Source organism: Choloepus didactylus, chromosome 15 (assembly GCF_015220235.1).
Source record: "Choloepus didactylus isolate mChoDid1 chromosome 15, mChoDid1.pri, whole genome shotgun sequence".
NCBI classification, from domain to species: Eukaryota; Metazoa; Chordata; class Mammalia; order Pilosa; family Megalonychidae; genus Choloepus; species Choloepus didactylus.
Window position 1 is genome coordinate 64701768 of NC_051321.1, and position 258974 is coordinate 64960741.

Below are 258974 nucleotides of genomic sequence, written 5' to 3' on the forward strand. Positions count from 1 at the left end.
TAGCTTGTATTGAGCAGTCCATATTTGTTAATTAAAACCTCAGTTGGAGCTGGGCTGAGCTATATTCGCTTGCTCAGAGAGTGCCGCTCTCTAGCACAGTGAGGCTTTGCAGTTGGGGCTGCCAGTGAGGGGAGGGGGCTCTCAGCCCATCCGCAGTTTTTACTTACAGATTTTATGCTGCGATCTCAGGCATTCCTCCCAATCCAGGTTGATGTATGATGAGTGGACAGTCATGTCTCTCCCCCCACAGTTATTCCAGGTTATTTACTAGTTGTTCCTGGTTATTAGTTGTTCCAGGGGAACTAACTAGCTTCCACTCCTCTCTGTGCCACCATCTTCTTCCAGAGCCACCAATTTTAACATATGGCTACATTGGCCTACATTTCCTCCCTCCTTTCCTCCCTCTCTTCTTCCCTCCTTCCTAAGTACCTATGTACCTACCTACCTATGTTATCTATTTTGTAAGCATTTGAGACTAGATTGCATACATCAAGCATTTTGAACACTTAATACTTCTATGTACATTTCCTACGAACAAGGGTATTCATTTATATAACTACCGCAAGTACCTTATGTTCAAGAAATTTAACACTGATATAAAGCTTACAGCTATATTCCAGTTTTTTCAGTTGTCCCAGTAATGTCCTTTGGGGCCTTTTCTCCTGCATTAATAGATCCAGTCCAGGATCTTATCTTGCATTTAATTGTCATTGTCCCTTTGGTCATCCTTTTTTTTTTTTTATAATTGTGGAAACATACAACATAAACTTTCCCATCTCAACCACTCCCAAGCATACTATTCAATGAGAATAATCACATTCACAGTGTTGCACTACCCTAACCACCATCCATTTCAGAATTTTACCATTACCCCCCGAACAGAAATACAACATCTATGATGCATTAATTCCCTATTCCCCACCCCCACCCCAACCCAGAATCTGTACTCTACTTTTTATGAATTTGCATTTTACAGCTATTTCATATAAATGGAATGGTACAATATCTGTCTCTTTGTGCCTGACTTATTTCACACAACATGATGTCTTCAAGGTTCATCCATGTAGTGGAACATATCAGAACTTCATCCCTTTTTAAGGCTGAGTAATAATGCCATCGTGTATATACTGTATTTTGTTTATTCATTCTTCTGCTGATGGACATTTGGGTTGCTTCCACCTTTTGGCTGTTGTGAATAATAGCCAAAATAGCACCAATAGCTGCTATGGACATTGGTGTACAAATAAATGTTCAAGTCCCTGTTTACAGTTCTTTTGGGTATATACGTAGAGGTGGAATTGGTGGGTATCTGGTAATTCTGTGTTGAACTTTTTGAGGAACTGCCAAACTTTTCTACAGGAAGAAGCCTGAAGTTGGAAACTAGAAGACCAGACACAGTGGGGGTTGGTGGTGGCCATGTGATGGGGGCAGAGATGCAAACCAAGGAAATCCAGGGATTGCAGCTAGCCGGCACCAGAATGCTACATATTTCAGAAGAAAGCATGGCCTTGTTGATGCCTTGATTTTGAATTTCTAGGCCCTGAAACTATAAGACAATAAATTCTAGTTTTAGGCAACCAGTATGTAGCATTTGCCATAGTAGCCTGGAAAACTAAGACAGCCAGATTCTTGGGAGACATGAGAAACTAAATCTGAACTTATGGGCTATAGGCACTAGGTAATGACTTGAATTTTAGGCAAGTAGTTCTCAACCACTGGTAAGCCAGAAGTCTAGTTGGGAGTTGTTTATTCTTTTAATACAGTTTCTGTCTCTTGCTTATCTTACCCACATGTATAACATATCTCTGCCTTTCAGCAACCTAGCAATCATGTTGATCACATAGCATTTCTTGTAATTCATAAACACCCACAAGTGTCTTCCAGGTACAATAAATGCAAAAGAATGAATTAATCAATAGCATATGTCCTCAAGCTTATAGACAGCTTTTCAAGAAAAACTGAGAATTTGTTTCTATTCTGATGATACACTGACTCTCAATATTTCAAATATTAAATTCCACAAATGTGGCTAAAAATTAGTTATGAAGTAGATGAGGAGAAAACAGAGCCAAGGAGGTTAGTCTGGACAGATGAGGTGCCTACAGTAGTTAGGAATTTGTAAGAGTGCAGGAGGGAAGGAACAGCAGGATTTGGTCACCAATTAGAGGGGATCAATCTGTAGGAAAACTTCAAATGCTTTAACGGTTTCTAGAATGGGAGAGTATCATTTTCAGAAATGAAAAAAAGGACCAGTTTAAGGAGAGATTCTCATTTTAACTTGAGGTTCAGACTTCTGGATGGACCTTTGAGTTACATTTCCTACGTTCTAATTTTTTGTTGTTGTTTTTAGAATGAAAAAACAGCTTAAGTGCTTGTATAGGGCACGCAGGTAATTGGCAGTATAACCAACACCAGTGTTCTGTTTAGAGAACGGTGCACTAAATCCCCTGAAGGTATATTAAGCAGACAGAAATGCAGTGCTCAGGCAAGTGCCTCACCAAGCATTGGCTCTAGATTTGCCATGGGTTATGTGGGTACTTAGTTAAGTCTAAACATGGAGTGAGAGAGTCTTGAAATTTCACAAGGGACCTCAGGTAAAGTGAAAAGTAGAGGGGCTTCAAGCAGGGAAGGAACTAATATTTTTGAGCTACTCTGTACCCCTCACTTTACATCTAGTTATCTAATTCTTGCCACAATTTTGCAAAATAGGTATTATTACCATTTGAAAGATCAGAAAATTGGGTTTAGAAAGGCTAAATTAATTGCTCAAGCTAGAAGGGAAGGCCCCCAAATCCCAAATTCTTGCCCACATCTCGCGTTCTCCTCATACTGCCCGACTTGACCCAACACACTCATTGTGCACGTGAAAAAACCCGAGGCACAGAGAAGGGAATTCACTCACATTTGGGGCCAACCTGGGACCAGAAAGATCTGTTGATCCCCATGTCCCAGGGGGAGGATATTCCAAGGGGACACACACCTTAAAGGATATGACAATCTATACCATTCTACAGCCGACAGGAAATTAAGCAATCGACTAAAGAGAAAACCAAGTGGAAAAAGGAGCCGAGAAGGAGCTCAGACCGGTGTGGGGAGGGTGCTTTCTGTGTCCTTTTGTCTCTATCCTTATTCATTACCAAAACAAACGACTATCCATCGTATTTCTGGGAGTGAAGCCTTAGCCAGATTCATTACTTTTCGCCTTCCAGGAACTTTTAACTCTTCTCTAAATTTAGACAAGACTGAGGCAGGCAGGTGTGCATTTCAGAAAGAAGTGAACCAAAACGTTAGCCATCCGGGACGCAATCATTTGAGGACGGCTTAAAAAGAAGCTGAAAATGCGGTGAAGGGCCGAGTTCAGCTGCGCGTCGCTCCTGCCACCGAGGGGCGGGGCCGCGGGCTGCGGAAGCCGCGTTTCCTCCCAGCCCAAGCCGAGCGGGGACGCCGCGGCCCAGCCTCGGCCTCCGCCCCCCACGTGATCCGCGGTGTTGTGGTCTGGCCCGCGCGGGTGGCGGGAGCTACGGGAGGGCGGGGGCGAGAGGGGCGGGTCACGTGACAGGGTTTAAATCTCCCGCAGTCCGAGCCGCGGGGGCGCCAGTGCCGCGCATCGAACGGGAGTAGAGGCGGCGAAGGAGGAGGGCCGGAGAGGCAGTTGAAAGATGGCGGACGAGGCGGCACTCGCCCTTCAGGCCGGTGGCTCCCCCTCGGCGGCGGCGGCGACGGCCGAGAGGGAGGCCGAGTCGCCGCCAATTGGGGAGCCGCTCCGGAAGAGGCCGCGGAGAGACGACTCCGGCCTCGGGCGAACACCGGGCGAGCCCGGCGGGGCGGCCCCTGAGCGTGAGGTGCCAGCCGCGGCGGCGCTGTGGCGGGAGGTGCCGGTGGCGGGCGGGGAACGGGAGGCCCTGGCGGCCGCGGCGACCAGTGGAGACAATAGGCCGGGCCTGCAGGGCCTATCCCGGGAGCTGCCTCCGGCCGACGACTTCTACGACGACGACGACGACGACGACGACGACGAAGGCGAGGAGGAAGAGGCGGTGGCAGCGATTGGGTATCGAGGTGCGCAGGGCGCGGGCGGCCGGGACTGCGCATCCCCCCCTCCCTCCTCCGGGGCCCCTCCTGGCGGGAGGGTGAGGGTTTCTGGGGCTAGGCCGGGGGGCTCGGAGCCAGCCCTGCGGCGTCCCCCTCCCCACCACGCTCCTCAGCCCAGCTGCGCGCTGTCGGGGCGTCTGGCACGGCTGAGGGAGCGGTTCAGCGAACTCGCTCCCTAGCTCGCTCCCTCCCTCCGTCCCCGGCTCGCCTGGGAAGCCCTGCGCTTTGCGCAGCCGCTGGGCCGGGAAGCTCTCGCACTTGGCTTTAAAAGAAGTTTTCTCCCTGTTCCTGCCGTTTTACCATATTGCTTTTGTTAAAGATTTTTGTTTTTCTTTGCCTCTCCCCTGCTCCAAGCACACTTAAGTCTGCAACTTTCGCCTGTCCCGTTGATCGACCTTTGCGGTTGCCTTTGCAAACGGACACCTGTGCAGATTACTTTTTTTGAGTGTCTATATTTTTTAACTTGAAGTTTTAAATTTTAAAGAGCAAAGCTCTTTATAAAAGCATAGCATGTAAAATTTAAAGAACATGGCTGTTTCGAAAGGCGTTACTCTTCTGTGATGCAGTTAATACTGGGCACAGAGGATGCTAGTATTTTAAAGCACTTTATATAGATTTTATTTTCTCTCTAATTGTGTTCTTGTAATGGTTTTTAGGCTAAATATAATCTCTGTGTTTACTTGTAACCCTGAAACATAAATTGGCGTTTTTCTGATATCCTGAAGCAGATGCGTTGTTTCTATGTATCTTGTCATCTGTGAGGTTTTCATATTTTTGATCTGAGGACTTTGTCTCAGATAGATGTGCATCTGTATCAATACTTGTGTGGGCATTGGGGACCGAAATAGTAAAGCAGTCCCTCATTTCAAGAAGCTCAATAAAGGAAACGAATAATGCAAAGGTATTTTGTTTTGTCTAGTATTACGTAAGAGTTAGAAGTGCAAATTGCTGTGGTTATATTTGAGCGTCTTGTATAAGTTATTTTTTGATTATTCATGAACTCCATTATTTGTGGTTTATAAATTCAATCTAATTAAATCCCTACTTTTTTTGTTTTGTTTTGTTTTGTTTTTTTAAGTAGACTTTATTTCTAGATTTACTTTTAGCTTTTGAGTAGAATCCCTCAACATGAGTGAAGTTACTGCTTCCATGAGGGGTTCAGGATGACCCAGTAGGCATTCATTACATACACAGTATAAGTATTAAGTGCTTTATTCAGTGAAGATTGGGAATGTATAATAGGTCTTCATACATTTTAGATGCAGGTGGTTACAGCAGTCTTGAGTTACCTTTGGTTTCTTTTGCAGATAACCTTCTGTTCAATGATGAAATTATCACCAACGGCTTTCATTCCTGTGAAAGTGATGAGGATGACAGAGCCTCACATGCAAGCTCTAGTGACTGGACTCCAAGGCCACGGATAGGTACAGTTTCAGATCTATGCAACTTTAGAGACAAAGTGGTTTTTTTTGTTGTTTATTTTTTCCTTTTATGCCAACTAAAAATATAATTCTCTCCTCTAATAACCTAATGGTGAAGTTCTTAGGAGATTGTTGAGATTTAATGCTAGCTTTTTCTGGGGAGTTTGGTGTTTTGTTTTATTGTTTTTAAATAGCGCAGGCCCATGGAAGCTAGCCTCTTTGCTTTTTCTCAAACAACCGGGTCCTCCCTACACTTCCATTCCTTTGCACTTGTACCTTCTTTTTGGAATGCTTTTCCTCCAGTTATTGTCTTGCTCCCTCACTTCTTTGTGGTCTTGATTCAAAGGGCATCTTTTTCAGTGAGGCAAACCCTAAACACACTATCTAAAATTTAGACTCCTCTTCTCTACTGCCCAGCCAACTCACTTCATAGCTTTTATTTTTTTCCTTAACACTTCTTAACAAACTATGTATTTTACTCATCTTTTTTATTGCATTTTTTCTGTGCTAGGAAGAATATAAGCTCTATGGAGGCAGGGAATTTTCCTTGATTTGTATGCTACTGTTTTTTTCTGTGTCTAGAAAAGTATCTGGAACATAGTATGCACTCAATAAATATTTATTAAATATATGAATGAAATGGGAATTTTGAAGTAGAGAACCCTATCAGATTTTTATATCAAAGGCATAACATAACCATCTTGAATGTGATCTTTTTCTTAATATGCTCTCACTGTTTTAAATGGCTTAACTATTTAAACGTATTGATGATTAGTTACTCATTAGTATCTGTAATATTTATTATATTTTTGGTTTTCTCAAGCTAGGAAACATAAAAAATTTCAGTGTTGAAGAAAATTATTCTTAATACTCAGAACATTATCAACATTATATGTATTAGTTTCCTATCTGCTAAAACAAATACCATACAATAGGTTGGCTAAAACAAAGTTCAATATAAAGGCATCATCAAAGCGATGCTTCCTGAAGACTGGCATTCTGAGTCTGGCTGCCAGGGATCCTTGGGTCCTTGGCTTTCCAGGCACATGGCAGTGCACATGATGGCATCCTCTACATTCATTGACTTCCAGCTTCTTTCCCTCCCCTGCAGTTTCCTCCATGTCCAGTTGCCTTTGTTTATAAGGGCTTCAGCCATATTGGATTAAGGCCCACTCTCATTCAGTTTGGCATGTTTTAACATCTTCAGGGTTCCTGTTTACGAATGGGTCTATATCCATAGGTCCAGGGATTGTGACCTGAATATGCCTTTTCTTGGGGGCATGAGTAATCCTCAACAGTATCATTAATGAGAGATTAGGATCCAATTGAAGGTTATTACTGGAAAAATGGTGGATTTTTAGGCTAGGAATATATTTTATTTATTTTTCCCTTTTATGTTCTTAATGATTAATTATATGGGCTTTTGGGACTGGTAAGGGTACTGATTTGTACCCTTTTATAAATACTTTTGTTGCTAATTTTGGTGTATGCTTCTAGATTTTGCCATAAAAAAATTAATTCTGGTAGTAATTTGACTCCTTAGGATACATACTTGATACTTTATGGCCCAATGGGCCAGTCCAACACTAAGGTCTGCTTTTAATTACTTAGGTATAACATAAGTAGTATATAGCATTAACCCTGAGGATGTCATGAGAATGGGATATCTTTAAATTGCCTCTTCTTCACTTGCAAAAAAATCTTATGGATTGCTAACTTGTTACTTCAGGAAATGACTTTGAATTACTTGGAAGTGGATTTGATCTAAGCCTTTTTCCCTTTCATATAGGTCCATATACTTTTGTTCAGCAACATCTCATGATTGGCACAGACCCTCGAACAATTCTTAAAGATTTACTACCAGAAACAGTTCCTCCACCTGAATTGGATGATATGACATTGTGGCAGATTGTTATTAATATCCTTTCAGAACCACCAAAAAGGAAAAAAAGAAAAGATATTAATACGATTGAAGATGCTGTGAAATTACTGCAAGAGTGCAAAAAAATAATAGTTCTTACTGGAGCTGGGGTATGTAAGGTGTATTAAACACTAGTGAAGGGGGGGATTGTTTGCTTTTTCTTATGCCTTTTACAATTAAGAAACACTTCACTGGTTTAGAATTTATCCTTACATGATAATCGGTGTATGTGTTTGGAAACTGATAAAAGGTGAGTGCAGCAGCAGTTACTAAATTGGCTCAGTTTTTTAAAAAGTCTTTAAAAGTACTTGCTTTTGTTTATTTATAGCACAGTAGGTAAATGGCATTAAGGCAAGGCTTTTTAACATTAAACCACAGCTCCTAAAGGAGTTGCAGGGAATTCTAATTCTGCTTGTGTTAATGTTATGTAAAGGTGTGGTGGAGAAACTAGGTATGTGCTTGATCTTCATAAGGAAACCAGGAGCCTAATTGGTATTCACAGGTAAAGAAGTTAGTATTGAGAAGGTAACAGATCTCTGCCTTCCCTCTATTTTAAATTGGGGAGATGCGATTGGGGTGATTTGACATTTTTCATTGGACCTACTTTAGGGTTGCTATTGTGTATTGTGTGTTGAATACAAAGTATGTTACATGTTGTGTTAGTGACTAGAGCAGTTGCTGGAGTGAAAAATCCAGTCTTGTTTTCTTACACTTAGAGTTGTGAGAGGGTGATATTTAATCTTCAGTGGTCATCAAGAATAGTGATGCTTTGCTACCAGATGTTATATAGACAATTTTGTTTTACTTGGAGGTCAAAGTGGACTCAATTCTGGTAAAGTTGTGAAGCAAAATAACTTCTGAAATCCCTATATGATTTGTCAGGATTTATTTGTAGAATACGTATAGGTTCTAAATCTATTCTAATTGAAATATTGTGCAACGTAGTTTTTAAAGAAAATATAGAAATCTAGTGTTCTTGAGGTAGTAGAACCCTGATCAGATGAGACATTTCTTTGGAAAAACTTGACTGTGATAGAAATTTTTGCCTACTTTCTATTTAAAATAATTTGTTGAAATTGTTTATTCCTTTCTCTTAATCAAATTGCAGTTGCTTCAGTTTGTTGGTTAAATGCTTAAAGGTTTAAAATTAGCCTGAACTTAAACTTCCTTATCTCCAATATTATAATTAGGAATATATGATAGATTTAATTATATTGGCTTATTTAGGTTTTCTCTCTATTCAGAATTAGAATAGGGTAGTATTTCTATTCCCCCAAAGAAGTTTTGGTTTTCAAATTGGAAATTTTCTTTTTCAGTTGTGTGGTAAGAGAGCTGGTAATTATAAAGGTAGAAGACTTAATTGTACAAATTATGCCATGCATATTTCAGGTGTCTGTTTCCTGTGGAATACCTGACTTCAGGTCAAGAGATGGTATTTATGCACGCCTTGCAGTAGACTTCCCAGACCTTCCAGATCCTCAAGCAATGTTTGATATTGAATATTTTAGAAAGGATCCAAGACCATTCTTCAAGTTTGCAAAGGTACTGCGAACTCCTCTTACTGTTCTTTTGGCCTCCTGTTGTGAAGTAAAATATTTTTTCATGTATGGGCTTTTTAAGTTTACCATTCATTGTCTAGCAAAATGAGTGCTTAGTATATGGGGTGGAGTGTGGAGTAAGATCAGTGAATTTAAAACAGTCATTACAATTAGTATTCCCTTCTTCCCAGAAGGGAATATCATCCACTTTTCATTTTAGGATTAAGTTTATTTCCAAAGAACAGACTATTGCATATCTTTCTAGTTTGCACTTCATTTATGGCCTTTGTTTGTTTTGCCTGTTGTTTTTGAGAGATTAGTAGACCATATAAAAGTAATATCACTGTTTTGATTTTTAACATTTTTTTTTTATGGGTCTTAAAAAAGGTTATAAAATCCATTTGGTAGGTTTTGTAGTAGCCACTTTTAACACAGGATTTGCCTGAAAACTCACTTTGTGTGTATGGGTGGAGAAGATTCTGAGGTTGCGTGTTAGTCAACAGATTGTAAAGGATCCTTACTCTGTTCTAGAATCTCTAGCGTTGCACTTTCCAGTCCACGTGGCAGTTGAATACCTCTCAAAATGCGTTAAGATGAGCTAGTATGAAAACACACCAGATTTTGTAGACCTGGTACAGAAAAAGAAGGCAAAATATTTCATTAGTAAGTTTTATATTATTATATGTGGAAATGATAGTTCTTTTGGGGTTAAAAAATATATTACTATTAGAATTGACCCTTTTTTAAACTTTTTAAAATGGAGTTACTAGAAAATTTTAAATTACATACATGGATTGCATTGTATTTCTGTAGGACAGCACTGCTGTACAATATAGAATTTAATATTACACTGTACCATTTCCGAAGGGTTTTAGTTATTAGAAAAGCTTTTTTGGTCTTTTCTATATTTTAGTCTTATGGAAAGAAATTGTAAAGTTGTTATTGCTAAACTTCAGTATATATGAAAGGGTCTTTATAAGTGAATTTGGAAATTAAATTCATGAACCTGAATTTTAATTAAAGGGTGACTTCAGTTACTTTCACATCATATAATTCAGAGTAAATGGGATTAGTTTCATTGGTATCTACCATTAAATAGAATTGTTTCATTCAAGTGTATTATATAAATGAGTTTTAGGGTAAAATGGAAAAAATTATGTAGAAAATCCTTGAATATGATTTAAATGCTAAAATGGAACACTAAATTTGAAAAGATTTCAGACTTTTATGAGTATATTGAATCTTTCTGTCAATTAACTTGAAACAACAAAAATTTTGAACTTTTTACTTCATATATCAGCAATAGTGATGGTCATCTTTAGCATTTAATTTTAAGTTTCTTCTCTCAGTAGTGTTTCTGAGGTAATCAATGTTAGGGTTAGTCTGACCATTGTATAGCGGACACCTGCTTCACACCTGTTTTGTTTTATTTCTGAGTTACAAGATTATTAATTGGTGAAGATTTATTGTTTTAACCTTGGTGATAGCAGTATTACTGCATGACTTTGAAGACCATTTAGTCATACAGATTTCCTGAATTGGATCTAGGACATTGATATTATAGCTGTAGTTAGCAGAAGTTGACACTTTTAGAAACCAGCAGGTGACTCGAAATTACTTTGTTCTTAATCTGATTATAAAAGCTTGACTCAAGACTTTTGCTCACATTCTGAGAGGAAAAAAAAATGTTGGCCAAAACTCGCTTTTTGTCAGCTTTTTTCTTATGAAGATCTATGTAAGTAGATACTATAGTACCTATTGAAGTTACAGACTGTAGGTTGAATAACTAAAATTTTATGTTCTGTTCTTTTGGTAGCAACTTAATATATATATATTTTAAGTAGTCATCTGACACTTGGAAAACTTTGTGGTAAGGAGAGTAGAAATAGAAAGGTGAGACGGTTTGTAAATTTAATTGTCTAATGCATAAACAGGGTATTCATTTTTAACTTAAACTAGCTTTTTTTTTTTTTGTTTTCAACTTCCAGTATCTTTTATTTTTCCTAGATACAATAAACTCATTTACTCATTATTGATATAGACATAACTACACAAAATTAAAATTTTATTTGCAACACATGGCCTCTGTAACAGAACTTGGCCTTCTAAGTTAACTTATGAACATTACAAATTACCCTTTGCTTTTCCATTCTAACTGAGGTTGCCACCAACAAACCACTCCCAGTTTTTTAATAAATAGGTAAATTAACTTAAGTGATGAGCCCTCCAATTAGCGGGTGAAAACTCTCAATTTGTCTTAAGCTGTTTAACCTAAATTATTGTTCTTAATCGAATTTCAGCAGATGAAACACCAGAAATAGGTTATGAGCACTCGTCTTTTGCCAAAGCAATTCAAGGCTGACTTTTCAAAAGAAGACAAAGGTTTCTCATGAAACTTTGTTTTAATGGGTCTCAAAATTCTGTGACAGATTTTTGGTCATTGTTTCCATTTATAAAGTGCTGATTTTAAAAACTAATACTTGAAACTGCCACACAAAAACAAATGGTCCGCAGAACATTCCCTTCCTTCTGAAGGTTTTATGATGCATTATTATCATTAATCAGTCTTTTACTATTAAACTTAAATGGCCAATTGAGACAAATAGTTCTGAGATTGCTCTTTCACCACTGATTAAGACTGGGGTGGTAGGTGTTATAGGTAATATTCATTTAGCTTTCTGAGCTTTTTGGGCAGACTTGGTGACCTTGCCAGCTCCAGAAGCCTTTTTGTCCACTGCCTTGATGACATCCACAGCAACTGTCTCATATCCTGAAGTATAAAAAGAAAGTAAAGTTCAACATTGAGAATACTTTATTTTTTTATTTTTTTAATCTTCATTTTATTGAGATATATTCACTACCACGCAGTCATACAAAACAAATCGTACATTCGATTGTTCACAGTACCGTTACATAGTTGTACATTCATCACCTAAATCAATCCCTGACACCTTCATTAGCACACACACAAAAATAACAAGAATAATAATTAAAGTGAAAAAGAGCAATTGAAGTTAAAAAGAATACTGGGTACCTTTGTCTGTCTGTTTGTTTCCTTCCCCTATTTTTCTACTCATCCATCCATAAACTAGACAAAGTGGAGTGTGGTCCTTATGGCTTTCCCAATTCCCTTGTCACCCCTCATAAGCTACATGTTTATACAATTGTCTTTGAGATTCATGGGTTCTGGGTTGTAGTTTGATGGTTTCAGGTATCCACCACCAGCTACCCCAATTCTTCAGAACCTAAAACAGTTGTCTAAATTGTGCGTAAGAGTGCCCACCAGAGTGACCTCTCGGCTCCTTTTGGAATCTCTCTGCCACTGAAGCTTATTTCATTTCCTTTCACATCCCCCTTTTGGTCAAGATGATGTTCTCCGTCCCACGATGCCAGATCTACATTCCTCCCCGGGAGTCATATTCCACGTTGCCAGGGAGATTCACTCCCCTGGGTGTCTGATCCCACGTAGGGGGGAGGGCAGTGATTTCACCTTTCAAGTTGGCTTAGCTAGAGAGAGAGGGCCACATCTGAGCAACAAAGAGGCATTTGGAAGGAGGCTCTTAGGCACAGTTATAGGGAGGCCTAGCCTCTCCTTTGCAGCAACTGTCTTCCCAAGGGTAAAACCTATTGAGAATACTTTAAATGTCATGGTAGGAACTGACTAAAAGAGAGCTTTTAGTTGCTGAAGTAATACTTAAAATTAATAATAGTAGGTAGGAGAAACAATATGAGGTAATTTGTTCTAAACATTAATAGCTAGAAGATAGCATAAGGAGAAATAAGATTAAAGAATACAGGATAGTACCCAACAGTGGAGGATGGAGGGCATGTAAATATGGTAGTCATATTTTTGCTAGATTCCTCAAATATTCCATGAATAAAATACTAATAAAATAACCTAAACTTTACTACCTATCACTGTACTAGGCAGAAAGTTCATTAAAATGATTTCTGATTTTTGCTAATTATGAGAGAAAATGAATTTAATGGGAAGCCACAGAAGCAAAAGAAATATTGATGAAATTTAGACATCTGGAAGGAAAGTTGAGAATTTTTATACCATGTATCAAGCCTTTGATTGTATATTGAGAAGAAACTTAAATTTCGAAATTCCAAGTAATGGAGAGGTGTGCTGAAGAGGTTACTAGCCCATTAAAGCAGTTTCTCAGCCTTGGCACTATTGACATTTTAGGCTGGATAATTCGGAGGTGGGGTGTGTGTGTGGTAGAGTGGGGTTGACCTGTGCAATGTAGGATATTTAGCACCATTTCTGGCCTCCACCCACTAGATGGCAGTAACACGCACTCAGTCCGGACATCAGAAATGTCTCCATCCATACCTTGCCAATGTCCCCTGCAAAACTGAGCAGTACTTCATTGCAGTGTGCCCAGTTTTGGTAGCACTTTGACTGTATAGCACTTTGAAATCTGTTCTAGTTTGTTAATGCTGTGGAATGCAAAACACCAGAGATGGATTGGCTTTTATAAAAAGGGGGTTTATTTGGCTATACAGTTAAAGTATACACTTTATGACTGTACAGCACTTTGAATTCTTTCGCATAGAAATAGTTGAGGCTAATTATAAAGCCATAAAGCCTTATTCTGCAACATTCTTCTGCAGAATAAATACTTAAATTGGTATTGAGTTGTGGTCATGGTTCTCCAGAACCTAAAATAATTCACTGGTGGTGAGTGGTTGTATATAGACAGTGAAGGTGAAACTAATTTAGTAATGTATAAAATGACTTGAAAAAAAAAAAAAAAAACTATAGTTGTTATTCCGTATTGACTTAAGTGAATATTCTTTTTTTATACAGCAGATATATTATTATAACTTTAAATACATCCATTACATGATGTGTGAATGTGGAGGAAAGGGAAAGAGTCATGTAAGTCACCAGAAGGAAAGCTGGAGGTTAAAACATGGGAATGTCTAACACACATAATTTTGTGGTAGACAATATGTGTGTTTAACTTTAAAAATATAAAAAAAGTTCTTTCATGAACTACACTTTTACAAGGAGTTATTAATAGAGGGTTTATGGGGGGAAATGTACCTATCGCAAACTATGGACTATAGTTAACGGTAATATTTCAATACTTTTTCATCAACAGTAAAAAATGTACTACACCAGTACTATGGATCAATAATAGCAGGGAATAAGAGGTATTGGGAGGATTTGGGATTTCTTTTTTCTTTTTATTTCTTTTCTGGAATGATAAAAATGTTCTAACACTGATTGTGTGGTTGTATGCACAACAATGTGATAATACTTTGAGCCGGAGATTGTATACTTGGATGGTTTGTATGGTGTGTGAATATATCTCAATAAAACTGCATTTAAAAAAAAAAAAAAAATGTTTGCAATAAGATTAAAACAATACAGAATAGGGAAACACAAGAACCTAAATGCCTATAAAATTTATACTTAATGTCTAAATAGTTTAAGTTAAATAGTATGGGTCATGATGGATACTTTCATTTTCTCATCTTCCTCAAGAATACTTCCTGAGTAATTTGCCTTAAAAACTAGAAATACTATACATGGTATGAAAACACCTCATCATTGTAACAGATTAGTGCTACCTTAAAGCACTATCCGGTCCCTGAGAAACGTAGTAATATCACCATGCCTTCTTCCATTTTTAAGTACTTAAATATTTAAACAAAAAAACATTCAAAAACAAAGGAGTAAGAGTCAACATCAAATTCTTTCAGTTTCTATGGTTTATTTCTACTTAAAAATTCATGTTATTATGGCAAAAATAGTACTTTTTTGAAAAACAGAAAACCTGGCAGAGGAGATTCTTAGAATCAACAATTTTATTATGCAAAATGCTGACGTCTATGGTTCCTGAGAAAATTTAGTTAAATAAAATGCACTGAATCCAAAAAAAAAACAAAAAAAAAAAACTCAGGAAAAAGAAATATGAACTGAATTTTAGTTTCAAAAATATTTTTAATGTATTTAAAAATTTATATTTAATTTTACTAATTTATATATTTTAATATATTTACTAAAGTATTACTTTATTGATAACATACAAACATACTAGATTATGTAATTATAAAAATAAGGATTTTAAAACAATCTTACTACCTGAAAATAAAAAGTAAAGATAAAGGAAAAAAAGGTGTATATAGATTACATATGTATAATAGTAAGTATAATATACCTAGATATTTTTTATCACCAAAATGGGCTGTAATATTCATCAAGAGGTGGACTGTAATTAATCCCCCAAGTGTACATTTTTGGTGTTTCTATTATTAAAAAGTGTTGTTATAATTTTCCTTTTAATTATGTCTCCAATGTTCTTAGGTTAAACTCTTGAAAATGAAATTGCTAGTTCACTTTTCTTAAGGGTCCTGATTGGTTTTTCCTTATCACCGACCTGGAAAGGTTGAACTAAAATACACTCCCACCAGAAGTGTATTTAACACAACTCTGTCCCCCCCAAAAAATCCCACAATACAGTTTTAGCATTAAAATATTTGTTAAAATACAAATGTACACGGTTTTAAGAGAAATTCAAACAGTGCAAAACAAGTCAGTGCCTCTCCTGTCAGCCTGTGTAGCCTCGAATCTCTGTCCCCAAAGGTTATCTTAGTAAACCATTTTCTTGGGTAGCCTTCCAGAAAAGAAAATTGAGTATACTTGTTGGTGGGGGGTGGAGGGGCCAGTGTAAGCTTTTAACAAATACTTTAAAAAATGATTTCCAATAGAATCATACACACTGTTCTCTCCTTTGCTTTTTTTTTTTTCCCTCACATTTGATATTCTTGGAGATTGTTTCATTATGTCATTTAACAGGTATACATCTTTTTTTAAAGGCTGTGTAGTATACTATTTTATAATTGTACTACAATAAATATATTTAGCCAGTTCTCCACTTTTGGCTATCTAGGTTGTTTTTATAGCAATTTAAAAACTTTCAATTCGATAAGTGAAAAATTGGCATCTTGTCATAGTTACGTTGGTGTCGGTTTTTATTTATTAGTGTGGATGGCTGCTTTTCCATTTCTGGCTATGGGTAGATCTTCTTTGAATTGCCTGTTTGTTTTTAGTCATTTTTTTTCCCCACTTAAGATGCTTTTCTTTTTCATACTGGTTTGTAGGAACATTATAGATTATTAAAAGAATGGTTTTTACATTGGAGGCTAATTGGATTAACAGCCTCCAGTAATCCCTTGGAGATGTGCAAAATCAGGTGTACTTACTAGACTGATTGTGCAATAACTAATAGAAATGCCAGTTATTTCTAAAAGAAAAATAGAATATTTAAGGTGGAAAGAGCAATAATTGAATAGACATTATTGCATAGTGTTAAGAACTGAACTTGGGACAATCACATGAGTTTAAAAGATAGTTTTGCCACTTTCTGACTGTTGTGAATTTTGGCAAGTTACTTCTGTGCTTCAATTTCTTCATCTCCAAAATGGGGATATATATATGTCTGTAGCAGGATCAGCAAGCTTTTCTGTAAAAGGTCCAGATGGTAAATATGGCCAGCTTTACAGGCCACATAGGGTCTCTGTCATAACTACTCAACTGCCATTGTGGTAGAAAACCAGCTGTAGACAATACATTAATGAATAAGCATGGTTGTGTTCCAGACTGTCTCATTCTTTGTTTTTCATTACAATCCTTTAAAAATGTAAAAACTCACCCCTTGGCCTAGTCCGTAGTATTATTAAAGATGAACTACAGTGCTTGTGTTATGCCTGGCAAATACCAAAAGTTCATTAAATATGTGATAAGAGCTTGATTAAATTCTCTTGTGTCAGGATAGGTTAGATCCTCAGTCCAAATGCAACCACCGCCTGTTTTTGTACAGCCCGTAAGATAAGAATGCATTTTTAAGTGGTTGTGAAAAAACAAAAGAATATATTTGTGGCACATGAACATTCTATGAAATTCTAATGTTAGTATCCATAAAGTTTTTTTTTAATGTTTTTTTATTTTTTATTTTTTATTGAGATTTCACATACCATACAATTATCCAAAGATCCAAAGTGTACAATCAGTCAGTTGCTCATGGTACCATCATACAGCTGTGCATCCATCACCACAATTAATTTTTTTCAATTTTTAGAACATTTTCATCACTCCAGAAAAGAAATAAAGGCAAAAAAAGGAAACTCAAATCCTCCCGTACCACTAACCCCCACCCCCGTTCCCTCCACCCCCCATTACTGATTCATAGTTTTGGTGTAATACATTTGTTACTGCCGATGAAAGAACGTTAAAATACTACTAACTGTAGTATATAATTTGTAATAGGTATATATTTTTTTCCTATATGCCCCTCTGTTATTAACTTCTAGTTATAGTGTCATACATTTGTTCTAGTTCATAATATTTGTACAGTTAATCGCAGACATTGTCCACCACAAGATTCACTATTTTATACATTCCCATCTTTTAAACTCCAACTTTCCTTCTGGTGACATACATGACTCTGAGCTTCCCCTTTCCACCACCTTCACACACCATTCAGCACTGTTAGTTATTCTCACAGCGTGCTGCTATCACTTCCGTCCATTTCCAAATGTTAAAGTTCACCCTAGTTGAACATTCTGCTCATAATAAGCAACTGCTCCCCGTTCTTTAACCTCATTCTATATCCTGGTAACTTATATTTCATTGAGTTTACATATTATAATTAGTTCATATCAGTGAGACCCTGCAATATTTGTCCTTATGTGTCTGTCTTATTTCATTCAATATAGTGCCTTCAATGTTTCTTCATCAACCCATTTTTTTTTTTTAAAGACGGTTTTGTTCACACACCATACATTCCATCCTAAGTAAACAATTGTTGATTCCCTGTATGGTCATATATTTTTGTATTCAGCACCATCGCCACTATCTATATGAGGACATCTCCATTTTTGCCACAAAGAAGGAGGAAGAGTCAAAGAAGATAGACAAAAGAAAAAGAAAGGGAAAAAAAAAAAACATGACACCTAGAAAGCAACACAAAGAAAGGTGGCATTAAACTAAAGTAGAATAAAGAGTCAGATGACATCACCAATGCCAGGAGTCCCATACCTTCCCGTGTGTCCCCCCCCCCATATGCATTTAACTTTGGTGTATTGCCTTTATTATATTAAAGGAAGCATAATACAATATTTTTTTTAATTATAGTCTCTAGTTGGCATTGATTGCATTTCCCCCCAATCCCACCCTATTTTTAACACCTTGAAATGTTGACATTCATTTGTTCTACCTAATGTAAAAACATATTGGTACCTTTTATTACAATCGTTGAGCACCCTAGGTTTCACTGAGTTATACAGTCCCAGTCTTTATCTTGTTTCCTTCTGGTGTCCCACATGCTCCTAACCTTCCTCTTTCAACCATACTCATAGTCATCTTTGTTCAGTGTACTTAACATGGCTGTGCTAATAGCTCTCAAAATTGTTTTCCAGCCCTCTCACTCCTATCTTTTCCTCTCTGTCTGTAGTGCTTCCTTTACTGTTTCCTGTAGAGCAGGTATCTTGTTCACAAACTCTGTCATTGTCTGTTTATCAGAGAATATTTTAAGCTCTTCCTCCTATTTGAAGGACAGTTTTGCTGGATATAGGATTCTTGGTTTTTCTCTTTCAGTATCTTAAATATATCACCCCACTTCCTTCTTGCCTCCATGGTTTCTATTGAGAAATCTGCACATAGTCTTATCAAGCTTCCCTCGTATGTAACAGATCGCTTTTCTCTTGTTGCTTTGGAGATTCTCTCTTTATCTTTGATGTTTGATAATCTGATAATAGGCCTGTTCACATCTATTCTGTTTGGGGTATGCTGCGCTTCTTGGATCTGTAATTTTATGTCTTTCATAAGTGATGGGAAATTTTCATTTATTAGTTCCTCTATTATTGCTTCTGCCCCCTTTCCCTTCTCTTCTCCTTCTGGAACACTCGTGATGTGTACATTCCTGTGTTTCATGTTGTCATTCAATTCCCGGAGACGTTGCTCATATTTTTCCATTCTTTTCTCTATCTGTTCTTTTGTGTGTAGGCTTTCAAGTGTCTTGTTCTCAGTTCCTGAGTGTTTTCTTCTGCCTCTTGCGATTTGCTGTTGTATGTCTCCATTGTGTCTTTCATCTCTTGTATTGTGCCTTTCATTTCTATAAATTCTGCCAGTTTTGATTTCTACCTTCTGCGTGCCCAGTGTTTTCATTATACACTTCATCTCTTTTGCCATATTTTCCCTGAATTTTTTAAATTGATTTAGCATTAGTTGCTTAAATTCCTGTATCTCAGTTGAAGTGTAAGTTTGTTCCTTTGGGCTGTAACTTCGTTTTTCTTAGTGTAGGTTGTCATTTTCTGTTGTCCAGGCATCTGGTTTCCTTGGTTACCCCAGTCAGGTTTTCCCAGACCAGAAGGGGCTCAGGTCCCAGAGGAAGAAGTATTCAGTATCCGGTTTCGCTGAGGGTGTCTTAGAAGATAGATACACCCTGTGAGGCCTCAAGTCACTGTGGTTTTCTGCCTAGCAGGTGGCACCTGTCAGCCTGTAGCTCCTGATTGGTGTAAGGAGGTATGGCCCATGGCTGTTTTCCCCCAGGCTCTGGGGTCTGGTTCTGAATGGAAGGCAGGTAATAGAGCTTGACACCACCTTCTTCCTCCTAAGGAAGATAAACCCCCCTAGGGAGAGGTCATTTACGTTTGAATAGTCTTTCTGTCTGTGCTATCTCTACCCTTTTGTGGGTCAGAGTGCTGGGAACTGAAAATGCTTGAGGCTTTCTCCACTGAGCCAAAAAATGGACAGAAAACCTCCTTCAGGGCCAGTGCACGGCCACCCTCTGGCTCTCCAAGGTCAGTCGTCACCAAAAGCCTCTGTCTGCTTGTTGGGGATTTGTAGCTTTTATTGAGCAGTCAACGTTTGTTAATTAAAAACCCCAGTTGAAGCTGTGCTGAGCTATATTTGCTTGCTCAGAGAGTGTTGCTCTTTAGCACCACGAGGCTTTGCAGTTCAGGTCATGGGGGGAAGGGCCTCCCGGCTTGGATCCAGTTTTCACTTACAGATTTTATGCTGGGATCTTGGGCATTCGTCACAATTCAGTTTGGTGTATGATGAGTGGACACTCGTGTTTGTCCTCCCACAGTTATTCCAGATTCTTTACTAATTGTTCCTGGTGTTTATTAGTAGTACCAGGGGGACAAACTAGCTTCCACTCCTCTCTATGCCATCATCTTCTTCTGTCTCCATAAAGTTTTATTAGAACACAGCCAAGCTCATTCATTTATATATTGTAGAGTTTGCTTTTGTACTACAGTGGCAGAGTTGAGTAGTTGTGGCAGAGACCATAAGGCCTGTAAAATTTAAAATACTTATTATCCAGCCCTATCTCTGGGAACAGTTTGTTGACTTCTGGGTTGTGAAGGGAACAGATCGTTTGGAAAAAAAAAAGCAGTTCAATTTCTTTGTCAAGTGACAAATTTTATCAATAGTAATAGTATTAATTAAGTAGGATATTGAGTCGTCTTTTCAAGTGTGGTTTTGTGGAATGAATGAAACAAGATAAAGGATTATGAGGATTTTCTTTACCAGGATCTGTTTCATTTTTTCTTTTAGCAGCATGGAGAATTTAGGTTCTATTTTCTTATCAACTCTACTTACTGCTGCTTCCCTCTGCTCTGTGGGGGGGTGGATATTAGCAAACATTGACATCTCCAAAACATTGAAGAATCTTGCCTTTAACTGGGGTCTCATGTTGAGATTGCTAGAAATTTTGGGAAGAATGAAAGCAGAGATAGCATCTCTGGGGGAAAGCCATTATTTCTGTATGAGAACTCACCATGGTAGATAGTTCATTGCTATTATTTATTTTTTTTCCTTTTCATTCGTGTCTTTATTTTGTTAGTAATCATACAGTGGATAAAGGGGGTGTCAGTCATAAGGTTTTTACAATCACATGGTCACAAGATAAAAGCTGTATAGTTATACAATCATTTTCAAAGATCAAGGCTACTGGATTACAGTTCCACAATATTTCCTTTTGGCTATTTGAATACACTAGAAACTAAAAAGAAATACCTATATAATGAGTCAGTAATCATAATCATTTGTTAAATCCTAATTTCTCAGTTACATCTCCTCTTATTTGATCGTTCGCTTAGTCTTCAGGGATATCTGGGCAATTACCATTCTGACTTCTTTGTGCTAAAAACGGCTGTTAACATTATGGGGTAGAGGAATGAAACTGGTTGACGTTGTTGGAGAAACGGGTACCTCTGGTTTTCAGGATTTACCTGGCATAGGAACAATCTGAAGGCCTTAAGTTTCTGAAAAAATAAACTTACTAGGTAAAACTTTATACAGTCTGAGGTAGAGCCTAGGGTATTCAGGGGTACTGTTAGTTGGGGCTTGACATACTGTGGCAATTTGCAAAATCTGGCTGAAGCTTGCATTAGAGTCACCTCCAGAATGACCTCTCAACTCTATTTAAAATTTCTTAGCTACTGAAACTTTATTTTCTTTCGTTTCTTTTCCCTCTTTTGGTCAAGAAGGCATTGTCAGTCGCATGATGCCAGGGCCATGCTGATCCTTGGGAGTCATGTCCCACATTGCCAGGGAGACCCCTGGGAGTCATGTCCCATGTAGGGAGGCATGTAGTGAGTTTATTTGAAGAGTTTGGCTTATAGAGAGGCCACATCTGAGCAACAAAAGAGGCTCTCTGCGGGTGACTCTTAGGCATAATTGTAGGTAGGCTTAGCTTCACCATTACAAAAATAAGTTTCATAAGGGAAAGCCTTAAGATTGAGGGCTTGGCTTTTTAAGTTGGGAGTCCCAGATGCTTGAGAGAATCCCCCAGGTGGGGTAGTTTAATAGTTCATTTTTTCTCCATTCCCTCAAGGGATTTTGTAAATACTTTTTTATTCTCTGCCCAAAATACTCTGGAATGTATCAGGGTATTACATTAACCTGTACAGAATAACAAGGTCTCATTCCCTCTTCCAGGTTCCATGTAATTAGGTTGTTTAAATAAACTGACCAAACAGGTTAAATTAGTGTGCTACAGAAAATTTAAATTTTGGACGAAATAAATATCTCCTCTTTTGTTCCCACATAGAAGTTAAAGTTTTAAAATACAGTATCATCCTTTGCCCAGTATCCTGATCTACCTTAGTCCTAACTCAGATTAGCCTTGTTCATATCTCTAAGTGAAGTCTGATCTCTTTTTCAGCTTCTTTAACAGTTACTGTTGGAGTAACATAAAATTATGGATCCAGTTACTGTGGACTTTCAGAGCCACAGGTGTCCCACAGATATCCAAAGTTCCAGGGAACTACCAGGTTATACCCAAAGAGCACAGCATTTCACAATTTAGAAATAACAGTTAAAACTCAGGAATAAATGTAACTGCTTTAAGAACTTACAAAGTAGATTCTAATTTTCACAGTATTGTGCTATTCATTTCCGAACCTTTACAATGAGCCTTATTGAAAATTCTGTACTCCTGCATTATCGGTTGCCCAGTGTTCCAATTTGCTACAGCCTCTGGAATGCAAAATACCAGAAATGGATTGGCTTTTACTATGGGGGTTTATTAGTTAACAGATGTACAGTTCGAAGGCCATAAAAGTGTCTAAACTAAGGCATCAACAGGAGGATACTTCCTTCATTGAGGAAAGGCTGATGGCATCTGGAACACCTCTGTTGGCTGGGAAGGCACGTGGCTGGCATCTGCTAGTCCTTTGCTCCCTGGTTGCGTTACCATCAGGTTCTGATTCCAGTGGCCCTCTCTTTATAAGCATCTGTAGGTTCTCATTTATCTTCTCTGGGGCAAACTCTGGGCTTCATCTCTTAGCTTAACAACTCCAAATGTCTGGTTTCAATGGCTGTCTCCAAAATGTCTCTGGTGTTGTCTCTCCCTGTGCATCTCTCTGAGCTCTCTTCAGAATGTTTCTGCCTTTTATTTTCTCATGGAGGACACCAGTAAACTAAGACCCACCGTGAATGAGTGGGGTCACATCTCCATGGAAACAATATAATCAGAAGGTCCCACCCACAATAAGTGTGCACCCACAAGATTGCATTAAAGAACATGGCTTTTTATGGGGTACAGAACAGATTTAAAGCAGCATACCCAGTCTCTGCCCATTTCTGTATCTCCTGATAACCTGTGTTCTCGAATTTAATTCTCAGAGTTTGCTTATTATAGTTAGTTTATATTAGTGATATAATGTGTATAATATTTGTCTTTTTGTTTCTGGCTTATTTCGCTCAACCTAATGTCCTCAGGTTTCATTCATCTTGTTTTATGCTTCATGACTTCATTCCTTTCTGCAGCTGTTCAGTATTCCATTGTATGTATATACCACAGTTCACCCTTCCCCTTGGGCCACCTCCATCTACTGGCAATAATGAATAATGCTACCGTAAACGCCAGTTGCAAATATCTATTCATATCCCTGCTTGCAGTTCTTCCAAGTATATACCTAGTAATGGATTGCAGGATCATATGGCAACCCTATACTTACCCTCCTGTGGAGCTGCCACACTGCCCTCCAGAGGGGCTGTGCCATTCTGTTTTCCTTCCAATAGATCTCTCTCGACATCTTCTTCAGCATTTGTATCTTTCTGTTTATTTTTTAAACAGTTTTATTCACACACATACAACCCATCCTAAATGCACAGCCTATGGCTCCTGGTATAGTAACAGTTTCTTCCTCATTGCTTTAATTTTGACCACAGTGGTTGCCAGTAGCCAATTATTGAATTTTCTTTGCATGTTTCTGGACACAGCTATGAAGCAGTGTCTTTTATAGTGTTTTGAGCCCTTGTTGCCAGCTCTGCATCTACTCTAAATCTATAGGGATCCCTGTGGCAATAACAGAATGACCCAGCCCATGTGACTGGTTCCTTAATAAGGTTTTAGGATGTTCACATCTGGGATGGCCTATCTTACTTTGAACAGGGCTAACCTGCCTTATTTCCCTTTTAGTGTCAGAATTCCAGCATGGCAGAATTAATCCATATTCTCTCTGAAAGTCATATCCCTTAGTCCTTTGGTTTCTGGTAAATTTTCATGTTAAGAGTTTATCTTAGGAGTGGTTCCTATTAAAACAGTCCTTTCAGAGTGATTTTTTTCATGATTTTATATTATATCCCTGAGTTTGAAAACTATATTTAAAAAATGTGATCCAGACACAGTACACTTCATATTTGAAAGAAAAAGATGAAATTAAAACACAAATCACATGGGTTCTAACACATAAAATGTAGTTTAAAAAAAAACAAACAATCCTTAATTATTCTGGACTGCATGAATTCCTAGTTCCTGACTTTCTTAAAGGCTAATCTACCCTGAACTACTATGGATTGTATATGAGGGGAGAAACGAGTGTCAAGCTATATTTAGTGACCCGTACATCTTTGTGTTTCTTATCCTCCCCTTTAATAAAAGTAGGGTGGGGTGGATATGAGGTGGTGGTAAGTCACAAGAGTTAAGTCAAGGAAGTGGCGATTTGGCATTCCTCCTCCCTGACCATACCCTGGTGTTAGGTGTTCCTTAGTTTGGTGTTTGGCATGCTGCAATCACCTAACCTACTACTTGAGCTCCCATTTTATCCATTGCCTAGCCTGTTCTAACATTTATTAAAATATTCAAACAGCTCTTTCCAGAGGGAGGAAAGATATTGTCGATGTTTAATCTCCTGAATGTAAATGTACAGAACAAAGCGTCCTGGGGAAAAAGAACAAATGCAGTATACCAAAACATAATATCTATGTGGGGAGCTCGTAACTTTGTTTAAAATGACAAATGTGGTTTTCAGTTGTTCGTAAACATTGGCTTTGATAAGCTCTTCACTTGTTAATTCTTCCCATATGTATTATACTTTTTAAAAAGTTTATGAAATTTATCTATGATAAAATTTTCATTTTAAGGTAGAATGGTTGGATTTTTGAACAGTAGTTTTCAGCAGCATGTGGACATGTACATAATAGTCATTATAATGGCATTTGCTTATTTTAAAATTTTACCTAAAAGTATCTGTTTGCGTGACAAAAATTTTTTTTTAAGTTTTGAAATAATAAATAGGTAAAAAGTGAAGTCATTTATAATCTCATTAAGCTTCCTCCACCCGTTTACAGCCTGTTTGCATACTTCTTGATTTGATTCACGTTTATATGGGCATATCTATATTCAAGTACACATAATTTCCACTTTTGTTTAATAAAAAGAATGAAACAAACTGTACACACCGGTGACTAACTTGCTTTTTTCATGTGTGTCATGGACCATCTTCAAGGTCGGTTCTCCCTCATTCTTTTTAACGGCTGCATATTATTCCACTATAATGGATTAACCCTCTTCATACAACCAGTTCTGTTGATGGACATATGGTTGTGTATAGTTTTTGCTAGATTATAATAGGATAGAGCCTGTAATGAATGGTAAGGAAGTAAGTAGATAGCATTACTACTTGAAAGAAAAAGTAGAGAAGAAGCTTCCTTTGCCATAGTCACTTACTAGATGAAATTTAATAAAAGAACACTGTCAAAAGTTGGGAGGACCAAAATTGATACTTTTTCTCTGATCTTTTTGCCATGTGTATATCTGAATTCTTTGTTTTTAAAGAAGAAACAGGATTGAAGCATTATTTGGGGGGAAAAACACACACACAAAATCCAGGAACTCAGCATTCATGAGCAACTCTATACTATACCAGTATGTGCCTGTGCAGTGGAAGGAAAACAATTTTGGTAAGGAATTAAAACTTTAGCTTTAAACTTCCAACAGGTTGATATTTATAATGAATGCCGAATCAAAAAATTTTTCATTTTATGTTGACAGTGCCTTTTTTTAGTTTAATAAAGTCCCTCATCATACCTTTTATATCTGTAATTTCAGTTTTCACTTTTTTCCTTAAAAAAAAAAAAAAAATCTGAATTTGCAGCCAGCAAAAATTAGTTATATCTTAAGGTGTGTATTACTTCTCAGTTTTATTAAAATATCTATTAACATTTATTAGGGATGTTTATGGGTACTTTATCTTTTACTTCAAGGGGCCAAGTTCACTAATTCCTGAATTTGTATCTGTACTACAGCAATCCTTTTGTAGGTATGTTGCATCCATCTAGATACCTTTAAAATATGTATTTTGTTTTTAAAATATTTTACATGGATATTATCATTGGTAGTTTTTTCTGGATCGAAGGAGTTTATTGAACCTAAACATGACATTTGCTCTATTTATTTCTTCAATGTAATCTTTTTTCTACCTTTTATATTATATAGGAAATATATCCTGGACAGTTCCAACCATCTCTCTGTCACAAGTTCATAGCCTTGTCAGACAAGGAAGGAAAACTACTTCGCAACTATACGCAGAACATAGATACACTGGAACAGGTTGCAGGAATCCAAAGGATAATTCAGTGTCATGGTTAGTAGACTTCAGAATTTCTAGTTTTATAGGAAAAATTAGGATTATAAAGTAGGTTGCCATCCAGGAATAGAGATTAAGCATTATTACTATTTAATATGTTAACCAATTATAGATAATCCTAAGAAAAGCAGAATGCAAAAAATAAAACCACAAGTCTTGGCTTTGGTACTTTAATTGTATGAAACATTGGATATTAAGCTACTTTCGGATTTAAAAAGACATTACAGTTGTATGCCATTAATGTTTTTTTTTTTATTCAGTTTTATTGAAATATATTCACATACCATACAGTCATCCATGGTCTACAATCAACTATTCAGAGTACAATCACAGAGTTATGTAGCCATTAATGTTTTTTAAAGAACCTTTTCTGATTGCAAAAGTATATTGGCTATGTAGGAAGAAACATGTTATCTTTATAAAACCAAAGGAACTATATAGTTCAGATATTACAGGATTCAGAAATTTAGAATAGTTTAAAACAAGAGGTATGAACTTTTAAACTGTTTAACCTTTAGCCATTTTCTTATGTATGTAAAATGTTTTAAAAACACAGTAGTTGAGCTAAAGGAATAGAATTGTAACTTTCCAACTCTGCAAATTTTTAGCCCTGGAGAAGTCAGTTTGTCTTTTTTGAAATGAGTAGCTTTTTAGGAGGTAACATTCTATCATTGTCTTAGCTGTTGAGAATTTGGTTCTCTCCTTGTTTAAATATGTTTTTTATTTTTTAAATTTATCATCCCTTAGATTCTTTCATGGAGACTTTTAAAATCACAGAGCTTCTAATCATTGTTGTAGGTTCAAGAAATGAAAATATCTATCCCTTTAATAAACCATGTATATATATGTATCTGTATATATTGATTACAGGTTCCTTTGCAACAGCATCTTGCCTGATTTGTAAATACAAAGTTGACTGTGAAGCTGTAAGAGGAGATATTTTTAATCAGGTAATTTATCACCTATATTTTAAGAATTGTGCTAGTCTCTGATCTCTTCCTGTTGTTTTTTTTTTTTTTTTTTTTGCTTTCATATCCTGTTTTTGCTAAAAGTATTTATGTTGTATAGAAAGATCCAGGAAGAAAATGTGAGTGTTGGGAATTCTGGTAAAAACATTACACCATAATATCTCTTAAAATTATGAAATTGGCTCCTTACTATATAAACCAAAAAAGCCAGATTGTAAGCAAGGTGTTGCTCTAACAGTTGTTATTTTTTTTATATCATTACAGAAGTTGTGGGTTTATAGAAAAATCATGCATAAACTACAACTATCAGAACTTAATTCCTTTTTCACAGCTGAATAATATTCCATTATGTGTATATACCACAGTTTATCCATTCAGTGGTTGATGGACACTGGTTTACTTCCATCTTCTGGCAATTGTGAATAATGCTACTATGAACATTGGTGTGCAAATATCTGTTTGAATTCCTGCTTTCAATTCTTTTGGGAATATACCTAGACATGGATTGCCAGGTCATATGATAATTCCATACTTAACTATTTGAGGAACTGCCAAACTGTCTTCCACAGTGGCTGAACCATTTTACATTCCTACCAGCAGTGAATGAGTGCTCCTGTTTCTCCATGTCCTCTCCAGTCTTGTAATTTTCTGTTTTTTTATAGTCACCATTCTAGTGCATGTGAAATGGTATCATTGTAGCTTTGATTTGCATTTCCCTAATGACTAATGATGTTTTGAGCATCTGTTTACGTGCTTTGTTTTGGGAGAAATGTCTTTTCATATCTTTTGCCCATTTTAAAACTGGGTTGTTTGTCTTTTTGTTGTTGAGTTGAAGGATTTCTTTATATATTCTGGATAGTAAACTCTTATTGAATATGTGGTTTCCAAATATTTTCTCCCATTGTGTAGGTTGTCATTTTACTTTCATGATAAAGTCCTTTGATTCACAAAAGTTTTTATTCTGACAAGATCCCATTTATCTATTTTTTTCTTTTGTTGCTTGTGCTTTGAGTATAAAATCTAGGAAACTTGCCTAACACCAGGTCTTGACAATGTTTCCCTATGTTTTCTTCTAGGAGTTTTATAGCTCTGGCTTTATATTTTACTCTTTGATCTATTTGGGGTTGATTTTTTATGGTCTGAGGTAGGGGTCCAACTTCACTCTTTTGCAAATGGAGATCCAGTTTTCCTAGCACCATTTACTGAGAACACTTTTTTTTTTTTGCCCCAGTTGAACAGTCTGTTTCCTCTTGTCAGAAACCAGTTGGCCATAAATGTGAGGGCTGCTTTCTGAGCTCTCAGTTTGATTCCATTGGGCTATTCAGGCATCCCTTAGAAATATTGTGGGTTCGGATCACTGCCATAAAAGTGAGCCATACAAATTATTTTGGTTTCCCAGTACATACAAAGGTTATGTTTATACTATACTGTGATCTCTTAAGTGTACAGTAACATGCCTAAAGAAAACAATGTATATATCTTAATTTAAAAATACTTTATTACTAAAAAAAATGCTAACCATCATCTGAGCCTTCAATGAGTCATAATCTTTTTGCTGGTGGAGGCTCTTGCTTCAATGTTGATGGCTGATGACTTACCAGGGTGATGATTGCTGAAGGTTGGGTTGGCTGTGGTCATTTCTTAAAATAAGATGACAGTGAAATTTGCCGCATCAGTTGACTCTTCCTTTCACAGTAGATTTCTCTGTAGCATGCTGTTTGATAGCATTTTACCCACTGTAGAACTTTCAAAATTGGAGTCAATCCTCTCAAACCCTGCTACTGCTTTATCAACTAAGTTGATGTAATGTTCTGAATCTTTTTGTCATTTCAATAATGTTCAGAGCATCTTCACCAAGAGTACATGACATCTCAAGAAACCACTTTCTTTGCTCATTGATGAGAAGTAACTCATCATCCATTCAAGTGTTATCACAAGATTGCAGTAATTCAGTGGCTCCACTTCCAGTTTTAGTTCTCTTGCTGTTTACACCACATCTGCAGTTATGTCTTCCACTGAAGTCTTGAACCCCCCCTTCAAGAGTTGGAATCAAATTCTTCTAGACTCCTTTTAATGTTGATATTTTGGCCTCTTCCCATGAATCATGAATGTTCTTAAATGGCATCTAGAATGGTGAATCCTTTTCAGAAGGTTTTCAATTTACTTTCCAGAGAGTCATCAGAGGAATCACTGTCTATGGCAGCTTATAGCCTTAGACAAGGTATTTCTTAAATAATGAGACTTGAAAGTTGAAGTTACTCTTTGATCCAAGGGCTGCACAGTGGATGTTGTGTTTAGCAGGCATGAAAAGACTAATTTTGTTAATCTTGTACATCTTCATTAGAGCAGTCAATGAGCAGTAATATTTTGAGAGGAATCTTTTCTGAGCAGTAGGTCTTAAAATATGCATTCAACATGTTGTAATTTGTTGTAATCCAGACTTTGTTGTTCATTTATAGAGCAGAGAGAGAGGAGATTTAGCTTAATTCTTAAGGGCCCCAGGATTCTCAGAATGGTAAAAAGGCATTGGCTTCAATTTAAAGTCACCAGCTGTATTAATTCCTAACAAGAGAATCTGCCTGTCCTTTGAAGCCAGGCATTGACTTCTCTTGAGCTATGAAAAATCCTAGATGGCATCTTCTTACAATAGAATGCTGTTTTGTCTACATTGAAAATCTGTTGTTTAGTGTAGCCACCTTTGTCAAATATCTTAGCTAGATCTTCTGGATAATTGGCTGTAGCTCAGCACATGTTCTTCTAGCTTCAAACTCTTCTTCCACAGCTTGTTTACCTCTGTTAGCCTTCATAAAATAGAAGCGAGTTAGGGCCTTGCTCTGGATTAGCCTTTGGCTTCGGGGAATGTTGTGGTGGTTTGATCTATCCAGACCACTGAAACTTTCTCCATATAAGCAATAAGGCTGTTTTGCTTTCTTATTCACATGTTCACTGGAATAGCACTTTAAATTTCCGTCAAGAATTTTTCTTTGCATTTACAACTTGGCTGTCTGTCTTGGATCTCGACATAACTTCCTCACTAAGCTTAATCATTTCTAGCTTTTGATTTAAAGTGAGAGTTGTGAACACTTAAGAGGACATTGTAGGATTATTAATTGGCCTAATTTTGATATTGTGGTATTTCAGGGAGTAGGGAGGCCTGAGGAAAGGGGGAGAGATGGGGAACGGCCAGTTGGTAGAGCAGTCAGAACATGGACGTTTATCAATTAAGTTTGTCATCTTATATGCGCATGGTTTGTGGCACCTTAAAACAATTACAACAGTAACATCAAAGATCACAGATCATCCTAACAGATTACAGTGATAATGAAAAAGTTTGAAATATTGTGAAAACTACCAAAATGCTACAGAGACATGAAGTGAATACATGCTTTTGGAAAAATGGGGGTGATAGCCTTGGCTCAATGCAGGGTTGCCACAATAAAGATTTGTAAAAATACAGTATCTGCGAAGTGCATTAAAGTCAGGCACAATCAAACGAGGTATGCCTATATAGATTCTGCTGGACTCTGGAGTTTCAAAATAGTTGATTCAGACAGTTCCTGCCTAATCGTTTTTCGGGTGGAGGGACTGATTTCTGGAACAACTTCTTTCATCTTCCCATCATTTTATTGGTTTTTCTCCTCATTCTCCCATTTAGTTCCTTTCAGTTGGAATTTTAAAATAGTTGTAATTCTTTAAAATATTTTAAAAATTGTTGTGAAAGATATTTCATCCATGATCACTGCCAAAAAAACACAGGAACATATAACTGAGAAAAATCATCCAGAAATAAAATAAGTCCTATGTGCTTAGCTGCATGTATTGTTAATTATATATAATTATGAGAGTACAAAGAATGGAATCATTATATTTTACACTTTTTTTCTTTTTTTTTTAAGATCAAGTCCCATTATATTTGGTCAACGTTTTTTTTTTTTTACACCTTATACATATTCGTTTAAAATGACCTTGTGTCATTAAGTGTTTTATCAACACACAAATACATATATAAATAGCCTTTTTCTTGTTAATTTATGATGGACTCTTGAATGTCAAATGTAGTTGTACACAGCTATTATACTAGTGGCATAGCAGTCTGTTGTAAAGTTTGTTGTTTAGTAACTAATCCACCATTGACAATTGATACTAAGTTTATGTCTTATTTTACCTGCTAATTATCGATAGCTTTTCTGGCTGTTTTCTTTGATAATGCTGAAATATATTTTTAGGAAGAGTGGAAATGTTGACTTTCTGACTTGGGCTTTCCCTTCTCTTTCTGTCCTTGCAACCAAAATCTTGAACATGTAGGTGGTTCCTCGATGTCCAAGGTGCCCAAATGATGAACCACTTGCTATCATGAAACCAGAGATTGTCTTTTTTGGCGAAAATTTACCAGAACAGTTTCACAGAGCCATGAAGTATGACAAAGATGAAGTGGATCTCCTCATTGTTATTGGGTCTTCCCTGAAAGTACGACCAGTAGCACTAATTCCAAGTAAGTTGGTGATGGTTTTTGGAGAACATACTTTATATATATATATATATATATATATATATATATATACACACACACAGACATATATATGTATGTATGTCATGGGTTGTGAAAGGATTCTTACCCAATAGAACCTAGTGATCTTACTTTGTTTATGGTTAAAGAATGGTGAAGTGCCAAAAAAAAAAGTTTTAGGTGGCATTTTTTCTTCATGAAAATTGGTCAACCCAACAGTTATTAATAGTTAGACAGGGTTAAAATAAAGAACATTTTTTAGCATACTGAATAGCTCTGAAGGAGTTGTTACTTAATGATTTCAGATCCAGTAAGTTTAAATGTATGGCTTGATAGAGAAGTGTCATGTACTCATACAAAATGATCGGTTCATTCTTCTAAGAGTGACAGTCATGTCGTGTGATAAAGATGATATATAGATCTACATTACCCACATGTTGTGTGTACAAAAAGCCTCAATCCAATTTAAGTCCCCTTTATTCTCAGGAATAAATAACACCTGCTTTTATACTACCTTTTCCCCTCCTAGTGAGAAAGCAAGGGAGAGGAAGATAGGCGGACTATTTAGATAGATTCAGATGTCCCCTCAGAAGTGAGGGAAGGGAGAATATCGGACTCCTAACCGGAGGATTAAATTGGACCCCCACACCAGCAATGAAATAGGCAGCCAGAATGAACAGTTGAAAGAAATGTGGAATCTCCTCTGTCTTCAGTCTTTTTTCTATAACCTTATGGAAAAGTACTGTTAATTTATCCCCATTATATAGATGAGGAAATAGAAGTACAGCGTGCAGAAGTCTGAGAAGATTGTTCAGAGTAACCAGGTGACAGATGTGGAATCTGAAATTTTACAAAAGATAAAATTTTAATTTTCTCCTTACTAGGTAGCATGATGAAATATACTGGCTTGGTTAAGTATTACAGGTGGGTTTCTTTTTGGGGATTTGGGGCTCTGGAATTTCTTCTAAGAGTCACATTAGATTTTTGCATAGCACATTTATTGCGGCTTGATTAGATAACTTCCCCTCCCTTTTTTGTAACTCTTTATTTCTCACCTTCTTTTTAGGTTCCATACCCCATGAAGTGCCTCAGATATTAATTAATAGGGAACCTTTGCCTCATCTGCATTTTGATGTGGAGCTTCTTGGAGACTGCGATGTCATAATTAATGAATTATGTCATAGGTTAGGTGGTGAATATGCCAAACTTTGCTGCAACCCTGTAAAGCTTTCAGAAATTACTGAAAAACCTCCAAGAACACAAAAAGAGTTGGCTCATTTGTCCGAGTTGCCACCCACACCTCTTAATATTTCAGAAGACTCTAGTTCACCAGAAAGAACTTCACCAAATTCTTCAGTGACTGTCAAACTTTTAGATCAACCAACCAAGAATAAAGTTGACAGTTCAGATATATTGGAGTCAAAGGGTTGTACTGAAGAAAAATTGCAGGAAATACAGGCTTCTACTAGGAATGTTGAAAATATTACTGAACAGTTGGAGAGTCCAGATTTGAAGAATGTTGGCTCCATTACTGGGGAGAAAAATGAAAGAACTTCAGTTGCTGAAACAGTGAGAAAGTGCTGGCCTACTAGACTTGCAAAGGAGCAGATTAGTAAGCGGCTTGATGGTAAGAAAGGATGTTGAACCATTTTGAAAGTATAATTTTCTAACAATATTTCTAAGAAATTCACAATTTTGACAGGTTAGTTGGATAGTTTTTTTGGCAACAACGGGGACAGTTGATTGTGTTTAGAAAAACGTTAAGTTCATAATTCAGGCTGAAGAAAGATAAACCAATGATATCTTACATAATATGGGGGAATACTGTTTAATTTTTAACAGTCTACTCTGTGTGTTGTGTTTCTTTAGGAGACAGGAAGACGGAGGGAAGGGGAAAGACAAGGGAAAACATTAGATGGAGAATAACAATTAGAAATATTAAGTGCTCTGCCATTGGTGAGAGCTTTAGCTGGTAGAAATAATGACAGATTTGGGTGCTTACTCTGATAGCTGTTTTCCATAAATTATCTGATTTTTAAACTTAGGAACTATTATTACTTTTCTGCTACATGTGAGAATTGAGGACTATAAAGGTTGGTAAATCAAGGTAATATCTAGGAAGTGGAAGAACCAGACTGGATTCCAAATCTGTCTATTCTCAGAGCCTATCCTGCCTCTTAACCACTGTGCTATATTGTCTCAGAGCTAGAAAATGTCTCTTTCTTCTCTGCTCAATATCAGGAATAACACCTGCCGTTTTTTGGCATTACATGTAAAGTCTTAGTACTAATTAATATAGGTGAAATCACTTTCTACTATTTGGAAAATGTTTAAATCCAGATAGTATGTGTGGTGAAAAAATTCTAGTTTAAACAATGTAGTTTAAAAAACACTTCAATGTAGATGTAATAATCTTGTAGAAGATTCCATACTTGATGGAAACAAACAAGAATTTTTAAACAAATGTGCTAAGTGTTCTAATCATTGGCTTTAAATGAATTTTAGTTTAGTTGAGTAAACTTGTGAGCCCTTCCTTTTTCCCTGTTAGGCCTTGTAGTAAGTTCTGAAGATGCAATGATGGATGATTCTGAGAGCGTATTGAGTGAGTTTGTGTATAATTATTTTAAAAAGGTGGCAAGTGTTTGCTAATGTCATAGAGTAAGGAAGTGAATTTTTCCAGGGTAAACTAGAAAAATATAGAAACCTACTTATCTACTTAATGTTTGCAAATGTGGCACAAGTCAGATGTTGAAAAATTGTTATTGATTCATTTGTAAAGATAAATAATTTCTTCAGTCATTTTTGTGGGTTAGGCATTCATCACTGTGTAAAAGTCAGGGTGGTAGTTTTAATCCTTTTTATTTGGGGGTGAAGGATCCCTTTGAGATTCTGGTAAAAGCTGTGATATGTGTCCCCTAATAAAGACACATATGCAATTTTAAATACTTCAAGGGCTGAAATTGATACTACTTAGAATAACTCACAGTAGGTGCTGCCTCAGATACATATAACTGAAGCATAAATATTAATTTCTAATTAATGATTGTAGTCACGTAGTTTGTTTACCATGCAGAGTCTGCCTACCCCTTTGCAATGAAATTTTCTTTGAATATCTTTTTTAACAGATGGGTCCAACATGTCAAATTCTTTGCCCCAGGAAGTACAGGTTAAACCCACAGTTGGCTTTTGTATCATACTTTGATTTTATGCTACTAATTTAGAAGTCCTTAAAGGTACAGGCTTTGGAATGAGCTAGACTTAATGTTGTCTCAGATCCATCTTGGGCAAAGTTATTTAATCTCTCTGTTTCCTAATTTGTAAAATGGAACAAAGTAGCACATAACTCATGGAATTGTGAGAAGAAAAAAAAAGGTAAAGAACATAAACTTCTAGCTATTAAAACAAACTGACATACTAGACTTACTCATTTTAGGTAGTCACAGTTGTCACCTATTTGTGCTTCTGTCTTATGTAAGCTAAAAAGGAAGTGGGAGCATATATAACAAACTTTTAATCTGTTCATGGTTGCAAAGAAAAGGGCACTAACACATATAGGTATACAGAACTTAGGTTAAGAAATGGATTATTCAGTTCTTCAGGGGAGTCAGTGCAGAATGCAACATTTTTTAGAAGCATGGGTCAAAACTATAGAAAGAAAAGCTCAGGACAACTGTGTGCTGGGACCCATTAAAAGAATGTGTGGGTATGTTTCAAGAGAGATGGCCCAATGAGAACTGCCAGATGGGGATTACTGTTAAGGGCTGGAATACTTGAGCAACCATGCAAATTAATACCAGTTGTTTATAAAGCTGAAGAACTATATTCTCTTGCAACAGGGAGAAATAACTGGTCTTATAACTAATTTGTGAGTTCAGGTCAGTTTTTTAAAAAAATGAATTGTCACACATACTAGGGTATTTCAGGGAGGGTACTGGGATATAATGCAGTACAAAAAAATTTGAAGGCCACTTTGAAGAGAAACTTCTGGTATGCTTTGGTAGAATGGTGTGTTACTTCAGTTATACTGTGCAAGAAACCAGGCTTTTGTGAATCAGTCTGGCATATGGTGTTAGAAATGGGGTATTTATTATGATGTGAAAACAGACTTGTTAGTTGTGAATTCAAAGGTAGAAAACATTTCATCATTAAATGTTTAGACCCCCACTTTCATTTAAAAATCACAATGAAAATATAAAAGAAGCTAAGCCATATTTGATCAAACTGAGTTTGATTGTGTTAAAGGCTTTTAAGAATTGTATTAGTTAGTATTCATGGGTTCAAATTGATACTCTATAAGTAGAATCTCTTGGAGGATGTCTCTTGACCTCCATGGCTTAAGGGGCAGTGGGGGGAGTAGGTTAAGTCCAGTGCTAGATCATTGCTTCTGAAACTTGAATGTTGGTATATAGGACTGTTAAAAAATGCAGATTCTGAGAGTAGGTGGCAGGAGGGCCTGAAAATCTTAAATTTCTATCAGGTTCACAGGTGATGTCCGTGTCCACACTTTGGATAGGTGGTAAAGACATTAACAAAATATTTTTAGGTTTGTAGTAGGCAGAGAAAAATTGAAATGAAAATACTTAACAAAGATGCTTTAAAAGCATAGTATGTACTTTAGAGAGTTCAGATTTCATGAACACCAGTAAGCCAGGCTGCATACTTCATTTAATTCTCTTCAAATCTCTTCAAAGGAATTGGTTAAAGGCCAATTTTATTTACCTCAGAGAGTTGTAAAAATCATCTCATTTTCCAGATGAGGAACAGAGAGAAAACTGCCCAAGCTAGTTAGTGGCAGAACTAAGATCTGAACTTAAGACTAAGTCTATAACTTGTTTTTTAAAAACACTATAGTGTAATAGTGTATTGTGTAATAGCCTCTAGTAATGATACTTGTAAAAGGCAGAGCTGGACCTACATTTCTTCCAGACTGCCCAGTGAGAACAAATTAGTCTCAGAAAACTGAAAATAACTTCTCTTATTTTTATTACTATAATGTGTTTCAGGTAATCAATATCTGTTTTTACCACCAAATCGTTATATCTTCCATGGCGCTGAGGTATATTCAGACTCTGAAGATGATGTCTTATCCTCTAGTTCTTGTGGCAGTAACAGTGATAGTGGAACTTGCCACAGTCCAAGTTTAGAAGAACACATGGAGGATGAAAGTGAGATTGAAGAATTCTACAATGGGTTGGAGGATGATGCTGATGTTCCAGCGAGAGCCGATAGAGGTGATCAAGAGGCAGTTAATACAGCTATATCTGTGAAGCAGGAAGCAGTGGACATTAATTATCCTTCAAACAAATCATAATGTAATAATTGTCCAGGTACAGGAATTGTTCCACCAGCATTAGGAACTTTATAGCATGTCAAGATGAATGTTTACTTGTGAACTCAGTAGAGCAAGGAAGCCAGAAAGGTGTAATATTAATTAATAGACTGGTAAAATAGATGGATACTTTTTAACTTCATTATTTCTGTACTTGTACATGCAACACTAACTTTTTTTTTAAAGAAAGGTACTAAGTATCTTTACTCTGTATGATACATCCATATGTATATACAATTTTGTTTTTTGCTTAGGGAGTGAATTTCAACATTTTAAGTTTTCAGAAAGCCATTGGAATGTTAAATTAATGTAAAGGGAACAGCTTATCTAGACCAAAGAATGGTATTTTCACACTTTTCTTTGTAACATTGAATGTTTTGAAATCCTCAAATCTGTTCTGCTAAACTTTTGATTCTTTAGCACAATTAGCTATTTTTAAGCACTGGCATTTTCCAAAACTTGTGGCAGCTAACTTTTTAAAAATCTCAAATGACAGGCAATGTGAGTAGAAGGGAGTCTGCAATAAGTGGAAGAGCACTCAGTTGTCTTTGCTTTTTTAAGTTAAGACTTGGTGCTAAAAGTTTCAGTAATTACAGTGTTCAAATGAAGGTGGCTTTTGTACTTTTTGTGGGCATGTAGTAATGTCTAAATTGGCTCATAAAACTAACCTGAAAAACAAATAAATGCTTTGGAAATGTTTCAGTTTGCTTTAGAAAACATAGTGCCTGCCTGGATCCCCTTAGTTTTGAGAATACCTGCCATTGTTTAAATACCCATTACTGTGGTAGAGCTTGCATTGGTCCTTTTCCACAAGTATTAAACTCCCAAGATGTGAATATGCAAAGCCTTTCTGAATATTATAATAATGGTACTTCTACTGGGGAGAGTGTAATAATATTTTGGACTGCTGTTTTTCTTTTACATTAATGAGAAGAGCAGCAGCCCCCTGATTATAATTCCAAAGTAATAAGATGTTAATTATAACTCAGCCTTGAAAGTACATGTCTCCTGTCAGGAGGATTTGGTATAATAAACTGCTAGTGTAGTATTGTGAAGATGAACATGATATAACTTGTAATACCAAAACAGTTAATGAACGTAATGAGTTCCTATGAAATAGCTTATTTGAAAGTTTAGCCTGCCTTAAAACTAGAGTTCAGTTTTCTCAACTGCAGAAGCTTCTGTCTAGCCTTTTTTTTTAAAGTTCATACATGATAAAATTGCACAGTAAGCATTTATTTTTCCGGACCTTTCTCCAGCATAATCCACAAATTATAGAGTATTCATATATTGTCTAAGTATTTATTACAGATTTTCAATGGGATTTGAAACACAGCTGTTCTTTAAGCATGAAATGCCCAGCGGGGACCATTACTGCCAGAGTAAAGAGTTATATTGAATGGCCATTTCCCTACCTAAAAGATATTTCATATCTGAACTTACTTGGCTACACTAAAGAATGCAGTATATTTACTTTCCATTTGCATGATGTGTTTGTGCTATAGATGATATTTTAAATTGAAAATTTTGTTTTAAATTATTTTTACAGTGAAGACTGTTTTCAGCTCTTTTTATATTGTACATAGTCTTTTATGTAATCTACTGGCATATGTTTTGTAGACTGTTTAATGACTGGATATCTTCCTCCAACTTTTGAAATATAAAACCAGTGTTTTATACTTGTACAATGTTTTGAAGTCTATTAAACTTGTCATTTGACTTTTTTCTGTTAACTTACCTTGTTTAAGGTATAAACATGATTCTTACAGAATTTGCACAGCTTACAGGGCTGTATTAGGTACTTTCTTATACTGACATTTCTTCATTCAATTGTGTCTTAGCAGAATGTCACTTGTAAACACCGATATTGCATATTTTATTAGTTGGTGTATCACCAAAACTTTCAAAACTAATATTTCAACCAGTCAAGGCTAGAGGCTTTAATATGGTAAAATGTATGGGACATATAGGGCCTAAGAACTTTACACATCAAAGACATGCTCACATGACAAAGGGCCTAGGACTTTGGGTTAGCATTACATAAGAAATGGCGGCAATATATTGAACTCAATAACTCATTCACAGTAAAGGCCAGATTATATGTGAAAATCTGGTCTCTGGTAGACCTTCCAAGTCTTGGAACAAGTAGTGGATTTTAAAAAAAAAAAGAGACGACTTCAGCCCACATTTTGAGACTCACCTAGGTAGCTACTTGGTCCGTTACAGTAATGTAGAGACTTGCATACATGAATAAATCCTTGACAGGCACAGCTTTCTGCTCCCAGGTCTGCTTCCCTCCCCATCAAACTTAAAACAGTGCAGTCAATTCTCAAACTCTGGAAGACAAGACTAAAGAAGAGCACAACGAAATAAGAATTGGAAAAATAAAAAACAACAAACCACCTTCCAGTCAACCAAGGTGTGGTAGGGTGGAAGACATTCCAGGAGTGCCACTCTCCCACAGAACCTTTGAAAGGCTAGCTACAACTGGCAGACCCATCTTCCTCACAACAACTCCAGGAAGGGTTGCAGTAATAAGATGAGTCTTGAATCAAGAAAATGCAGCTTCAAAAAACAGTGGGAGAAGTTCATGGTGCCCTTGAGCCTGTACTCCCCCATTGTGGGTCTCTGGTCCTATTCTAAAGGCAGCTTATGAGCATATTGGAGGGCCTATATGTCACTACCACTCTGGGTGACAGCCTCCAAGACTGAACCAAGAAATTCATCTCTGACTCATCTTCCCAAAACTTGCACTGTAGACACGTATAACAGTGTAAGGAACAATCAAGTCAAAAAGCATTTTGTGGTAAAGGATTACCTGCTTTCAGTCATAAACTCTGAAAGAGCGCACAGAGTCAATCTGAAAAAAACTGTTAAAAGGTTTTTTTTTTATGTTTGTTTTGTTTTTGTTACCTCCTTGCACCAAGGAAATCTGTCATATCATTAGCTGGATACACACTTAAGGACAGACAGCTCAGGAACTGAATCCCAGAGTTATCCTTCAAAATATTAAAATGTACACTGTGCAACAAAAAATTACAAGAAAAAGAAACAGGAAATGAGATGGGAAGTTTAAACGGGACCAAACAAATAACTGCAGTTGGAGATCTCAAAACAAAATGAAAAATATCCTCTCGAGTTTCAGTAGCCCATTGGAGTTGCCAGGACAATGAGTGATTTTGAAGATAAGACAACTGAAATGGTTCAGGCTAAGGAGGAGAAAGTAAAAAGCATGAAACAAAAATAAACAGCCTAAGAGCCTATTGGAGATCATAAGGCACAGCAGGGTACTTATGAGAATCCCAGAAGGAGAAGAAAGGGGAAAAAGGATAGTCAAAGTAATACTGGCAGAAAATGTCCCAAAGTTAATAAAGGATATGAATATGCACATTCAAGAATCCCAATGAATCCTAAACAGGATCAACTGAAGAGAACACCATCCAGATACACAGTAGTCAAACTCAACTGCCAAGGACAGGGAGAGAGTTAAGGAAACTGCAAGAGAAAGGGAAAGTTATGTACAAAGAAGGATCAATATTTAAGTGCTTGTCATCGAAAACAACAGAGGCCACAGGAAGTGGGAGGATATACATAAAGTACTGAAAGAAAACAATTACAAACTTACTAATTTCTTAGGCTCCTCAAGTAAATACCATGAAATGGGTTGGGTTAAACAATGGGAATTTATATGCATGGTTTTAAGCTAAAAGCAAGTCCAAACTGAGGTGTTATTAAGGCAATGCTTTCTTCCCAACACTGATTGGGGCTGGCTGCTGGCAATTCTAGGCCCTTAGCTTGCCACATGGCAAGGTACATGGAGGCATTTCCTGGTGTCTTTGTCTTCCAGGTTCCATTGATGTTCAGCTTTTTTCTTCCTGTGACTTTCTCTCTGTCCAAATTTTACTCCCCTTATAAAAGGCCTCCAGTAATAGGATTGAGACCCATTATGACTGAGGTGGGCCATACTTTAACTGAAGTAACCTCATCAAAAGGTCCTCCTTACAATGGGTTCACACCCAGAGAAATGGATTAGATTTGAGAATATGTTTTTCTGGGGTATATATACAGCTTCAAACCATCACACTCTACTTTCTGGATCCCCAGAAGACATGTTGTTTCTACATTCCATTACAGTATCCCAAAAGCCTGTTTCTTTCAGAAACAATGCTTAGTACATAATCTCATCAAAACTCAGTTATGGGTGTGGTCTCCTGGGGCACAATTCTCTTCCTTCTATGGATGTGTAAAAACTAGAAAATAAATCATCCATTTCTGATATACAATGGAGGAACAGGCATAAAATAAAGTCTTATTCCCATAGGGAGAAAATGGAAGAAAAAGGGGTCACAGGTCTGAAACAATTCCAAAACACTGCAGAGCATATGCCATTAGATTTCAAGGTCTAAGAGTCATCTAGCTGCTTTGTCCTCCAGGACTGATGAAACGGCAGCCCCACCCCTTACAAGTGCTTGTACAGTGGCCATACTCCACTGGGGTGAAATTTCAATCCTCTCCATCAGGATGCTGGCCAGGCTCTCAGCAAACACCAGGGCACAGGTTCTACCCTCTCAGAGCACTGGGGTGGTGGACAGATGAGTCCAACTCCAGGGCACAGGATCTGTCTTCTCTGAGCACTCTTTCTGAACAATGGGGTGAAAGGCCCACCCTCTTTAAGCAGGAGGGCAGACACCCTTTCCACACACACAGGTGAGCCCACTCTTCTTGGCCCAGGACGTATCTTTGGTCCAGACCTTGGCTTCTTCCATGGTTCTGCCTTTGAAGCCATTCTTCCTTCAATTTGTCCCTTCTCTGTCCGTTTTAGTCCAGGTTGGCAGTGGTTCTGAGGCTCATACATATCTGGCAAAAAAAACCCTGTTGGTTTTGCATGTAGTTTCACAGAGGTTCATACCATCAGACAGTAGGACTTTCCACAGATCCTTCCTGGATCACTGTACTTCCATTCCTGATTCACAAAGAAATTGCTAGACTGGTTCCATCCTCACATGGAGTGCTATTTTCTGGGGACTTGCTTTCCAGGCACTCAGGATTGTCCAAATTATCAATTTCCGGTTTCTTTGTGCCCAGGAGTTCAGTTCCTCTTGCATTTTAACCAGGCTACGCTTCCCAACATAGCTTAGAAATCTCCTCAGCTAAATATTCAATTTCATCTCTTTCAAGTTCTGCCTTTCATGCAACTTCAGAACTCAATTTCACTAAGTTCTCTACCACTTTAAAACAAGGATCACCTTTTGTCCAGTTGCCTATAATACATTCATCATTTCTTTCTAAGACCTTATTAGAAGTACTTCTAGCATCCATATTTCTACCACTCTTAAAAACAATCAAGGCTTTTTCTGTGAGCACCTCATAAAGCTTACAGACTCTACTCATCAGCCAATTCCAAAGCTGTTTCCACATTGTTAGTATTTGCAATAGCAGCAACCAACTCTTCTAGTACCAAAATCTGTTTTAGTTTCCAGGGCTACCCAAGCAAATGCCATGAAATGGGCTGGGTTAAACAATGGGAACTTATCTGTGCACAGTTTTGAGGCTAAAAGTAACTCCAAATCAAGGCATCATCAAGGTGATGCATTCCTCCGGAACACTGGTGTTCTAGGGCTGGCTGCTGGCAATTCTTGGACCTTAGCTTGTCACTTGGCAAGATGTGTGGTGGCATCTCTTGGTCTTTCCCTTATCTTCTGTGTTCCACTTCTTCCTTCCTGTAGCTTTCTCTGCCTGTCTGAATTTCACTCCACTTATAAAGGCCTTCAGTAATGCATTTAAGACCCAGTGTGATTGAGGTGGGTCACACTTTAACTGACGTAACCCCACCAGAAGGTACTACTTATAATGGCTTCAAATCCATAGGAATGGATTAAATTTAAGCACATATTCTTCTGGGATACATACAGCTTCAAACAACCAAGAATTTTATATTCAGTGAGACTTTACAAAATGGGATTAAGACATCCCCAGATAAACAAAATCTGAAAGCTCACTAGACCTGCCCTACACAGCAAATTAAAAAAAAAAAGGGGGTCACTAGACAGTAGACTATAAAGATCCATAAAGAAATAATAACCTCCAGTAAAGGTTACCATCTGGGTAATTATAAATACCATTTCTATTGTAAGTTTTTGTATGTAACTCCACTTTTTACTTCTTATAAATTCTAAAATGCAAATAACATAAAAGTAATGATAAATCTATGGTTCTGGCATACAATATATAAAGAAATATTTGTAACAAGTAAAACAAAAAGGTGAGGGAATGGAGGAATACAGGAGCAGTGTATGTGAATGCTATTTAAACTGGTATAAAATCAAATGTAATTATTACAGATTTGAGATGTGAAAATTTAATCCCATGGTAACCACAAAGTAAATTTATGAAAAGTAATGCAGAAAGAAGTTAAAAGGGACTCTAAATGGTACATTACAAAAATTGAAATAAATATGAAAGTAGGCATTACTGGGAAGAATTGAGAGACAAAAAGGTATAAGACATACATAGACTAACTAATAAAATGCCAGATGAATGTGCTGAATTATTAGCAGTGACTTTAAATGTAAAATGGATGAACACTCTCCAAGTGCAAAGGCAGAGATTGATAGCTGGATGAAAAAGCACAACCCAAGTATTATATGCTGTTTACAAGACACTTATACTGCATTCAAAGACACAAATAGGTTTAAAGTGAATGGATGGAAATAAATATATGATGCAAACTATAACCAAATAGAGCTAGGTTAGTTATTAATATGAGGAAAAACAGATTTTAAGTCAAAAATGGTTACAAGGGACAAAGAATGCCATTATATCCTGATAAAGGGGTCAATTCGGCAAGAATACATACTTATAAAATATATGCACCTAACGACAGAGCCCCAAAATATAAGAAACAGATATGGACAGAATTGAAGGTAGTAGTAGCTTGTTCTACATTTAACAGTTGTAGACTTCAAATACCACTTTCAATAATGGATAGGACATTTAGGCAGAAATCAATAAGCAAATAGAAGACTGAAGCAACTACACCTAATGGACACATATAGAACACTTCACCCAACAGCAGCAAAATACAAAATCTTCTCAAGTGCACATGGATCATTCTCCAGGACAGACTACATGTTAGGTCACAAAACAAGTCTCAAGAAATTAAAAAAGTATTGAAATCATACAAAGTATCTTCCCTGATCACTATTGAATTTAGTTAGAAATCAGTAACAAGGAGAATTTCAAAGCTTAAAAATATGTGGAATTAAACAGTCAAATGGCAGAAGAAATCACAAGTTAGGAAACATCGTGAGGCAAATGAAAATGGAAACAATATTCCAAAACTTATGGTATGCAGCAAAGGTGGTGCTGAGAGGGAAATTTCTATCTAAATGCTTACATTAAAAAAAAGATTTCAAATCAGAGACCTAACCTCACAACTGGAGGATCTAGAAAAAGGAGCTAACAAGACCAAAAGCAAGCAGAAGGAAGGATACAACAAAGAACAGAGTGGAGACATATGAAATTAAAATTAAAAAACAAACAAACAAAAAAAAACACAATAGAATCAACAAACCAAAACTCAGCTCTTTGAAAAGATCAATAAAATCACAAACATTTAGTTAGACTAACACAGAAAAAAAATACCTGAAGTCAAAAATAAAAAGGGGACATTACTTCTGACCCCATAGAAATAAAAAGGATTATTAAGAAGATACTGTGAACAACTACATGCCAACAAATCAGATAACTCAGATAAAATGAAAAAATTCCCAGGAACATGCGAACTACCTAAACTGATTCAAGAAGAAATAGAAGACCTCAACAGAACAATAATTAGCAAAGAGACTGGGTGGGTGATTAAAAACCTCCCAACAAAATAAAGCCTGGGATCAGATGGCATCACTGGAATTTTACCAAACATTCCAAAAAGAATTAATACCAATCCTGCTCAAACTTTTCCAAAAAACTGAAAAAGAAGGAACACTTCTTAATTCATTATATGTGGTCAACATTGCCCCAATGCCAAAGCCATATAAAGATACTACAAGAAAATTAAGACCAAAGTCCCTTAATACAGACATCAAAATCCTCAACAAATATAGCAAACCAAATCCAAGAGCACATTAAAATAATTATACATCACCAAGTTTGATTTATCCTAGGTTTGTAAGGGTAAAACAAACAAAAAAAAAACAGTAACACACCACATTAACAGAATGAAGGAAAAAAACACTTGATCATCACAATGAGGCAGAAAAGGCATTTCACAAAATCCAGTACCACAGAAACACTCAAAAAACTAGGAACAGAATGGAAACTTCCTCGATACGAAGAAGGGCACATACAAAAAGCCTACAGGTGATAGACTAAATGGTGAAAGACTGAAATGCCCAGCGAACTCCAAATAGAATAAATCCAAATAAACCCACTCTGAGACATATTCTGATCAGACTCTCAAATACTGAAGAGAAGGAGCAAGTTCTGAAAGCAGCAAGAGAAAAGCAATTCACCACATACAAAGGAAACAACATAAGACTAAGTTGTGACTACTCAGTGGCCACCATGGAGGTGAGAAGGCGGTGGCATGACATTTAAAAATCGGAAAGAGAAAAATTTCCAACCAAGAATACTTTATCCAGCAAAACTCTCCTTCAAATTTGAGGGAGAGCTTAAATTTTTCACAGACAAACAAATGCTGAGAGACTTTGCCAATAAAAGACCTGCCCTACTTCAGATACTAAAGGGAGCCCTACCAACACAGAAACAAAGAAAGGAGAAAGAGATACAGAGAATTTTAACAGACATATATAGTACCTTACATCCCAAATCACCAGGACACTCATTTTTCTCCAGTGATCACGGATCTTTCTCCAGAAGGCACCATAAGCTGGGACATAAAACAAGCCTCAAGAAATTAAAAAAAAAAAAAAATTGAATATACTCAAAGCACATTCTCCAACCACAATGGAATACAAATAGAAGTTAATAATTTTTGAACTGTAACTCCACTATTTACTTCCTGCATGATAGAAAATACACAAACTCTAATGACAAATCAGTGGTTTTGAACTCAATGTAAAAGATGTAACTTTAGACAACTATATAAAGGTGGGGGAATGGAGGAGTACAGGAACATAGTTTATGTGTCCTATTGAAGTGAAGGTGGTATCAAAGAAAAACAACATTGATATGGATTTAAGAGGTTAATTTTAAGCCCCACAATAAACACAAAGAAATTATCAGAGAATATAACCATAGACATGAAAAGCAGAGTTTGGGTTAAGAGAAATGGGGGAAGGGGCAATGAGGAGTTAAGAAATGAGTGTAGGGTTGGTGTTTGAGGTGAAGGGAAATTTCTAGTAATGGATGGTGGGAAAGAGCATTACAACATTCTAAATGTGATTAATCCCACTAATGGAAGGCTAGGGAGGGGGTAGAATGGGAAGATTTGGGCTGTATATATGTTTCCACAATTGAAAAAAAAAGACAGTCTAAACAGATGACAATTGAATGCCAAGGATGAACTTGGATGGGATTGGAGGATAGAGGACAGGTGGCTCAAAGGGACACAGTTGAGACATAAGGAAAAGGAAATATAGAATGTAAGCTTCGTATCATTGTTGAATCTCTTGTACTTCTTAGCTGTGCTTAATGGGATTGCATAAAAGAACGTTCTTGTTCATGGGAAGTGTATATGTGAATTATAGTTTATTTTCAAGGATGTGTGCAACTAGCTCTCATGTTCAGAAGACAGAGCAATAGATGATGGATGATAGATAGGGAGGGAGGGAGGGAGGGAGGGAAAGAAATAGCGATGTGACAGAATGTTAAAGTTGGTGGATTGAGCTATCGGGGGAGGGGGGTCAGGGTATAATGGAATTCTGTATATGGGGTTAGTATTGTTTTTGCAACTGTTCCTATAACTTTGAATTTATTTCAAAATTAAAAAAAAAAAATTCATATGGAAGGGTAAGGGGCCCCAAACAACCAAAGCCATCTTGAAAAAGAAGAACCAGGTTATAGGATTCAGGTCCCCATTTAAAAACTTACTACAAGGCTACAGTAATCCAAATAGCACAGTACAGCCACAAGGACCAATGGAATATAAATGAGGGTTCAGGAATAAACCCTCACTTCTATAGCCAATTAATTTCTGACAAGGGTGCCATCCAGTTGATGGGTAAAGAAAAGTCTCTTTGACAAATGGTACTGGAATAACTGGATAGCCATACATGAAAAAATGAAGCTGGACTCCTACCTCACAGCATAAATGAGCTCAAAATGGGTCAAAGACATAAAATATAAGAACCAAGGCTATAAAAATCTTAGAAGAAAATATAGAGAAGTATCTTTGGAACCCTGTGCTAAGCAATGGTTTCTCAGACTTTACATCAAAAGCACAAGCACAAAAGAAAACACAGATAAAAGGCACTTCATCAAAATTAAATACTTTTGTGCTTCAAGGTATTTGATCATGAAATTAAAAAGACAGAATGGGAGAAAGTATTTGGAAACCATAAATCCTAAAAAGGTTTAATATCCAGAATATAAAAAGAAATACAATTCAACAAAAAGACAAACAGTCTATTAAAAAATGGCAGAGGATTTCAAGAGACATTTCTCAAAATATATATATAAATGGCTAATTAGTACATGAAACAATGTTGAATGATCATTAGCTAATAGTGCTACAGATCAAAACAACATATACCATTTCACAGGTACTAGATGGATATTGTTATCAAAAAATGGAAAATAAGTATCGGAAAGATTGTGGAGAAAAAGGAACACTCATTCAATGTTGGTGGGAATGTTAAATGGTGCAGCTGATGTGGAAAACAGTCAGCAGTTTTTCAGAAAGTTAAGTATAGAATTAACCACATGACCCAGTAATCTCACTTTCAGGTATTGACCCAAAAGTTTTGAAAGCAAGAATTCGAACAGATATTTGTACACCAATGTTCGTAACAGAATTATTCACAACTGCCAAAGCTGGAAGAAATCCAAGTGTCCATCAACCGACGAATGGATAAAACAAAATATGGTCCTGCAACCTCATTATGGGGTAGACACTTGGAATATCTGAGAGCAGGGACATGAATGGACATTTGCACACTGCTGTTTATGGAGGCAGTAGTCACAACATGCAATGGATAGTGGTGGTCCAAGGGTACATCGACTGATGAACAGAATGGTGAACTATGGTGTATGCATACAATGGAATTCTAAGCAACTGCAAGAAGTGAAGCTGTTGAGATGCACAACGAAGTGAATGGATCTTGTGGACAGCATTGTGAAGCAGGCCAGAAACAAAAAGATAAACGTTATAATGCCTCACCAATATATGGACTAACTAAATGTGTGAACTCTGAGAATTGAATCTTAGAGCACAGCTTATCAGAGGAATGCTTATTGTAATGGTCCCTAGATTGTAAGCTCTTATAGTAGTCACATCTACTCCTGAGTTGTAATGGCTATCTCTAAATTCTGAGATGCAGACCTCTTTGTGTATAACCTGGTCAGTCTCTAGAACTCTGGGTATCTGTGTGACACCTGAAACTCAGAGCTAGAGCTCAGCAGGTATGAATATAAGTATTACCACATACACCTACCGTTAAAAAAGCTGAAAAAGAGTTCAGACTTCTATTAGAGATATGAATGAAGCAAATCTGGTTAGGACTAAGGCAAATCAGGCCAAAGGGTAAAGGACAATATTGACTATGTTTTAAAACTTCAACTTCCATGTGAGACCAAGGGAAGAGATGTTTATTTGGTGCAGGATCTATATTTTCTGCAGTACAATAAATAATTTAACTTGTATGGTCAGTTTATTCAAACACCATAATTACATGGAACTATGTATAGGAAGTAAGATCTGGTAGGTTTGTACACGTTAGTGTGAAATACAATACATGCCAAAGTAATTTGGGCAGAGAATAAAAATATATTTGCAAGGCCCCCCTGAGGAACTAGGGAAAAATGCAGAAATATCTGACATCCCACCTGGGTAATTATTGATATTCTCACAAACACTGAGGACTAACAATTTAGTAGGCCAAGCCCTTGATCTTGGGGCTTGCCCTTATGAAGCCTGTTACTGCAAAGGAGAGACTAAACCTAAAAATTGAGCCTTAGAGTCTCCTCCAGAAAACCTCTTTGTTGCTCAGATGTGGCCCTTCTCCCTCTCTCTAAGCCCACTCGGCAGGTGAACTCACTGCCTTCCCTGCTACATAGGACATGACTCCCAGGGATGAGCCTGGGCTGGGCATCATGGGATTGAGAAAATCTTCTTGAGCAAAAGGGGGAAGTGAAATGAAACAAAATAAAGTTTCAATGGCTGAGAGATCTCAAATGGAGTCGAGAGATCACCCTGGAGAACACTATTATGTGCTATATAGATATCCCTTTTTAGCTTTTAGTGTATTGGAATAGCTAGAAGGAAATACCAGAAACTGTCAAACTGCAACCCAGTACTCTTGATTCTTGAAGATAATTGTGTAACTATGTAGCTTCCATGGTGTGACAGTGTGATTGAGAAAACCTTGTAGCTCATACTCCCTTTATCCAGGTTATAGATGGATGTGTGGAAAAATGGGGACAAAAACTAAATGAAAAACAGGGTGGGATGGAATGATTTGGGTATTCTTTTACACTTTTAGTTTTTATTCTTATTTTTGTTCTTTTTTGAGTAATGGAAATGTTCAAAAGTTGTTGTGATGAATGCACAACTTATGATGGTATTGTGAACAGTTGACTGCACACCATGGATGATTGTATGGTATGTCAATATATCTCAACAAAACTGAATAAAAAATTCTTTGAGGGTGTACAAAGAAAAAAGCTAGATTTTAAGATCATAATATCCCCAATGATGAAGGGACTACATTCTAAAAGTATACTTTTAAAAAAATCAAAATGTTAGTTATCAAAGGTAGGTGAAATATTAAAGAACTTTGAGATCTATCAGTTAAGGGGTAGGATTGTAGTACCAAAAAGCCATTAAATAAATGAGAATCTAAAATATACCACTAGAAAGAATAAGAAAAGGAAGAAGTGGTTGTGTTATATTGAGGAAAGGTGATATTGTTGGCTTTTAATGCCAGAGAATACCCTTGTTGAATCAAGGTTAGGGGATGTGTTCATACAGCTGTGTTTAATAGCTGTTTTCTAAAATGCTTTTTTTTTCTTTCTTCTTAAAGGAAAGGTGGACAGAGGAGATCAACCATTTAGAATGATGTGCTACCATTGCCAGAATTCATTATGGAAACTGAATTACATAATTGAATGTGATTAAAAGGGGAAATTTTGGGTTTTATATGTTACCAGAATAAAAATTTTTAAAAAATGAAACAGGACTATATAACGCAAGCACATTAATTATGGACCATAGTTACATAGTATAATTATAATATTGTTTCTTCAATTGAAACAAAGGTACAACACTAATGCAAAGTGTTAATTCTAGGGAAAACTCCATGTGAAGGGTTGTACATGGGAACTCTTTATTTTCTGCACGATTTTTCTGTAAACCTACAACTTCTCTAAAAAACTAACTAACTAAATAAAGAATGAACCAAAAAAGCAAATAAAATGCTGGGAGAGCAACAGGACAAATTTATCAATCTAGATCCCATCCCCACAATGGGATCCGCATGGCAGTTTGTGCAACCATCAGAGGTGGCTTGGCAGCCAGTACACGTTCAATTGTGGGTTCCTGGGACCTTACTGATCCATAGTGGTGAATGGGTGGCCCATGAGTGGGTCCCTGAGGCCTGATCCACCCATGGTAACGGTTTAGTGCTCCACGCCCTGAGACCTGATTACTGGTGCACCTAAACAAAAGTATCAGGTGTCTTTGCACACCGAACTCAAATTGGCTCAGTGAAAGACTAACTCAGAGTGAGTCTAGGTCTCCTACCTGTATGTTACTGGTGGCAGCAGATATGCAAGGAAAGGGGAAGATGAACATAGAACTGCACAGCAGTCCCACTGCTGAAAACTGGAGGGAAAAAGCAGAACAGAGTGCAGGAGTACAGCTAAGCTGACGGCAGTTGCCAGAGAAGAAAAATTAATAAAAGCAAAGAACACAGCTTTGGGCCCTAGGAGAAGAAGACAGAGAGAAGGGCTTCTTTCCTGGAAGGGAAACAGTCATAACTACTGGGGAATTCTTTAAAGTTACTGTGCACCCCAAGTACAAGACACAATCTCAGACCAGAGAAGAGTCAAACTGTTAACCAAAGACTGTCCTATAAGTTCAGTATAAAGTGAGCCAAGCATTGAAGAAAGAAGAAGAGCATAACACACAATCTATCAACAGTAAAACCTTAAGAGGTTAAATCTAACTTCCAGAGTTAGCACATCAAAATAATTAAATACTCAGACTTCAACAAAAGATCATAAACATAAAATCAAACAGGAGCTGTAAACCACAGCAATCTTTCAAATTTACTCTATAGCTACTTATTAAATTGTAATATGAAAGTTATCACCTTTTTGAATATATATTTTACAATAAAGAAATAACTGAAATTATGGTACTGTAACTCATAACATTTTTGGAAATTTCCCACATAACTACTGTTAAATCATACTTTGAAAGTTATTACCTTATTGCATATCTGTTATATCTCACAATAAGGAAATAACTGAAACTGTGGAACTGTAACTCATAACATTCTTTGAAATTTGCTCTCTAGCCACTTGTTAAATTGCCCTTGGAAAGTTATTACTACCATATATATATGTGTCTGTGTTATATTCCACAATAATAAACAAACAAACAGGAAGAGTTTTCCCATTCAAATGAATAAAATAAAACAAGAAAAGAAGCAGACATTAAGTCAACTCTCCTAAGTAAGTTCAATGAACTTAAGGAAAACATCAGTACAGAACTAAAAGAAATCAAGAAGATTCAAGAATAAAAGGATGAAATAGAAATTTTAAAAAGGACCAAAACAATTGGGGGGATAAAAAGCACAATATAAGAGACTAAAAGTGCACTAGAGGAATTCTGTCAGTTTTAGAAGAAGGAATCAAAGAACCAAAAGACAGGACACTTGAAATCAATCAGTCCGAAGAAAAGATTTGGGGGGGAAAAAAAAAAAAAAGAATGTTATTCTATATATGACAAATTGCCTTCAAAAATGAGGGAGAGGAGACTTCCAGGAAGATGGTGGAATAAGGAGAGGCAGAACTCACTCCTCCACCAAAAACACCTAGAGAACAAGCAGAAACTGTCGAAAGCAGTGGTTCAGGACTCGGGATACCAGGGAAGAACCACTGCAACACATAAGGAAGATCTGGATGAAAAAGTGGGGAAACTACAACTGAGAAATAGCCGTAAGTGAACCCAACCATGCCCATCCTCCACCCCCAAGGCCAGCAGCTGTGTGAAACACAGCAGGGCCCTGGTCCAACTGTAGGCACTGAAGTTAACCCTCTCAATCCTGCAGACAGAGTCTTTTCACATGAGAATCCAGAGGCATTGGGGGAGGGATGCAATCAGCATAAACTAGAGACTGTAACTAATAGAATCATTGTATTATGCTTCTTTTAATGTAACAAAGGTGATATACCAAGGTAAATACAGATAAGAGGGGGGGATAGGGGAGGCATGTTAGACACTTGACATTGGTGGTATTGTCTGATTCTTTATTCTACTTTGATTTAAGGTTATTCTTCCTTTTGCTGCTTCCTAGCTGTCATTTTTTTTTCCTCTTTTTTTTGCCTCTCTACCTTCTTTGACTCTCCCTCCTGCTTTGTGGAAGAAATGTAGATGCCCTTATATAGATAGTGGTGAAGGTGGTGAACACATAAATGTATGACCATGCAGAGAACCATCGATTATTTACTTGGGATGGAATCTATGGTGAATGAACAAAACCATATTAAAAAAAAAATGGGTTGATGACAAAACCTCAAGGGCAATATACTGAGTGAAATAAGCCAGACACATAAGGACAATTATTGCAGGGTCTCACTGATAGGAACTAATTATAATATGTAAACTCATAGACATGAAATGTAAGGTGCCAGGATGTGGGATGGGGCTTGAGAATGGGGAGTGGTTGCTTAGTATGAGCGGAATGTTCAATTAGGATGAGCTTGAATGTTTGGAAATGGACAGGGGTGTTGGTAGCAAGATGTGAGAATGGCTAACAGGGCCGAATGGTGTGTGGGTGGGGTGGAAGTGGAAGGCTCAGAGTCATATGTGTCACCAGGGGGAGGGTTGGAGGTCAAAGGATGGGAGTGTATAGGGCTGGGTCCTGTGGTGGGCAATGTCCATGATCGGCTGTACAAATACTAGAGGTTGCTTCCATGAGCCAGAACAAATATGTGACAATACAATTGGAAGTTAATGGTGGAGGAGCACATAGGGAAGAACTATATACCTATTATAAACTATATACTACAGTTAGTAGTATTTCAACATTTTTTCTTAAACAGTAACAAATGTGCTGTGCCAGTACTGCAAGTCAATGGTTGAGGGGGGTTGGTTAGGGATAGGGGAGGATTAGAGTTTCCTTTTCTTTTTTTCTTTTTTCATCTTTCACTTTATTTCTTGTCTGGAGTAATGAGGGGTTTCTAAAAATTGAACAAAAATTAAGTGTGATGGATGCACAGCTGTGTGAGGGTACCCAGGGGCAAGTGATTGTACACTTTGTGTCTTTGGATAATTGTGTGGTGTCTGAACAATCTCAACGAAAATGAAGGAAAAAAATACATATATATATAAGACCTAAATATAAGAACCAGTACCATAAAACTCCTAGAAGAAAATGTATGGAAGCATCTTCAGGACCTTGTGTTAGGTAACAGTTTCTGAAACTATACATCTGAAGTATAAGCAATGAAGGAAAAAATGGATAAATGGGAACTTCTCAAAATCAAATACTCCAGGGCTTCAAAGGACTTTGTCATAGGGTGACAAGGCAACAAACTCTTTGGAGAAAATATCTGGAAATCACATATCTGATAACGTTTTGATATCCAGACTATATAAAGAAATCCTACAACTCAACAAAAAGACAAACAATCCAATTATAAAATTGGTGAAAGACATGAATAGACATTTTTCCAAAGAGGAAATACAGATGGCTAAAAAGCACATGAAAAGATGCTCAGCTTCACTTGCTATTGGGGAATCACAAATCAAAACCACAAAGAGATATCATTTCATGCTCACTGGAATGGCCACCATTAAATAGGAAACTACAAGTGTAGGAGAGGACATAGAGAAACAGGAACATTTACTCACTGCTGGTGGGAATGTAGAACGGTAGAGCCACTGTGGAGGACGGTTTGGTGATTTCTTAGAAAACTAAATATAAAGTTGCCTTACAATCTGGCAATACTGCTACTTGGGATATATATGCAGAAAATCTGAAAGCAGGGATGTGAACAGACACTTGCACACTGATGTTCACAGTGACATTATTCCCAATTGCCGAAAGATGGAAATAACCCAAGTGTCCATCAACAAAGGAATGGATAAACAATATGCGGTACATACACACTATGGAATATTATTCAGCAGTAAGAAGGAAAGTATTCCTGAAGCACACAACCACATAGATGAACCTTGAGGACATGATCCTGAGTGAAATAATTCAGGCACAAAAGGACAAATACTGTATGATTTCACTAATATGAACTAATTACAATATGCAAACTCACCGAGTTAAAATCTAGAATACAGGTTACCAGGAGATAGAATGAAGCTAGAAAACGAGTAGAAAATGGGTAGGGGTTGCTTAATATGTGCAGAATGTTTAACTAGGTTGAACTTAAATGTCTGGAAATGAACAGAGATGACGGCAGCATGTTATTGTAAGTGTAATTAACACTGCTGAATAGTATGTGAATGTGGTTGAAATGGAGTTGTTTAGAGTCATGTATGTCACCAGAAGGAAAGCTAGAGGTTAAAATATGGGAATAGCACATAGTGAACCTTGTAGTGGATGATGACTATGATTAACACAGCTAATATAAATAAGTTTTTTCCTGAATTAGAACAAATGTATGACACTTTAAGAAGGAATTAATAATAGAGTGGTATATGGGGAAAAAAATGTACCTATTGCAAATTAAGGACTATAGTTAACAGTAACAAATATACCATACCAATACTAGGGGTCAATAATAGGCAGGAATAAGGGGCATGAGATGTTTTAGGTTTTCTTTTATATTTTTATTTTTGGAGTAATGAAAACATTCTAAGATTGACTGCAGTGACGTATGCACAGCTATGTGATGATACTGTGAGCCACTGATTGTATACCTTGAATGGATCATATGGTATGTGCATATATCTCAATAATACATTTTTTTAAAATGAGGGAGAGTTTAAGACATTCCCAGATAAAGAGCATCTGAGGAAGTTCATCACTACTAGACCTACTCAACAAGAAATACTAAAGGGAATGCTTCAGGTTGCAAAGAAAGCATGGTAGATATTTTAACGCTATATGAAGAAATAAAGATACAAATGCCAGTATCATATTTTCAGTAAGTAACTACTTTTCACTACTTTAAAGATTTAGAATACAAGTGAATAAGAAAATTCTATTTGTATATTACGGGCACGCAAAATATAAAGAGGTCATGTGTGACAAAAACATCAAAGAGGGAGAACTGAAGGGGTAAAGGAGCAGACAATGTGTATGCTACCGAAGCTAAGGTATCATTTCAAACTACTTGTTTTAAGTTTAGGATGTTAAATACAAACACCCTTGGTAACCACAAAGAAATTGTTTAACATATGTAAAGAAACAGAAATGAGAAGGGGATTAATCTGTTTACTACAAAAGATCAAGTATACACAAAGGGGTGCAATGGAGGAAATGAGGGACAAAAAATATATAAGACATACAAGAGAGAAAGGACAAAATGTCTGAAGTAAGTCCTGTCTCATCAATAATTACCATCTGAATGTAAATGTATTAAAACTCTCCAAAACGCAGATTGGCAGAATGGATTAAAAAAACATGATCCAACTGCATGTTTTTTTATAAGAGACTTACCTACCTTAGACCCAAAGACACAAATAGGTTGAAAGTGCTTAACAGAAAAAACAAAAAAAAAATCCAAGTAATCAAAAGAGAGTTGCATGGCTATACTAATATCACATAAAACAGACTAAGTCAAAAGCTGTTACAAGACACAAAGAAGGACACTACATATTTTGAAAGAGTCAATCCACCAAGAAAATAAAAAATGTATAAACATATATGCACCTCATCACAAAGCCCCAAAAGACATGAAGCAAATATTGACAAAATGCAAGGGAGAAAGAGTCAATTCTATGGTAATAACTGGAGACTTCAATATCCCACACTTTCAATAATGGATACAAACACCTAGTTAGAATATCAATAAGGAAATAAAGGACTTGAACAATATTGTAAATGAACTAGATTTAACAGACATGTACAGAAAAGCACACAAAACAATAGGTGAGAATATACATTCTCCCCAAGTATACATGTATTATTCTCCAGGATAGACAATATACTGGGTGACAAAATAAGTCTTGATAAATTAAAAAAAAACACTGCCATAGTAAAAGGCTTGCACTAGAAAACTTACCTGTAAAATGTCATCCTCAGATGTTATAAAAATTAGTAGTAGTGACAACATTCCATATACACAAATTGGAAAAAAAGGAAGTCAGGTTGTTCATACCTTTAAAGGAGGTTATATTTAAACAATCAAGCTAAGTAGTTGGCAAGACCTAATATAATTGAAACCTTGTATTCAACACCATTCCCACCCCCTTGGTTAATGCAACATATTCTATATTTTGCTGACTGTAACACATACACACCTCACTTAATGGCACATGATGATTTAATTAGCACTTTTTTCTTAGCAGTACATAAAATAATGGTATCTCTTCAATCAATGGTATTTTATATCATGCTTACTAAACCGTATTAGGTAAACTTCATTTGAAGGAAGTCTCAACTCCTGGACCTGTGATCTAGAAGGCGGGGGGTGGTATGTTTATGTATACCAAAACCTTACCTTCCCTAGAAATGAACAAAGATCTAAAGATCTTAAGCGTTAGGCTCAAACTAGGGTGGCCAGTAGAAATATGGAGAAAAAGGTCTAGTAATCTCCCCTTGGACTGGCTCTTAATGGGGACTATCATAAATCATCCAGGAAGCTTTTAAAAAGTAGATATAGCCTAAGCCTTGCCTCTTAGAGATACAGATTTAACTGATGTAATGTGGAGACTCTGTATAGTATTAAAAAGCACCCACAGATGATTCAAAAGTATAGCCAGGACCACACTAATACAAAGCTTCAACAATATGGAAATCTGTGTGTATAAGGAGGAGCAGTGTTCTGGTTTGCCAATGCTGCTATTATGTAAAATACCAGAAATGGACTGGCTTTTATAAAGGGGATTTATTTGGTTATAAAATTACACTCTTAAGGCCATAAAGTGTCCAAGGTAAGGCATCAACAATAGGGTACCTTCACTGAAGGATGGCCAATGGCGTCCGAAAACCTCTGTTTGCTGGGAAGGCATGTCGCTGGCATCTGCTTGCTCCCAGGTTGCATCTCAAAATGGTGTTCTCCAAAATGTCAGTGTCAGTTTACAACAGCCGTCTTCAAAATCTGTCTCTCAGCTGCAGCTGCTCCAAAATGTCACTCTTAGTTGCTCTGAGTTCCCTCTGTCTGTCAGCTCATTTATACAGCTCCAGTGATTTAATTCAGACCCACCCCGAATGGGCAGGGTAACACCTCCACGGAAATTATCCAATCAAAGGTCTTACCCACATTTGATTGAGTCACGTCTCCATGGAAACAATCAATAGGTTCCAACCTAACCAACACTAACATGTCTGCTCCCACAAGATTGCATCAAAGAACATGGAGTTTTGGGGGACAGCATACATCTGAACCAGCACAAGTAAGTATATGGGAACTCTGTATTTTCTGCATTATTTTCCTGTAAACTTACAACTTCTCTAATTAAAAAAATAAAATAAAAATTAAATTATATTTAAAATAAAGTATAAAAAGTATAGCCATGGTTGAAAACCACTGTTAGCTAGAAAGAAACAGGGTAGCTCACTTCTGACTTTTTTAGTACACCTTTCCTGGGGCTGGTCTAACAGAGAGCAAGGATGAGTTTTACAAAATAAGCAGACTATGTTCTAAATTTACATTCTGAAATATTTCATGGATTAGATAATTTAGGATTATATACACTAGGTGGGGAGCTATCAAAAGAAGGTAAATTCTTTACCAAAGGAGGACAAAACTATCACAAGGGGATTTCGAAAGCCAAAGTATAAAATAAAGGTTGGGTAGTGGGGAGTTTCAGATATACTGTAAGCTCTTAAGGGAAAGTGGGGAAGACTGCCTGATGCATATTAAATCTTTGATTTATAACTTTTTGTTAAACCAAATGCAGTAAAAAAAAATAATGTAGAAGGGTAAAAATCTCTAAAGTAAAAACTGATCTGAATGAACAGTCTTTAAGAATGGACACTGTGAGAAGGCTAACACTGAGACTCTAAGGTCTCTCAGTTTTTAAAGTTGAATTCTAGCTTTATTTCCTTCAGATTTAAAGGAGTCGCTCTTTTAGTTCCACTGCTTTATAAAATCAGACTGGAAACTGGCTATTGGTTAAAATTATCACTAAATTAAGATGGTGAGCTACAAACACCAGATTGTCTCGTGCAAACATCTGCACAGAAGCCAAATATTTTCAAGTTTAGTCAACTCAATAATCATGATCACTCAGTATTTGCCTATTTTCCACTCTGATCTAAAAAGTTCAACAGATTTTATTTTTTTTTTTAAAACAAATGGTAATTCGAAAAATCTCCAATGGTATTCCGACTTCCTACCACAAATCTCCTTGCTGTTAATGCTACTGCATTACAGCTGCAGCAAAAGAAAAACAAAAGAATATCTGCAATAATTACTCAAATAAAGCCTTGTACTGTGTGCTTCTAGATAAGATGCTAGGTCCTTGTTAAAAATATATCTGTCCAGTGAATTCTATCTATATTAATCCAAAGTGGTTGCTATCAGCTTCACAGCTTACATAATTTACTCAAAAAAAAAAAAAAAAAAAAAAAAAAGGCATCTGATAACTACATATAGTTTTTGATTTGACCAGTTACACACTACCCTCAAAGCATTGGATAACAAGGAAACAGGATATGAGACTGGGAACTGTGTTTTTGTATTTACAGAAGAATTTTCACAAGGTAAAATGCTATTTTGAGGAAAATTACCTTAGATGAGAATATTACTTTAGTGTTTCTATCTATAAAAAGATACTAATGGTTCACCAGTAGAAATTTATCCATTTAAATTAAATTACTGAAAAGTTCAGGTCTACAATCCCTTATCAAAAATCTTGGGCTCAGTTGCATTTTGGCATTATGAATTTTAAAGAATTCTTAGACTACATATATTACATAACATGCAGCACCCACCATTGGGGTCTGCGGCAACACTTAAATCAAACAAATTAATAAGTAATCAAACACAGTAATATTGCCACAGTAAAATTCACAAATAGTTCCATTTAGTTGAATAAATGAAGACTAAAATTAGCATCAAACCAATTCAGTTCAGGTTCTGTTGCCAAGTGAGTTATAAAAATATTTCTTCAGACTTTTTTTGTATTTTGGAATTGCAGATAAGAGAATGTGGGCCTCTATACAACAGACAACTTTATAAGGGAACAGGAACAGGCAATTCAAAACTTGAGGCATCCCCTCTTTGAAATATTTTGAATCTTATATGAGAAGCACTGGAAGTTAAAAAATTAAACCAATAAATCTTTATTATTTAAACAGTTTTCAAGGCATTTTTAAAATAAATTTTAAAAATAAATATTTGCATTATAGCAGAAAGTCACATGTATTGCATCAAGTTACTTTTACAATTTAAAGACATGAGATAACTAAGCATCAGCACCATAAAACTCTTAAGATTTGTCTAAAAAATTTTAAGGAAATAATTCTAAAGCATTGTGAAAATTCTGGCTAAATACTATCCTGCAGCATCAACAGCTTTGAAAGCTATAGCCCAGTGACTGGTTCTCATAGTAGCCAATGTTTCTATTCCTGGCAACTGTAGGACAAAGTTCTCCCATTACTAAATATTAAGCTTTCTGGTAAACAGCCTCCCATCTATCAGCAGCATCTCAGTATTCACAAAAGAGTTGAAAGAAGTACAAGTTATTTAGTGTAACTCCTATTTGTAACTCAGACATTTATTATAGCAAAAAAGCAGACTGTGTTTTCACCATGCTAATTTTTTTTGCTTTTATAGATTCTCAGAGTAATATTTAATGGCCATAATTTTTAACCCTTAAAAGTCAGCTCAGTTCAATTACAACCATGGAAACTGTACTGATATCAGAACATCACTATTTTATTACAAAACTTAACTTTATTTACAAAATGAAAAAATAATCAAATGGCTATTGCAGGACAAAGTTAAAGGTTTTTCACCCAATGATTGAAGAAAAATTAAGCAACATTTCCATGCACTCATACCAGATCATTTTTGAAATATGCAAACTCTTAAAATTCATGTTAGTAAAACTTTAATATATTCACAATACTTGTATGTTTATTGGGAAGATGGCAAAAAAAAAAAATATCCATGGTTCTGTACAATAAAGTTTAATATTAAGTTTGTTCATTTTCCTTTAAGATTTTTTGGCTTTCATGAAAACTCACAGCATCGAACATTTTGCAAATAAAAATGATAATAGTATCTCTGTCACCTTGCTGAATTCATCACCACAAGAAAAGCACAATAATTAGTTTAATGCTCTTGCATTAATGCTTCTGCACTAAACTAAACTGTTATACTAACTCCCAATGTTATATTAAACTGAAGCCTTCATTGTGATCAATAGCTTGGATCAGTTTAGATCGCAGAGTTTCTTTTTCTGTATATTTTGGAAGATCCAGAAGATTAAAACAGGTATGGGAAACCGGGAGATACTCCTCACCACCTCCTGTTGACTGGATGACTAGTTTTAGACTCTTCATACCAAGAATAGGAATGCGATCACTGCCTGTCAAAAATACTGCCAAGAAAAAAAAAATTAAGCCAACCATTTTTATCAAAACAACAAAGAGTGCCAAATTATTTAGTACAGCAAAGCTGTACTATAACAAAGCTTTACATTAGCATTTGCCCAAATGGAAGCCTAGCTCCAGAATTTGTAATATGACTTTTGAGACACATACTAATTATACATTCAAACAGTATTTTCACTTTTAAAAGGTGTAATAATCTTTATATTGGCACAAGAGGTCCTTAAATGTTTGATGAATGAATGTTGCCAATGACAAAAATATTTTGGGAGTACTTCTTTTGGGAAGAGCCGTTTAGTACTAGTTTATAAACCAAATACAAAAGGCAGTTTTGATTATGATTCTTTTTTCTACTGGTTTGATTTCTATGCTTTTTTAACAAAAATTTAAAATAGGCAGCCAAAACTCAAATCATGTTCAAAGAATGATATGCAAAAGAATTTAACCACGATTCTCAAATCAATTCTCAAAAGATTATCAAAAATATTCTTGGCAATATCAGATGTATCAAAGAGAATGTCACTGATTTAGATATATATGCTGACAACTTCATTTAAAAATAAGTTAAATTTCAATTAGAACACAGATTTCTAACAGATAAAAGACACACAGGGATTAGTTTAGAAATGCGGGAACTAAGGCCCAGAAAATAAAAAGTTCTGTTGAAACAGAACTTCAATTTCCAAAGTTTTTATGCTGGAAGCAAAGAGAAAAGCAAGTGAAGACAGGATACAGAAAAAGCTACAATGCATAGTTCTTTGTAGAAATTCTAAAAGGAATTTCTGCAATTCTAGGTTACTGTAATCAGTTATAGTATGTTTACATTTCAAAGAACCAATGCTATTTGGAGACAGACTGAATTTAGCTTTTGAAATAAGAAATGATATGGAATAAAGAATGCAGTTTAGCACCTTAAAAAAATTATTCTAACTGAAGATTAAAAACAGGACTTTGGAATAATAAAATAAAAAACCTAATCCACCAAAGTAAATCAATACATCTTCTAAGAGAAAAAGTTAATAGCCAGATTCTATTCTCATAAATCACAGAACTAGTTAGAAATACTTACACAGAAATTGTTTTTTCTTTTCCAGTGGTAATTCATGAAATACTTCCCAAAAAATTTTTATCGTAGGATGTTCTGCCCAATACTCCCCTTTGTATTCTGTGTTCTAAAAACAACATAACCTTTTATTAATATTAAATGATTTTACTTTCGTCATAAATTTGGCAAACTGGATTCTTTAGAATACCAAGGTAACATGGTCCAGGAATTTGAAACTCATGCAGTCCAGCTGATTATCATTTCCTGTGCATTTTGCAATTTGGTTATTAGTTCTAAGGGAAATTGAAGAAAATATGTATGAATCAGCAAAAATGTCTCCCTACCACTTCAAAGAACATGATAGGATTGAGATATCAGCTTCAAAATTAAATATCTAAATAAGGACAAATTAGAATTATTAAAATAATATTAAGGGATTAAAGTTCAACATGAAATTGTATGTGATCATTACAAAATCTTATTTTCCTATATTTATGACTAGATGTAAAACTAATTACATGTTTCCTCTAAAAAAATTAACGATACTTAGAGCAACACTAATAATGTTCTTTTTCCGTTTTCCAAAATGGCCCCCTATGATCTCTGCCTCTTGGTAATCATGACCTTCTACAGTGAATAGACCTGACCGGTGTAATCATGAGAATACTGTGGTTATGAAGGTACATATTCTGACAACATGATTTACATGTTTCTAAGGTTATATCATAAAAAACTCTGTGACTTCAGCCTCTCATTCAGATCACTTGCTCTGGGGAAAGCCAGCTGCCATTTCATGAGGACATCTTTTTTTTTTTTTTTAATAAGAAATTTTATTTTGAGATAAATTCAAACTTTGAACAGTTGCAAAAACAGTACAAACCCCATACATAGAACTCCAGCACACCCCGACCCCCCTCCCCCAATACCCTGATCCACCACATTTAACATCCTGTCACACCACCATTTCTTTCTTTCTTTCCTTCCCTCTTTCCCTCCCTATCATCCATCATCTATTGCTCTGTCTTCTAAACATATGAGAGCAAGCTGCACACATGCTTGAAAAAACAATGTAATTCACATATACATTTCCCATGAACAACAAAATTCTTTTATGCAATCCCATTAAACGCAGCTAAGAAGTTCAAGAAATTCAACCTTGATACAAAGCTTACATTCTGTATTTCCTTTTTTTTTTTTTTCTCTTATGTCCTATCTTTGTTCCTTTGAGCCTCCTCTCTTCCATCCTCAGATCCCATCCTTGGCATTTAATTGATGAGGATATTTTTAAAGAGATCTATGTACAGAAGTCCTCATGGTGAAAAACTAAGCCCTCCTGCTAACAGCTACGCAAGTGAACCATCTTGAAAGCAAATCTCTAGCTGTAATCAAGCCTTCAGATACAGCAACACCAGCCAATATCTTGACTGCAACCTCATGAGAAATCCCTCAACCAAAACTACCCAGGCTAAGTCTCTCCTGAATTCTTGACCCACAGAAACTGAGATGATAAATGTTCATTGTTATTTTTAAGCCACTAATATTTGGGGGTAATTTCTGCAACAGATAATTAATACACTTCTCCTTTCAACAATATTAGCACTAAGAGAGAGACAGCAGGAAGGGGGAGGGAAATAAGTATACATTGTAAGTGTTCTTTACAATCCAGCCACCCTACACTTGGCCTTAACTTTTAGTTCTTAGATACCAAGATCTTTCCAATCATTGGACACACTTCCCTTAACCTTGACCATTTAGACAAATGCCCCTTCTTCCTTTTTGTATCAGGCTAATTTCTACTTCTTAAGGGTTCAGATTAAATGACACCTAATTCATTTATTGATTAATTTATCAAATATATAAGCTTTAGTCAAGGTTGTGAGCCCTGGGGAAGCTGCAGTGAATATAGTCCTTGCTTATCTTGTAAACTTACCATCTGGTGAGAGGCTTTCCCAGATTTGATAAACTATATTAGGTTACTCCTTTTACACCAATCACTAAACTCTTACTCTTCATTTATATTCATCACAATTTAACGTCTAGCTCCATTATTAGACTGTAGGCTCCAGGAAGGCAAAGACCATGTTTCAATCTTATTCATTTCTGTCTCCCTAATCTCTTGTATAGACATTCAGTAAGGGCACAATAAATTTTTACTAATGGGTTTCTTGAATTTTGGGCTCTATTTGTAGCCATGTTTATCTCAATTGCTGGATAATTCAAATCCAGTTTCTGCTAAATATTTGCTGTTATATGAAAACAGGTTTGGAGAAAATGGCTTTAATTCTATCAATCAGTTAATTTTATTAACTTGTTTGAATTAATACCCGTGATATTTCAAAGAAGAATTTGAACAATGTCTAAAGTTTTTTCTTTTTTTTTTGTTATAGCTCTAAATGGTTTGGGGAAATGTGTATACAATCCTAATAAAGAAAGAGCATTCAAAGCCACAAATCATAATTGCAGCAATTAAAACAGATCAGACATACAATGGAAGAAACCAAAGTATACTAAGTATACTAAAATAATGTTCTGCCCTACCCAATGAGCACTTCTGTCAACTATCTCTCCAGGCAAGATTTTAAGTACTTATTGAGGGCTCTAGGTGCTGGGAATACAGCAGTGAGCAAAACAGACAAAAAATGTTGTCCTCATGATGTTTACATTGTAGTGGAAGGAAGGGGCAACAAAGTAGGGACAAATAAGTAAAATTTATATTATACCAGACTCAAAGAAAAATAAAGCAAGAAAGGGAGACAGTGTTGTGTTTGTGGGTGGGGGTGGGGGTAGGAGGGTAGGTAATCCAGGAAGGCTTCTGAGAAGGTATAACGACAACAGAGGAGATTAGAGCAAGAACCATTATCCAAGTGGAGAAAATTGCAGGCAAAGGGAACAGCAAATAAAGTCCCCAAAGTTGGAGTATGCTTAGAGGGTTCTAGATTCAGCAAAAAGGCCAATAAGACTGAAACAGGGTAAGTGAGAGGAAGAATGATACATAAGGCAAGGAGAGAGAAATTATGCAGGATCTTTAGATCATTGTAAATACTTTGTTTTATACTTTAAATGTGATGAAAAGCCATTATACCATTTTCATTTTAGGGTGATTGGCTGAAGGGACCATTTCCAATGGGGGACCCTGAAAGTGAGTATATACAGGTCTCTTCTGTCAATTTATCTGCAGAGGAAAACTTCAATCTCCTTCCTGAAGGATTTAAGCCTGTCTGCCAGCCTTCTGGGTGTCATCTTCAGTTTTACATGGTTTCCAGGATTCTAAAGCCTCTCTACAGTTATCTTTTATTAGGTAGGAAAGGGGACATGAGGGGGTCTAATTATTCCTTATATCAGCTTGGAAGTAATTCTATAGCTTTAGCCCAACCCCACATCTCTCCCATTAGAGTAATATGGTTACTGCTTGAGCCTTTCAGAGATTCTAGGGTGTGAAATAGGCTGCCTCTAGATGACCCTGTCTCTCTAGAGACTTAGAATTCAATTTCAAGGCACTCATCACTTATCCACCTATTTTCCATATTCCAAAACTATTTCTTCTCTTATTCACTGAACTTTGGGTGTGTTTGGGGGGGGGGATTTCTATTTTTATTCCTTTATTGTCATTCTAGTGAGATTTTAGCAAGAAGCAAAGATAAAACATGTTTACCACATTTAACCAGAAATCCCTAATTATTTTGTTTTTAATTTGTAAAATTTTACTCCTTAAATTAATACATAGTAAAATTGATTTTTCTGGCATGTATCCAGTTCCATGAATTTTAAACACATGTATAGATTCATGTAAACAGAACAGTTCCATCACTCCCCAAACCTCCCTTGTTGCTACCCCCTTTGCAGTCACACACACACCTCTACCTCTAATCTCTGTCACCATATTCTGTCTTTTCAAGAATGTTACATAAATGGAACCATACAGCATGTAATCTTTTGAGACTGGCTTCTTTCACTCAGCATAACACCTCTGAAATTCATCCAAATTGTTGTATATGTCAATAGTTCATTTCTTTTATTGCTCAGTGATATTCTACTGGATGGATATATCATATCCTGGTCTGCTTCTCCATTTGCCCATTAAAGGACACAGGGGTTGTTTCTAGTTTTTGGCTCACTTACAGACTTTCGTGTGCACAAAACAATACCTAGCAGGGGGACTGCTAGGTAATGTAGAAAGTGGTTGTTTATAACAGTGAGACCAATCAGAAACAAAGTTTACAAATGAAGCAAGTGCTTTTCATAATAGTTTTCCTAGGATTGAAGTAGAATGAAAACCCATTAAATTTTAGTGGGGGCTTCTAATCAGCCTCTGTTACACATGACATTTTTCTATATGAACACCACCAATATCACAAAATACAAAATGTTTTATCTGTAACTCACACACAATTCAAATTCATGCATTCTGGGGTAAGCAGGGTACAGCGTTTTCCTATATAATGATAATAATAGATTGTGTAAAATGGAAAATAAATGAGAAGGCAAAATTTCCACCAATAAGCAATGTTCTTCTTTTGCCTTTCCATTTAAACAATGTCACAGATTTGGTTTTCCCTACCTTTTCCAGTTCCTTCCAATCATAGTTTGTATTTCCAATCACCATTGCTTGTAGCTCATTAGGTTGGAAGAGCTGAAGGACTTTTCCTCCACAGACCTTATGAAAGCCCGCATGAAAAGCATCAAATAAGGAAGCCACTGATTTATTGAATACGTAATCCACATAAGCATCAACAAACTCCTGCCTAGAAATAAAAAAGCACACATATACAGAAGATTATAAAAATCATTATTTATGAAGAAGATATAATGTAGCCTTATTAAAACTTTGAATACTCCTGTACTTTTGGTGACTTATTTACAAAATTGAGAAAATAAGAGTCGGGTAAAGGGGACAAGTCATTATGGAGAAGCCTATTCTTTCTATACCAAAACTGGCATATCTGTAAGGCATGCAGACAATCTATCATTCACAGACATTCTTAGGGTACTCTAATTGAAACAAGCCATTTGTTAGTAGGCAGAACAATAAAATGGCTATGAAAGTAATTTTTAAATATTCATAAATAATTGTAAATTTATATGTATGATCCCACAGAAATGCCTAAAAAAAGAATGATCTGTTAAAAATATTAGGTGATTAAAAAATTAGAGCTTTGTTTGTCAGACTATTTGACAGACTAGACTCTTTTTTCCTGGATTTCAAGGAATTTTTTAGGATAATCATTAACATTTACAAGTTTCTTTTCAAACATATGTATAGACATACACACACACATAAACATAAACACTTCTGATTCTTTTCTGCCCTGTTATAATACAAAAGGAAACTATACTAAGTCCCTTAAGTCCAAGAGCTTAAACTATTTGCCAATATATTTTTGCCTACAATCCTTTCATTATCTAACTAGAATTGATAGTACAAAAATAAAAATTCCTTATTTCTAAGCTAAATAATCTATGTGAAAGAATATTTTTAAAAAATTTAAATTTACTGTCAAACAACAGAAACTTTAAAAGAAGAAAATAAACCTTTCCAAATCACAGTCAAAGATTTTTAAAACCAAGATTTAAAGGGGGGGGGGAAGGGCAGCTAAAATCATCTAAAATTTTAACATTTTTAAAACAGCTTTATTTTTATCAAAGTAAAACATATGCATAGTTTAAAACATCAAATAGTAATAGTTGCAATAGCCAACATTTACTGAGCTGAACATGTGCTGGTACTATTCTAAGCATCTTACTATCATTACCTCATTTAATCCTCAAAATACCCCAGTGAAGTAGGTACAATTATACCATTTTACAGATAAGGAAACTGATGCATGGAACATTACCTAATTTATCTAAAGTTACACAGATTCTAAGTATCAGAATTAGGATTATAATCATTTGGATAAAGTGCCAGGCAACAGCCACTACCAAGTTTATCTAAAGAGCTATAACAAAATAGAAGAAAATGAAGCAGTTCTCCACCCGGCACCTCTACATCTGAAATTCCCACTATTCAAAGGCAAATATTTGTTAAGCTCTTTCTGTTATTCCTTGATTTTCAATTTTAAATATTATCCAAAGGACTGAATACCTATTGTAAAAAGTGAGGATTTACCTTTTATCTAAGTGCCCCATCCCCACTTCTCCTCCCACCATTCTCATTATATTTACATAACAATTTTTCATTGTTTACATTATTCTGATTACAAACACTATATGTAGTCAAGCTACCGTGTTCTATGGTTACATTTATTAAAAACAACTTTAAACCTTAGTATGCTACTTCATTCCCAACTCCTCCAACAGAAATGCCAAACTCCTCTAGATTTATTCAAATATATTAGGTAGTCTAAGTTCCATTTTTCTCCTAGAGACAATCCCCCTGGAGACCTCTATCCTCTTGATCTAACCTGGACTGGATGAGCTTTCTAAATGTTCTACACAGCTGCCGATCTTGCAGAAGAAATTCTCTTTGGCGCTCTCCTGTATTGGATCCTATTTTTGGGTTTTGTTTTTTTTTTAATCCCATGCCTTCCACTAGAACATGTCATCCAGTAACTTACTGAGAAAAATGCATTGAAAGAGAATTCTCTGAGACTGTGCATGCACGAAAATATTTTTCTACACCTACCTGATAGTTTGATTACAGAATTCTAAGGTAATGTAATTTTTGCCCAGAATTTTGATCTTCGAGATTCTAGTGTTGTTCTTTAAAAGTCTGGTGTTATTCTGATTCTTAATTCTATTCAGCCTGCTTTTTTTTTCCCCAGCTACTTTTGGGATCCCTTTTTCTCTGAGAATTTGGAAATTTCAAGAAATTTGCCTTGGTATGGGTCAATTTTCATTTTCCAAGCTTTCAACCTTGGAAGGCATGTCATTCAGTTCTAGAACTTTTCCTGTCCCATTTCTTTGATAAATTTAATTTATTCCATTTTTTCCAAGGAACTTTTTTTTCAGTTCTTAAGATATCCATCTTCATGCTACACTTAGGGCTTAAGGATACTGATATCAGTTTCTTTTGAAATTTTATTCTTCATCCTCCATTGCTTCTGTTTCCTTGGCATTCTTTTTAACTTTTTTGTTTTTTGTTTTTTGTTTTCCTTAAACGTCTACTGACCTTTGGCTATCCATTCACATTTAAAGAGTTTGGCAGTTTCCCTAAGGACAAATCCTCCAACATACAGTGTCAAGGGGAAGGGAACTGTAGACTTGCATTTAATTTCCCTGTTTTCAGTTCAGCTCCTTGCCCTTGGCTGTACCTAGGTGTCTGCAAATCCACAATCTCTTTAGTTCAATCTCCACAGAAGATAAATTTCCAATCTTTTGCCCAGATTGGAAAGTAGCAGTTGACAGGCTACTAGTGTGCTAAGAGAAATGGGTTTCTAACTGCTTCTTACAAAAGCCAATTTTCCTGTTTCCAGGATTCCCCCAAGCCCCATACACTTTCCCAGGTAATTTGAATTCTCAATGCCCAAACCTCTGTTCTGCAATATGAACTCACTTGTCTGGCTTCTAGACTCCTCTTACGTTGTACCTTTCTCTGGTTGGTTGAAGTAATTAGCACTGTTTTCAAGCTTCCAAAACTGTATTGCTGTTGGCTCCTCTCCCTTCTCTTGGTCTTGTTGTTCATGATCTTTTTATCCCTTTATTGATGCTTTAAAGGGATTTCAGGAGTAAAGGGTATCCATTCACTAACCATTCAAAAACTAAGTTTTATCTGACTAAAACTTAAGGTAGCGACATGTTTCTAAATAAAGAAGAAAATGCCTACCAAATTTTATTACTACCACTGATGATGCTATAATTCACTTACCGATTTTGTTTGTTAACAGCTGTGTCTGCACCATTTAGAACCAGTTCTTTCACTTCTGTTGCACCAAAGTTTTCAACTGTGATCTATTAATTTAAATTTTTAAAAAAAGTCAACATCAGACTCAACACTTTGAGTATTTTAATAATCTATTATAATCTATCTTTGTCTTGTTAAATATAAAAACTAGTAAATTAAGTAAAATTCGCTACCATAAGCTTATTTTTTATTTCTGCATAAAGCCACAACTAGGAATTTTCATCATCTCTACTAGCTTGAAATCCTACCTTGACTAATTATAAACTACCAAGTGTCTAGTTAGTTAATAACAGGAAACTGAGCATTTATTGTGCATATAATTTTAGAACAGTCACTACAGAAGTAAAATATTAGGAAGGATGTTTTCCTGGGACAAGTGATGCAATCCAAGTGTAAAAGTGCTTTCAGCTTAAAACAGTTAAGTATTCTTCCCACATGACAACTGCTACTTCTGTATTTTTCGTACTTGCTTTGTTGTATGCTTGACCACAGGCAGTTTATAAAGACAGCTGATAATTTTGAAACTTTATTCCCTTTACTAGTCTGTTATTTTCCTACAAATATTAAAATTCCAACCTAGGCACCTTTTCTCTTTCTATTCCCTCTGTTTGTAATATTATAGTCTTTTACTGGAACATCTGTTTAGTGCCCACTATAAAACTCAACAGCAGGATTGAGATGAGACGCAGAGAAGAATACATCCCTGTTCTGGAGTTTACTATCTAATAAAGAAGGAGAAATAGGTTATGTAATCAACTCATTATAATAAAATTATTCTGTAATAGAGACATAAACAAATGTTATGAGACAAAAGAAGAAAAAAAGAAAACTTAATTCTAACTATAAGTAGTATAAAAGACTTTGAGGAAGAAATGCCATTTGAAAAGCACCTTAAAGATGAGTACTATTCTGAAAGATTACAAGGGGACAGAATTTCAGACTTAACACATAAATAGAACAAAAGGATAGATATGAGAGTAAATATAAAGTTCTGAAAATGAATTGCAAGTAGTAGTCTTAAAAACGAGGAAGGTTAAGGTATATGAAAGTATACTGGGTGATATAACAAAACTTCAAATAAGTGGAGGAATACAATGGAAGGTAGAAAACCAGATTATAAATGTCTTTGAAGTCCATTCTAAAAGTATGTTCTGCAAGCAATAAAAAACACTGAAAATTTCTGAAAAGGAAATGGCAGAGTGAAGGAATGTGTGAATTACCATAGCTCTTGAATGTAAAGGAATGTGTAAATTACCAGTTCTTTATAAGACTCGTACTAAGACTATACTTTATAAGACTATACTCAGAGTTCCAGCTAACTGCTTGGATCCCAACTTTTCAGAGAATTGAGATAATCAATAAAGACCCAAGGACAACTGGTATGAAAATAAGTGAATCAACTGAAAAGGGGAAGCAAAATTTCATAGTAAATAGTGAAAAAAGTCCAAGGAGGACTTTTCCTTGATAAAAATAAATTAAAAAAAAAAAAAAAAAAAGAGAGAGAAAACAAAGTTTTACCATTTTTCACAACAGTCTACTTTATAATATTCAAGTCATTTCCTCTGAAGTGCCTTATAATCCATGCTGGTTTTCTCAATTGCCAACTAGTTTATCCTGCCAGTTCTTCATTTGCCAATGACTTTGCACTTTCAACATCCCTTTCACTGACTTAAAAAAATTTAGGCTTCTTTTGCAAGATTTGCTATTTCATTTTCCAAACAGTATTACAACAAATTTGCATTTGTACTGTGGTATGACATCTAACAGTGAGTGACAAAAATGAGATGGGCAAGGATGAATACTAATGTGAAGCAGAAAGGGATGCCTGAGTGGGACCTGATCTTTTAAGTGTTAAATTCACTAGTGAATATTCCCATGTTATGATAACCTTTTGCTTCTCAAAGCATTCTTGTAACTGCAGACTCAAAATGAATACTCAGATAAAGAAGATAATCCTCAATTTGTAAAGATCATGCCATAACGGTAAAATGCAAAGGCTTTGAAATCACAGAGTTAGGGCATACTGCCTAAGTCATGCAATGATTGTTTTCAGTTTTCTTCATTTGTTAAATAGGGTAAGAATGCCAACCCTATAGGATTATGAGGAATAAATGAAATAACACATGTATTGTGCTTAACACAGTGCCTAGCACATAGTAAATGCTCAATAAACGTTAGCCAAAGAGAACTTTAAGAATTCCATCTATCAAAGATAAATCATAAGGCACAGCTGTTAAATAAAAGGGGTGACGAATAATCAGGTTAACCTGTATCTTTCCATCTTACCGTAAAATTAAGACAAAACGTATCCTCTATATCATCTTCTGGATAATCTAGTAACTGTTGCATGCTTCTGCAAAACAATACATATGTTCTTTTGAAGTAAAACATTATTGGGTATTTTGACTGTTTTGCTTATATTCATTCACTCTGGGAAAACCCTTGCATTTTTACTTTTACATTTGTTTCATAATAGTGGGTGGACAATGGCAACCTTACAAACAACTCAGGGGACGGGAAAAATCACTCTAAGGCTTTTAGCTCTTCCTCTGAATACAAAGCCAAGTATATACTCATTTTCATTACTTGCCCTTATTTATATGCAATATTCATTCCATTTTATGTAATATATAAGAAAGTTTACCTATTCCAGCTAGGAATGAAGACAATCAGAAGTAAAAGCCCAAATAAATCATTTTTCTATTCTCAGGAAACATTACCTTCCTAAATTGAGTATTTGTTATTCAAAAACTATAGGTAAAACACTAAAAATTCAGCAAGTGGTTTTATACTCAGTTTCTCCAGGGAAAATTTCAGACCTGAGTGACACAATGGCTTCTGCTTTCCTGGAATGGCTTTTGTTATTTTGGAAATTTAACAAAAACAACAACAAAATACAATTATTTTCAGAAGGAAAGCTTTCCCAAATCCTGGCTTACCACTTTTTACAACTAACCTCCCAACATCAGGCACTAGTTCTTTCAAATCATCCAGGGATGGCTTCTTTTTCAGCAGTTTCTTATATAATGCCAAAGGAAAATGGAGGTCCACAATAGTAAAATTATAAATTGCTAATCCACAGATAACACCAATCAAATGGAACAAATCACTGTCTTCAAATGTCTAAAAATATAAAAGGAAAAACAAAGTAGGCTTGAGGTCCTCCATATTAAAACATTAAAACATTTTCTGATTATAAAAATGCATGCTTTGTAGTAGAAAATTTTGAAATTACAGTAAAAAGTAACGCATCAGAAGAAAAAGGTTCATCCCCATTCCTCATCCTGGGATAATATCACTGTGAGTATTTTTGCACATAATGTGCCAATGTATTTCCAAAGACCTATAAAAAAAAATAAAATCTTGCTGATATCATACTATACGTGTGTGTGTGTGTGTGTGTGTGTGTGTGTGTGTGTGGTGTGTTCACAACTGGTTTTTTTCAAGGAATATAAGCAGTTTCCATGTCATTAAACATCAAATTATTAAGTACAATGACTAGTAGAGCATTTTTCTCTGATTTAAAAAATAACACACATTCAAAATTTGGCAAAATAAAGAAGAAGCATTAAAAAGAAAATGAATAAACACCTGTAAACCAACCACTCAAAAACAATGATTTAAAAATATTTTTGTGTATTTCCATCTACTGTCAGTTCAGGAAAACAATTAAAAACATGCTGTATTTAAGGCTTTATTTAATTTTCCTAATTAAAACATGAGCATTTTCATGTATCAATAAATAGTCTTTTAGACGATGATTTTTAATGGCTGCATATTACATGGTATGGAAGTAGCATGATTTGCTAAAAGCAGCTATTTTATTATAGATGAGTTGGATTATTAAAACACTGAAAGCAATGTCTGTCTTTTTTCCCATCTAATTAGAGAAGTAATACATGCTCACAGAAAATTCTGTGAGCATGATAGTTAAGAGAACACAATTTATTAGATCTGGGTTCCAGGCCTGGTTCAGTCATTATCCAGGCCTTAGTGTTTTCAAGGAAGATTAAAAATGTTGTTTACCTCATATGATTGTTGTGAGGGATAAAAGGGATAACATAAGTAAAAGGGTTTTAACAGTTTCTGAAGGATGCAGTAAAGGCTCAACAAATACTAGTTATAATAACTAGCTAGTAGTATTCAAAATAAGATGGGCATCGTTTTTGCAAAAATTTTCATCCATGGTTTGAAATATTTCCTTAAAAACTTCTGCTTCCTAATGAAGAATTCCTAAGCCAGAGGATATTTAAGTATACTGCTGAACTATTTTCCTACATAACTCTTCTAGTTTATACTGCCATGTGTAGTCCAAGAAATTGCCTCTCATTCCACATTTTCATCTGTATATATGCACCACACACACACAAATATACATTTCTGTCTGAGCCTAAAAATGACAATTTGTTTTAGCATATATTTTTCTTAGTAATGCTGAAAAATTAGGGATTTGTGAGTGCTTGTGAAATGTCTCTTCATGCTCCTGGCCCATTTATCCTTTTAGGGCTAGTGTTTCTCTTATATATTTATATTTGAATTCTTTATATACTAGTGTGCCAGTTTGAATGTATTATGTCCTCCCAAATGCCATTATCTTTGATGTAATTTTGTGTGGGCAGACTATCAGTGTTAATTAGATTGTAATTCTTTGAGTGTTTCCATGGAGATGCGCTCCACCCAACTGCGGGTGATGACTCTGACTGGATAATTTCCACTGAGGTGCTGGCCCACCCATTCAGGGTGAATCTAAATTAAATTACTGGAGCACTATATAAGATCAGACAGAAGCAGTAAGCTGCTGCAGCCAAGAGGGACACTTTGAAGAAAGCACAGGAGCTGCAGATGACAGACATTTTGAAGACGGCCATTGAAAGCAGATTCTTGCTCCAGAGAAGCTAAGAGAGGAAAAATACCCAAGTGCAACAAAGAGTGACATCTTTGAGGAACTGCAGCCTAGAGAGGAACATCCTGGGAGAAAGCCATTTTGAAACCAGAACTTTGGAGCAGACACCAGCCGCATGCCTTCCCAGCTAACAGAGGTTTTCCGGACACCATTGGCCATCCTCCAGTGAAGGTACCCAATTGCTGATGTGTTACCTTGGACACTTTATGGCCTTAAGACTGTAACTGTGTAACCAAATAAACCCCCTTTTATAAAAGCCAATCCATCTCTGGTGCTTTGCATTCCGGCAGCATTAGCAAACTAGAACAACTAGGGATATTACCCTGTGTCATATTTGTTACATATATCCTAGTCTGTTATATGCTATTTAATTTTGGGTTTTGTTATGCATAAATGTCACATTTTTCAGTGGTCAGATTAATCTTTTTTTCCTTGTGATGCCCATGATGCCCTATATTTTAAGTTTAGAAAGTCCTTCTTAAATTGGACAGACTGAATAATATGCTAATCTCTCTTCCTCCTGAAACCCCTCTAAATGAGAATAAATAAATAAAATGGTATAAATGCATAAGAAAAGAGAATAGGGGAGGGTTGGCAATAAAAGGATGTTAACAAAATTTGTAAAGATGAAAAGCAGATGAATGACTGGTAACTGATTTGGTAAAGAGATAAAACCGAAACAGTAGCTTGTGGGAGAAAAGTCACTAAAAAGCAAGCTCATTTGTGTTGCAGGCTCAGGAATTGGAAGTTAACAATCAACACCTGTAAGGGGTAGTCCAACTAACTCAGTTGGTAAACCATGAGATTCTATAAATAGTCAAGGGTTCTATTTACAGAAGTTGAAAATAGGAAACTTGGTACAAAGGCCTTTGCTCTTCTGGTGAGACTGAACCAAAGAGGATATGGAATCTGGACAGATGATGTGAGGGTGCTGCACTGAAAACAGAAGGATCAAAGGAAGGTCTGTATAGTGAACAATGAAACTCCTATCCTCCCTTCCCTGCATTCAGGTGCCAGAGTTATCTTTCTTGAAAAACCCAAGGGGGTAAAAACAAACTACATATGATTACATTTAAAGGTAATCACTCTATGGATGGAGCCTATAAATCACTAAATGCACATACCCAAACACAAAAAGTATCTACACAGCTTTATAGTGCTGCACTCTTTAATGTGAACAGCCAGCCAAGAATCACCAAAAAAAGACAAAAGTGCTATAGGAAATAAAAGAAAATTTTTTAAATGGGGGAGGGGAAAAATAATCAAAATCCTCAGAAAGACAAGAAGAGGTATTGTATCCTTCAAAATGGATTTGAACCCTGTCAAAAAAAAAAAAAAAAAAAAAAAAAAAAAAAGAATATACAAAGGTGGTAACATTGAAAATGGCAGAATATGGAAATCCATATTTCTATCCCTCCACAAAGCAATGAATAAGCTGGCAAAAACTGTCAGAATCAACTCTTTCAGAATTCTGGAATCTAATTTAAAAACTTACAATAACAAAGGAATGCTTAATGAATTAAAAAGCTGCTCAATTTTGGTAAGAGAGCACCACAGTTTTTTAACATATCATACCTACTTACCATCCTGCACTACCCAATAGCCATGAAGACAGCAGTCTGGATTCCTGGTGCAGGCTGCTGTGACCAGGGGGAGCAATATAGACCTTATTCTCAAGAATATTTGAGGAAATAATGGTGGAAAACTTTCCAACCCTTGTAAAAGCTATAAATAAATATACAAATCAAAGAAGCTTAGAGTACTCCAAACAGAATAAATCCAAAAGACCCAGACCAAGACACATACTAATCAGACAGTCAAATGCCAAAGAGAAAGAGAGAATACTTAAAACAGAAAGAGAAAAATCAATTCACCACATCGAAGGAAAGCCAAATAAAACTAATACTGATTTCTTATCAGACATCAAGGAGGCAAGGCGGCAGTGGTTGATACATTTAAGATACTGAAAGAGGAAAACTGCCAGACAAGAATTCTCTAACCAGCAAAGTTGTCCTTCAAAAATGAGGGAAAGTTTAAAATATTCACAGATGAACAGAAGCAGAGAGAGTTCATTAACAGGAAACTGGCCCTATAAGAACTACAAAAGGGAGTTCTACAGGTTGAAAAGACAAGAGAAAGAGGCTTGGAGGAGATATAGAAATTAAGATTATCAGTAAGGGCAACAGAAAGAATAAAAAGAGAGAAAAAAATAGATTTGAGAAATAAAAGCCAAAGGATAAAATGGTCAAAGTAAGGACGGCTTTTACAGTACTAACACTGCACGTTAATGGATTAAACTCCCCATTCAAAAGACACAGACTGGCAGAATGGATAAAAATATGATCTATCTATATGCTGCTTACAAGAGACTCATTATAGGCCCAAAGATAAAATAGGTGAAAGCGAAAGGATGGAAAAAGATATTCTACGCAAGCAGTAATCAATATAAAGCTGGGGTAGTTATACTAAGATCAGACAAAATAGACTTTAAATGCAGAAATGTTATAAGAAACAAAGAAGGACATTATATATTAATAAAAGGGACAATTCGCCAAGAATAAATAAAAATCATAAATAGAAATGCACCTAATCAAGATGCCCCAAACTACATGAGGCAAACACTAGCAAAACTGAAGGGAGTATAAAATGTATTGACAATAATAGTAGGAGACTTCCACACACCATACTCTTCACAAGACAGAACATCTAAATAGCGGATAATAAGGAAACAGAGAACCTAAATAATATAAGTGAATTAGACCTAACAGACATATATGGAACACTGTATCCCAAAAAAAGCAGGATATATGTTCTTCTCAAGTGTTCATGAAACATTCTCTAGGATAGGCCACATACTGGAGAACAAAACAGGTCTTAATAAACTTTAAAAGACTGAAATTATACAGAGCACTTTCTCTGGTCACAACAGAAAAAATTTGGAAATCGAGAACTGCCAAAGAACTGGAAAATTCACAAATATATGAAGGTTTAACAAAACATTCATAAACAATCAGTGGGTCAAAAAAGAAACTGCAAGAGAAATAACTAAATATCTCAAAACAAATGAAAATGAGAACACAACATATCAAAGCCTATGTGATGCAGTCAAGGTAGTTCTGACAGGGAAATTCATAGCCCTAAATGCCTACATTAAAAAAAGAGCTAAAACCAAAGACCTAACCGAACACCTGAAGAAATGACAGAAAGAACACAAATTAATCCCAAAGCAAACAGAAGGAAATAAATAACAAAGATCAGAGCAGAAATAAATGAAATTGAGAAAAAAACAATAGAGAAAATCAATAAAACCAAAAGATCATTCTTTGAGAAGATCAATAAAATGGACCAATCCTTGGCTAGAATGAGAAGGCAAAAAGAGAGAGGATGCAAATAAATAAAATCAGAAATGAGAAGGGGGTCATCACCATGGACCCCATAGAAATAAAAAAGTTCAACAAGACAGTTCGTAAGAGGATACTATGCACCACTGTATGCCAACAAATTAGATATCTTAGATGAGATGGACAACTTTCTAGAAACACACAAACATAGGTTGATCCAGGAAGAAACAGAAGACCTCAACAAACCAATCACAAGTAAAGAGACCGAATCAATCATCAAAAACTTGCAACAAAGAAAAGCCCAGCATCAGATACCTTTACAGAGGAATTTTACCAATCACTGCAAGTAGAATTAATAACAATCCTGCTCAAACTCTTCCAAAAAAGTGAAGAGGAGAGAACAGCACCTAACTCATTCTATGAAACCAACATCACCCTAATAAGAAAGCCTCATACAGATACCATAACAAATGAAAACTTCTGACAAATCTCTCTAATGAATATAGATGCAAACATCTTCAACAAACTGCTTGTAAATATAATCCAACGGCACATTAAAAGATTACTACACCATGACCAAATGGGTTTTATTCCAGGAATGTAAGGGTGGCTCAAACTAGAAAATCAATTAATGTAATACACAACATCAACAAACAAAAAAGCAAAAACCACATGATCATCTCAATTGATGGAGAAAAGGCATTTGACAAAATTCAGCATCCTTTCATGATAGACACACTTCAAAAGGTAGGCATTAAAGGAAACTTCCTCAACATGATAAAGGGCATATATGAAAAACCCACAGCTAACACCATACTCAATGGTGAGAGACTGAAATCTTTTCCTCTCAGATTAGGAACAAGACAAGAATGCCCACTGTCACTTCTGTTATTCAACATTGTACCGGCAGTTCTAGCCAGAACAATTAGGCAAGAAAAAGAAACGAGGCAATGAAATTGGAAAAGTAGTAGTAAAACTCTCACTATTTGCAGACAAATTGATCCTATATTTAGAAAATCCTGACTAAACTAGAACAAAGCTACTTGAGCTAATAAACAAATTCAGCAAAGTGGTAGGATAGAAGATTTACATACAAAAATCAATGGTGTTTCTATACACTAGCAATGAGCTATCTGAGAAGTAATCAAGAAAAAAATTCCATTCCTAGTATACCTAGGAATAAACTTAACCAAGGATGTAAAGGATCCATACTCAGAAAACTATAAAACATTGCTAAAGAAATCAAAGAAGACCTAAATAAGACATTCTGTGTTAATAGATTAGAAGGCTAAATGACGTTAAGATTTGAATTCTATGCTAATTGATCTACAGACTCAATGCAATACCAAACAAAATTGCAACAGCCTACTTTGCAGACATGGAAAAGCCAATTATCAAGTTTATTTGGAAGGAAAGGGGCCTCGAATAGTCAAAAACATCTGAAAAGAATGAAGTGGGAGGACTCATGCTTCCTGACATTAAAGCACATAAAGCCACAACAGTCAAAAGAGCATGCTGCTGGCATCAAGAGAGACATACTGATCAACTGACTAGAATAGAGAATTCAGAAACAAAATCTCAGATCTAAGGTCAATAGATTTTTGACAAGTCTCCCAAAGTCACTCAACTGGGACAAAACTTTCTCGTCAATAAATGGTGCTGGGAGAATAGGATATCCATAACCAAAAGAATGAAAGAGAACACCTAGCTCATACCTTATACAAAAAATTAACTCAATACAGATCAAAGACCTAAATATAAGAGCCAGTACCACAAAACTCCAAGAAGAAAATACAGGGAAGCATCTTCAAGATCTTGTAGGCAATGGTTTCTTAGACTTTACACCCAAAGCCCAAGCAATGAAAGAAAAAAATAGATAAATGGGAGACCTCCTCAAAATTAAAGACTTCTGAGCTTCAAAAGACTTGATCAAGAAAGTGAAAAACACACCCTACTTAATGGGACAAAATATTTGGAAACCACATACCTGGTAAGGGTTTAATATCCAGAATATACAAAGAAATCCTACAACTCAACAATTAAAGATAAACAACCTAATTTTAAAATGGGCTAAAGACTTGAATAGACCTTTTTTCAAAGAGAAAATACAAATGGCTAAAAAGCTCACGAAAAGATGAGCGACATCACTACCTATCAAGGGAAATGTAAAATCACAAGATACCATTTCATACCCACTGGAATGGTCACTATTAAAAAAAAAAAATAGGAAACTACAAGTGTTAGAGAGGATGTGGAGAAACAGGAACACTCATTCACTACTGCTGGGAACATAAAATGGTACAGCTGCCAGGTAAGACAGTTTGGCGGATCCTTAGCTGTGTATAGAACTGCCATACGATGCAGCATTCCTGCTACTAGTCATAAGCCCAGAAGAACTGAAAGCGGGGATGCAAACTGACATTTGCACATCGATGTTCATGGCAACATTATTCTCAATTGTCAAAAAACTGAAGAAACCCAAGTATCCATCACTTAATGAATGGATACACAAAATACAGTTTCTACATTTTGATATTGCATATACTACAGTGATCCCAAAGATGGGATATTATCCAGCTGTAAGAAGGAATGAAGTTCTGATGTATGAGACAACACGGATGAACCTTGAGGATATCATGTTGAGTGAAATAAGCAAGACAGAATGGGACAAACATTGTTATGAGCTCACTAATACGAACTAAGTATATTAAGCAAACTCACAGAGTTAATATCTAGAATATAGGTTATCAGGAGATAGAATGAGGGTTGAGAATGGGGAGATAATGCTTAATTTGTGCAAATTTTTAATCTGGTTGATTGTAAATGTTTGGAGATGGACATAGGTGTTGGTAGCACATTCTCACGAGTGTAATTTACAGCACTAAATTATCTATGTGATTGTGGTTGAAAGGAGAAGTTTAGGGTCATGTATGTCACCAGAAGGAAAGCCAGAGGATGAAACATGAGACTGTATACATGATGAACCTTGTTGGGGACAAATAAGAATGTTCTTTCATGAACTAGACCAAATGTTCATCACTATTACAAGGTGTTAACAGGGTGGTATAAGGAAAAAATACACCTATGCAAACTACAGACTATAGTTAACAGTAGTATTTTAATATTCTTTGATCAGTTGTAACAAAGGTACCACATCAACGTTAAGTGTCAATAATAAGGGGGTATAAGGAGTATGGAGATTTTCTTTTTGCAGTAATCAAACTGTTTCAAAATCCACTGTGGTGATGACTACAAAACTTTGTGAATATACTGTGAGCCACAGATTGTACGCTTTGGATGGATTGCATGATGTGTGAATATATCTCAATTAAACCACTTTATAAAAAAAAAAAAGATGTTAAGGACTTGTACTCAGAACAGTACAAATTGTTACTGAAAGAAATTAAAGACCTAAATAAATGGAAAGATAGTCCATGTTCGTGGATTGGAAGAATTAATACTGTTAAGATGTTATAACTACCCAAAGTGATTTACAGATTTAATGCAATCCCAATCAAAATTCCAACTGTTTTCTATATAGAAATGGAAAAGCTAATGGTTTCTTGGACATGACATCAAAAGCACAAGCAAGAAAAATAGATCAATTGGACTTCATCAACAATTAAAAACTTTTGTGTATTACAGGACATTATCAAGAAAGCAAAAAGATGATTCACAGCATAGGAGAAAATATTTGTAAACTGTCTATCTGATAAGAGACTACTATCCAGAGAATATGAAGAACTCTTACAACTCAATAACAAAACAAACGATTCAATTTAAAAATGGGGAAAGTACTTGAAAAGTCACTTCTCTAAAGAAGATAAGCAAATGGCTGATAAGCACTTGAAAAGATGCTCAACATTACTAGCCATGAGGGAAATGCAAATCAAAAACATCATGAGATACCTTTCATATCCACTAGGATGATTATAATCTATAAAATGGAAATTAAATGTTGTGAAAAGGCAGAGAAATTGGAACCCTCATACATTGCTGGTGGAAATGTAAAATGGTGTCGAAACAGTTTGGCAGATCCTCAAAATGTTAAACACGGAATATCATGTGACCCAGCAATTCCATGCCTAGGTATATATTCCAAAAAATTGAAAACAGATATGCCAACAAAAACTAGAGCACAAATTAACAGCAGCTCTATTCACAACTCAAACGGCAACCCAACTGGCAACAACCCAAATGATCATCAATGGTGAATGGATAAACAAAATATTTTTATTTCCATATGATGGAATATTATTTGGCCATAAAAAAGAATGGAGTTCTGATACATGCTATGACATGAATGCACCTTGAAAACATTATGCTAAGTGAAAGACACAAAACGCCACATACTGTATGATCCCATTGATAAGAAATAGTCAGAATAGGCAAATCCACAGAGACTGAAAACAGTTTAGTGGTTTCCAGTGACTGGTGACGGGGAAATGAGAGACTGCTTAATGGGTACAGAGCTTCCTTTTCAGATGATGAAAACTTTAAGGAATTAGATAGTGGTGATGGTTGTATTTCACTGAGAATGTAATAAATATAACTGAATTGTATACTTTAAAATAATCAGTTTTGGTATTTTGTGAATTTCACTTCCATAAAAAACAAAACAAAACAAAAAAGCAAAACAAAACCCCTTACAACCCTCTGCATTCCTCCCTCCCCTTGTCAGTGCTAAGCTTCAGGCTATTTTACGCACTATGTGTGGGTTGTCCAGTATGTCTGTTGCTGAGCCTTTGGTCAGTGTGGCCACAAGACTACTGACATATTAGGGAGACTGAGTAAATATTTTAAAGGTGTTGGCAGTCGGGTTTCTCAATGGTTAAGGAAGTTACAAGATATGGAATGGAAGAATCTAGAATAAACTCTGTGGTATTTGGGCAGAATTGAAGGTATCGGTATGACCTCATGTTTTAACATATATTGATAAATATATAGATGTATGTGAGTGTACACACACAAACACATACATATAAATCTAGTTCCTAGCTCTGTCTGCTGCAAGGGCCTAGAAGCAATCACTCTCTAGTATCAATGAGCATACTTAGCATCCAGGGCTTAATTTCTAAATATCATTTTCTACTTAAAGAAGTCAGGGCTCTTTGAGAAATGGCTAATGCTAGGCCCCGGGCAGAAAAAAACACTAGATTAGCCTGGAACATATGCTGTACCAAAGGGAAGGAAATGCTTGACCAAATGCTTGACCAAAAGTAAGGAAATGCTTAAAGATGAACAGGGACGTGTCAAAAGTACACAGGCGCCTCCCCCCTACGTGGGATCAGACACCCAGGGAAGTGAATCTCCCTGGCAACATGGAATATGACTCCCGGGGAGGAATGTAGACCCGGCATCGTGGGATGGAGAACATCTTCTTGACCAAAAGGGGGATGTGAAAGGAAATGAAATAAGCTTCAGTGGCAGAGAGATTCCAAAACGAGCCGAGAGATCACTCTGGTGGGCACTCTTACGCACACTTTAGACAACCTTTTTTAGGTTCTAAAGAATTGGGGTAGCTGGTGGTGGATACCTGAAACTATTAAACTACAACCCAGAACCCATGAATCTCGAAGACAGTTGTATAAAAATGTAGCTTATGGGGGGGTGACAGTGGGATTGGGAATGCCATAAGGACCAAACTCCACTTTGTCTAGTTTATGGATGGATGTGTAGAAAAGTAGGGGAAGCAAACAAACAGACAAAGGTACCTAGTGTTCTTTTTTACTTCAATTGCTCTTTTTCACTCTAATTATTATTCTTGTTATTTTTGTGTGTGTGCTAATGAAGGTGTCAGGGATTGATTTAGGTGATGAATGTACAACTATGTAATGGTACTGTAAACAATTGAAAGTACAATTTGTTTTGTATGACTGCGTGGTATGTGAATATATCTCAATAAAATGATGATTAAAAAAAAAAAAAAAAAAAGGAAACAGGCGCCAATTCTAAGGGGCTCCTATTGGCCAAGTCTGAAATAGAAGTGAAAAGGTACCACAGAGACCCATGATAAATGCCCTTCCCCTGATCTTAAAACATTACCTCTCTGTAGAACTAAATAAGGAGCCCACAGAACTCTATGTTTTCCTAGAAGGAAGGATAGGTTCTCACCATACATACATATACATATATATATATATATATACACATACACATACACACACACACCCTCCCAAATTCTACCTGCATACCACTATACCACTACAAACTGTTCTAAAAGACAAGTTTCAGGAAGGAGGCTGTAATTTGAGCAGACTGTCCACCTACCTTAAAAAGACAACAGGACTATTCCACCTTATCTTACATGCCTGTTTATCTATCAACATACAAAACCTCAAAACTCAAGATTTTTCCCTAATCCCACTTCCATGCAGCACTGTATAAATGCCCTAAAATCTGACGCAATCTCACAATTCTTTTTGATTCACCAAACTCTTTCACTGTTCACTGCAGAACTTATATTTCCTACCTAAAATAAAATACCCTTTCTTGATGGAGGAAAAAATATGTATAAATACCACTACTTTTTAAAATAAGTTACACAAATAGAATTCCCGAGTACCCTTTACCCAATTTTCTCCATTGGTAACAGTTTATATAAACCATATTATGTTCTCAAAACGAGGAAACTGACATTAATATCAAGTATATTGCTATCAATGTACTTATAATTAAGAGAAAAAAAGGATAAACCATAATTTTTTTTCTTTTAAAGATCACCTATGGTGGGGGGCATGGTGGAGGGGTTAGGACCAGAAGCTACAATTTCTCTCAGTATGTATTGTTACATAGATTTGACTTTGGAACTATGTAAATATTTTATATAATTATTAAAAAAACAAAAAAACAAAATTAAAATTAAATAAGCAATTCCCTCAAAGTAAAAAATAAAAATTAAGTGAATCTAAATGTGTATCCACTTGTTGGCATCATCATACAGTGTAAAAACTGCTAGTGATATTAAAACAGTTATTGGACTGTACCACCCTACTGGAGTATACAGTAAGGACAAAAAGAACTGCAAAAACAATTTTTTCAATACTATTTCCAGTAATCAGAATATTGGTGATAATGTTGGTATTGTTAGGCATGCCTGGAACAACTTGTCATACCAAGTACACCAGGTAGCAAGGGAGCAACTAAAGAGTACTAAGGATGTGTCAAAAGTACTCAGGAACTGCAGCTATCAGTTGGAGAATATATAATAAAATTTTCAGATGATATACAGAACAAAATGTTTTATTTATACAGCAAATGTAATTTTGCTGTTAATTCTGTACTTTATTGAAAATTTTTAACTTTGCTTTTAAAATTTCTTACAAAAGCATTTGCAAATTACATACTTAGTTTAATAAAATACTTTAGCCACCCACACAAAAAAGTACTCAGGAAACAACCTGAAAAGCTCCCACTGGACACGGATGGGGCAATATGAGCATAAATAAAGATAATACAGGCAAAGAACTAAAAAGGATCAAATGTGTTTCAACATAATGGTTGAAAACAAAAACAAAAAAACAGTTGTCACCCTGGAAGAGGCTAATGAAGTGATTACCTCTTTAGAAAAACTGGTAACTAAAAAGAGAGAATCCTTTCCCACATAAACTGTACTACTAAGGAACAAAACAGTAGATAAGGGGAAATTTCTCTATATAAAAGTCTTTAAGCTAATAAATGAAAAAGAAATGCTAGAATCTGAATGGCACCATTTTGCAATCCTTAATGTATTAATGATTCCAGGCACTGAGCATCAATGACTGCTGATACTATACCAAACAGCCAGCTTCCTAGGAGAATGATAAATAACACATCAGAGTTGCTAAAGCCAATAGTAAGTATTCCATTCTAATTTCTTTCAATTCAGAGTTCTAAAAACTGAACCATCCTTTTCACTTACATTTTCTAAGTAAGGGGTCAGCAAACTTTTTCTATGAAGGACCAGGTAGTAAACATTTTCGGTTCCACTGGCCATACTACTGTTGGAACTACTCAACTCTGCTTCTATCAGCTCAAAAGCAGCCATGGAAAGCAGTCATGGACAACAGGTAAATGAATAAGTGAGACTTTATTTACAAAAACATGCGGAGAGAAGAATTTGGCTCATGGAATGAAGTTTGCTAATCCCTGCCCTAAATGATAAAGGAGAGAAATCAATGATCCCTAATGATAAATTAACTTCATTTTTCCCAGAAGAAATGTTAGTGTGGTAATTATTACTCAATTCCTAATAGGGAATAGTCAACAAATATTTTTGGACTGACCATTCCTTAATTTATTTTGCTAATCTGAAATGTGTGGAAAATATTCATGTGTTTTGATGACACCGAATCCAGAAAGTTCATAATTTTTCCAATTATTTCTGAACAAAACCATACTTCTGAACAAAATATGCTACAAATCCAGTTATGACCTGTTATTTACTGAGTTATCTTGATATATATAGGTATACATACATAGGTATATACACAGAAGTAATTTAGATGGACAGGACTTTTTACCTTATCAGAAAACCAAATAAGCCTGGATTCTTCATAATACCTAAACATGCCATATTTAGGGTCCAATAATTCTCTCATGATGAGTAAGAAAAATTCTTTGCGTACCCCTCCAGCATCAACAGCATCTTCTCCAACAAAAATAACCTAAAAGAACATAATGCAAACACTGTATAAAGGGCAAAGAAATGAAAGTACAATCTGGAGGCCCAGTATTAATTATTACTTATAAATGCTCAGTAATCACTAGTTTAACAAAAAAATAAGAAAAATTTACAATTTTATTAAGTTCCAAAGATAAACTAAAAACAAATAGGAAAACTTCAAACATAATGTGTGAGTAAAACTCCCAACTACATAGTAGAAAATATCAAATTACCTTGAGTGGCTTTTTGTAATCTATATTCTTTGTTTTCCTAAGAACTTCCATTGCATCTCCTACAATATTTTCTCTACGCACCACTAGAATTAAGCAGGGATTCACAGATTCAATAACTGGGAGAAAAAGAGAGGAGACATTCTGTCTGTGGGCCTGGTCAATAGCCATCTAGAAAACAAAAGATTAAAAGTTTAATAGTAAAGCTACAAAGAAGCTATGGTGACAGGAAAAGCAAATCTCTACCTATTAATTATAACTATGCTATAATTCCTATGCTTCTGAATTCACACAGCACCTTACACAGTATTTAGTATAGCGTAAGAGCTTAAAAAATGGTTTTATAGTAACATGTAACTAATAAAACTATTAAGTAAGCACGGAACTATGATAATATTAATTATGATAAATCTGAGCCCTGTGGTTTCTCAAAAAAAAAAAATTATAATAATAAATAACTGGGAGAAGAGGGCAGAGAGTGGGGAGACAAAGAAAACAGCATAAAACAAACCTCTAAAGACAATAAAGAACAGCCTGCCTAAGGAGGCATTATAGAAATCCATCTAGTAGTGATTACAACATGCTAACAAACTTAACATTTGGCTTTTACCATTTAAAACCTTTGTTCTTTTCCTGCAGTTTTCACTGTGTTCATGTTCTAAAATGGAATGATTTACATTAAAAGCACCAAGTGATTACCTGACTGTTTTAACAAAACTGTCTAAAAAATGGTTTAATAGTTGTTAATATGGAACCTTATAAAATATTTATGTTGATGAAAATGGAAAAAATAAGCAAATCTCTAAAATTACCCCTCATATTTATTATTTAAATGTTTGGAGAACACCAAATAATATGCACCAAATACATATTATTTGAAAGCAATGAACATAGTTATCAAAGTTTGGGGGATTTGAATTTTAAAGCATTTAAAGCAATTCTCATCATTTCCTTAATCCTCAATCTGTATAGCCAGATACTTTATACCAGAGGAGGAAGCTCAAAAGCTCCTTTATTTCAGGTTCAAATGATAATGCAAACCATCTACAATCCGTCAAAGTCATATGTGAATAGTTTTGAAAACCTTCATTTATATGAAAGAATGTTCATCATAAGACTGAGTTTGGGCAGGGAGAAGAGGGAACGGAAAGTAGAAGGGGTTGGAAGTGGAAGAGACGACAGGACAAACCTCAGGAAAATATCTTAGTACTTAAACTTTCTTTGTAGAAATTTCATATCCTTCTCCTAACAAGTGATCAAATGTCTCCAACATGAACATCATTTCACCTCTAATCACTTACATCTTTTACTAAGTATACCAAAGAAAATGTATAATGAAGCAAAATTAAAAAGAAACCGATATTTTGTCAAGTAAACTAGTAAAACTTAATAAAGATTGCATATTTCTATAATGAAAGAGGCTTAAGCCATCTTTTAGATATAAAATGATTAAAGGCTAAATTATTCTATTTTCATTGAAATACATATAAGCAGCCCTAATAAGAATATCCATTTCACAAGCAACAGTCTTCTTTATAAGTACCCAAGGTACTTTGCAAAACACAGACAAGAAAGATACAAAATTTCTCCAAAGACTACTGATTACAATCAAGTTTCAAATATTTATTTTTTTATAACATCACAGAAACAATTAAAAAAAAAAAACAAAATGCTTTCAAATCATATTAGGATTACACAATACAATCTTTTACCTGCATCTGCAAGACCGCATCTGTTTGTAACAGAGTAGTTTTTGCTTGGGCATCAAATACAAAAGGATATGTGCAAATTGTAACAGGGATATCTGCCAACTGGAGATAAAAAAATTAACTTATTAGTATAAGTTGATTTGTGATATGTTTCGTGTATATACTGTAATTTCTTGCAAAGCTGATCACATTTTTTGTTTATGTAGTCCTGTGTAGTTCGAGAATTATAAATAAAACATTGCTTATTTCTGAATACAGAATTGTTATTGGTAATTAGATGAGGCAGTGGTATAAACACAATTCCCAATTTCAGGAGGGAACTATATACTTGAGTGTCCATAAAACCATAAAGTACAAGTAGCTGTTGTTTAATACGTATTGACTCCAAGTTTCAGAGAATGAGGTTGCAATTTTATTTCAAAACTCAGGGCTCCTGTTTTAAACACAGTTACCTAGTACTTATATATTTGACCTGAACTCGAGCAACTGGCCACTGCCTGAGACCAAGGATAAATAATCTGCCTATTCATTAATTTAACAGATATTTACTGAGTGTTATTAAAGTGCCTAAACTATTATATACCCAACAGTCTGTTCATTTAACATACAGAATAAGCACCAGTAATATAATAATCCTCTATATGCCTTCAAAGTTTGGAGAACTCATCTATTATTACCATCATCAAACATTAGTAACCTTACAGACAATTATTTATCCTAGCAAGTAATGTAGTGATTGATTGCTAAATATGTTAACAGTGTGGTAAAATACAAAGAGCTACGAACTGTCAGTCACAGATTCCTGCAGTTGGAAGAGGATCTAATTTCTATCTTTTATCCATCAAAGCACTATTTTTGTGATAGCCCTTATATACACAGAGCCTTACTTCAAGGTTTCCAGTGACTATTAATAGACCATGAAACACGTCACTTGCTCTTCTCCATCCTAATTACCTTCTCTTAAATGCATTTCCATTTTCCTAAGTCTCTCTTGACTATGGCCACCAAAAACTAAAATAACCTAATATGCCCAATCGGTACAGAATACAATGAGACTATAATTCCTTGTTCCAAATCCCATAAATCAACATATAAGATAATATGCTGAGTTATATTACCTTTACAGTAAATTATCACTTTTCAGTAGCTTTCTATGACAAAGTTTACCTCCATCCTGTTATGTGAATCACTACCTACCTACTGATAATAGGTCATTTTACTTCTCTGAATTTCAAAAAGATATAGATGATTTCTAAAGTCCCCTCTGACTCAAAATTCTATGATTCCATAATTTTATTTGCTATTTCTATGGAGGATGAGGAAGTAAACATTATTAGACGTACAATTTAAAGTCAACTCAAAATGCTTCATTGGTTCAAGTAATGAGAAAGGTACACGCAAAAACAGCAAAGCAAAACAAAATAAAACCTAAAATTTACAACAGAAAAAAGAAGGATAATAACTCCCAAGTATTAAAAGGTAGTTTAGGATTATTGACAACTTAAATCAAAGTGCTAGAACTTTTATGTGTTAGGAAGTACATGAGACAAAGTGAGGAAGACAATTACACTGAAAGAGTTTAATTTTACAACTATTTTGAGAATTACTAGTTTAAAACTGGAGATCATTTTACTTCTTCAGTATAAAATGTTTTCTGCCTTAGTAGTCTTTGTTAAATTTTAGAATAGGTTGCTTTTTAATATTCTAAGGGCACATGAAATTTTGTACTGGAAGACTTTAGCAGGACAGGAACCAATTGAAAGCAAATATTGTTATAAGGTAACATGCAGATGTAACTAAAACAGAGGTTTCAATTATTTTTAGAAAATTCCTCTGAAATGCTATATAGGACAATTTCTGTAGACTCATCTTTATAATGCAATTTTACTGCGATATATTCACACACCAAACATTCCATCCAAAGTATACAACCAATGGCTCACAGTATCATCACATACTTGTGCATTCATCACAATACACTCATTTTTAAATAACTGAAATATATTTGTTTTTTTTTAAATCACATAAAAAAGAATTTTTGGCTCTCTGTTATCACCTAAGACAAAAAAAGAATTTATCTTACTCTGAAAGTAAGACGTTGTAATACCAAACTTACCTCAGTTAATCCATGGTTGATATCCTAAGACAGCAGTGCAGAATGTAACAATAACGAGGAAAGAGCAATGTTAGTGTCCAAATTTAACTATTTCTATTCAAAGAAGCATTTCATATATTTTCCTACAGCAGAATATTAAATTAATGAGGTAGACCCAAACGCCATCTACAACAAAACTTACCCTTTCCACATGCACCTTATATATCTACATCTATAAATTGAAGATCTTCATTTCAGGTACCTTGTGATCATAAAATTATCAGAGGACTGGACAAAATGAAATTTAGTTTCAGCAACACAGCCCTTCCATTTGCAGAATTTAAGCAGAACAGTCTTAAACCTGACTTGGTCTTGAAAAAATAATTTTATGTCTCAGTTTTTCTACCTGGAAAATGGAGAAAATATCCCTCAGACTTTAAGACTTGGTTAATCTTGGCAAAACGCTTGAAAGTAGATTAAAAGACCACATGGAAAACAAAGCAAAGGAAACAAGCCGTAAGTTCTTTTTTATCAGAAATTGCCAGTGAAATGTAACGTATTGTACCCGAGAAGTTAGGATTAAAGAAATGATTATGATTACTGAATCAATATATAGATATTTCTTTTTACTTTCTAGTATATTAGAATAGCCAGAAAGAAATGCCTGAAATAACTGAACTGTAATCCAGTTGCCTTACTCTTTGAAATTGATTGTATAAGTATAGTTTTTACCTTATGCCCTTGTGATTGTAAGAACTTTGTCATTTGTAAATTTGTACCCTCTTTATCCGTTTTTTTTTAAACTTTAGAATCTTATAATCACAAAAGCAACCCCTAATGTTAATGAAGGAAACTGAGTCAGCTCAGAACTATTGACTTGCTCTTGTAATGGTCAGCTTAGTTCTAGCACAGCTCCACTCCTTTACATTTGTAGACTGTTTCTGCTTAAATGCTAACAACTCCATCTCCCCAGATTTTTAGGCCAATAGGTCATCTGTTCTTGCTTCATGCCTAGCAACAAACTCTTTCTCTCTTTCAAGAGAGAAAGTGTCAAGGATCAGCTGTTATGCACAGCAGGCAGGGCAGAGAACCCACTGCTTTTGTCCAGTATCAGTATCTTATGTTAAGGATTCTGCAACACTGAATTAACTTGAATGAACAGTAGAAATTACAATGAACGCTTACCATTTCACTAAACAGAAGTTCATGCAGTATAATTGTTAAAAATTTGCACATTTGCTCAGGGTACAAACTCATGCAAATTGCTAGAAAATGACAAGAGAACCCTGACCCAGAATTGCCTAAAGCAATAGTTCCTCAATATAATCAAGATTGGTCCTTTGGCCCCACCCTTGGCTGGACAGGACCATAAACACACGAGTGGGTAAAAAGGTCAGGGGTAGAGAAGAGACATTTCTGGGACTCCTTGATATAGAAGCCCCCAGGCACCATGGTTCCAAAGCCTGTTGGTGAAGCCCTTATGGGGGCTACAGTTAGATATGGGAAAATATGGTAATGTAATGGTTGATGAGATTAAGGTGAAAGTTTGGATGAAAACTGGAATGTGTGAATAGACTATATGTTAAGTAGTTCCATCTTCTTTACCTGAACGTATTAAGGGGATAGATATTGTGTCTGATTGGGGAATGCATCCCCTACCTAATACTGTAAAAAGAAGGCATATAAATTCGCCTTCTGCCACTGTTGACTGGACACGTTAAATAGGAACTTTTGCTAAAGTACTCGAGCCCACAAAAGTGGTTAATTTGAAGCAGCGTAGAATACCTTGTGTACCAAATAAGACTCTGTACAATAATCTTGTGAGAAGTTCACACTGGGGCTTAAGGGAAAAACCTGTTGAGCACAACCCTGAGATGACTGTTAGGATTTTGGACAAGAAAATTTCCATTTGAGAGACAATCACTAGCTTGCTATTTGCTATTAATCAGAATTGCCCCTGTGAAAAACAATCTTAAAGACTGAAATATTCATAATGTCTAGGGTGATTTAGAGAAATGCTCTAATGGGGAAAGCATTACCAAAAGAGTTCTATAATAAAATGAAAATGGTTTATACAGAAACATGCTGCTAGGGGAAGCTAAGACAGTACACACAAGCAGGTAGTCTCTCTTCCCCTAGGGTCAACTTAGGACCCACCTGAAGAATTGCTGGATCCCATGCTCACATTGAACACTTGGGCAGAGATCTATGAACTGCTCTTTATTGACCAAAAAGGAGCTTCATTTATGGATAACAGCTCTAAGATGAAAGAACAACATCCTGTTTGGAAGACCACTGCTCTGACTGAAGAAGGTAAAACAAATCAGTTCAGTGGGCTGAATTACATGATGCTGGCCCCTATTTCTGTGTTTTCACTGATTCGTGATGGTAGCAATGGCCTGGCCATATGGTCAGCAGAAGGGCAGTGGAAAATGGGTCTACTAAAGGGACGCCCATATGGGGCACAGCTCTATGGAAATCACTATGGGAATTTAAAAGGTGCATTAAAGTAGAACATGTTGCAAAAGAGCCCCCTTCCAAGATCACAGGTGATTGGAACCAGCGAGTGGATATCCTGGTGTGCTTGTTTAAGGTGGTCCCTCATGGTATGAGTGGACACTGGGGCTGCTGCAATGCAGAGATGGGCTAAATCTAGGCATATTCCTTTGCACCATCGGAGGCACAAAATGCCAGTAAGACATATCAGTAAGACAGACATAGACTACAGATTACTACGGGATAGATTTCCCAGGGGTAAAGCCCTGAATATAGCTAGCAAGTCAAGCTGATTCTGGTAGCCCCTGGAGGATATAAATGTGTCTTGACAGGAATAGTCCCTTACTCTTGACTGGGCTTTGCTTACCCAGTGGTAGACATAAATGCTCAGAATACTAAAAAAAAGACTGAAACAGAAGATAATGTACCAATGTGGACTGTCAAGTCACATTTCTTCAGACCAAAAATCACACTTTCATCTTCAGAGTAACGATCTGATAGACAACTGGAAGCGGCAACTAAAACATTTGTTGTCTTAAAATGAGGGAGGCAAAAGCAAGAAGGACCAGTTTACAAGCTTTCACAAATGTGTATTCACTCAACCTGAGGGGGTGCCAAAGGATAGATAAATTCCTCTGCTTATGAGGGAAGGATGCTGGTATGACCACACAATTTTTACCCCCATTGCCACAACTTTCTTTTTCCCTAACCTGATCACACCCCCTTTATCTAGTGTATGGATGAGTGGAGGAATGGGGATAAAAACTAAAGGACAAATGGGGTTGGATGGGGGGATGATTTGGGTGTTCTTTTTTCACTTTTATTTTTTATTCTTGTTCTGGTTCTTTCTGATGTAAGGAAAATGTTCAGAGATAGATTGTGGTGATGAACGCATAACTATGTTATCATACTGTGGACAGTGGATTGTATATCATGGATGATTGTATGGTGTGTGAATGTATTTCAATAAAACTGAATTTAATAAAAAAAAAAAAAAAAAAAAAAAAAAGGCCAGGAGGTAGACTATGTAGTGAAGAATGAACCTAATCCAAAGGGAAATCTAACCTTTGCCCACAGCTAATTGGAGGTGATCTACAGGCCCTTGAAATGTTATAACAGATAGGAGTGTTCTGCTGGCCTGGGGCTTGGGCCAAGGGACTGTGTAACAATGTGATTATTGATGGGAGTTTTGGGCCATGCAGTATCAGTCTGCCTCTAGAAGGGCTGGAGAATAAAGATCAGCCAAAAAGGCAGAATGTGATCAAGCCCTGATAAAAACTCTGGGCACCAAGTCAGGTGAGCTTCCCTGACTGGCAATACTCCATGTGTATTGTCACACCTGATGCCAGATAAAGTAATGCATCCAAGACTCCAAGAGACACCATAAAGAACAATTTGGAAGAATATATAAAATAACAGACATGATGGAAACAAAAGACACTGCAGATGAAATTAAAAATATACTAGAGACACACAGCAGATCTGAAGAGGCATAAGAAAGGATAAGAGAGTTAGAAGACAAAACAAGTGAATTTAAACAGATGAGAACAAATGGAGAAAAAAAACGGAAAAATTTGAACAGGGTCTCAGGGAAATAATTTAGAAAACAAACAGCACAAACATATGCATCATGGGTGCCCAAGAAGGAGAAGAGAAGGGAAAAAGAGCTGGGAAGAATATTCAAAGAAATAATGGCAGAAAATTTCCCAACCCTTATAAAAGATATAAATATGTAAATCAAAGAAGCCCAACATACTCCAAACAGAATAAATCCAAATAGACCCACTCCAAGACACATACTAATCAGACTGCCAAATGGCAAAGAGAAGGAGAAAATTCTAAAAGCAGTAAGGGAAAAGTGAATCAATACATTTACGGGAAGCCAAATAAGACTAAGCGCTTTTTTTTTCTCACCAGACACCACTAAGTCAAGAAGGCAGTGGTACAATATATTTATGATACTGAAAGAGAAAATTTGCCAGGCAAGACTTCTCTATCCAGCAAAGCTGTCCTTTAAAAATGAAGGAGAGATGGTTGTACAGGGGAGGCTAAGCTCACCTATAATTATGCCTAGGAGTCACCTCCAGAGAACCTCTTTTGTTGCTGAAATGTGGACTCTCTCTCTAAGCCCAACTCTGCAAACAAATTCATCACCTTCCCTCCAAATGTGGGATAGGACTCCCCAGGTGAAGGAGTCTCCCTAGTGATGTGGGACACAGATTTCAGGAATAAGCCTGACCCTGGCATCGAGGGGATGAGAATGCCTTTTAGACCAAAATGGGGAAAGGATGAGAATGTCTTTTTGACCAAAAGGGGGAAAAGAAAGGCAACAAAATAAGGTTTCAGTGGCTAAGAGAATTCCAAAAGAGTAGAGAGGGGAAAGCAATTAAGCTAGAGGAAGGGGTAGCAAGACACCAAATGGAATTTAACAAAAGAATATGAATATTGAATCCCTATATAATCTTCTTTTTCTTAGTTGCTAGGGTACTAGAACAGCTAGAAGAAAAGATTTGAAATGGTGGAAATATAACTCAGCATTCTTTGAAATTTGCTCTATAGCTACTTGTTAAATTTTAATTTGAATGTTACCACCTTTTTGTACATATGTTATATTTCACCAAAAGGAAAGAAATGAAACCATGGAACCATAACCCATAACATTCTCTGAAATTTGCTCTCTAACTACTACTTGTTAAATTGTACACGGAAAGTTATCACTTCTATGTATATATGTTATATTCCACAATAAAAAATATGATTAAAATTTTTTAAAAATGAGGGAGAGTTTAAAATTTCACAGATAAACAGAAGCAGAGAAAGTTCGGTAACAAGAGACAGGCCCTACAAGAATTAGTGAAAAGAGTTCTGCCAACTGAAAAGAAAAGACAGGAGAGTGAGGCCTGGAGGAGGGTACTGAAATGACGAGTATCAGTAACAGTAACTAAAAGGATAAAAGAAAAAAAATAGATCTGAGAGATAAAGCCAAAGGATAAAATGGTTGAAATAAGTACTACCTTTACAGTAATAACACTGTATGTTACTAGATTAAATTCTCCAATCAAAAGAGACAGAATGGCAGAATGGATTAAAAAATATGACCCATCTATAAGCTGTTTACAAGAGACTCATTTTAGGCCCCAAAATAAAAATGGGTTGAAAAGTGGATGGAAAAACATATTCCTTGCAAGCAGTAACTTAAAAAAAAAAAAAAAAAAAGCTGGGGTAGCTATTCTAGTACCAGAAAAAGCAGACCTGAAATGCAAAAACGTTGTAAGAGATAAAAAAGGATGTTACATATTAATAAAAGGCACAATTCACCAAGAAATGGTGACTCAACATACATGACGCCAATGCTGGCAAACTAAAGGGAGTAATAGATGTATATAAAATAATAGTAGGAGACATCAATACACCACTCTCTTCAACAGATAAAACATCTAAAGAGGATCAATAAAGAAACAGAGAACCTACAAATATTATCATAAATGAACTAGACCTAATAGGGCTTTATAGAACATTATACCCCAAAACAGCAGGATGTGCATTCTTTGCAAGTTCTCATGGAACTTTCTCCAGGATAGTCCACATAGTGGGGCACAAAACAGGCGTCAATAAATTTAAAGAGTATGAAATTATATAAAGTACTTTCTCTGATCATAATGGAATGATGCAGGAAATCAATAACAAAAAGAGAACCAGAAATTGCAAAAATACATGGAGGTTAAACAATATGCTCTTAAAGAATCAGTGGGTCAAAAAATAAACTGCAAGACAAATCAGTAAATATCTTAAGACGAATGAAAATGAGAACATAACATATCAAAACTTATAGGATGGCAATATGGCTAAGATGGAGGCATAGAGAGGAGTGGAAGGAAGTCAGTCCCCCGGAACAACTAATAAACAACCAGAAACAACTAGTAAATAATCCAGAATAACTGCACAGGGACAAACTTGACTATCCATTCATCATACACCAACCTGAATTGGGAGGAATGCCCGAGATCACAGCATAAAATCTGTAAGTAAAAACTGTGGCTCCAAGCCAGGAGCCCCCTCCCCCCACAGCCTGAGCTGCAAAGCCTCATGGTGCTAGAGAGAAGCTCTCTCCCAGCAAGTGAATATAGCTCAGCTGAGCTCCAACTGGGGTTTTAATTAACAAACGTGGACTGCTCCATACAAGCTACAAATCTCCAAAAAGCAGACAGAAGCTGTGGGTGATGACTGACCTTGGAGAGCCAGAGGGTGGCTGCAGACTTACCCTGAAGGGGGCATTCTGTCCCGGTTTTGGCTCAGTGGTAACTGAGAAAGCCTCAGCCATTTTCAGTTCCCAGCACTCTGACCCAGAAAGGTGCAGTTGCACAGGCAGAGTCTATTCAAATGCTAATGACCTCTCCTTAGGGGGATTATCTTCCCTAAGAGGAAGGGGGTGGGGCCCAGCTCTACTACCCGCCTTCCATTCAGAACCAGATCCCAGAGACTGGGGGAAAACAGCCACGGACCACACCTCCTTACACCAGTTTGGAGTTAAAGATTAACAGGAACCACCTGCTGGGCAGAAAAGCACAGTGACCTGAGGCATCACAGGGTGTACCAATTTTCTAAGACACACCCCTAGGGAAACCGGATACTGAAAATTTCTTCCTTCTGGGACCTGAGCCCGTTCTGGTCTGGGAAAACCTGGCTGGGGAAACCAAGAAAACCAAGCTTAGACAACAGAAAACCACAACCTACACTAAGAAAAATGAAGTTACGGCCCAGCCAAAGGAAAAAACTTACACTTCAACTGAGATACCGGAATTGAAACAACTAATAATAAGTCAATTCAAAAGTTTAGGGAAGATATGGCAAAAGACATGAACCATATAATGAAAACACTGTGTGTACAAAAGGTAGAAATTGAAAGTTCGAAAAACCAACTGGCAGAATCTATGGAAATGAAAGGCACAATACAAGAGATGAAAGACACAATGGAAACATACAACAGCAGATCTCAAGAGGCAGGAAAAAACACTCAGGAAATGGAGAACAAGGCACCTGAAAGGCTACACACAAAAGAACACAGAAAAGAATGGAAAAATATGAGCAACGTCTCTGGGAACTTAAGGACAAAACAAAAAGCAAGAATGTATGTGTCACTGGTGTCCCAGAAGGAAAAGAGAAGGGAAAAGGGGCAGAAGCAATAATAGAGGAAATAATCAATGAAAAATTCCCATCTCTTATGAAAGACATAAAATTACAGATCCAAGAAGTGCAGCATACCCAAACAGAATAGATCTGAATAGGTCTATGCCAAGACACTTAATAATCAGATTATCAAACGTCAAAGACAAAGAGAGAATCCTGAAAGCAGCAAGAGAAAAGCAATCCATCACATACAAAGGAAGCTTGGTAAGACTATGTGCAGGTTTCTCAATAGGAACCATAGAGGCAAGAAGGAAGTGGGGTGATATATTTAAGATACTAAAAGAGAAAAACCACCAACCAAGAGTCCTACATCCGGCAAAACTGTCCTTCAAATATGAGGGAGAGCTTAAAATATTCTCTGACAAACAGACAATGACAGAGCTTGTGAACAAGATACCTGCTCTACAGGAAACACTAAAGGAAGCACTGCAGACAGAAAGGAAAAGACAGGAGTGAGAGGTTAGGAAAACAATTTTGGGGAATAGTAGCACAGCAATGTAAGCACACTGAACAAAGATGACCGTGAGTACAATTGAAAGAGGAAGGATGGGACCATGTGGGACACCAGAACAAAAGATGAAGGATAAAGACTGGGACTACTAACTTAGGGAAACCTAGGGTGCTCAACGATTGTAATAAAAGGTACAAATGTTTTTACATGAGGTAGAACAAATGAATGTCAACCTTGCAAGGTGTTATAAATAAGGTGGGATTGGGGGGAAAATACAACCAATGCAAACCAGAGACTATAATTTATGGAAACATTGTATTATGCTTCCTTTAATATAACAAAGGTAATATACCAAAGCTATTGCATATGGGGGGGGAGGGGGATAGGGAATAGGTATGGGATTCTTGGCATTGGTGATGTTGTCTGACTCTTTATTCTACATTAGGTTAATGCTATCTTTCCTTTTGTTGCTTTCTAGCTGTCAAGTTCTGTGTGTTTTTTTGTTTGTTTGTTTTGTTTTCTCTTTCCTTTTTCTTTTGTCTCTCTGCCTTCTTTGTCTCTTCCTCCTTCTTTGTGGAAAAAAATGGAGATGTCCTTACATAGATAGTGGCAATGGTGCTGAATACATAAATACGTGACTATACAGGGAACCAACTATTGTTTACTTAGGATGGAATGTATGGTGTGTGAACAAAACCGTCTTAAAAAACAAATGGGGTGATGAAGAAACCTTGAGGGCACTATATTGAGTGAAATAAGACAGACATGTAAGGACAAATATTGCAGGGTCTCACTGATATGAACTAATTATAATATGCAAACTCATAGGCATGAAATGTAAGTTACCAGGATATAGAATGAAGCTAAAGAATGAGGAGTGGTTGCTTATTATGAGCAGAATGTTCAACTAGGGTGAACTTAAACATTTGGAAATGGACAGGGGTAATGGTAGCATGTTGTAAGAATAACTAACAGTGCTGAAAGGTGTGTGAAGGTGGTGGAAAGGGTAAGCTCAGAGTCACGTATGTCACCAGAAGGAAAGTTGGAGGGAAAGATGGGAATGTATAAAACAGTGAATCTTATGGTGGACAATGTCCATGATTAACTATACAAATATTAGAAATCTCTCTCATGAACTAGAGCAAATGTATGACATGATAACTAGAAGTTAATAATAAAGCAGCATATAAGAAAAAATATATACCTATTGCAAACTATATACTACAGTTAGTAGTATTTTAACATTCTTTCATCAACAGTAACAAATGTACTATACCAAAACTATGAATCAATAATAGAGGAAGGGTGGTCAGGGGTATGGGAGGATTTGAGTTTCCTTTTTTTGTCTTTATTTCTTTTTTGGAATAATGGAAATGTTCTAAAAATTGAAAAAAAAGTAATTGTGTTGATGGATGCACAGCTGTATGATGGTACCATGGGCAACTGACTGTACACTTTGGACCTTTGGATAGTTGTATGGTATGTGAATAATCTCAGTTAAAATATACATATATATTAAAAAAAAATCTTACAGGATGCAGAGAAGGCAGTGCTGAGAGGGAAGTTTATAGCCCTAAACACTCACATTAAAAAAGGAAGAAAGGGCTAAAACCTAAGACCTAACTGAACAACTGGAGAAACTGGAAAAAGAACAGCAAGGCTCGCCATTCCACTCAACTGGGACAGTACCATCTCATCAATATAAATGCTGTTGGGAGAACTGGATATCCATAACCAAAAGAATGAAAGAGAAGCCCCATCTCACACTGTACTCAAAAATTAGCTCAAAATGGATCAAAGACTTAAATAGAAGAACCAGTACCATGTAATACCTAGAAGCAGAGGCAGGGAAACATCTTCAAGATCTAGTGATGGGCTGTAGTTTCTTCGACTTTACACCCAAAGCACAAGGAAGAAAAGAAAAACTATATAAATAGGAACCCCTGAAAATTGAATACTTTGGTGCTTCAAAGGACTTTGTGAAATGGGAGAAAAGGCAACTGTCTCAATGAGAGAAAATATTTGGAAACCACATATCTGATAAGGGTTTGATATCCAGAATATATAAAGAAATCTTACAACTCAATAATAAAAGACAAAGAACCCAGTTAAAAAATGGGCAAAAGACATGAATACACATTTTTCCAAAGAAGAAATATAGATGGCTAAAAAGTACACAAAAAGATGCTCAGCTTCATTAGCTATTAGGGAAATGCAAATCCAAACCATAATGATGTATCATCCCACACCTACCAGAATGGGCAAGATTAAACAGAGAGGAAACTACAAGTGATGGAGAGGATGTGGAGAAATAGGAACACTTATTCACTACTGGTGGGAATGTAAAATGGTACAGCTGCTGTGGAACAGTTTGGCAGTTCTTCAGGAAGCTATGGAAAGTGGTGCCTACAACCTGGCAATCCCACAGCTCAGGATATACCCAGAAGATCAGTTCAGGATTGTTCTCTGATCTGTAAACATTAATAACTAATTCTGTGAAATTCTTGACTTTCCTTGTAATAACAGACATTTGTACAAGATGTTCATAACAGCATTACTCAACAATTGCCAAAAGACGGAAACAACCCGTGTCCACCTACAGGCGAATGAATGAACAAAATGTGGTACATACATATAATAGAATATTATTCAGCAGTAAGAAGGAATGGCATCCCGAATCACGCAACAACATGGATGCATCTTGAGAACATTATGTTAAGTGAAATAAGTCAGAAAGAAAAGAACAAATATTGTATGGCTCAGTGCCATGAACTAATTATAATATGTAAACTCACAGGCACAAAATATAGAATATAGGTTACCAGGACATAGAATGGGGCTAAAGAACGGGGAGCAGTTGCTTAATATGTGCAAGTTTAATTAGGTCAAACTTAAACGTTTGGAAATGGATAGAGGCAATAGTTATCATGAGAATTAATAGTACTGAATGATGTGTGAGTTTGCTGGAAAGGGGAAGTTTAGAGTCATGTATGTCATCAGAAGGAAAGTTGGAGGTTAAAACATGGGAATGTGTACCACACTGAATCTTGTGGTGGACAATGCCTGTGACTATTTGAACAAATATAAAAAAGTTCTTTCATGAACTAGACAAATGCACAATACTATTACAAGGAGTTAATAATAGAGAGGTACATGGGGAAATATGTACCTATTGCAAGCTATGGACTGTAGTTAACAGTAATATCTTAATATTCTTTCATCAACAGTAACAAATGTACCATACCAATACTATGGGTTAATAATAAGGGGAAATAAAAGGTATATGGGAGAATTTAGGTTTTGTTTTTATTTCTTTTATGGAGCAATGAAAAGGTTCTAAAATTGATCATGGGGATGTATCCACAACCATGTGATGATACTGTGAACCACTGATTGTATACTTCAGATGGTTTGTATGGTTTGTGAATATATCTCAATAAAATTGCATTTTTAAAAAATGTGGGGGAAAAAAAAAGCAAAAATGACCTTTTCCAAGAAATATTAGGAGCTGCAAGGGAACTCAAATGTACTTCAGTACATTTCTTCATTTTATTAATGGGGAAGAAAACCAAACCCAGTGAAGTTAAGTACTGGTATATCATCCCAAAGCTGATCTATAGCACTCATGCCAGAGTTTCTTCCTGTTTTACCAGTGAATATGTCATGTTGCTAGCTCAGCACTATCAATATGTAAAATAAAACAATTTTTTAACTCTACAGAATACAGTGATGATTTATATATACAGTAAATTAATATTGAATAAATAAGACATGACTTACATATATAATGTAATATCAGAGTGTACATTTTTCACTAATTTACCATATCTTCATTTGTACTTACTTTCATCTGACATGTTTCATATATATAATTCTTGAAATGAATACTGTTTTTAAAAAGCATTTAACTTGAATCATCCAGTAATTCAAACAGGCACAGGTCCAGCATAGACCTTTCTATACTTTCTTTTTGAATTAGTCCATTTTTACTATATATATATGTGGAGGATACCTATGTATAATAACTAAAAGTATAAGAAAAGGAATAAAAAGAGTTAAATAGTAACTGCTAAAGTATTTTTATAAACAATTGCAGAGCAAAGTTAAAGGAAGGTAAGGAAATGTACAACTGAGAATGGTACCTAGAAAGTGGAGAGAAATTAAATAGCAGAAGACAAATAAGATTAGGGGAAGTGAGAGCAAGACCAAGAGCCAGAGAATATGAGAGCAAGAGCGGGAATACATGTACCCTTTCATTTTGTCAAAAGTGCACCATAGGGTGCGGTCGCAGTTGATTCGTCTGAGGGGGGGGGGCGGCCGGTTGCTGAACCCTCGGCTATCGGCGTTGCTTGGAGGGTACCGGCGGCGGGGGCTCTTTCCCGGAGGCGAGGGCGAGGCGGGGGACTTGGCCAGGTCCCCGGCGGGAGGCGTGCAAGGTGTGGAGGGCGGCGAGAAGGGAAAGATAAGACACTCTTCCTTCAGTAAGGGTAGAACAAAAGGACTTTTATTCCGGGGTGAGCACAGGTTATATGGGCTGGCATAGAGGGCGGGGGTTGTTACAAGCCAATGCTGAGGGGATAAAGGCTAGGATTGGTTCTGAGAGGGTGCGGAGGTTAGGATTGGTTCTAAGAGGGCACGGAGGTTGTTCTAAAAGGTGCAGGAGTTGCTCTGGCAACGGTGTCTGGCAACAATGTATGCGCACTGGTGGTGATGGGAGTTGCATTGGCAACGGGGAGTGTACCGGCAAGATAAGGAAGTGGGGGAAAGGGCGGTTGGGGGAAGGGCGGTTCCCTCCGGCAAGCCTCCCCCACCGGTGGTATTTTGGGTGAGGAAATGGGGCCTGCCTTCGACCTTGCTTCCTTAGGTCCGGGGGGCTGTGGAGGACACTGACCGCCCGTACCCACTACCCTCCCTAGGGGTTGCGCAGGTCCCCTAGCCCAGACCTGGTAAGTCGAGGTATATGCTCAGTAACCCGCAATAGGGGGAGAAAAAGAGTGCTAAAAAACAAAGGAATACAACTGAAAAAGCAATTTCATACACCAAGATCAGAGGGTAGAAAATGAAAAGAAAAGACTATACAGTAACTACCAGGAATAGCAGGATAAAGCAAAGGCTTCATGAAAACATTTTTTGGGGAGAGTCAGGTTAAAAAGGATGGGAGAATGGAAGAAGATGAGGTAGAAAAAGACTCAACAGTACAAAAGGATATTACAAGGGATGTACAACTATGTAATGGTACTGTGAACAATAAAATGAAGATAAAAAAAGGATATTACAAGGGAAGTCAAGAATTTCACAGAATTAGTTATTTTTTAAAATTTTTTTAAATCTTCATTTTATTGAGATGTATTCACATACCACACAGTCATACAAAACAAATCGTACTTTCGATTGTTTACAGTACCATTACATAGTTGTACATTCATCACCTAAATCAATCCCTGATGCCTTCATTAGCACACACACAAAAATAACAATAATAATTAAAGTGAAAAAGAGCAATTGAAGTAAAAAAGAACACTGGGTACCTTTGTCTGTTTGTTTGTTTCCTTCCCCTATTTTTCTACTCATCCATCCATAAACTAGACAAAGTGGAGTGTGGTCCTTATGGCTTTCCCAATCCCACTGTCACCCCTCATAAGCTACATTTTTATACAATTGTCTTCGAGATTCATGGGTTCTGGGTTGTAGCTTGATAGTTTCAGGTATCTACCACCAGCTACCCCCAATTCTTTAGAACCTAAAAAGGGTTGTCTAAATTGTGCATAAGAGTGCCCACCAGAGTGACCTCTCGGCTCACAGAGATCAGATCAGAGAACAATCCTTGACTGAGAAAGAGAGGATACAGGAAAAAAACTCAAGACATTATGGCATAAAGGCAATACAATAAAATAAAATAACTTCTTTGCAGTTTTTATAAAAAGGTAAAAAATATACATAGTTTATGAGATATTTTTCATAATTCATAGTAATTATGTTCTATCAGAATATTTTAAAGTTTCATGCTGAAGCAATGGAATTATTTCAAGACCCATAACTCTTATTTAACAGCAGTATACACACATATATACAAATAGACACACACACATACATGTATATCATTACAAAATGGCACGTGAGTATCCTTAAGACAGATTCCTTAAAACTTTACTTATAGGGTCACCATGAAATTTAACCCAGTATTAAGACTAGTAATACAAGCACAAATCTTATTTAAAAACCTCAGGAAAAAGTCTTTAAGATTTATCTGTAAATACAAAATGCAAAACTGCATTGAACTCTCTCAAAGCATGATGTGCTGTGAAGTGAAATGTCAGAACATAAATTAATGAATTATCTCAGAGTTCTACAGTCAAAATTTTCAAAGTAGAGCGACAGCTCTCTAATTCCCAGGCGTGATTAGAACAACCCAAATCATGGGTCTGGATTCTAATTCCAAGATGTGATATAAAACCTACTTTGCAAGTTAAAGGACAAGCCTTCACTGCCACAACCACCTATGAAGATCACTTCTCTCCATAAACGAAGAAAAAGGAAAAAGCATGTGCCTGAAAGGGCAAGGTTACAGGGGCAATAATCAAGTATAGCAGCTTTATAAACTCTGGAGAGAATAAGGGAGAAAGAGGGAAAGCCTAGAAATAAACAGGAAGGTGGTCCTCTTGTGCCTCCACCAAACCAGAGAAAGTAGCACTGGAATAGTTCCCCATGAAAATTCAATTTGACATCACCATGGCTATACAGTAAGAGGAGTCTGGAAGACAGGCTCTGAGCCACCAAACTTACAAGCAAACATTCAAACCACACCTTCTCCATGTAGCAAAAAATTATTGATAACTAAGTAGAAATCCTATTAGACATTTCTCTTAGCATGGCCAGAATACAAGCAGTTTATCACCTACATACTACAAATAATTCCAGGTCAAAGGATATCTAATCTAATTCACAGCAATTCGGGTAGATATGACTCTCTAGAATAATGTTTGTCAAACTGGGCTTGCAGACTGCTGGGAGATATCGTCTTAAAGGTCTATGAGTGCTCTGGTAGAATTTTAAATTTAGAATTTTATCATTTTTTATCAATGAAAATCAAAACATTGGTTAAAAAACCTAAAATTAGGATACACTATGGCTTCATAAATTCTGGGATTTTATAATCCCAGTATTGCCATAAAGCTCCAAGATATGCAACAGTTGCAAGTATAATCAAACTGGTACAAAACAGGATTCGCAGAAATTGTCTAGGACTTCATACATACATGATGTGCTTGATGAATGAAGGCCAAATGAATATTACATCTTATTCTAAAAGCAAATATTTCATTATAGTTCTAATAGAGAAAAGTAATGAGAACAGCTAATAAGACACCTCAGAATACAGGTTACTGCCAAATTTAAAACCTGTGCCAAGGCAGCCAGTAATAAAAACCATCATTTTACCAAGGTTTACTATGTGCTAGGAACTGCCCTAAGCACTTTAAATGAATCAGATCAATTAATACTTTCAAAAACTGTATAAGGTAGGCACTATTATCCCTAATTTACAGAAAAGGAAATTAAATTCCAGAGAAATTAAGTAATTTGATTAAGAACATAGTGAATAAGCAGCTGAGGTGGGATTTGAACCCAAGTACCCTTATGTTACCCCGCTTCCTTACCACATTCAGGTTGTGAGCTAAGATTCCTTTTCATCAGAACACAATCGTCCTCCATAATAAATTAAGTAATTTGATTTTTTAATTTGCAATGTTTGGTTCTAGAGTTGTTTTAAGAGCTAAGAACAAGGAGTGTATAATTTTATGTTTGTACATGTTTAAATAACATAATCCCAATCACATGTAAATGAACATTGGTCTTCTTAATAAATTGTTTTTCTTTAAAAGAGGTCTATATTATCACTTGAGTTTCAGAAACTTTGCTCAAAGATCTAGATTATCCTAGGTGATGTGTCAAGGTTCATATGCCAAGTCTTGGGATAAATAAGGTACAGTTCCTGAAGCATCAATTTTCCTCAGTGGTAAATAATTTAAATCCCTCTTATATTGCAATAAATAGCATGTCCAGTAGAACACAAAATTTACGTACATTTCAAAGACAAAATATTAGACTTCAAATAAGTCTTGCTAAGGGCAGGTTAGTAACTTGAAGAGAAAGGAGCATACTCACACCTGCCCATATCAGTATCCTAGAGGAAGAGTTTGAGAAGATTTGTCTAGGTTAGAAAATTAGTTCAAATCAGGGAAGGAAAAAGGAAATATCCATTTAAAACTTACCCAAAGTCAAGTATTTCCTTTTTTAAAAAAACTGTACTTTGACTCCAATTACCACTCCACTCCACTTTTCTGCTCCTCATCAAAGTGGGACTTCTTGAAAGTATTGCCTACAGTTGTTTCTGTTTTCTTATCTCCAAATTTCTCTTCAGCTTACCCCACACTTGAATGGCACTGTCAAGGTCACCAATAACCTTCAAATACCCAAATTCACTGCTCAACTTTATGACCTTATGCTACTTCTCAGCAGCATTTAACAGTCTCTTTTTCACTTTTTAAATATTACTTTCCACATCATTCTCCTTGTTTTCTTCCTTCTTCACTAGTCACTCCTTAATCTCCTTTGTAGATTTCTCTCCTTCCCTCACCTCCCATATCCAATCCATCAGCAGTTCTTATCCACACTTCCTCTAAGAGGTATTCCAAATCCATTCCCTTCTTCCATCTTCACTACCATCCTAGTCAAACCCATCATTTCTCTTCTTTAATTTACTAAAATAGCCTCCTAGTCTCCCTATTTCATTTTTGCCCCATTTCCCACATTCCATTCTCCACACAGCTGACAGATCAATTATTTAAAAATATAATCAGATTATGTCCCACCCTGTTTACCCTTGAATTACTTTCCACAGCACTTCAGATAAAACCCAAATTCCTAATCTAAGCCCTCAATGATCTGGTCCTTGCCCATTTCTCTGATTCCTCCCCAGAACTCTTCCTATTCCCATATGTTAGCTATACTGGTCCTTCTACCTTTCAAACATGTCAAGCTTATTCCCAATTAAGGTCGCTTACTATATATTCGTATTTGCTAAAATTCTCTCTGCCCTGAATTTATATGGCTGCTCCTTGTCACTCAGATCACAGCTAATACTTCATCAGACAAGAAACCACCCAATTTTTATCACATTCCTTTTTTAAATTCTCTATATAGTCCATATTATTAGCTGACATTTTTCACTTTGTTTACTGTCCATCTTTTCCAGAGTTTATAGATTAAAGTCTATTACAGATTATAAACTACATGAGAACAGGGTCCTTTCCTGTATGGTTCACCACTGTATTTCCAATACCTAAATCAGTACCTGGTACATAGGAGATTATCAATAAATATTTACTGAATAAGAAAATGAATAATCTAAATCTCTAGGATAGCCATAAACCCGATCCGGCCCCTCAGTGACTTTGGGGAGAAGTAAAAAAATCTCTCCTAATCCAAACCCAAGTACTTAGGGAATCAACAGATGTTCTAGAAGTGGCCTGATTTGTTGAGGTGAGAGTATCCTCAAAACAGCATGCACTCATCAGGCTACTATCCAAAAAACAGTGTACTTTTTTAGTGCCTATTAGGCATATGTCAGACACTATTATAACGCTGGAGAATGAACGACAGAATGCCTATCTACAAAGAATTTAAAGTCAGTACAACACAAATCATGAAAGGCTACTCACCTTTCCACAGCTGCTATATACATATTGCTTAAATCGTCTGCATGTGGTGGGAGGAGAAGAGGGCATAGTGGCCTAAAGTATACTAACATGGTTAGCAAATAAGGTTATTAAACCTACTGCATATCTAGCTGTGTACCCATTTCTATGTTGAAATTTTATATGCCCAATTCAAATTTGATAAGATCATGCTACTATTTCAATAGGTTATTAAATGTCTAGTTATTAAAGATTTAGCTGCATGGAAAAGAAAAGTATGTACATATGTGGACATACATCAAACATATTAAATAAAATTTAATACATAAAAAGAGAACAGTCAAAAATAGAATGAATGGTTCTAAGGCTCTCTTCTGGCAGTAGTGAAGAACTGATCTCACAAAAGTAACACATTCTTAGAGTTCTAGCATCAGGGACTCCTGTATTCTCAACATTAGAGAATTAAGAGGCAACCTGATGGAAAATAAATTACAGTTAAAAATCTATGTCATATTTACATTTTTATTTAGAAAAGTGTAATCTATCTCTTTGGTTTGGCATTGGTATAAGAGTGGAATATGTGTTTATAAATACTCCATAATATAACACCTACTCCTTTGCAATATATTTCTATTTCAAAAATAAGCTCTGAAGAAAATCAGGAAAGTTTGGTGCTTCAAAAACAAACAATGGTTTCTTTTGTATTACAACGAATGATACATAAAAAATGTAATCATGAAAGTGCAACAGGAAACATACCATTCCATAGGCCTGCTGTTGGACCCAATTGATATAATCATTTCTTATGTCTATCAATTCTTGTACTTCATGTATATAAAATTTATCATACTGTATAATCTGTCCCATTTTCTCATTTACCTACAAAAAAATAGAAGTATAATTAACAATTAACCATTACCTAACACAGAGATTGAAATATGTTTAAAAAGAAAATGCCTTTGGAGATTCCTTAGCTAATTTTCTCTTCATATTAAGAAAATATTTATTTAGTGCCTACTATACGTAAAAGTGCTATGGGAGATACCAAGTATCTCATAATGTAGTAGAGAAGACAGATATTTATGGCACAGTATGAGATATGTGCCATTAAAGCATACGTAGTATACACAACCTAGAAACAAGAAGGAATTCAAGAGGGACTTCTGGTTTGGGAATGGGACCTAAATAACAATAATAGCTAATGCCTGTTAAGTGCTACTCTGTGCTAGCGTCTGATTAGAATCAACTTTGAAAGGTGACATTTGGAGAGGATGTGAAAAATGGAGAGAACACAAAACACCACCTCAGAGATTACTTACTAATTACAAAGGGGAAAAAAAAATCTTTACAATGGAGAGTACCACCTTACCCAAGTGATTTAACTAATCATCATCAATACTGGACTATTAAACTTTATGTTCCTACTGATATAATGCAACAGGAAGTACACGCATCATCTAGGAAGCAAAAAAATGTTTAACCTGAATCTAATCAAGTCTCTCAATTTAAATTCCAGTTTAGAGGAAATATAAGGAATGGAAGGACAAGTTAATCCTCACCATGAGAAAACAATCAGACAAATCCACATTGTGGGATTTTATAAGAAAACTGGCCAGGACTCTCCAGGAAGTCAAGGTCATGGAGATGAAAAGGTAGGGGTTGTTCTAAAGTAAAATATAACAGAGGAGTTCTGGCGCTAAATATGGCAGAGTAGCTTCTATCAGACTGATCCTCCTGCCAATAACCTAATAAATTCTGGACAGCATCTTTGAAAAATCAGCTATTTAAAGATACTAGAGATCAGCCAAAAGCAAGCAGAAATAGGAATGGGTTCCTCTGAAAGAACAAAAGCACGTGGGAGATCCAAATAAGCATAAGGGGTATGGAATAGATCTCAAGCAAAAGCAGCAGTCTTTCCAGAACAAAGGAGTCAAAGATCAGAGATTGGGACTGAGAGAATGGCCAGAAAGTATGGAAGAAAATCCCAGAAAGGAATCCACAGAGAAAGCCCCAAAATCTATGAGCAAATTCCCCTCACATATTTGACTAACACTTAAACCATGAGGGTCCAGAGTAAGATTTCAAAAGAAAGAAAACAACAGCAGAGGAAGCTACTGTCAAAGTAAACTTCAAGCACTTCCAGAGGGAAAAAAGGCACATATCATAATGGTAAAAGGAGTGATTCATCAAGAAGACATAACAATCCAAATAACAGAGCTTCAAGTCAAACAAAGGAAAACACTGACAAAGCACCATCATAATTGGTGATTTCAACATCTTTCTCTCAGTAAGTGAAACAAAAAACATACAAAAATCAATACATATATAGAAGATCTGAACAACAATTTAACCAACTTGAACTGATTGTTATAGAACACTCCATCCAATTACTGTACATGGTATATTCACTAAGACAGACATACCCTGGAATATAAAACAAGTCTTAACACATTTAAAAGAATTTGAAGCATATAAAGGATGTTCCCTGCCCACAATGTTTTAAACTAACAATCAGTTAAAAGAAAGATAGTTGGAAAATCCTAGAATAATGTCAATCATACAAAACAAAACAACTTTTCTTTAACCCATCTGAGAGCTAAAGTTGCAGGATGACCATACATACTCTGAATTCTAAAGATGTACAGATGCTTCCTAAGAAGGTGGATGCCAGAAATGGTTAACCTGTGGCAGAGCAAGAGGAGATACCACTGCCATACAAGCAGGTAAGAAGAAATCAGTTAAAATGTAATAAATTGCCTAAGTCTTAATGTGGGACTACCTGACAGTACAGAACTCCTGGGAGCCCCAGACAGTTGGCACTCACTCACAGTCTCTTTTCCACAGATCTTTACTGGGTGCCTATGAGGACAACTGGAAACAAAAGCAGATCAAGAGCCTCTCTCAGTCGTCCTGAGAAACACTACACTACAAGAAAGGCACAAAGACTTGCCCTGTCCAGACACTTTTGTCATATAAAGCAAAACCTTTAAGCCACTGAGGAAAGTGAAGCAAATTTCATGACTTTGTCGGGGGCTGGGGTTGGAGGGATGTCAAATCCTTGGGGGAAGGGGAGCAAGAACAGCCCAGGGTCATAAATCTTACATCAATAGGACTAAAGGCCAAGAGAAACTCCTCTCCCACTACCTCCACCTTCCACCAATATAGAAAGCACTGAGTAACAAGCAACAGCAGTCTTCTGCTGAGAGACTGGCAAGAGTGAGGAGAGAAAGCCTCAATATGGAACAGGCATGCAGAGTGGATTACAAGCATTGAGAAAAACCCTTTGACATCCAAGCCTCTAACCCAAGCACAAGGCAACATCAGAAGAATTTGAGGCCTATAATACTATAAATGCAACCACAAGAAACTAACAACTCAATCCCAGCTTACCTCCTGACTAGATTAAATCCCCAATTCTACAGAGAAAAGGAGAGGTGTACCTATTTGCCGGCTTTAAACCTATTTACTTCAGTCTCTACTACTAGACACACACCAGAATTAAAGACACATAAAAAAGTGTTATAGCAAAATAAAAAAATGTCAAGAGTCAAAGAATCAACAGAACCAGAATCAGAAATGACCCAGATGTTAGAGTTAGAAGGGACGTTAGCAAACTATTTTGAACTGAAAGAAAACAAAAACATAAGACATCAAAATCTGAGGGATGCTGCTAAAGCATGGCATTTAAACGATCATATTAGAAAAAAAGGTCAAAAATTAATTAACTAAGCTTTTGCCTTAAGAACCTAAAAAAAGAAAAGCAAATTAGGGTCAAATTGAGGAGAATGAAGGAAATAAGATAAGAACAGAAATCAATGAAAGGGTTCCAGTTGATAAAGACGGTGGAATAAGACGCTTCAGGGTGCCATTCCCATGCAGAATTTTTAAACAACTAGCAAACAACTGGCAGAGACATCTTCCTCAAAACTCCAGAAAACAGTTACAAGGTTGCAGTAACTAGGTTAAGTGCTGAATCAAGAAAACGCAGCTTTAAAAGCAGGAGAAGCTCTTAGTGCCATTGCTGGCCCTGCCCCAACTCAGTGTGGAGCCAGCCTGTACTCCCATTGTGGGTTCCTAACTGTTCCAGAGGAAGCGGAGTAACCACTATGCATATACAAGGAAGCCTGTATGTCAGTGCCAAGCTACCCAGTGGCTGCCTGAAAGACTGAACCAGGAAACTAGTCTCCAGCTCATCCTCTCAGAACTTGCTCTACAGGCAGAAACAGCTTACAATGAGTTAAAACAATATAAGAAAAATTAAGTACAAGGCTAGGGTAAATTACCTGCTTTAAGTCATACAGTAGAACACCCAGTAGGGGGAGAAAGTCTATTTCACAGGAAATAAGGGGAGCATTCAAATTCCTGTACACAGGGGATTTCCTAAGGGCATGAGAAAACACAAACACAGGACAACACGGTCTCAACAGAGGACCCTGTCTCGCACTTGCCTCAGAGTGAACTTTTTGATAGGAGAGCTAAACTCTAAAGGAGAGCACCAGCCAATACAGAGCCAATTTACGAAGAATGGGAGAAGTGTCTTCAACTTTGGTTTGTTTGTTTTTGTTAGCTCCTGGAATGCAAGGAAATTTCTGTCATATCACTAGCTGGATACAAACTTAAGGAAGAGACAGCTCAGGGACTAAATCAGAGTTAAGCCTTTAAATGTACAGTGTGCAAAAAAAAACATTACAAGACAAATAAAGAAACAGAAAATGATGGCCCATCCAAAGGAACAAGATAAAAATCCCAGAAATCATCAATGAAGAATATCAGACTTTGGACAAATAAAGCAAAAACAACAACAACAACAAACCCTCAATATGCTTTAGGAGATAAAGGAAAACACAGAGAAAAGAAAGAAAGAACAACAGGAAAACAACGAATGAACAGTAAGAGAATTTCATAAAAGAAACAGAAACGTGTAAAAGTATCATACAGAAATACTGGAGTTGAAGGTCACAATATTTGAAATGAAAGATTCACTAGAGGATTTTAACAGTACATTGGAGCTGGCAGAAGAAAAAAAATCAGTGTCCTCAAAGACAACACAACTGAAATAAGTCAGGCTGAAGAGCAGAAAGAAAAGAGAACTGAAAAAAGTGAACAGTGCCCAAGATACCTGTGATCAAGCATACCAATATATGCATAATGGGGGTCCCAGAAGGAGAAGAAAGAGAAAGGAGCAGAGAGAATATTCAAAGAAAACAATTGCAGAAACTTCCCAAATTTAATGAAAGACAAGAATATACACCTTCAAGGAACCCAACAAACCCCAAACAGGATAAACTTCAAGATAACTATGCCCAGACACAGAGTAGTCAAACTGTCGAATGCCAAGGACAAGGAGAGAGTCCTAAAAGTTGCAACAGGAAAGCAATGTGTTATGTATAAGGGAGAACCAATAACATTAAGTGCTGATTTCTCATCAGAAACCATGCAGTTAGGAAGGCAGTGGGATGATATATTTAAAGTACTGAAAGAAAACAATTACCAACCAAGAATTTTATATCCAGTGAGACTGCCTTTCAAAAATGAGGAGATTAAGACATTCCCAGATAAAATTTGAAAGAATTCATCATCACTAGACCTGCCCCACAAGCAATGCTAAAGGGAGTCTTTCAGCCTGAAAAGAAAGAACACTAGAAAGTGGATCTAAGAGGCATAAAGAAATAAAGACCTCCTATAAAGATAACCTTCTGAGTAATTATAAATGCTAGTACTACTGTATTGTATTTTTCTGGTATGTAACTCCACATTTTACTTCTTACAAGTTCTAAAATGTAAATTCATAAAAAGTAATGACAAATCTATGGCTTTGGATTTACAGTGTATAAAGACATAATCTGTAACAACTACAACAAAAAGGTGAATGGCAGAGGAGTATAGGAACAGGTTATGTGTATGCTATTGAAGTTAAGCTGGTATCAAATCAAATGGTAATTGTTATTAAAGATTTAGGATGTTAAGTTTAAAACTCATGGTAACCAAAAAGAAAATATATGAAAAAATACACAGAAAGAAATGGAAAGGGACTCAAAATAGGCATGAGACCAAAAGAAAAAAAAAAAAATCAAATAAATATGAAAGCAGGCATTAAATGGGAAGTATTGAGGAACAAAAAAGGTGTAAGATTAATAAAGACCAAATAGCAAAATGGTAGAAGAAAGTCCTGCATTATCAATGGTTACTTTAAATGTTAATGGATAAAACTCTCCATCAAAAGGCAGAGATTAGCAGAATGGATAAAAGCATGACCCAACTACATGCTGTTTACACTACACATTAAATTCAAAGACACAAGTAGGATGTAAGCAAAAGGACAGAAAAAAATATACCATGCAAATAGTAACCAAAAGAGAGCTGGGGTAACTATACTAATATGAGATAAAATAGGCTTTTAATTTAAAAATTAATATTAGGGACAAGAAAGGTCCCTGATATATACTGATATACTGGTAAATATACTAATAATGCAGTCAATTCAACAAGAAGACCTAAAAATTATGGAAAGAACTCCTAGACAGAAAACCAGTATGGAAATAAAACACTTCAGTGATATTCTAAACCAATTAAACCTAACAGTCATACATAGAACACTTCACCCAACAGCCACAGAATATACAATCTTCCGAAGTGCACATGGGTTATTCTCCAGGACAGACCATATGTTAATGTCACAAAACAAGTTTCCAGAAATTTAAAAATACTGAAATCATACAATATCTTTTCTGACCACAATGGAAAGAAGTTATAAATCAATTAAAAAAAACTTGACCTAACTTATAAACTAACCAAAACTAGCTAAGTTTCCTATGAAGAATAACAAAAATATTTTTCATAGTTTAAAAGAAAAATAACATACACATTAAGCCAACTAAGCAGGGAGCAAAAGGGAGCAAAACAAATTATGCAGTACAGGTATAAATTTAATGGATAATGCTTGTGCCCAAACAGGTGCTCAATAAACATGAGATGAATGGATGAACAAATAAAACGAATAAGAGATATATATATAAGTTCATGCTTCTAATAGCACTTTAAAATGTCTAGCCTATATGGGATTTCCTGTTGCATTTTTAGTGGAATACATGGAAATGTGTGGTTACTGTTAATTTATAGTAAAAAGAGTGTTTTATATAATTTCCATGCTTTTCAAACTTTTACTCTGAGGTATCTTTAATGGGGAAGGAGAATAAATACATATTTAACACCACCTCTTTCCACACTGGGGGGTCAGGTTTCTAACAAGCATATCTAGACACCAAGCTAAATTTTTCAATGAAACGTTGATTTTACTGTAAAATTCATTAAAATTGTATATTACAGTAATGAAATAATAGCTATACTGTGGCACACTTACTAATTATACTTCATGTACATTATCTCATTTAATCATTCAAACAACTTTATGAAATAGAATACTATAATTATCTTCATTATATGGATGAGTATACTAAGAGTTTAAGAAATTTAACTCAGCCATAATGATTTAATAACTATAGAGAAAATCAGTTAACAATACTTTAAAAATAGGGAAATCCGAAACTAAACAGAGGATTGATCCAAAAGATCTGCATACAAACTTGCATACAAACTTACATACAAAATCAACAGAAAGTTTTAAAAATTTCTTTGTATGGTAGATAAGATTAACAAGTAAGACATTTTCCCCAGGAACCCTTCTTTAATCCTTCATAGCTACATGCTCTCCTGTATGTTCTCATAGTACTCTACATTTTCTCTAACACCACGCTATATCATAAATGCCTATTTACTCATCCGTACACACCCCCTCTACATTGTAAGGTGAAAAGGGGCAGAAATCACATCTTTTTCTTGTAACAGCATCCTCAATGTCTACTACAATGATTAAGTATATAGTAGGCACTCAATATATATTTCCAAAATGAATTAAAAAAAGAAATCACGTAGTAGTTGAAACTATACATTGAAAATTATTGTATAATAAAATGTAAAAATAAAACCTCTGTATATCTGACCCTAATACTTTTATTTCACATTTTAATTACAGTAGAATATTCTGTTTTATAAACCTCTATTCAGGGTGGCGTATAGTGAGTATATATGTGTATCTTATCTGTGTGGTTTACTAAAGGGTTCCTTGCCGCCACCACCCCACCTCCCAAAAAAGAGTTTGGAAATCACTGGTTCAGAAGACCAGCATGATATGTAGCAATTTAGGCTAGACATGTCCAAGTCTCTTCTTTTGGCATATCAATATCTCTACGATGTAATATGTGAAAACTCAGAAACTAATGTATAACCCAATTACTTGCCAGTAAACTCATTTATCTGAAAATAATACATCCATTCCTGACAGCAGGTACCAAAGGTTTGTTTCATATGATGCCATTTGGAGCACTGGAAATGATTTTTAACTCAAAAACTTTCCAAAGGACATGACATAAGGGAGGAATAATGCATCCATACATCTTGAAATGACTAGCAAACACATAGTCAGTTTTTTAGTTCCTAATCCTGCTCCAGGTTAGGTCAAGAAAGAAAATGTGTGAGAAAACTTCCCCTAAAACTTAACATGGAGCAGAGAGAAGGAATATATACAGTTGTTAGACATAAAATATCTTTGAAATAGTAAGTTTCTGATAAGTAACTTGGGTTTCTCTAAAGATGAAAATGATTCATCTCTGACTGTTAATATCCACAGATATCTATTTATGGCAGAGTAAGAACAAGGAAAAAGGTTTCTCTGAAGTAAGGGGTAGAAGAAAGATAAGTGACTGCCCTAAGATGTTAAGAAACTGATACCATTACCATCCTGCCTTTGAGTGTATGACAACTTCAAACAAGAATCCAGTTTCCTCATACCCAAATAAATCAGGTCAAAAGTGATGATAACAATAAAATCACTGCCTCATGAATGTACAACTTAAAATGTTAAATGTTGTCACATATATAATTTGAACAGTACATCAATCCTGGAAAACTATCAGGGAAGGTATTTGAATTCTTATTTTATAGATAATTCTTCATTTGTACATGTGGTAAAGACAAAGACTTCTTCAAAATCACATTAATAGGAAGATGCACAGATAGGATTAAAAATCGTGGCCTTCTGATTCTTAGTCCAGGGCCCTTAACACAATCAAATGCTATTCTTTGCAGTTATGGATGTGTGCACCTCTGGATCTGGGACATAAAATAAAAGCAAACCCTTTCTAGACATATTATATTACTATGTCTGCTGCTGATTTAGAAACAGCAGAGAATTTGAAAGTAGATTTGGATTTGGATTTCAACTATGCTATTTACTGGTTTATAAACACTGACACTGAGATTTTCCAGTCTATAAAATGGGGTAATAATATCAACTATACAGAGTTAAATAGATTAAATGAGTAATATATGCAAAGTGCTAACACGAATTAATGTACAAAGGAGGTTCTGATCTTGGTCATTGTTAACATTCAATAAATGTTATTTTCCCTTCCCTTTCAACTAGCAAGAAGTTAGAATTCTAGCATTTAGCATGGCTCCATCAAAAAGGAGCTGTAACTCTACAGGGTTCTTCCTCAATAGGGACTGAGGCTTCTGAGCTAGGCAGACAACTTAAGTTACTTGTTCAAGACCTGTCCGTAATTATGAAAGATTCAATTTCTTTCCCTTCTCCTGTCTTCCCTTTTACTTGTGGTAAAAGGAAGACATAGCTAAGGGAAAAGGTGGGAGGTGGGGGGTAAAGATAAGGAGGTAATGCAGTAGGGAAAAGATAAGTGAAAAAAGTAATTATTTGAGAATATGGTCCAGCTGAAAAAGGTTTGGAAGTAGGTCACTGAAGTAGGAGGAAGAGGGAGTCTAGAGGAAAGGAAAAAAAAAATCTAATTAATCTAATTAAACTCTTGAATCCCAGGCAAAAGACATACAGAAAGGTAGGGACCAATCCCATGAAGTTAGATCTTCTTAACAGAGGTTTACTGCAGAATCCAATTAACCCTGAAATGTGCAAGAAAGCTTTGTTCTATGCAAAAGTAAACATGAGAAATGACTCATTTCCCTAGGAAAGAAATGGCTATCATCTTAAATCATAATGAGAAGAAAAATGACTTGTTCTAGGAGTCTTGAACATAGTAAATACAAAGAAAAGTAAGATCAGGAAGCTAAGTAGTTGAGAAAATACCCAGAATAAAAAGGGAAATAAATGATCAATGAGGGTAATTGTTTACACAGAGCCGAAAGACTATCTCCTTCATCCCCTCATCATTTACCTTAGTACTGGGCAAGAAGAGTCGGAAAATGCTGAAGGAACTATTCCTTTAAAGAGAGAAAACTAAAGATCAAAGGTTCATGTGGGTTTTTCAGTCACTCTAGAATCTGGGAACATATGCTTCTCCCTTAGGTCATGTCTCATAGACTCTAAATAGCATCTCGAGAACACCAAATGGCATAGTAGAGATATACCTACCAGCTGTCAGGGATGACTCAAATCCATCTTTAATGAAACAGCTGAGACTCTACTTCTTCTTCTAACTTTGAATTGTTACAAGTATAAAGGGTACTATTTTTTACACTGGGAAAAAGGACAGGGAAAAACAATAGGCAAATTAATGAATTATATATGTTTACAATTTCAGATTAGTCATCTGTTTCAAATGAAATGTTCTTCTTTCATTGAGGCCATTAATACCCAACAGCAAAAGAACATGAGTTTATATGTTTGTAATCAGTTAGGATCAAGTCTCTCTATGTGATAACCACCTATACATAACGAAAGACATAATTTAAACTAAAGAATTATGTCCTTCATAAGAAAAAGAGAATTCTAATTCATTAGTATGCTATTGTTCTGTTAAACTACAGATAACTTATCTATATAGGCTTAACAAGATCAAATAGTACCAAACCTCTGTATAGATACATTACTTCTTTTAAAGGGAAGCAATAGATATGACAAACTTTCCAAATTGCTGTAATATATATCTAAATCATAACATATTATTGTTAAAATAAACAGTTATCAATCTGTTAACAGAAATGGGAAAAGAGGAAAATACAGAAATTATTGGACATACCCTATGTAATATTTCTAAAACCTTTAACGCAGTATGAAGAAAACTGTTGAAAATTCTTCTTTCAGAAGGGGGAATGCCGATCTTGTAGAGTTTCAAAAGATGTACCACAACTTCCTTAAAAAGTTCTACTATCTTGAGAAATAGTGGAGGTTCAAGTATTGACCACCAGTTCTCTGTTATTAAAGAGTGAACAAAGCAAATAAAAAGAACAAAAAAATTCAAAATTTTCAAAACTATACTGACTTTTCTTCTAAAGCGGTACTTTTTAACTTGGAAAATCCCATAAAGATGCACATAACACAATATTTTACATAACATTTCTAGAGTTTATAGACACACACACCCCTACAAGTTAAAGAAAACCTGTCCTGAAAGCCTATTTAACTTACATTCTTGGTTTCCTATATTATATTAAAATTTCACAACTATACATAATATTAAAACTAGTTATAAAAATGTACTTCAGAAATTAAAACTTTAAGCAAGGCATACTTAAAAATTATATTGCTCTAATATTTAAGGATCTTTTGAAGTTTTATCTCTAGAGCACTTAAAATAAAGCTGATATATTGGGATGCACCACATTTAAAATGCAAGGTACTCCTTAAAAGCCTTCTATGTCTTTCCAACCCCACACTCAAAAATTTTAATTATTAATATTAGTAAATAACACCACAATCCTATGAAACAGGTAGAAAGAATACTAAAACATCTGACAGCAGGGAAGCAATTCTCTTTTGTGAGTTCCTGTTTCCTTCTTCTATTACTTGCTAATTGTCTCAGATTCCCATTGCCTCTTGCTTCCTCAGATCATCTTTAGCCTAAAACTTGTTATCCTGATTTTATTACATCTATATATCTCAGCTCCACATTTTGACAAATTACTATTAGGAAGGAAAGAACTGAGTTAAATGTGCAAAGAAACTATAAACGTCAGGAGATAGAGCTGGACTCCATACAAGAAGAAAACTCAAAATGAGGAAAGTTTAGGCCAAATACACAGTGACAAAAATGTAAGATAGCATAAGCAGTAGAATCTTGTCTGCATGTAGAGAAATAAAATCAAACAACAGACAATTAGCAAGTGAGAAAAACAAAAAGTTGACATCAGGGTTCAAAGAAGAATTAACAGCTACATGTGTTCAGTGTTCCTCCTCCTTTACTTCCTTAATAACAAGATTACTCTGGAAAGAATGAGGGACAGAAGTAAGGAAAACAGTTTTTATATTTCCTGATACTCTCTCTGCTGTTGTGTTTCGCTAAAATTCTAATATCTAACATACTGCCTCTAAGAACTCCAATATCTAGCATCAAAGGAGTAGAAAGAGCAATGAAAAGAAAAAAACAGGTTTATATTTTCCCTAAGAAAATGTCAAATTAGCAGAGCAGCAAAATTTTAGACAGCAAAAAAGTAAGAATTTAGGAGCACTTTCATTTAAACAGAAAAGTTTCAAAAGAAAAAACATATATTAAAATTCTTACCAAGTACTTTCAATGGTGCCTTTTCTAAGTTCACAAGAGCTGTACCAAAGGGAATTGCTATTGTTGTGAAATTGTTGGAATCACTCATCAGAGGACATTCTGGTAGAGTAAGATAAAACCTCAGTGCTTCAACATCAGGTAAGGAGCTAGTCAGTTTAGGAATAAGATTCTTTTCCAAACTAGCTGCCACCTATATTTGACAAAAAAGTAAAACCTACCTCATTAAAAATGAATAGTTTCAAAAAGAAAGAAACAATGTTATATAAGCAAACATCAAATAGTGAAGAAAAAGAAGGAAAAAAGAAGATAATGTCTTAAAAATAATGGAATGTGGTGCATAATGAAAGTTAAGCCTAAGCACTGCTAAAAGAATTTTTTAAAAATCTTGTGTTCAACCCTCAATTTAAACTTTCTACTTCTATAGCTATATAAATACTTAACCAACATGGTAATGTTCAGTAATTAAAAGGGTTCTGCTACAAACAAACATTTGGAAAGATTTACAGATATTTCACAGCTCAGTTACAAATGCTTTAAAATGAAACTATAATATTTTAATTCTTATATTAGTATATTTAATAAAAATTACACGATAACAAAGACTCATTGAAACTATAAAGTTAATTAGGTTAACCTGTTTTATACATTTATAATCTAAGTAACGTAATTAGGTTATAAACACATAAATTAACATGGAATGAAAAATTTATCAGGCTACATGACACAAATGTAAAATACTTTAAAAACAAACCTGCTGAGAAATCTGAGGATGATCAGGTTGTATAAGTTTGTGAAATAAAAGTCTAGCAGCATTCATATCAACCCCTGAAAATCTGGTCCCTGTTCTATAGTGATCATCATTGCTAAAAAAGAAAATAAAAAAATACAAATTTAAAAATACGACTCCAAATTATTTCAGTTCTAATTTAATACAATATACTTGAAAATTTCAGCATACCAATGAACTGCCACTTACCTAATAGCTAAAAAGCTTCCATTTAGGCAACCAGAGGAAGAAAATGTTCCATCTATCTCACTAGGAAAAATAAAAATCCAAATATCACAAAATGAAAAATTTTAAGGTTGGTCTTTTCAAAAAAAAAAAAAAAAATTTTATCAATATTTAATAATTAATGTCAACCACAGATCTAACCAACAATAAATTACTATAAACCAGAATTACATGTTACTAAAAATTGATCATATAATATTTGATGAAGATATTACTATTTACCCTAGACCTTCTCAAATATCACTTTCATCCTTCTAATTCTTCAAACCAATGTGATGGTCTTAATTTTTTTTTTTTTTTTTACATTAACCTGCATATTTAATTTTTAAAATTCTTTACGTGGTAAACCTAATCTGGGATGTTATTTTTTTGAAGCCTACTCTTTGGGCTTTTCAGAAAAAATAGTTTGGGAAAACAAACTAAAATTTAAAAAACAGCCAATCATATACAGCCACCCATCCCAAATACCAATGCCAACGAGCAAAATCCTAAATACTAACACAAGTTAATCTATAAGCAAAACAGCCATGGAAGAAATAATACTCAAATGTTCCCAGCGTAAAAATTAAAAGACAGTGACCATTACGAAGCCAGAAAAAACACATTTCAAATCCCATCCTAAAGTGACTACTTTATTTTAAATTATCATTTAAGGTATCTTAATGTGTATGAAAGAATTGTAACATATTAATATAAATGAGATCTTTAAAAATATCATTATGGAAATTTTAGACATTTAAAACTTCATTTGTATAAAACCATTAAGTAAGTGGTATTTAAATGAAAAACACCAAGAAAAGGTTGGTCTGCTTTTGGGGAGATGAAGGGATAGAGGGGTTGTGTTTGTGTCTGTGTAGATAAAAACATCTTTCTTACTTGGCTATCTCTACAGGAAATCTTCCAGAGGGGTAGCTCAGCCATTTCTGAACAAGAGCTTCATTTACAGTCCAGATCTGCTTTGAAGGATCAGAACATCTAAAGTCATCTGGTGGCCCACAGTTCTAAATTGTAAAATAAGTAGAATTATCAAAGAGGGAAGAAGATACTATATACAACTTAAAACCAAGACCCATTGCCTCCCATGTATTTGTTTTTTTTAACAGAAGTAAATCACTACTGAACACCTGAAACAAAAACTTATCAGACAAAAACTCTTATTTTGCAGACTTCAGGAAAAACATTTTTAAGGCAATTAAGCCTTAACTACATAAACATTAAGCCTGTGATACATAAAAAAAGTATTATTAATATGTCTCCGAAAACGGGTTTTATAAAAATTCTTCAAAATTATTTAGGCTTAGTAATTATTACATGACTATATTATTACCTGGGGACTAGAGTAGTGTGAAAAGCTTTGATCGCCACCTGAGAAAATTCTTTTTACACAGAAATATTCTTCACAATCTATAATAAAAATAAAATGTAAAAAAATTAAAATCCAAGATCTATATCATATTTTTCAGAGCATTAATTACTGATTTTGGATTTTCTCTGAATCATCTAACTTAATTAGACCTCTCATTTGTGGACTAATTGATATAAAATGACTTGGAATATTATGAGTGCTATGGGGATAAGCCTGACAAAGTGATATGTTAAATATTCCATAAGCGTAAGAATCATTTGGTAAGTTTTCAATTCTTTCTTCTGGAATGCACAAAAACTGGTGTTTTCTACTGTACATTTTTATTATCTCAATATCTTTCAGTTCAAACCGAAGACGATGTAAAAATGTAGTGAAAGCTCAGAAGAACAGAAAAATTAAGAATACTCATTCTTAAAAAGACAACAAATAAATGTTAAAAATTCTTGAGTAAATATTCCATAATACAAAATTATTTTCTCTTTCAATTTAGCTATACAAAAGTAAGACAACACACATGGCTCTCAGCTGACAGCTAGTTAGCCATAAGCAAATCAAATCCAAATATGTAAAAGTAATTAAGTTAATAATATTTAGTAAAAGTAAAGGAGTTCCTTTTGAAAAAGCTATTCAAAAGGCCTCTTCCTTTTTTTTCTCTTCTACTCCCAAACCAGAAAGATCTTTTAATCTATTATCAAAAAATGCTGCTGGGCATATTCAGAGATAGCACATATCAGAGCACAGAAGCTCCATTTTATAACTTAAATGTAATTTAAGGCTGGTATTTCCAAATATAATCCATCTCTGTCATACCAATCTGTCCCCCACCTCTCATGTGACTAAATTCTTTATCTTCTAATATCTGTGACCATGAATGCTACGAAATTATAAATTCTTTTCAAGGAAGGAACCATACTTAATTTCCTTGATTATTCCCTAGCACGATGTTTTATCTATAAAGGTAAAAATGTATATCCATATTAAATATAAGATTATTTTTAATCTATCTTAGAATATAATAATAAAGGATTCAGAGATCAGAGCATTAATATGACCAAAATTTCCACAAGTCACAAGAATGTCCTAAGGCCAAAACAACTTTTAGAACAAATTATAGAGTAAATCTAATACATTAAATAAGTCACCCATAAGATTTAAAATTTTTCTCTACATCATGCTCAAGTCTACATAGAAGTGTTCGCTTCCTCAAAAGATTTATTCTAAACATGATTTTTCCCCATAAAAAGAGTTACCAGGAAGAGGGATGATTAATCTATGGTCCATGGATGGGTATCCAGAGGCTAAGAGTTGGATACCAAACATTATTATCCTTAATTTTCTTTTCATTATTACTCCAAAAAATTTGTGAAACCCAGTCATTTTGTCCTACAAGGCTACCTGCAAACTGGATTTTGCTGATTATATTGCCATGGGCTTCTTAATGTTTTGCTTCTGTATTTCTTGTAAATTGATAGATGAATCTAGAGAGGCTTCTATCAGTTTGATTATTTTGGTAAAACTATTACTTAGGAAGTGAGGGGATGTTCCTCCATCAGGTACACATAACATATGAAGGAGTTCCTTTTTGTGACGTTAGCAATCATTGATGCTCAATGCTTAGACTATTAATTCATTGTAGGCTGAAAAATGGTAGCATTCGTCCACGTGCTAGCATTTCTTCATCTTCTAGCTGACCATTACCTTCCCCTAATCTACTATGTAGTTATCCTATGGTAGAAAAGGATTAATGCTTGATCCTTTCTATTTATTTACTATCCTCTTGTTTTTTCCATTTGCACTTCTTTGATACTAAAGAGGGCAATAATTTTTGCATTTTTCTTAGTAACATAAATTTCTTTTGGGAATTTCCATTAGTTCCCTTTATCTTTTAGATGTCTAATAGATGTCTTCACGTTTATCTTATTCATCTATTAGGCGCCTTACTGCTTTTCTCATCAACATGTATAAGCACTTTGGATATTCAGGTTAGTGACCTTAGGTTGTATTCACTGCAAATATTTCTCCTAAATAACCATTTACTTAATTCTCTTCATGTTTTGATTTACAGGAGATTTATTTTTCCATTTAATCAAATGTATTTATCTAATTCTTTATGATGACTTTCTTTTATGCTAAGAAAGGCTTTCCTCATCCTCAAAGAATCGTTTTTTTTTAACTGTCTTAAAAACTTTTTACATTTAATTCTTTAATCCATCTATAATTTATTTTAGTATATATTTTGAGTTTAGAATATAAACTGACTCCCTTCCCCCTACTCCGTTTTCATGTGTTGATTAATTCTTCCCCCTTCTCTACAGATTAGTGGTGGCATTTTAAAAACTGTATTAAAAAGGTGTTACTTCTTCCAGCTGTAACATACAACTTATAAACAATCTTGACACTCTCTTTCCAGTAAGTGTCCTAAAAGTCCTTCTCAACACGTTATTTCCAAGCATCCATTACCAATCAACTGGAGTTTGAACATGAAACAAAACCTAGATGCAATCCCTATCCAATGATTTTTCTTTTCCTGGACTTTCCATTAAGTTATACTAATCTGAATGTCTATCCACACATCAATAATCTGATTTAATTAGTACAGTTTTATAATATGTTGTCATATCTAGTAGGGCTAGTTCACTTTCTCCTTACTCTTCTTTACAAAATACATTGTCAGGAAAAATTGTGACGATTCTGAAATAGGGGGAAAAAAAAAATTACTGTATGTCCCTAATTAGAGCACCATTCAGGACTATCTCCTACTTTCACTGTCTGTGAATTATTTACAATTCTGTAAATTGTAACTAACTGATAACAATGCAATGAATTCTGCCTATTTGAGAGACAAATGATTTCCTTTCCCCTGTGGAAAAAGCCGGTTTTGCATTTATTTCTAAATTTATTTCAGTTTTCCTTATTTGCCCATATATATGTAGTTCTTTGTATTTTCCTCTGAACTAGTTGCAATATTTTATTTCTATTAGGTAACACCCCACCCCCGCCCTTAGAAATTCTGTAAGTCCACCATGAGCCACCACCCCACCCCCCTTAGAAATTCTGCAAGTTTGGGATAACATTTAAAATTTTAAACTTTCCCGGTCCCAAGTTCCCGCTCCCAAGCCAGCCAATGGAAACTAGCCAGCTACCCCCTTCCCAAAGTAGCCACTAAGAAACTGCCAACCTAGACCTGCCAGCTCCCCTTCCCTAGACAAAGAACTTCCCTCCAACCATCCTATATAAGCCCTACCACTCCCCTCACTGGGGGCTGTCACCATCTTAGGCTTCAGCCTGCCTGCACATGGCCACACAACAAAGCTCCTTTGATCGAGTTTTGGTTCTTCTCTTCCCAGTCAAAAAACCTAACAATTTCCTTATTAATTAATAAATTAAAATCTGTCACACATGTTCATTTCATATTTATATGTAAATCATGGAATTATCTATGTAAAAATTGTCCTTCAACAATATATATTTATTTTAATACATTTTAAAACCTATTTATTATTCTGACTACTTTTGTATGATTCTGTCTAGCTCTTTAAAAAAATGCAATTGAAATTTTGCTTGGAAGTGTTAAATCCATTTAACTTCTAACTTTTCAACCTTGGCTATAAAAATTACATAGATACAGTTAACTATTGCAGTTTACTTTAATTTCATCAAAATTATTTTCTATTTAATATATACATACATACATATATTTTGAAGTGTTTAAAAAAATTTTTTTAAGTTACTGGAATCCTTAACAAAAATACCAAGACACCATGGGGCTCCTCTGCAGCAATATTGGAGTTCTAAGGGAAAAATAATAACAATCTGCTAACAAACCTCAAACTCCAGAAGTTCTCTCTTTATCAATATTTGTAAAAATACATGACAGTAAATTATACTAAATTTATACTAAACTTTGTACTTTTTTCCTTGACTTCTTTGTGCTTCCCAAGGCCACCTTGAATTCTGTGAAGAAAAAATTCGTTGTCTTTCCACCTCAGTGCTTCTGTATCCAGCAGCCTTCTTCACCTGGATGCCTCCTGTCAGAGCCATGCATAAGTTCAATGTACTTTTCATACTGCATCTGTCAATTGAACCTTGTAGCACAGCCCTAACTGAAGGTAAAAGCCTAACCTTTAACAAGAAAGTGAAAAAACAATCTACAGAATGGAAGAAAATATTTGCAAATCACATATCTGATAAGAGTCTAGTATCCAGAATAAAGAACTCTTACAATTCAACAACAAAAAGAACAAAAAAATTTTTTAAATGGGCAAAAGACTCTGATTAAGCATATATTATACCTTTTCACTCTACTCTTCTTGTCTTTTTACCTCTCATACATTTTCCACATTTGTCTCTCTACTGCATTCTAGCTAACTTCTTTGGTTATATTATTTATTGCTAAGTAATATTCTAATCTATGTTATTCCATTTAGGTTATTTATATATTTTTTAGTTATCATGAACAAAACTGTTATGAATAATTTTGTACAAGTAAAAAAAAAATGTAGGTAAAGAATCTATATAACCTTTTCTCTAAAGAAGATATAAAAATGGACAAAGAGTACAAGAAAAGAGGTTCAACATCATTAATCTTTAAGGAAATGCAAATCAAAACCATCATGTGATATCATGTCACATCTACTAGAATGGCTACAATAAAAAATTTTTTTTTTAATGTTGGCAAGGATATGGAGAAACTAGAAACTTTGTATACTGCTAGTGGAAATGGTATAGCCACTGTGGAAAACAGTTTGGCAGTTCCTCAAAAAGTTAACCATAGAATTACCAAACGACCGTTCCTCAAAATGTTAACTATAGAATTAGCATATGGCCTAGCAATTCCACTCCCAGATTTATACACAAAAGAAAACAGGTATTCAAACAAATACTTGTACAGGAATATTCATAGCAGCACTATTCACAATAGCAAAATGGTCGAAGTAACCCAAATGTCAACCAATGGATGAACAGAAAAACAAAATGTGTATAATGTGGATGAACCTCAGAAATATGCTAAACGAAAGAAGCCAGACACAAAGGGCCACATTTTATATGATTCCATCTATAAGAAATATCCAGAATAGGTAAATCCATGGAGGTGGAAGGCAGACTGATGGTTGCCGGGACTGGGGCTTGGGACAGGGGGCAGAGATGAGAGAAATGGGGAGTGGCAGCTTGATAGGTGCAGGCTTCTTTTGAGGTGATGAAAGTGTTTTGGAACTAGATGGAGGTGTTGGATGCACAGCACTGTGAATGTACTGGATATCGCTGAGTTGCACACTTTAAAATGGTTACTATGGTGAATTTTAGGTTGTTTATTTTATAATTTTTTTAAAATGCAAAAAATAAAACAAAACAAAAGCCTAAACCTTGATTATGACTGGCATAACCATCTGGTCATACTGTAAAATATTATTACCCAGTGTTTAATTTTCTATCACTGCTACAACAAATTATCACCAACAAAGCGGCTTAAAACAATCTACAGTTCTACAGATTGGAAGATGACATGGGTCTCACCAGGCTAAAATCAAAGTTTAAGTAGGTCTGCATTCCCTTCTGGAGGCACTAGGGGGGAATCTGTTTCCTTGCCTTTTCCCGCTTCTAGAGGCCACCCACATTCCTTGGCCTATGGTCCACTTCCTCCATCTTCAAAATCAGAAATGTTGCATACCTCTAATCATTCTACTGGAGTCACATCATCCCCTGACTTTAACTCTTCTGCCTCCCTCTTTCACACTTTTAAGGATCTCTGTAATTACATTAGCCCAATCCCAGGTAATCCAGGATACTCTCTCCATTTTAAAGTCTTAACCACATCTGCAAAGTTCCTTCTCCCATGTAAGGTAACGTATTCATAAATTCCAGGGATTAGTACAAGAACATTTTTGGGGGTGGGGGGTGGATTATTCTGCTTACTATATCCAATTATAAAAGAAGTATGGTTTGAAATAGGTTTCAGTTATGGATACAGTTCTCAGTAATTAAAGAACAACTACCCTAAAGTGAACTCAATTTTTCCCACTGTAATTTACTCCATTTCGTCAATTTACAGTTGCTTTGGGTATATTTTGAAGAAAATAATAGAAATAAATGCTAAAATTGAAAACCCCAAATTCTAATCCTTAGCAGTTAGTATAAAAATTTAATTTAACTAGTTAATGTAAATTTGTCCTACACATCTCTAGCATAATAAAAAATGATTATCAACAACTTTTGGTAAAACTAAATTGTAGCTAAAATGTCTGATTTGAATACTTCACTCTCCTTACACATTCAGTGAAAATCATCTAAAAGTCTGTTTCAAGGGTGACAAGATACATGATTCCTTGCTGCAGTCATGCTGCTTAAAACTACAAAATCCGTTAATTAGTTTATTAACAGTGCCTTTTGGAGAAGAAGCTGATGTGATGAAATACCAACATGCTAATAAGAACACAAGGAAAACAATACTACTAAAGTAAATGTGTGTTTCAAAGCTAGGAGTAACCAGAAGAGAATGGAGCCATATTCTAAACTCAAAGGCACAAAATTGAATCAAAACAAGAAAAAATGGTAAGATCATGTCCTGACATGACTCCCAGGGATATAAATCCCCCTGGCAATGTGGACATGACTCCTGGCCCTGGCATCATGGGACTGAGAAACCCTTTATGGACCAAAAAGGGGAAGAGAAATGAAACAAAATCAAGTTTCAGTGGCTGAGAGATTTCAAATAAGAGTCAAAAGATCATTCTGGAGGTTACTCTGATGCATTACATAGATATCCCTTTGTAGTTTTTAGTGTACTGGAATAGCTAGAAGGAAATACTGGAATAGCTAGAAGGAACTGTAACCCAGTAGCCTTTATTCTTGAAGCTGACTGTATAACTATACAGCCCTTAAGATGTGACTGTGTAATTGCAAAAATCTTATGATATTCCCTTTATCCAGTGTATGGACAGATCAGTAAGAAAACAAAGACAAAAAATAAATAAATAATAGGAGGGGTAAGAGGTATGGGATGTTTTGGGTATTCCTTTTTAACTTTTTTTTTTTTAAATAATGAAAATGTTCAAAAATTGATTGTGGTGATGAATGCACAACTATATGATGATACAGTGAACCACTGATTATACACTTTGGATGATTATCTGGTAAGTGAACATACCTCAATAAAACTGCCTTAAAAAAAGATCATGTCCTGACCTTGATTAATATAAGCATAACTGAAATAGCCTTTTGATTACACCCCTGCCCTCCCAAAATCCTCCAGGTATTAACAATAAAAGCTATGGATCTTTTCAAATGACAACCTTCACATTATGCTCACCACTGTGAATAAAGTCTACAACACATATAAAAGGCTCAAGTTTTACATTACTTTATAGAAGGCCTAGGATTCTTGTTTTCACTAACGGTTACCAAGTTTGACCTTAGGAGCCTTTATTGTGATTTTTTTATATCCCAACTCAAGACCAATAACTCAGAAAAATTCCAAAGAAAATCAGATATAAAATCAATGAGAAAACAATTCTGAGAAATCATTTAGGATGGTAAAAGAAATATGAAAAGGAAAGTACACCTTGGTTGCAACATGTCAAAGAAGCAGATGAGATAGCATTAGAAAACTTAAAAATCTGTAAGTCATAAATTAATGTCAATAGAAAAATAATCATCTATTAAAAAACAATAAAAAACAAAAATAAATTAAAGGTTTGGCTAGAGCAACAGGAATGTAAAAATCAAATTTTAAAAAATCAATTATTTTGTATAGGTAATATATTCATATGGTTCAAATTTCAAAAACATAGAAAAAAGTATACAAATAAAACTCCCTCCCACTAATATCTAGTTACCACCCAGCTCCCATATGCACCACTCACTCCCAAAACCACTTTTATTACTTTGTTTTCATAGATTTCCAGTAGGCACATGTAAGCAAAAATAAACTAAGCAACCCTATACACAATTCTGCATTTTGTTATTTTCACCCAACAATGTATATTGGAATTCTTTCATTTCAAACACAGAATGCTTAACAATAACATTTTAATAAGTACTTTAATGTATGTAGCTAAACCTTAATATAACAGAACTTACCAGTATCTGGTGGACACTGTCCATTATAAGAGAACCAATTTCCTTTTACAGTGAAAGGACTTTTCCGGTTGCTTGTTGAACCAGTTCCGAGCTGCCCATTACCACCAAGTCCAAAAGAATAAATTCGTCCTGATGAAGGAACAAAAGCAGAAGTGTGCTGCCTAGAGTAAAATGATAGAAAACCTCAGATTTAATGTTACCTTCCCAATAATAGATGTTTAGAAAAGTAGAGCAAATATTAACTAATTTTTCTGTTAATAAATTAATTAAACCATTACATTTCTAAAATGTCTGTATAAAATATTCATTAATAGCCTTACTGAATAAGCTCTGTATCACAAAGGTAGACTACATAAGCATGGCCCAGAAATTTTCCACAAATGCCCAAATTTAAAAGGCCCAGATCTACCCTGGAATTCCTTCTAAGAGATTAATAAGCTACAGAGGTAGCATCTAAATATGCTGTCCAAGTAAGTTCCCCACTCCTCTTCCCTCTCTGTCAGGTTCTAGCCTAGTGGCTTACAGACTATTGAAGGCTAACCAGTCGGGCCCCACCCAAAAGTTTCAGGCTAAGAACTGGGCAAGTAATCCAGTACCAATCAGAAAGTCAGGCATATATACCAATTTATGATAAAAATAATGTTTCCTTTCTTCTGAAGAAACCGATCACTACTTCTATGTATCCAGACTCCTCTTTTGGAGGTACTATGATGGGAGCAAACCTAGGAAACCACAGAAAGAAGGTGAAGAAAATCCACAAAACTACTCTCATTGAACCTATCCAACCATCTCTAATGTTTCACTACTGTACGTTTAGGAAAGGGTTAAATTGTGTTCCTCAATTTAAGGTTTCAGATCTTTCAATCAAGTCTGAAAACTTCTAATACTGTATTTCTGTGAATACTGCCTGTTTCCTAACCGTTCTACCCTCAACTTCCAGAAGAGCGTTAGAAAAAATGTTGGACCTACCTAATATATTCTCCAACTCTCTTAAACTCTCATATTTCTCTTTCTTAGACCCCATGCCCCTTATGAGTAATTTCCCTTTATCTATCTTTCAATTCACTACTTTTCTTTTTAGGAATGTGTCCAATCAACAGTTTTTACCTATCCACAGAATTTTTTATTTCAGAGTATGTTTTTTTCCCCAATTTCTAAGGTTTTTCCCCCCTCGAATCTGCCGGTCTTTTATTTCACGTAAAATCCTACATATACACAACTCTATAATGATACTCTGAATAAATGATTGTACACTTTGGATACTGTATGGTATGTGACTATATGTCAATAAAATTGCAAGGAAAAAAAGTCCTACATATATTGTGTAAAATAATATATTAAAAAACCCAGGACTACTTTGTGTTAAGAAATTTCAGGTCACTGGGAAAGAAAAAGTCCAAAGAAAATCAGATATAAAATCAATGAGAAAACAATTCTGAGATATCATTTAGGATGGTAGGACTAAGCCTACAAAACAATACGTATTTTTTAAAACTCTCCAAGTGACGATAGTGTGAAGTCAGGGCTAAAAGTCACTGAATGAACATAACTATCTTAAGTCTGACATTTGATATAGTAGCTCAAAGACACTTCTAGACATTTAGATCATCTCCTTGGTGGATTCATATTTCTGGTGCTCTTTGACTGCTTCTTTTAGCAAGTTTTTAACAATGATTCAATAAGGAATAATACATAGTTGTTACAGTATTGACCACTTGGAAATCAAACTGATCAAGATACCTACCAACATTCCTTCTGAAGGTTAAGTCTTTAGATTTCACTCTAAATAACTGAAAATTTTCCACTTCTCCAACAGTTAAGTGATAAAATAAACAGATAAAATTGCTGGAGAGAGTAGCATTTACAAAGCTAAGAGTAAATATTCAAATCATGTACATTTTAATTGTTAAGAACTGCAAAACTGGATAACATTAAATAATTTGTGTGATATTTCACAAGGGACTAATGAGATATTTCACCTGAAAAAAATTATCTACATTCATTTACAGCCTTGAAATGAATTATTCATGAAAGGAATAAACAAGAAAACATGAGCTCTCTAAAAATTCAGGTAGAATATATTTATAATAACCTCTTTAACAACTTGAACAAGTATCTGACAGTAAACACTCCTGCTCATTTGTATGTTGAGCTTTTAATTACCTTTTATAATTAGATATTGATCCATATACAGAAAAGGAAAGTCTTTGCCATATCACTCCCATGAACAGTTTTCCAAATACATGGTCAAGTACACAAAATGAGACATATAAAGAAACAGGACACCATGAACAAAATTTAGGAGAAAGAAGAAAAAACAGAAATAGATGCACAAAGATTTCAGATATTGCCAATTATGAAACACAAGATTCTGTAACAACTACGTTTAATAACTGTTTTAATGTCCAAAGAAATAAAAGCCAAGCTTGAAAAGTGACAGAGACCTGGAAATATTAAAATAACTAAGACATTTCAGAATTTAAAAAGAAGCAGTAAGAAATACTAGAACTGAAAAACCACAAAAATCTAGATCTCAAAGGATGGATTTAACCAAAAACAGATACAGAAGAAGAATAAATGAACTGAAATATAAATCATAAAAACAATTAAGAAAGCAACAAAGAGGAGCCAAAATAAAAAGTGGAAGAGAGAGAAGAGAGTAAAGCTACAGGGTAGGATGAAAAGATTTAATATACTTCCAATCAGAGTCCCATGAGGCAAGGAGAGAGAACACAGAAATTATAACTGAGGACATAACAGCACAGATCCCCATGACTGATAAAAGATATTTTTGTATGGACTCAAAAAGCTCTATAAGAAAATAAGAGGAAATCCATACCTCAACAAAGGATATCAAAACTAAAGAAAGAGAGAATGAAAATAAATCTTAAAAACAGGTAAAGAAAAAGAGATTACCTTCAAATAAACAACCTATTGACTAACAGCTGACTTCTAAATAGCAATAACCAAAGCAAAAAATTATAGAATATTATCTTCAAAGAGCTGAATAAAAGTAGTTGCCAAGCTAAAATTCCACCCCCAACAAAAAATATACAAGAATGAAGGTGAAATAAAAACATTTTCAGGTACACAAAGGAGAGTCTGCCACCTGCAGATCCACACCAAAGCAAATTCCAGATGCTGATCAAATAAAAAGGAAAATGATACCAGTTGGAAGGCAGGAAGAACATAAAAAGTGGTAAATACATATGCATTTCTAAATATATATTGTTAATATGAAGCAATGTTCTTGTGGGATTTAAAAATATATATAAAACAAAAAAATTGGGAGGGGTAAATGGGGGTCCTTATATTGTATGGAAAAAGGAAAAGGTATTGATCATTGTAAGTTGAAAATGAATGTTGTCACCTCTAGGTTAACCACTAACGAAGACAGTATAATGTCCAAACTAGTGGGGGAAAAGCTGCATTAGAAAACTGAATCCAAAGGAAGGCAAAAGAGAAAGAAATTGAAACAAGAGATGGCACAAATAGCATAAAATATAATGGCAGTTTAAACCCAAATACATTAGTAATTATAAACACATATGTAAATAAACCAACAATATGGCCCATTTAAAGACAAAGAGGGGGGCAAGATGGTAGCATAGAGAGGAGTGGAATTTAGTTAGTCTCCTAGAACAACTAACGAACAACCAGGAACAACTAGTAAATAATTTGGAATAACTGCTCGGGGACAACCATGACTGTCCATATACCATACACCTGGATTGGAGGAATGCCTGAGATCGCAGCATAAAATCTGTAAATAAAAACTGAGGACTCACGCTGGGAGCCCCCTCCCCCCACGACAGGATAAGCTACAAAACCTCGCTGTGGTAGAAAGCAGCACTCTCCCAGCAAGCAAATATAGCTCAACCGAGCTCCAACTGGGGTTTGAATTAACAAATGTGGACTGCTGAATATAAGCTTCAAACCCCTAACAGCAGAAAGAGGCTTTTAGTGACGACTGACCTTACAGAACCAGAGGACTCATCTGTCCCGGGAGGGGAAGTCCAGAAGACCGGTGTTACCTCTGGCCAATGAGTGAAACTTGGGGGGGTCGTGTACCGGCTCTAAAAGGGGGTTTCTGTCCCTTTTTCTCTCTCTCAACCTGAGGGGCTCAGAGGAAAGAGCCTCAGCCATTTTCAGTTCACAGCGCTCTGACCCAGACAGGTGTGGCGATAACAGTCAGAGAGACCACAATTCAAATGCACATGATAACTCTTTAGGGGGTGTTATCTGCCCTAAGAGTAAGGAGGTGGGGTCCAGCTTTCTCTTAAGAACTAGACCCTATACCCTGGGGGAAAACAGCCAAAACATAAACTAAAGAGGCCACACTTCCTTACACCAGTCAGAGCAACAGGCTGACAGGTGCCACATGCTGGGCAGGTTAGGAAAAGCACAGTGGCTAGAGACCTCACAAGAAAGTCTGTCAAACTCTTAGGACAGACCTGCAGGGAGACTTGAAACTGAATATAACCCCACTATGAGATCTGAATCCGTTCTGGTCTGGGAAAATCTGATTGAGGTAACCAAGGAAACCAGATGCCTAGACAACAGAAAACTACAATATACACTAAGAAAAACAAAGAAATGGCCCAGAGGAACAAACTTACACCTCAATCAAGATATAGTTGAGATATTGTTTCACTTTAATGAAACAATCTATTGAAGATTTTCAAAGAAATATGCTAAATCAAATAAAAAACCAAATCAACAAGTTCAGGGAAGATATGGCAAAAGAGATGAAAGCTACAAAGAAAACACTGGGCAAACATAAGGTAGAAATAGAAAGTTTGAAAGAACAACTGGCGGAAACTATGGAAATGAAAGGCACAACACAAGAGATGAAAAACACAATGAAGACATACAACAGCAGATCTTAGGCAGAAGAAAACACTCAGGAACTGGAGAGCAAGACATCTGAAATCCTACACACAAAAGAACAGATAGGGAAAAGAATGGAAAAATATGAGCAACGACTCAGGGAAGTGAATAACAACATGAAGTGCATGAATGTATGTGTCATGGGTGTCCCAGAAGGAGAGGAGAAGGGAAAAGGGGCAGAAATAATAATAGAGGAAATAATCAATGAAAATTTCCCATCTCTTATGAAAAACATAAAATTGCAGATCCAAGAAGTGCAGCGTACCCCAAACAGAATAGATCTGAATAGACCTACACCAAGACAATTAATAATCAGATTATCAAATGTCAAAGATAACAAGAATCCTGAAAACAGCAAGAGAAAAGTGATCCATCACATACAAAGGAAGCTTGATAAGGCTGTGTGGACTTCCCAGTAGAAACCATGGAGGCAAGAAGGAAGTGGGGTTATATATTTAAGATACTGAAAGAGAAAAACCACCAACCAAGAATCCTGTATCTGGCAAAACTGTCCTTCAAATCTGAAGAAGAGTTTAAAATATTCTCTGACAAACAATGACAGAGTTTGTGAACAAGATACCTGCGCTATAGGAAATACTAAAGGTAGCACTACAGACAGAAAGGAAAAGACAGGAGTGAGGTTTGGAACACAATTTTGGGTGATGTTAGCACAGCAATCTAAGCACACTGAACAAAGACTACTATGAGTATGGTTAAGAGAGGAAGGTTAGGACCATGTGGGACACCAGAACAAAAGACGAAAGATAAAGACAGGGACTGTATAATTCACTGAAACCTAGAGTGCTCAACAATTATGATAAAATGTACAAATGTTTTTACATGAGAGAGAACAAATGAATGTCAACCTTGCAAGGTGTTAAAAATAGGGTGGTATTGGGGAATAAATATAATCAATGCAAACCAGAGACTATAGTTAACAAAAACATTGTATTATGCTCCCTTTAATGTAACAAAGGCAATATACCAAAGCTAGATGCCTTTAAGAGGGGGACATAGGGAAGGGTATGGGACTCTTGACATTGGTGATGTTGTCTGACTCTTTTATTCTACTTTAGGTTAACTCTATCTTTCCTTTTGTTGCTTTTTACCTGTCATCTTTTTTTCTTTTGTCTGCCTTCTTTGACTCTTCCTCCTCCTTTGTGGAAGAAATGGAGATGTCCTTATATAGACAATGGTGATGGCGGTGAATACATAAATATATGACTATATAGGGAACCACTGATTGTTTACTTAGGATGGAAACTATGGTGGGTAAAAAAAAAATGGTCTTAAAAAAACTGATGAAGAAACCTCATGGGCACTACATTGAGTGAAATAAATCAGACACATAAGGAGAAATATTGCATGGTCCCACTCATATGAATTAATTATAATATGTGAACTCATAGACATGAAATATAAGTTAGCAGGATAAAGAACAAGGTTCAAGAATGGGGAGCAGTTGCTTATTATGAGCAGAATGTTCAACTAGGCTGAACGTAAGTGTCTGGAAATGGACAGAGGTGATGGCACACATTATTGTGAGGATAACTAACAATGCTGAATGGTATGGGAATGTGGTGGAAAGGGGAAGCTGAGAGTCACATATGTCAACAGAAGGAAAGTTGGAGGTTAAAAGATGGGATTGTATAAAACAGTGAATCTTGTAGTGGACAATGTCCATGAGTAACTGTACAAATATTAGAAATCTCTTTCATGAACTAGAACAAATGTATGACATCATAACTAGAAGTTAATAAGAGGGGTATATAGGGGAAAAATAATACCTATTGCAAACTATGTACTACAGTTAGCAGTATTTTAACATCTTTCATCAATAGTAACAAAAGTACTATACCAATACTATGAATCAATAACGTAGGGGGTGTGGCTAGGGGTATGGGAGTATTCAAGTTTCCTTTTTTTGTCTTTCTTTTCTGGAGTAATGAAAATGTTCTAAAAATTGAAAAAAGAAAATAATTGTAGTGACGGATGCACAGCTGTATGATGGTACTGTGGGCAATCGATTGTGCCCTTTGGATCTTTGGATAACTGTATGGCATGTGAACAATCTCAGTAAAAATTAAAAAAAAAAAAAAAGACTAACTCAAAATGGATCAAGGACCTAAAAAACAGGAGAAACTCTTCATAACCTAGAATTAAGTAATAGATTCTTAGACACCAAAAGAATGAGCAGCAAAAGAGAAAAGATAAATTAGACTTCAATAAAATTAGAAGCTTTTGTACACTAAAAGTAAAAAAGAAACCTAGAGCTCAGGAGAAAATCATTGCAAATCATGTATCTGATAAGGTGTATCTGCATCTCGTTTATTTCACTCAACATAATGTTTTCAAAGTTCATGTCGCAGCATGTAGCAGAGCTTCATTCGTTTTTATGGCTGCATAATATCCCATTGTATGTTTGTACCACATTTTGTTTATCCATTCATCTCTGGATGGACACTTGGGTTGTTTCCACCTTTTTGCAATTGAGAATAATGGTGCTATGAACACTGAGGGACAAGTTCAGCTCTAAGTCGTTTGCAATTCTTCTGGGAATATACCTAGAGGTGGAATTGCTAGGTCATATGTTAATCCTGTGTTTAACTTTTTAAGGAACTATCACACTGTTTTCCACAGTGGCTGTACCATTTACATTCCCACCAACAAGGCATGAGGGTTCCAATTTCTCTGCATCCTCACCAACAATTATTGTGTTGTTTTGTTTTGTTTTGTTTTAATATTAGCCATGCTAGTAGATGTGAAGTGGTACCTCATTGTGGTTTTTGATTTGTATTTCCTTAATGACTAATGATGTTGATTGAGCACCTTTTCATTCATTTTTTGGCTATTAGTATATCTTGTTTGGAAGAACATCTATTCAAGTCCTTTGCTCATTTTTAAATTAGATTGTCTTTTTGTTGCTGAAATTTTAGAAATTATTCATATATTCTAGATGGTAAACCCTTATCAGACATGATTTGTAACTATATTCTCTCATTCTTTAGGTTTTTTCATTTCCTTGATAATTTCCTTTAGTGCACAAAGTTTTTAAAGTATCATATATTCATATAAATTGAATAAAATACAGCAATGAGAATTAATGATAGTCAACTACAGCTACATAGTAACATGGAAAGTTATGCAAGTATGATGTTAAGAGAGAAATGAATGATTTACAGTGTGATTCCACGCATATGAATTTAACAATTGGGAAAACTAAACTATATTGAATAGGTTACCCAGAAGGTGGAAACCAATTAAGCTAGTGACAAATAAAGGTACACTTTGCTACTTAGGAGTCTGTCCAATTAAATACCCCAAAGGTGAATCTCAATTTCAAAGTTCTGCCTCTTCTATTTACTCCCAGGGACTGGGAATCAGGAAATCAGGATTTCAATTCAATTTTCACCAATGACAAACTAATCTTTAAGTCTTCAATAATTAATTGCTTTTGGTCAATTTCCTCATACCTTAAAGAAAAAAGATTAAAAGAAAAAAGAAAAAAGACAATCCATAGTTCCCCTTCAAGTGTACTACTACATACAAGAAATACAACATTACATACACATTAGTTATATCTTGCCTCGGGCAAATTTGTTTCAAGGAGAGGAAGATAAAATATAAAATAAGATGCATCTGTTATTATCAACCTCAACAGAAAATAAGTCACTTGAGAGAGGATGTTTTCTCTAAGATTGCAAATTGCTAAACAATTTGTAAATCTCTAAACAACAGTGTTATAAAGACCAAAATATTCTTTTATATAATAACTTACCTTCCACAAGCAATCTGAGTAACAATGCTTCCCATAAGCTCAAAAACTTTCCTTGGGTTTATTTCATGACTGGTAGAGTTATGACCCAACTGACCATACCCTCCAGCTCCAAAAGTGAACACCCCACCTTCCTAAAAAATAGATAAAACCCCGTATCATTAGAATGACTAATTAAAAAAATAACTAATTTTCAAGAAAATAAGTTGATTTTTAATATGCAACTTTTCCTCTTTTATCATCTTTACAATTTAGCAGACTTTTCAAGTTAAAATGTCTTTTAGAAATTCTAGGTTAACGGATAAATATTTTCACATATTTTTAAAGTACTTAACCATGTTCTCATCATTTAAAAATACAGTAATCACTAAAGAGATAATAATAAAATTTCTCTACATTATCTTTATCATTCTATTCTCTTATTGAATTTCAAGTGTACACCTATAAAATTTCACAAAACCTAAAAATACTGTCTTTGATTTTTAACCTTAAACTCAAAAGCTCTGCAAAAAGAGTACATGTAATCAGAAGGTACAAAAATAGTTATTTTTAAAATATAGTTGCTACAACATAGATATGGTCTTCCAAAAAATTATTATAAAAATACATAACTGGATTAGAGGTTATATGTAAAAAAAAAAAAGAAAGAAAAAGAAAGCAACCCATGAAAACTGAATACAACCACAATCTGTATTTTTCAATTCTTTGTAGTTGTAAAATTTGTATCCTACTTTCATCATTTAATATCAAATATTTTTACATATTGTTACATAAGGAAACTGATTTTCCTTTGTAAAACTTTTTAGGGAGTATGTTCAAACGAATACACAGAAGAGAAAATATAATGAACCATCAAGCAATAATCACTCAATTTCAGCAATTGGCAAAGGCTGATAATTTTGTTTCATTGATAGCCCTACTCCTTCCCTTTTAGGCGATTAGGAGAGTATTGGGGAGGGAGGAATGATCACTGAAGTACTTTAAGGCAAACTGCAGTCATCTAATCATTTTTCCCTTACATGTATATGCATCTTTAACAATACATAACTGTAACAGATACAAGGACTTTAAAATATTTGTACAAACACAATACTATTTTCACACTTACAAAATTAATATTGATTTCTTAATATCATCTAATATCCAGGCCATGTTTAAATTTTTCTATTTTATTGCATCAAGTGAGAAAGCATATGCCTGGTTGGTGATGCTAAAAATATATGTGGTGTCCAATCCATGCATTATACTTCTCATCTTTTTAGTGGTCTTCTTCCTTCCTTCACAATAACCTAAAAATGAACATACTAATGTTTCTTTTGTCAATTGCTTTCTAACATGGAGCCCTTGTTTGTATCCCATCTACTTTCTCATTCTACTGTTAGAAATAAAATTTCTTCCTGAAAAGCAATATATATATATTGGTCAAAGTATGCCAGCTCAATCTATCCCCTTCAAGTTTAATGCTGTTGTTCTCTACCTAGATCTGTTATTTCATTAGGGAGTGCAAAATGATGATTTTTCTGATCTTATCATTTCTTTTAGACTTATTAGTTAGAATTCCCCTATAAAGAACTTTTCCTCAACAACTATTAAATTACCTTGAAATACAATTTGCAAATGAAAGCCAGGACACATATGTGATTCTATCTCATTATTTATCAATGCTTAGAAAAATGAGTTGTTGTCCTAGCAACTTCCAAAGATAAGCAATGAATTTTGCTTTGTATACATATAGGGAGAGAGGATTATCATTACGAACTCATGAATTTTTTACAAATTTGATGTTTTTCTATTTTTGCAGTCATCATTCTTTTTCATAACCGGTGAACGTTCCTTTAATTTGTCCTTCCAACAAGACCCTAGTACACTTTGTTTTTAGTACAACAAAATGCCAAGGTTCATCTCATACATCTTTTTTTTTTTTGTCCCAGACATGGAATCAGATTCTTCTCTAAGGAGTCCCAGACCTTTATGTGAGCAAATGAAATGATGAAGGATGCTCAATGCTTTAAGGCTGTACATATTTATTACTTCTAGACACTTTCAGTGGCCATCACTAGGAAAAAACACTTTTTAGGAGAAAAATAAATTGAGAGTTCATACTGATATTTGTGACTCAGAGCAAAGATATGAATGTTTTTACTTAATGTTTTTTTATATCTTTTTTCTCTTAAACTGAAAATCAAAGTTTCTAATGATAGATTAAAATAACTATAACTATTTATTTGCTTTATCCTACTAAATATGTAATATATTAAAAATAATAATATCAATTTTACAACTAATAATAAGACTACAGAATGCAGTTTAAGATTTCTTTGTGGATTTGGTCCATCTATAGGCTATTTCCCACTAGGCAAATACAGTGAAAAACAGTATTTTTAAATCACCTAAATAGTTCTTCCTTGTGAAGCTGTGCCAATAATCTGTTATTCAGTTACGCTCATTTATTTGTTTCCAATTTTCAAGGATTGCTTTAAATATACACACACACATACACACATACATATACATATAATTTTGCTTTTTAATTATGTGTAACAGTTACCAGATTCCAAAGTCAAAACTGTAAGGCAAGGTGCATTTGATTTAGCTATTAATTTTCAATTTATTCAACCATTTTAAAAAATATAAATGACATGTAATATGTTCGTATTTTATCCCCTTTCTTATACAAAAAACATCTATCTGTTCTGGACTTTGCTCTTTTTACTTAATATATCCTGGAGATCATTCCATGGCGTTATACAGAGATCTTCAATTCATTTTATAGTTCATGGTACTCTATTGAATGGAGAAACCATAATTTATTCATCTAGGTTGCTACTCATGGACATTTGGATTTCTTCTGGTTCTTTTACAACTAAAATAATAACACAAAAAATGGCCTTGTGCATTGACAATTTCATATCATGGGGGCAGATTCTTAGAAGTGGGATTGCTAAATCAAAAGGTATTTGTATATGTGATCCGCATACTGAATTCGTAAATGAACTTGAAAGAACTAGACATCTTCAGGGTATTATTCTCATATCCATTAACATGGCATATCCTTCCAGTTATTCAAGTCTGGCTTCCTTAATGTGGTTTTCCTAATGTAGATTTCACACAAGGAAAATGCTTCTTAAACCAATCAATTTATTGTGAAGAAATTCTTCCAGAAAAGCAAAGATACCTGGATATGGAATTATATTCTAATTTAAATCAAGGAAAAATAAAACATTTTACTTTTATGAAATTTAAAACTACCTGATTTCATTAAAAAATAATATATGGGTGTTCTTTTTTACTTTTATTTTTTATTCTTATTCTTTCTGGTGTAAGGAAAATGTTCAAAAAATAGATTGGGGTGATGAATGCATAACTATATGATGGTACTATGAATAGTTGATTGTACACCATAGATGACTGTATGGTATGTGAACATATCTCAATAAAACTGAATTTAATTAAAAAAAATAATATAGATTGAAAATTCCCATGAACAAATATCACCAGCTACTGACTTCTGAAAAAGGGAACACAAAATATAAACAGAATTAGCTTTTTAAAAAAAAACAATATAGTTACTTCCTGGAAAATAAGATGAGTGGTTATTTAAAAGGATGAATTTGAAAAGTATTAACATTTGTTAGACTTCCTATCACACATTTCATTTTAAGAAATGAAACCATATAAAAGACTATTATTTCAACATAGCCTTATTTCTTCCAAATACTAACGACAGAAGAGATGACTAATCTTTGTAACTTGCCAACATGATTTAACAAGATTTGAGTGATTGCATTTCTAATCTGAATGCTAAAATCAATAAAATTTGGTAATAAAATCGGTGAGTAAAATCTTCTTACCCTACAAGGCAAATAATATATTTAAAAATTAACTTTTATAAATTGGTCTTTATAATATTCCTTGAAGTACCTTGATATCTGATAATGACTAAGAATATATCTTGTCATCCTAAAATTTCCAATGTGGGAGAAAAGAGCAGAATCTTAAAGTCTGATTAGAAGTTAATTTCTTCTCACCAGTATTATCTACTATACAGGACAAAGTAAAAGTAAAACACTGATTTCTAATTTGGCCAATGAAAATCCTGCCAGTTCCTTTATGTTAACATGACTACAATAAATAATACTCCTGGTCAAAGTTAGTTGAATGTTTTTATTTTGATTTAACTCTTGTCTCTAGAGAACTAAGCCATACTGACACTGGATTAGCACATAACTAAGAAAGTGAGAAGTCAGAGTTAAAGCCATTGACAAAACTGGGAGGAACCTCAAAATAACTGCTTGTACAACACTTGGCCTCTGGATAACAGAGGAACTCCGTCTCCTCTATTACTTGTTATAAAACATATAAGCCAAAGGAAACCAAATTAAAATTAGGCACAGCTATACAATGTAACTGGGATTGATACACATAGCACAGCAAGCCTAATGAACTAAAAAGGAAGTATTTTATTCAAAATATTATTTAAGCAGTATTTCATATGAAGTTGAGAAACTTAATATGCATTATCAACTGTAATATATCAATTCACATTTCATAACATAAAAGTGGAAAATTAAGGTAAATTAATTTTGAGAACTGATCTAGGTTTTTTATCAAGATAAATTATTTTTGAGGCATCAGTAACACTCAAATTTTAATGTAAATATCATGAAAATGTTAATTCATTATGAAATAACTATTATGAGTAATAACAAAGAAGTTTTAGAAGTACAATACCTTGGTTAGAGCAGCAGTATGATCTTCTCCACAACAAATATAAACTATTTTCTGAGATCTTAGGGACTTTAGCAAATTAGGAACATACCTATCTGAAAATTCCAACAAGAGACATTAACAGTATTTTTTAAATTAAAACTCTTCTAAAATGTGCTTCCTCTATAGCTTCCCAAGCTTAGTAGACAATAATGACTAAATAATTTTAACTATGATTCAATGGTATTGTCGCACCAACCTACTAAGCTGAGGTTCCAGGCCTATTTATGCTACCAGGAAAAAGAAGGGATTTAAAAAGAATAATTTAATTATTAAACTGCCTGTATGCCAATCAGCACAGTATACAGCAATCAAGGAATTTCAAAGTTATTTAACTGCTTCAAATTTTCTATATATACGTATCAATCTTTGTATTTGCTTCATGGTAATTTTGCTCACAGGATCCTATTTAAAACATGAAAATTATACTTTCTAATATTTTGTAGCAGTAAAGATACATAACGGCCTAATCTGACATATTTTTCTTACGTAGAACAAAATATTCTTTAATTCTTATTGAAGTATTCTTTTTTGCATATTATTATCAGTTGTTACTAGACCAACTCATTTTTATCCATCTCAGCCATTACAATTATGTTGAATTTTATAAAACAGCAGTTTTTGTCAGTCAAAAATTGGCATTCAACCTAATGTAGTTACAAAAAAGGAGTTCAAAGAAGCTAATTTGTTTCAAAGTGTCATAGTTTTAAAAAAATTCAAACTATGCTTATTTTCAAAACTTTAGCATCAGTTTAAAAGTGAAGCCTAAATAAAGATTAGTTTAATGACTCAGATCATTTAACTAATTGCCCGTTAAAAACTTCAAATAGATTCAAAAACTTCAAATAAATTAATGCTTCATGTTACTTTCCCAGAATAATTTTATAACTTCTTTCCACTGATGGTGGCCAAGAATGGAACAACTCTACCAATATGAAACAATGTTTTTCCATTTTTTTTAACAAACACCCAAAACAAAGATTTCATCCAGATATACTTTCTGTAGTTTGTTTTATGAAAAAGATTTTTTTTTTTTTTTGCCTTCCCACCTCCCTCCACAAAAGACGATGAACAAATGGAATTTTTTTATTAACCATCCATCCTTCCTCCACCTCTCTACCTGGAAAGATTTGGGTACATTTCTCTCTGATACTAAGAAAAACTGATGCAGCTCAAAAGAGCAACTCTTTTAAAAAGCACATTTAACTATAAATAATTAGTACCTACCATTTTCATCATTAAGACCTAGTTGACCAAATTTATTGCGTCCCCATCCAAAGATAGCTCCAGAAAGAGTGAGAACAAAACTATGGGCTCCTCCTGCTGCAACTTGCATGAAAGGGATTCCAAGTAAAGACTTAATCAGCTGTGGTGAAGCCTGCTTTTTACAATCAAGGCCCAAACCCAATTGGCCATATTTATTTTGTCCCCAACAGAAGACTTCACTTGCTGTAAAACAAAAATCATAAAAATAACTATTTTTCTCACACACACAAAAATTCCATTTCAAGTTTATTTTGAGACAGTCATTTGAGACATTTTGAGACAGTTTGAGACAATTATTTTGAGACAGTCTTCCTTTCATCAAATGGAAGTACATACTCCTCTTTTTAGCAATTAAGTTTATTTCTTATATGGGAACATATACACCCTGGAACATTCTGTATTAGCGTGCCCCCTTTAAGTTGGACTAACTATGCTGACCAAGGTATAAGTCATATAACTGGGGAAATCTAATTTCCCTTTGTTCCTCAAAAAAATACTCTTCTTTTTAATAGTCAAATCTCACTTTTATTCTGTATTTTCCCCCAAGAGGCACTTATCCAGGATCAAGGCTCCGGTTACCAACTATACGCCAATGACATCCAAACTTTTTTCTCACTAGCCCAGACCTCTCCTCTGAGCAATAAACCCATGTATCCATTTACACCTGGATATTTCAAAGGCACTTCTAACTAAGTGTGCCCCAAAATGAATTCATTACCTCCACCCTATCTCCTATTACTGAACGTCTTCCAAATGTTACCCATCTCAGTAAATGACATCATGAGTAATTCAGTAGAACAAGTCATAAACCTAGGGAGTCATCCTTAATACCCCTCCCCTCTCTTACCTCACACGCATTCAATCCTTCACCAGGGTATATATAGTTTCTTTCAAAAGAAAAATATAACATGAATAGGTCCACCCCTCACCATCTAACCTGGTTCCTATAATAGTTCTCCCTGCTGTCACTTTTGATCCTTCAAGACCACTTTATTTATTTTTATTAAACTAATAACTGACAGGCAATTAAAAAAAAAATTTTTTTTAATTCACACTACAAAATAGTACACACTTAAAAGTAAGCTTCTCTTTAGACAACCTTTTTTAGGTTCTAAAGAATTGGGGTAGCTGGTGGTGGATACCTGAAACTATTAAACTACAACCCAGAACCCATGAATCTCGAAGACAGTTGTATAAAAATGTAGCTTATGAGGGGTGACAGTGGGATTGGGAATGCCATAAGGACCAAACTCCACTTTGTCTAGTTTATGGATGGATGTGTAGAAAAGTAGGGGAAGCAAACAAACAGACAAAGATACCTAGTGTTCTTTTTTACTTCAATTGCTCTTTTTCACTCTAATTATTATTCTTGTTATTTTTGTGTGTGTGCTAATGAAGGTGTCAGGGATTGATTTAGGTGATGAATGTACAACTATGTAATGGTACTGTAAACAATCGAAAGTACAATTTGTTTTGTATGACTGCGTGGTATGTGAATATATCTCAATAAAATGATGATTAAAAAAAAAAAAAAAAAAAGACAATGGAGGATGAGTGGAAAGTTGGGGGAAGGAAACAAACAAACAAACAGACAAAGGTACCCAGTGTTCTTTTTTACTTTAGTTGCTCTTTTTCACTCTAATTATTATTCTGGTTATTTTTGTGTGTGTGGTAATGAGGGTGTTGGGGATTGATTTTGGTGATGAATGTACAACTATGTAATGGTACTGTGAACAATCGAATGTACGATTTGTTGTGTATGACTGCGTGGTATGTGAATATATCTCAATAAAATGAATATTAAAAAAAAAAAAAAAAAAAAAAAGTAAGCTTCTCTCCAAAATTAGATACTTGGTATTTCTCCTGAGAGACAACCACTCTTACCAGGTACTGGTTATGTCCTTCCAAAAATGTGCTATGCATGTTGAAGCAGACATTTAAATATGTGCAGAGAAATATTATTAAAATGCAGATTTGGTAATGTTGCTCACCTGCAAAAAACACTCTGTGCCTTCCCATTACTTTTGGGATAAACACTTTTAAGTAGGCCTATAAGGCCTTATACGATGTTTCCAATCACATTTCTTAACGGTCTCCTCCCTCTCCCATTTAGCTCTAGCCATACTCATCTTTCCTTACATTCTCCAATGTAGACTTCTCATACACTTGCTGTTGCCTCTGTCTAAACCTTCCCTTCACCTTTGTTTAGTTCACTTCTACTCTATTTCTGCAGGAAGCCTTCTTTGATCTCCTGGTTAAATCTAGTCACATCATATGTGTTAAATAAACTAAACATTTTCTACATAGCCCTTATCATAGTATGTAATTACATAGTTATTTCTGTGACTGTACCATGAGGGTCAGAAAATTTTTTACCACTGTATACCCAGTTCATAACATAGTGTGTCTGGTTCATACTAAGTGTCAAAAATATATTCATAAAATGAGTAAGATACTGTCCTAAAGCATGAAGCTGCACAGGACTAAAATATACATAGGTCAAGATGGAAAACTGCTATCAACCAGTAAAATCTTTAGGTAAAAATTTATCTTGGTTGTATCTACCAAAACACTGAAACAGGAGTTGGCAAAGCAACAATATAAAATACACAGAGAGAGAAGTTTGTGGAAAGATGGCGGGGTAGGAAGCTCAAGGAATCATTCCTCCACCAAAACAGCTATTAAACTGGCAGAAACTGTCTGAATCAACTCTTTTGAAACCCTAGAGTCTAATGAAAAACTCTGCACATCTAGGAAAGAGCTGCAGTAAAACTCTATGAATTCCCTTCATGTAGTCTCGCAAGAGAGGCAGGCAACGGGGGACTGCGGTCCAGGTTCCTGGTACAGCTTGCTGATGCCAGGGTGTGCTATAAGGTTCTGGTTCTCAAAAATCTCAGAATTTCTGATCACTGATCACTGCTTTCAGTCTGCTACAGATCTCTGGGGAAATGGCTCAGAGGGTGGCCATTATTCCACCAACACCCCCACCCTACCTCCAGCCAAAAACCGCTAAAGAGGCAATACCTCTTTTTTTCCTCCCTTGTGCCAGTTTGAATGCATTATGTCCCCCAAAATGACATTATCTTTGATGCAATCTTGTGGGGACAGACATTAGTGCTGATTAGATTGTAATCTTTGATTGTTTCCATGGAGATGTGACCCACCCAACTATAGGTGACAACTGATTAGATAATTTCCATGGAGGCGTGGCCCCGCCCATTCCGCGTGGGCCTTGATTAGTTCACTGGAGCCCTATAAAAGCTCAGAAAGGAGCAAGCTTGCTACAGCCAAGAGGGACACTTTGAAGAATGAACAGAAGCTGAGAGAGGAGCTGCAGCTTACAGAGACATTTTGGAGGCAGCCTTTGAAAGCAGTCTTTTGTTCCTGAGAAGCTAAGAGAGGACAAACGCCCCAAGAGCAACTAAGAGTGACATTTCTGAGGAGCTGCGAACTAGAGAGGAATGTCCTGGGAGAAAGCCATTTTGAAACCAGAACTCCGGAGCAGACATCAGATACGTGCCTTCCCAGCTAACAGAGGTTTTCCAGATGCCATATGGCCATCCTCCAGTCAAGGTTCCCAATTGTTGATGCATCACCTTGGACACTTTATGGCCTTAAGACCGTAACTTTGTAACCAAATAAACCCCCTTTATAACAGCCGATCCATTTCCAGTGTTTTGCAAAAAGGCAGCATTAACAAATTGGAACACCCTTTTTCCTCTTTTCTCTTTCCATTATTCTTTTAGGACCAAAATAGTTTTGAAAAATCACAAATTGACAGCTCCAGCGCTCAAAAAGGAAAAAACAAAAATATAAACCTACCAATCCCAGAGGAGTGGGAGAACTAGATTTCCAGAGTTATAACAATCTAATATTCAGAATGCCCAGTTCGCAACAAAAAAATTACAAAACACAAAATGAAACGGTATAGTATGACCCAATCACAGAAAAAAAAGTATTTGCCAGAAAACTTCTCCCTGAGGAAGCTTTACATTGGAACTACAAGTCAAAGACTTTACATCAACTGTCTTAAATATGTTCAGTAAACTAAAGGAATTCATATACAAAGATCTAAAGAAAATTAGGAAAACACTGTCTGAACAAAATAAAGAGACAGAAATTGTAAAACTGAAACAGAAATTTTGCAACTACAAAATACAGTAATTGAAATAAAAACTTGCTGGAGGAATTCAAACAGTAGATGAAAGGATCAGTGAACTTGAAGACAAATGAAATTATCCAGTGTGAGGGGAAGTAAAAAAAAAGAAGAAAAATAGAACCTGAGAGACCTGAGGCACACCATCAAGCATACCAACATCAGTGGAGTACCAGAAGGATGAGAGAGAAAAAAAGGACAAAAAAAAAAATTTTTTTTTTTGAAGAAATAATCGCCAAAATCTTCCCCCATCTTATGAAAGACATACATATATGCATTCAGGAGTCTCAACAAATTCCAAGCAGGAGAGACACTAAGCGATATAAACCAAGACACATTACAGTGAAAATATCAAAATTCAAAGACAAAGAGAGAATTTTGAAAGCAGCAAGAGAGAAGCAGTTTGCCACATATAAGGGATCCCCAAAAAGACTAACAGCAGATTTCCCATCAGAAACAATGGAGGGCAGAAGACAGTGTGATGACATTTAAAGGCCTAAGAGAAAAAAAAAAAACTGTCAACCAAGAATTCTACATCCAGGAAAATTATCCTTCAAAAATGAAGGAGAAATGAAGTCATGTACAGATAAACAAACACTGAAAGAGTACATTACCAGATCTGCCCTATAAGAAATGCTAAAAGGGGTTCTTCAGGCTAAAATAAAAGGACGCTAGACAACAATTCGAAGCCATAAGGAGGACAAAAAGAACACTGCTAAAGGTAACTACACAGATAAATACAAAATTCTACAGTATTGTACTTTTAGTTAGTAACTGCTTCCCCCCGTAAGACTTAACAAAGCAAATGTGTAAAATAATAATTAAAATCTATGTTAATGGCCATAAAATGTAAAAATATGTAATTTGATATGATGACAATATAAAGGTGGAGGGATGAAAATATACAGGAGTAGAGAGTTTGTACACTACTCAAACTAGGTTGTAGTAATCAAACTAGCTTGTTCTTAGTTTAAGATGTTAACCGTAATTATAAAGGTAATCACTAGGAAATAACACATATAGAAAAAATGAAAGAAGACAGGAATCAAAGTGGTATACCACAAAAAAGCAACTAAATACAAAAAAAGGAAGCAAGAGTAACTGAGGAACAAAAAACATACAAGACATGCAGAAAACAAATGGCAGAAGTAAATCATTCCTTCTTAGTTATTACCTTAAATGTCAATGGATTAAACTCTCCTATTAAAAGGCAAGAGATTGACAGACTGGATGAAAAAGCATGCACCAGGTTACTGCCTTTCAGATTCACCGGTGCTGCTGTTCGGCACTGCTGTTCTTTCCCCTGTGGCAAAGACTTCCTGAGCTGTAACACTGACTGAGCTGTAGCTGTAGCCTGCTGGGAGCGGTCTGGAAGGCTGGAGTCTGTTGGTGCTCTCTGCAGCATTACAAATAAAGCCTCGTTGTTATGTCGCCACTGGATGCATTACCTTGGACACTTTATGGTCTCATCTGTGAATTCCTTTTTGGCTCCAGTGGGAGCACAGCCTCATCCAGTAAGCCAGTAACAAAAAGGCTATTGGAACAGCTTGCATATAGGATGTTACTGGTTCTTATGGAAGAATGAAAAGAAGTTTTGAAGAAGTGCTCGTATGTTGGCTCTTGTACCACACTCAGAGAGAGAAACATGATGAAGAAACAGAGGCAGGGGAAACCTAAGTTATTTCTGCAAGAAAGAGACAAGCTGGATTTGGAGTTCAGCTAATTGGTACCAATGCTGTGTCTTCATAACTACCATCTAATGCCTCCAGGAGATGGAAACCCAGGATGTGGCAACTTTTGGTCACCTCCCTGTTCTGAATTCCTTGGTTCCATACCTGTCAACAGACACCTGTGAATTTGTGGGTGAACATGTCCTGCACAGTGACTCATAGTTTTTTCAGAGACTTCTGAAACTCCATTCCTGGTTTAGAGGTAAAACTGTCAAACCACACCCAGCTGTCACTTTAAGGCCAAAGAGTACATCAGTCAAATCCTTAAGTGATGGATTGAGATCTGGAGCCAAAAGACCTGAGCATGTGGACTTGGGAATGTCAACTCCTTCATGAGCCTCAGTTTCTCATCTGCAGGTCACTGCTGCTTCAGGCAGTGGGAAAGCGTCAACATCAGTGGTAACCACAAAACCATCTGTAGATTTCTCATCACATAGGAAACCCTGATTGCAAAGATCCCATGAAACAAGGTCAGTCGCCACCAACACCGGTCCTTCCCTGCGCTCTGCACTCTCTGTACTGTGCTGAGCCAATCCTCACCCAGAGCTCTCCAGTGGGTGCATTGAGAATCTGTTCCCTGCATGCTCATGAGGCTAAGAGATGCGATGGGGAGGCCGTGACTCTGTGTGGGAGACCCCAGAGACCCTACAGAGCCTCCTTGTCCTGGTGAAAGGGCACAGCCCTTGGCTGGCTTCCCTGTGCAGAAAAGCCCTCTGCATGTACCACTTTCTGTTTCCTACAATGTGCTGCTGGGTCTGGCGTGAGCCTCTTCCAGGCTGTTCACCAGACGCACCCCAGACTCGGGACCAAACTGCACACATCAACGGGACCAACTGCACACATCAACAGGACCATCTATAGAACTGCTATGAGCCAGGACACATGGTAGCACATCAGCCCTGACAGGCCCTGTCCTCTGGGGAGAATTGATATTGCCTCTTGTGTGGAGCTGCCAGGGAGGATCAGCAGCACAGAGTATGAGTTCACAGCCACCACTGATGCTCAGAGCTCATCTCCAGAGAGAGCCTAGAAAGCTGAGTAGACAAAATCAGGAAGTCCAATGGACAGGTGGGAGTTCACAACTACTGCGCAGGAATTTCCTGCATATCTGACAGACCTTTCAAGGGCAATCAGAGGCAGTAAGATCTTACTCAAATGTTAACCAAACAGTTACAAGTAACTATATAAATACACTGCTTGAAATTTTTGAGAACACATATCAGAATTACAGGTGTCATTAGTTAAAAACATATTGAGCTAAGACCATTGTCTTTTCAGTTGAAGTACTATATAATAAAAGCCACTTCTGTAGGAAAAGAAAGAAAAGAAAAAGCATGCTCCACCTAAATGCTATCTACAACAGACTCACTTTAAGAACAAAGACACAAAGATGTTGAAAGTAAAATGGTGGAAAAAGATATTCCGCAAACAATACTCAAAAGAGAGTCAGAGTAGCTACATTATTGTCAGAAAAAAATAGACTTATAAGTAAAAAAAAAATTGAAAGAGACAAAAAAGGGTATTATATACTGAAAAAAATCCACTCCAGCAAGATATAATGATATAAATATATATGTACCTAAAGGCAGAGCCTCAAAAGATATGAAGCAATATTGACATAATCAAAGAAATATAGTTCTACAGTAGTAGTTCGAAACTTCAATAAACCTCTTTCAATAAATGATAGAACATCTAAACAGAAAATCTATACAGAAATAGAGGATTTGAACAACACTATTAACCATTTAGACTTAATGAACATACATAGAACACACCACCAAACAACAGTTGAATACACACTCTTCTCAAGTGCACATGGATCATTTTCCAGGATAGACTATATGTTAGGCCATAAATCAAATCTTGACAAATTTTAGAAGACTGAAATCATACAAATTATCTTCTCAGGACATAATGGAATAAAGCTAGAAATCAATTACAGAAGGAAAACTGGAAAATTAGAAATACATGAACATTAAACAATACATTATTAAACAACCAATGTCAAAAAAGAAATCACAAGGGAAATTAGGAAGTATCTTGAGACAAATGAAAATGAAAACATCACATAGCCAAACTTATGGGATGCAGCAAAGGCAGTAATCAGAGGGAAATTTTTAGAATTAAATGCCTACATTTAAAAAGATCACAAATCGATAACCTAATGTCACACATAAAGAAACTAGAAAAACAAAACTACACCCAAAATGAGAAGGAAGGACATAGTAAAGATTAGAGATCAATGAACGAGAAATAGCAAAACAAGAGAGAGAATTAACAAAACGACGATCTTTTTTTTTTTTTTAATGTCAGTAAAATCAACAAACCTTTAGCCAGACTGACAAAGAAAAAAAAAAAACAGAGAAAACAAAAATAACTAAAATCAAGAAGTGGGGACAAAAACAAAAAACCCAAAATTAAAAAAAAATATTTAAAGTGGTAACATGCCTAGTGACCTCACAGAAATAAAAAGGGTTATAAGAGGGTATTATGAACAATTATAGACAAAGTTAGAAAACCTTGACGAAATGGACAAATTCCTAGAAACATACAAATTACTTAATCTGACACAAGGAAAAATCAGAAAATCTCAACAGGCATATAACATGTGAAGAGACGGAATCATTAATCAAAAACCTCCCAATGAAGAATAATCCAGTACCAGAAAGCTACAATGCTGGATTTTGCCAACACTTAAAGAATATTTAACACAAACCCTTCTTAAACTTCCAAAAAACAGAGGAGGAAAGAATACTACCTGACTCATTCATGAGGCCAGCATTACCCTGATACCAAAGCCAGATAAAGATAGCACAAGAAAAGAAAACTACAGACCAATATCCCTTATGAATACAGATGCAAAAATCCTCAAAGTACTGGCAAACTGACAGTGTATTAATCAAAAAGTATATTAAAAGAATTACACACAATGACCACATGAGATTGATTCCAAGAATGCAAGGATGATCAACATAGAAAAGCAATCAACATAATACATCACATTAATAGAACAAAGGAAAAAAGCCACATGTTCATCTCAACTGATGCAGAAAAGGCATCTGACAAAATCCAACATCCCTTCATGATCAAACACTCAGAAAACCAGGAATAGAAGGAAAATCTTCCGACATGAGAAAAGGCATTTATGAAAAAACAGCTAACATCTTAATGATGAAAAACTGAAAGAATGTTTCCCCTTAGATCAGGAACAAGACAAGGATTCCCACTATCACCACTGCTCTCCAAATTTGTATGGGAAGTTCTAGCCAGAGCAATCAGGCATGAAAAAAAAATAAAGTGAATCCAAATTGGAGAGAAAGAAGTCAACTATTCCATTTGCAGATGATATGATCCTATATATAGAAAATCCCAAAGAATCCACAAGAAAGCTACTAGAACAAATAAATAAATTCAACTAAATTTCAGGAAACAAAACAAACACACCGAAACCACCTGGGTTTCTAAATAATAGTAATAAACAATCTGAAGAGGAAATAAGGAAAACAATCCCATTTACAACAATTTAAAAGAATAAAACACCTAAGAATAAATTTAATAAAGGAGATCAAACACTTGTACACTGAAAATTACTTCTGAAAGAAATTAAAGAATACCTAAATAAATGGAGTCATCCCTTGTTCATGGATTAGAAGACAATATTCAATGCAATCCCTATAAAAATTCCAGCAGCCTTTTTTGCAGAAATGGAAAAGCTGATTCTCAAATTCATATGTAATTGCAAAGGACTCCTATAGCCCAAACAATCTTGTAAAAGAAAAAAGTTAGAGTACTTACATCTCCTGACTTCAAAACTTACGTACAAAGCTGCAGTAGTGAAAGCAATGTGCTACTGACATAAGGACAGACATAGAGACCAGTGGAATAGAATTGAGAGTCCAGAGATAAATCCACACATTTATGGCCAGTTGATTTTTTAACAGGTTGCCAAAGTCCATTCAATGGGGAAAGAAGAGTCTCTTAACAAACGGTACTGGGAAAACTGAAAATCCAGTTGAATGAATTTGGACCCTACCTATCACCATAAATAAAAACAAATTCAAAATGGAAAAGCAACCTAAATATAAGAGCTAATACTATAAAACTCTTAAAAGAAAACCTAGGGAAATATCTTCAGGACCTTGTAGTAGGCAACGGATTTTTAGATTTTACACCAAAATCTAAAAGTAACAAAAGACAAAATACATAAAACGGACTTTAAAACTTTCGTGCAAAGGACATAATGAAGAAAGTGGGGGGAGGGGGAAACCTACAGAATGGGAGAAAATATTTGGAAACCATAGATGTGATGTTTAATATCCAGAATATATAAAGAAGTCCTAAAATTTAACAACACAAACACAAACAACCTAATTAAAAAATGGGTCAAGGATTTGAACAGATATTTCTCCAAAGAATACATACAAATGGCCAATAAGCTAAACATCATTAGCCATCAGGGAAACGTAAATTAAAACTTACAAGGAGGTACCACTTCACAGCTACCATGTTGGCTATTATTAAAAAACAGAAAATAAGTATTTCAAGTGTAAAGAGAAATAGAAACCTTAATACATTGTTTGTAGGAATGTAAAATGGTACAGCCACTGTGGAAAACAGTTTGGTGGATTCTGAAAAAATTAAACACAGAATTACCATATGACCTGCAATTTCACTCCTAGGTATATATCCAAAAGAATTCAAAGCAAGGACTCAGACAGATATTTGTACACCAATGTTTATTACAGCATTATTCACAATAGCCAAAACAAGGAAGCAACTCAAGTTTTTCCATTAACAGATGAATAGATAAGCAAAATACAGTATATCCATACAAAGCAATATTATTCAGCTATAAAAAGAAATGATGTGCTGGTACATGCTACAACATCGATGAATTTTGAAGACATTGTGTTCCATGAAAGAAGCCAGACACAAAAGGACAAGATATTGTATGATTTCTCTTATATTAAATACTTAGAATAAGCGAATTCATAGGGACAGAAAGTAGAATAGTGGTTACCAGAGGTGGAGAGAAGTGGGAGTGGGTGTTATTGCTTAATGGGCAAGAGTTTCAGATGGGGATGAAAATAGTCTGGAAATAGTGGTGAAAGTTACACAATACCGTCAATGTACTTTAATGTCACAGAACTGTCCACTAAAAATTATTAAAAATGATTTTTATGTTCTGTATATTTACAATTAAAAATAAATACAATTTTTTTTAAATACAGAGATGCTAGGTTGCTCACTGCCAATAAAAGTTCAAATTCTTTAATATGCCATTTAAAACCCTCTCTAATGGATTTCTATTTTTTCTTCAGTCCCAACTCTTACTCTGTCCCCTGAACCCTCACAAAAGTCACATAAACTACATGTCAACACTCAAACACACCAAACATGTCTTTCCTCTACGCCTTTACTAATACTATCCTCTTAGCCACTTCTCAACATTTCTCCTTAGCTAATCTCAACATTTCTCCAATTCTAAATTTAATAACTGCTCCTCATCTTTCAAGACTTGCATCAAATACCAATCCTCTCCTTGTAACCAATTCTTTCAACTGGAATTAATTATACCTTTTTCTTTATTCCCATGGCATTTGACTTTTATCTTGACCAAAGTAATATGTAATTTTCTGCCTCAAACTATAGTTAAGTATTTGGTTAGCTGCCTCTTCCATTAGATTGTTTGCTCCCTAAAAACTGTTTCTTAAGTTTTCTGTATTTCCTCACAGCTTTTGCCTAATTTTTATTCATATTAAGCCTCACTAGATGTCTACTGAATTAAAAAATAATAATAAGGGAGCCACTGGAACTTTTTTTAATGATAAAAAACAAACCTGTGGTAGGTTCTTTACTAACCCATGTTCCAATCTTAACTGGAATATCAAGAAGTAAAATCAGTAAGAGAAGAAAGCAAACAAAGCTGACAGATTGCTTAGCCTTTTCCTCTGTTCTCACTCATAAGAAGTCTGTGAAATTAAGAGGTTGGAGAAGCTGCAATTTTCCCAGCTTTGAGGGAATAGCTTTCATCAGAATAAAGAACAATGAGATACAAAAATCAAATTTATTTCTATACAATATCAATGAGCAATTAAAAATGAAATTTTTTAAATGACTTCATTCACAATAACAACAGAAAAACAAACACCAAAGGAAAAATCCTATAAGAATGCAAGACCCCTCCACATAAAACAAAAAAAAATTATTAAGGAAAATTAAAAGGAGACTTAAATACTCTTTGTTGCTCAGATGTGGCCCTATCTCTCTAGCTAAGACAACTTGGCAGGTGAAATCACTGCACTCCCCCCAACATGGGATCTGACACCCAAGGGAGTAAATCTCTCTGGCAATGTGGAATATGACTCCTGGGGAGGAATCTAGACCTGGCATCATGGGATGGAGAACATCTTCTTGACCAACAGGGGGACGGGAAAGGAAATGAAATAAGCTTCAGTGGCAGAGAGATTCAAAAAGGAGCCGAGAGGTCACTCTGGTGGGCACTCTTACGCACAATATAGACAACCCTTTTTAGGTTCTAATGAATTGGAATAGCTAGCAGTAAATACCTGAAACTATAAAACTACAACCCAGAACCCTTGAATCTTGAGGGGTGACAATGTGATTGGAAAGCCATATGGACCACACTCCCTTTTGTCCAGTGTATGGATGAACGAGTAGAAAAATGGGGGCAAAAAAAGGCACCCAGTGTTTTTACTTTAATTGTTCTTCTTCACTTTAATTTTCACTCTTATTATTTTTGTGTGTGTGGTAATGAAAATGTTCAAAAATTAATTTTGGTGATGAACGCACAACTATTTAATGGTACGGTGAACAACTGAACATACGCTTTGTATGACTGCATGGTATGTGACTGTATCTCAATAAAAATGAATTTTAAAAAAAAAGACTTAAATAAATGAAGGGATAGAGTATGTGCAAGAATTGAGACTCAATATTGTAAAGGTTCTTGTCAAATTGATTTACAGAGACAATACAATCCCAATCAAAATAGCAGTTTTTTCCTACATGTGTGAAAACTGACAGCTAATTTTAGAATTTATATGGAAATGAAACCAAGATAATCTTGAATAAGAAAAACAAAATCAGAGGACTTTCTGTTCACTTAGAGTAGTAAGTATTAAAACTCAAAAAGGTAAAGAAAATATAAACAATGCTTACCTTTAGAGAGTGCAAGAGAATGATAGTAACCACAAGCAACCTGTACTATCTGGATATCTGACAAACTTTTAATATTTCTAGAAATAAGAAGAGAGATCAAGATCAGTTAATCCCATATAAAAAATGAATCTTGAATGTTAACACAAAACTATTTATTCACCACCTACTAGGTGTAAGTAGAGTTTTCTACTGAGGGTCATACTATTTTACTCAAACAAATCCAATTTGCCAAAAATTTTGCTAAAAGCAAAGTAAACAAATCAGTAAACAAGACCAAGATAGGAAAAAATTAATAGGTGTGATGAGAAAGCACCTCAAACAGACAATTACTTAAGCAAAATGAACTATGCTCACACCTTAAATACTTCTTAAGAGTACTCCTCAAATTCATGTTTTCTTTCATTACCGAAAAATTTTTGAATCTTTAGCTTTACATCTGAAACTTTAAAATACATTCATAAGACAAATGTACGTCATCTAATTATTCTAATGGTGTTTCGCTTAGTTTTATATGTTCTCTCTCAGGTTCCTTAAGAATCAATGCAGATTCCTACCATGTTGTTCTACAAATTCACAAATTATGAAACATATTCCTTTTAGGCTGTTCTTTAGCTTTACAGTGATATTCAATTTAATTTTTTTACTGGGAAAATTTAATTAATTCACATTTATTATGATTACTGATATGTTTGGTCTTATTTCTCCCATCTGCTCATATTTTGTAGTTTTGTGTTTTTTTTTTCCTTTCCTGAGTTTTGCTAAATTGTAATGCAATTGTAAAGGCTAATTAAAATTTTTTAAAACACCACAAAAATCAAGTAACTTTGTGTATCAACCATCCTAGGTTGTTTTTATGTAGTTCCCCTTCACTTAATAATTGTCCTGTTTTTCCTGAATGATGTTTTTTCAAGAAAAAAAAAAAAAAAGGAGGGAAACATAATATGCTTCTCATTTTCCTTTAACCAGTACTGCCACCTGACCTGATTCTGCCATATGGACAGAGTCCAGAGCAAGTTCTGACCAGTGCTGATACCCATGATTTTCTTTCTTTCTTTTTTTTTTTTTTTAATTGTGGTTGTAATTTGTATTTCCCTGATTAGTAATGATATTAAATGTTTTTAAAAATATGGAACGCTTCACGAATTTGCGTGTCATCCTTGCGCAGGGGCCATGCTAATCTTCTCTGTATCGTTCCAATTTTAGTATATGTGCCGCCGAAGCAAGCACACCCATGATTTTCAAGAGGCAGCTTCAGCAAATCAAATTTTGAGCAGGAAAAAGGAGAGTTACTCTAATTCCATATTGTTGTATCAAAATATTTTTATTCAGTGGATTTAAGTTCTTAACTACAAAATCTTAGAGTTTACTGCTACAATTACGATCCAACTGCGTCTGAACCTCCATATTTTCAAACATAACAAAACGCCATTTTTCTGCAATTAGCTAAATAAAACACTGGCAATGCAAAAACAGAACAAAAAATATATGAACATGTACAAGTATGAAGTTACTAAACATTTACTGTTACTATTTATGCACACTAAGCAGGCCATACATTGACCACCGCACTATACTGTATTAAATATTTTTTTAAAAAAGCACAAACTATCCCAAGTATCAAGTTCAATTTTCAAAGCCAAGTAAAACATTTAAAAATAGTACATTCTCATATCACCCTATGCTTTCTCTTTCACAGTATTTATCACTATTAGTTAATAATGTAATTATTCATTTAATGTTTGTTTCCTCTTCTAAACCATAAACTGTAAAAGCAGAGACTGTGTGTCTTATTCCCAGGGAACCCCTAGCAAATAGTATGTAATGACTAAACTGTTAAAAGATAAATTATTTTGAAAAGCCTTGGAGGCTTCAGTATTAAGCTAGTCACAGTTTGCCAAAAAAAAAAACTAAATTTGCACTGCAATTTACAAACAGTGACACTGTTTTCCAAAATAATCACAAGACCTAGAATATAACATAACTGCTAATTTCGTCAGCCATTTCCATTACAGAAATGAGGAAAGATATTCTCATGTCATTACTGTATTAAAAAAAAAAATTATCTCCTTTCATCTTCATGTAGATCTATTAATATACTGAGGATTGGGGGATTTGCTTTCTTTTGTTTCTTTTTAGCTTTCAGGAATCAAAAAAAAAAGTACTACAAATGGTCAAACTTAATTTATCAAATTGATTTCTCATGTTCCCTTTCTCCTGAATAGATAACGAAGTAGAAAATACTTAGTGAAGTAGAACTGTGCAGGATTCATAAAAATAATTCCCTTTCATCAAGAAAAAATTTTTAATATTTAATGGTTTTCAACTTCAACAAGAAGGATTCAAAACCAGATAACTGACAGGTAAAATAATCTAGAATAAATTTTGTAAAAATAATTTATATATATATATATGCATATATATTACATCAGACTCCTAATTAATCAAATTTATGAAAAAAATCAGAATTCAGACCTCTAGAACAAAAATTTTATACTATTGATGTTTAAAGTAACTTCCTAGCAGGTTCGCAGAAATGTTGCTATATTGTGTAACTTTCTTGGGGTGGAGTGGGAACATGTTGGAAGTTAAGCAGTTATCTTAGGTTAGTTGTCTTTTTCTTACTCCCTTGTTATGGTCTCTTTGAAATGTTCTTTTACTGTATGTTTGTTTTCTTTTTAACTTTTTTTTTCATACAGTTGATCTAAAAAAGAAGGGAAAGTTAAAAAAAAAAAAAAAAAAGAAAAAAAGAAAGAAAAACAAGGAAAGAAAGAATGATGTAGTGCCCCCTTGAGGAGCCTGTGGAGAATGCGGGGGTGTTTGCCTGCCCCACCTCCATGGTTGCTAACATGACCACAGACATGGGGGACCGGTGGTTTGATGGGTTGAGCCCTCTACCATAGGTTTTGCCCTTGGGAAGACGGTTGCTGCAGGGGAGAGGCTAGGCCTCCCTGTATTTGTGCCTGGGAGTCTCCTCCTGAATGCCTCTTTGTTGCTCGGATGTGGCCCTCTCTCTCTGGCTAGGCCAACTTGAAGGGTGGGGTCGCTGCTCTCCCCCTGCGTGGGATCGGACACCCGGGGGGGGGGGGGGGGGTGAATCTCCCTGGCGGCGTAGAGTGTGACTCCCGGGGAGGAGTGTAGGCCCGGCGTCGTGGGACGGAGAGCATCTTCTTGACCGGGAGGGGGATGTGAAAGGAGGTGAGGTGGGCTTCGGTGGCAGAGAGATTCCAGGACGGGCCGAGGGGTCGCTCTGGTGGGCACTCTTACGCACACTTTAGACAACCCTTTTTGGGTTCTGGAGAATTGGGGTAGCTGGTGGTGGATGCCTGGAGCTGTCGGGCTACAACCCAGAACCCATGAATCTCGAAGACAGTTGTATAAAAGTGTGGCTTGTGAGGGGTGACGGTGGGATTGGGAAGGCCATAGGGACCACACTCCACTTTGTCTAGTTTGTGGATGGATGAGTAGAAGAATAGGGGAAGGAAGGAAACAGACAAAGGTACCCAGTGTTCTTTTTTACTTCAATTGCTCTTTTTCACTCTAATTATTATTCTTGTTATTTTTGTGTGTGTGCTAATGAAGGTGTCAGGGATTGATTTAGGTGATGAATGTACAACTATGTAATGGTACTGTAAACAATCGAAAGTACGATTTGTTTTGTATGGCTGCGTGGTATGTGAATATATCTCAATAAAATGATGATAAAAAAAAAAAATAAAGTAACTTCCTAAACTTAATATTTTAAATGGCTATGGTATCAATGAAACATATTTGAAAGAACTGAATCATTTATTTGCTGAATTTTGAAGGCTGTCCAAAACAAACAGTTAATAAACTTGGAAATAAGCTTTTCAAGACTATCCCTTAGGAAAGTCTGCCAAAACTAACTGTTGTATATGTATATTGTTGTATCTTTCTGTTTTTCCAAATTAATGTACACTGGCAACATAGGCAGAAACCATGCCTTGCCATTTACAAGTGCTTCTGAAGAGAAAATTCCAAAAACTAATGCTAAACAAAGATTCTGAAAAGATTACATCATATAAAAATTTGAGGAACAAAGCATTAAATATTTTGTGAATAAAATACAATTGACAATTTTCTATTTCTCAGTTAAGCCACAACTTCCCTAAGAAAAAGTCTTAATGCTAACATTTTTTGGCAATTTAAAAAAATCTAGGTTAACTTATCTAGTCTCTACCATTAAGAAATACTCTTTAATTTTTCTTATGTTCTGAATTTTCAGATGCTAACATTAGGGAGAAATTGTAATATATGTTAAAATTAGGTAATATCAAGGAAATAAATTTTATTTTTGACCAGGGTGACAATTCAGGCATATTTAACTGGTTTCTATAGTCCAGAAATCGCTGTATTCACAAAATCATCAGCTTATATCATCCTATCATAATTCTTATTACATACATCCAAGAAACAGAATGTTAAAAAATAAACTACAACTTTACTGACAATTTTTTCCCTAAGGTTTGAGTGGAAAATTAAGTATTTCCACTTACATTAAACTAAAAGACAGTAAAATCAGGCTTTTTTTTAAAATAATACTATAAAACTTTTTATAATAGTATAATATATAGCCTACATAAAAAGAAATAACTAACCAGAAATGCAGGTCTATAGAGACCACTGATACTGAATTATTTATATCTGTCCCCAAGTAGTGATCTCAAAACAAAACATTACAAGTGAGCAAAATTATGAAACTATAGTAGAGTCTTAGTTATAACTTAATATTTCCCACCCTTCTTTAATTTTAAAGTACTGTTTAATTTCCATACTCTTATCTATACATGTATTTTGTTTTTAAGAAAATACAGTCTAATGTGAATCTTCACTTTTCAGATTATTCCTATGAAAATCTATAAGCAATAACTTTTAGAAATTTATTTTCATATATTTCACTTTCCTCCTGTCTTCTATACATGTTTCACTAACAATGCATATGAAATTTACAAAGCTAGATGACATCTCTAAGGACTTAGGAAGAAACCTCTCATCTGAAATGATTCGGTACTAAAAGTTTTTTAAAAAAATCACTGAATCTGTCTTACATAAAAATATATTTCTATTGAAATATTAAATCATCTTATAAAATGAAAATATCAATGAAAACTATGTATATGTCACAATAAATCAGATCAACTTATAAAATTTGAAAGCCTAAGATGGCTTAACAGCAGAAAAGGGTTAACACACAGTTTGAAGTTAATACAGATGTTTAGTCAAAGCAAAAACAGGTAAGTCTAAGCCACAGGACTCAAGCAAAATTACTTCCCAGTCCCCATCAAGGTTCATAAAAAAGTAAAGTAAAAAATACATAATCTATTATTAGGCAATTTTCAAATAAAGATTTCATATAGTAAAATTCTCCCCCTTATAATTACCTTCCTTTCCAATTACTAATCATCTGTGTATTACTAACTGACCGAAATCACTTACACCAGAAGTGAATAGCAACAAAAATGTTAAATATAAGAATTAAGAAACTGACAGAGTAAAAATAAGGGAAACTTAGATTTGCTATGAATCGTGGTTTTGGGAATGTTGACTTAGAAGATCTAACATGTAAATCTCTTTTCAATCCTAAAGACACAAAATTTTAAATCTAAAAACCTTTTCTACAACAAAAATCAGTGAGAAGAAATAAAAGCAGTAGAGGGTATGTCAAATGTGAGGGCACTGTGTCTCCATGAATGCTTTAAATTATCCAGCTAATAACCATTTGCTCACAAATCACAACATTCTAGAAGAAATTGAAATAACTAAAAAACCTCAATTTACTTAACTGAAGAAATAAATCTTCCCCACCCCCTCCCCACAACCCCATCATTAAGACACATCAAAAGAATTTTGAGAATTATGCTTGTTATTTATCTGTTATTGCAGGAAAAAACAAAAGGGAAGAAAATTGTTGGGGGAGTTTTGTGGAACTCAGTTGTAAGTTTAATAATGGAGATGCAGACATGATGTATCCAAAAGTCTCAACAGACATTTCATTAGTAAAACAAATATAAAATGTCAAGCTAAAAATCAAAATCAATTTTAATACATTAAAACAAGGCAAATACTTCAAATGCACACTTTAAGTTTTTCAATAAACATATATATATTTGAGGGAAAATAATAGTACTACTGAAAGAACTAGCTGCCTTTCCTAGTTTAAAACTATTTAGAGTTCCTTTTCTGAAATATATTATTTCCTCTGTTCCATTTTCTTATCCTAGTAGCTACACCCTATTTCTTAAACCAAATAAACATATCATTAATTTAGAAAAAAATACTTAATGGTACGTAAAAATTGCTGCATGGAATAAATCTAAACTTAGTTTAAGAATACCCTGGTTCCCTGGAGAGTTCTTTTTTGGCCCTACAACTATTACTAGGAAGAAAGAACAAGAGAGTTTAAAAAGGCAAGAATTTCTATAATTTAAAAAATTAAATGACAGAGTATTACTTATTTTTCTTTAGATTTTTACTTAGATACATTCACATTCTTATAGTTGTTAATATTAAAACAAGTTTTATGCCCTAAATCTGTAAGACAACACTGAAGCAAGGTTTATTTTTAGATTTTAAATTCCAATAGTTAAAATAAATAAATCATGGTCACTGCTATGAAATCTTTTTATACCAAGCATATTAAACTTCCATATTCACTAAAAACAAAAAAAGACTCAAAAAAAAAAAAAAAAAAGAAAACAGAGAAATACAACATCAATCAATTAATATATATTTCAATAGCTGGGATACTCAAGATAGTAGAATTAGTATTTTTAATTACTTTAACACACTTAAAAATTTTAATATTATGCATTTTATAATAAAACAGGTATTCCCCATTCTTTTTATTAACAAACACAAATATAAATTCTGATTTTGGAGAAAATATGGAAAAAATACCACTCAACCTAAATTAAAGGCAAAAACCTACCTAGTGAACTAAAGAAGTCAAGGAGGAGAAACAGTTGTCAACTGTTACATTTCCATGTGAAAACAGAATGACTGAGATTAAAAAATTTATTAAAAAGTTTGTTAAAGACCTCTTTTTGGTCACCTTTGTTACCTGGGTACTCTGATACATTCCTCTGATCCTAGAAGGCCAAGTTGTCCATCAGAATCAAGACCCCACGCATACACCTGGCCCTTGTCATTTAGCGCTAATGTATGTGCTTCTCCACATGAAACAGCTACGATATTTTGGGCATCCAGGGCAGCAACCTGCTCTACAAAAATCAAAAAGAGAGAAATTACATACCAGTTTTGAACTTTCAATGAGAATGAGGATATTAAGTCTTCATCTGTACAAAAAAAGCTAAGGAAAGGCTTAAATACAATAAATATCTTCAGTTATTTCAAAAAATTCAATGTTTCATATATAGTTTTCATTTTGGTAAATAAAGGTAAATATATAATTTATTATTATGCTAGGCATAATCAGTCCAAGAACATTAAGCGACCAGAACAGTCTGAAGAAGAAGTGATGGGTTCATAAAGATTCTCTCAGAAATTGCTCTCTATTCAAAGCCATTATCAATAAAGGAAAACAGTCCAGCTGAAAAGGAATCTTTTAAATAATCTAGGTTGTTTTTAATAATAAAATCATAATTTCCACTTATACTACCATATAGATACTACTAGGGTGCAATTATTAAAAAACCTGATTCTGGCAATTTCTGATAGAAAAAAATTCTCTACAGATCTCATAAATAAAAGATCTGATAGATACGCTGAATAAAAAATTGAAAGGTAGAATACAACCATAACTGATGGGTTCCAGTTTATGGGCTACCATTTTAACAACAAAAGGTATAAAAACTCCATAGGCAGTTAAAAAACATGTTCAAGTTTTAAACAGGAAATTAATTTAAAGTATCTGTCTCTGCTAAGACTGTCAGTAGCCAGTGACAAATGACTAAGGAAAGTGACATTGTTTCCATAGTCCCCTTAAGATGTACAATGGCAATCAGTTACTAATACCACTACAAATTGTTTTTTATGATGCCATTTAAAATTAACTCTTCTTTTTTTTTCCAGCTTAATAAGAAAGCTATAATTACTGTCTTCAATAAATCTTAAAGTTTCATGTTGAGGAGTTAGAACTGCATCAATTAGGTTTCATCTGAAGCACATTTTGGCTCAATTAACAAATTATTTGAATTGCCAATAATGATACAGACAGCATCAGGGAGACTGAAATCCCTATTTCAGAGAAATTCAAATTGCATCAGGTTAGCCCTAGAGAACCTGTAGGAATCTGTACAACTCTCAAAATACAAAGACCTCAAAGAGTAATAGGCCAAAACACTTAACAAGGTATTTTAAGTACTTACCTTAAAGTACTATGAGTTAATAACTCTTGGGACTGGTGACCAGTACATGGAAGTTCACTATACTAATTTCCTGCTTTTGCATATATTGTATGGATACATTTTTATAAACAAATTATACTATAGAAATATACAAAAATAAAAAAGGAAAACAGCATACAATAAATTTTCCCCAAAAAATTAAAAAAAAACTTAGAAGTATAGTGTCATTTGTTTAAAGCAAAACATTGCCATTAATCTTAATTATGAAGAAATATGTAAAACATATAAAGATCTGTTATCTCTCTCAGAGGCCCAAAAAGTAAGTCAATGTCTCCAGGACAATCCTCAAAGGAAAAAGCAGTGGGTGAATAAGACTGGTGAGTTCACCAATAATAAATAAAGAATACTAAATTAAACAGCAACAGCTGTAAAAGCAAAGGCACTAAAATCTAAGAAACAAAGGACAATCATTCATAACAAACTCTATTACTTACTGTGCTCCAAGCAACAGAGACACAAAGATGAGTAAAACAAGAGTTCTAGCCCTCAAGGAGTTAACAATCTCTAGAAAAATAGGTTAAGTGTTAAGGGTTTACATAAGTGCTAAGATAAAGATATACAAAAGGCACCAAAGGAAACTGCGAAACTTATTTAAGTCTTGAAAAATATAAGGAAGAATTCTGGAAGACAGTGACATTTAAGGTAAGTCCTGAGCTAAAGAAATGGGAGGGGATTCCATGTACCGAAATGGGAAAATTCAAATAATTTGTTATGGCAAAAACAAACTGAAAGAAAACAAAGAAATGAAACAAAACAAAACAAAACAAAAAGCTCACAACAATCAAAGTCAGAAGACTGATGAGGAAAATGGGGGGAAAATGTTACTCATATCTCAAACAAAGGAATTAACAGCCCCAATTTTTAGAGACTTAATAGAAATTTTTTTTTAAATCAGTAATTCACGTGAAAAATGGACAAAAGACTGAATGACAGGTCACAGAAAAAGAAATGCAAATGGTCCTTAATCATATGAAAAGACGCTCAACTTCACAGATAAGAGAAATGCAAATTCTAATTACTTTGAGAAGTCAAGAGTGTGTTCACTTAGAAAACTCATCAAACTGTAAACTTTCATTTGCGCACTTTTCAGTTTGGGTTAATGCTTAACAAAAAGCTTACCTTGAAAAAAAAAAAACTAAAATACTATTTTTCATCTGATAAAAACCCAAAAGTTTGAAGATGGAGAAGTGAAATGCTTCAGGGCCCCATCTCCCCAATCCCTCCACAGAAACTGAACAACCAGCAAGAACTGGCAGGCACATCATTCTAAAAGCTCCAGAACAGGGTTAAAGTGGCAGAGAGAGCACCAAATCAAGAAAAAGGCCACTGAGAAGCAGTCGACTCTCCTGGCACCCTGGCTGGCCCCTCCCTCACCCCTTCACTGGCTCAGCAGGGAGCCAGCCTGCACCACCCAGTACAGATCCCTAGTCCCAGATCCAGAGAGAGCACAATAACCCTTGTGTGCATACTGGGAACATGCAGATCAGGTCCAATCTGTCCAGTGGTGGCCTGAGAGACTCACTGTGCCAGAACTTGATCTGAATGTGGAAGATGGCTCATTAAGCTCTCCTCCAGAAGGCTGTGGGAGAGGAATCAAGTCATGCTACCTAGAGCAAGGGATTACTGGCTGAAAGACATACAGTGCAGTGCTCGGACCAGGATGAAATATTTTCCTAAGGAAAAGGAGGAGACAGTCATGTCTGTGTAAACGAGAATTCCTAAGGACACACACGCATGTCCAAGACAAGAGGCATGTGCAGAAAGAACCATGGGGGCACCTATGCTTTGGCCAGGAGGTATTCTCCAAACTCACTGTATAGTTAATCCCTGAAGAAGGGCACTGGCACAGGTCAATCTGCAAAGACTGGAAAAGCTGTTTTTTTTTTCATTTTTTTTGGCGGGGGGGGGGAGCTCCTGGCCTTCAAGGAAAGCTCTGCCATGACACTAGCTGAATATCAGTTGAACATAAGCATAAGGAGCTGCCATATCAGAGTCTAAATTCCAACAATAACTCACTAAAGTATCAGTATGTCAAGATTTAAACAAAAGATCCACAAAGCATACAAAGAAACGGAAGTGATGACCCAGGCCAAGGAAAACATTAAAGCATTAGAAACCATCAATAAGAAGGATCAGACCTGGGATATTCCAGACAAAGATTTTTTTAGAAATAGTATTACATATGCTCAAAGTGATAAAGGAAAACTTGGACAAAGAACGAAAGGAAAAATCAGGAAAATAAAAGATGAACACAAAGAGAGCATCAACAGAGAAACGTAAACTAAGAAAAAGAACCAAACAGCTGAAAACCAACTGCAGATTGGAGCTGGCAAAAGAATCAGTGATAGAAAATGAAGACAACTGAAATCATCTAGTTTGAGGAGCAAAAAGATGAAAGAATGAAAAGTGAACGGAGCCTGAAGGACAGCATCAGAATTTTAGCCATATTACTGAGATACTTATTTTGAAAACGTGTAACTACTTCATAATACATCATTAACGAAGCTTAATAAAGTTATATGACTTGTGAATATGTATTAGCAGACTTTTCAGACAACAAATACACAAAACTAATAATTTCTCTGTGCAATTTTTTTCAATTACCTATTTTTTTCCAAATATTCACCAATGAATAACCTCAACCATTTTTCCTCAGTATGCTGGAAAGTCAAGTCAATGGTATTTTGAGACATTCACATCCAAGTCAAATTATGGTTGAATACCAAACAAGATAGCCTGAAAAGGGGGAGCTAATGAAAGCAAGAATGAAAAGGGAATAAATGAGCCTGGCAAAGCAAACACAAAAAAAATCCGTGAGGAAAGCCTGGTTCAATGCGCCCGTGTGAGAAAGAGAAGCAAAACAGAATTTGTGACAAATCTAACCGCTAACATTTACTGAAGGCTTACTATACACCAGGTACTGTGCTAACTCTATTAACTGTATTTACTTTTAATTACTAAGTTACATTTGCCTTTTAAGGCTAATGACACAGTGAGAAGATGGAGGGAAGAGGCGGAATTGAATTCATTCCAATTTAAGAGAGGTACAAAAATATATGGAAGAGGACAGAAAACAAAGGAAAAATTTGCCAAGCAAGCTCATTAACAGTAAATGATCCTTAGCATTAACTGTAAATCAGAAATAAAAAAGTATCTATTTTAAAAAATACATAAACACAGATAAAAAATACATGACACAATGTTAACTATATTTTCAACTTTTATGTTTCAAAACGTTCATATGAACAGTGAAAAAGAGTCTCTGTTCACATAAGTACTTATGGTTCATAATAATTCCCTTCAAAGAAAGAAAGGGAATATTTAGTTTGCAGAGGCGCAAAAAGTCAAGGAAAACATACGTGGAAGAGACTGTCCTGAGAGAGAAAAAAATAATTTTTCAGAGATAGGAATAAAAACAGCAAATACAGATGAAACATCCATCTTGTAAATACTGAGTTCTGATTCTAGATTTCAAATACATCTCTAATTTTAAGTGATGACTGACCTTGGAGAGCCGGAGGACCTCTCTGGGAGGGAGGGGGAGCCCAGTGGACCAGGTGCTATCTCTGGTCAATGGGTAAAACTGAGGGTAGCCACGAACTGGCCCAGAAGGAGAGATGTCTGTCCCTTTTTGGGCTCAGTGGAGAAAGCCTCAGCCATTTTCAATTCCCAGCACTCTGACCCAAACAAGGGTGCAGACAGCACAGGCAGAAAGACTATTCAAATGCAAATGACCTCTCTCTAGGGGCTGTACCTTCCCTAAGAGGAAAGAGTTGGTGCCAAGCTCTATTACCCGCCTTACATTCAGAACCAGACCCCAGAGCCTGGGGGAAAACAGCCACAGGCCACACCTCCTTATACCATCCTGGAGCTACAGGCTGACAGGCGCCACCTGCTGGGCAGAAAAGCACTGTGACTTGACACCTCACATGGTGTACCAATCTTCTAAGACACCCTCAGGGAAACCGGATACTATTCCTTCCTTCCCAGACCTGAGCCACTTCTGGTCTGGAAAAACCTGATTGGGGTAACCAAGGAAACCAGATGCCTAGACAACAGAAAACTACAACCTACACTAAGAAAAACAAAGTTATGGCCCAGTCAAAGGAACAAACTTACACTTCAATTGAGACACAGGAATTGAAACAACCAACGCTAAATCAATTCAAAAAGTTTAGGGAAGATATGGCAAAAGAGATGAAGCATGTAATAAAAACACTGGGCATACATAACGTAGAAATCAAAACTTCGAAAAAACTGGCAGTATCTATGGAAATGAAAGGCACACCACAGAAGATGAAAGACACAATGGAGACATACAACAGCAGATATCAAGAGGCAGAAGGAAACACTCAGGAAATGGAGAACAAGGCACCTGAAAGCCTACACACAAAAGAACAGATAGAGAAAAGAATGGAAAAACACGAGCAACATCTCCGGGAACTGAATGACAACATGAAACACAGGAATGTACGTGTCATGGGTGTCACAGAAGGAGAAGAGAAGGGAAAAGGGGAGAAGCAATAACAGAGGATATAATCAGTGAAAATCTCCCATCTCTTATGAAAGACATAAAATTACAGATCCAAGAAGCGCAGCATACCCCAGACAGAATAGATCTGAACAGGCCTACACCAAGACACTTCATAATCATCAAACGTCAAAGATAGAGAATCCTGAAAGCAGCAAGAGAAAAACTATCCATCACATACAAAGGAAGCTTGATAAGACTATATGCAGATTTCTCAATAGGAACTATGGAGGCAAGAAGGAAGTGGGGTGATATATTTAAGATACTGAAAGAGAAAAACCACCAACCAAGAACCCTGTATCCGGCAAAACTGTCCTTCAAATATGAGGGAGAGCTTAAAATATTCTCTGACAAACAGACAATGACAGAGTTTGTGAACAAGATACCTGTTCTACAGGAAACACTAAAGGAAGCACTACAGACAGAGAGGAAAAGACAGGAGTGAGAGGTCTGGAACACAATTTTGGAAGATAGTAGCATAGCAATGTAAGTACACTGAACAAAGATGACTGCAAGTATGGTTAAAAGAGGAAGGTTAGGAGCATGTGGGACACCAGAAGGAAAGAGGAAAAATAAAGACTGGGACTGTATGACTCAGTGAAACCTAGAGTGCTCAACGATTGTGATAAAATGTATAAATGTGTTTTTACATGAGGGAGAACAAATAAATGTCAACATTGCAAGGTGTTGAAAATAGGGTGGGATTGAGGGGAAAATACAATCAATGCAAACTAGAGACTATAATTAACAGAAACATTGTATTATGCTTCTTTTAATATAACAAAGGCAATATACCAAAGCTAAATGCATATGGCGGTGGGGGGCGGGGACACAGGGAAAGAGTAAGGAACTCTTGGCGTTGGTGATGTTGTCTAACTATTCTACTTTAATTTAATGCTATCTTTCCTTTTGTTGCTTCCTAGCTGTCATGTTTTGTTTTGTTTTGTTTCTCTTTTTCTTTTTCATTTGTCTCTCTACCTTCTTTGACTCTTCCTCCTTCTCTGTGGAAGAAATGGAGACATCCTTATATAGATAGTGACAATGGTGCTGAATACATAAATACATTACATAAACCATCGATTGCTTACTTAGGACGGAATGCATGGTGTGTGAACAAAACCATCTTTAAAAAAATAGGCTGAAGAAGAAACCCTGAAGGCAATATACTGAGTGAAATAAGACAGACACATAAGGTCAAATATTGCAGGTCTCACTGATATGAATTAATTATAATATGTCAACTCAGATATGAAATACAAGTTACCAGGATATAAAACGAGGCTAAAGAATGGGGAACAGTTGCTTATTATGAGCAGAATGTTCAACTAGGGTGAACTTAAACGTTTGGAAATGGACAGAGGTGATGGTAGTGCATTGTGAGAATAACTAACAGTGCTGAATGGTCTGTGAATGTGGTAGAAAGGATAAGCTCAGAGTCACGTAAGTCATCAGAAGGAAAGCTGGAGGTTAAAAGACGGGAAGGTATACAATGGTGAATCTTGTGGTGGACAATGTCCATGATTAACTGTAAAAATATTAGCAATCTCTCTCATGAACTAGAACAAATGTATGGCACTGTAATTAGAAGTTAATAATAGAGGGGCATATAGGAAAAAAATAAACCTATTGCAAACTATATACTACAATTAATATTTTAACATTCTATCATCAACAGTAACAAACTACTATACCAAAACTATGATTCAATAATGGAGGGGGGTGGTTAGGGGTATGGGAGGATTTGAGTTTCCTTTTTTTGTCTGTCTTTATTTCTCTTCTGGAGTAATGAAAATGTTCTAAAAATTGAAAAAAAAAAATAATTGTGGTGATGGATGCACAGCTGTATGATGGTACCGTGGGCAAATGATTGTACACTTTGGATCTTTGGATAATTGTATGTTATGTGAACAATCTCAAAAAATAAAAAATAAAAATAAATGCAATACTTTTTTTTAACAGGTCAGCGTGGTCACTGCCTAGACATCCACGAAGATTACAAAAGTGATTAAACTAGAGGAAGGGGTCCAACAGACAAGTTAGAATTTAACAAAGGATTAGGAATACTGAATCTTAATATAATTTTCTTTTTCTTAGTTGCTAGGGTATTAGAATAGCTAGAAGGAAAGAACTGAAATGATGAAACTGTAACACACAGTATCCTTTGAAATTTGTTCTATAGCTACTTGTTAAATTGCAATTTGAAAGCTATACCTTTTTGTATATTTGTTATATTTCACAAAAAGGAAATAACTGAAACTATGGTACTGTAACTCACAACTTTGGAAATTTCCTATATATCTGCTTGTTAAATTATACTATGAAAGATATTACCTTTTTGTATACATGTTATATTTCATAATAAGAAAATAACTGAAACTGTGGAACCATAACCTATAATATTCTTCGAAATTTGCTCTCTAACTACTTGTTAAACTGCACTTGGAAAATTATCACTTCTATGTATATGTTATATTCGACAACAAAAATACATGATCAAAAAAAGAGTAGTGCTCTTTCTGCATTAGTTTTTAACTTCTTCAATAATTGTGAAACATCTTCCTCAATCAATTTTCTTTGCCATTATTGACAGAAATGAAAAATTCTGAATTCTCAACTGGTCAATGAAAGTTACAAAAAATAAAAGCAAAGGTACAGAGATGCAACTCCAGACTCATTTGACACCTTTTAAAAAGATGAGTAATGCTCTGAGCTAAATAAAACAGGAAAGATACTAAATACTGCTGATTTATTTCACTACGCATCATCCTTTTAGGGAATCCCATCATTCCTCCATTTTCTTATTATGTTAGTCTTCTTAATTTTGGTATGACTGGGAATAATTGGTAATGATAATTCTTAGGATAATGAAACAACAAAATGTTTCAAAATCACTGTGATCCTACAAGGTATTTTAAACTTATAAAAGGATCCAATGGACCCATATGGTAAATGCAAGACAGAATGAGTATTTTCTAGTCTAAAAAAAAAAAAAAAAAAAAAATACATTTTCTCTTTATTCTTTGGAAAACATCTAAGGAAAAAAGTTACAAAATATCAATCCTTACAAATAGAACTCCTCAAAAAAAAAAAAAAAAAAAAACACTCAAAACTAAAGTTGGCATCTCCAATGAAATCAGTGTTTTGGATCTAGGTCTTCATGGAATCATTGAGAAGAAATGGCTCTCTGCAATCACCCAGTTCTAAGGGTACAGGTTTCATTAAAAAGAATACAACCTGGAATAATTACAGACAGGACAGAATAAGAACCCTAAAAGCCTTTGGGAAATACAGAAACAAATCGTATCCATTCATAAAACAGTTTGGGGAGATCCAAAATGGCAGATTACAAGAGACAGAGCAAAAAACTTCTCCATGAAAAACACTAGATAAAAGACAAGGTGCTCTAGAATACCAGTTCCAGTGTTAAACCAGCTGGACAAGGTCTGCTAAACCCACAGGGACTGTGCACCTGGTAAAACCGAGAGTCTGCGCTCAGAAACAAGTGAGTGAGATTGCTAGGGAAACGGCAGCCACCCCACAGTTGGGAGAAATCAGAGCTCAGCATTTGGAGATGGATTAATTTAAAAACCCCAAAAGTGGCTGCAGATCCAGGAGCGAGAGCCGTGCAGTAAAACGCGGCAGGGAATGCCTTCCACATCCTGGGTACCCGCCTCAGTATCTGGCGTGAAGGACAGACTTTCACACACCCGCAGCTAATTGTCCCAGAGCAAGGAAGGCAGAGGTCTGTGAAAGGGGGATATTACCATGCCCCATACAGCCATTTTTTCAGCTGGCTTTGAACACCCCTGCACAGCGCAGTGGCCCAGAGCTTCCTAGGGGATTGCGCTCACCTGTGATGTTGCACAGTCTTCCCTCCGCAGAGGCCTGCAGAGAGCATGGTTCGGAGGCAGGGTCCACCAACCCCAGGGACTCGTAGGCCCAGGCCAAGAGAGACTGTGGGGAGTCTAAGCCGAAGGGCTGGACTCGTGCAACAACTTTTAAGTCTCCAGAACTGCTGGAAGATCTTAGTTTTAAAGCCAACTTCCCTCCCTAACTACACAGGGCATACCCACCTTCAAGGCTGGCTGCACCAACTACACACAGAAATTTGGTGCACTGATTGGTCCCCCACAAGATTTGGACAGCCACTTGCCACACAGACCAAGTTAGGGGAACTGGCTTGAGCATAATAAGTGGCTCGGGGGGTGCCATCTGCTGGGAAGTCAGAGAAAGTGCACTCTACCAAGCTATAGCTCTGATAAATTATACATAATTGTTCAAATAAACCTGCCTATCCTAAAAGAACCCAAGCAAGATAAGCAAATGCCAAGAGGCCAAAAACAACAGAAAATTTTAAAGCATACAAAGAAACCAGAAGAGCTGGATAACCCAAACCCAAACACCCAAATCAGAAAATCAGAGGAGATACAGTACTTGGAGCAATTAATGAAAGAAGTAATCAAACAACATCATGACACAGGATATAGAAGACATGAAGAAGACCCTAGAAGAGCATAAAGAAGAATTCACAAGAGTAAATAAAAAAATAGATGACCTTATGGAAAAGAAGAAACTGTTGATCAAATTAAAAAGACTCTTGATACACACAGTACTAGATTAGAGGAGCTGAGGAAAGAATAAGCCAACTCAAAGAATGCAGAATGGAAAGTGAAAGTACAAAAGAAAGAATAGAGAAAAAAATCAAAAAAAGCAAAATGATCTCAGGAATATGATGGACAACATAAAGCACACAAATACATGAATCACTGGTATTCCAGAAAAGGAAGAGAAGGGTAAACATCTAGGAAGAGTATTTAAAGAAATTCTTGGGGAAAACTTCCCAACCCTTCTAAACAATATAAATACACCAATCAGGGGGTTAACTAAGATGGTGGCTAGGTGAGACAGGGCAAAAAAACACCTCCATGAAAAACACTAGATAAAAACCAGAAAGTGACCAAGAATACCAGTTACAGCGATGAGCCAGCTGGACGAGGTCTGCTAGTACCACAGGGGCCATATACTTGTTGAAACCAGGAGTCTGCATTCTGAAATGAGTGAGTAAGCTGGCTGGAAGACCTGCAGCCACGCAGCAGTGTGGGGAAGCCAGGGGTTGGCATTTGGAGACCAACTGGCTCTTTAAAAAAAAAAAAGTGGAAAAACCCAGGAGCAGCTGCAGTTGTGACAGTGGGAACCACGCAGTAAAACATAGCAAGAGGGGGCTGGGCTGGCCTCTCGGTGTCTGGCCTGGAGGATAGCCCACTGCAGATACCCTCGGGGCCAGGGAGAGGAGGGGAGAGCTGGAAGCCGAAAGAAACCCCGCAGCTTGCAGCTGGCTCCCCAGAGGACTGGATAAACTCCTGCCCGGGGCTGTGCCCACAGCCCAGAGCCCGGCCAGTTGTCCCAGAGCTGGGAAGGAGGAACTGTGTGAGGAGGGGGGGGTTGACACATCCCGTTCGGCCATCTTTGCATCAGGCTGAGAGCGCCCCTGCACGGCCCGGTGGCCCGGGGATTCCCTTCAGGGATGGCACGCACTGGTGACGTAGCACGGCATTCCCTCAGCAGAGGTCCTGGAGGATCGAGGCTGGGAGGGGAGGCCCGCTTGGAGAACCCAGGGATGCTACGCCAAGTCCAGTGGTTTGTGGGACAGTGAGAGAGAGGGGCTGGGGCTGAAATGAAATGAAGGCTTAGACTCTTGCAGCGGCCTTGAATCTCCGGGAATCTGGGGAGTTGAATATTAAAGCTGCCCTTCCTCCCTGGCCACCTGGACACATGCCCCACTTTCAGGGCAGACGGCTCCAGCAACACACCCAAACTGAGTTTGCCAACTGAACCCCACAAGAATCATTTCCCCACACACCGTGGGGACAAGGTTGAGAACTGACTTGAGGGGTACAGGTGACTCAGGCGCCATTTGCTGGTTAGTTAGAGAAAATGTATGCCACCAAACTGTGTTTCTGAAAAATTAGATTGGTATCTTTTTTTTACAACTTGAAAGAACCCTATCAAGCAAAGCAAATGCCAAGAGGCCAAAAACAACAGAAAATCTTAATGCATATGATAAAACCAGACGATATGGAGAATCCAATTCCAAACACCCAAATCAAAACATCAGAAGAGACACAGTACTTGGCACAATTAATCAAAGAACTACAATCGACAAACGAAAACATGGCAAAGGATTTAAAGGACATAAAGAAGACCACAGCCCAAGATATAAGTGACATAAAGAAGACCCTAGAAGAGCATAAAGAAGACACTGCAAGAGTAAACAAAAAAATAGAAGATCTTATGGAAATAAAAGAAACTGTTGGCCAAATTAAAAAGACTCTGGATATTCACAATACAAGACCAGAGGAAGCTGAACAACGTCTCAGTGTCCTAGAAGTCCACAGAACAGAAAATGAAAGAAGAAAGAATGGGAGAAAAAAATCGAAAAAACCAAAATGGATCTCAGGGCTATGATAGATAAAATAAAACATCCAAACTTAAGACTCATTGGTGTCCCAGAAGGTGAAGAGAAGGGTAAAGGTCTAGAAAGAGTATTCAAAGAACTTGTTGGGGAAAACTTCCCAAACCTTCTACACAATAGAAATACACAAAGCATAAATGCCCAGCGAACTCCAAATAGAATAAATCCAAATAAACCCACTCCGAGACATATTCTGATCAGACTCTCAAATACTGAAGAGAAGGAGCAAGTTCTGAAAGCAGCAAGAGAAAAGCAATTCACCACATACAAAGGAAACAACATAAGATTAAGTAGTGACTACTCAGCAGCAACCATGGAGGCGAGAAGGCAGTGGCATGACATATTTAAAATTCAGAGAGAGAAAAATTTCCAACCAAGAATACTTTATCCAACAAAACTATCCTTCAAATTTGAGGGAGAGCTTAAATTTCTCTCAGACAAACAAATGCTGAGAGACTTTGCCAATAAAAGACCTGCCCTACTTCAGATACTAAAGGGAGCCCTACCAACACAGAAACAAAGAAAGGAGAAAGAGATATAGAGAATTTTAACAGACGTATATAGTACCTTACATCCCAAATCACCAGGACACTCATTTTTCTCCAGTGCTCACGGATCTTTCTCCAGAAGGCACCATAAGCTGGGACATAAAACAAGCCCAAAGGAATTTAAAAAAAAAAAAATTGAATATACTCAAAGCACATTCTCCAACCACAATGGAATACAAATAGAAGTCAATAACTTTTGAACTGTAACTCCACTATTTACTTCCTACATGACAGAAAATACACAAACTCTAATGACACATCAGTGGTTTTGAACTCAATGTAAAAGATGTAATTTTAGACAACTATATAACGGTGGGGGAATGGAGGAATACAGGAACATAGTTTATGTGTCCTATTGAAGTGAAGGTGGTATCAAAGAAAAACAAGATTGTTATGGATTTAAGAGGTTAATTTTAAGCCCCACAGTAAACACAAAGAAATTATCAGAGAATATGACCATAGAGATGAAAAGTAGAGTATGGGTTAAGAGAAATGGGGGAAGGGGCAATGGGGAGTTAAAAAATGAGTGTAGGGTTGCTGTCTGAGGTGAAGGGAAATTTCTAGTAATGGATGGTGGGAAAGAACATTACAACATTCTAAAGGTGATTAATCCCACTAATGGAATGCTAGGGAGGGGATGGAATGGGAAGATTTAGGCTGTATATATGTTTCCACAATTGAAAAAGAAAAAGAAAAAGAAAGACAGTCTAAATAGATGACAACTGAATGCTAAGGATGAACCTGGATGGGACTGGAGGATGGAAGACAGGAGGATCAAAGGGACACAGCTGACACATAAGGAAAAGGAAATACAGAATGTAAGTTTTGTATCATTGTTGAATCTCTTGTACTTCTTAGCTATGCTTAATGGGATTGCATAAAAGAATCTGCTTGTTCATGGGAAGTGTATATGTGAATTATAGTGTTTGTTCAAGGATGTGTGCAGCTAGCTATCATATGTTCAGAAGACAGCAATAGATGATGGATGACAGATAGGGAGGGAGGGAGGGAGGGAAAGAAATAGCAATGTGACAGCATGTTAAAGTTGGTGGATTGGGCTATCGGGGGAGGGAAGTCAGGGTATGGTGGAGTTTTGTGTATGGGGTTAGTATTGCTTTTGCAACTGTTCCTATAACTTTGAATTTATTTCAAAATAAAAAAAAATTAAAAATTAAAAAAATTAAAATAAATAAATACACCAATCATACATGCCCAATGAACTCCAAACAGAATAAATGCAAATAAACCCATTCCAAGACATATTCTGATCAGATTGTCAAATTCTGAAGGAGCAAGTTCTAAAAGTAGCAAAAGAGAAGCAATTCACCACATACAAGGGAAATAATGTAAGACTAAGCAATGACTACTCAGCGGCCACCATGGAGGCAAGAAGGCAATGGTATGACATACTTAAAATTCTGAAAAAGAAAAACTGCCAACCAAGAATTCTTTATCCAGCAAAGCTCTGCTTCAAATTTGAGGGAGAGCTTAAAATCTTCACAAACAAATGCTGAGAGAATTTGTTAACAAGAGTCCTGCCCTACTTGAGAAACTAAAGGAAGCCCTAATGGCAGAGAAACAAAGAAAAGAGAGAGAGTGATGGAGAAGAGTTCAAAACTAAAGAGATTTAGTAAGGGTATGTTAAAGGAAATGAAGGTGGGGGGAAATATCTGGCAAACATAAACAAAAGGATAGGATGGCTGATTCAAGAAATGCCTTCACAGTAACAACATTGAAAGTGAATGGATTAAACTCCCCAATTAAAAGGTATAAATTGGAAGAATGGATTTAAAAATATGAATCCTCAGTATGTTGCTTACAAGACACTCATCTTAGACAAAGGAACACAAATTGAAAGTGAAAGGATGGAAAAAATATTCCATGCAAGCTACAGCCAAAAGAAAGCAGGAGTAGAAATATTAATCTCAGATAAAATAGACTTGAAATGGAAAGATGTTATAAGAGACAAAGAAGGTCGCTATATACTAATAAAAGGGACAATTCAACAAGAAGAAATATCATAAATGTCTATGCACCCAATAAGGGTGCCCCAAAATACATGAGACAAACATTGGCAAAACTGAAGGAAGCAATGGATGTTTCCACAATAATTGTGGGAGACTTCAATACATCATTGCCTCCTACAGATAAATCAACCAGACAGAAGAAAATAAAGAAACTGAAAACCTAAACAAAAAAAAGGAATTTGAATAAGCAAACATACATGGAACACTAGATCCCAAATCATCAGGTTACACATTTTTCTCTAGTACTCATGCAACTTTCTCTGGAATAGATCATATGCTAGGCCATAAAACAAGCTTCAATAAATTTAAAAAGGTTGAAATTATTCAAAGCACATTCTCTGATCACAATGGAATACAATTAGAAGTCAATAACCATCAGAGACTTAGAAAATTCACAAACATCTGGAGGTTAAACAACACACTCCTAAACAATCAGTGGGTTAAAGACGAAATAGCAAAAGAAATTGCTAAATATATAGAGACGAATGAAAATGAGAACACAACATATCAAAACCTATGGGACACAGCAAAGGCGGTATTAAGGAGGAAATTTATAGCTCTAAATGCATACATTAAAAAGGAAGAAAGAGCTAAAATCAAGGAACTAATGGAACTGAAGAAGCTAGAAAATGAAAAGCAAACTAATCCTAAACCAAGCAGAAGAGAAGAAATAACAACGATTAAAGCAGAAATAAATGACATAAGAATGAAAAAACGAGAGAGAATAAATAACACCAAAAGTTGGTTCTTTAAGAAGGTCAACAAGATTGACAAGACCCTAGGCAGACTGACAAAATCAAGAAGAGAGAAGAACCAAATAAACATAGTAATAAATGAGAGAGGAGACATTACTGCAGATCCCAAAGAAATTTAAAAATTCTTTAAGAGGATACTATGAACAACTGTATGCCAACAAACTAGATAATGCAGAGGAAATGGACAACTTCCTGGAAACACATGAACAACCTAGACTGACCAGAGAAGAAAAAGAAGATCTCAACCAACCAATCACAAGCCAAGAGATCCAATCAGTCATCAAAAAACTTCCCACAAATAAATGCCCAGGACCAGATGGCTTCACAGGGGAATTCTACCAAATTTTCAAAAAAGAACTGACACCAGTCTTACTTAAACTCTTTCAAAACACTGAAGAAAATGGAACACTACCTAACTCATTTTATGAAGCTGACATCACTCTAATACCAAAACCAGGTAAAGATGCTACAGGAAAGGAAAACTACGGGCCAATCTCCCTCATGAATACAGATGCAAAAATTATCAACAAAATGCAAATCGAATCCAAAGACACATCAAAAAAATAATACACCATGACCAAGTGGGGTTCATTCCAGGCATGCAAGGATGGTTCAACCTAAGAAAATCAATCAATGTAATACAACACATTAACAAATTAAAAGGGAAAAATCAAATGATCATCTCAATAGATGCTGAAAAAACGTTTGACAAAACCCAACATCGTTTTTTGATAAAAACACTTCAAAAGGTAGGAACTGCAGGAAACTTCCTCAATATGATAAAAGGCATATATGAAAAACCCACAGCCAGCATAGTACTCAATAGTGAGAGACTGAAAGCCTTCCCTCTAAGATCAGGAACAAGACAAGGATGCCCACTGTTACCACTGTTATTCAACATTGTTCTAGAACTGCCAGTCAGAGCAATTCAACAAGACAAAGAAATAAAAGGCATCCAAACTGGAAAAGAAGAAGTAAAATTGTCATTATTTGCAGATGATATGACCTTATATTTGTAAAACCCTGAGAAATCCATGACACAGCTACCTGAGCTAATAAAACAAATTTAGCAAAGTAGCAGGATATAAGATTAACGCACATAAGTCAGTAACATTCCTATACACTAGAAATGACCTAACTGAAGAGACACTCAAGAAAAAGATACCACTCTCAATAGCAACTAAAAAAATCAAGTACCTAGGAACAGACTGAACAAAAGATGTAAAAGACCTATACAAAGAAAACTACATAACTTTACTAAAAAAAATAGAAGGGGACCTAAAAGGATGGAAAAATATTCCTTGTTCATGGATAGGAAGGCTAAATGTCATTAAGATGTCAATTCTACCCAAACTCATCTACAGATTCAACGCAATTCCTATCAAAATTCCAACAACCTACTTTGCAGACTTGGAAAAGATAGTTATCAAATTTATATGGAAGGGGAAGATGCCTCAAATTGCTAAAAACATTCTAAAAAAGAAAAATGAAGCGTAAGGACTTACACTCCCTGACTTTGAAGCTTATTATAAAGCCACAGTTGCCAAAACAGCATGGTACTGGCACGAAGATAGACATACCGATCAATGGAATCAAATTGAGAATTCAGAAACAGACTCCCAGATCTATGGTCAACTGATCTTTGATAAGGCCCCCAAAACCACTGAAGTGGGATGTAAAAGTCTATTCAACAAATGGGGCTGGGAGAGCTGGATATCCATATCCAAAAGAATGAAAGAAGATCCCTACCTCATATCCTCACAAAAATTAACTCAAAATGTCTCTCAATATCAGAGACAGTACCACAAAACTCCTAGAAGATAATGTAAGGAAACATCTTCAAAACCTTGTATTTGGAGGTCACTTCCTAGATCTTACACCCAAAGCACAAGCAACAAAAGAAAAAAACAGATAAACGGGAACTCCTCAAATTTAAAAGCTTCTGTACCTCAAAGGAATTTGTCAAACAGGTGAAGAGGCAGCCAACTCAATAGGAAAAAATATTTGGAAACCATGAATCTGACAAAAGACTGATATCTTACATATATAAAGAAATCTTACAACTCAACAAAAACAGTACAGACAGCCCAATTATAAAATGGGCAAAAGATATGAAAAGCCAGTTCTGTGAATAGGAAACAGAAATGGCCAAAAAACACACGAAAAAATGTTTATCCTCACTAGCTATTAGGGAGATGCAAATTAAGACCACAATGAGATATCATCTCACACCAATAGATTGGCTGCCATTAAACAAACAGGAAATTACAAATGCTGGAGAGGATGTGGAGAAATTGGAACTCTTATTCATTGTTGGTGGGACCGAATAATTGTACAACCACTCTGGAAGACAGCCTGGCAGTTCCTTAGAAAACTAGAGTTGCCCTTCAATCCAGCAACTACACTTCTCAGTATATACCCAGAAGATATCTGTACACCAATGTTCATAACAGCAATATTCACAATTGCCAAGAGATGCAAACAACCCAAATGTCCTTCAACAGATAAGTGGATAAACAAAATGTGGTATATACACGATGGAATATTATGCTGTAGTTAAGAAGGAACTATGTCGTGAAACATGACAACATGGATGAACCATGAAGACATAATGCTGAGCGAAATAAGCCAGGCACAAAAAGAGAAGTATCGTATGTTACCACTAACGTGAAAACTGTGAAAAATGTAAAATAACTGGTTTATACTGCAGAATGTAGGGGACCTAGTGAAAGACAGCAAATAGTGAAGGGGGAACAATAATCTAATAAGGACAGATAAGTTATGGAGGGTAAATGTGATGTTCTGGGAATCCTCAGGAACAACTATGGTTTGTTACTTTCTGGGGGGTATGGTAGGAAAAAGTTCGCAGAAATGTAGTTATTTTAGGTTATTTGTTTTTTTCTCTTTCCTTTATTTTGGTCTTATTTGAAACATTTTTTTATTGTTTGTTTTTTTTTTTAATTTTTTGATCAAGTTAAAAAAAAACAATGAGGCCAATGGCAGGCAAGATGGCGGCATAGAGAGGAGTGGAAGCTAAGTAGTCCCCCTGGAACAACTACAAAAAACCAGAAACAACTAGTAAATAATCCAGAATACCTGTGGGGGGACAAACGAGACCATCCACTCATCATACACCAACTTGAATTGGGAGGAATGCCCGAGAACACAGCATAAAATCTGTAAGTAAAACCTGCGGATCCAAGTCGTGAGACCCCCTCCCCCATAGCCCGAGCTGCAAAGCCTCGTGGTGCCAAAGAGAAGCTCTCTCCCAGCAAGCGAATATAGCTCAGCTGAGCTCCAACTGGGGTCTTAAGTAGCGAGTGTGAACTGCTCACTACAGGTACGCATCCCCAAAAAACAGACAGAGGCTTTGGGTGACGACTGACCTTGGAGAGCCAGAGAGTTGCCTTGGACTGGGTCTGAAGGGGACTATCTGTTTCTTTTTCGGCTCAGTGGAGAAAGCCCCACTCATATTCAGTTTCCAGGGCTGTGCCTCAGGGAAGGGTGGAGACAGTACAAGCAGAGAGCGAGACCATTGAAATGCTAATGACCTCCACCTGGAGGCTCTGTCTCCTCTAGGAGGAAAGGGGTGGGGCCCTTTCCATTCAGAACCAGACCCCAGAGCCTGGGGGAACACGGCCATACCTCCTCACACCAGTCAAGAATTATAGGCTAACAGGCATCACCTGCTGGGCAGAAAAGCACAGTGACCTGAGGCATCAAAGGGTGGAGTGATTTTCTAAGACACACCAACAGGGAAACCAGATACTGAATATTTCTTCCCTCTGGGACCTGAGCCTGTTCTGGTCTGGGAAAACCCAATTTGGATAACCAAGGAAACCATGCCTAGACAACAGAAAATTACAACCTACACTAAGAAAAACAAAGTTATGGCCCAGTCAAAGGAACAAACATACACTTCAACTGAGATACAGGAATTTAAACTAATGCTAAATCAAATCAAAAAGTTTAGAGAAGATATTGCAAAAGAGATAGAGGCTGTAAAGGAAACACTGGGCATATATACGGCAGAAATCAAAAGTTCAAAAAAACAACTAGTAGAATCTATGGAAATGAAAGGCACAACACAAGAGATGAAAGACACAATGGAAACATACCACAGCAGATCTCAAGAGGCAGAAGAAAACACTCAGGAACTGGAGAACAAAACACCTGAAAGCCTACATGCAAAGGAGCAGATGGAAGATGGCGGAGTGGTGAGGAGCAGAATTTCGTCTCTCCCCTAGAGCAGCTGGCAATTACCCAAGAACTGAAACAGTGTTTTCGGGGTCTCCAGTAACCAGTCACACATTGGACACAAGTTTGGAATTGGAGGAAAAGCTGAGATCGCAGCGAACACTGTAAGTTCCCCGGACCAGGGGTCTGGCGCCCCTCCCCACCCAGACCTCACAGACTGTCTTGCTGCCGGCTCCCTGAAAGGAGGGGAAAAAAAAAAAAAAAACAAAAAACAGCAATCTGCTGAGGGCAAGAAGGGAGGCTCAACCCAGCCTCAACTGCAGAATTAATTAACAAATTAATTGACTAACTTTGGGAGCTGGGGTGCTAAAGAAGGGCTGGGATCCAAGAAGTGGGGGCACGTAAAAGCGGGCACCCATTCCCAGACTCCAAAAAAGCCATTTTTTTTTCCCCCTTACATTTCCTCCTTTCTGGCTTCTCACTGATCCCTTATCTTTTTGCATTTCAGTAGCCCCCGGCAGGGGTGGAACTGAAGAGGTTGGAGAGTAATTCTCAGACAATAGCCCAAAGCATACCTTTAAATGCTCTATTCTGACACTGACAAAACTTCCAGGCTGGGGAAAGACATTTAAAAGAGACTCTTTTTTCTTTTTTTTTTTCCTTTTTTCTTTTTCTTGATTTCTTTTCTATTTTTTTTTTTTTAATCTAAAAGTAATATATGTGGTTATTTTCTATCGGAAAGCCCAGGTTGAGGGACTAGGCTGGGGTTGAGAGGAGACAGAGTACCCACAGTGTCTTTGAATTCCGTATTCACTACTGAAGGCCTCCACCCCCGTCTTTAATTGGCAACTCAGGCTGACCAAGGAATCTACCTGGAGAGGCCTCAAAGAGGAGAGAGGAGAAGGGAATAGTGCCCCTGAGACACAACTGGAGTTCTGAGGATTGGGAGAGTGGAGGGAGGTCCAGCTCAACTGGCAGTCCTCCTTAGGGGAATTCAGACCCCAGGGGCTGGAATTCAGATTCCGGCTTCAGTCAGCCACGCCCCTGACAGGATCAGAGTCACCAGGAGAACTAAAGGCTCCATACCTCCTTACACTGGTGGGGGTGCTGCAGGCTGGCCAGCACCACCTGCTGGACAGGAGAGGAAAAGCACCAATTCTAAAGGCCTCATAGGAGGGTCTCATTCTCAGGAAAACTCCATACCCTCCCAATGAGACCTGGGCCTCACTAGACTGGGAAAATCTGACTAGGGTCGACCATATCTGAGGAGACCCACTCACAAAAAGGTTACATAGAGGCAGAGCAAGAAACAGAAAAAACAAGAGGGGAAAAATTCTGATCAACTAAATAGAACTTAAGTTAGAGGTCTAGAATAAGTTGAACTGAATAACAGAGGCCAGAGAACAAAGCCAATCAACAAGAAAACCACTAGGGAAAAGACAGAAAACAAGCTCCAAAATAAACTAATCAAGAGAATCAGATGCCTAGACAACTTAAGATAACAAGCCATACCAGGAAACACGAAAACATGGACCAGCCAAAGGAACAAACTAATAGCTCAGCTGAGACACAGGAGTGGAGGCAACTAATGCTAAATAAATTTGATGAAATGAAGGAAGATATAGCAAAAAAGCTGAAGGATATAAAGAAGACACTGGCTGACCATAAAGAAGAATTCATAAACTTAAAAAAACAAATGGCAGAACTCATGGGAATGAAGGCCACAATGGAGGAGATGAAAAACACAATGGAGGGACACAACAGTAGATTTGAACAGGCAGAAGAAAGGATCAGTGAACTGGAAGACAGGTCATTCAAATTCATACACACAAAAGAACAGATGGTGAAAAAAATGGAAAAATATGAGCAGGGTCTTAGGGAGCTGAGTGACAACATGAAACGCACAAATATACGTGTTATGGGTATCCCAGAAGGAGAAGAGAGGGGAAAAGGGGCAGAAAGAGTAATAGAAGACATATTCACTGAAAATTTCCCAACTCTTATAAAAGACAGAAAATTAGAGATTCAAGAAGTACAACGTACCCCAAATAGAATAGATCCCAATAGACCTACTCCAAGACACTTACTGGTCAGATTGTCCAATGTCAAAGACAAAGAGAGGATTCTGAAAGCAGCAAGAGAAAAGCAATCCATCACATACAAGGGAAAGTCAATAAGACTATGTACAGATTTCTCTGCAGAAACCATGGAGGCAAGAAGACAGTGGCATGATATATTTAAGATACTGAAAGAGAAAAACTGCCAACCAAGAATTCTATATCCAGCAAAACTTTCCTTCAAAAATGAGGGAGAGATTAAAACATTTTCAGACAAACAGACACTGAGAGAGTTTGTGAATAAGAGACCAGCACTACAAGAAATACTAAAGGGAGTGCTACAGGCTGACAGGAAAAGACAGGAGAGTTGGAGAAGAGTGCAGAAATGAAGATTATCAGGAAAGGTAAAAGGAGAGGAAAAAATAAGATATGACATATAAATTCCAAAAAACAAAATGGTAGTAGAAAGTACTGCCCTTACAGTAATAACACTAAATGTAAATGGATTAAATTCCCCAATAAAAAGACACAGACTGGCAGAATGGATTAAAAAACAGGACCCATCTATATGCTGTCTACAAGAAACTCACTTTAGACACAAGGACAAACATAGACTGAAAGTGAAAGGTTGGAAAAAGATATTTCATGCAAACAACAACCAGAAAAAAGTGGGAGTAGCTATATTAATATCAGACAAGTTAGACTTCAAAAGCAAAACAATTAAAAGAGACAAAGAAGGACACTAATATTAATAAAAAGGTCAATTCATCAAGAAAACATAACAGTCATAAATATTTATGCACCAAACCAGAATGCCCCAAAATTCATGAGGCAAACACTGCGATCACTGAAAGGAGAAATAGATACCTCTACAATAATAGTTGGAGACTTCAATACACCACTCTCATCAATGGATAGAACATCTAGACAGAGGATCACTAAAGAAACAGAGATGTTGAAGTGTATGATAAATGAACTAGACTTGACAGACATTTATAGAACACTACATCCAACAACAGCAGGATACACTTTTTTCTCAAGTGCTCATGGAACATTCTCTAGGATAGACCACATGTTGGGTCACAAAGCAAGCCTCAACAAATTTAAAAATATTGATATTATACAAAGGAGCAGATGGAGAAAAGAATGAAAAAATATGAGCAACGTCTCCGGGAACTCAAGGATGAAACAAAGTACAATAATGTACGTATCATTGCTGTCCCAGAAGGAGAAGAGAAGGGAAACGGGGCAGAAGCAATAATAGAGGAAATAATTAATGAAAATTTCCCATCTCTTATGAAAGACATAAAATTACAGATCCAAGAAGCGCAGCATACTCCAAACAGAAGAGATATGAACAGGCCTACTCCAAGACATTTAATAATCAGATTATCAAATGTCAAAGACAAAGAGAGAATCCTGAAAGCAGCAAGAGAAAAGCGATGCATTACATACAAAGGAAGCTTAATAAGACTATGTGCGGATCTCTCAGCAGAAACCACGGAGGCAAGAAGGAAGTGGTGTGATATATTTAAGATACTGAAAGAGAAAAACCGCCAACCAAGAATCCTATATCCAGCAAAGCTGTCCTTCAAATATGAGGGAGAGCTCAAAATATTTTCTGACAGACAATGCGAGACTTTGTGAACAAGACACCTGCCCTACAGGAAATACTAAAGGGAGCACTACAGGGTGACAGAAGACAGGAGTGCGTGGTTTGGAACACAATTTTGGGAGATGGTAGCACAACAATGTAAGTACACTGAACAAAGGTAACTATGAATATGGATGAGAGAGGAAGGTGGGGAGCATGTGAGACTCCACAAGAAAGGAGGAAAGATAAAGACTGGGACTGTGTAACTTGGTGAAATCTAGAGTATTCAACAATTGTGATAAAAGGTACAAATATGTTCTTTTACGAGGGAGAACAAGCAAATGTCAACCTTGCAAGGTGTTAAAAATGGGGAGGCATTGGGGGAAGGATGCAATCAGCATAAACTAGAGACTGTAACTAATAGAATCATTGTATTATGCTTCCTTTAATGTAACAAAGGTGATATACCAAGGTAAATACAGATAAGAGGGGGGGATAGGGGAGGCATGTTAGACACTTGACATTGATGGTATTGTCTGATTCTTTATTCTACTTTGATTTAAGGTTATTTTTTCTTTTGCTGCTTCCTAGCTGTCATTTTTTTTTTCCTCTTTCTTTTGCCTCTCTGCCTTCTTTGACTCTCCCTCCTGCCTTGTGGAAGAAATGTAGATGCCCTTATATATATAGTGGTGAAGGTGGTGAACACATAAATGTATGACCATGCAGAGAACCATCGATTATTCACTTGGGATGGAATGTATGGTGAGTGAACAAAACCATATTAAAAAAAAAAAAAATGGGTTGATGACAAAACCTCGAGGGCAATATACTGAGTGAAATAAGCCAGACACATAAGGACAATTATGGCAGGGTCTCACTGATAGGAATTAATTATAATATGTAAACTCATAGACATGAAATATAAGGTACCAAGATATAGGAAGAGGCTTAAGAATGGGGAGTGGTTGCTTAGTATGAGCAGAATGTTCAACTAGGATGAACTTGTATGTTTGGAAATGAACAGGGGTGTTGGTAGCAAGATGTGAGAATAACTAACTGTGCCGAATGGTGTGTGAATGAGGTGGAAAAGGGATCAGAATCATATATGTCACCAGAAGGAAAGCTGGAGGTCAAAAGATGGGAATGTATAAAACTGAATCCTATGGTGGGCAATGTCCATGATCAAAGGTACAAATACTAGAAATCGCTTCCATGAACGAGAACAAATGTATGACAATACAATTAGAAGTTAATAATAGAGGGGCATATAGGGAAGAACTATATACCTATTACAAACTATATACTACAGTTAGTAGTATTTCAACATTTTTTCATAAACAGTAACAAATGTACTATATCAATACTACGAGTCAACAATTGAGGGTGGTTGGTTAGGGATGGGGAGGATTAGAGTTTCCTTTTCTTTTTTTCTTTTTCCATCTTTCACTTTATTTCTTGTCTGGAGTAATGAAAAGTTTCTAAAAATTGAACAAAAATTAAGTGTGATGGATACACAGCTGTATGAGGGTACCCAGGGGCAAGTGATTGTACACTTTGGATCTTTGGATAATTGTATGGTATCTGAACAATCACAATAAAAATGAAAAAAAAAAAAAAAATGAATGACTGTGAGAAAAAAGTAAATGAACACTGTGGGGAGGAGAGGAATGGAATGTTTTGGATGTTCTTTTTTATTCTAATTTTTATTTTATTTTTTGGGAGTAATGAAAATGTTCTAAGATTGACTGTGGTGATCAATGCATAACTATAAACAACTGATTGTACACTTTGAAGGATTATATGTTATGTGCATATATCTCAATAAAATTGCATTTAAAAAAAAAAAAACAGCTTGGTATGGTACCTGGACCAAGGCTCATGTCTTTGCAGATTTGTTTTCCAGAATGAAAATGGATTCAGATGCTTGAACTAGAATCCATTACTAAAATAGTTGAAAGTCGGCAAAAAATGTTCAAAGATAAAAGAGCATTTTTACACTGGGGTTGCTGAGGTAGGCACAAGAAAAAGATCAGGCGTAAAGTACAGGGAAAACTATCTGAGCGGATTGGTTCTGCTCATTAAAGTTCTTCCCTATCTCCAAATTTGGACGTCAGTACAAAGAAATGGCTTAAGTCGTGGATAAGAGCCAGATTCCTATGGCTCCAGCAATAAGCCAGTGTATTACAGATAACTTGGCTGTTTCAGCCACTGGTTGGCTGTATTTTAAACCATAAAACATTATGATACCTACAAAAGGAACAGTATGGCTAAAAGCCTGAGCTTTTAAATAGAGTACATACGTGTCCCCCAGAAAAGTTGGAAACAACCAAACTGAAGTCTCCATTTACCTTTAGTTTAATCTGTGGATTTACTCAACTACTTAAAAATCCTCAGATCCAGAATTCCAGCATTGTTTGTTCTGTTAAAATAAGTTTTTAAGAACTTGATCCATTTTTATCAGTACCTCACAACCAAAGTTGGCAAATGATGGATGAATCATTCAAAGCAGCACACCTGGTAGAAGCTGAAATCCATCTCTAAATAAAGCTGAAGTGAACAACAAATATGCTGACTATAATCCGGAAGCATTTTTACACCATCTTGAAATTTCAACACCTTGGCTTTTGCCAGTTTATGCAGCTGTCTTTCAAGAATAAAAGTTGGGGTTTTCAAGGATCGTCTTCTATATTTTCAACGGATTCTCAGTAACAATGATTTTTACTAAACAAGTTAATCCCACTTCCATCAAAAGGTATTCCTAGAAATGTTATATCCCTAGGTAACTTTGAATTGAATGGGATCTAACGTTCTTTCCAATGTCTTCCAGAATTATTACTTGTGAGACACCTTCTCACTCTGGAGCAAGTAACCCCACCTCCCCAATCTTAGTATTTTTTTTTTTGAAACTGCTTGCCTGCCCTTTATTTGCGCTGCCTTTTTAATTTATAACATACTCTTTTTATTAAATTATTTTGGTATTATTTGATCTATACAATCTTTTTGTATTTATTGGGAAATAAGTAATATAAAAAAAGCCATTTTCATGCATTTGTGGTTGAGAAGGAAGAAAATACTGTATATAAAATCAGGCTCTTTTAAAAAATTAGACTATGATCCAGAATATTGTTGATTTTAGATTTTTTTTTTTTTAGAAAATGCAAGAGCCACAAACATTGGTGCCCTTTGCAAACTATTTCTCTACTCTCATCATCCACAATAGACTTTTTAAACAGATTTTTTTAAACTTTCTGTTTTTTCCTTTTCAACTTTTTCTCTGTTGCAAAGAATTTTCCTAAATTATATAGGAGCAATAGTATTTTTGATGTTTTAATTACATCTGTATACTTGTACTGTATTTTGTACTACAAGGCAGCTGTTTTCAATCATGTCCTGCTGTACTTACCTGAAAAAAAAAAAACTAAAGGTGGGTTCAATGGACTCTTGATGGTATAAAGGATAAGGGTTAAACTGTGGTAAACTTATATAATCTTAGATTGGGCTTACTCATACAGAATAAAATGAGACAATAATGTCTCATGTTCTAGAAAGACACTATAACAATGAGAAACTTAATGAATGAATTAAAATTTTTAGCAAAATTAAATTTAAAATAAAAAGTCCTTTTCTCACACGCTGCAAAAATTTGTTGTCTCTTATTTTATACAAGTGTAATCCACCACACTTAGAAAGACTCTGATTCATACCCTACCAGGGTCAATCATAATACAGAAAATAATCAGCTGATACAATTTGCACAGGAGACTCAATCAAAGAATTTCAGAGCAAATCAGACACTTATGTAAGTTTAGGACATGGCCAGAAAACCTAAACTCAGTTCTGGGCTATGACCCAGGTTGATTTAATAATTACACATAAGAACATTACTTTTAAGACAACCAATTACAAAATACCCAATATGGTCTACTCGGTGTCTCCTGCTAATCAGGGTTTAAATCTGATGAAAAGATCTAGTTATCAACAGCAATACATTCTAAGACCCTTGTAAAAAAAGAAAACTAACATTAAATAATGTGTTCTCCTTTGTGTATAAAGGTAATGCTAAAGAAAACAATTAGTAATTCACAACTAGCATCTCCTAAAAGCTGTATCTTATTCAACATTCTAAAACAGCTATTTGAAGAAAAATTAAAACATTTCCATGTTACTCTGCACTCTCTTTTATGTACTGATCTCAAAATCTTGTAAAAGCATTGTAAAGTTCAACACATTTCCGTCAAGTTAATCAAGTATGCCATCCATGTGTTTAAAGGTGACCCACAGAAAGAATTAACGTTTTTTGAGTAATTCAATCACAAATAAATCAGATTTTGAAATTTAAATGTTTCTAGTTTACAATTACATTGTTTCCACACCAAAAATTAAAAGGTAAAAGACGTATTTACAGAGAATTGATTAAAGACACATTTGTCTATACATAAAATATATATGTAGGAAAATATAAGGAAAAAATCTTATTTTGGGGAACAAGTCGGCAACATGTATTACAATTCTGAACATGCATGTTCTCTGACCCAGGAACTCTCCTTTTAAAAATTTATTACACAATGTAAAACAATGCTTATTATATCACAGTTTGTACTTGGGGGGCAGAGGGAGAGATAGCACAGGAAATAGCCTGGATTTCCAATAGTAGGAGATTAGGTAAATAAATTATGGAATATCCATGAAATAGAAATTGATGTTTCTATTAAAAAGAATGTCTATATAGTGATATGAAAAGTCAGAAATATTGTAAACGAAATAGCAAAACCACAGAACTTTATGTATGTAAGTATAGAATTATATATTTTAATGTAGACATGGGAAAATATAAACAGTAGTCATCTTTAGGATATGGAAAAAGTGGTTTCACTTTTTAAATCATACATTTCTGTAACTTTAAAAAAAAATAAAATACATGTATTATTCTGGTAATCAGAAAAAATATATAGGCTTTTTGGTTTTTTTTTTAAGATATAGTTAAGTCCCCAACTTAAAAGTGACCCTGAACACCACAGAAACACATCAAACACTGGGAAAATAACTAACCTAGAATGACTGATTTTCCAGTCAGGTACTGTTTATCTTTAAAACAGTAACATACTGTTAAATAAATGCTGCCCACAAATATCTATCCTAACCTTTCTGGAACTGGAAAAGCAAAAGAGTTAAAGCCAGGATAGGTGACAGAGTTAAATTTCTGGCATCCAAATTTAAAACTCAAATGAGTTTTTCTATAGTGAATGTTACACAGTATTATACTTAGATATAATGTGTTTTCAACACAACTGATTTGGAAAATTATTTATGATCTTTAGCAATATTTCCAAAGGCAAAAGAAAATACTTCACAAAAACACAATCCATTCATAAATTAGGGACTATCCGGCATAAAAGTAAATTTCTAAGCCTGATCATGTCCAAAATTAATCTTAATTCTAAAAATGGTCAATGAGTTTCAAGAAGTCTTATTTGTATTTATAATTTGCAAAAAAAAACTTTTTAACTTCAACAAAATTTGCACATCAATGATTTATACTGACAACAAAAAAAAGCACAAAAACAAGCACAGCCATGATAACAATTACAATATTGAGCTCAGAAACAATATACTCTGTTAAATAGCTATTTCAAAGAGACAGCATTTCAACTCTTTAGTAAATGTTTAATGCTAAAGGAGCTTGAATTTCAAAATCCTTTGTGTACCATGTTTAAATATTGCTAAAATAATAGTTTTCCTCTTCTCTTCTCTAACTCAGAATTCTAGAACAATGCAAAGTACACTTACCTAAACCCATGTATAACTCCCCTTTGTTTAAAAATATGCCATACAGACCCCAATATATATGCAGAATAAAGACTGGAAAAATACATATACTAAATTGTTAATACCAGTTATCTGCAAGTAATTTTTTCTTTTTATATTGCTCTTTAATCGTTCAATTAAACAATTGAACAGGTAGTTGAGGCATTTTACAATTCTGGCTTTCTGAAAATGAGGACATGAATTATCTGGGATTAGTGAATAGCAATAATAAATAAATAAGATTGTATAGCTTAATTTTTTTTTTATTTTAAATAATCATATTGCTGATTTTGTTATAGAGATAACAAATAACCAGAAGGCTACTTCACTTGAGGATGTACTTACCTATATCTAAAAATTATTGTTTACTGACACTTTTTAAAGGATCTTTAATATAATGCACATAATATCATCACACAACATATTCCAAAACAGATTAAGAATTAAAGAAACAAAAATAAAACATCAAAAAATAAAATGAAAATTTTTCTTCTCTAAAATTATTACCAATAATTACCAATAGGAATTTGGAATAGTCCAGCTCAAAGTCAGGAAAATATTTTAATGAGTTCCCTGATAAAATTAATATGTTAACCTACATGTGTTGACAGCCCACAATAAAATAATGTTTAGATGGATATACAACTAACTAGATTAATAAATTCTTTATAATAGATATGTTCACAAGTTCCCCTTTAATATATTCTATCTATCTACAGGTATACAGTTTAATAAAGAACTGATTATGTGCCTGACACTGTGCTTAGCACTTTACTCATTTAATCTCATTTAATCCTCATAACACCATCAGGCAAGTGTATCATCATCCCCATTTCACAGATAAAAGCAACAAGGTAAAAACGTTTCCCTACATAATGAACTGTTGTCTTTTTGTTAGTAATATTTAAAAATAACAAGGTGCTGTATTTTTTAATATTTGATTTATTTTCAAAATATATATAACTTCATAAATCCTTACAGTTTTATTTTTCTCGAAAAAAGTACTTTCTAGCTATCTAGGAACAGCTGACATTAACTGCCTAGTAGAGGAAAGGGAGAGAGAAAGCTGAAATACAATGATTCCAACATAATACACTATCAATCAAATATTTCTTTATTTCCACTTTTTTTAAACAAGCAAAAATGAACCCTTTCAATACATTAGTAGAGTTTTAGTTTTAAAATTTTGATGATAATGTAGTTGATGGGCATCAAGTTCATTAAAACAAGAGTCTGTCTATAATCTTCACTTCCCAAGGCACATGCAATAAAATGCATTATGTGCTGAGTAAACAAACCCGAGTTCCTTCTGTGTGTTCCTTCTATTTGCAGCAGTGTTTTCACTACAGTGATAAAGATGTATAAGTTTCTAACCTCCAGAAATTGATATGGTAGGGAAGATACTGATCTAAATAATCATAAGACAACAACACAATTTATTAACTTACTGCATGCCAGGTACCATGCTTGGTGCTATACAAAATGTGTGATTTGAGTTCTCACAAGTATGACCTGGGAGTAATGAAGGAGAAGGTGCTTAAACTAAGCAAAATTCAAGAGACAGAAATGGAAATACGCCTTCAAAAAGATTAACCCAGAATTAACAAGAAGGATGGATTGGAGCAGGAATAACAGAAAACTATCACCACAGTTCTCACAGAGTAATAATGAAGTGACTAGAATGAAATCCAACAATTTTTGATTGAGATAGGAGGAAACTAAAGGTCCAAGAGTTTAAAGTAACTGGCTCAATGTCACACATTTAGACTTTTGCAAAGGAAATGAAAAAGCAGAACATGAGAGTTACCCAGAAAAGAGCAAGATTTGAGAACTACATCAGTATTGATGCTATGGGCAAAGAAGAAGACCTAGGGTGAATCTAAGTTTTGAACCCAAGTGAGTTCAAGAAATAGCATTAACGAACAAGGAAGAGGAATTGTTCTTGTCGTCTGAGAGAGATAGCTAGCCTATGCTACAATGATTTCCATATAAAATGTACCTTTTTCATCTCCACAATTTGTAAGTTTTATTATCTCTGAAATATGCTTATTTGAATTTCTTGATTTTCTTTTAAACTTCTCCCATAGTCAATACCACATGAATGGTTGGCTATACTGTTTATTAACAGCATATTTATATACTAGACGAAGATTTTCTGGCAGGTTAGTGTGAAAATAACTGCAAACTCAAAATAAGAGCAGAAAGGTATGATATTTTATTTTAAATTTGACAGCAGATATTTCAAGGTCATTTCATCATTTGAGAGTGGAAGGGTTTAAAGAGCTGAATAAGTACTATTTATTTAAATGTCTGTGTTCCGTAAAGCATCAGTACAGAAACTATACTTTCTAATCATTCATCATTAAATAACTTTTAAACAATCATTGACAGTTCTTTCATCAATAGTAACAAATGTACCACACCAGTACTAGAAGTCAATAACGAGGGCGGGGCGGGGATAAGGAATACGGGGTGTTTTAGATTTTCTTTTTTTATGTCTACTTGTTATTTTTCTTTTTGGAGTAACGAAATGTTCCAAAATTGATACTGATAATTGCACAACTAGGTGATGGTACTGTGAGACACTGTGTACTTTGGATTGATTACATGGTATGTGAATGTATCGCAATAAAATCTGTAGTTTAAAAAAAAACATTGACAAATTGAACTTCTATCATTTATAGGCTCCTCACAAGAATTAGAAAGAATGCATCTTTAATTCTTTTCTTTTTCCGTACCATTGTATCTTTCAAGTCTGAAGGTGAAGGAATCCAGGTCATTTTATATGTTGTTCCAATACAGTATTACCGCTAAGTATCAAAAACATTTTTTTAATTTTGGCATAATTTTCAAATAAGAGATCTAATAGGTAACTGAAGACTAAAGGCAAAGAAGAGCCTTCATGCCTCGCATAATATCTGGGACACAGTAGGAAGACACTCATTTACTGAATAAATGGCTGAACTTCAGTGTAAACGAAAAGACACATATTGTCTATCTGGAAGCAAAAACGGGAACAGCATAGTTTTCGTATAGGAAAATATAATTGGCAGGAGGCAAATACAGAAGCAGCACAGTACCCAACTTTAGCATAAGGAAGACTCTAAATTCCCCACTCTAATATTAATAGTTGTTTTTTTAACAAATATTGAGTACTCATCACTGTTCTGTGCAGTACATGTGTTATCTCATTTAATCCTCACAACAACCCTACCCTAGGAGTTAGGCATGATTATCCTAATTTTTCAGGGGAGAAAACATAGGCACAGAGAGGCAAAGCAACATGCCCAAGATAACAAAGCTAATAAGTAACAGAGCCAAGACTTGTATCCAGGTACTCAAATTCCAGAGCCTATGTTTTTAAAAAAAAAAAATTTGAACAGCTCATGTATTTACATGGTTTTAAAGACATGCGGTGAAAAGTCTACCTACCATCATGTCCATTAACCTGGTTCTTATCCCTCTCTTCCCACCTCTGCATAAAGAATAACCACTGTCATTAGTTGTGTGTATCCTGGCAGTTTATGCATCTATAAATAAATATAAATCTACATATCCATTTTTATCCAAAATAAAGCTTTCTAAACAATGCTCTACACCTTGCTCTCTTTACTTAATGTTTCTTAATAGATCTTTCCATATCAGTGCAAAATAAACTCTTTTATTCTTTTCACAGCTAAATAGCATTACATTGAATGGATGGACCATAAATTATTTATTTTACCAGTTCCCAAATGACAGACAAGATTATTTCTAATCTTTTGCTATTATAAACAATTTCGCAATTAATAATCTTTCACATACATCCTTGGTGCAAGTATACCTATCAGACAATTCCTAAAAATGAAATTTCTTGGAAAAAGGGTACATGCACTTGTAATTCTGACATATGCTAGCAAATTATCCTCTGTAGGTGTTTATCAGTTTACACTAACACCAACAACATACGAGTAAAGTGTTTCCTGACAGCCTTGCCAACAGAGCAAACTTAACGACTTTTTTAACCTGATACATGAAAAAATGGTATCTCAGTGTAGTCTTTCACATTTCTCTTGACATGAATATGGCTGAAGAGCTTTTCATTTAAGAGCCATTAATATCTCCTTTTCAGTGAACTGTCTGTTCAAATCTTTTGCCCATTTTGCTACTGGCTTGTTTCTCTCTTCTCAATTTATAGGGGTGCTTTTTATCAGGGAGATTAGCCCTTTAATATGAATCAAGTATTTTTTTTATTTGACCTTTAACTTTGTTTACAGAGACTTCTGCCTACCAAAATTATTTTTATTTTTATGTAGTTTATCTCTTCTTCTATGCATTTCACATCAGTCAGAAAGGTTTTCCTTACTCAAAAACAGTAAATGAAATTATTCATGTTTTCTTCAGGACATTTATCATTATGGTTCTTGCATTTAAACATCTGCTCCATTTGGAATATATCCATATATATACATTGAATGAAATATGAATCTACCTTTTTATTCTAGCCTGGCCCACTTACTCATTCCAAAACCATTCATGACTACTCCCCCACTTGAATCGCTTCCTCTTGGTTAAGAAGATTTGGGTTGGTCTAGTCTTTATATCCTGTTTTACTGGTTTATCCGTCGATTTGTGAGCCAGTTTTAATTAGACTTTAAAGTTAAAATATACTAATATTTAGTTTAATATATTACTGCTCTTATTTTTCAGTTTTCCAAGCTACTTTATTTTTTCCATATGAGTTTCAGAATCCATTTTTCTAGGTATCCAAAGAACAAACTGGTATTTTAATTAGGATCACATTAAATTTACAAATTTAGAGAGAATTGACATCTTTATGATGCTGAGGATTCCTATCTGCAAATGTTTCCATTCGTTCAACTTTTTTGTGTGCTTTAGTAATGCTCTTAAGTCTTCTTCATATAGGCCTTCCACATTTTTTATTAGCTGAGTCCTGGGTTATTTTATCTTTTTTCTTGCTACTATAACTGGTACCCTTTGTTCCACTGTGCGTCAAATTGGTTCTTGTTTCCACTACTTTTTAGTTTTGACTTTGGGCAAGTTATTTAACCTCTTAAAGTCTTAATTTCCTCACTTTTAAAACTGTTCCACTGTGAGGCATCCAACTAGGGGAAAGGACCTTGACGACAGCATTTTGAGTGAAATAAGCCAGAAACGAAAAGACAAACCTTATCATACAGTTAGCAGAGGGCAGTGTCAGGTGTGATGGATACTACAGCTCCATGCACTTCACTGCACCTCCCGGCCCCTTGCAGGAAGGGAAAATATCTGGCCCCGTGCCACCGCTCCCCCTCCTCCACCACAGCAGACATTACCAGTGGATCATGGCACGCCTTCCTGGTGGTCCTGAGTGCTGCCTCGGAGTCCTTCTCAACACAGGCTCCAGGCAGCCACCATCCCCTTATTTGCCCTTGAGCTGCAACACATTTGCTAACACCTCATTAATAAGGACTAACTATAATGTGCAAACTCTGAGAATTCAATCTTAGAGCACAGGTTACCAGGGGAAGGCTTATTGTAAAGGTCTTTAGATTGACAGCTCTTACAGCAGTCACATCTATTTCTGGATTTTAATGGTCATCTCTAAATTCTGAGATACCGAGTTTTTTATGTATAACCTGGTTGGTCCCTGAAACTTCGGGTATCCGTGACACCTGAGACTCAGAGCTAGAGCTCGGCAGCCATGAATGTTAGTATTACCCCATACAGCAACTGTTTAAAAAGCTGAAAAAGAGTTCAGACTTCAATTAGAGATATGAATGAAGCTGATCTGGTTAGGACTACGGCAAATGAGACTAAAGGGTAAAGGATGATACCGATGGTGTTTTAAAACAAACTTCTGTGTGAGACCAAAGGAAGACATGTTTATTTAGTATAAAATCTATATTTTCTGTAGCACACCAGATAATTTAACTCATATGGTCAGTTTATTCAAATACCATAATTTCAAGGAACTTTGAACAGGGAATGAGATCTGGTTGGTTTCTATAGGTTAGTGTGAAGCCCCAATACATCCCAAAGTAATCCAGGCAGAAAATTAAAATGTATTTGCAAAGCCCCCCTGAGGGACTGAGGACAATGTTGAAACATTAAACTTCCCCAGCTGTGGAATTACTGATATTCTCACAAGCACTGGAGACTACCAATTTAAGGCCAAGCCTTCAATCTTGGGGCTTGCCCTTATGAAGCTTATTACTGCAGAGAGGCTAAGCCTACTTATAATTGTGCCTAGGAGTAAAACCAGATAACCTCAGATGTGGCCTCTCTCTCTAAGCCAAGTCGGCGGTAAACTCACTACCCTCCCCTCTACAGGAGACATGACTCCCAAGGGTGTAAATCTCTGGCAATATGGGACATGACTCCTGGGGGTGAGCCTGGACCTCCATCATGGGATTGAGAAAGCCTCCTAGACCAAAGGGGGAAGCAAAATGAAAAAAAAAAAGTTTCAGTAGCTGAGAGATTTCAAATGGAGTCGAGAGGTCATTCTGGAGGTTATTCTTATACTTTATTATAGATATCCCTTTTTAGTTTTTACTGTATTGGAATAGCTAGAAGGAAATATCTGAAACTGTTTAACTGCAATACAGTAGTCTTGATTCTTGAAGATGACTGTATACATAGCTTACCTGCTGTGACTGTGTGATTGTGAAAACCTTGTAGCTCATATTCTTTTTTACTTTTACTTTTTTTTTTTTTGTAGTAATAGAAATGTTCAAAAATTGTGGTGATGAATGCACAACTATATGATGGTACTGTGAACAACTGATTGTACACTGTGGACTGTATGGAATGTGGCTACATCTCAATAAAACTGAATTGAAAAAATACTGTTCTAATATGTACTTTGAAAAGTGGTGGGGTGATTTTTAGATAATGTATAAAGGATTTAGACAGTGCCTGGCACATAATGGTGGCTGCCCATTATTATTTTTAAATGTCAGCATACTAGTATCTAAATAAGAATATTCTCTAACCATCATTTCATTATTAAATTTCTCTCCAATTATGAGGTTTATATCTTTCTTCTTCTTATACATTGCATTACCAATTTCTACATATCCCCTTCCCCCCTTGCTCCCAATTATGGAGGCTCACTCAATTCCCCAACTGAGTGTATAAAAAGACCTATGTTCAGGCAGAGGTAACACCAACTGTGCCGGTTTGAAGGTATTATGTCTCCCAAACACCATTATCTTTAATGTAATCTTGTGTGGGCAGACATCAGTGTTAATTAGATTGTAATTCCTTGTTTCCATGGAATGTGCCCCACCCAACTGTGGGTGATAACTCCGATGAGATCATTTCCATGGAGGTGTGGCCCCACCCATTCAGGGTGGGCCTTGATCAGTGGAGCCATATAAATGGGCTGACAAACAGAAGGAACTCAGTGCAGCTGTGAGTGACATTTTGAAGAGGAGCCACAGCCAAGAGGGACACTTGGAAGAATGCACAAGAGCTGCAGATGAGAGACAATTTGAGGACAGCCGTTGAAAGCAGACTTTTGCTCCAGAGAAGCTGAGAGAGGACAAAAACCCCAAGTGCAACTAAGAGTGACATTTTTGAGGAACTGCAGCCTAGAGAGGTACATCCTGGGAGAAAGCCATTTTGAAACCAGAACTTGGGAGCAGACGCCAGCCACGTGCCTTCCCCGCTAACAGAGGTTTTCTGGACACCATTGGCCATCCTCCAGTGAAGGTATTCGATTGCTGATGTGTTACCTTGGACACTTTATGGCTTTAAGACTGTACTGTGTAATCAAATAAACCCTCTTTTATAGAAGCCAATCCATCTCTGGTGTTTTGCATTCCAGCAGCATTAGCAAACTAGAACAGATTTTGGTATCAGAGAAGTAAGGTGCTTTTGCTGCTGAGTTTGCAAATACCAAACATGTTGGAATGGCTTTTTAAATGGATAAAGGGAAGGTTCTGGAAGAATTTTGAGGAGCTTGATAGAAAAGGCCTAGACTGCTTTGAAGAGACTGTTTGTGAAAATACAGACTCTAAAGATACTTCTGATGAGGCCTTGAGGAGAAATAATGAATGTGTTGTTGTGAACTGGAAGAAAGGTGATCCCTGTTTTAAAGTAGCAGAGAATTTGGCAAAATTGAGTCCTGTTGTTGGCTGGAAGGCAGAATTTGAAAGCAACAACTTGAAATATTTAGCTGATGAGGTCTCCAAGCAAAATATAGTAGTAGTAGCCTGCCTTCTCCTTGCAGCTTATAGTAAAATGCGACAGGACAGAGATAGACTTAAAACTGAACTCTTGGATTCAAAGAAACCAGAAACTGATGGCTTGGAAAATTCCAGGCTTCCAGGAGGTGGATCCCCAGAAGCTGTAGCCCAACATGAGGATGTAACTAAACATGGAACCCAGCCACCATTTCAGTACAACCCAAGATTGGAAAAGGAGTTAAGCAGAAAGGATTTGTGGAAAGTCCTATTGTCTGACGGCTTTGACCCGTGTGCTTCATGTGAAGCCAACGGAATTTTTGCAAGATCTTTATAGACGGAGCTGCCAGTCTGGACTGGAGCAGAGAGATGAACAAATTGAAGGAAAAATTTCTTCAAAGACAGAGCCATGGAAGTTGAGGTCTGGAGTCAAGAGGTCTCGGACTAGGAGAGCGGAGCAGCCCACACACATGGAAAGGGTGAGTTTGCCCTGGAGGTCAAGGGCGGGCCTTCCACATTGATGCTCAGGAGATGTTCTGCCACCCCAAGTCCCAAAGAGGGTGGAAAACATTCCCAGGGAACTGGGGAGAGCCTGGCTGCCACCCCACTGTTCTGAAGGGGTTGAGCATATGCCCCAGAGATGGAGGGGAATCCGGGTGCTGCCCCGATGTCTGAGGAGGGTGGAGCCGAGAAGATGGTCTCCCCAATGTGTGGATATGTTGGAGAACTCACCCCAGCGTTTGGAGAGGAAAGGGCTGCCGAAAAGGCCCTTAGGAAAGGTGAGACTCCCGCTCTCTCAAGCCCCAAGGATGCAACATCACTCTGTTAATGACTCTCAGCCTCTGAAATCTCATGGAGTTTGTTCTGCAAGTTTTAGGAACTGTTTTGGTCCTGTGAACCCTGTTTTCCTTACTCTTTCTTCTTACAGCAATGGGAATGCTTATCCTATGAATGTCCCTCCTTTGTATACTGGAAGCACATAACTTGTTCTCAAGCTCACAGATCCACAGCTAAAGGAGAATTACGCCTTAGGACCCACCACGCCTATAACTGATTTTGATGGGATCTTGTACTTAACTATTGTTACTGAAAGGATTTAAGTTTCTGTGATATTGCTGTGGGATTAATGTATTTTGTATATGGAAAGATAACATCATTTTGGGGTCCATGGGGTGGAATGTGCCGGTTTGAATGTATTATGTCCCCCAAACGCCATTATCTTTGATATAATCTTGTATGGGCAGACCTATCAGTGTTAATTAGATTGTAATTCTTTGAGTGTTTCCATAGAATGTGCCCCACCCAACTGTGGGTGATAACTCTGATGAGATCATTTCCGTGGAGGTGTGGCCCCACCCATTCAGGGTGGGCCTTGATCAGTGGAGCCATATAAATGGGCTGACAAACAGAAGGAACTCAGTGTAGCTGAGTGACATTTTGAAGAGGAGCCACAGCCAAGAGGGACACTTGGAAGAACACACAGGAGCTGCAGATGAGAGACAGTTTGAGGACGGCCATTGAAAGCAGACTTTTGCTCCACAGAAGCTGAGAGAGGACAAAAATCCCAAGTGCAACTAAGAGTGACATTTTTGAGGAACTGCAGCCTAGAGAGGTACATCCTGGGAGAAAGCCATTTTGAAACCAGAACTTTGGAGCAGACGCCAGCCGCGTGCCTTCCCCGCTAACAGAGGTTTTCCGGACACCACTGGCCATCCTCCAGTGGAGGTACCCTATTGCTGATGTGTTACCTTGGACACTTTATGGCTTTAAGACTGTAACTGTGTAACCAAATAAACCCCCTTTTATGGAAGCCAATCCATCTCTGGTGTTTTGCATTCTGGAAGCATTAGCAAACTAGAACACCAACTTATCAGTCTCTTACCTAATTATTCTTCAAAGGATAAATATAGGCTCATTAGGTCCCTGTTAGGGAATCTACTTATGAAATCTATAGCTGAGCAATACCTGGATCAGACTGATAAATATACTTGGGGATCAATTGTGAGAAGCAATCTAAGCTCTACTTATAAGTAAAGTCCAATTGTTTTCAGATACTCACTGTTCTGCTTTAGCCCTCTTTTAGCCTTACCCTGTTCTTTCCCCACTCCCATTTCCCTTTCACAGAAACAAAAGCATTATCTCAGAAGGCATATTTCTCAGGCACTCTGGCCTATACTGCTAGCACATATCCAATTTATAGTTAAAATTATTTCAGCTACTAGTGGAATCAAAAGCAACGTTCATGTGATTGCATTTTTGCAACTTCAAAAGCTTTATCTTGAAGTCAACATAGTAATTAACTATAGGTTTGTATCAACTAAATAATAAGCTAATAAACCTATTAATAAAATTCAAATAAGCAGGCTATCAGATGGTTCCACCTAAATAAATCTATTTCAATTTGATCTATATTTAAATATTTAAGTTTACAAAACAGATGAACTCCAGTAGGCAATCATTTATGTTATCATAAATTTACAAAGATGGTTCATTACCAGGTATTTAAACAGCTTCCCAAAGGCATAACATCAAGTATTGTTATTATTAATTACTTGACAGGTTGGAACCAGGCAGAAATTTACAGTTGGAATATTATCCTACTTTGAACTGAAGATAAAACAAAACTGGAAATATAACATCTCATGCCTTTAGCCCTGATCTTGCTCTCTCCCTCTCCATACTGAATTTCTTACTGCTCACTGAATGTTGTCATCAAATTCAAAACAAAATACACCTCACCAGAATCTTTTATTTCTCCTCCTAAAACAAAACAGAGTTAGCATTCCCTCTCTTCCTGAGTTTCCTATTCCTATTAATTATTCCACCTAGGATCATACCTGGCTTCTCCAATTCCCCTTGCATTTCCACTATCTGGTTGCCAAAGCCTGTCCAGTCTTTCTCCTCCGTAATCTCTGCTTGATTTACTTGCTCCTTTTTTGTTTCAAAGGACTACAATCACAGTCTAACCAATTTGTTTACCTCTAAATTCTATCCCTTAATCCCTCCCTTTATAAAAAACCCTGATAATTCCCACTACAAACTGTCTGTGGATATCAACCAAATTAAATTCAAACTCTTTAATTTGATTAATTCTATAATCTCAGCTCAATTTTGCCTTTCTAACCATCCTGGTTCACTATTCTCAGACATTTCAGTTAACTAGACTACCATTCCCTTAATAGTCCTCAAACTTGCCCTATCACCATTTGAGTCGCTTTACTAAAAAAGCTCTTTCCTTCAATCATTCCTCTTAGAAATCCTATATATCCTTCCACTTTACGTGTTCTTTTCCATGGAGAAGTTCATCTATAATCTATTCCATCCCAAATGGTTATACTATTCACTCCTCTTAGAAATCCTATATATCCTTCCACTTTATGTGTCCTTTTCCATGGAGAACTTCATCTATAATCTATTCCATCCCAAACAGTTATACTCTCTATTTTTATGTAGCACCCTGTTTATGCATCTTATAACAGCACATTTTTATACATTTCTACTTATTTGTGCACTTATTTTATCATCCCTACCAAAATCTTAAATGATATTCATTACACTGTACTCAAATGTGTGTTAAATGAATAAATTTTTAAAACTTTCATTTACGAATATCTTCTGAGCATTATCCACTTTGTAAAGTGAGGCACAATTGTGCTTAAAAGTTTAAAAATAAATTCACTTATCATTCCCTCTTGGTTTCCTAAAATTAAAGACATTCTTTTTCCTGAAGAAATTAACAGAGATGCAAATAAAGACTGAAGTGATGTATATATTCATGTGCAGCATCATTTAAAACAAAAATCTGGAAATAAATTCAAAAAATAGGGGAACAATAACTCTTAGCACATCCAAATGATGAAATGTTAAATAATCATTAACAATAGCCTTAATATTTTAAATATGGGAAAATACTTACTAAATTACTATCCAAATATTATTGGAAAAAAAAAAAAAAGTTAAGATACAATAACATGTTTCCAGTCTGTAATCAGAAACATATATATCAATATAGAAAAAGATTCAAAGAACAATAGTATTTACCTGTGCATGACTGCATTATAGTTGATTTTTACTTTCTTATATTTTTCAAATTCTCTACCAAGAACATGTAATACTTTTCTAGTTAGAAAAAAATTATGAAAAACTAAAAATGCATTATTTCAGATTTGTAATGATTCCTAGCAAAGGAATAAAATGAGACTAAACATGGATATTAACAAAGAAATAATTTGAATATCTAAAACAATATATGAAAAACACATTACTAAAGGATTCCAGAAGGTTTTCTTTATGGCCAAGAAAGACTAGATTTCTACCACACTAGAAATGAAGGTGAAAGGGCAATTTCAGGTAAAGAAAATACTATCGTTTAAAGAATGAGCCACCAAAATTCAAGAAATTTCCCTTTTAACAAAAATAACTCCAATAAATTTTTTGTACAATTACACACAGAACAGGGTTTTCTTGCACATAAATAACTATCACAACCCATTAAGATATAAAAATAATTATTTCCTTTTTATTCCATCAGCATGAAAAAAAAAAAAAACAAACCCAGAAAAGTTGAAAGGAGATAAACCACAAGCTCTTTAATTCTTTATTAATGCTACACACTTTTCTACTCACTAACACAATCCTAGCCCAAATAAACCTTTGTAGTAACACTTGAAATAGATTTCCTGTATTAGGTTTTCTTTAATGTGTATCCCAATTATCTGATATGCTTTATAGTCAAGGAAAAATAATCATCTATGTGGTGTCTTTTGATTGTTATTTTGTCACAGCAATTTTTAAAATACATGGGGTTTGTGAAAAATGGGCTTTAACAATAGCACTACATTGTATGGCATTATCAGGGACATGGAACCCTAAGAGTCCTTATTAAGGAGAAGAAGGAAGCTAGACCACCTACGCTGCCATCTGCCAAAGAATCCTTGGTAACTGCCCAAACTGTGGAACTTAAATCTATCATACTCCTGTTCTTTTTAGAAAAGTACATGGCTCACTTCCAATCAGGTAAAAACACTGACAAACCAAACACAAAAAGAAAATCATTTGTTCTAAACCCTTTAAAACAAGCCTCTATTTGCTCAGATCAGGCATCTACTGCTATTATGTCTTCTTGTGAGTTAAGCGTTTAACAAAGCATTCACCAAACTAATGCATCCTACAAAAAGATATGATAGACTTGACCCAACATAACTAATCCAAGCCACCAAATCAATTATACATGGTCATTAGTATGTACCCTGGATAGTAGCACAACATACAAGTTAGACAACAAAGGGATATAGACTATATAAAACAGAGAAAAGAGAAAAGACTGGATGCTACCACAGTAAGTTTTTGTCAGTTTGTTTAAATACTCTTCATACCACACAGGGTTATTATGAAGTACCCAAGTAGCATCACAATGCAAGCAACTTGGTAAAATAATTCTTTCAATAGGCCATCAAGTAGAATAGCAAGGAAACAGTCTACATTAGTATTTGATCTGCCTCAAATAAAAGATATTACTGTAAGTAATTCTAAACATAAGCACAATTTAGTGAATAATGTAGGAGACTGGTAGACTCCAACTTTCAGACTCAATTTATACCTGTTCACCAGTCACCTGCTTTGACTGTTTTCTCAACTGTTTTGACAAGTTACTTACCAACTTGTGCTGCCATTTCTCCGTAAATTTATCCCCTAAGATGAGGATAATTCTTGCAAATTGTGTCACAAGCATTTTGAAAGGAACCATGAGTTATTGTGTAATGCTCTTGAAATTCCTCAGATGTGGGGTCCTACACAAAGTAAAGTATTATTATACATCTCTCTAACAGTAGTCATCTGTTTGCATCATGATTTTTTTCTCCTACCTTTGACATTGCGATTCTTGGGCACTAGCCTTTCTCAAAACAAAGCTTCTAAAGCAAGCCTCCATTCCTGACCCAAGTAATTACTTTTTCAAGTCTTCATTTAGTCCACGTTTCTCTTCCTTAGAAAGTATCATGAGAATTAGTTTATAAAACATAAAGAGCTTCTTTGGTCTCATATGCTTTGGTTTAATGAGAAATACATCAGGTGACTGTATATTTTTAATCCACTCTTAAGTGAATAATTTTATTTTCCATATTTATACATTAATTTTGCCATATTATTTTTTTTTAATTTTAACTATATTTTAATGAACAAATCATTTAAAGACTTACGCTTTAAGAACAAATAGAACAGGTCAGAAACTGAAGAAGCAAGAAAGACAAGCAAGCAATTGCTGCTAGGTAACCAAAATGCTTTTATTGGGATGACCCAACAGTAAAAATTACCACTTTGGGATACAGGAAACATAGAATCAATGCTCATCATCTTCTATAGTTGAGCATAAGCTACAATAAATTTTATTACAATAGTCAAAACTTTATTCTATTGCTAGCTTTGCTAATCAAGTTATCTTTTATTCAAGAACAAACTATATAGTTTTGAATTTTTAATTCATGCTGGCACTATATCATCTCTTGAAAATTTGAACTCTCAAGCTTCCTAAGTGGTTCTGAAAATGGCTTTTTCTTTTAATTAATGCACAGAATTAGAAGGGAAAAAAAGATAAAACATGGTGCCTTCATTGTGTATTGTGTAACCTTAGTTATAAAACAGTAATTTTTTAAAGTTTTCTTTTTTTAACCCTCAGAATTACATTAAAATATGGATGGAAAACTAGTTTCCTCATAGGTGAATAAATACTCTTCTACCTTCCAAATACGGTAGGGGAAAAGCTTTGTGGGATAAAGTTAAAATACAGGATTTGGAGAGGTCTTAACACTTGCTAACCTAATCATCTTGTTAGTCTTAAACTCTTTTAGCTTCAATTTCCTCATCTGTAAAATGGGGACCCTAATACCTGCCCTAACTACCTTACAAGACTGTTGTGAGGATTAAATGAGACAATCTATGTGAAAGAACTTTTAAGCTACAAAATGTCATTTTTTAACAAACTACATCGCATTATTTACAAACTATGTCATAAAACAGTACTGTTTCTAACATGAAATAAATGGAAATAGATGTGCAAAACATATAGTTAGGACCATGATCACCAAATTATACCCATGATTGGACATATAGTGAATAAAGAATCGTTTTTATAAAAATACACTTCCTAAGGGTTACCCTTAAAATGTTCAAAAATAATTTTTAAGTGTAAAAATGTAACTAGTAATTCATGTACATGGACTAGTCAAGCATATTAAAGAAAAAAAAATGGAGAGTCACTAGCTAAAAAAAGTATCAAAAGTTCTTATGAAGGAAAAATACATACATGAAATTGAAATAGAAGTTCACTTCTCTGGAAATAATTCAGAGATAGTAGTGAGAACAAGGGGCACATGTACACAAGAGAGCAGAAATGAGAATGGACATGATCTACACTCTTGGTACAATAAAGGACATCAACTGAACTTTCCTATGTGGCTACTAAATATCCAGAATGGAAACCCTCTCCCAATAGGTCATAGGTCAAATCTCTTTACTGTGCTGTAAGGTCAAGCCCTCCAGGAGGTTCTCACGACTCTGAAGAATAACTTAAGAATGAAACCACCTCTTTCTCTTCCACTTCTTATTAGTTATAGACTACTTACTTTGCTTATAAAACCAATCTCTATTAAGGAACAATTTCTTAGCTCCCTCCTTTCTGTTTGCTTTCTTTCTGACACAAGTTTAAAGCTCTAATGAAGTAAACTGTTATTACATAGTCCTAGAAATACAACCAATGCAAGCAAGACTCACTCAGTTACCAGAAAAGACTTTAAAACCAATTTAAAAAAATCTAACAAGCTCTTATCTTCTAATCCCATCTTCAATCTCACAAATTTAAAAAAGCATTGGAAAAGAAGCACATTCAAGTCATTAAGGAATTATTTCAGACAGAAATAATTTTGGTTAAAAACATTATCAAGATATACCACTCAAGCACCTTAAATCAATACCGAGGTTAAAAGATGACATTCCTACCCAGATCCCTACCTGAGACTCTAGTTTCACTAAGTTTATTCTTCAGAAACTTAAATCCTCCAGAGAACTCCTATGCCAGCTAAGTCCCAAAACCCAGAGGCAATAGCTAGAGAACATCAACTAGATGTGCCCCCTTTGCTCATAAAGTTGACACCCCTTTTCAACATGAACAGGTTAGGATGGTAACTGCCTAGACATCCCTGAAGACTGGAAAAGTGATTAAACTAGAGGGAGGGGTAGGAATAGACGAGACAGAATTTAACAAAGGATTAGGAATACTGAATCTATATAATTTTCTTTTTCTTAGTTGCTGGGGTATTGGAATAGCTAGAAGGAAAGAACTGAAATGGTGGAACTGTAACACATAGCATCCTTTGAAATTTGCTTTTTTATAGCTACTCGTTAAATTGTAATCTGAAAGCTATCCCTTTTTGTATATGTTATATTTCACAATAAAGAAATAACTGAAAGTATGTTACTAAAACTCATAACAACTTCGGAAATTTCCTATATCTACTTATTAAATCATACTTTGAAAGATATTACCATTTTTTTGTATATATGTTATATTTCATAAAAAGGAAATAACTGAAACTGTGGAACTGTAACCTATAATTAGGAATAATTATGGAATATAACTTTTTTTATTCCTGCTACATATTTATTTTCTGGCTATTTATGTGATCATGACTGAATTAAATTTAAGACTTCATTTTCTCCCAAGAATCTTCCTTTAATTCTATCCCATAATGACATTTCCCACTATTTAAATTCCCTAGACTCAGAGTACATATCACATCTCATCAAACTGCAATTCTCTCCAGCTGTTTCACCTGTGTACACCTTAATTCCCAACCCAGGCTCTAAATTTCTCAAAGCCGAAGTCCATGCCTTCCGTTTCTTTTCTATTCCAAAAACTATAGAATACCACGGAGGATAATGAAGTGATCCTAAAGAGGTATCAAAAATTAGGAAACCCACCCTCCCAGCTTTACCAAATGATACTTCCAGAATGAATCAAGAGGATGATACAGATGTCACAATGCAATCATCACAATGTCAACATGACCATGAAGAAGCATCTTCTGGTTAAGTTTCTCAGAATCTCATCTAAAGTCAGAAAACTGTTGCTGGCACTATAATTTACTATTAGTGTGTAGTGTCTATCCTTACGCTGGACACAAAACAAGTGCTTAATAACATCTAAAATTTTCAAACCTTTATAAATTTCAGTAACTATATCGGCAATTTCTGTATGCCAGCTTTGTACTTTCTACTTGCCCTGTTGCCCTGTAGCCTCACAGAAATTACTAAGGCAATACAGAAAGATGTTAGGTTATTTCTGTGGGACACGTTAAATATAAAGAATAGCAGCAGTCTCAACGCCATGAAAATCTCAACCTGAGGCAGAGTTCTATGCTAAGCAAAAAAGAGAAAGAGACCCATCTGCCTTTGTAAGCAGAGATCACACTCAAAATGCGCAATCAGTAAATTGCCATTTATTTCCACCAACATCACCACCTCCTCAATGCCTGAGATCATGAAAATCTGACTGAATTTCACAAAATATTCTTAGCTGCCATTTACCTTGAATCCTACAATAATTAAATCTACTATATTAAGTATCACTACCATTCATCTATTAACTAATTACAAATTAAGACAGAAGAAAAGAGATTAAGACTAACCACAAAGGTTGAAAACTATACAATATTTACAAGCTGGAAGAATGAGGTTTGGCATGGTGGTGAGATGATATGAAAGATGAAACATGTCTGAATTTAATGTATAAATATTTTATAGCTACAGTAATCTCTCAAAAGTAGATATTAGAAACCACTTAAATAATGAAGTGCTAGAAAAAAAACTGCCATTGAAAATATTTAATTGTCATTATTAAGTTAAAAGAGAAGTGTTTATTAGCATAGCCATAGTCATCAATCTGAATTTACCACCTTACTTACCAGTCTTATCTGAATTAACTGCTATAATCAAAAACAAAATTCACATAAGAATATTTCTAAATGTGATACTATTTGATTTTAAAAAATATATATCCAGGAAAACAGTACATGAAATGTGACTAAATTCCTCAAAATTCTCATTACCCTAAAAATTATTTTAAATTTGGTTTTTATGGATAATACAAAGTTGGCAAACCTCATAGCCACAAAACCTTTAATAGCTATTGCTGCTTCTTAAAAGAGTAAAAGATCAGGGAAATAAAAACTAGTTCCAACTAAGCCAAATACAATTATATATTTAAAATAATACAATAGGGGAAAAAATTGAAGAATTAACATATATTTAAGCAAGTAAGTAAAAAGTAAAAAGGTTTCATCTTAATTTTTTCTCTCTGATGTATGGAAAAAAAGACAGAGTAAGTTATGCACTTAAAATCTGCTCCAGGTAACTGAACAGGACTTAACAGAGAGGACCAACATATATATATATAATATATATAGCTATATAATAAACATAAGAGAAGATCTATGCACTGCAGGCTGGTTTTCTATATTGTTTTACATCACCATAATTAAGTTCTGAGACCAAAGCTTCTTCATACAATAAAGGTTTATAATAATAGTTTTTTTAAAAACCACAAGATAATTAAAATACTTAGAAGAATGCAAATATAAACAATACATTTAACTCCTAGTTTGCTTCTAAAGCTTGATAAAGAATACTCATTTACAAGGGAAAGTATATGACATTTCAAAACTCATCATTTAAGATATAATTATTATAAATAGCAAATAATTATGTTTTTAACTTACCAGGTTTCTTTCTGGATTTTTCATGACCTAGTTGTCCTAGATCATTACATCCACATGTATACACCGTTCCATCATCCAGAACAAATACAGTATGTCTGAGTCCACAGCCTACATCTCGCACCTTTTTATTTATAAAAAAGTCACTTTTTCTGGGCTCTAGAACAATTTCTTCGTCAATTCCACCCAAACCTAACTGTCCAAAAGACGCATTTCCCCAGCACAACATGGTTGTATTTCTTTTGGTCTTCCAGTTTCAATAAAAGACTCCCTTCTGAAACACTGGAAAGTAGAATGTATCCTTATGTCTAGGGAGACAGGGAAAAAAAGGAAATATGACTTCAAAGGAAACATGAGGTATAATTGCTCTTTTAAGTGCTTGGTACAGTAAGCAGTATATGGTAAGCAAATCTTATTTTATAGTGTGCTACATAAGTATCATTCAGTTTCAAAAGCCAACCACTTCTGTTTTCTTAAATGCCATATAGAAATATTTAGGGAAAATACAGCCATTCTCCATGATTTAAACATATTAATTAGTTTTGACGTTTTATCTTGTAATAGACTAAAGTAATAACATTAAGTACCTTGATGGAATTAATAAGAATTTTTTTTTTTGCTTTCACTTTAAATAATTCCCATTGGAGTAAGAAATGAGACATCTTTCCACCACCCAAAAAACCAAGTATGCATAGTGAAAATTTTAGCCAAATGCAGAAACAAATAACCTTGTAATCTCCCTCAAATAACAGCATACTTAAATCTTCTAATACCTACCCACACACCAACAGAAAACTGAAGTTCCCATCTGTAATAGACACAAAACTAACTGGAAACTTTAAATTTAAAACAATTTAAATGACTCTTCCAATTATTCATATGAATTTTGCTTTGAGCCACAGAGAAAATTATGATTCCCTCAAGTCATGATATTAAGACAATCACCTCCAAATATCACTCCAACCTTACGACAAATTTAGTTTTAAAACTAAATCAATGTATCTAATTACAATACTCACAGAAAAAAAAATGCAGTTTACATATGAAAATTCTCCCCAAAATTCAACATTTTCTATGACGTGTGGTAACCGGGACCGAATTTTTTCTCCTGGGCAATACATATCTACCGATGCCTCTGAGACAATTACTTGAAGATGGGATCTGCAAATATACCCAGCACTGCTGATTTTTCAAGACTAGGAATGGGAGCTGGGACACTGATAGCTTGGTAGCGAAATCTGTAGAACTTTCCAGTACACTGACTGAAAATTAACAGAGTCTACTTCATCCAAACATATCGCGTTACTAAATAACACCATTACAGGAAGTCAGCCTTATTCCCGTAGTAATCACCCACATTACTTACACAGAACCTGACAAGTTTCAAAACACAGTGTTATGTTCTTGGGAGAAAATGCCGAAGCTGTCCCATTCCACTACCCTTCCATTGAGAGAAGTTTGATTTCATTCTTTGAGGGCATGAGAACTCCATAGTTTCCCAGAGTTCTGCAGTGTCTTCTAGTTTTGTTTTTTTTTTTAAGAGAAGGGGAGGACAGGAAAATAACCCCGAGTTCAGCGCACGAGGTTTAATCACCCCTTTCTATTAAAAGTAGGGAGAAGGGGTAATGGGAAAGGCGTTCTCTGGCCAGCAACAGGTAAGGGAATGAGAAGTGGTTTATTCCCATCCTTCCCTGAACATGCAACCACATCAGCTCACGGGGACTGGAGGAAAGAAACCGTCTGCCCACACCCAACCTCGCGGGTCGCCCAACCAACTACTGCAGCAGCCTCGCAGGCCCGCGGACGAGGCTCCGCAGCCCCGGCGGCCCTCAGCCCGAGGGAGGCCATTCTCCAGGGAGGTGCGACATTCCAGCCCTGGGACCAAGAGGCCCCGACACAGCCCTTGCCCCAACCCCCACCCCAAAGAAGCGCTGAGAAAGCGCTCTGCGCCAGGCGGGCCTCTACCGCCCAACCCAGAAGGCCCCCTCCCAAAAGCCGTCACACGCCTCCGAACCAACCGGGGCAACGACTCACCCGGCCCCGCAGGGCAGGGGGAGCCCAGGGCGACGGGGGGTTGCCCCTCCTCAAACAGCGAGGCAGCGCGGCAGCTGAGACAGGTCCTTCGCCTCCTCCTTCGGCCAGTGGCGGCGATCACCAGGGTTCCTCCGGCGTCAGTGCCGCTGTTCGCTTCTCCCTTCCCAGGACCCTGTGAAACTTTACCGGGTTCTCAGAGAAAAGCAGCCGCCGCCGCTGTCCAGTCCAGAGACAGCCGTCAGCAACCCGGATGGAGCGGGAGGGGAAGGGCGGGGGGCCAGCCGGGCCCAGAGCGCGAGGGGTGGGGAAAACTAAGGGAGAGACTGGAAAGAAGGGTGAGAGGGAGGTGGCTACGCGAGGGAGGGGGAGGGGCCGGCAGGAAGTGATCCGCGGAGTGCGCGAGCGAGCCCGCCCACTTCCCGGCCTGCGCGCCTGCGCCGGAATCCTACCCTGGCCAATTGATCTAGGCACATTTGCAGTGTGTCGTGTTGGTTGCTTAAAGTTGCAGTTTGGGAATAGAAGTGAAAGGTGTGGACGCGTTTTGTAGCAACGCTTCTCTGTGCGCAAACTTTTAATGAAGAAAATATATTCGTTTTTTGGTTTGGTTGTCTTTCTGCTCATAGGCTCCAGTCTTTTTGTTATTTTATCCTTTTTCCAAAGAGAATTTGAAGTAACATGAAGCGGTCACAAAGTTTGATTATCTAACCGGGTGAAGCCTATTTATCCTCAGTTGGAGCTAATCCGAGGAGGCGAGGTATAATGCTGGCAATTAAATATCAGGCTCGTTAGTTAGTGACGGTTCCGATCACTTTTTGAGCTCTCCCTGAACGATAAACTTAAATTTCAGATTCTCCTTCATTCCCAGGATATAAAGTAATGCATATGGCTATTGACCCCACTTCACAAATCGAAGTCCGGATTCCCTAGGGCAGTCTTAACATAATCTCTTAAAAGCAGGAAAACTTATGACAAGGCACTTTTGAAATTCTACATTAGAAATTGTTAGAACCTGCGACTTCAGAGTGCGTTTGAGGAACTAGTAGGTATTCCAGTTAGTCATGTTTGTCTCTTATTAAAAAATATATTTCAGTTTAGGAAGTGTGTGCTAGAACGCGTGAAAGTATGTTACAAAAATAAGTGTGAAAGTGAAAAGATGCTTAAACAAAGAAAGCGTAATTTCAGTATCCGGAGTTGTGGGAATGCCCACAAAACACGTTATTTGCATTTTAACAGCTTTATTGCTCTTGTAGGAAATTTGTTGCCTTCTAACCTTAAGGACTTAATGCCTCAGGATATATCATTAAAGAAGGAAGTTATGGAATTTGGGATCTTTAATATTGTACTTGATGCCGTAAAAATATATATACTAAAATTTGAATGGCTTAACACAACAGAAATGTATTTCTTTTCCCTTTAACAATCCAAGTGGGTGTTCCTAATGAGTGAGGACTGATTTTTAGAGACCTATCATCTTATCCTGCTTCTTTACCCCTTCTTATCACTACCCGAAATTTTATTACATAGTACATAAATGCACTATATTAATTATATGTATAATTATATATGGATAAATAATAAAATAATCACAATCTATAACTATATACATAATATAATAGATTAATAATTATTTGTCCCCTTCACTAGACTGAAAGCTCCATAAAGATAGAAATTTTGTCTGTTTTGTTGAGTATTCTATCCAGAGTCTTGAACAGTTCCTGGCCCAACAGCAATTGCTCAATAAATATAAATTTAATTAATTCGTGATGCTTGAGGCATTGCAATTTATCATAACTTTTTGGTTAATAAATTTGGCAATATATAGCAAGAGCCAGTAAATTTCACTTAATATAATTCAAAATAATAGCTAATATTTTATTGTGATAGATTGCACTAAACTATTTACCTGTGTTATATCACTTTTAGACTCTGTCCTGAGGAAATAGTTAAGTATTGTTCTAGTTTGCTAATGCCACCGGAATGCAAAACACCAGAAATGCATTCGCTTTTATAAAAGGTTTATTTGCTTACACAGTTACAGTCTTAAGGCCATAAAGTGTCCAAGGTAACACATCAGCAATTCGGTACCTTCACTGGAGGATGGCCAATGGTGTCCAGAAAACCTCTGTTAACTGGGAAGGCACGTGGCTGGCGTTTGCTCCCAAGTTCTGGTTTCAAAATGGCTTTCTCCCAGGACATTCCTCTCTAGGCTTCAGCTTCTCTCCAAAATGTCACTCTCAGTTGCTCTTGGGGCACTTATCTTCTCTCCGGAGCAAATGTCTGCTTTCAAAGACAGTCTCCCAAATGTCTCTGTAAACTGCAGTTCCTCTCTCAGCTCCTCTGCATTCTTCAAAGTGTCCCTCTTGGCTGCAGCAAGCTTGCTCCTTCTGTCTGAGCTTATATAGTGCTCCAGTAAACTAATCAAGGCCCATGCTGAATGGGTGGGTCCACACCTCCATGGAAACTATCCAATCAGAGTCATCACCCACAGTTGGGTGGCATCTCCATGGAAACACTCAAAGAACTACAATCTAATCAACACTGATAGTCTCCCCACACAAGATTACATCAAAGATAAATCAGGGGACATAATACATTCAAACCAGCACAAGTATGAACAAAGATTTTATTGTAATGTTATTTCTAATAGCAAAAAGATAAAACAACTGAAAAATTAATTTTAAAATAGTGAATTTAATTTAAAAACAGGATACAAATTTGGGTGTGTCCCGCTTGTAGCTATGTTAGAAACTATAACTGGGAAAAAGATTCAAAAGAAATATGCCAGTGCTATAAATGTTTGTGTTAGAATGTGGGGCAGTTTTTTTTTTTTTCCTTTCTCTATTTTCCAAATTTCTATATATGATATTAATCTTATGATTTTAAAAAGTTGTGGATAAGAGAAACCTTGCGTACAAATAGTAGAGAGTTTGAAAAATGTAGAGACAGATAATTATAACATTAATCCAAAGTTAAACACAGAACTTTAAACTAAAAAAAACTCTTCCTTTCATTTTTTTTGTAAAACAAATATTCATGTTTCTATGTAGTTTAAACCAAGGTTGTAATTGTTTTTCAATTATTAAATATTGAATGAATGCTATGAGGATCTCCATTTATATACTGAATTAGAACTTTTATTATGTGAATTAGAAGATTCTGTTTTATTAAGCATTGCTTTTATAGATGTAAAATATTTTAGGGCTAAGTGTCTGGGAATGCCAGTATTAATTTATTTGTGACATTGGAAGAGTCTGTCTTCTGGATTTCCTTTCCATCCTTGTATTTGTTTGCTAGAGCTACTGTAACAAAGTAACACAATCTTGGTGGCTTAAACAACAGAAATTTATTCTCTCACATTTCTGGAGGTCAGAAGTCCTGAAATCAAAGTTCTGGCTCCCTCCAAAGGCCCTAAAGGAGAATCCTTCCTTGCTTCTTTCAGCTTCTGGTTGCTCTTGGCATTCATTGGCTTATAGCAGCAAAACTTCAATCTCTGCCTCCATTTTCACATGGCCTTCTTCCCTGTATCTCAATGGTCTTCCTCTCCTTTGTCTTATAATGACACCAGCTGTTAAACCTATATCTAGGATGATCTGATCTCGAGATCTTTAACTTAATTACATCCGCAAGCACACTATTTCCAGAATATTGAACCTCAGAATATGAGAAGACACTGATCAGCCCACTATAATCCTTTATCAGAAAGGCACAGCTGTTCTTCCATAATCCTTTTGGATTGCCCTAAAGGAAAACTGGTAACCTATTTTGAGAACTTCTTCAGAGGAGAGAAAGACCAGCAATATCCATGTGCCATCTACCTGTGGATAATCTGGAATTATGGACATTTGCTAAGTGTGTAATTAAGTCAAACAACGTCATTCTCCCCTCACTGACACTACACTTCTTCCCACCCTAAAGTCTATTTTTCCATTCACCTCTTCCTTGTCCTTCCACACCTCATCCTTCTTTCTTGCTTGCTTCTACTTGAATAGTAGAGACCAGGGGCAAAGCCCAAATGAACCTCTCTGACTTCAAGGATTTTAGACCGTACCACTTAATTCAGCATATCTTTATGAAGCATTTACCGGACCAAGAATTCTGTTAGATTCTGAGCGATGCAAAGGTAAATAAAATATCTTGACCTCAAGGAACTCTCTGGTAAGACACAAAAACCAATGATTACAATATAGCAAAGGAAGTTCTAATAAGGATGTATGACAATTGTAAACTCTTGGTGAATTTTTAGAAGACAGAATGGTATAGTCCAAAAGAATTTGCCACCAATTGCCACCAAATCATACATTCCACCTTGAGTGAGCAACTGGAAGAGCCTCCTCCATTTTACCTACACCTGCTTTCCAAGGTAAGGACCTTTATTCAATCTGGTAGTTGTACATCCATGCTTCCTCCAGTCCCTCAGAGAGTTCCTCCTTCTGAAGAGTTTCTCTCTTTTCATCCCCTATCCCACTGACCCTGTGGTCTTAAATCCCTCTGCTCCACCCATCTCACACTCAGCTCTTCTCCTTGGCCTTGGACGTATCATATGGCTTCAGCCTGAAATGAACAAAAAGTTATCAGATCGTTTACAAGATGTGTTCAACAAATCTTTATTGACCACCTACTATGAATCACCCTCCAAAATCTAGTAGGAGAAATAGACAAAAACAGTAAACAGGCAAATAAAAAAATTGCAGATTTGAATAAATACTGAAGGAAACAAGGGGTAGAGATGGAGAATGGAGAAAGATCCTGAAATAGGATGGGCATGAATGCCGCAATGGAGGAGCTGTCATCTAAACTGAAAACCAAAGGAGAGAAGGATCTGGCTCTGTGAAGAGCAGGATGAGAAAACATTCTAGGTGGAGGGAGTAGAGCAAAGCCTTGAGGCAATAATGAACTTGGCATGTTCTAGGAACTGAAAAAAAAACTAGTGTGGTGGCACTAGATATGTTTGGAGATAGGCAGAGGCTGAATCAGGCAGGCAGAGGCTAAATCAAATAGGACACATTAAGGATTTTAGTTTTAATCCAAAGGTTGTTCAAGGGTTTTCAGCCAGGAGAGATGATATGTGTTAAGAAAATGAATATTTTTGTTGCTGAACTAGACAGGATTGCTTAATTAGAAAAGGGCAAGAAAGGAAGAAGTCGAGGCTTTTGCAATACTCGACATGGGAGAATAGTGGAGACTAAGGGGGTGGTAGAACGGAGATGAGGTGAAGAAGGTAGATTCAAATCATACTTTGGAAATAGGATTGACAAGATTGATAGGTGGTCTGTAAGGTATCAGAGAAAGGGAGACATGCTGGACCACTGGTAGTTTTCTGACTTGATGAATTTGGTGAATGGTAACATTTTACAAAGATGAGTATGGCTGGTGAGGGAAGTGGGGGTGGGGGGGAGAACAGGTTTTGACTGGGGAAAAATCAAGTGTCCAGTTTTGACCTTGAGTTTGAAAAATCCAGAGTGTGTTTCTTTCTTCCTTTTGAATTTCATTATTAAAAAGTCCCCATTCTCTTATCATAGATGGGTATGGGCCTGGCCTAGAAGTGAATGAGATGGGAAAAAGAACTCTCTCCTGCCACATGAAGAACTACAGAGGAAAATGTGGTCCTTCTTTTTAATAGATGCAAGCAAAACTTAATTTTACTGATAATATTATATGCTATGGTATATGCCATTTAATCTACAACATAAAGAATAATTCTGGTTTTTTTATTATAGGAATCTTTCTCAACTTTTACCCTCGTGATTATTCCCAACCTCTTTTCCTGTTCCAAAGTTACATTCTGGCTTCACACTGTAAAGTGGTGTGAAACAGTACTGCTTATATTATGAATACCAGAAACATTTTTAAATGCTTTCATTTTGTAACTCTTTCTGATTTCTTTGTATTTGTTTTCTATACCTTACAGTTATTCAACTGACATTCAAACAGGCATAAGGCTGAAAAATCACATGTAATGTGGCCCTTGACCAGTATGTGGGGATGTGTTCATGCATTTGAAATGATGGTGCTATTGTTCTAGTTACTCCTCTTTCTGAACACATAAAGCCCTCAAAATACTCTGTGGTGTTTTTTGTTTGTTTGTTTGTTTTTGTGTGTGTGTGTGGCAATTATGAATAAAAATTTTAAAACACACACATAAAAAGGTTTAACTTTATGATAACTTATGCTTTAAAATTAACTTTATTCCACAGCAATCACAAGATGAGGATTCCATGATTTCTAATTAATGGTGAGTACCACCAAAGTAATACAGTATGAAGTGTAGGATTTGTATTTATATGAATCTTTTAAGTTTATGTGTTTTTCTTTTAAAGAAAACAGAATTAAAGTAGCAAAAAAGAGGTAGACTGAACTAATAGAGCATATCAGTCATACTTTTGGGTAGTACATTGAATTATTTCATTGCTACTGATTTTGGAGGGATTTACAAAGATATTTGAGATTGGGAAGTTCTAATTTAGCTGTTAGAAATATAAAATCTTGGAAGTTGGCTTTATTTTATTCCTTGTTTCAAGTCCCATACCAACCTGAATCAGCAGTATGACCTTCATTAAGTCAAAGGACATATTTACTCTCCTAAATATGGAAACATTTTGAGTTGTTATAAAACCAGTATGCGCACACACTCTCTGTCTTATTTATTTATTAAGTGGCATGTCTAACTACCTTCAAGTGGATCAGGACTAAAACTAATTATAACTACAGATCTTTGTCAAATTAAACAGTACTGCTTCTTTGCGTAGAAATTAGCCACAGCATAAATATCTTCATTGATTGAATCCTTTATTAATAACTTACAAAGTAATGTTATAAAGGAAACAGCCTTGCTGAGCAACTGATTTCATTATCACTTTTTATAAGGGGAACTGACAACAATTTCAGATTTTTGATTAAGCGTTAAAAATCTTAAGAAAACACAGAGGACCACAACAGTACTGTAGAACAATTGTTAGTTACCTTCAGCATGCAGGTAACTTTTATATACTTTGATTGCAAACTTTAAAATTTATGTGATGCTACTCATGCTGCTTTTGCAAAATTAAAAAAAAAAGATTGTCATAAAAGCTGGCATCCAGAAATAAATAAAATGTCAATGTTATGATCAGATTTTCTTTAGAGTTTGAAAAATGTGTTCTTATAATCTCAACGTAAGATCTAATAGCCTGAAAGAAGAGTTAAGCAGTAGTGACTAGGAAGGACAGAGTGTTCCTAGAAGACAAATTAGAGTTGCCACCTCCACATTGCCAAAATACAGTTTAACCATATTAAAATGACAGATATGTTTGCCCAAGAAAAATGTCTTGCAGTTCAAGCTGCTGTTTTACCTAATAAAACAAAAAACAAAAAAGCCAAAGGAGAAAAAATAATCACTGTAAACACAAGAGTCCTAAGAGGTGAATTGAAGTTTTGTTGCTGTTCACATTCAACAAACAAGTTCATCTGTTCAATCTTTAAAAGGAAGTATTATCCAGCAAGCTAACTTCCAAAGAGCAGCTTTCAAACTGCTCCTATTCACAAGCTCTGACAGTGTTAACAATAAAATAGAAATACTGTGGAAGGGTGAAATGATGGATGTTAGAACTGTTCTTACTGTTGAAAACATCTTTTTTATTTTTAAAGGACTACATAATCAGAGAATATAATTGTATGCTGATTTAATCTATGATAAGGGTGAAACAGTTTATGTTCCTTCCCCAACATAGTTACAAATAGAGAAACTAGAGAAGATGGCTTCTTTAATGTAGAACTCTTAACGTTTTAAATTTAAATTTGCTTGGTATGGAGCACTATCATTTTTTCAAAATTAAAATGGCTTTTATGTAAAAATATTAATGCCTGTTGTTAATACTTTAAACAATTCAGTGTAAAGAAGAAAATAACTATCAGAATTGCCACCCCAAGAAATCCATACGGTTAACATTTTATTGCCATCATTCAAATATTTTTCCATATTCCAAAGTATATTATACACACATAGAGATCAATGTAATTTTAACCAAATGGGATCTCAGAATTTTGTAATCTATTTTTTATATAAATATTTTAATTTTATTTTCTAGCTTTCTTCGTAAATAATGCTTATTAAATGTGACTTTCCAAAACAGCATAAAAATTTATCAGTGAAATTAATGTAATTTAAAGGCATATTTTCACAGATAAAGATGAGTAGATGCTAAAAGTTTTCATTTTGAATTTATAATCATACTCACAATTTTATATGGCAAAAGATTTTTTTTGCTAATGCAATTTTATTCTTAACAAAGAAGGTTTATTCTGTATTTCAAAACCAAAATGTTTAATCTGGGCATCAGTAAGAACCAATTTTTAAAATTCAGTTTTACAGCTGAGTTAGTTTTCATGAAGGGAGTTTTGTTGTTGAGATTTTTTTGAGAAAGGGAAGACACAACTGTTTGGGAAAGAATAATTGAATATAATGGGTGTTACTATGTTAGATATTTTGTAAAATTTTGGTCTCATTCTTCCAGTTCCTTGTGAAGTGTATATAAGTTAAAAAGAAAAACCCTTTTACCCTAGAATTTTAATTGTGGTTACATAATCTATACATAGCACAATAAAAACGAGTTTTAACATACTTATTATAAAGGACATTTAAGAAAGCTTTTCCCTTCATTTTTTTTATCTTCATTTTATTGAGATATATTCACATACCACGCAGTCATACAAAACAAATCGTACTTTCGATTGTTTACAGTACCATTACATAGTTGTACATTCATCACCTAAATCAATCCCTGACACCTTCATTAGCACACACACAAAAATAACAGGAATAATAATTAGAGTGAAAAAGAGCAATTGAAGTAAAAAAGAACACTGGGTACCTTTGTCTGTTTGTTTCCTTCCCCTATTTTTCTACTCATCCATCCATAAACTAGACAAAGTGGAGTGTGGTCCTTATGGCTTTCCCAATCCCATTGTCACCCCTCATAAGCTACATTTTTATACAACTGTCTTCGAGATTCATGGGTTCTGGGTTGTAGTTTGATAGTTTCAGGTATCCACCACCAGCTACCCCAATTCTTTAGAACCTAAAAAGGGTTGTCTAAAGTGTGCATAAGAGTGCCCACCAGAGTGACCTCTCGGCTCCTTTTGGAATCTCTCTGCCACTGAAGCTTATTTCATTTCCTTTCACATCCCCCTTTTGGTCAAGAAGATGTTCTCCGTCCCACGATGCCAGGTCTACATTCCTCCCCGGGAGTCATATTCCACGTTGCCAGGGAGATTCACTCCCCTGGGTGTCTGATCCCACGTAGGGGGGAGGGCAGTGATTTCACCTTTCAAGTTGGCTTAGCCAGAGAGAGAGGGCCACATCTGAGCAACAAAGAGGCATTCGGGAGGAGGCTCTTAGGCACAACCATAGGGAGGCCTAGCCTCTCCTTTGCAGCAACTGTCTTCCCAAGGGTAAAACCTGTGGTAGAGGGCTCAACCCATCAAACCACCAGTCCCCTATGTCTGTGGTCATGTTAGCAACCATGGAGGTGGGGTAGGCGAATACCCCTGCATTCTCCACGGGCTCCTCAAGGGGGCACTACATCTTTTTTTTTTTTCCTTGTTTTTCTTTCTTTTTTTTTTTTTTTACCTTTCCCTTCTTTTTTAAATCAACTGTATGAAAAAAAAAGTTAAAAAGAAAACAAACATACAATAAAAGAACATTTCAAAGAGACCATAACAAGGGAGTAAGAAAAAGACAACTAACCTAACTGCTTAACTTCCAACATGTTCCTACTTTACCCCAAGAAAGTTACCTAATATAGCAACATTTCTGTGAACTTGCTCCTACTATATCCATCAGAAATTAACAGACTATAGTCATTCCTGGGCATCCCCAGAACGTTAAATAGCTTATCTGTTCTTCTTGGATTATTGTTCCCCCTTCCTTAATTGCTCTCTATTGCTAGTTCCCCTACATTCTACATTATAAACCATTTGTTTTACATTTTTCAAAGTTCACATTAGTGGTAGCATATAGTATTTCTCTTTTTGTGCCTGGCTTATTTCGCTCAGCATTATGTCTTCAAGGTTCATCCATGTTGTCATATGTTTCACGAGATCGTTCCTTCTTACTGCCGCGTAGTATTCCATCGTGTGTATATACCACATTTTATTTATCCAATCATCTGTTGAAGGACATTTGGGTTGTTTCCATCTCTTGGCAATTGTGAATAATGCTGCTATGAACATTGGCGTGCAGATATCTGTTCGTGTCACTGCTTTCCGACCTTCCGGGTATATACGGAGAAGTGCAATCGCTGGATCGAATGGTAACTCTGTATCTAGTTTTCTAAGGAACTGCCAGACTGACTTCCAGAGTGGCTGAACCATTATACAGTCCCACCAACAATGAATAAGAGTTCCAATTTCTCCACATCCCCTCCAGCATTTGTAGTTTCCTGTTTGTTTAATGGCAGCCATTCTAACTGGTGTTAGATGGTATCTCATTGTGGTCTTAATTTGCATCTCTCTAATAGCTAGTGAAGCTGAACATTTTTTCATGTGTTTCTTGGCCATTTGTATTTCCTCTTCAGAGAACTGTCTTTTCATATCTTTTGCCCATTTTATAATTGGGCCGTCTGTACTATTGTCATTGAGTTGTAGGATTTCTTTATATATGCAAGATATCAGTCTTTTGTCAGATACATGGTTTCCAAAACTTTTTCCCATTGAGTTGGCTGCCTCTTTACCTTTTTGAGAAATTCCTTTGAGGTGCAGAAACTTCTAAGCTTGAGGAGTTCCCATTTATCTATTTTGTCTTTTGTTGCTTGTGCTTTGGGTGTAAAGTCTAGGAAGTGGCCGCCTAATACAAGGTCTTGAAGATGTTTTCCTACATTATCTTCTAGGAGTTTTATGGTACTTTCTTTTATATTGAGATCTTTGGTCCATTTTGAGTTAATTTTTGTGTAGGGGGTGAGGTAGGGGTCCTCTTTCATTCTTTTGGATATGAATATCCAACTCTCCCAGCCCCATTTGTTGAAAAGACCATTATGGCTCAGTTCGGTGACTTTGGGGGCCTTATCAAAGATCAGTCGGCCATAGATCTGAGGGTCTATCTCTGAATTCTCAATTCGATTCCATTGATCTATATGTCTATCTTTGTGCCAGTACCATGCTGTTTTGGCAACTGTGGCTTTATAATAAGCTTCAAAGTCAGGGAGTGTAAGTCCTCCCACTTCGTTTTTCTTTTTTAGAGTGTCTTTAGCAATTCGAGGCATCTTCCCTTTCCAAATAAATTTGATAACTAGCTTTTCCAAGTCTGCAAAGTAGGTTGTTGGAATTTTGATTGGGATTGCATTGAATCTGTAGATGAGTTTGGGTAGAATTGACATCTTAATGACATTTAGCCTTCCTATCCATGAACATGGAATATTTTTCCATCTTTTAAGGTCCCCTTCTATTTCTGTTAGTAGAGTTATGTAGTTTTCTTTGTATAGGTCTTTTACATGTTTGGTTAAGTTTATTCCTAGGTACTTGATTTTTTTAGTTGCTATTGAAAATGGTATCTTTTTCTTGAGTGTCTCTTCAGTTTGTTCATTTCTAGCATATAGAAACATTACTGACTTATGTGCATTAATCTTGTATCCCGCTACTTTGCTAAATTTGTTTATTAGCTCTAGTAGCTGTATCGTCGATTTCTCAGGGTTTTCTAGATATAAGATCATATCATCTGCAAACAATGACAGTTTTACTTCTTCTTTTCCAATTTGGATGCCTTTTATTTCTTTGTCTTGCCGGATTGCCCTGGCTAGCACTTCCAGCACAATGTTGAATAACAGTGGTGACAGCGGGCATCCTTGTCTTGTTCCTGATCTTAGAGGGAAGGCTTTCAGTCTCTCACCATTGAGTACTATGCTGGCTGTGGGTTTTTCATATATGCTCTTTATCATGTTGAGGAAGTTTCCTTCAATTCCTACCTTTTGAAGTGTTTTTATCAAAAAGGGATGTTGGATTTTGTCAAATGCTTTTTCAGCATCTATTGAGATGATCAATTGATTTTTCCCTTTTGACTTGTTAATGTGTTGTAATACATTGATTGATTTTCTTATGTTGAACCATCCTTGCATGCCTGGAATAAACCCCACTTGGTCATGGTGTATGATTTTTTTAATGTGTCTTTGGATTCAATTTGCAAGTATTTTGTTGAGGATTTTTGCATCTATATTCATTAGGGAGATTGGCCGGTAGTTTTCCTTTTTTGTAGCATCTTTGCCTGGTTTTGGTATTAGATTGATGTTAGCTTCATAAAATGAGTTAGGTAGTGTTCCATTTTATTCAATGTTTTGAAAGAGTTTGAGTAAGATTGGTGTCAGTTCTTTCTGGAAAGTTTGGTAGAATTCCCCTGTGAAGCCATCTGGCCCTGGGCATTTATTTGTGGGAAGATTTTTGATGACTGATTGGATCTCTTTGCTTGTGATGGGTTGGTTGAGGTCTTCTATTTCTTCTCTGGTCAGTCTAGGTTGTTCATATGTTTCCAGGAAATTGTCCATTTCCTCTACATTATCCAGTTTGTTGCCATACAGTTGTTCATAGTATCCTCTTATAATTTTTTTAATTTCTTCAGGATCTGCAGTTATGTCACCTTTTTCATTCATTATTTTGTTTATATGGGTCTTCTCTCTTTTTGATTTTGTCAGTCTAGCTAGGGGCTTGTCAATCTTGTTGATCTTCTCAAAGAACCAACTTTTGGTGATATTTATCCTCTCTATTGTTTTTTTCTTCTCTATGTCATTTATTTCTGCTTTAATCCTTGTTATTTCTTTTCTTCTACTTGGTTTAGGATTGGTTTGTTGTTCATTTTCTAGCTTCTTCAGTTGATCCATTAGTTCTTTGATTTTGGCTCTTTCTTCCTTTTTAATATATGCGTTTAGTGCTATAAATTTCCCCCTCAGCACTGCTTTTGCTGCATCCCATAGGTTTTGGTATGTTGTGTTCTCATTTTCATTCATCTCTATATATTTAGCAATTTCTCTTGCTATTTCTTCTTTAACCCACTGATTGTTTAGCAGTGTGTTGTTTAACCTCCAGGTATTTGTGAATTTTCTAAGTCTCTGATGGTTATTGACTTCTAATTGTATTCCATTGTGGTCAGAGAATGTGCTTTGAATAATTTCAATCTTTTTAAATTTATTGAGGCTTGTTTTATGTCCCAGCATATGATCTATTCTGGAGAAGGTTCTGTGAGCACTAGAAAAGTATGTGTATCCTGGTGATTTGGGATGTAATGTCCTGTATATGTCTGTTAAATCTAATTCATTTATCAGATTGTTTAGGTTTTCAATTTCCTTATTGGTCTTCTGTCTGGTTGATCTATCTATAGGAGAGAGTGATGTGTTGAAGTCTCCCACAATTATTGTGGAAACATCAATTGCTTCCTTTAGTTTTGCCAGTGTTTCTCTCATGTATTTTGTGGCACCTTGATTGGGTGCATAGACATTTACGATTGTTATTTCTTCTTGCTGAATTGCCCCTTTTATTAGTATGTAGTGGCCTTCTTTGTCTCTCAAAACATCCCTGCATTTGAAGTCTATTTTATCTGAGATTAATATTGCTACACCTGCTTTCTTTTGGCTGTAGCTTGCATGAAATATTTTTTTCCATCCTTTCACTTTCAGTTTCTTTGTGTCCCTGTGTCTAAGATGAGTCTCTTGTATGCAACATATTGATGGTTCATTTTTTTTGATCCATTCTGCCAATCTATATCTTTTAATTGGGGAGTTTAATCCATTTACATTCAACGTTATAACCGTGAAGGCATTTCTTGAAACGGCCATCTTATCCTTTGGTTTATGTTTGTCATATTTTTCCCCTCTGTCTATTAATATCCTTTATTGTACCCATACCGAATCTCTTTAGTACTGAACCTTTCTCCAAGTCTCTCTGTCCTTTCTTTGTTTCTCTGTCTGTAGGGTTCCCTTTAGTGTCTCCAGTAGGGCAGGTCTCTTGTTACAAATTCTCTCAGCATTTGTTTGTCTGTGAAAAATTTAAGCTCTCCCTCAAATTTGAAGGAGAGCTTTGCTGGATAAAGTATTCTTGGCTGGAAATTTTTCTCACTCAGAATTTTAAATATATCGTGCCACTGCCTTCTTGCCTCCATGGTGGCTGCTGAGTAGTCACTACTTAGTCTTATGCTATTTCCTTTGTATGTGGTGAATTGCTTTTCTCTTGCTGCTTTCAGAACTTGCTCCTTCTCTTCCATGTTTGACAGTGTGATCAGAATATGTCTCGGAGTGGGTTTATTTGGGTTTATTCTATTTGGAGTTTGCTGAGCATTTATGATTTGTGTATTTATGTTGTTTAGAAGATTTGGGAAGTTTTCCCCAAAAATTTCTTTGAATACTCTTCCTAGACCTTTACCCTTTTCCCCTTCTGGGACACCAATGAGTCTTATATTTGGACGTTTCATATTATCTATCATATCCCTGAGGTCCATTTCGATTTTTTCAATTTTTTTCCCCATTCTTTCTTTTATGCTTTCATTTTCCATTCTGTCATCTTCCAGGTCACTGATTCATTGTTCAACTTCCTCTAGTCTTGTACTATGAGCGTCCAGAATCTTTTTAATTTGGTCAACAGTTTCTTTAATTTCCATAAGATCATCCATTTTTTTATTTAGTCTTGCAATGTCTTCTTTATGCTCTTCTAGGGTCTTCTTGATTTCCTTTGTATCCCGTACTAGGGTCTCATTGTTCATCTTTAGTTCTTTGAGTAGCTGCTCTAGGTACTGTGTCTCTTCTGGTATTTTGATTTCGGTGCTTGGGCTTGGGTTATCCATATCGTCTGGTTTTTTCATATGCTTTATAATTTTCTGTTGTTTTTGGCCTCGTGGCATTTGCTGAACTTGATAGGGTTCTTTTAGGATGTGTAGACCAATTGAAGTCCTTATCTCTGATTTATCAGATCTACAGCTTCGTGGAGTACACTTTCTCTAACTAACCAGCAGGTGGCGTCCAGGAGCCACCTGTTCTCCACAAGCCAGTTCTCCCCTGTTTAGCCTTTTTGGTGAGTGGGGGAGTGAGTCTTGTGGGGTCCAATTGGTGTACCAAGCTTGCGTGTGTAGTTGGTGTTGCCTGCCCTGTATATGGGGCGTGTTTCTGGGCAGTCAGGGATGGGGGGTGGCCCTAACAATCAAATCTCCCTGGTGATCCTAGAGTTTTAAAGCTGCTGCAATAGTCTAATCTTTCAGTTCAGTCCTGCCACAGTTTGTCTCTGCCACTGACCCACAAGTCCTTGGTATTGGCGTATGGCTCCTGAGACTTGCAAGTGGGCCCCTCTTCCAGGCCGTGCACCCCGGGTCCTCTGTTGAGGGATGACTGTGCTATGTCACAGGTGAGAGGGCAGTTCTGGGCTGCTGGGCTGTGTAGGGAGGCTCCCAGTCTGCTGAAATGATGGCTGAATGGGGCTTTGTTAATTCACACTGCTCTACCTTCCCAAGTCTGGGACAATCAGCTGAGGTTGCAGGGAAGGCTAATGTCCACGCCCAGTTTTGTGGTGTGTGCCTGTTATTTGAAGCACTTCCGTCACACTGGGTTGTCTGGGGCAGCTCTGGGTTATGGGGCTGGCGATGGGCAGGAGTGTTTCCTGTCCACCAGGATGATGGCTGTGAGCGGACACCCCCCTTTTCTTGGGAAGTTGTGGTGTTTAGTGAATTTTCTCAGCCACTGGATTATTGCATTTTGTCTCAGAGCTCTCTTAGTTCCGCTCTTGACTTGACCTGCCCAAATTGCTAGTCTTTGAAGCTTTCTGTATTGGGCTTCTTAGAGTAATTGTTTTAGAAAAAGAAAAAAGGATTAAAAAAAAAAAATAAAAAAAGGGGCCCTCCTCAGAGATCTAATGGGTTATTGAAATGCTAAGAGACAAAGCAACCAGGGCCATTAAGGAAAGGTCCACAGGGCAGAGAGATCAGCTTTTCTTCGGGATTTGCATATGCGCCTCAGGGCCTGAGCTCGGGCTTGAGCTCTGCCCTTCCCCTTTCTATGTTCACCAGAACTCCAAAAATCCTCCGCTTTTATTTTGGAGTTTTTCGTGTTGTTTTTTTTCTCTATGCCTGTCTCTTCTCTGCTGGGCTGGCTGCTCTCAGATTCTCTGGTGTCTGGTCTCAGTCTATCTATGGTTGGAGTTTGGATCAGTAGAATGAGTTTCCAATAAGGGCTGCCACTGCAGTTCTCCCTTCTCCTTCCCGGAGCTGACAGCCCCTCCTCCCACGGGACTGAGCCTGGCAGGGAGGGGCGCGGGTCCCCTGGCCGCAAAAACTTACAGATTTCGCTGATCTCAGCAGTTCCACGTTTTCATGAGTGTTGTATGAAGTATGCCCAAAGTCAGATTGCTCTGTGGTATCCAGTCCACGCAGTTCCTGGCTTTCTACCTACTTTCCTGGAGGAGTAACTAAAACATACAGCTCACCAGTCTGCCATCTTGCCCCGCCTCTGTAATCTATTTTTATTCAACAAAGTGCTAAGGGCCTTTTTCCAAGAATCAAGGAGCTTAGTTCGGTTTATGTGGAAGACATGTCCAGGATCTCGAACCCAGGGGCAGTTAGTTATTCACAGGTATATTCTGCTCAAGTTGAATAAAAATCTTAAGTTGAATGTGTTCAGGTGTATTTTATTATGTTGACAGTCATCACCTGTGGTTTGAATACCTACCATGGCTTCTCCAAGCTTCTTCACTCCTCTGGTTCCATAGAACAGCTAAGTACTCAGGATGATATAAAGGAGAGCCTCAGGATGCTGCATAACAGTTTCCATCTTGTCTTCAGTTGTATTCTATCCCTTAAGTTAATAAGAAATTTGACTGCTTATGCCAATAACAGATGAAGACATACAGCGAGGAGAATGAAGCTTGAGGACAATATGTTGAGCAAAATAAGCCAGAAACAAAAGGTAAATATTGTATGGTCTCATTTAGAAAATACTTATAAGAAAATTAGGGCCTAGATTGTAATCCCTTACAGCAGTCACATTTGTTCCTGAGTTCTAAGGGTTATTTTTAAATGCTGAGATGCCATGCTCTATGTGTATAACCTGGTATTTCCCTGGAACTTTGGGTGCCTGTGTGACACTTGAGCCTCAGAATTGGAGTTCTGTGGCTCTGAAAGTCAGCATTACTCCATACAGCAACTCTTTCCATTTTTTACAAAATTGTTTTGTTGATGTTGTTTTGAGTAATGAAAATGTTCTAAAATTGTGGTAATGAATACACAACTATGTGATGATACTGTGAATCATTAATTGTATACTTTGGATGGATTATATGATATTTGAATGTATCTCAATAAAACTGCTAAAAAATAAAAAGATGAAAAAATAACATATGAAGGCATAGTTTCTTTGCTTTTGGCTATAAATATTTCAACCTTCATCCCTCTCATTATGGCATCAGTTCAGGCAATCATCACTTCCCACCTGGACTTCTGCCGCAGCCTGTGGACCACCTGTAGTCTTGGCCCTTTGGTCCACCGTCACAACCACTAGGGTGGTCTTCCTAACATGCAGATTTTACCATGTTTCCTTAAAATCTTTATCTTCTAGGCATTCAAAATCCTCCAAAAGCAAGCCTTTATCCTCCTCTGTAACCTCATCCCAGCCACACCTGTAAGTCACACCATATCCTTATTTTATGAACTACGAAATATGCTTTCTCACACCTCCCTACATTTTCATGTTGCTCCTTCAACCTAGTGAGATTCTCATTTTTCAAGACTCAGCTCAGGCCTCACTTTCTTTATGAAGACTTGCCTTTTCTGTGATAGAAGACCCCCTCTCCGCTCCCATCCAGTTATAGAACTTGCCATATTACAGCATAATCAATTACCTGTTTTCTCCATCACTAGACTGCAAGCTCAAGATCAGGAACTTGTTCTTATCACCCTACATCCCCAAGAATGAATGAATACCATTTGTTTCATATTGATCTGAAGCCCCAATTGGCAAAATCTTTGTCTTTGATTTTAAAAAATACAAGAAATAAATTGTTAATACATTTTATTTAGTATACCACATCGTCAAGACAATGTCTCTAGGGAAAAAGACAATTAAACCCTCAGTGGAGAAGACTGTAAAAATATATGTAGTAAGCATCCATTAAATAACTGTCAATTGAGCAACTGATCCTTGTTTAGATTGTAAACCTCCTAACAGAGGGCAAGGTTATACTTTTACTTATTCCCTCTAGTGCTTAACAGAGTACTATGTTCATAAAATAATTTCAAGTCCATTTCCACTGGTTAACTGAATAAGTGAATCCATTATTCTCTAAAATCTCAACAGAGCTTAATCAGTCCTGCCTCTTTATATCTCTATGTATATTGAAATATCTTGTGAGCTTTTTAAGGACAGGGGTTTTACCGTATTGATTTTTATATTCCCAGGTCCACAGAGAGCACAGAACTTAGAAGTCTGATAAATCTTTGTCAGCAAGAGTTCATCAGTAAAGCACATCTGCTTCATTCATCATTGCATTCCTGTGACTTAGGGCAATATCTTATTCATAGTAAGAACCCAATAAATATTTGTTAACTGAACAAATCATTTAGAAATCAGGCTACTGTAATGTACAACTAAAATCTAATGTAAAGAATTTTTCCTGGTCTCTGGATTCAAGAGCAAATGTGGATCAGAGTGAGCATGATTCTGAAAGATATTTTATTTATTCCCATGAAATAACTCAACCCCACAGAGGTGGGGAGGGGGAGGAGAAGGGAGAGAACTTGGAAACAAACAAGTGAGACTCATAGGAGAAAATAGCTCCTCCAAGGGGAGCCACATGCTCTGATACCCACGGCAGCCGCATGAGGAAGCAGCCTAAAATTAGCAGGATGGGCAAGCCCAGAAAGGGGAAAGCCACAACAGCCTTTCCTGTCCTCAACAAGTGAGGTGAGGGGCTAGAAGCCCCTCCTGGAACCCTCTTTAGCCTTTGGAGCTCCACCTCGGTTTGTGCAAGGTAAGGACCTCCACTAGAACTCACCTTGGGAGATAAAGCAAGAGATTTTGAATGGGGATGTCCTGACTATTGAAAAGTTTTACATTGCCCAGAAAGGAGGCGTCTCCAGGAATCTAATGATTAAGAAAGTGAGAAACATATTCTTATATCCATCCTCACCCAGGGTATTCATCTGAACCACTCACTCTCGCCTTATTGAATTGGGCCCTCTGGTTGTATAGGTGCTGCTTTTTTCAAGTGTTGGAGTAAAGAGAGGAGGGTGACCCAGAAAATTTGTAAAACATTGTGGGGAAGAGGAATGACAAAAAGGCACCAAAGAGTGATAGAGAAATGAAAAAGGCACTGCAGAGCGAGCAAGGAAAGAATAGGGATGATACAAATAGGACTTAGGTGGGCACCAGCATGCTTGTTTCATAGATGAAGAACAGAGAGGTTGAACTCTTGGAGGACAGACAACAGAATCCTGGACGGGGCCAGGATTTTCTCAGTGTTGCTGTTTATCATAAAGAACTGAATCAGTGATTTATTTTATAATGCATGTGTGTTAGTCCCAGGCAGGGTATTTATCTACCACTTCTCTATGGTTTTTATAAGTTTCTGTCTCCTGTACTGGAATTCATTTTTATATTACCTATTGCTTTTTGAATTTACAACTCCTCGTTAATGCTAAAATCCTCAAGTGCAATCAAGAGATTGGCTTATAGGGTCTATCCAAAGGGGTTATGCAATTGCCCATCAGCAACTGAGAACTTTTTATTAAATAATAGCTTTGTTGAGATATAATTCACCTGATATGCAATTCTCCTATTTAAAGTATACAGTTTAATGGTTTTTAGTATTTTTACAGAGTTGTCCAACCATCACCACAATCAAATTTAGAATATTTTATCAACCCACCCCCCAAAAAAGCCCATACCCATTAGCAGCCACTGCCCTTTTACCCCAACACTGCCTCCCTTCCCTAAGCATCCACTAATCTATTTTCTGTCTCTATAGATTTACTGTTCTAGATATTTCATATAAATGGAATCATACAATATGTGGTCTTTTATATTACCTTTGCATACATGTTATATTTCACAATAAGGAAATAATTGAAACCATGAAAGAAAAAAGAGAAGGCTTAAAAATTGTATAGCAAAAGAAGAGAATTCATCCTAACGGGAAACTGTTATTTGCCTCGAGTCTCCATTTTGAGTGAACATTTATAATCTGTTACTCTCAGATTGTTCAGCTACAGTGGCACTCCAGTGTAATTTGTTATACAAATTAAATGATTAGTTAAATCCTTTTTGGTAATGATTTTAATTTAATGATAATTTGGGGTAAAACCCAATGGAATGAAGTGCATCAGTTCAGGCATATCATGAAGGAATTTGTGTGGTACACATTCTAAGGCTTTAGTAAATAATAAAAAATTTTAGTAAATAATAAAAAAAAGTATGATGTAGTATGTCTAAAACAGTGCCTGGTTTAATTAGATTTAATTAGAAAAATTAGATTTTCGGTAAATAGCCATATTTTCCCCCACCCTATTCTCAATGTTAGACATTTACTCATATTACAAACATACAGAGCAGATTTGAAGAAAATCTTATCCCAACAGAGTTGCTTTAAACATACTAATTATTCAATAAATGCATAGTAAATGAGGGAAGGGAGATACAGGATACAGTCATGGATATGAACATTATACAGCTGTGACATTATTTCTTAAAGGCTGTGGAAATAGTTTCGTGTGCTGGATTTAGGAGGCACCAATTAGAATTTCAAGTTTGATTTGATAGTAACTGCAACCTTGGATAACTGGCTTACTTTTTCTGTTCCTCAATTTATCTGCCTCTCCAGACTTGAAATAATACATTGGATCACAGCTAAAATGCCATCCCCATGGTTCATACTGTGGAAATACCTCATGGTAAGGTCTCCAAGATAGACCTGCCTTGTGTTTTTTGCAGGCTAAACATGGCACATTGACTTATAAGATGCTGTCTAGAGAAGTCCAGTTGTTTGTCATAAGATCTTGCAGGATGTAATTACTTTGACGAAATCATCAGGTTCCATTGTCTGTTTCAGACTCAGAAACTGAATTTTTTTTTCCAAAAAATTTTAGAATGATCCAGCCTTTTGCCAAAGTACATATCTAACCAAGCTCTCTAGAGAGTGATGCATCATCCAGAATTCCAATTTGTTAATTTACCATGAGAAAGATAACTTTAAAGAAAACCAAATGTCAAGTTCTCTTAATTTATTTTTTTCTCTATAAGGAAATATGTTTTTTAAAAAGACTAAATCGAAACCAGAATGCTGCTGGGTGAAAATGGATCAGAGCAAGGCAAGTAATTAATTGATCATGACACCAGGCAGTGTTGGCCTGGTGCTCTCATTTCCATGATCAGGAGAAGATAAGGCCTCTCTCAAGCAACACTACTTATTCTTTCTTCTCCAGTTTCCATTTTCTACTGGTTGTTCTGATCACCCCTTTTGAGATATGCACACACTCACACACACATATATATTTCTTTATTTATATTATATATATACAAATATATATATAATTAAGAGATGATAGATAGATAGATAGATAGATAGATAATAGAAAACAGACATCAATTAGGCTACAGCCAAATTTGTTTCTGGTGTCCTTGGGTTATTCTTTTTTTGTTGTTGTTGCTTGGGGTGGGGAGAAAATTTTACTATTTTTTTCTTCTTACAAATAATACATTTTTAATTGAAATTATATGAGGGAAACATATGGGGGAAAGTTTTCCCAAAATTCCACCACCTAGATATTGATACTGATCAAAAGCAGTAGATTCTCTGCCCCATTTGCTCAAATGACCAACTCCTGAGACACAAGGGTTTCAAAGAGAGAAAGGGTTTACTGCTAGGCATGAAGCAGGAGATCAGATGTCCTATCGGTCTAAAAATCTGCCTCTCCAAACTGCAGTACTTCTGATAGTCTTATAGTATCAAAAGATGGGCAGGTTTGAGGATAATAAGCATATGACTCAAGATGAAGAAGTTAGAGATGATCTAATTACTGAGCATGCGCAGAATGATTACATGCTTAGTCACAGAACATATGTAAGAAAATGGCAGACTTAATATGATGACAGGCATCATTTTTGGAATTATAATAAGATATAGTTCACTTATAAATTAAAGTTTAAGTTATTGCATGTCAGGCAGGCCCATTTTGGTTAGATCCAGCTCTGTTTATCAAGATAGCTTTGGAATTGGGGTGGGTTAGTTCTGAGCTGAACCAAGCCCCTTCATTAATAAACATTAGGGGCTGTCTTTAGTGATCATAAGACTCTAAAGTTGAAAAACCAGATAAAGGGGTACAGGTGAGGGTCAGTCACAAGGTTTTTACAATCACAAGATAAAGGCTATATAGTGATACAATGATTATCAGAGATCAAGGTAACTGGATTACAGTTCAGAGATTTCAGGTATTGCCCTCTGTCTATTCTAATATACCAAAAAGTAAAAAGGAATTATCCATATAATAATTCAATAATCATAATCATCCCCTAAATCCTAACTTCTCAGTTACAATATGACTATTTAACATTTTGGAGTATTGTATTCCAGAATTCATAAAAATAAAATGGGATCATATTATAAATATTGTTTTGAAAATTGAGTTTTAAAAAATTTTATGTATCATAATAATCTTTCTAGGTTTAAAAAAGTATGTTTCCAATTTTTTGCTGTTACAAACAGTTCTTTACAAACATCCTTATAAATAGATTGGAATTCTAGCTTTTTTTCCTTACATATGTTATTCATTATATGTTGATTTTCTAGTTTAATTTTCAAAGTGTTGGGTGTGCTCTTCTGATGCCTCCTTGTGTTTCCGATAATATCAAGTTCATTTGTATTTATATATCACTTTTTAAGGCTTTTTTTTTGTTTTGTTTTATATATCATGTTTAAATTTTAAAACACTGTATACATTATCTCATTTTTATACTCACTGTAATCTCCTGAGGTAAGCAAATATTTTCCTCACTTTTCAGTAACTGAAAAGATGAGATAACTGAAGCATATAGAATAATTTGCCCAAGGTCATATAGCTAGTGAGAAGTAGGGCTGGAGCTACAACCTGCTTTTAGTCTTGGATCAGCAATTTGCAATTTGTGAGCAACACCCCTGGAGGGTCATTAAGTAATTGCAAAGGGTCCACAAATCCATATGCACATCAAGCATTGTCTAAAAACAGAATTAATAATATATCATTTTTCAAATGTATATTAGACAGTGTTACAATTAAATTGCAGATTTGTTAAAAACAAGTATTAGATTAATTGATATTTTTTGTTACGTATTTTCCAAATCAATGGATAAAAAATTACAATTATCATCACTTGGGTGTTCATTACATTTTTAATATTGGAAAGGAGTCCTCCTACTTGGAAAGATTAGGAACCAGTACTTTCAACCTTTTTGGGGTTCAGTGTTTTTGCTCTCAATGGCTTAGAACTCTTGACAAACCCAAGCTATAAAAATGCAGGCAGCAGTATTTGACACAAATAAAATATCCCTGTTAATATGTAAATTATGCTGCCCTGAAATAATCTTACAGGGTCTCTTACTTTAGAACTATCAAAGGTAACAAAGAAACGATTGGTTGTAATTGTGTAAAGATGTAAGGCGTGAAAAGATGTGAGACAAGAAAGGAAGTACATGAAAATAACTCCTTCTTGCCCTAGTTTGCAGAGGTATCTGGGCACTGGCAAGATGGGAGAGCCAATCATAAATCACACTGCAGACCAGAAACCCCCTGCCTCCCGTCTGATGTGCCTGCTATTTCACAGCTCTACAGAGTCCCTGGAACCAACTGAATGTGGTTCCTCAAGGAAGAACACTTCCAGAATCTTAGGACAAAGATCAATCAAGTGAATACTTTAAGGAATGCTCCCCTTAGCTTTTTTAAAAAACAAAACATGTTTGAATGCTTTTAAGAATAGATTACCTGGAGATCAGATTTCAACATAGATATTTATTAGGACATTTACCCACAAAATCAAAATAGAACAGAAAAATGCTGACATTTCATTTTTTGTAGGAATTTGATTCAGAGATAGGTAAAAGGTACTGTATACAAATCAACTGAGAGTACCAATATTTCCTAAATTATATCATCCTATGTATGGGACATAATTCACCAAAACTTGAAGATAAATGAATAGTGGATCTCTATAAATAATAACTTTTAATACTCAGGGTTTTTTTTTAGCATTGAATTGCCATGTGACTCTTATCAAGTTAATTATTCTTTCAGTATGTCAGTTTCCTCATCTGTAAAACATGAGTATTACAGCAGATCTGCTGACATGACTCTGATGAGAAATAGCTAATGAAAAACAATAAAACAGTTTTGTAAATACCATGCTAATACTTAAGAGCATTTAAATAATAGCATTTGAAACTTTACTCTTCTTTGTACTTGATGTCTGTCCCAGTTAATCATCATTATCATTAGCAATGTTTATTTAGTGGATTTAAATCTGCTTTATCTTATACCACTTGGTGTTTATAAGGATTCAACATTGGTCTGTTAGACAATTCAGGATCTTGGAAAGGACTAAGATATCCATAACTTGTCTAGATTTCTCTTCTCCTAAATCATTTAACCTTAAGAACAGTTTTGCTAACATAAACTGAACACCAACCTTATGCTGACATCCTTATTTAGATCAGATGAGAAATAAGATATTTACCAATAACCTCAATTATTACTTTTTTGTCTTAAAGCACATACCGTAAAATGGATATACTACTCTTATATTTGTGACCACTCCACTTATTTGGACAAAGAAGTCTTATCTGATACCTGGGTTGTCAGATCAGTGTATAATTTAAATCCTTTAGCTATGTTTAGCCCCTGGCACTGGGAGAGTTGAGAGTTTAGAATTCAGAAGCAGATGGTTCAGGAGCATGGTAACTAGATATAAAGCATTTTACCTCTGTGTTGTTGGTTTGAATCCAAACTTGGTTGATCACTATCGATGTTCTATATGAGATATAAGTGATCTGATTCACATCTCTAATGGACAGTACTCCATGTTACAAAACTCATCACTCTTGGCACTAATTGGCATTCTTGTTTTCAGCCTCAGGATAGAAGCCAAGGACCGAATCAGTCTGGAAATGTGAGCTGCTGCGGTGTCTGACTCATCAGTCTAGGTGGCCCATTCAGCCTTTGGCCTTTCCTTAGTTTACAGCTCAGTACAACTGTATATACTTCAACAGTCTGTGACTTCACATTTCCAGATTGAAAGGTTAATTTAAAAATACATATTTATAACAATAGTAGAAATAATGGTAGTTAACATTTTATTGACAACTTGCTAGGAGCCAGGCATTGTTTTGAGAGTATTAGCTCACTTAATCCCCTCAGCAATCCTATGAGGGGTGAACTATTGTTTTCCCCTTTTTAGAGATAAGGAAACTGAGGCATGGGGAGATTAAATAATTTACCTAAAGTTTCTCAGATTAAAAGCCTCTCCTTTGTTGCAAAGGAGAGGCTAAACCTGCTTATAATTGTGCTTAAGAGTCTCCCCCTGAGTACCTCTTCATTGCTCACATGTGACCCTCTCTCTCTAGCTAAGCCAACTCAACAGGTATCTCGCTGCCCTCCCCCCTACAGTGGGACCTGACTCCCAGGGGTGTAAATCTCCCAGGCAATGTGGAATATGACTCCCGGGGATGAAACTGGACCTGGCATCAGGGGTTTGAGAACATTTTCTTGACCAAAAGGGGGATGCTAAATGAAATAAAATAAAGCTTAACTGACTGAGAGATTTCAAATAGAGTCGAGAGGTCACTCTGTTGGACATTCTTATGCACAATATAGATGACGCTTTTTAGGTTTTAATGTATTGGAACAGCTAGAAGAAAATACCTGAAATTAACAAACTCCAACCCAGTAGCCTTGACTCTTGAAGACAATTGTATAACAATGTAGCTTACAAGCGTTGACAGAGTGATTGTGAAAACCTTGTGGATAGCACTCCCTTTATCCAGCGTATGGATGGATGAGTAGAAAAATGGTGACAAAAACTAAAGGAAAAAATACGGTGGGATGGGGTGATGATTTGGGTGGGTTTTTTTACTTTTATTTTTTATTCTTATTCTTTCTGGTTTAAGGAAAATGTTCAAGGATAGATTGGGGTGATGAATGCACAACTATAAGATGGTACTGTGAACTGCTGATTGTGCACCATGGATGACTGTATGGTATGTGAATATATCTCAATAAAACTGAATTTAATTTTTTTTAAAAAAGTAGTAGAGCTGGAATTCAGCTCTAGAGCACAACTACTGCACAGAGATAAAATTACTTTCTGCTTATATGTTTATTTGATTTCTTTTATCATCTTGGTACCAGCTGACATTTTTTTAAATTATGTTTTTAAACCAGTTGAGGCCTATATCAATGTCCTATCTCTAAAATCATTCTGCTTCCTGAACTAGTTTTTATTCTTTGTTTATGAAAGAGGCTAGATATGTTTCTAAATTTTTGATTTATTTACATCATTATTACGAGTTTAAAGCCCTTAAAGAACTTCATTGTACAGTGGCTTTTATTTTCATCAATTTTTTTCATGTTTAAGCTAAACATGATCTGAGCTTGGAAACATTCTACCCTTTACATTCTAAATCATTAGAGAAGAGAGAATCAAATAAAATAAAACCCTATCAACCATTCCATCCCAACAAAAACACAGTGAACATCACCCAATAGGCAATCCAGCTGCTTCTTTTTGCTAATATAGTAATTGAATTATTTCCACCTACCTATTATTTCCACCTGCAAAATTAGAAAGCAGATAAGAAAATTTTTAAACTCTGAGCTCTACTTTATGAGATTTCCCATGGTAGCTAGGGAAGAGGCTTTTCGTACACTGGGATACGACCTTTAAATAAAGTTCATGAAGCAAATTATATCAATTTCAATAAATAAAACCTTAATCTAGTTCTCACAGTTTTCGTAAGACTTTGTAAAATAATATTTGCTATAATTACTAGCTAGAGAAAGAAAATACTATTAACTACTCTTTAATGTTTCTTATAGTTGCCTTTTATTCCCAGTTACTCAAAACATGCTGTTAAATCTTATTTGACACATATTTATTGTTCCAGTTTTGCTACTGTTTAAAGTTTAGGGTGTTGTCATGAAATCGCTCTTATTACATTAAACTAATAATGTGAATTTAGTAGTAATGCGAATTTAGTGATTTATGTTTTACTGCTGATTTAGATTGACTTGCAACATGAGCATTTTAATGCTTAATTCTCCTTTGTAATAATGATAAGCACCAACTTTACAGGGCAGTAGGGTTGTTTTATTTTTGTTTTTACTGTTTTTTACTTAGTAATAACCAATGCGTGATTGTAAATAATTTCCAAAAAAATGAAATGCCAAGTAAATGCCTACTTAAAGTGTATTAACCAAATGTTTTCTCATGCCTAATTTCACCATGTCTCCTAATTTGCAGATAGAGGTGCACAGAGAGAATTGCATACTGTTATTGTTGCTTCAACTCCTTTCTTGTTTCTTTGGCCAGTCAGATATATTAAATCATCCAGAGCAATAAGTGGCTTTGTCTTTCCAAGGACTTGGGCAGACTTGGAAGAAGACACTAAATCAACATTGTCCCAGTATTACCCGAGTTTTCCTTGTTACTCTACATCTTCCGAGTTGTTCCCAAATTGATTCCTAAACTCATTACTAATGAGCATGGATGCTCTGAAAGGTGGTATGGTGTGGTATGAATCATGTCTCTGAGCAGCCTTGTGCAAATTTCTGCTCTGATCTTCAGTTTCCTCCTCTATAAAACAAAAATAATGATATAGTACACCTTGGACAATCTCAAGTTGTACTTCCTGAGTCTTTCAGAACCCAAATTTGCAAAAACCACAGTAACATATAATATTTTCAGTTTCATCCTCTATAAAATGGGGATAATAACCCATACTTCCTGGGTAGTTGTATTATATTAGATTATGCATTACATATAAACAACAAAGCCTGATTGATGTGAACACTGGGCTGGGGTCACTTAGAGAGCTAAGTAATTCATTTTGTCGTAATCAGCCTTTCGGTGAGTAAGAATAATTTGGAGTCTGTCATAATTAGTTTAAACCTTGATCATTGAATTAGAGAATATTAATTTTGCTTTGTAAGTGTATTCATTCTTTCTTGTCAAACAGGGAGCTTATTCTGTGGCTTGAGCTGGGATCCTCAAAACCAGGGCATGAGAATGGACAGAGGCTGCCTCTTGGCTGTGGGTAATTAGGGTTCCAAAGTCCAAGACTCAAGAGAAGCACCCAAAGGAAGCAAAAAAGAGCCTGAGTTTTATGAGGTGGACAGAAAGAAGGACCTGATAGCAAACAAAGGCTGCACAGGTGGTCAGAAAAACCAGTAGTAAGCCAGTTTGGGAAGATAACCCCCTTGCAAAGATACCAAAGTATCTCTTTTGATGCACCTATAGAAGTGCCCTTGGGCAAGATGGACACTGTAAAGAGTACCAAGCCTTTCAGAAAGCAAAGACCCCTATACCAATCTCAGAATTGTGAGCATACACCGAGCCAAAGCACATATAGTTCCTCACTTGGTGACTCGTGCACCATGGGCATCCAATCAGTTTTAGCACCTTCCTTATTCACCTTAATTCATTTCTGTGTGATACAGATGTCATAATCATTAAAAACTACTAAATTAGCTGATGTGGCTGAAAGTTTAAGCCATTGGCTCTTTCATAAAACACAATAAGTATGAAGTAAAATTTGTTGAACGGAGTGAATAATTGAAGACAACTCAAAATTTAATACATCTGTTCAATGGCAAGCCACATATTAAAGTGCCTACTTTGTGTCAGCCTTGATATTAGAACCTGTGGCCTGTAAAGAAACGTTTTGTTGTGTAATGGCTCTGATTCTCTAGGAGCTGATGATCTAGTTGAGTAGATAGAGCATAAATACATAAATGAAAAAATTTAAACAACAGTTCAATATAAAAAATGTTACAGGCACCAGTTGTTTAATTACATAATGAATGGAAGAAAAAAAAAAACCAGTGAACAAAGGCATGGGGAAAGAGAAGGCAAAGAAATATTGGTGAAATTTTTCGGTTAGAGGCAAGTATTTGTGTAGAAGAGAGGAAGCTAAGACCAGAAAGTTTGTTTATATTTTATAGGATTGGTATGATCCTATTTCTGCTTATACCAAAGTTTTTCTTATTCTTGATTGAAGTTTGCACAATACTGTCAGGCCAGTGGACTATCTACAAATAGATTTATCCCCAGCTCAGTTTACACTGTGGTCAGTTTTTGTGTTTAACTTCTCCCTTCTCTCTTTTATTGACATTATCACCAACATTTTGAATTAAAGCTTACTGTGAAGGCTAGAAAATGAAAGGAGCTCTAAGATATTGACACTTATAATAATGACCCTAACCAGAAGAATTTGTTTAGACTGGGCTTTAACAAATCCATTCTCAATTTGGAATGAAGAGCAATTTGGAGATAAGCAGAATGGATGAAAAGGGAATTAAAAAAAAATGTTTTCTAGGTCTTCCTATATTAAGGTATGCTGCCTTTATTTGATAAGAAATTTACTAAATTAAGAAAACACCAGACAGATCCATATGCAAATAAAAATACCAACTTGGATAGGGTTATAAAATTCAAATTCCTTTTGAATTTTCCATGGTTTATATTCTCCAAATTCTTCCCCTGTACTCTTCCCTCCTTGCAAAATAAGGTGCTTATTAAATTTCATGATAGATAATGTGTAATAAGATAACTTCTGTTTTCGTTTCCTAGCTGCTAAAACAAATACCATACAACGGGTTGGCTAAACAACAGCAACTTCTCAGCCCATAGTTTCAGAAATTAGAAGGCTTGCTTCCTCCCAGGGTCAGTATCTTCTGGCTGGCCAAAAATCTTGGAGTTTCTTGGTTTTTCTATCACATAGCAATGCACATGGCAGCGTCTTCCCCTTTCTTCTCCAGGTTCCACTGACTTCCAGCTTCTGGCTGCTCCCCATGGCTTCTCTTTTGTGGCCTCCTTTCTAAGTCCTCCAGTAATAGGATTAAGACCTATCCTGATTCAGTTGGGCCACACCTTAACTGAAGTACCTCATCAAAAGGGCCTGTTTACAATAGGTTCACACCCACAGGAAGGTATTAAGATCAAGAACATGTTTTTTGGGGGTCCGTAACTCCAAGCTACCACAACATTCTAGAAATGTGTTTCAGCCCTTGCTATGATAGTCAGCCAGTTTTATTGAGCCTTCTATGTGAAAATACCCTAGATTGAGTCACATGCTATTTTTCTGTTCTCTTCTTGCTTTTGTCAAATAACAAGTCAATAAAGCCAAAGTAACAGCCTTTAACAACTCTTTGCCCATCAGTACATAATTACTATGAATGTGACTCCTAATTTATTAATAACTAACCATATAATTACTCTTTGTGAGAAAGCAGTGGGGGCTAATAAAAGAGAATAAGTTTTAAACTAAAAGACATAACATTTTAATCCCACCTCGCTGTGCAGCTCCTTGGCTGGTGAACTTTGGGAAAGTTAAACTACTTTGAGCCTTAGTTTCCTCCTGGTAACATAAAGATGACAATACATCACAGGAAGAATTTACGCTATGTTCAGTCTATTTCATAAGAAATATTAGTTCCTGTTTCCTTTCCCTCACATTTAGTGTTAGGTGATTTCTTGAGTCATATGTAAGAACTCTGAACTTTGTTTTCAGCTTTCTGAGCAGTCTGTGTTGCCCCAAAATAGAATCTGAGCGGAATCACCCAGAGTCTGGCATACTGGCATTTAAGGTCTTCACTGTGTTAACATTTTGAAGAGGGAATATTCAAACTGCTATTACCTTACCCCAAACTTGCAAAAAAATTTTATTGACCCATGTTGATGTGCTGAGAAATAACATATTTAACTTTAAATTTAGTTTCAAAAGAACAAAGTCCTTAAATTGTCTCAGCTCAATAACTATAATAAATAAATGTGATGAACGCATAACTATGTTATCATACTGTGGACAGTGGATTGTGTATCATGGATGATTGTACGGTGTGTGAATGTATTTCAATAAAACTGAATTTAATAAAAAAAAAAAAAAAAACCAATCAACAATAAAGCCCTAAGCAAGAGAGAGAAGTTGACCTTCAGAGTAAACTCAAGAAAATCAGATGCCTAGACATTGGCAAAAAATTACAAGCCATACTAAGGAACAGGAGATATGGCTGAATCAAGGAACAAATTTAAACTTCAGAGGCAACTCAGAATTTGGAAAAACTAATTAAAATACTCAAACAAATCTCTTAAGTCAATTCAAGAAGATGAAGGAAAATACAGCAGGATATACATTCCTCTCATGTACCCATGGGTCATTCTCTAGGATAGACCACACGTTGGGTCACAAAATATGCCTCAATACATTTAAAACGGTTGATACTATACAAAGCACTTTCTCTGACCATAATGGAATGAAGCTATAAATCAATAACAGGCAGAGAAATGGAAAATGCACAAATACATGGAAATTAAGCACACTCTCACACAATCAGTGGGTCAAAGAAGAAATTGCAAGAGAAATTAGTAAATATCTCAAGCCAAATGAAAACAAGAACACAATATATCAAAACTTACGGGATGCAGCAAAAGCAGAACTGAGAGAGAAATTTATAGCTGCAAAAGCCTACATTAGAAAAGAAGAAAGAACTAAAATCAAAAACCTAACTGCAAACCTGGAGGAACTGGAAAAACAACAGCAAGCAATAGCTTGCTTTGGGGAATACCCAAAGCAAGGAGAAGGCAAGAAATAACAAAGATTAGAGCAGAAATAAATGAAATTGAGAATAGAAAAACAATAGAGAGAGTTAACAAAACCAAAAATTGGTTCCTTGAGAAGATCAATAAAATTGACAAACCCTTAGCTAGACCGATAAAGGAAAAAAAGAGAGAAAATGCAAATAAATAAAATCAGAAATGAAAGGGGGATATTACTACTGACCCCAAAGAAATAAAAAGGATCCTAAGAGGATAATATGAACAACTGTATGCCAACAAATTAGACAACTTAGATGAAATGGGCAAATTTCTAGAAACAAATGAACAACCTACACTGACTCTAGAAGAAATAGAAGACCTCAACAGACCAAATACAAGTTAAGAGATTGAATCATTCATCATAAACCTCTTAACAAAGAAAAGCACAGAACCAGATGGCTTCACAGGTGAATTTTACCAAGCATTCCAAGAAGAACTAATACCAATTCTGCTCAAACTCTTCCAAAAAATTGAAAAGGAGGAAACAAACCAAACCCATTCCGTGAAGCCAGCATCACCCTAATAGCAGAGCCAGATAAAGATACTGCAAGAAAAAGATAATTACAGTCCAATTTCCATAATGAATATAGATTTGAAATTCCTCAACAAAATTGTTGAAAATCATATTTTTCCAAAAAATGACTGTGGTTAATAGTACAAACATAAGAATTTTCTTTCATGAACAATAACAAATATACATCACTAATATACATCACTATGACAATGTATTGTTAATAGGTAGGTATATGAAAAAATATACTTAATGTAAATTATGGACTATAGCCAGTAGTAATATTTTAATACTCTTTCATCAATTGTAACAAAGGTACCACACTAATGCAAAGTATCAACCATAGGAGGGTAAATGGGAATGCTGTATTTTTTGCATGACTTACTGTAAACCTACAGTTTCTCTAATTTTACCAAAATAACAAAAATTTAAAAACATTATGTTAAGTGAAAGAAGCCACACAAAGTACTACAGATTGTATGACTTCATTTATGTAAAATGTAAATATAAATAAATCTATAGAAAGAAAAAAAAAAAACCAAAACAACAACAACAAAAAAACACCTCTGCCAAAACATTCAGACTGCTTGCTAGTGTCCTACCTTTCAGCATTAATGCCTAAGGCTCTAGTCTACATGTCAATTCATTTTCCCAGCTAAAATTTTGCAGAAAGAGTGCACTTGAATTTTTCTTTCTGTATTTTCTCTTGTTTTGTTTGTTTGTGTTTTAGTCATACAAAAGAGTTTCAGGGTTGATTTTGCTCAAAAAAATTTTTTTAACTTAAAATCCTAAATAACTTTCCTTTAGAATACTTACTAAAAGAGAGAATATGTTTTATATTCATTTTTTATCCTTACTTTTTTTTCACAAATATGTTAGAAACATGAACATTTAAATATTTGCAATGGTTATAAGCACAGATTTAGAGTAAGCCTTAGGTTCAATCCTGGGTCAGTCAATTACATGTTGCGTGACCTTGGGCAAGTTTTGTCTAAGCTTCAGCTTCTCATCTGTGATATAAGAATTATAACGGTACCAACTTCACAGATTGTTAAGGGAATAGATGAAATAAAGCACAAAGTACACACATGGCTTAGCATATTTCCTAACACATAGCTAAAGAATGTTAACTTGTTACTATGAAGATGATATTTATTTGGGTGTGTTAATATAATCGTTACATTATGAGAAGTTGGAATCAACACTTTACAACTTCAGGAATACATACATGATGCTAATTGTTCTGGATCTCTTCAGTGACTTACTGTTAGTCATAGGATATTCTTTTAAAAATTCAAGGAACATAATTTTCTTCTTGGAAATTATACTTTTTTTAAAAAAAGCATCTGAACTGCACTACATATCAAAAGCAGAAATAAAGGAAGTCTTTTTATGTTTTAATGGAAACCACATGATAAAGCTTTAATCCAACCTAAAAACTAGAGAGCAAATATTAAACAGTATAGTAAAAAATTTTTTCCCCATTTTTACTCTAATAAATGTATTGATCACATTCTCAGCTTTGCACCAAATAAAGGTATTTACCCATGTTATATGTGTGGTATGTATGGATGTCTTGTGCATTCCGTATACTTTATTCTTTAGGATTTCTTCATTATAATTTTCATCTAGTCCAAGGAGAGATGAAGAGGGCCTTTGTCCTTTGTCAGCTTAGTCATTATCCACCCCTACCATCTCTTCGGGTTAAGAACATCATGCAGACTGAAAGAGCAATCTGTTCTAAATGACCGTCCCTGGATCTGCAACGGAACCCTGTAAATACCTCTCATTACTTGGGCAGGGCAGGATCACGTTTCCTTCAAGTTACTTTTGTGGCAGGCACAAGTTAGGCACTGAGAGTTAGATTTTGGATGATCCTGGTTGATTGATTTGGGAATGGTGCTTCCGAGAAAGGTAACCACAAATTTACTTTTCAGGATAATGTCTTTAAAAGGTGTTCTGTTTAGATTTTTTTAAAATGTTTCTAGTATTTAAAACTAAATAGGTTTTAAACTTGTAAATGGTTTTCAAAGTATCTTTCGTTCTCCCAGGCAAGCATGTTCAAGACCATTTAGTTGAAAAAGAAATCTCTTAAGAATTTAATTGTATTTCCCACTTATATTATATTGTGGGGTTTGAATAAAACCCCTTAAATCTACCATCTATCATTTTGGGTAGTCAAGAACCTGTCTCTGGTGTGAAAACTTTTCTCATTTAAAAAAAGCTAGAAAATACATACATGTCTTTGTTCTTTAAAAATAAGACCCAATGGAGGGTTTTTCTGTTTTCAGCTGATACTAGATGGGGAAGGGGGGTGCCTCAGTATGAATCCACATACTTTAAACTTATTTAAACTTCGGTATATGTGAGCAGTTTGTTTTAGATAATTAAAATATCTAGCAATGTGGGAAAAAAGCAAAGACAAAAATTTTACAGAATCTACTAGCACAGAAATTCTCACGTACTTATCCTCCAAGTGAAGACTTCCTCTGTCATAGATTTTCCAGACTCCTTGGCATTCCTGTGGATCATCCCAATGTGAGTAAATTGTTTCTGTAGCTGAGTGACTGCATTACGAAAACAGCTGAAGGAAAGCACAGGATCATGTTCAAACCACAATACACACATGTGCTGGACGGGCTGTTCAACTTTATGGGGAAGGCTTAAGACATGTAACCTTGGGCTCCCTTGTCACTTACAAAGTTTGCTTTTAACTATTTTTGGTATTAAAACAATTTTAAAGGTAATTCTTTGTATCAGTTAACTCTGGTAAAACCTAAACTCATAGAAAGTTTGTGGTATAATGTTTATGCATTCACTGCTGATGATATATAGAATAGGGATTGGGTTTATTTGGAAACTGAAAGTAATTTTAAAAAGCTATAATCTTGAATATGAGTTTGGTGCATTGGATGTCCACAGTTGCTGAATGTTATTTATTTAAAATGGTTACATCCAGCTTTTTTTTTTCAAAGAGTTCAAAAAAATTTTGTACACTAACTATAATGGAAAATGTTTCAGTAAAAATTTTAAAAATAAGAGAAAGATCACTGCCATTCAGGATTTCTTTGGCTTCTTTCTTCTGTAATTCTTCTTTTGTATTTTAAACCTATTTTCATTCTTCTTATTGATTCCTATTTCCACTACCCAGTCAATTCCATTCTATCTGTCAGTTCGGGTCTCCTCCCACATCAGAATTCTGTAACTTGGGTGAATGTTAGATACCAAGCTTATCATGGCACAGCTGACAGGGAAGTAAAAATTTGTTCACTTGCAGTGTGTATAAATATTCTCCTTTGGGAAATCAATTTGTAGCACACTTATTAGCTACTTGAGATAAAGTTTCTACTTTTTCATGTCCCCACCCACAACATAGCAGTACTTATGTTGATTATGCCTTGAAATATGAGTGGGATAGTGGAGGAAGATCTTTTCTTTAAATAAAAAGAAAACACAGGAACATTCACATAAATAGAAAATGCAGAAACACAATCAAGTAGTCTTGATGTTAGTAACAGCACAGAATTAAGTAAGAGCAATGAACCAGTTCACTGAAGCTCTAGATTACTGTGGGCCTGAGGATAACTTAACTAAATAATCCAGTTCCCCTGCACCCTTTCCCTTCTCAGGAATAATTCTTTTGACCTGAATTATTTAGAAGTTTCCCTCAATTCTCTCTTTCATTTTGCCTGTGTAAACAAAGAGCCCACCACAAAATGTGTAGTGATACCTCTGATGTAATCATGGTAAACAAAGAAATTTTATTTCTATTCAGTGTAGGATAAGTAGTCTCATTGTGACTGAAAAGGATAAAAAGATCTCTCGGTAAATTCCATGAGGTCGAGAATTTTTGTCTGTTTTATGCACTGCTTTATATCCAGTGCCTGGTACAAAGTAGACATGCAGTAAATATTTGTTGAATGAATGAATGAATGAATGAGAAGAAATCCTAGAGGCAGTCGTGTGATTTAATTAAGAAAGTTACATTCAAACCAGTATATTTCATGATATCACAATCTAAGAATGATCCTTTTTTAAAACAATAATCAATTATAACAAAAGTACCACTCTGATACAAAATGTTAATAATGGGGGTGGGTATATGAGAACTCTATTTTCTGCATGATTTTTCTGTAAACCTACAACTTCTTTAATAAAAAAAATAATCAATGGTATTTAAATTTGAACTTTCAAAACCCAGGCTTTTACCCAGATTGATAGATAATATTATAGCATCACATAAGCTGTACTAAGCAATGGGTTAACTTTTTTCCAAATTCATATTTCTGAAAATGTATGAAATTAATATCTAAGAACCTAAATTTTGACGAAGTAGTAGGTATTTGAGTAGATGTTGGTTTGGTTAAAGATTCTTTCTTATTGATTGGTAATGCTTATGATAGGGGACGCCTGACATAGACTTTTTCAAAGTACTATTACATAAGTAGGAATTGTAATATGTTACGTTATAGTTTTGACTTTTAAATAGCATCTGATTAGGTTTTTCTGAAGAAGTCTTTTCAAACCAATTTGTTCCTGGGTTTCTAATCCAGCTGATGAATTTGTTCTTCTCCTTTTTTTGAGGATCTCTAGCAACTTTTAATGTTAATTTGTAATCTTCCTGGCTTTTGCTTACCCTTTGGACAACAAACAAAACTCTCAGCTTTGAAATATTATACCTCAGTTGCATATTGGCTTTTCTTAGCCAAATTTCCTGAAATGTATCAATGATTAAATTAGAGTAAATTTTCCATTAATTAAAAATAAGGCTATTAAAAATTTCAGATAAAAATTTGAAATGTTGACACATTATAAACTAATGCCATTTTCTTTGCAGATGGAATGTGGTGTAATGCAGTTAGTTTTAATACCAAACATAAATCAATAAACATCTTGGGCTTCTGTCTATAACTGAAATTCTATAGGTAGAAAAACTGATTGACACCCCCACCACATCCCCCATAGGTGCTGTCCTTCAATGGAATCCCTTTGCTCAGTTTTCTCCTGTCCAATCAGGTGGAATGTTTCACAGGCACATGGTTTATATAGCTCAAAATAACTTGGGACCTGTGAGCTGACAAATGCTCTGGCTCCGGTGGTGACAGGTTGCCCAGCTTCTTACAGCCATCTTCACTGAAACTAAGGTTAACTCCTCACTCTCTATGGACGGCTACTCTCTGTTTCCAAGGGCGTGAAGAATTTTCTTTTTCAATCCTGTGCTTTCATCTAAAAGTTCTCCTTGGATAATTATCATCGCAGTGGAGTGCCTGGGTTGGACCTCCTCAACTGGGTCAACTAAAAAAAGAAAGGTAATATCCAGATTTAAGTTCACAAGTGTGTTTTGATAACAGGGCGCTGACAATGGGAAAAGGGATATTTCAGAGCATTATTTACTGTTACTTAGAGGGAAACCTAGGATAACTTTCTAATTATGTGTGATGGGGTCCAAAATTATGTGAAAAATAAAGCTTTCTACATGTAAAGAATTTGGAGAAGTTTGAGAAGACTCACAAAGATCATGGCCTACTTGGGTCCTAACAAAAAATATCTCAACAGAGGAAGTTATGACATATTGCACATATCATTGGCATTTTCCACACATTTATTAAAATAATGGTGTTTATATAGAAAATATGTGTGTAATTCCTATTTCCTTCTTAAAGAACATCAAATCTAAAATAATATGACTCCATAGTTAAAGACGTTCATTTAAAATTTTTTTTATCATGTAAAAGGATATGCTTGCTATATTTAGTATTGGGAGATCTGCTCCCTGGATTAATGTACACAACAGCTGCAGAAAGTCTTGCTCAAAGGACATTGGTCTTTCTTTTTCCTTTCTCTCTCCCTGTCTCTCTCTCCCTCTCTCTCCCTCACTCTTTTCAGCCTGCATCAGAAAAATACTTGACAGTCAGTGGCAAGTGTTTGGCCCAGCACATTGCACTATTAGCAATAATTAGATGCATATCTTTAATTAATTTTAAAAACTGTATAAGCAAAGAAAAAGAGAAGATGGATTATTCTGTATTTCTAGTCCCAGAAAGTGAACACTGTATTTATTCCCAGAAAATGCTGTTAACAAATTTTATTACCTTAACAGAGTTTTACACATATTTGTTAATGGTACTAGCATCATTCAGTTTGAAAGAAATAAAACAGCTGTCCAGTTTTCTTTCTCAAAAAAAAATGTAATTCAATTGCTTTCACCTTAGTAATAATGAAATTAATTCTACAAGCTCTAAATTTAGAATGTGTCATAACTTTATAGTCTCCCCTTAATAATAACTCTTAGGTTCAGATAAAACTCATAGTCCTTTTCTAGGAAACTGAGAATGTCTGTATTTATAATTATGATAACCATATTTTTTAAAACAAAAATTAAGATATGCTGTCTGACATATGATTTGACAATGGGCAAAATAATTAAAATCAGGACAATTCTATAAAATCTGAAATATATGAACACTGTACTTACAGAGATGTCAAGAGACATAATTATAGATATTACAGAATCTTATAATGGACTATGAAACAAATAGTTGGACACCATCCAAATTCTGGAAGTTTGTCTCTGTCCCCAGTTATAGAATATGGCTAATGTTGATGGAACCCATAATAATGTGTTAAAACCTCAGTCTTTCATATATCTATACTATAGAATACAGACTCTGTTATGTTTCTATTACATGCCTCTGAGTGGAACAGGACTCAGAACTCTAATTCATGAACCCTAATTCGTAACTGAATGAGTTATTATCCAGTCTGGGTTTTGGAACTCACATACATTTTTAGCAAAATTATTTTGGAATAAATGTTATAGTAGGTAAATCAGGTCTTATTTTGAAAAGGCTTTAATGAACTAAGGTTAGCAAACAACTAAACTTTTCAACAGATAATTCCTAAATGTAAGAGAAGTAATGGACTCAGCTCACTAACCCGAAAATACAAAAAATATAATTATAAGAAAATTTGTATTGATAACAGAATAATTAATTTCCTTCATTCACTTTGAGGTTTCAGAAAGATGTTGCTGATCTTATGGTGTTATTGCCTATAATAAAATAGAAAAATGAAAGGGTTTTCTAAATGGCTTTTTCCTTCTCCTAGCAGATAGAGAAGAATCAAGAACCATGGAGATATTTTTCTTAAATCTCTATGGTGCTTATAGTTGACAATGTGTTTTTAAAACTGTTGGAGCACTGTTGTGTTTAGAAATTTAAATCCATATTTTCAGCAGACATATTTTTGGGTGGACACAAAAGTTGGTGTGACTATTTATCTACAGTCACTAAAGAGTTCTTAGAGCTCATGCACAACCAGAGTCACCTTGACAAGCTCCGTGGTGCACAGACCTCTGCTTGGGGTCACAGTGTACTCTACACTCAGGTTGGGTCCCAACGGACACTTCCCACCAAATGCTTGAACTAGGACTAGCTCTTGACATTATAAGTCTATTTGAGGCACTTACTCCTCTCCCAATCTAGCAAAGACATTATGTCAATCTAATTAGAGAAGTTATCTTTTTACAAATTCCTAATTGCCTAAAATAATAACACAAAAATTAAGAGGCTGAAGAAGGATGAAAATGTTCATTTTTTTTCTTATTTTTCTTATTTTAAAAAATTAATCTTTGAGCCACCAGGGATTGACAAAGATTTCTCATTTGTGATTTCTTTTTTTTTAATTTTTAATTTTTAATTTTTTTTTTTTTTATTTCTTACGTAGCAGCTAAGTTCATCATGGGTCTTCAGAGTGACATAAAACATCCCATGTCTATCATTTTTGTGATTCCCAGTGACACTTTTTTGGACCTAGATTCCTGCAGTCTCTTGCTTGCTTTCCAATAACCATTTTACAAGTTGTAGAATTTTTCTTTTATACTATTTCTTTGTGCCTTGCAGATTAAATACTTACTTTGAGCTCTGGCTCCAGTATCCTTTATGCTACAGCTTTCCTACATATTTATCTTCTGTATATGAAAACATAGCCTCCACTCAGACTTAAATTTTTACTTTCTTTTCTACCTTCCTATCTTTACCAATTTAATTATAATAACAGTAATAAGAGAATGGCATACTCAACTTTGGCTTATTATCTAAGGAACATTCACTAATTAAACAGATTCTCACTAACTCCCCTATGCATCACCTCTGCTTTGCTTCTTTATTTCAACATTCTCTTCTAATTTATACATTTATTCAGTATTTATTTTTGGCTGCTGTTTTTCCTTTTTCAAACTGAAAGATCTTTGAGGGAATAGACCTTATATTATTTACATACTATTGGACATATCATTATCATATACTTCAAGTTCTTAATCTGGTAGTGCAGTATACATTAATTTATTAAAATTATTAATGCCAGTCACACCAAAAATACACTAGAAATAGAACTAAGAGAGATAGGAATGATCATTGTAATAGTGAGGAAATAGCTATTATAACAGTGAAGAAAGATTTACCTTAAGGTACATCTCATCTACAGCCAATTTTAAAAAGGGAATCTGTACCCAACTCTCCAGGACTGGTTCCTATGTACTGGGATTTGGTTTTTGGCCTAGCAAGAATTTCTCCAAAAGAACTGATTTAGATGCATCTCTTATATGACATCATGGGATATGGGAGATAAGATGAAAAAGTTAATACTGGCACTAAAGAGAGGGAGCAGAATACTAATTTTTTCACTTATTCTTCCCCTAAAGAACATTCTAGGCATTATAATTACCCATCAGCAGAAAAAGATTACCTTTCACCAATTTTAAAGTACATTCACAAATAAACCTGTCAAATAGGCAGAGCAGGCTTGCTCATCCCCAGTAGACAGGTGAGTTACTTAAACACATCTGTCTTTTCCTATTCTGGCTCTCTTTTCAAATAAATATTAAATATTAGGCTTCATTTTTCTGCATTGACCCAGAAAGCAGATTTGTTTTCTCATTTGAATCACTAATGACACTTCATAGCCAAAACACTTCAGCATTCAAGCTACTTTATATTAGGTTTTGCCAATTTTCAGTCAATGCTCCCGTTTAAATGTTCATGTTTTAAATGAAAGATGAGTTTACACCATATAATATTTCTGACAACAAGGTCTCCTTAGAACCTATAATGGACGGTGCTGAGTTAACATGAATTTGAGAAACATGCCCAAAGGAATCAGCATCTGTTTTTTTCTCTTTATGAACCAGACTCTTACATTTTCAGCAAGTTCTCAGGGCAGATCCTCTTTTTGTGAGAAGTCATTCGGCAAAAATAGGGATACTTATCAAAGTAAAGAAAATAGCAACATAGAAAGATAATGATTCTTATGAAATTTACCTTAAAGTTCAATAACCTTTCTGTGGCCAAATTAATTTTGAAGATTAACTACAGCCTGTCTTGATGATTGATGCCACTTTGTTTCATTTCCATCCTAGAACCATTTCACCCACACCATGATCTGTTATCAGGAGCAAATAACCATTCTTATTTTGAAAGTGACATAAAATCTAAGTTTCAATTTTATAAGAAACAGAAAAGAAGAAATAAAGTCAAATGTCGCTCTGAACACTCCAGATGAAATGTTTCCCAAAGAGAATTCCTGGTTTCCCTCCCTGAAACCTGCTCTTGCCCCACCCTAGTGGATGCTCTGCCACTCATCCAGTTGCTCAGTCCATAAATATTG

At 35.7% G+C, this 258974-nt stretch overlaps 2 protein-coding genes and 1 non-coding gene across 14 annotated transcripts; 1 reads left to right on the forward strand and 2 right to left on the reverse strand.

The window, feature by feature from the left end:
- The first annotated feature begins 3586 nt into the window (after positions 1–3586).
- Positions 3587–38889, forward strand: SIRT1 (sirtuin 1). 3 transcript variants are annotated; one of them, XM_037804322.1, is made up of 9 exons: positions 3587–4056; positions 5397–5513; positions 7300–7541; positions 8821–8973; positions 26219–26366; positions 27240–27319; positions 31643–31829; positions 32911–33471; positions 36848–38889. In XM_037804322.1, exons 1-9 carry the CDS (start codon positions 3660–3662, stop codon positions 37153–37155), a joined length of 2193 nt encoding a protein of 730 aa, XP_037660250.1. In that variant the 5' UTR covers positions 3587–3659; the 3' UTR covers positions 37156–38889. The 3 variants fall into 3 exon arrangements, with proteins under 3 accessions (XP_037660250.1, XP_037660251.1, XP_037660252.1); XM_037804323.1 differs by lacking the exon at positions 3587–4056 and adding an exon at positions 4127–4990 and having other exon boundaries at positions 36848–38886; XM_037804324.1 differs by lacking the exons at positions 3587–4056; positions 5397–5513; positions 7300–7541 and adding an exon at positions 25559–25683 and having other exon boundaries at positions 8853–8973; positions 36848–38887.
- Positions 38890–60561: 21672 nt separating this feature from the next.
- HERC4 (HECT and RLD domain containing E3 ubiquitin protein ligase 4) lies at positions 60562–217329 on the reverse strand. 10 transcript variants are annotated; one of them, XM_037805376.1, is made up of 26 exons: positions 216981–217329; positions 214950–215254; positions 166721–166880; positions 159643–159719; positions 146536–146757; positions 145273–145364; positions 140545–140675; positions 131877–132037; positions 127703–127828; positions 123762–123838; positions 123311–123435; positions 122399–122458; positions 122174–122285; positions 121423–121612; positions 119941–120113; positions 109655–109774; positions 91088–91111; positions 88975–89073; positions 87266–87433; positions 86890–87033; positions 73101–73267; positions 72431–72497; positions 70109–70191; positions 66863–67046; positions 62329–62431; positions 60562–61249 (listed from the first exon to the last, which is right to left on the reverse strand). In XM_037805376.1, exons 2-26 carry the CDS (start codon positions 215173–215175, stop codon positions 61041–61043), a joined length of 3300 nt encoding a protein of 1099 aa, XP_037661304.1. In that variant the 5' UTR covers positions 215176–215254; positions 216981–217329; the 3' UTR covers positions 60562–61040. The 10 variants fall into 10 exon arrangements, with proteins under 10 accessions (XP_037661304.1, XP_037661305.1, XP_037661307.1 ...); XM_037805377.1 differs by having other exon boundaries at positions 216965–217329; XM_037805379.1 differs by lacking the exon at positions 216981–217329 and adding an exon at positions 216313–216873.
- LOC119511010 lies at positions 160763–160869 on the reverse strand. The gene has a single exon (XR_005212103.1). It is a non-coding gene; the product is annotated as a U6 spliceosomal RNA (small nuclear RNA).
- Positions 217330–258974: the final 41645 nt, after the last annotated feature.

Bases quoted from the DNA above. Each gene is read 5' to 3' on its own strand.
- SIRT1 (XM_037804322.1), top strand. From the start codon at position 3,660: ATGGCGGACGAGGCGGCACTCGCCCTTCAGGCCGGTGGCTCCCCCTCG. The intron at 27,320-31,642 runs GTAATTTATCAC...TTGAACATGTAG, and splicing joins GAGGAGATATTTTTAATCAG to GTGGTTCCTCGATGTCCAAG. The intron at 31,830-32,910 runs GTAAGTTGGTGA...CCTTCTTTTTAG, and splicing joins ACCAGTAGCACTAATTCCAA to GTTCCATACCCCATGAAGTG.
- HERC4 (XM_037805376.1), bottom strand. From the start codon at position 215,175: ATGTTGTGCTGGGGAAATGCGTCTTTTGGACAGTTAGGTTTGGGTGGA. The intron at 123,436-123,761 runs GTAATAATATAG...TTTACAATTTAG, and splicing joins CACACTACTCTAGTCCCCAG to AACTGTGGGCCACCAGATGA. The intron at 120,114-121,422 runs GTAAGAATTTTA...CTTTAATAACAG, and splicing joins GGCACCATTGAAAGTACTTG to AGAACTGGTGGTCAATACTT.